At 41.5% G+C, this 288,358-nt stretch overlaps 4 protein-coding genes and 1 long non-coding RNA gene across 20 annotated transcripts; 2 read left to right on the top strand and 3 right to left on the bottom strand.

The window, feature by feature from the left end:
• Window positions 1–504: 504 nt before the first annotated feature.
• e2f6 (E2F transcription factor 6) lies at window positions 505–20,437 on the bottom strand. Of its 2 annotated transcripts, XM_015354258.2 has the most exons (9): window positions 20,350–20,437; window positions 19,408–20,316; window positions 12,897–12,967; window positions 10,477–10,526; window positions 9,555–9,768; window positions 8,493–8,651; window positions 4,803–4,917; window positions 3,883–4,033; window positions 505–1,131 (listed from the first exon to the last, which is right to left on the bottom strand). In XM_015354258.2, exons 2-9 carry the CDS (start codon window positions 19,723–19,725, stop codon window positions 1,070–1,072), a joined length of 1,140 nt encoding a protein of 379 aa, XP_015209744.1. In that variant the 5' UTR covers window positions 19,726–20,316; window positions 20,350–20,437; the 3' UTR covers window positions 505–1,069. The 2 variants fall into 2 exon arrangements, with proteins under 2 accessions (XP_015209744.1, XP_015209734.1); XM_015354248.2 differs by having other exon boundaries at window positions 19,408–20,412.
• Window positions 20,438–20,578: 141 nt separating this feature from the next.
• On the top strand, window positions 20,579–154,380 carry mboat2b (membrane bound O-acyltransferase domain containing 2b). Of its 5 annotated transcripts, none has more exons than XM_069197246.1 (13): window positions 20,579–20,789; window positions 78,839–78,984; window positions 84,844–84,921; window positions 104,328–104,423; window positions 111,519–111,574; window positions 126,653–126,707; window positions 135,362–135,545; window positions 137,132–137,324; window positions 139,919–140,022; window positions 140,125–140,189; window positions 141,379–141,511; window positions 143,740–143,891; window positions 145,479–147,522. In XM_069197246.1, the coding sequence occupies exons 1-13, from the start codon at window positions 20,706–20,708 to the stop codon at window positions 145,666–145,668; spliced, it is 1,536 nt and encodes a 511-aa protein (XP_069053347.1). In that variant the 5' UTR covers window positions 20,579–20,705; the 3' UTR covers window positions 145,669–147,522. The 5 variants fall into 5 exon arrangements, with proteins under 5 accessions (XP_069053347.1, XP_069053353.1, XP_069053348.1 ...); XM_069197244.1 differs by lacking the exon at window positions 20,579–20,789 and adding an exon at window positions 61,122–61,304; XM_069197252.1 differs by lacking the exon at window positions 78,839–78,984 and having other exon boundaries at window positions 20,705–20,789.
• Window positions 39,234–40,183, bottom strand: LOC138225591 (uncharacterized). The gene is made up of 2 exons (XR_011184050.1): window positions 40,122–40,183; window positions 39,234–39,850 (listed from the first exon to the last, which is right to left on the bottom strand). It is a non-coding gene; the product is annotated as an uncharacterized lncRNA (long non-coding RNA).
• A 6,269-nt stretch (window positions 154,381–160,649) lies between the features above and the next one.
• kidins220b (kinase D-interacting substrate 220b) lies at window positions 160,650–229,768 on the top strand. Of its 11 annotated transcripts, none has more exons than XM_015354429.2 (32): window positions 160,650–160,794; window positions 172,423–172,575; window positions 173,341–173,439; window positions 174,494–174,592; window positions 177,326–177,424; window positions 178,124–178,225; window positions 178,743–178,841; window positions 179,829–180,026; window positions 180,361–180,459; window positions 181,447–181,545; window positions 181,654–181,752; window positions 182,095–182,272; window positions 182,595–182,759; window positions 183,347–183,526; window positions 184,232–184,397; window positions 185,027–185,178; window positions 185,680–185,969; window positions 186,831–186,971; window positions 189,825–190,062; window positions 190,777–190,865; window positions 194,231–194,375; window positions 194,552–194,714; window positions 208,724–208,902; window positions 210,071–210,300; window positions 213,164–213,280; window positions 214,780–214,836; window positions 217,093–217,125; window positions 222,272–222,409; window positions 222,920–223,018; window positions 224,938–225,171; window positions 227,436–227,667; window positions 227,767–229,768. In XM_015354429.2, the coding sequence occupies exons 2-32, from the start codon at window positions 172,468–172,470 to the stop codon at window positions 228,693–228,695; spliced, it is 5,256 nt and encodes a 1,751-aa protein (XP_015209915.1). In that variant the 5' UTR covers window positions 160,650–160,794; window positions 172,423–172,467; the 3' UTR covers window positions 228,696–229,768. The 11 variants fall into 11 exon arrangements, with proteins under 11 accessions (XP_015209915.1, XP_015209923.1, XP_015209868.1 ...); XM_015354437.2 differs by having other exon boundaries at window positions 227,770–229,768; XM_015354382.2 differs by having other exon boundaries at window positions 227,436–229,768.
• Window positions 229,769–233,837: 4,069 nt separating this feature from the next.
• On the bottom strand, window positions 233,838–235,843 carry id2a (inhibitor of DNA binding 2a). The gene is made up of 3 exons (XM_006626122.3): window positions 235,367–235,843; window positions 235,004–235,064; window positions 233,838–234,441 (listed from the first exon to the last, which is right to left on the bottom strand). The coding sequence occupies exons 1-2, from the start codon at window positions 235,715–235,717 to the stop codon at window positions 235,008–235,010; spliced, it is 408 nt and encodes a 135-aa protein (XP_006626185.1). The 5' UTR covers window positions 235,718–235,843; the 3' UTR covers window positions 233,838–234,441; window positions 235,004–235,007.
• Window positions 235,844–288,358: the final 52,515 nt, after the last annotated feature.

Here is a 288,358-nt window from a genome sequence, read left to right on the forward strand (position 1 = left end):
AGACGTGAGAGTTTGGCTGGATTGAATATCACTAACCCCTGCAGCTCTATTGGCTTAGAGCTACTGCCGGTACACAGTAATGTACAGATGAGAAAGACAGGGCCAAGTGCGCAAAGTTCATAATATAGAAACTTGAAAAAACAAGAAATGCTAAAAACGAGAATGAGGATGTTTTTCTACATGCCTAAGCTAACCAAGTGATCTGAGGATCTCAGCCAGCCATTTCTGGACAGAAGCCAGGGTGCTGGCTTTAACAATATGGCTGGACAGCTTGTATCAGACTCGCTTGTCTCTTTGCGTTAAATAATGCCCAATGCTTTTAGTTGAAAATGCACTTCTCAATGTACACCGTGAGCATAAAGAGAAAGGTGTTCACCATTTCCAGATTAAAATCATCCATGCTACACAATAATACATTTCAATCTTCAAAGCATACATTTCAGACGACAGAAGAAACGCACTTAGTAGTGACCTGAATGGTAACTGTAAATAAAACCAGAATGCTTGATATCACTTGAGTTTATTTTATCAAATCCAATATACAAAAAGAACACAAAATAAACACAAATCTATTTGGTTGTTCTGCTACTTAATATCATATTTCAATACCTAATTAGATTTTGGAACGATTGCTTACCTGGAGAAAATGTATCATGTACACAGGTAAATGAAAGACACATTAAAAGCTTCCCTGATCCTGCCACTACACTGGAGAGCTCCAATGGAGCTTCACATTTCAGAGCAGCAGTGAAAGTCTATTACAAAATATTTCTTACCACAGTCAGACATAAAAATAAATCTTTCATATTATTACATCACGCACTCACAGTTGATCAATAGAAATAGGACTGCTGTAAAGCCCAGCGAGACTTTTTTCCATCTTTCAAATCAGATTCAAAGGAACACAAAATCCCTGTTTCAACGACTCGCTCACTTCACTCATGATTATTTTACACATGCTCACTTCGAAACGAGCGCAGTCATACATCCTCGATGATTACTGCCCTCTAGTTCTTCTCGGGACCACGTACAAAGTGCAGGAGCCACTCAAAAGCCCAGACGAGGCCGTCTAGTCGCCGTTCTCCGAGTGCGGGGACTTCGCAGCTGATGACGATGAAACAGTTGGTTCGTCTAAGAAGAAAAACAAGGTCAGTTATTGAACCCACATTGAAGTTAGAGGCTGGAACAAGGAGAAAAAAAAAACGGACACTGTGAAACCCTCAACGCTGAATGATTTTGCAGCTACTGTATTCGTGCGATTTTCTGTGCTGTGGCCTTCAGGGTCTCGGTTTCACGGCTGACTCCGACACGCCGACGCCGCACGCCACAAGTGCAAAGCCACAGAAGCGGACGGGTGGAACAATTCACGATACTGAGCCCCGCAGGAAAGTAACGCATTGTAGTTTCAGCTGGCTTGTGAAAATGAATTACTAGACGAGCACAGGAGAGAGTGGGAAGAGCAGGGCGTGATTTACCTGCTCTGTTCAGGGTCAGCCGATGTAAAGGTGGTTTCTTTCCCTACATGCAGTATACGAGTACCTGGAGTGAGAGCAGTTCCCCCTTCCTCTCCATTTTTTAGAGAGTTTATATTAACATACATGATTTTTCTAGGAGAAAAATCCAAAACGAAAACGCTAAACGAGGCCAACACAGTGGTGCAGAGGTTAGTAGTGCTACCTTGCAGCGCCGGGGCACTGGGTTCAATTCTGGACCTGGGGTGCTGTCTGCACAGAGTTTGCATGTTCTCCCTGTGTTCTTGTGGGTGTCCTCCGGGAGCTCCGGTTTCCTCCCAGTCCAAAGTCATACTGGCAGGTTAACTGGCTTCTGAGAAATCAGGCCCTGGCGTGAGTGTGTCTCCGTTTCCATGTGCGCCTGACGACCTACTGACGTCCGGTCCAGGGTGTATCCAGCCTAGCACCTGTTGCTGGCCGGGATAAGCTCCGGGATAAGGGTTGTAGGGGATTTCTCCCTACAACCCTGTGCTGGATAACGTGGTTCAAAGACAGACTGATACTATCGGGAGTGAATAAAATTAAAACTCGAGGAAAGAGATGAACATTGCTCTATATGAACAGTCCCCAGCCAACCTGACAGAGCCTGAGCAGGCTTGTAAAGAACAAGGGGGTGAAAACTGCACCATCCTAGGATGCAAAGGTGCTAGAGACTTATCCAAAAACACTCAGAACTGTAACCCGCAGCTGAAGATGGTTCTACCAAGTATCGCTGAGGGGGGTGAATATTTACATTATCAACAGATCAGATTTCAGAATTCTACATGGGTCTTTCACCCATAAACCTGTTCAGTTTCTGCTTTTCAATAAAATACAAATGCAGCAAAATGGGTATACATCATTTACAAACCAGCAAAGGAGAATGCCAATGGGAGAGGGTGAATACCTTGGCAACACACCAGTACATAACAGCACGCAAACTTCCAGCCCTAAAATAAGGCGCACACTGACGCAACAATCCACAGAAAGGTGACCGTTCCAGAGGAAAGCCGAGTTTTGCAGACCTCCTGCATTCCGTATTGATCGCTCCGACATGCGACACGCCTACAGAACGTCTCGGCACTCGCTGCGCCTGAAGGCTGTGAACAACACCCGGATAACAGCTGCTGCTGCAGCAGCTCTATCATTGTGTCACGAGACAGAAGGGTGCATGAGCTCCGCTGCTCGGGTCCGATGTTTTAACAGACTGTGAAGCGGAGATGGCACCCGAGGCTCAAGGCTCGTTTCCAGCTTTTCCAGGATTGCTCCAGTTTTCTTTGCTTTAGGAAAAGTACCACTTGCTAAAAAAAAAGAAGTCTCGATCACTGTAAAGTGACCGCCTCACAATCAACTTAGTACCACTCCCGGCTTATGTTCAAACAGGGCTCTTAATCGCTAGCGCTGATGTTACCCCCACGCATTCTGACACTTTATTTTATATAACGCTCTTTTTATCAATAAGGAACCCAAGGAGCACAGTGGTATACAATGTTTTTTTTTCAAGCCCATGAAGAAGACCTAAAAAAGTTGTTTTTTTTAAACTTCGCTTCTCAAGCTTCCCCTATCTCAAGGCGATACGCCACACAACGCTCACAACCGAGAGAAACAAATGGGAAACTTCACTGGACGCATTGCTGTTTGCTGCCAGTAATTAATCTGCTCACTCTTTTCGTCTGCACTCTGGCCTGCTTCTCAGTCCCCGTACTGGGTGACCCCCCCTGTGTCTTCCGGTCTTTGCTCCAGACACATACACACACAAAAAAAAAAACCCGCTGAAATAAACAGATCTGTTTGCCGGTTTAAATTTTCTACCTGCACCTTTTTTTTTGCTTTTAACTCTTCCACAGCGGAATGCAGTCTGGAACTGGCATGAACGCTGTGCTAATTTAGGAATTTCCAGCTGCAAATCTAACCAACTGGACTTTAGCAGAAGGAAAAACTCTGACTCACTGACAGAGCTGTCTGATGTGGCACGACTCCCACCCGTTTCTATTCGTCATGAATACATCACCTATTAAGATCCGTGCGGTCAGAAGAAGAAGGAAGGGAGCAGATTCTTCATTAACACGTAGAGGAAAGACGGCACAATGTCCTATGTGCTGAAAAGTGTTGGAAACAGTGCAGTTTCACTAGAACAGAAGGGGTGTTCTCTGTTTGGGTCCGATATTCTTGTATAGAGGGAGCACCCCACAGGCCGGCTATTTCACGGAAGCCCTTCATGGAAAGCCCACACTCGATCATACAGCTACCAAACAGCGATTGCAGTCCAAACCAGAAAAAAACACACTGTAAGCCGGGCTCTACGAGAGGCTGCCGTTTACGAGTGCCAGCAGGATCAATGTGCACGCTGCTCTGCATGCCCCGTGAAAACGGACCGGGACCGACCCGTTACCTCTGAGCAGAGGCGCCACGTGAACTCGGCTGTCCTCCAGGGGGCAGAAGGTCCCGCCGTCTTCCTCCGCATCTCCCTCCGACCCGTCCGTCTCGCACAGCAGCACCGAGATCGGGCCTCTGGAGCCCTTGAGGTGGATCTGGATGCCGTCCTGGAACCACGAGAGAAGTTCTGTTCTTGGGCTCGGTTTCCCCCCCCCCCCCCAGCTTTTGCACGTCGGAGGAGGAGAAGCGGTTTGTTTTTAAGGAGCCACATACAGCACAAGCGTGTTAATCCCAGGAGAACCTTTTACAGGATGCACTGCTGTAAACGTGGCCACAGGATATGAACCCGCTATGCTGGAACCTTTGATACGTCTTGATTATTGAAAGAGAGATCTCATGGATGACCCCTAATCTCCCCGGAGTCACATGAAAGATGGAAGGAGAGTCTTGGCCTTGTGGGCATAAATACTGTAGGTCAGATATCAGATGTGCTTTTAAAGGTAGGCCAACACTCACGTTTTTTCATTTAAATAATGCAACGCAAGCTACATACGTTGAGGTCACCACTTTACACTTAACTGGACCACATGCTAGACTGTGTGATGTCAACCTGCAACTCAGAACTGAAAAACCAAGTGCAGAAGCATGTACAGTACAGTACAAGCACAGCCTTGTGTGCTAGCTCAGCTTTGGGTGTCTTGCAGGGGCTGATATTCTTCACATGCAGAAGGCAAACATTTATACTGCAAGCACTGAAGAGTTGTGGGGAAAACCTGAGAACTTTACTGGGCTTGGCAGCATGGCTTTCAAACGGAGGCCATCTGACCTTCGCAGCTCCCAACGGACTCTTGAGTTATTCCTCACGAATGGAGGAATGTGTTGAATGTTAAAGACAGTACCGCGCTCCCGTGCTCTCAGGTGAAATAAGGGCCTCACCTCCTTTGGCATAGGAACCTCCAGCTTAGTCTCTTCGGGTGCCTTGATGGCTATGACCACCTGCTCCTGGAAGGCGTGGATCTGGCGGATGTCCCTGTGGGTCACATAAGCTGAGGTGCCGTATTGTCAAGGAGAGTCACTCGCGCATTTCTCGATATCAGCGCCCACGATCTGAGCTGCATTGTAACAACACCTCAGTCTGCATAACAGAGACGGCTTTCTGAAACAAAAGTATGAAACGGCTGTACAAATGTTCACCTAATTCTTGGAATTATGAATAAGGTACATTATGAATCAGCCAAGTACAGAACAACTAAACAGCGCAACTCCACCTTCGCATTAGCCAACGCGTTAAGTCAAATGGGCGATTTATTTGTAATTTTTATTATTTATTGTAGGTGTTTATTGAAAGCTCTCAAAACCAAAATCACCGGCTCTCAAAAGCAAAATTTGTGACAGAAAAAGTGATCCTGAAGCACTGTCAACTGAAGAACCGTCTTTCACATGGAAGATTGTTCTCACTGTGTACTCAAACTCATTCTTGTCCCAGGCTGCATTTATTGTAGTTAAATTTACCAACAACAAACTAATTTTCCATTCCAAAAAAGAAGCTTAACAGCTTATTCTGCCTAGCAGAATTCAAGAAAAGTTTTGCTTGCTTTTTTAAAATATCTTAGGAAACACTCACCCTTCTAGAAAGCTTTCTGTAAACCAAGTTGTGTAAACCAATATTTTCAAGTCATGCTAAAGCCAAGAGAAAGACTTCCACCTGGCTTTTGCTGCCACCATCTGGAGACCAAAATAACTGAAGTCACCCAGCATTTACTCAGGTACCCATTTAGTACAGGTTTACCTGCATGCATAGCCCCTTCATCAGGGAAAAAGGCTACAGTGCATCTACATCACACCACATAAAGGGCATGCTAACATAAGTGAGAAATACCTAAAATACTTTTGTAATTGTGTACATTTTCTCACTTTTCTTTTATTAATTTAGGAATCTGGTGGTTCAACCCAAACATTTCTCAAATTGAGAATATAGGAAGGGTTACAGACAGGAGAAGGCAATGTGGCCAGCTTGCTTGGTTGCTAGGAGATAATTGGGTTTAAGGATCTCATCTAGGCTTTCTGGAAAAACGCCAGGATACTGTCTTAGATAATATGCCACTTGGCCTATTGTTCCACAGTCCTCAGAGCACAGAAGGGCCTCCTGTTCTGAGTTTCCATTCAGTACATGTCCATGTAGTTTTACCCTTGTATTCTCAGATGTGCCTTTCACTTTCCCTGAAAGTGTCCAGTGGGTTGACTTAAAGGATTCGGAACACATGAAACGGATCTCCTCAAAGTCCTCCCTGTTAAAGACTAAAATAATTCAATTCTTTCAGTTCTATTAGCCCGTCAAACGCAGTACATTTCTTCACAGTACAGCTCAAGATTTATTTGTTGCTGTAGGAGGTATTTGGCTGCTCTTCTCTAGACTGTTTACAGTGTAGTAAGAACATTTTTGTAACATGGCGACCAAAAGTGTACATGGTATAGTAAAAGACATTTCATCAGCGTGTTGTACACTTAAGATTTTTTTTTTTAAGATCACTTTATCGGCCATATACAATTTCTAGTATTAGGAACTTGTCTTTTGACATACCCCAGCTTGCTCTCCATGAGACACACAGACGGGGAGAGAAGCTTGGGGTCAGAGCGCAGGGTCAGCCATTTATACAGCACCCCTGGAGCAGTTGGGGTTAAGGGCCTTGCTCAGGGGCCCAATCGAGTAGGATTCTTCTGCTGGCTGCGGGATACGAACCAGGAACCTTTCAGCCACAGGCGCAAATCCTTAGCCAAAGAGCCACTGCACCGGGCTTTAACTACATAGCTCAACGTCTGACATTTTTATCGCTTCACCAAACTGTCTAGAAGATTTAAAGTGTGTCATCGTAGTCACTCATTTACAAAACTAATCCTCTTTCAAAAGACGCTTCTTGAGGCATTTCCTGTTAATAGCTATAGTTCATTTCTGCCGCCTGCCTGGAACACTCTGCACTTGTCTACCGTACACATCTGCCAGGTGTCTGCTCAGTCTTGAACTCTCTTCAAGCTTTTGGATCTGCTGTGCAGCTTCTGCTTGCTTGCTCATCCTTCCATTTTGGTCTCGGCTGTGAGCTCGACTAGCCTACTACACAGTACACAGTCTGGATCACCGATATAAATAATGAAAAGCAGAGAACACTTTGGTACTCCACTAATTACATCACCCCAGTTTGAGTGTTTGCCTTGTTTGCACATCTTTTTCTATCCATTAGCCATAATTCTCAATTGGCTTGTATTAACTCGAATGCTGACAGCCTGCAAATTGTACATTTATCTGTTATGAAAAACTATCGAAAGCCTACTGAAAATCTAACGTATAATCAAGAATTTAAACCATGCACGATGCTGCTGCTTGTTCAAAGAACTCTATAAAGTTAGTTAAGGAGGACCTATCCATTTGCTATTCCCTAGAATACTATTGCTATGTAGAGCTCCAATTACTCTTTCCATAATCTTACAATCAATGGAATTAAAACCCATTTTATTTTGCCGCCCTTTTGATCGATGGGGGCTACATCAACAATTTGCCAGTCAATATCGCGTTGCGTGTGCGTTTCAAGAGTTGTGTGAACGGTCTAACAATAACACCACGCACCCCGCAGTGCCCAAGCAGGCGTGCAGATCCGAGCCCAGAGCCCTGACCGCCCCTACTCCTCCACACTGCACCCGCGCGGCTGTGAGGATAGTCTCGTAGGTCCCAACATCCCGCAGCAACAACAACAACGGTTTAAAGAACAGCCTGAAAAATGGACTCGGGATCTCTGGAGCAGCTCTGCCTGTCACCTTTCTTGGGTTCTGTGAAAAATTCTGATCACTGTGGTAAACCTTTAAAAAGCAAAAAGCTGAAACACTGGAAGATCACCAATACTGGCGCTGGTCATAGCCCTTCCGCAGTCCGAGGAGGAGACCCGAAGGCTGATATAACAGGAAGGTCTTGCTCACCTGCGTATGCTTGTCTGACAAGAAGACGTATTGTTGTATTCCCGAGGTTCAGTTCAGACAGCGATGTTAAAATGCCAAGCTGTCACTTACTTAATATGCTCACATGTAAAAGCAGTGTTATCATGAAAAAAGGGGGTACAGTCAGGAGAAAGAAGGTCTGGACTCGTGAACAAACTTTCAGCATTAACTTCATGCTACAGCGAGGGGAAAGGTATTCATTTCATTCAGGTGCCTGTACTGGTTTTACCACTACTGTAGGTAAAAGGCACAGGAGAATGTGATTATCCCACTGATTTCATGTAGTAAAACACTTTTCTTCCAGTCCCCTTTCCACTACTGTGACCCTACTCCTGTTGGCAGTACCTCACGCTGTGCTAACCCACCCACCCAGCTCACAATCAGGGGCTGTGAGGAGCCTCTTCTCTGGTGACCAACAATACTGTCAGTGTCCATCACTTAGAAAAAAAACCCTGTCCCATCACTCCAGGATGTCCAAAAGGCCTTTACTATGAAGTGATTTTAAGACCGAGGAGTCATAACAATAGAAATGTGATGTAGTAACCTTATATTCCTAGAGAAACAGGCACAACCCTAAAAATGTGCACACACACACACACACACACACCGTGTCCCCCCACCAAAAAACTAACCAAAGGATATCTTGCGTTTTCTTTGTGGTCTGTTAATTCAAACAGCTGGTGGGCACAGTCCTTAATGAGCTCATCCAGTGCTTCTTCCATCACCGCTAGATCCAGGAGCTCATCCTTCAGCTTCTGCTGCCTCTTTTCTCCTTGTCCCCCAAAGATCAGGTTTGAACCCCTGCAACAAAAGCAAAGGGACATCAGCGGGTCTGTCCATCGGAGATATGGGGAAACAAGACACACACTCAAGTGCACTGTACACGCCAGAGGCCACATCAGCCTGCAGCTCACAGCTGGCAGCCCCACTGGGGCTCAGCAGGTGTGAGCCTGGTCAGTACCTGGATGGGAGACTCCAGGGAAAAACTAAGGTTGCTGTTGGAAGAGGTGTTAGTGGGGCCAGTAGGGGGCACTCATCCCGAGGTCTGTGTGGGTCCTAATGCCCCAGTATAGTTATAAGGACACTATACTGTAAAAAGGCGCTGTCCTTTGGATGAGACAAAACTGAGGTCCTGACTCTCTGTGGTCGGTAAAAATCCCAGGGCGTTTCTCAAAAAGAGTAGGGGTGTTACCCCGGCATCCTGACCAAATTTCCCCCTGGTCTTTAGCAGTCATGGCCTCCTAATAATCCCCATCTCTGAACTGGCTTCATCAATCTGCTCTCCTCCCCACTGAGAGCTGGTGTGGTGTGAGAGTACTGGTGCACCACGGCTGTTGTCACATCATCCAGGTGGGGCTGCACACTGGTGGTGGTGGAGGGGAGTCCCCATTACCTGTAAAGCGCTATATAAGTGTATGGGATTATTATTATTGTAGAAACTCCCCCCGAAAGACTGATTTTGTGTGGAGCTCTGGCACCAAAGTCCTGCCAAGTAAATGAAGATCCTGACAACATGATTGACAGTGGAAGAAAACCACTCTCAGAGAGAGAGAGAGAGCGAGCCTGTAATAAGGAGTTAAGCAATAGCATTGCATCATCCATACAATCACAAATTGTATTTAGTATTGTGTGTCATTAAGGCACATTCCTGGATGACGGTTACTTGATTCGGGTAGAAAAAACATCTGACAGTGAACCACTTACACCCACTGAATCTGGTTCTTGGTGTGTTTCTGAATGAGCTGAATGCCGTCTAGCACATTGGTGATGTCGTAAACGCGCCTCTTGCGTACTCCCAACGTCCGCGCCACGTTGTTCAAATCCAGGATGCCATCCGGAGCCGTCCGGATCAGGTCCATGAACTTCTTGGTGAGGTAGACCAGGGAGACATCGCAACGGACGCGCCCCATCTTTTCTTCTGAAAAGAGACGCAGCGGTGCAAACGCACACCCGGGTGTGACCTCGGTTGAGCCGGGCTGACGGAACCGAACCGCAGGAAAACAAAGACGCGCGGAAAGAAACGGACTGAGCTCGCGGCGACAGGCACCCGATTTCCAGCTACGAGTGTCGGGCATACGTGAGAAAATTATGGCCGCAAAAGAACGATGAGGAAATTCTGGAAAGTGTAATGGAGGACTTTCAGATTGTTGCAACCATTTCATGTACGTCTGTCGTTTTTTCAGCGACCTGGTGAAAACGCACACGAACCCAGGAAGAACATGCAAACTCCACACAGATAGCTCCCCAGAAACTGCATCCAGGGCCCCAGTGCTGTGACGTAGGGATCGGAATAAGAACAAGATCTGCCCAACAAGAGGCCAGGCCTAATGTACTTCAGAAGCCAGCAGCCAGTCCTGTCTTCCTCCACTATGTCCAAGGTGTCATGCTGCTGCCTCATTAGAGAGAAGTTCATTTGTGTATCAGGAGGAGGAATGAGTTGATGTGACTTTAGTGTAGTGCCAGCACGCGCTTGGCCATACATGCTCAGGAGTATGCCCAATTCACCTTCCTTCTTTGCGTTACAGCACGATCACCCAGATGCCCCAATAATTTTGCCTGGCACTGTGTTTGTGTGCAGAAGCCAAGACAAGATCACGGCAACACAGCAAAAAAATGTGACCCGTACCTTTTATTGTGGGACTCCCTGCCAGCCCCTCTTCATCCATTGCTGAACGTCTGTGATTTGTTCAGGGAGAAAAAAAACGAAAGCAATAACTTTTAATTAACATGCATGCTTGAGAAGGATTTATAGGTTCTTCTATAAATCAACTTGAAAAAAAACAAAACATCAGGTCAAAGTCTGAAGTCGGAGAAGGCCCGGTCTTTGAGATGACGTGGTTTTGTCATGAATCGAAAGTCTAACGGCCGTGCAGCCCCTCGGCTCGTGACGCACACAGATGGCAAGTGTCAGAGAAGAAGGCAGCTCTTCCATGCCCAAGCCCATCACTGGGCATGAGTCACTTCGCCCAGATCCTGGGCAAAACCAATCCCGTCAGCTCACACAACACACATTTCTGAGCTAGGAGTGGGCTGCGGGATTCCTGGAAAGGGTGCTACCCTGAATTATATGGTTTTGGAATAAAAAAGTTACGCATCTATTCACAGACTATGAGTGCAGAAGGTTTTTCTACTTTATTAAATCTGTTGATGCATCTTAAAGGAGGATAAATATTCTTTAAAAAAAAATCAGGATGACAAATGAAACAATTTGGGAAGTAACTCGAGGACTTGTAAAAAGTTGTATACGTCAGGGTTTGATTTCTGTGTGAGATCATAATGTCTGGCTGTAGAAATACAGATTCACACAGGTTTTGCAGTGAATAGGCTAGGAGTCCAACACGGGTTCTAAAAGAACACAAGTAGGGTGTTTATTCTGACAAATAGTTCAAAAACTCCTTGAGGAAGGTAATCTGCAAAACAACAGTTAAACCTTTGCAGAGATGATGATGTGGTGAGAGAAAAAGGCTGAAGACTATTAAAAATCACCGACCAAAACACCTGTGTTCTGACCATCCTATGCAAAATGTAAAGGCTGTGTGCCAAATGAACCAAATGAAATCAGCATATAAACTGAAACATTTCATCCCTGCAAGCTGGGAATGCTATATTTTTCATGCAATCGCTCAGATTTCACATATGATCATGCTATTAAATATATACGTTAGCTGAAATCGTAGGCTCTCTTATTGGCGTCTCTATCGGTGAAAATCTCTAATGCTATCGGAGGAAGTATACAATTTAAGGATGGCGTCATTAGCAAAAGACGAACAGATTAAAGTTACTTTAAAGTGGAAAAAAAAACTTAAAAAGCCGCAACGATAACCGGACTTTAGTTTTACTTTGGCGTGTTACCACAATTGTACAGCACTCATTTATCAAAGCCTTGAATCAAGATCCACGTTTCGCGTTTTCTGCTCGGGGTTCATTTTATAAGGCTGCCCAGCGTCAAAGAGTCCTACATAAACCTGGCAGCAAGAGGGCTTACTGATAGCATAGGGTAGATGACCACACGCACACATACACATATCATAATACAACCACGACATTCGCACTCCGAGGTGTCATTGGTCATGTCAATATCGGTTATTGCGACGCCGACTTGCAGCGCTGTGAAATGAACGGGCTGAGTATACAAGACAGGGAAGTTCACTGGGCGTGAGTACTAGTCGGAACATAAAAAAAAAATCATTAGAAAGGTATCAGGCATGTTGCATAATGAATAGCATCAAAGCAAAGCGTTTCAGCGGCTATTGCTTTTTTTTTTGTTGTTGTTATTGCAGGTCTAGCACCGGGCCTGATCTCAGACAAACCTGTCACAACAGACCCCCGCCCCCCGCCGCTTCCTCCTGCAGGGCGGAAGTTGACTTTCTGCGTCAGCGGCTCCCAATGCGATGACAATCTACACGACTTTCGGACATTTATCCGATTGTGTCGGTGAAGTATCCATCCGAGGGCACAGAGTGGCTTTCAAAACGCGACACTGACTCCTGCCCGCTTCGTGATTTTAAAGTGAAACCGCACGAAACCGTGCCACCGCTGTCCTAAACGGTTGTTCACGGCGGTGTAATGTCCGGTTTGGACGCTAGGTGGAGCGCTCGCCGTTTTCCACAGCTATATGAGCGGATCTCGTCCTACTTAATTCACTCGTGTTTGGGATTAAACCCCTGTATAGAAATCAAATTTCGTTCTCGATTACAAATACGGAGAGTACTTTAAAATCAGTTCATAACAGCTTTAGTTCTCAGTGATACATACCACAAGCACAAAAGCAAAAATGGACTTTCTGGACCTTATCCCTAGATGAAAAAATTCGTATTGTATTCATTTTTGTAGTAATACATTTCATTTATTGATGAATAATGAATGTGGACTGTTATTCCACAAATACATCATTTATTCAAAGTTAAAAAGACGGAAACCTTATTTTTTTATGTTATTGTTTACATTTTATGATGCTTAGACTTAAACACATTTTCAGACACTGGTACCGCCTTCGACATTTTTGCTGCCGTGTTCTCCACCAACACTGAAAGTAGAAACACTTACTCAAGAGTTTCCTCTGGAGGGGTCTCCCAGTTCACTGACCGCTCCTTATAACAACGACTGCGGTTCTCCTCCTGTTTTAAAAAAAAAAGTTACACATTTTCAGACAACTTGGCTGTGGCAATGAACCTTCATCAAACGGCTTTAGGACTTCCTGTTGTTCAACAGTATCATCCTTTATTTTCCTCTTGACCCCTTCAACTGTATTTGCATCCTAATTGTATACAAACACTATATGCCAATTAATCAGAATGCTCATTTAAACTCGTCACCCATCGGCATTAGAAAACGTATTTCGGATGGCATTTTCATACTTGAATTACTTCAAAAATGAATGCCACTGTCCCTTTGATCCATCTACCTGCTTGTATACTTGGAAAACATAAAAAAGGTATCCTCGGAAGAGGCTTCATTTGCCTTACCAAACTGGAAAACAAGGAGAAAGTGGCACAGCATCAATGTGCAACAGCAACAGTCTGACACTCCTCTGCCATATGTATGCCAGTGTATGGCATCTGGAAAGACATTTGGTTCGGCCCAAAAGCCCCCACAAAAGCCACCCAGAGCCTCAGGTTCTGTCTGCGTTGTAGAAAGAGTGCTGGACATGACTACATTGCTGCATGCTCCCACAACACCATCAGCCCAGTCCACCGACAACCTGCTTCAACAGGGAACATTTTACGGAGACGACACCTTAACACTCTACATGTAACTTTTGTGTTAACATCACATAAAAGAGTAAACATAACAGGTGCCTCTAGTTCTGCAAGGCCATAACTAGAGGAAATGCCTCCGATGGCACAGTTGAAAACAGAAATAAGCACGACACTTGGAAAATATAGCCAATGTAATCCAAGGGTTTTCCCACTAAGCCCTAGACATCAGCTTTATAACACTGTAACGCATACGGCCGACACTGCAGGGTGGTGCGAGCCGGCTCACCAGCGGGGCGACGTCGCCGCCCTTCCCTGTGAATGGCAGGGACCACAGCCGCCGGGCTGATGGGAGATTTCCCTTCAGCTCAACTGGCTGGGTCCCCGTTGAGTGACGCCCGAGGCCCGGGTTCGAGTCCCCGACGATTGGGGGGGGGGGAGGGCCGACCTGAGGCGGCAGCGGCGAGGGCGCATACCCACGTGAACCCGAGAGCACTGCAATATGCACTGGACAGTATCCACATCTTCCTAATCTCTTTCTGCACATCTCTTCGTGCAAGGACACATTTGTGAATAGTGACATCACCACAGTACATGCACAGATTGTGGTCTTACAGTTACGTACATTCCTTTGGACAATTTGCACTGACACACCTATACGCCCCATCATCAAATGGCCTTTATCCAATATTTTAGAAATAAATCATACAAATAGAAATCAACAACCTGGATAATAAGAATTCTTGTAACCCCCTTTCATTTTTAATTTGGTTAAGGTAATAGATATGATTTGGCAGCGTTGTTTCTGGACCGCACGTGACAAGTCCCCCCCCAACAGGGTAAGAGCTTTATTAGTTTCTATAACATTCCAGGGTGAAAACACCCAAAACGGCCGCAGATCTCAATTTTTGACTCCGCTATGTCAAGTGGTGCTTCTGACCGAAATAACCGGCTTGTGGAAATGAAAAATTGCTTATGGCCCTGCCTCCACAGCACTAAAGCTCAGCGGAAGGAAATAAAGAGAGAATCTGAAGTGACAGGTTTCTTGATCTCTGGTCAGCCTGGCAGAATATGGATCTGTTAAAAACACGACAGGGAGATCAGCTCACATTAACAGCTACTGTCACACTAGATCTCTGAAACGGGGCACTGAGGGTGGTGAAAAACAGCAAAGAGCCCCAGCGGTCACCTTGTCCCTCGTGCAGAACTCTGTCCTTGAAACGCCCGGGTATCTGTCATTTTGAGTGGCTAGAGAAAGAGCCGACAGTCTCGCTGTTTAAGAATGCAGTATTACTGCTTTTCTGGCTCCACGTCAGTGAAGAGCAGCTTCTACAGTGGGCCTGTAAAGAGTATTCACAATTACTCAGTGAATAAATCACCTTTAAAAAGATATAAAGGGAAAATGGTAATACAAGCTTGGTTCTTTAATTTAATTTTTTTTTTTTTACAGGTACAGGGGGGAAAAAAAAAGTGTTTTTACAGCCAAGGCTTTTCAGGTGCCTCAGTGCGACACTCCCTGGGTGCTGTGCGGAACTGGGGCAGAGCTGCAATTCATCAAGTGCTGTAGCTCCTGCTTACTTCAGCACTTCCGCCCATGGGGAAAAGCCAGAGAAAGGGGTCTGTGGAGCTCGTATTCATGTCATATTAGCTAAAAAAAACACCAAGTCACCAGTTTGCACATTTTTGCAAACATTTTTTTGCACATTCCCCAAAACGCCCTAAAGAACAGAATTTGTGGAAGAGATCAAAACTAGTTTACCTCCTACACCTTACATTGTAACGGACCCTAAAGTAGACAGGGGTCAAATTTGAGTATTTGCCTTGCTACTGGGTCTGGACCTTCTGACAGTGGAGTAATTCACTTGTCTTGGAAGATGGCAATCTGGGTTCGATTCCCTATCAGATCTGCCGGTCTCACAGGTGGCTGCAATATTAAATAAACTACGAATATTGACAGAGGAAGATAGGCTGTCATTTGTATTCCAGTGCCTTTAAGATGGGATAGTTTATTGTCAGAGTCTCCTGAATGTTTCCGTTTGTCTTAAAATAAAAGAAAATTTAACCACTCTACAGAAGGTCTCTCAATGGATAATATTTTTCTCCAACAAAATTAAAGTAACATTATAGTCTATTATATAGCTATATTATAATAATAATAATAACTATTATTAACTATATAACTATTATTAGATACATTAGCTTGCAAAAGCATTAAGCACAGTCCAGATGTTACAAAAATACCAACATACTCACTGGAACAACTTTTGACTGGGTAAGAAGAATTTAATCTTGGATAGTGGTGTTTTTGTTTTATAATTATGTGCGATTTAATAATTCAGCATTTTATGCTAAACTCTCTCACCCATGCCAACCTTCTCTATATTACTTGTGATTAAGGACAAAATATTAACCTAGCCTGTTCAAGACAGTAAACGTGTCTTTGACAAACAGTATCTTACAAAAAAAAAATGAAGTGGAAACAGGGCCGACGTTTTGAAAACACATGGTTCCTGATTGTGACCACCGGCAGTAAGAAACTATTTGCCCTGGATATGAATAATTATGATTAGTTTACAAAGCAGATTAAGGAAATTCAAATAGCAGTGACGGGAACCTCCTCAGCTTCAGATTATAAACTAAATTAAATCAGTTTTGCCAAAGCAATATTTTATACACACTTCAGTTTATTAATCAACTGCAGGTAATTGATCAACTGTGCAGATCAGAGACCGTACTTAATTTGTACCTCCCAAAGCAATTCTCTTAGCCTTGAAGCTTTGCATTCATTTTCCTTCAATACCCCACATCACTAGTCTTTAATAGAGTGCAGTACATTTCTTGACACTGTTGGCAGAATATGCCACTAGATATGATTCTCATCATGACAGAAAAATACGGGGGCCTGTTTTAATGATTACAGACTGGTAGCTCTCACAGCTACTGGAATGAAATGCTCTGGAAGGCCGGTCTTGGGGTATATTAACTCTATGGCACCTGAGTGTTTAGACCCCCTGCAGTCTGCATAACAACAGGTCAACTGACAACGCTATATCCCGAGCAATTCACACTGCCTTGGGTCATTTGGATGAAAAAGACACGTATGTTACAATGCTATTCACCGATTACACCTCCACCTTTAACACTCTAATTCCATCCAGACTAGTCAGCAAATTCAATGATCTGGGTATCAGCACCTCTCTTTGCAGCTGGATTTTGGAATTCCTTACCACAGGCTGTGAGGGTGGATGGAAAGCTTTTTTTCACTCTGACCATCAATATGGGTGCCCCTCGGGGCTATGTGCTTAGCCCCCTGCTGTTTTCCTTGTTTACCCACGATCGTGTGTCCAGACGCAGCACCAACTCCATCTACAAGCAAGCTGACGATACTATCATCATTGATCAAATCAATAGTAATGGTGAAATATCCCTACAGGGATGAGATGAGGTCAGGAGCCTGGTGGAGTGGCGCTTTGACAATAATCTCTCTCTCAACGTCAGCAAAACCAAAGAGCTGGTCATGGATTTTAGAAAGCAGTTTGGGGACCACACCCCTATTCACATCAATGAGGTGGCTGTAGAGATGGTTAGCAGCTTCAAGTTCCTGGGTACCTTCATGACTAACGATTTTACATGGTCCCAGCATGTAGCTGGAGCTACAAAAAAGGTGTAACAGCGCCTCTACTTCCTCAGTTGAAAAAAATGTGCTCTATTTTACAGGTGCGCTATTGAGAGTGTGCTCAGGTGTGGGGTTACAGTGTGGTTTGGCAGCAGCTCGTTGTCTGACCGGAAGGTGTCACAGGGGGTGATCAGGTCAGCCTCGTCCATCACCGGAGTACAGCTCCCCTCTACTGTGGACATTTTTACATCTCGCTGTCTCAGGAAGGCTGGACGTGTCGCTAAGGACCCCAGTCATCCTGGTTTCTCACTTTCCTCTCCCCTGCCCTTGGGGGCGGAGCGGTAGCTCTGTGGCTGAGGATCTGCGCCTGTGGCTGGAAGGTTGCCGGTTTGTATCCTGCAGCCGGCAGAGGAATCCTACTCCGTTGGGCCCCTGAGCAAGGCCCTTAATCCCAACTGCTCCAGGGGTGCTGTACAATGGCTGACCCTGCGCTCTGACCACAAGCTTCTCTCCCTGTCTGTGTGTCTCATGGAGAGCAAGCTGGGGTATGCAAAAAGACAAATTCCTAATGCAAGAAATTGTAAAGGGTTAATAAAGTGACGTTATCTTATGGTAAGCAATATGAGCATAAAGGCACGAACTTCCAGATTCAGAGATAGCTTCTTCCTGCAAGCTGTCAAGTTATTAAATTCCACCTCTACTCTGCACACTTCTTGTGCTGACTTTTATTTACGTTGTGTGTTAACTTTGTTGTTGCTGCTGTAGTTTGGTGTTCCCTTAATTTCTCTGTATTGGAGCATACATGCAAATAAGCATGGCAGTTGGGCATATCACAAATAAGCTGAACTGCAATGAGATTTCCTACTGTCCAATTAAAATAACCACCTATTGAATTAACTGAAATGAAAGTGAAATTAACTGCGTGCTCTGCATCTAAAGTATGTGGTCATGAGGTTTACAGATTACAATATCCTCATTTGAGAAAATAATAAGTAATAAGTGAAGCATATGAACTGACAAACAGCATACATATTCAAGAGAGTTTTCATTATTGAATGAAACTATAAGTAAATCTCTCCTGTGCTCCTGAAGACCAATAATATTTTACCGCTCTCTGTGCTCGGTTTCAGGAATATCATTATATTGGTGTACTGTTGCCGTAAACCAAACATTAACCTTTGTGGACTCCTCGGTTTGCTTACAAACAGTGCAGCTTAATATTGCCAAATCAAACCAAAGTGTATTTATCAAATGCACAACGTGCAGCAGTCGTTGTTGGCAATGAAATGAAAGCAGACATACAGCACATGGGTGAGAATTATACTACAGACACACCCCTTACAAGCAGCTGAAGTTTCAGATAAGCTCCTGCGCTTCACTGAAAAACTAATTAGAAGGCTTTTGCATTTTTAGCCCCATCCAAATTCCAAGGGGCTAAAAACATGACTGCAATCCGTTTTAAAAGGGTCCAAACAGCATAACTAAAGCCAAAAAAACATGAGGCAGGAGAGTTTCCAAGTCCACAAATCAGAATCTCTGCAATGAACAAGAACTGCGAGGCAAAACACAAGAAATCAGGTACTAAAGGGCCTGTTGAGCTTCTGTAACGGACCAAGGGTGTTGCTCGCTGCCTTGTAAAAAAAAAAACAGCGCATCTTACCTAAAAGAAGCGCCTACCCAAAACGTGTAATATTTGTGAACCAGGGCTTTTACGCTTGGAGCAATTTGTGAATTGCGCTGTAGAAAAGCGTCTGTTTTCACTGCGCTTGTATTTCCGGTATTCGGATCCATCTCACTTTGTGGCAGCATCTGTGCAGCCGACCAATAAAAACAAACTCCGGCCTGACAGCGGGCTCAGCACCGCGGGTCTAGGTAGTCAGAAGTAAGGCACTCCAAACAATGTATTAAAGAAAAATACATTTTCCAATGTCACATACAGAGCATGTTACAAGAGCTGGTACATTTTACATTTTACACAAATCATAAAAACATTATAGCGCTATGTTAATAGTGTATATTAAAACTAGTTAAAACTAAAACTCATCCTGTAAAGCGCTTTGAGAAGCCACCTTTAAAGGCGCTATATAATAAAGCTTATTATTATTATTATTATTATAATAAGTGTCAAGTGTAAACATGACAATATTTTAAATACAGTGTAAAAATCTAATAAATATCCCTCGGGTTGATCATGTCTCCAAAACCTTGCGCCGACAAACGGGGCTTTTAATGTAAGTGCGCCTACCTCGATCTCCGCGTCGCCAGCAAACTCGCCGAGCTCCGTCCCCGCACTCGAGGCCAGCGGCCCGTCCAGGTAGGGCGGCATGATGGGGATGGCGTCCTTCGTGACCCCTAACGGGGTGATGTGGTGCTTGAGGAAGTGGTCCTCGCAGATGCGGTGGTGGTCGGACAGCACCCGCTCCGTCTCCCTCAGGGCGGCGAGCCACACTTTCACCCGGGCCTGGTCTCTCGGGAAGCTGAAGAAGCGCTTGCGCGGCCGGTTGGCGAACCCCGCCTTGGGGTAGGTTTTGTTGGGGCACCCCTGGACCACGCACTGCACCATCGCGGCCGGGCGCCCGGCTCGGACGCTCACGGGGAGCCAGGCACACACGAACACACAGCACAACGAAACGAAACGAAACAGCCGCCTCCCCAGCTCCACTCCCAATGGCCGCTGAAGTAAGCAGAGGCTGCACACCGGAACCGCAGCAAAACACGTGTCTCAGCCGGGGCTCAGTCTGGCGGCGCGGAAGGGCAAACTCACAGCGGGGTGAGGGGGGGCTGGCAGCCTTACTGCCCCCCCACCTACTCGCTGGCTGGCCGGCTGGCGGAGTAGGGTCACTTCGCCGTTTCCGCGGCGCTGTTAGGGCTTAATCAAAACAGCCAAGCACAGGAGCCGGGGGGCGTCTGGCACCTCAGCTGTGCGCGGTTGAAAACAAACGCGATACCTTTGCCATCGTTTTTGTTTTCCTTCAGCACCACCGATGCATCTGTCCTTATTTGTTCCCCACCACCACGACTCACTCACTCCCTCCGGGCAGTATTTGAAAAATGCAATTGTTTTTATCCTCCCCAAAACAAAAACAACTACTGGACCGACTGGTTTGTTTTTATACTTATTGTGCGGTTTAAGTCGTCAGACTGCACGAACACACTTGTCTTTTGTCCGCGTTTGTCTTGTTGGTACCTCTCCGGACGTTTCTGCAGGGCGAGTATAATCCGCGGCCCGGCGATCTTCTCCCTTCCCCGGCGTGCGGGCTGTAAAAACCGGGATCGCTCCGGCTGGGGCCCTCTGATTAGCTGCCGGGCCTGTACATCAGCGCAGAGCCCGCCGCGACCTCCTCCTCCTCTGATTGGATTTGAGAGCCGCCAGTTTCCCCTGAACGATTGGCCCGCAGACAGAAAAGGGTTTGTTTGTTGTGAGCGGCTGTTGGCTGTCGGCGGAGCTTATAGCCCGGCTGGCTGTCAGCTAGTAGCAGGCGAATCTGGGGATCCACTGGGGGAGAGAGAGAGGGGGATCTTGTACAAAAAACCTTCCTAATCATGGCTACAGCAACCATATCCTCTTGCACTGGCTCGACCCTGCTGCAGCCAATTAGCGATATCATCAGTCTCCCTATAGACCAGGTAATGCATGAACATTTTTACACGCACCGATTGTGTTTTTTTTTTTTTAAAGCCGAGCTTCTTGTACAGAGCGTTATGTGAGCGTCCGCAGGTCGTGTTGCACAGCCCGGTCACCCGCGATGACCAAGTCTCTCTTCTTTGCTTCTCTCGGGCACGACGCGATGTGGATGATGTTGGAGATTTTGTTGATCTTTTTTCTGCCCCTCCAAAAAAAAAACGTTGTTTGCACTGTGTTGGTTTTATTTGCACCCGAGCGTAGCGGTTTCCAGTAAATCTGGTCTTTTGCCAGTCGTGGACGTTGAGTGTTAAATTTTCATTCATTCTTGGAAATGATCTCGGGGATCTGCCGAATTGTCATTTGCAGTTCGAGGAAAGGTTGTTGTTTTTTGTAACTCGGTGTGGTTTTTTTTTTCTTTGCGAGGCTATTGGGTAAAAATACTAGAACAGCGAAGCAGATTTGTTGGCGATGCGTTGAAATCGCCACTAAAAAAGGGACTGGAAGTTGCTGTACGGATATTTTCAGGATTTTCTGTACACTGGGGGAGAGGGAGTTGGCTGCTTGCAGGGCAGTCTTCTTCCTCGCTGCCTGGATCCGCGTCTCTGTCCTCGATGTGGGTCATTCTCGCATCCTCGCATCGGGAACTGAGGCACGTCTTCATGTCTTTAATCTGTAAAAGCGACCCCAGCCGAAGCCTCTGTCACGATTCCTCGCAGATCTCGGCGTGACACCGGCCGTGTCGCCAAAAATATTTGCAGGGCGAAAGTTGTCCGGTAACTTCAGGCGTTGGTGCAGAGCCCGAATTAAAACGATTCTGAAATGTCTTCGTGTTCACAACAATCTCTTGGAGTGTGTGGCGTGTGTGTTTGGTTCATTTGTCGACTTCTTCAGATTTGGGTGTTTGGCTAGTAGGGTACGGATGTCGCCCTGTCTTGCCCAGTTTGATTTGAATCCGTGCATGAAGTTGAACGAGGGGCTTTTTTTGAGGCGTGAACGTATTTATTTGATAACACTGCACGGTCAAAAAAGCTTGTGGTCAAGAAAACGTCCGGGTGTCAACGGAACGGCAAATTTGGCTTTCTACTTTTTCATTCGTCTCGCTAAATCTTTCTTGTCCCCCCTACTCATAATGTCCTTAGGCAATCCTCAGTCCCACCTTTATAGTTGCCTTCTGCATTAATTTTGGAAGATTGACAACAATATCTAATCTGTTTTGACGTTCGGTTGATTTATTTACGGGAACTGAAATTAATGTTAGAACAAGTTACAATCAAGTTCTATAAGAATTGTGGCGTGTGTGTCTAATCGATTAAAATGACCGAAATATAAAAGACCCGTTCCTTTTGTCTACCCATTTTCATACGGGATGGATCATGGAAGCCTTTTAAGTTTTATCATTTACATTTTCTGACGGCTATCTCGCTTCATGACAGTTTGAGCTTGGATTAGATAAGATCGGTGGCAGCTGTGCGTTTGCCTTCGGTTTGAAATCAACGATGTGTCCGGGGGTGTTAAGTGGTTTGTGCAGTCACGTTTTGTAAAAGAAGAGCAGAACCATGACTTATGTGAGCTCCTTTTTTAGAAAAAAAAATTGCATTGTAACTTCAGTGCCCTTGCAACATTGCACTGGGTAAACAATGGTTTAAGGGTACCAACAAACCGACACCCTTGGTCACTGCTGTGCACGGATCATATCACAGCTCCAGATCGATGCCTTGGAAAACAGACGAACGCTTGGCGTGAACGTTATTAACATCTCGGCGACAATTGTTAGTGCAGTCAACAATACAGTTAACAACAGCCGAATACAGAGAACACGTCTGTTGGCTTCCAGTTAGCCCTGTATTCAAAACACAAACGCGCTTGGTGTCTCCCGTGGGCCCCCCACGCAACTTCAAATACGTGCAGTGAAAGGAGTAAGGCTTTTCTTCTCACGGAAGTGTGACATCTGGCCTGTCATGACAAGTCAGTACGGTATTTACAGTTCGTTACTACTATTACTAATATTAAATCAGTCTTCGGGGAAACTAATTCAAATGAATATTACTTTCTCAGGTAATCGATATGGACTGGCATAGTGATGCGCAACACTGGGGTCCTGGGTTCAATTCTGCACTGGGGGTGCTGTCTGTGTGGAGTTTGCATGTTCTCCCCAGGTTTGTGTGGGTTTCCTCTGGGTGCACTGGTGTGAGTGTGCGTGTCTGTGATGGACAGGTGTCCAGGTTGTACACCAGCCTGGCTCTGCTTGCTGGGATAGGCCGTGGCTCCCCCATGCCCCTGAACTGGGAGAACGGTTCAAACTTGGATAGATGGATAATCCGTAGGCTTTATTTTCTTTCCTGGAGCTTAGTCTTGTTGAACATCGGCCCGGCTTCAAAGTGGCATTTAAACGTACCTCCACTAATTCAGGAAATAATTAGGACCAGAGAACAACGTGTTTTACACCCAGCAACTGCGTTACACAGCATGAACCTGTTGATCTCAGCGCTGTGTTTAGGGAAGGTAGAGAAAAGCGATGGCAAGGAGCAGTTCTATTTTTTCCAGTTTTCAGATGTCGTATACAGTGATGTGCAGGTGCTTTTTCAGTAAGTATTAATCCATAAAAAAACACTCGGAAATTGATGCTAGCAATGTTACAATACAATAAGATTTCTTGTTTGCTTTCTCAGAAATTTGTTTTGCATCCAAACAGCTTTATTGTTGAGAGGATGCATTCAAACTAAATATAACGTTACGTTAATGACAGAACACTCCCACAGGAATCCACACAGCTACACCGCAGTCTGTGAGTTGACTTCCAACATACTCAACCTCAGCCTGTATATTTGCACAACACCCTTTCATTTTGCACTTAAACACTGAGCGACCTGCTCATATCAAATACTTGGAGTAACTTGATTGACTGTGGGGTAATGAAGCCTTCGTTTTGTTAAGTCTGCATTGAGGGACTCTGAAACATCTGTTTGAAGGTATCAGTTGACTTTCTTCATACTTATCCCTAATGTGAGGGACTCAAAGGACATACTAACAGCTTGTCTCAAAAGAGTCTCATTGTAAGCAGTTTGAAAGCTCTGCTCAAGTGGCTGCCCTATTAACTTATAACACATCCTCAAGAGTCTGCATATCTTGGCCTTTTGATTTGTTTTTGTTTTTTGCAGCCACTTCAGTCACTTGATGCTACTGTATTTCCAAATTTGGGAACTCGGGTCACACTCAGTATTGCTAACATTAACACAGTATGTTTTTGATTATAAAGGAACTGAATTATCTGTCGAATACATTTCACATTTTTAAGTATATACACGTGTGCCTTGAGGCTGGTTTGATGTAATCAGGGTGTCTTCAAACCTAGTCTTGAGAATTAACTCTGAAGAGCCATGTTTTTGGTGGTAAATGCAGTGCTTATGAAATTTTTTTTGACAATGTTTGGTAATGTTGGTTCTAGCATTCTGCATAATAGCAGCACAAATACACTGCACAAGTTTTGTTGGTGGCTATAGAAGAGTTTATGTTGAAACGGCATGTCCAGGGTTTGGTAATGTAGTAGTGGAGATCTGGGGTTTTAACCTTATCTCTGTCATATCTTCTCCTGTGATCTTTGTGGCTCCCGGACCAAACCAGTTTCCTTCCACAGTGCTGGCTTGTCTTTGGCTGTTTGTTTTAAGGGTATTTTGTGGGAGAGGTTTTGGGTGAGGCTGAGATACCAGTTTAGGCATGCACTTACGCAACACTTGAACAATTTCAAGTGGTATTCCTCTGCAACTTTTCTTTTAATTCAGTGGGCCAAAGAAACAGCAGTGGTGTGCCGTTCATGTGGGATTTTGTCCTCTGAGTAAAATGCAGACTGAACGAGCTGGTTCGTTTAGACTCCGTCAGTGAGATTGCGTGACAAACCAAGCTTATCCGTAACGTACACCTCACAGGGATGGGTAGTAACTGGCACCAGCCAGGATGATCTTCTAGTTGTGGAAATCCAGTGTGGTGGACAGGTGCCGACAGGCTGCATTTTCCATGAGTAAACAGTCACCAGAAACAATATTCTTTTCAACCGTGACTAAATCTGAGAATTTCTTGCAGGATGGTGCTGCTGTGTGATCATCCTTTATCATCTATGATATCACTTTATCATGTATGGTGCTTTTTCTCAGCCCAAGATTGACCATTGAAAACCATTTGCTTTGTGTACTGAATGTCATATCTGCAGGTAGTGGGCAGGAACATGGAAATCCCAATGTTACGTCACTTAATAGGGCGCTGGGGTCCTGCACGTGGCCAGTATGGCTTGTGTCAGCTGTGACATCGAGTCTGTTACCATCTGGAAGGAAGCCACACTGTCCGTCCATGAGGAAGAGCGTCAACTCTTGCCTGGTTGATGAAGGTGGAAGAGTGAAGAGGTCATGACTTAGAGTAGGAACCCTAGGTCCAGTCAAACCCAGGGCTCAAGCTCTGAGTTCTGAGGCAGCAGTGCTACGGTAGCTCCTGCGCCCTCGTGTCACAACACCGACACCGACACCAACACCATGTGTGTTCAATAGTTCAATATTCCCAACTGTGGCCTGGGGGCTCATTTCATAATGCAGCAGCAGGTCAGAAGAGGGCAGAACGTCAAGACACAGTCTTGAGCCAGAGAATTTTGATGCTTTATTTTAATTAAAAAACTTTAGTATAATAAAATATTCAAAGGAACAAGTAATAGGTTTATTCCATGCTGAAAAGAGAAGAAAGAAAGCGCAACGTTTCGGCCGTGGAGCCTTCTTCAGTAGTGTTTTCTTCTTTCTTCAGCATGGAATAAGCCTCTAACTTGTTCCTTTGCAGCCTACGCATGCTGACGCAGCTACCCACCTGAACTCATAAAGTATTCGACACTTAAAATATATCCGTTGTAATATGCAGTATTTTCTTGAAGTTTGACATTTATTCTGAGTTCTTGTTGATTGTTCGTGCACATACTTTACTGTGAACGCCCAGTTCACTCTTATTTGAATACTTCATTTGAATACTTTTGGAGCTTAAATAATTTGAAGGAAATATGTCAGAAAAGGTGCAACCGAATTAAATCTTCCTACAAAGTGTTTTTTTTTATGGGGTGTTTTAACAGCTGAGCCAAATTCATTAAAAACTGCTGAACTATACTAGAAAAGGGTGTCATTTTATTTTTTAAACGTAAAAAATGACATTTTTACTTAACCTTACTTATTGCTTTTTTATCACATACAATGACAGGGAAAACGGTGATGAGTCATTCCAGTATTTTGAATTTTTCATAAATCTTTAGAAAGAATAAATAACACATTGAACTTGCTGTTCAGTGGACTATTTTCATATCTCCCATAGTATTGCAAATAAAAGCATTGTTTTCCCTGCTGTAAGTATTTTCTAGTGTGGCCCTATTTTTCATTCTGCTTTAAGAGACAAATTGAGGAGATAAGGTAAAAAACACATATTTAATTCTTATTCTGCATTTATCAAAAGTACAGTCCACAATAAGACAAACAGTGACAGTGAACAGTCCAAAACTGCAAACTGAAAACAACTCAACTGTAAGCTCAAGCTGAGGAGGTTTGTTTTTAAATGATTGTTAAAACTTGGCTGCAGCAAAATGTTTTGATTTTCTACAGCTGGACAAATACCAAGACCAGTTTCATGTCTCTGGTAAATCTGGTAATGCTGTTTTATCTAATAGGCTTTGAGCCACCAAAGCTGTTTTCATATTTAGTTAAAAGATAATATCCTCATTATAAATACAAAAATATACAAAATAAACTTTTTTTAGATGTGTGTATAATTTAATGCCAAATTGCACACAGATGAGAGTCTTCACAATTCCAGTCTGGTGTAGTTTGACTCCTGTCCTTTTGTAACGCATAAATGTTGAAGTTCTAAACAGCCCTCTCCACCCCTCAAATATAATGTCAAATTGTTCCATCTGGGTGCAGCTGATGCTCTCTCCCTAATTTATTAATATTGACAAAGCACTGACATTAGCAGAATGTCATGGAAGAGTATGAGCTCACCCAGTTTGAAGCAATAAGGTCTGGTACTCATTCACACCGTTCCTCTTGAATGTGTACCATTATGTGAGGGGCCTCTGGGAACAGTGGAGTGGAGATAATTCGGACGCACGCTCTCCGGAGAAAGACAAGTGCTGTAATTCATCCAGTAATGGAAGACGGGGTTTCCTCTGATTGTCGTGACCTGTAACAGAATCTGAATCTGTTAAAGATGGGGTGGGGGTGGAGCAGGAGACAGTAGACGCTGGTCTTTCAGCTGGTGACTGAGGAGCATGAGTTCAAAGCTGATAAGATAAGATCACTTAATCGGCCATATATAGTTTCTTGCATTAGGAATTCGTCTTTTCGCACACCCCAGCTTGCTCTCCATGAGACACACAGGCACACAGACGGGGAGAGAGAAGCTTGGGGTCAGGGCGCAGGGTCAGACATTTATACAGCACCCCTGGAGCAGCTGGCGTTAAGGGCCTTGCTCAGGGGCCCAACGGAGTAGGATTCCTCTGCCAGCCGCAGGATTTGAACCGGCAACCTTTCCAGCCACAGGCGCAGATCCTGAGCCACAGAGCCGCCGCTCCAATGTTTGCATATAATGTACATGTTCTGAACCAGATTTGTGTGTACAGTATGTGTGATTATTCTGCCGTCTGCTGCTGAAAGATCCCCTTTTAAACGTGACGTCTTTCCATTTCCTCAACCCCCTTTTTGGCTGATGGGCTCATGCTGAGTGGGTCTTGGTGGGGTGCTTTGTTTGGGTAAAAAAACGGGTTCCACATGCACCCCTTGCACGCAGGCGCCGATGCCTCATTTGTGCTGCAGTTGCACATTCAAGTTCATTGGTATTGAGGTTCCTTTACGTTCTGCCGGAAACATTTGCCACTGTAAGGGGAACTGCAGGGCTATTTTTATATTTCAGGGTTAGAAATTGATGAGCATTGATGAGTGCATTTCAAATCACAGCAAAAGCAAAATGTACACAGAAGCTTGTAAAACCTCCAATTTACTTGATTAAATTTCCAGGTCCATGCAGCTCCATATTCTGTGATTCAGAATAAGGCAGCAAAACCTCCACTAAGGTGAAGCGGCCCTATTCATTGTAAACATTGATGAGGCTTGTGAATACATTTTTTTAATCCAATATAAATATTGCTTTCAACTCAGAGATGGCTGTGTCGACAAATACACCTTATTTGTTAACTCTCACGTTATCAGATCACGTTGGAACATTTCTGTGGCGCAACGTCTGCTGCACAACCTCTACTTATTTGCTCTTACATTACATTTAGTCATTACGGGGACTAGTGAGCAGCAAGGGGGGCATCACGTCACAGTTCGAACAAACCCTCGCTCTCCCCCGTGGTGAGACCAGAGGTTTTTGACAAGTGGCAGCAAAGTTCAATTTTTTTGGGACGCTTAATGTGGAATTTGTCAATTTATTGCGATTCTACCAATTAATTTCTTTTGTTACTGAGATTTTTATAACCAGTCTCAGAATTTGTGACTGCTCGCCCCGAGTGGGGTTGTGAAAAAGTAATTCGGTCCTCAGCAGTTGTTTTTTCAGCGCGCTTAATTTTGTGCGTTCACGTAATATTGATCTAAAAAAAGGATCACAGAGCACTGTGCTACATTGTAGTGTAGCACCACCTAGGTGACACACAGCAGCTCCACTACACTGCGGGACAGGCAAGAGCCCTTGTGCAACTCAGAGGAATTTAGCCTGGGCCCTTGAGTTAACACCCCTGCCCTTTCGAATAATGCCACATGGACAGTTAATGACTAAGCAGTCAGGACCATGATTTAACAGCTTATCCAAAGGACAGCATCTCCTATAGCACAGGTCCCTGGTCACCTCAGCTGGGGCACTGGTTTGGTAAATTGGGTCCAGAAGGATCAGTGCCACCTGTAGTCTGGCTTTGCATCCAAGTTTTGATGGGCTCAGGTTACAAGGTGATAATGCTACTACTTTCAGCTGAAGACTAAGCCTTCTTCTTTCGAAGCACACCTTCTGCTGTAGTGTGAGTACAGACGTGTGTCTTTGACAGCACATTTGTTTGAGGTATGTTCTATACATATTTTTGTAGACTGCACTTCGGAGTTCAGGTCTGTCATTGGATGTGCACAATGCAGTATATCCGCTCCATAGTGCAGGAAAATGGTAGGATTGTCAATTGATTGTTGCATTGATTATTGTCATTAATGCATTCTCAGACACAGAAGAACTGTCCATTCCTTTCCATGATCTTTCAAAACCCCTGTGGTATAATAATAAGCTTCTGGTCTTATACATCTTCCACGACGCACTGTGATGCACAAGGCTGAGCAAATCCAGTATGTGTGTTTGTTCCACATGTTTTTGGCATCATGTTGATGAATTGTTCATTCATGGTGGACTGTGATGCACTCGAGGTACTTTGACTGTTGCATGGGAACGTAGTGAAAATTGATTTAGAGAGTTGGTTGGGTACAGATAATGAGGTGATTCAGTCTTTTCAGCGTCAAGCCTGGTGAAAATTAATGTGAAACGCAGAAAGGAACCAATTTTCCCCGCTTATCAAGAGAGCTAAGTCTTTGTGTCAGCGATATGCTAAGTCAGTGCCCTGTCTCTTGTGATCTAGGCCCATTCACAGCCAGCTAACCTGGCAAAAAGCAGTTTGTTAGTTATAGTACGAGATCCTGGAGACCACAAGTCTCAACACCTCGCCAGGATCATTTTGTGATTACATTATTGTACTCCTATCACACAGTTTGACTTTATTCTTATCTTAACAAGAAAACTGTAAAAGGGCATAAGCAGGTTTGAGATTTTGTTTGTTGTCTGGCTGTTTTTTGGGTAGTTTTTGTTTGTGTCAAAACTTTCAAAACTTCTTAAATACAAAACTGAAAAAGAACTCCACTTGAGTGATTGCTGGCTGACTGCATAGCACTCGTTTGGTCATGGGGACTCAAGTTCAGTCTTTCTTGCGGACATGAAAACGTTTCAGCAGCTCTGCAGCCTGCTTTCATAGTGTAATGCAGAAAAATTTGAATGCTTTCTCATTTGTGTCTGAAAAGCATCTTTAAATGGCCTTTCAGAGCTGTAAAGAGATTAGTTCTCCAAGCATATAAGGGGCGATGTGGTATAAGCACCAGGTTTCCAAAAGTTTACAGTAGTATGGGGAAGATGGTAATCTGTTTTTTGAGAAACCAATATACTTAATATTCGGGTATCTGAAGGGGACTTTAGAAACACGCACGTTCTCTCTAGTTGACAGAAATCATGTTGGGCAGGACTTACACTCCAGTTATTGAGGAGAATACTGAGGATACTGTTCTGTGACTCCCAGTCTTTCTGTCTGCATGCTGTATTATTCACACGTCTTATAACAAATTCTCATTCAATGCTATCATGAATTTGACTGACTTTATTTGCCAATATGAATCTTGTGGAGCATGTCAGACCCTGCGGCACCATATTAATACGGCTGTGGATACACTTTCCTGAGTGTGTGAGTCGAGTGTGAGGGAGCGTGACGAGGCTCTTTTATCTGGAGTGACCAAGAGGATCAAATGTTTAAAGCTGACGTCACATCGGCTAAACTTAACCCAAGCAGTACACTCATCCCGTTAGTCTAGAGAGAGGTCTGAACGCACATGTGGCACAGTCCACTCCTGGATGCAGAATCCATGCTTTTAGGAAGTGACTGCAGCTGAAGTTGTAATTTTCTGGGGGTTTAGAATAAGCCCTTGAGACACTTTCTTTCACATTCTGGTCTCTTGAATTTAACCATCTCTAACAGGAAAGTTAATTATTTTTTGGTTCACATGCCTCCTGTACCAGAACGATTTTTAAAATCAGATTTCCTTTTATGAGCTTTTGATTTAATACCCAGTTGGTGTTTCAGTTGCTCCTTTTCTTGAATTGCAACCTTAGTGTTCAGTTCCTTATCAGTACTACTTATCTTACACACCAATCCTATATTTGCCAATAGGGAGGATTGCTGCACTTTGCACACACCTCTGGTGCTAAATTGATTGCTGTAAAGTCCTTTGAAATGTGTCCCAGACGATATGGGGATAGTGATTACATTGAGGCTCTGGCATGCATATTTGAAATGTCTCTCCTTTTTTTTTTTGTGGTGTGCCAGCTTAGATTGCTTTCACAGTCTGAAATTGTATGTTAGTTTGTTGTTTTGTTTAAGTGGAGTTGGCCTGGAAAAGGCCGTTTCTTCAGTAGGTATTTCAGTATTGGAATGGCTAAATATTTTGTTTGTGTTCCCGTCAGTTTTGAATCTCCAATTACTAATCGCCTCCGCTTTTCTGCGGCTCCTTCGAGGTCATAACCGATCTTTCGACGTTTTGGGAGTTCCAGGCTGCCTTGCGGGCACAGCTGTCACTGTTTGGGCTGCCATCCCAGGGGTCGCACATCTGTGCCAGGCTGGAGATACCTCGGTACAGGGGTTACAAACCCTGGAACTGGGGGCCAAGGTCCCTCTTTTCTGGTACAGTATGGATAATGTGTAGGGGCTGTCCTCGTGAGCTGTGGATCCTTTTTCTGAAGGCTCCCACAAAGCGAATTCTGTGCAAGTACAAAGTGCGAAAAGACTCCAAAAAGCCACTTGTTAGTTCAAGTAAGGATTCAGTTGAGTAAGGACAGCAAGCATGTCTGTGGCTTCCTAGGGGTAGAAGAGACTCAAACCCACTCATGCCTGGTGAGACTTGGCTGATTGAGCTTGGGAAACTCCTGGTTGGGGTTGGCTGAACACATAAACACACAACAGGTCCACCTGCATGAATGTGTTTTGGACAGTGCTGTTTCATATTAATGTGTTTTGTAAATATTACATATGATGCAGCACGTTGGAGAATCTCCTGCTTTTCCATAATATTGGGCAGTAGTGGTATTTTTCCCTGACAGATTCCAGGCTTGTGAAGCACTTGTCAATGTACGTTGTGGCCAGTGTTTTCTCTTTTTTTGGGGGGGGTGGTCTTCCTGTGATGATTTCTGTACAGTAAGTAGCAGACAGTTGGGTATAATTTCCCTTTTAATCTCTTATTCATGAGCCCAACGTACTAGTTTCTTCCTGGTTCTTGAATGTCAGCCTGACATCGAATACACCACCCAACGTCTCGTGCAAAACTAAAAGTGTTTGTTAGTTGAGCGCTTGTTTCCCATGAAATCTTTTTCCATTCCCTCCAAACAAGCCCATGGATTGGGCCCACGTTCTCAAACACCAACATGTTACTTGACCTGCCATTGAGATGATGTTAAAGTTGCGAGATTAGTATAACAATTTCAGTTGTCGTTTAAAAAAAAAAAAACAGATTGAAATTGCTATAGTAATCCAGAATGAGGTCTTGATCTTGCTTGGGATGAGATGCCACACTAATGCTACAGTTTGAATTTATGCTAGAACGAGATTTGTGGAGGCTTTCAGAAAACTGTTTTACAGCCCATGTGGACAGCCCTTTGAGGATACAAATTTTTGTGCTCAACTTAGAGACAATTAGGACCAATGTCTGATTGGTTCCACTTTGCCCAGGCTTGTACTTATTTGTTTTCACTCTTACAGGGTTAGACAAATTAGACATCATCTTCATTAAAAACAATCTGATCAACATAACTGGACTTTAACATCATTTAAATTTACAAGTGGGCCCTTTGCATCACTAAATAAACAAAAGTGTTTTTCAGGTGCAGTAAAGTTGTGACATATATTCTATATTTCTCCTGACTAGTTCGGAAATACCTGGGTTAACATCGTTGTGCTTGTTGCTGATCTTGGATGGCTAGTTACTTTACCGAACATTAATTCAGAAACCAGGGTTAAGATGTTCCGTTATGAAATGAAGATGAAATAATATTCAGTTAAGTTCTGTTCTGACAGTCTTTGCGTACTAATGAGAAATGTTTTTTTCTCTCTGCGCACATGGACATTATGTAGTGAGGGGGCTGCTATGAAGAAAAAAAACAGAATTTTTGCAACAAGTATATGTGCGTATAAAGGTGGTCTCACTGTCAATGGTTGCATCCTGGCGTCTGACCGCTATCTCTAAAGTATATTGATCTTCCCCACCTGTTCTGTGTGTTGTATACTGAAGCAGTCAGTATGGTTTTCAAATCGCAGTGGCACTTCTTTTTCCCATTCTGAACGAACGCCAGCAAGGAGGTAAGGGGTTTTCTTCAAGATCAGCGCCGGAGAGACATCGCTGAGCCAGTCATGGTCTCCTGCTCTCGTGAGCTACCGCATTCGTCTTTTACCAAGATCAAACAGATTAGGTCAAGCCTCTCAGAAAATACGGGCTTAAAGAAGACCTTGTGCAGGCATAATCTGTACATCCACAGCTAATTAAGTAACAATATTTACAAATAATGAGGGGCGGCTGTTTACTGTTTACAGTGTGACATAAGTACAACACTTTGTATTTTGTGGAAGAGTATGAGAGACCAAAGCATGTATGCTTTTCTCTCATGAATAAATCATTAGTGGACAGAACAATTGTAAAACAAAGATTCATGTAATACAGTGGGCAAATGATTTGAAAGAAGGATTTGTCTTCATAAATAACACTCTAGGGGGAAAAAATAGGCAAAGAATGTAATGACTCTACATTACATGCCCACATTAGCCCTAGCAATGCGATTTACAGCTTACAGTACCAGATGAACACATGGAGTACAAAGAATTCCCAGAATTCTCAGAACATTAGTTTGTGGAAAGGAATTTCTGTTTCATAATTGGTCAGGATTTTAGCTAATAGATGTCATTTTGATTTACTTAATTATCCTTTAAGATCCATTTAACACTAGTTGCTTGCGTGACAGGGCCAGTTTGAAATAAAAGCCAAGTAGTTACAGTAGGTTTTTCAAGTCACCTGTGAGAATTTTAATGCATAGGTCCATCTGCAGCCCTAGCTAACGAGTCATTTGCCATAATTCACTCGCATATAAATGCTGTCGCGTATGAATTCAGTTCACAACCTTTTGAACTCTGAGATCGTAAAATAAGGCTGCACGCCTTCTGCTTTTGGAACTAAGCCACCAGATGCATTCCTGGGTTCAAAGAAATGTCCTATACCGACAGGCTAAAAATCGAACTGTTGTAAACTTGGAACGCAGACTGCGAGGGGATCTGAGCCAAGTATGTGCCGCCCTCAAAATCATCAATGGACTGTTTCAGAATCGGCAGGGAAACACGGACAAGGGGACTAGCAGAAGCCACGGGGAAGTGCAAATTGTGAACAGAAGGCACTGCTTTACACAAAGTGCTGTGGGAATAAGCCGTCAAGCTAAGGTATTGATGGCAATAACTTGGCTTCCGTCAAGAAACGACTGGACGAGAGCCGTGGATCAGTTCGGTGGATGACCACCGAACAAGAGCACCACCGTTATCGGTTGAATGGCCCTTTGTGACTGTTCTCGTGTTCCTGTTCTGTACTGAGCAGTCACTTTTCAACCACTTTTTTTTTTTTGCAGTGCTTATATAAATAAAGAGTGGCAGACAAGGTGCGCCCACAGTGCATTTCATTAGCACTGCTGTTTTTAGCTGGGCTGCTTATCGCTATCCTCGGATTGAATCTGGAGCCTGGCTGTGCTGTAACGGGTTGTGATGTATTTATGAAAAGGGGGGGGGGGGTGGTTTTGTTGCCAATGGGAATCCTTTTTTCCGCAAGGGAAACCTCAGATGGGCGCAAGTACAAGCTGCCTGAATATGGCGAGCTTCTTTTTTTTTTTCTTTCAGCTTTCGTGCAGAAAGGTAAAGCTGGGTTCTGCTTCTCAAACGTTTGGGCAGATCCTCCCTGTTTGTGTTTTTACTGCTGCCTCTCAGGTGTGAGGGATGCAAAAATAAAAGACGGGCAGAGACTAACAATCTCCCCCCCCCCTCCCCCTCCCCCTCCACACAGGCATAAACCCTGGATACCATGTAAATCAGTTTTGGGAGCATGCAACATGCCATGAGTAGGAGGAGGTGTCTTCTGTCCTGTGGTCCTGGCAGCGTATTCACTTTTAGGCATCCCAAGGAGGTCGGAGGCAGACTCCAGTCACAAAATCCGCATCACCTGTGGCAGTAGGACACGGTCTGTCCTTGAGGCCTGTCGCTTGAATTTGACACGGCTTCACCTCTTTCAGCTGCACGGTAATGGGAAGATCTTATCTTTCCGGGGCTGCCCAATTGAACAGGACTGCTGTCTCAGTGGAGTAGGGCAGGGACAGTACTGTAAGCAAAGCATCCCAGCCCAAGACCTGGGGCGAGTTCGGGGCTACCTGCTGGGAAACCAGGAGGTCCGAACGAAAGGGAGGCCTTGAACATTTTATTCCTGTTTCTAAATCCACGGTACCGTATTTCAGATTGACCAGTCCAGCACCAGGTTCTGACGCAGTACGGGGTGGCGGGGAATTGTGCGTCTTGACCGCTGCGGATAGGTGCCTGGAAAGATTTAAGGATGTGGTGTGCGTGTACAGAGAGAGAGATCTTTGGAGCTAAGAGCTGTGGCTGGGAGCGTTTTAGTCTAGCTCTTCAGTGCTGCATTTGACCTTTAAGTCTGTAACGATTTCTTTCCAGAGGAAAACGGAGTGTTGTTATACTTGGGGCTTACTTGTCTTCGAACTGCAGTTTGCTCAGAGTAAGCGTATAACAGTTCCTCTTTCTTGTAGTCCGACGTTAGTGCCTGTTTTGTTTTGTTTTTTCCGACGGTTGAAAATGTGATGGTTTAAGCAAGCTGGCGTCGATTTCTTAACCCCCTTAAATGTTTAAACTCAATGCGCCACTCCTTACTGCTCAGTACGAAATGAGACCGTCGGGGCTGCCGAGCTCTGCTCCCCTCCTTGTTTCCCGAAGCTGATGTCACACCGCGGAGTTCTGAAGCGCCCGAGGAACATTTTCCCTCGACGCTCCTCCTGTGCTGAAGTCTAATTGAAAGATCACAGGGAGCCAGTGCTGTATTGATTGATTTTGGCTGATGTCAACGGTTTAATACAAATTAGAAGCACACGCTGGAAGCACTTTTTTCCCTCCCCACTGATTCGTGCAGGGGTTTTAATCAACCTCCGCACAGAGGCTGTGCTCTAGAGCCTCTGTTCGGAGAGAGCCCCTTTACACCTGAGCTCCGCTGCTCGTTTCCACGCACACGCAGATGCGGCGAAGGGAACTCTCTTAACGCCTGACTTAATTCTCACGGGAGCACAGGGGCAATATTGCAGGCAGACGAGGAACACCACAGTGTATTTCATTAGCACTGCTGTTTTTAAGCTAGGCTGCGTGCGTGCTCTTGCTTTTCATCGCCTTTGAATTGAATTGGGATTCTGGGAGTGCTCGTCTTTACGTTCTCGTTGTCCCTGAGCTCTTTTATGATGCCGTCTTGATTCCTGTACACAGCGGTGTGCCGGCTAGTTAAAAACCTGTTTTTCCTACGACGGGTAAATGTCTGTGGCTTTCAAACTCTCCGTAATATGTGGAGAGCAGAGATACTGTACAATACCTGCTAATTCCATACTGAACTACATGCATTCAGGTTGACGTTTTTTGATTGTTTTAAAACATTAAATAAAATGTCAGCTGTGCACACTTTATAAAAAATATACCCACAAACGCAGTTAAGCTTTGCATTGTATTTAAATATATTAAGACCCTAGACATTCTGACTCAAGTTATCATTTCCAGTTTGACAGTGCTGTTAAGGTTGTATTGCAGTCCTTCACCGCTTGAAGGAATTGACGACACTTGTTCGTGCTGAGGCAAAGGACAGCAGCAAGTGTAACCTGGGGACATCGGTCCACCAAACCAAACACAAACACAACCATAACCTGCTGGCCCAGGCTTGTCCACACTTCAGGCTGGTATGTATTCAGTTCATCTGTCTCCTGAAAGGTTGAGGGGACCAACTCAGAGACCTGACTAGAGGGTCAAACACTTGTTTGCAGTTTTCATTTTCCTGGCGATAAAGTGGTGCTTTGATTTGTCATTCTGCTCTCAGTTTGAGAAATCTTCTGTCAGTGGCCTTGTTGGGCACAGGACCCAGTATATAAATACATTTACCGGGCTGCATGGACTTAAAATAGTCCTGAAAAAAAAATATTCTCGTGATTCTGCAATAATCACTGTGTTCATATGTGCTGATCCAAAAAAGGTCTTTTTTTTCCCCCGCAGACTCAGAACCACAGGATACAAATGGCACAGCTTTGTATAGTTTTACATCTCGCCAGCTGGTGCGTTCCCTTTCAACATTAAGCAGATCAGTTCCACTTCGGTTTTGTCAAAATGAATGTCATACTATCGCTAGTTTTCAAATAACGCTTTTTAGGTGTGACCCGCGGTAAGAAGCTTACGGGTTTCCGCGCCGCCCCAGTTGGTCCCCTCGCGGCTTTCGTCCTGCGTGCTGTGTCAAGTATCGCGGATTCGTGACACCCAGATAATTCATGTTGTGGGATCTTGTTCGTGAAACTCAGGTCCGCCCACCAGGCGGGGAACCACTGCAGGCTGGTGTGTTGTAGATGTTTTCAAGAGCCGCTGAGACCAGAAGGTTCAACTGTACTGATCTGTGATTGTGATGATGTTTGAACTCGGGAATGCATTACGCCAGTCAAGTGTCACTTTCCCTTTTTTTTTTCGCTGCTACTTATCAGGTTTTATATCATTTTGTCCATATACAGTAATATTAGACTACAGAATTCAAACTTCGAAATTAGTTCACGAAAGGTAAAGAAAACTAATGAGCAACGACTGTGTTGCGAGTCTCATTTGGAAACTAGTTAATTTCTAGAACATTCCAGGGGATTATTGTCCATTACTGCAGTTTGAGTAATGGTGGTCTACTTAAACCATACGTTTGAGCTTTTTTTCCCTCACTTTTGAAATGATAAACCATAAACTATAGCCAGCAGCCATATCACCCTGTAACACAGCTAGCAGCCCCACATTTGGCCATGGCCCTCGGACCACACCTACACCACCTACCTCATTGTAATTTCATATTTATTGCACATCTGCAGTCATTGCTTACGTGTCTGCATTGTTTACCTTTGACTGTTTACTTGTACATTGTCTACTGTTTGTACGTTGTCTTGATGCACTATCTGCACTTTGTGTTTTACACTTTTTTGTAACAATCAAGAGACTTTCTGTAAGTAAGATTTCCATTGTACCAGTACATGTATCGGTTACATATGGCAATAGAGTTCAAGTTCAATTCCCAGGGTGCTGTCTGTGTGGAGTTTGTATGTTCTCCTCATGTTCACGTGGGTTTCCTCCTGGTGGTCCGCTTTCCTTCCACAGTCCAGAGACGTACTGTACTGGTAGGTTAGTTGGCCTGGTGTGTCTGTGTGTGCCCTGCGATGGACTGGTGTCTCATGTGGGCTGAACCCCGCCTTGTGCCCGTTGCTTGCTGGGATAGACTCTGGATCCCCCCGTGACCCTGTTTTGGGTAAACGACTAGAAAATCAATGCCTGGACCGTGTGCAAAATCCATTTTGAGTTTGCGGTTTTAATGATGAAGACCAAAAAAGCCCCCAGTAGACCCGGTGCCAAGGAGGGGGGCAAAAGGGGACATCGCCCCCTCAACTGGACTGTCCCATCCCATAGGTTTTGGACAAAGGGATTCTTGAACAGCTTCGCTTACTTAACTTGCGGCCTAAAAAATAGTTGTACTTTGTCAGCGGTCAGATAACTACACTAACCCCGAATTCACAGTTATTACATCGGACTGTTTGATGTCCAGGAACAGCACATATTACAGGGTGTCTGCGTTATTGGGTGTCAACATTATTACGATCTTGTTTGCTCAGGTGGACCGATGCCTTGCAGTAGTTTATCCTTATACTTACAATCGTTATATAACTAGGCCTGTAGTTATAAAAGTTTGTGCTTTCTGGCGGCTTTACCACTATTTTTTCTTACCGATTCAGGACCTCGTTACTGTCGGTGTAGCTGCAAAAATGAACGCATGTGGTACTTTGTCGCTCCAGGCAATACTAACCGCGAGAGTGCTGATGAACGTGAAACTGTACTTCATCGCTAAATACCAGATGGCTCGTCGTTATCGTCTGTCATGAAGCGCTTATCAGTGGCATGGTTGCATGATTTCACTTGGGTAGTCTCAACGGCTCCGTTCCAACCGGAATATCACCGCCCCCCTCAGGAATTTCAGACGCCCCCCTACACATTTTTCCCCTGGCCCTGTCCCCCAGGCTCAGTTAATTTAAATGAGTTTATGGTGTGGAGTTCGTATGTACTCCTCGTACTCACGGGGTGCATAGTACATGCGACACGTTCATCACAGACTAATAACCTGAAAGATAAATAGCCTATACTGTACATGTCCAGTCCAGCGTGCGGTAAGTCGCAGCTCAGTGTTTTAAAATTCCACTTCATTTGTTTAGCTTTAGAATCGCTCGTTGCAAGTTGCCCCTGCTATCCCTGTCACCGGTCCCTCTCCCATCCTCCTCCTCCTCCAGGACTCATTCAGTTCAATTCGAGGTGCTTTATTGGCATGACCGATGAGTACAGTCGGTGCTGCCAAAGCAAATAAAAATAAAATTAACATGAAACAAAACAAACCAAAAAATCTACAGACATTTACAACAAAGACATATCATAAAATATTTACATATACTGTAAACAGATGGAGCACTATTGGGAGACAGGCTCACTGTTCCTCAGGCTGTGACAGGAGATCACATACTGGGCTGCCAGTTCCACTGAGTTCCCTCCTCCCTCTCCCAGTAGGATTGGGACCAGTCGTTCATTCTCACACTCACAGTACTGGAGTGATCCACCCATTGAATTCGGACCAGCTCAATCCCTGACCACCCCTTGGCTCTTTCCTCAAAGATCCCTCTTGCATTGTCCCAGCAGCTGATATGACCCTCGGATTGACGGCCATTGGTGGCGGCCTCCTGTAATCTGTGATTCCTGGTTTCATGTTTCGTGCTCGATGGACATCGCTTTCGCTTCTCTCTGCACAGGCGTTGCCTTCGTAGCGCGCGCCCGTCCCAAAGTTTATGGCGGTTTCAATCGTAGTTTTTTTTCCTATTTACTTAGTGTATTATTGTCTGTCTTGTAAATCACCCATAATGTGGGTGTCTGCAAAGCAAATAAAATTATACAAAATAAAAAAAAAACCTCCAAGAGTATCAAAAAAATGAATCCAGTTCACCTTTACTATCTATAAAAATTGTTCTTTTCTTCCTCTTTTTACTTGTAAAATATATTCACACTCCTGTCAGCTTTTAGAACAAATTTACTCATGTCCCTTTTTTTCCCTTTCTTTCATATAATAAAACATCCCCAAAGTATTATGCTTTAGTATTTCAGAAACGAGAGGCTAATCACTTCTTCCATGGTCTTTACTCACTTGTGTGCTGCAGACTGATTGTCGGTGCTGTGTGCCCTTCCACAAATGCTGATGCGTATGAGAACATGGCTGGTTCGTGTCTGATCTTTGCCTCACTATCCAGGGCTGAGAACATGGCAGAGTGCCCCGGGAGAAGCATATGGTCTTTTGTGCCAAACATTTAGCCATTTAAGGGGTTTACATTCTGTACGAGATTTGCATTTTTTTTTTTTTGGGATCATATTGAAAAATAAAAGCAGCTTAAGAAGATTTGTGAGGTTAATGCACATCGAGGTATAGAGATGGGAGAGAGGGGAGGCAGGCGATATGTTGCTTTCTGCACTCATTTTAAAGCAAATCGTATGATAATGATGCCCCCACTGATTGCTTGACTATATGGGTTGAATGTAGCATTGCCATGCTAGTCATCCACTTTTAAAATTCTGTCCTGTTATGCATCTGCATTTTTGTGGTATTATCTGGTGTGGGCTGTGACTTTATTCTGGAACGTTTTGTTTTTGGTCACGTTTTGTGGATTAAATGGATGTGCACCTGTATGGTAATTGTTAAACGGCCCAGCTGCACCTGTATAGAACCAGTTACGTGTTTTCCAAACCTGATGGTTGTGTTGGAAGTCCAGACCTCCTCCAGGTACTGTACGGTGCAGGCTGAACAGTGCAAATAACCAATCACACCTCTGGACAGCTTGGGATGCTTTACTGGGGACCAGATCAAAACTGTGTTTGTATGTGAAGGAACGTGTCAAGGTCGCTGAGAGGTACAGACAGCCCCTGAAGAAAGTTCAAGAGCTAAAACATGCTTCTTCCTTCTGCTTCTTAGTATGGAATTTACCTTTTGCTGCCAGTGCAGACTTCTTATATGTATATGACTGGACCTATGGAAATACCTCTGTAGTTTCTTTCCTTAGTGTCACAAAGTCCTCAAATCCATGAATATGTTCCCTGTACAAACAATAGACTAATTGTACATATTTGCCTGATCTTCCTGCCTTTCTTACAGTGTTTGTGGATTTCAAGAGTAAATTATAGATTTTAAGAATAGAACACCTCTCCATTTTTCTAACTGCTTCAGTCAGTTCAGGGCTGTGGGGGAGCTAGAGTTTGTCCCAGCAAGCAACAGGCCAAAGGCAGGGTACACCCTGGACAGGACGGACATCCATCGCAGGGCGCACACAGACACAGCCACACACTCTCACACCAGGGACACATTTTCCCAGAAGCCCATTCACCTACCAGTATGCCTTTGGACTGTGGGAGGAAACTGGAGCACCCAGAGGAGACCCACACGAACATAGGGAGAACGTACAAACTCCACATAGACAGCACCCCAGGTCTAGATTTGAACCTAGGATCCCAGCACTGTAGGGCAACAATGCTAACCACTGCACCACTGTGCAGAATGGAACAGTACAGCTTTAAATCATCAGGACCCATTACATCAGCAAATCACAAGACTCTGTTATGAAACTTGTATTCTATTTTTTGTCATTCACACTTGATCATGAGATTCAGTGTGTCATACAGTTGAGATACCTACTTGCCTGCAATAGTAAACTTCACTTTTTGTTGCTGTTTCTTATATCTGATCAATGAGATGAATTTAGTTTTGAATTTACTATGAATATACTTTTATAGATAACTGCCTGCTTGTGTTATTGAATGCAGCAAACTACAGTCAGTGTCAACAGCTGTGTCCTGCTGGAAATGTTACGCCGTAATCCCAAGTGAAAATTTCTTTAGAAAAGAACTAATTACTCGCAATTTGGAACACCTGTTGCAAACAGGTTTAATCTGTTGATGGAATATCCCAGCGTTTAACTTTTTGAAATCCTAAGAGCAGGTTACGCGAGAAATATGATAAAATCAAACACAAGCTAGACTGAAAGCTTTGAGATGCACTAAGATTTCCGAAGGTGCTTTCACCTTTGTTGATCCTGTTCTGACATAAATTCCTACACAAAAAGAATGGATACTAAAAATAAACTAATGGAGGAAATATCAGGATGTTTTAAATACTTCAGAAATTGAACTTTTATCAGATCTTTTGTGTACAATTCCTTCCATTCAGAAGAGAGGCATAAAGGAGAGAAGGCAGTTTAGCCCATCTAACCTGTTCGGTAGTAACTTTCATACCGTGTGCAATAACTGCTTAGTTGTGATGTAAGTCAGAGACTAACCCAGCAGTGGGTGCAAGACAGGACACACCCAGCCCTGCCAGTTTCATCTGCAGGCCCCCTAGATACACAGTCTCTCACATACCGGTGAGGAATTCGAGAGGCCATGTCACCTAGCAAGCATGCGTTTGAACTGCGGGAGGAAACTGGAGCATCCATAGAAAACCACGAGGAAAACACAATAACAGCAGCTCCCGACAGGAGCTGCCCAGCTAGCCTGTTTTGGTAGCCAATTGACCTGAGGATCTTCCAGCTGTTTCTATAAAGAAATTATTATGTTTTTGGCTTTAGCAACATAGCTGGTTAGCTTGTTCTGCACTCTTACAACCCTTTGCTCATAGAAGATAAGATAAGATCACTTTATTAGCCATATACAATTTCTTGCATTATGAATTTGTATTTTCGCAGACCCCAGCTTGCTCTCCATGAGACACACAGAGAGGGAGAGAGAAGCTTGGGGTCAGAGTGCAGGGTCAGCCATTTATATGGCGCCCCTGAAGCAGTTTGGCTTAAGGGGCCCCAGGGAGTAGGATTCCTCTGCCAGCTGCGGGATATGAACTGGCAACCTTCCAGCCACAGGCGCAGATCCTTAGCCATAGAGCCACCGCTCCGCGCTGTACCTCCTGTTCTCCAATTGAAATGATCTTCATGTTCCTTCCATTTGTGCCCGCTGCCTCGTGTGTGACCGCTGATGCGGCAGGAGTCCCCTGGGTGTCGGTGATCTGGATCGGGGAGGGGGGGGGAACATGCGGACACAGAAAATGTCCCAGGCTGGATTCAAACTCGGGACCCCAGAGCTGCGAGGCAGCACCACTGTCAGCCACAACACTCTGCCACTCGTGATTGGTCCCATTACAGCCACAGGGCAGCATGCAAACCAAAGCACAAGGCCTCTGCCTACGTCCTGTCTGTGTGTGCCATGGCTGCTGTGGGTTGACGTCTGAAAGCGGAGCAGAAGACCAATCGCCTTTAACAGCTCATGGCCACGGAGTTTCCACTTGTGGGTTTCCTAGCAACCAGCGGGAGGAACCTTGTGACACTTGCTTTCTCTCGGTCTGTCTTTCCAGCGCTGAAGCTGTGGGGGAGATTTTAAAGCTGTCTTATCGCAGGGCCCCCATACTGCAGGCTTGAGAACTGTTGGGCATCTGTACTATTTTTGCTTAGATTTCAAAGCCTTGGCCTACATACAGGTGAGTTTTTTTATCCATCACAGATTCACCTGCCATAGCTGTGCTTAGTCGTGAGGAATCCTTATTTGAAACAGAGTTGCAGCTCAGGTAACCAATTTGAATTCCTGAGTGGAACTGGATTGTGGTCCTTAATTTATGTTGTACTTAACAGCACAACAGTACAGCCAGATATTGGTGGAAACAGCCCTAATTCAGGTGTTAATATGGAAGAACACAAACCACAGTCATTTCCCCATCCCAAGAAATGGGTGCATGCGAGTTAAAAGGAGCAACTTAATTCTGTACTATAAAAAAGTGTTACTTTATCACGGGGTATCGATTGCATCTTTTGTTTTTATTTTTGTCTAGTATGTTTCTTAGTTCATACCCATATGCTTGCAATCTTTGGAACTTTCCTGTTTGTTTGTTTTTTGCCCGGGTTTGCTACCTGATAGATTTGCTGTCCGCCATACGTAAGCGTCTTCCGCTATAGCAGAAGTCCCCCCACAAGATCCGCTGATCTTTTCGGACACAGAGGCAAGGTTGGGCAAGGTCTGAAGTGCTCAAACACAAGCAGAGATTCGCAGAAATTGCAAAGTACTTAGTTTGCTGGGACTTTGGTGCCAGGATGTGTTGGGATGTTCTTGTATGTGTTACGAAATCGTTCTTTCGGGACCCTATGCAGACGACACAATCCGGGGATGAGTGAGGAAAACACGGGGAAAAAGCATGCAGGGGTCGGGAATGAAAACAGGGGGCGTGTCCACGGTGCGCAGGTGTTCAGGGGGGTGAGTCTGGGGCAAAATATCCAAAACAGAGTCCAATGGGAAATCCAAGATGAGACAAAAGTCCAAAGCCGGTTGGTCCGTCCAAGACGAAGACAAACAGGATACAAACCAGAGCAGGATCCGGCGGAGGGTCGGGGGGAACAAGAGGGGAACGGGACCAGGCGCTCAGGTCCCGGACTCGCTTGGTACAGGAACCAATGCAGAGACTGAAACAGAGTGAGCGTCTGGCTTTAAAGGTGGGCTGGATAGGAGGCAGGAACAGGGGGCAGGTGTACAAAATCAACTCGGAAGTGAAAGAGCTGGAGCGCCTTTAAGGAGGAGGGACTACAATCGTGACAGTATGGTTGCTGAATAGTGTTTCCCCTCCTCTGTCCTGAGAGGGGTTGTCACAGCGAGATGGCACAGCTTATAAATGCTAGTACTGAAGAAGTTCAGTGAGCCTTTTAGGGGGTAACAGTGGAGACATGGGCAAGGATCCTGAAACAGTTTGAACTGCATGAATAAAATAGTACACTCTTGTTTTTGTGTTTCTGTTTTGATTTTACAGACACACAAGTATGCATTGACATACTAATTCCTTGGAACGTAAGGTTTAAAGTGGGTCATTATTGCAGCTGGAAAGGAAAAATGTTAAAGTCTTTGAACCAACATGTGACTTGGCGCCACAGACAGGTTTCAGTATAATAAAGACCCTTATCTGAATGAAAAATGGAGGAAAAAAAAGAATCTGAATTTGTGGTACACTAAAGGTGTACAGAACGTTTGTAGCAAAACTTGGGGTTTGTTTTTCTTTAAAGGTGTAATTTTTTATACTGATGAGAATGGCCCCCTTTTTTCAGTTTGGTATTATTATAAGTGGAAGTGATTGAGTATATTTTACTGGAAATCACACTGTATTTATCCTTGCAGGTACACTCTTTGCTTCTGGTGACAGTGAGGTACTGTATAGAGTGCTATAATGAGGAACGCACACATAGGTCTTCAACTTCTACTTTAGTTCATATTACAAGTGCAGATCAAAGGCAGAATATTAATACTGTACTGTCAACACTTCTAAAAAGAACAAGGCATCTCTTGCATATTAAGCACTAGCTATGACAAATGACAACACTAATAATTCTTGAAAGTGCAAAGTGTAAAATATGTTTTGTATTTAATTAGTGGGCTAGCCAGCATTGTGAAAAAAACAAAACACGTATTTTTCTACTCGGATTGCTCAGATTGTAGCCTCATTTATGTTTTGTTTCTTGCAGCAGTTAATGTCTTATAGTTTTCTTCATGTGGTAACTGTCTGCGAAGTACTTTTAGACTTCAGATCTTTGTTTTTTTTTTCAGTTGAAACGCAAAATCGTTGGTTCGAAGAGCCTTATAATGCCATGTCGGTAGATAACCAGTTAGATCGGGGCCTTTTTTTTAATTGATTTGAACATAAAAGCTTATGACAGTAATAAAACCGCCTCGTGGGTACTGTAACCGTTTCGGCAAACTCCTGCTTTTCGTGAATTTCTCTACATCCACATGTCTCCTTTCTGTACGTACCTGGTTTTGCGGTGTTTGTGCACGTGTAAGATTAGCTACTACATCGACACAGGGCTTTAGTCAAATCGTTTCTGTCAGCAGAATTAGCACTGGTAAGATCAGTGGGAAGATCTTTCCTTCCCTGAGGAGGTGAGGGCGTTCGTATGGGGAGGTAGGATGAAAGGGGCGTGACACCCCAGGTGAGCATGTTACAACGGGATCTTTGAATTAGACTCCGGGCCGCACACGCACAAATGCAGCCATGACTTATAGAACCAAGTGCTTTTTTATTTCTATTGCAGGGATAATAAAACAAAACAAAGACAAGCTCTTTGGGCTTCTGCCTGATTTCTTCAAGCTAACTCACTCACATTACTAGGAAGTAAAAGCTGCTTGAAGGCCTCCCAAGCAGAATCGTTACACTTATCTAGCGCTTTTCTGGACACTCCTCTCAAAGCGCTTTACAGATCCTGAGGTCTCAGCTCCACCAATACCAACGCTCTCAGTGGGGAGGAGAGTAGGTTGACGAAGCCAGTTCACAGATGGGGGTTATTAGAAGGCCATGATTGGTAAAGGCCAGTAGGAAATTTTGCCAAGATAAACTTCTCTTAAGTTTCTCAGTGACTCACAAACCTAAGTCTCTCTGTGAGTCTTCCAGGTTCAAAAACACAGTCTCTGATCAAGGCTGTTCACAAACAATTCAATTCAATTCAATTCAAGGTGCTTTATTAGCATGACCGATGGGTACAATCAGTGTTGCCAAAGCAAATAAAAATAATAAAATTAACATAGAACAAAACAAAAAATAGAAGTAAAATAAAATCTACAGACATGTTACAGACATTTACAACAAAGACATATTGTAAAATATTGACATATACTGTAAACAGAAGGAGCATTATTGGGAGACAGACTCACTGTTCCTCAGGCTGTGACAGGAGATCACATACTGGGCTGCCAGATCAACTGAGTTCCCTCCTCCCTCTCCCAGTAGGATTGGGACCTGTTGTGGTTTTGGCAGGTGTGGGAACTCTGGGATTAGATTTCTGAATTTCGGGAAGAATGTTTCTCTAATCCCAGAGTATCTGTCACAGTGCAGTAGGAAGTGCACCTCCCACAAACACTCTCCCAGATATTAAAACCAATAATAGTTCCACATTGGTGCGTTGTTCTAGTGAGGATCTGTTCTTTGTCTCCGAAACAGCAAGCACTTGGTCCACTGGTCATGTTTTTCATGCTACAGAATGCCACTTTTTGATTGGAAACTGAAATAATACGCCCAACAGCCACGTCAAAACGCAAGGCTTCTGTAGAGATTGGATGCAGCACCGTGGATAAATAAGGAAGGTGGAAAACAGGAGTTTGTCATAGGAAAGTTTAACACTTAACTCGCATTTCTGTCAGCCTCAGTGTGAAAGCATTTCACACTCTGCTCAACTGTGCGAATTCGATGAGCAGTTTTTGCTTGGGCCATTAAAAAAACGGTTGGTTTACAGTAAGGTTAATGAGCAATTTCTTTTTATAAGTACACATTAATATGACTAGCATTTATGAAGGCTGATGACAGATTTGTTATTGGTGTTTTGAGGCAGCCTGTGAGTCCCAGTCTGTTTTTCAGCAGTCTGACTACATCACTTGAGCATGTTTTGAAGCCTTTTTTAGTGTTTTTTTTATTCTACCAATAGTAAACCAGGAATACAAACATTCACAATTCATTATTTCTGTTGGTAATGATAGAAGTACAGTAGGTAGTCTTAATAATAATAATAATAATAATAATAATGAACTTCCTGTGTTCAAATGGGTTTTCATTAAGTGCTCCAGTTTCCTCCCACAGATCAAAGACACGAGGGCAGGTTTATTAGCTCCTGGGATAACTGGCCCTGGTGTGAGCGTGTCTGTGTGCGCCCTGCGATGGTCTGGTGTCCTGTCCAGGGTGTAGCCTGCCTTTGGCCTGTTGCTTGCCGGGACTGACTCTGGCTCTCCCCACCACCCTGCATTGGATGATGTGGTTAGGAATGGGATGGATAAAGCCATGGTAACTGATAAGCATTTGAGGTTATTTGAGGCAATAAAGAAGAGTGAGTAAATAAATAAATTGCTTACACTTATATAGCGCTTTTCTGGACACTCCACTCAAAGCGCTTTACAGGTCATGGGGATCCCCTCCACCACCACCAGTGTGCAGCCCACCTGGATGATGCAACAGCAGCCATAGTGCACCAGTACACTCCCCACACACCAGCTCTCAGTGGGGAGGAGAACAGAGTGATGAAGCCAGTTCATAGATGGGGATTATTAGGAGGCCATGATTGGTAAGGGCCAATGGGAAATTTGGCCAGAGTAATCACGTGGTGTGAGTTTTGACATGATCCCACTTGAATTGGTGCTAAATTACGCCAGTCCGATCATGATCACCGGTTCGATTCTCGGTATGAGAACGTAGGAACAGCTACCTGCCAGAGGAAGCCATGTGGTCCATCTAGCTGGTTTGCTAGCTAGTGGCCCCTTGATCCAACGATCTCATCCAGCCGCGTCTTGAAGGAAGGCAGTGTCACTTGCCGGATGTGCCTGGGATTCCCCAAGCAGCGGCGCACCGGTGGCTCAGTGTTGCTGAGGATTTAAGTACTGAGCTCTCTCGGAGACCAGGCCACCCTGCACCAGCCCGAGGAGCTGTAGGACAGAGACGCGCTTGGTGCAGCGCAGTGTGGAACGGTGGCTCTGTGACTAAGGATCTGCGCCTGCAGCTGGAAGCTTGCCGGTTCGTATCCCGTGGCCGGTAGAGGAATCCTACTCCGTGGGGCCCCCGAGCAAAGCCCTTAACACCAACTGCTCCAGGGGCGGCGTGTAAAATGCTCTGACCCCCAGCTTCTATTCCTGCCTGTGTGTCTCATGGAGAGCCAGCTGGGCCAATAAAATGATCCGATCTGATCTCCTCGGTCGGGGGTGCTCCTCCTGTGATGAGGGTGGGAGGGTCGGAGCGGCTCCTCTGGGCTTCCTCGTCTTCTCCCTGCAAGACAGGCTCAAGCTGAGAGCCGCCCGCTTGGCTAAAAGATGAGCAGGACATTTTAAACTTGAAAACATGACATTTTTATGGTAATAGTTAATGCAGCAATGAAAGGAATTTCTGTGGATAATAAATTGTGAGGAGAGAGCAAGAAATTATTAACAGCGTCGTCTAGAGAAGGTAATACTTTTTCAGTTGTGCCAATGAGCCAGCACAAGGCTGGTCATATTCATAGGTGTGCAAGGAAAGATGGCTTCTGATTCCTTTTAAACAGGATGCATAGTAAAAAAAAAAGCACACACGTTTAAAAAGTTGTTCACCTAATGTTTCTGTTTAATTTCACTAATGTTTGTAATATCAAAAATTGATCTTATGAACCAATAAATAGTCATAAATATGTTTATATATGTTTGGAAAAGCAGATTGCATAAAAATCACTTATCTTTCCTAAAGAAACAATGGGCATGAAGAAAATAGCCCATAATGTTTTTTTAATAATGTGATTTATTAATGAAATATAAGAAATAGCTCTTGCATATCTTTTCATTGCGAGATGTTCCTTTAAACCAGCATTGGGTCAGTTGTCTCCCAGTTAAAAATCATTAAAACTAAAGACTAAGGCCAACATGAGCTGCTTTTCACTCAACATCACTCAACGGCCACTGACGATTTGACCTCATCAGCTCTTTAAACAGAATTTGCAGGTGATGTTTTTCGCTAATCTCTGAGTCTTTTTTAATCTGGTTTTCAGTCCTGGTGTTTACTAAGTGATGTAACTGCATGTGGTTGTGTATTTATTTTTTTCTCCATTAGTTAAGAGACATTACAGCAGCATTCTTTTAAACAGAGATATATGTAGTGTACAAGAAACACCACTATGAAACTGTTAAATTTGCATGTTAAAGACCATCCAGCGTCTGAAAGAGAAGGGAATACATGTTATTAAATTGGGATCTAGTGAAAAATGCAGTGACTGCAAATAGCATTTTAAAAACTGGAATGTTGTGAAAATGCAGAACTCTAAGAGTGCTAAAGAAATCTTTATGGCATATGATGTTTTTTAATCTATAAAATTTTTAATCTGAGGTTATTGAAATTCTTTTTTCTCTTTCTGTCAGTAGATGACAGAGAATGTTATATATTCTGAGTTGAGCAGATAGAAATTGCTGTATCGAAGGCAGAGCTTCCTCATTCAGGTTCCAGTGTGTGCTGGTTTTTACTTGAGATGGGTTTTTGATTACTCAGTAGTTCTCAGTCCCAGTCCTGAGTCACTCCTGGCACTTCTGGTTTTTTCACCAGATGGCTAATTTGCTTAAATTGTTAACCTGAGATTCTGTTTACTTTCAGTTCTCAAAACGCATGAGATGTGCATTGTAATTGGTGCAAACTCTATGCAGATCCGTGAATTTCAGGCCTGCTCTCATTCGGTTTTGCCTGCTGAAATATAAGGAGCTGGACTTCAGCGCAGATAAGATCAGATCACTTTATCAGACATATTCAATTTCTTGCATTAGGAATTCATCTTTTCACATACCCCGGCTTGCTCTCCATGAGGCACACAGACAGGGAGAGAAGCTTGGGGTCAGAGTGCAGGGTCAGTCATCTATACAGCACCCCTGGAGCAGTTGGGGTTAAGGGCCTTGCTCAGGGATTCCTCTGCCGGCTGCAGGATTTAAACCGGCAACGTTCCAGCCACAGGCGCAGATCCTGAGCCACAGTGCCACCGCTCCGCCCCAAGACAGGAGAAGGTGCTCCTGTCCTCAGGAATTTTCTGACGAATTTGGTGTGCTTGGATTCTGTCCTGTTTCAGTCTTGTTTGTTTGTTCAGCTCTTTTAGCCTGTCAGTGTAGGACAACCGTGATGGTGTGTTGGGTTCTCTGAACTGATTCTAACTCTGTAGTGTCTTTTGTTTGTAACATAGCGACCTCTAAATGAGTTATTTTTATTGAACTGTATTGTGCAATTTTAACATCTCTTTCTTTAGTCAAAAACGTCGCATTTATATATCCTAACATTGCTTTCCTTTGTGTATACCAACATTCTCTAGAGGACATAAATGATTTGTTGAGGTAATTTCTTTTTTGTGTCGTTTTTGTTTTTGCTTCTTCTTTCCCCCTTTCATATTGACTGTTTAGAAGTACAGTAGATGGCATGTTTAGAAAGTAGGGGGAGTGAATTCTGTTGTGCAAGGAAAGAATGGACACTGCAATTGTGCAAATGACACTGTCTGTCACCCTGCATTGAAATCCCAAGAGAAAGGGGATGGAAAGCTGGAAGGTTGCCGGTTCAAATCCCACGGCTGGCAGAGGAATCCTACTCCGTTGGGCCCCTGAGCAAGGCCCTCAACCCCAACTGGTCCAGGGGCGCCGTATAAATGACTGACCCTGCGCTCAGACCCCAAGCTTCTCTCGCCCGGTCTGTATCTCATGGAGAGCAAGCTGAGGTATGCACAAAGACAAATTCGGAATACAAGAAATTCTTGTATATTCTTGTATATAAGAAATCTTATATAAATGTTCTAGTAGAGACTAGAGGCTACCTAGCCTCTGAAAAATCTGTTCAAACTTCGAAATGGTTTTAAGATCAATGTTGTGTCTTTTCAGTGGGATTCTCATCCACGGTGTTTTGGGCCCTCTCGTTTGGTGTATTATCCTCCAGATGCAGCAACATTTTTTGCAGCATTTACGTAAAGAGTCCTTGGTGGCCATTTTGTGAAAACAGTCTAATCCAAAGCATCGTCCACATCCGACACAGCTTGCTGCGCTTGATAGGAATGATAATAATACCAGATAATGGCAAAACCCCTAAGCCTGTGCTGCTACAGAATGCCTGAACAGGGATTTAACTTGGGTACAAGTAATAGTTTAAGAATATTGCCATGGGATATTAATTGCCAATGAGTACTAAAGACTAGCAGGTTTAACATCGTGCTAAAAAGAGGAGACTCATCCTGAAGCTTGGCAGGTTTCTTTTTCCCCACACGGAGGCCTTTTTTTTCCATTTGTGGGGAGCTGTGAAGAGTATTACCTAGTGGTTTTACCAACTGCACTTCCAAAGGAATCAGGTTTTTTTTTTAGGTAGAGTAGCTCTGACCCAGGTTTTGGCCAGCCTTACCTAGTCTTTGAGATCCACCAAGGTGTGTATTCTATAGCTGACGGAGGAGATTGACCCTTTTGTGAATTTTGATGCTTGATGTCCGGCATGGTTTAATGGTTTTATTGCCAGTTGGATTAATAGTCACTGTAGGTCAGTTTAAAGTCATGTTCTAGAAATGCCAAGGGCCTTCCAGTATAGTTATGACAGTTCGTTGCAGGCTAGACTGGCAACAAAGCCCAGCAATGTCATTGTATTGCAGCACCAAATTCCCGTTTGAAGCAATATCCAAATCACAGTGAACTGGAGGATACTAGGTATGACATGTCCAATGGGATTTTGAGAAGATGGTTTTCACAACGTGCCCATTCCTAAGATTCGTGCAGAATGAATTTAGCCTGTCAGTCCTGTTTGCTATTTATAGTTTGATCATTGACAAAGTTCATGTCAGTCAAATATCTAAGGCCGCTTTTCTGTATCTAATTGCATAATGGTTGGTGCTTCTATTTGGAAAGAAAAATCTATCCCGTGCCTCAAAGGAAATTATATGGTGCCTTTTTAGGTTCTGTAACTTGCATTCATTTTAGTCTGTGTTTAAGGTGTATTGATCTGCGACTTATAAGACCATGTGACCTTTTTTGGGAGATCACTGCAGTTAACAAGCGTGTGTTGTTAGAGAGAGCTTTTTAATGATCTCACTCTTGGCTCTGTTTTTGTGAGGAATTCTGTTCTTGGCAAAAACCTGGCTTTAGAATGTGACAAATAAGGTTACTGCTAAAAAAGCAGCACTGTGATCGTACCCTGTGGGTAAATGGTTGAGCCTTTAAATCCTGGCTTTACTCCGTCTTTCTGTTTTCAGACTGAGAATCGCTGCTTATAACTGCAAGCAATTCGCAATGCTGTGATCAGGAAAATGGCAATCTGTTTCTTAGCAGGTCACTTGCATGATATCGCCAGCTAAAATCATTACTGGTCAACATCGTTTGTCAAACAGAGGGTCCACAGTAGACGTCACTGTACAGTACGCCTGTGACACATGTTTTGCTCCAGGTTGCACATGCTGTCTTTTGAGATTCTGTCCCATTTCTATCTTAGACCCTTGACAAGCATGTGTCTTTTCTTAAACCAGAAACTACTGTACACCCTGTAGAAAATCAAGTGGTTTATTACTTGACTTGTGGCTACTATAAGGAGAAATAAATCATTTTTTTAAAATGCTCAAAAACGGGGACCAGGTAGAAAAAGGAACATGCTGAATTCAAACACGTAGATAAAAATATAATATGCGTAAGGCTAAGACTGAGATAGAAAGGTAACATTGCAATCGAGGATAAAATAAATAGGCCAAGGAGGAAATCAATTTGCCTCAGACTGAGGACAGATCAAGTTCTCTATTAAATAATGTTAGCATAGAAGGCACGGAATTATAACAGGTTCTAGAAGCACTTAAGATAAACAACCATTCATAGGCCTTAACTAAGCTTTACCAGTACTGGTTCTAGAGAGGTGTAAAACTGTTGTCTGGAAAATTGTTAATGATTTGCCAATTTTATAAGGTATGAATCAATTAATTATAGACCATATAGTTAAAGTTCTTACTTGTTCTTCCTTAGGTATAACCTTACATTATATGTCGGGTTATTGAAATTATAATTAGGATAAGCAGGAGCATTCTCTGTGCTGGAAATAGGATTCTAAGAGATAGTCAGGATGGGTTTTACAAGAGGTAGGTCCTGCATAGCTATAGTTTTGGGCCATGAAACAGAAGTTATAGATACAAACGGAACATGTATTTGTTTATGTGGTGAAGCTGGATTTGTATCATGTTCTTGTGCTATTTGGGATATTTATGTTGATTTGCCCAGTGTAGGTATACCCAGGGAATGCAGTATATCCGGTATAGCATTTTTCATTATCTGCGCACAGTTCAGAAGCTCATCCCCTGCGGGTAAGGGGGAATGGGTGGATTTAAACTCCTCAAAGGCCTCTGAATGTCACAAGTCAGAAGTCACAAGTGGCAACTCCAGGGAGGTATTTTTTAAACCAAAGAAGCATTGGGAGGCACTGTTTACGCCAAGGGTGGTGGGGGTTTGGAACAAGCTACCCTGCTCTGTTGCTGAAGCGAATAACTTGGATTCTTTCAAGAAACTAGAGGCGATCCTTGGATCCTTGGATAAGCTAGCTCATCCAGCAACCAAACAGAGAGTTTAAGGAGAATTTATGTATTCCTCTGTGGCAGAGTCTCTGACATTCACCAGGACAGTCGACCCGAATCTCGATTCATCCCTGAATTAGCTCTGTAGGACGCTGACTTGAAGTGTATAAAAAAGCCCCATAAAACAAACTTTTTGAAACCTGTTCAAATCCTGCTGTCAAAATGTCTGTTTTAATTCCATCATATGAAAAATAATTGATTATGTTGTGTGTACGGTAGTTTCTGGTTTAAGAATTTGCCCTGAGTTGTTTGTGAACGAGGACATATTTCTTTTTGATTTATTTTCACTTCCCCTTGTTTTAAATGTGGCTGTGAAGTCTACAAAGCCACACAAGTTTTGTTTTTTCAAAACCCGTGAGGGGATTGAATCTCTCGGTTTCCCAGTACACGTGGGGCACGCGCCGCGCGGTTTTCTTCCTGTTGTGCGCTCGCAGCCATTGGTGTTCCGTGAGAAGCTGTCTGATGCTCGAATCCGGTCATGACTGTTTCCCCTTGCAGACTGCAGGGGATCTCAACGCACAGCCCAGCTGGCCCAGCTGGTGCACGGGGCAGGGGACTGTGTTGAGTGTACATTGTGGCTAAGCCCTGATGGGACCTGCTGAGCTGGCTTGTACAGTACCAGGTTCTCTGGATTTGAACAAAATAAAAAAGCGGGCATCGCAGAAAACAGGAAGAACAATATCATTTCTAGTCCATTTGTCAAGGTCAATCCAAATTGAGACTCTCTGGGTAACAAGTTGAGAACCTCTTAAATCTGTCATTCGAAGGCAACGTCTTCTGACTATGGGCTGGGCAATAACATTAATTTATGCATTCTCCGCTATTTATCTTATCTGTCTTTGAGATTAAATTTATTTGATCTGTTAGCTTCTTAAAGATCTTTCGGGATATACATGAGAGTGGCTGTCACCTTGAATGAGATGAAAAGGAGGAGGAGGAGGTGAGGAACTCCCATCAGATTTCTAACACGGCCCAAAACGTGACTTGAGCAGACCCCAACGTTTGCCAGGATCTGATCTAGATTGTGATCACGCCGCACTTCTTCCTTTTGAAACTGTTACCAGCCATGTGGAGAGGTTCATCAGAATCCGTGCTAATGGATTTTTAATTAACCCTCATACTATCTATTGCTTTTAGTTAAAACCTAGCTGGTGGCATCTCCATTGTATTAAGAGAAGAATCGAAGTAGTACTCGATAATCGCGGAGTAATCTGAACCATCATATAAGTCAAAACCAGGTGCGGCACCAGTCAAGCTTAATTTGCCTATATTTGCATATAGAATATTTTTAGTCTTTTTACTTTGAATAGACCACAGCTTATACAAGAGCCCTCAACTTGTTAAACTTGAAAAGGCAGATACTCATCAAGCTCTGGTCTGGTATTGTCCCATCATCACTTGTTTGGCTGGATTAATGTAAGTTTTAACATTGGACTAACGATGCATACCGATTTAGAATATCACGTGTGTGTATATATATAGAGAGAGAAGCAAATCATTTCTCATCTCCTTTGTCAACACTCGATTTTGTTTTATTTCTATCACCCTTTCTTGAAGTCACCCTGTGGAGTTTTGTTCTTGAAGACACCATCTCTATCAAAGATAGAGAAAAAAGAAGAGTGATCCACTCAGCCTTTTCCTTGAATACAAGGCCATTCACAGCAAAGGGAATATAATATTCCATTCTTAGCTCAATCATTTCAACCAGTGTCCACCTCCACCGACTTGCTCCAACCATTGACCCTATAATTTCTGGTTATGTGGGTATCTGTGCCTCCCTGAAGGCTTGCTCGTCACCAGACAATGTTCTATGTATTTGTTAATGTATTGTGTGGTTGTCATTTTTCCCCCCTCTCCTTTCTATAAATACAGTAAAACCCTGTTGAGAAGGATCAACTGCTGTCCCATTATTCTGTCCCGTTATTCAACACACGTGTGGAATGTGTGCTGACCAGTCCCTGCTGAAGGTATCCATTTTCGCATCTGCTGCAGCTTGTCTCTCTTGCTCATCCCGAACAGTGAGTTGAGAACCAAATTATAATGTACCGTCATGGATAGTGCTTATTAAAACAGTCTGGGATCTACTGGACCAACCTGAGTGAAGTACCTCACCGGCGGCGCAACCAGATGTGCCCCACCTAGGACTTGAACCTGCAGCTCTCCTGTCTAGGAGTTCAGTGCCCTGGCTACTACAGTACTCCTGGTCATTTGCTGCAGAAACTTTGATGACAGTGATAACTTCATTGAGACGACTGAAATCGCGTGCTGACTGTGGAGTTAACGTGTTATTCAATATTCATTCATTATTCATTATATTCATTATCTTTAGTCGGAACGCTTATTCTTAGTACTGTCACACAGACCTTAAGGAATAAATATAAGGAAGGCGAAAACTAGTGTTTGGTGGTTTATGACAGAGATGAATCTACAGGTTAAAAACATCTGCATCTGCAAGGATATTAGTCTTCCTAGAAGTGGAGCCTTTCCACTGATGTATTCAGAGCAGCATAGCCTAAATCTCAAGGTAGCTGCGCGACTGGGAAAAACACCGTTGGGATAGTTTTATCTAGCTGATTTTTTCTTTGTTCAGTAGGAAAATACTTGCATTACAGTTACAGGCCAGTGAAACGAAATTCATAAATCTCAACTGGGGATGGGTTTTCATATTTTTATTTTCGTTATTCACTGTTTAATGCCAAGCAAACCACAAGGGCCAAATGTCTCTGACGTCTGTTTTCTAAAATCTATTTTCTAAAACCTATCTGTTTTGCAGCTGAAGGATGTATTGGAATCTCTTGATGTGTGTGCAGATTATCTTTGTTTTGCTACGATTGCTTCCAGTGTGTGATAAAACAAATTACATGCTCTTTTCAGATGACATAACAGAGAGCTTCCCTTATTGGTCTGTAATTGAGACTCCAGAGAGGAAAAGTAGTCTGTGTCTGATACAGTATGTCATTGATTACTTCCTACTTTTTCAGTTTGGATTCTTACCAGATTCTTTAATAATTGTATTGATCATCTTAAGCAGCTGAGTGTACAGTGATAGCTGACAAAATAATGTCAGCGGAAAAATAGCTGCATCCAAATGATTGCCTCTTTATAGTCTCTGTCTTGCAGGTGGAACCGGAGCCAATTTAGTTTCCTAATTTAAGTGTTCTTTAGCACTGTGTTAATTTACAAGTGCATGGGTTGTTGCTGCTTGTGAAGGTGTTAAAAGGAGCTGAGGACTCGCCTCGTGCTTGGGTTTAATAGGATGTCTAGGTGTTTGGAGTCTGTACCGCACACACCCACACAAACACACAGACACTTACAGTACACTTACACAGACACACACACACACGCCCTCAAACGGGTCGAGCAGGTGGAGTGAGGATGAGTGATTTTTGCTCTGTCTTAAGGCGTTTCTCTCCCAGAGGAGGTGCGTTTCGGTGAGCTTTCAAATGGCCTTCTGGAGTGGAAACCAGATGTTGGTGAAAAAAACATTGCCATTGTCCTGTTGGAACATGTTTATATCATTATTTCTGTTTTTCTGGATCTTTTGCTCCCTCTTCCTTTTTTTTTACTCAGAGCCTGTATTTTTACAGCCAGTCTTATCAGCAATGACCAATTATGTCCCTTTGCAGAACTGCAAGTCTAGTTTCACAAGGTCAGAAACAACTGTGTCCTCTTTCTTTTTTTTGTGTGTGTCTCTTTTCGGCTGACAGCGGCTTTTCTCACAGTTGGTTCTCTGCGGTTTTAGTGCAGTTCGTTTTCTGCTAATGACTATGGAACAAATTCATTTCATTTCTGTTTTCATGTCGTTCCTGATCACCAATAGTGATCTGTACAATTTCAACCATTTTGAGATAGGCAAAGGTGACCAGTTTACATATGTTCAAACACCTCTCTTAATGTGCAGGTCTGGATTGTTTGATTTCATAGCTTTACAAATGTATTCGTTTTATTTGGCTGATGCATTTATTCAAAGTGACTTTTGTTTTCACCCATTTCTACAGCCGAGCTTTTTACTGGGGCAGTTTGGTTGAATTATCTTCAGGTACAGGAGCATATCAGCAGCGTTTTGCCTTGAATTTGAACCTGCAGCCTTACAGTCACACAGAATAGTCCAATACTGTAACCACTGAGACACCTTGCAATTGCTTTGTGTTCTCCTGCTGTTGTCATTTAACCTTTTGAACTCTTCCATCAATCCTGCACACGAGTTGGATCACCACCTGGTCATGATTGATTAGATGTGTAGGCTTATATTTGTGATCTGGTGACAGGCTGGCTGGTGGTCCGACATCCCCAACTCGACCATGGGACAAGTGGATCCTGTTACAGTTCCATAGTACGTCCTTGCTATGAGAAGTATCTTGTGAAAAGATGACCCAGAGGCACCACAGACCACTCTGGGTCAAGAGCTGTGTAAATTGTTGCAAAACCAACGTGCAGGATGAGGAAAAGCATTGTCGCCTGGAGTGGGGCCTTCTCTAACTCTTATCCTTGACATCGAGTTCACTCTTCCAGATGCTGGTAAAACAAAGCACAGATCTTATATAAGCTGTTCAGTCTGAGCTGACCACCAGGGGTGTGTTTGTGTGGGAGGGGGGTGTTGTTTTTGAAGTTAAAGGGAAAGAGCATCCAGTCCTCTTTTAATTAAAGGCCAGTTGAGTTGTATTTCTTGGGACCAGGTTGGGCAAAATAAATGATTTGTATTGTAGCCCAATTAACCGCGAGCTCTTCCGCTTTCTAAAATGAGTCCACAAAAATGGTAGTGAGTGCATTTGTGGAAAGAATTTTCAATGTTGCTGTGAACGAAGTGGTGAGCTTTCAGAAAAAGATAGACTTCAGTTAGTTTATCCTCCTAGCAGGACTACAGATCGATAGCAGACCAATTTAGAAGAATTATATCACGGGAATCTACATAATAAAGGCAAAATCCCTTTTGATATTCAGGTTCTTACCCTCCAGGGCCACAGAAACAATGTAGTTCAGTCCCTGCGCTGGCTCGAATCTCGAAACATTAATTTTTTTTCTCACTGATAACATTTAAGATTGGAACAAAAGAAATGTCTGGTCAGTGGCACAGGAGGAGGAAGCACACTTGAGCTGTTGTAGGAGAGCCAGGGCAATGGTGTCAGCGATGTCACTATCACTAACACACTGACACTATCGCTACTTATCACTGGTCTTGTGAGCAGACATTTTGCTCTTCCTCTGGGGGGTGTGTGTGTGTGTTGGGGGACTCTCCCCATGAGCAGAGTTGTCCACCTTGCATTTTCTTTTTTTTTAAAGGGGATCTGTATTGTTGTATAACTTTTTGCAGAAAAATATCAGACAAAAAACAGGGCTGCTTCTTGTAACAAGGAAAACCATGCCTCCCCCCCACCTCAAATCAGGCCCTAGAGATAAACATGATTAGCAGTTTGGTGTGTATTTTGTATTGAATTACCTTATTCCTTGATATTTCGAGAAAAGGTCATGTCATGTCACCATTTAAGATACCTTTTGGGGGTTCATGCGAGTCTAAAATATTAATGTTCTCCTTAATTTCCAGGTCTGAAGTTCAGGGACAATACAGTATACGAAATCTTGAATAAAACTGGCTTTAAATATTTTTTGGATGGGTGCCTACAGTCGGTTTCAGATCTCACTTTTGGTTTCCAACATTTCTGGTATCTGCAATGTATTTTTTTAATTATTGGCAGGCGAGGCATGACTGCAAATGGTGCCAGAATGCACTCTGACCTGGACGTACAATAGCTCTCAAGTTGTAATGATCCCAGGCTGCCCCTTCAACATGAAGTACTTTAAATCGAAAGCCAAATGAAGAATTCTGTAGATCTCATCTGAAGAATGGGTGGGGTGTCTGCATACATCTATGTGTGTGCTCCTAAGGCTGCAATATACAGTTGTGTGCAAAAGTTCAGGAAAGGTTTCCTTCTGGCAACTCTTCCATGCAAATCGTTTTTGTGTAAGCAACGCTGTACTGCGGACCTGTGGTCCACTACTCCAGTGTCAGCTAAACCTTTCTGCTGGTTCTTTGCAGTGATATGTACAGTACAGTAGTTCCGGTTTTGCATATCTGACCAGTTTACAAGCAGTTCTATCAGAGATTTGTCTGGGTCTTCCAGATCTTGCCTTGACTTCAATGGTTCCCCTTAACTTCCATTTCTTAATGATGTTTCTGACAGTGGAAATTCCAAGCTGGCAGCTTTTATATATCTCTTTACTGCCTTCCCTTGCTTTGTAAGGCTCAGTTATTTTTATTTTTGAGTCCTCAGTCAGCCGCCTAGAGGTGCCCATGGTTGTTGAGTGTAGGCACAACACCCTGAGAGGTTAGAAGGGTCAGAGTATTTATTTGACTGTGGAATAGCCTTCAACAGGCTTAATTTAAGGCCTAACGAGTCAATTGAGTTTTGAGGCCTTAAAAAAAGTATTGATGAATCAAACTTTTGCATGTGGCACATTCACTGTTTTATTTTTTTTCCAATCTGTTAAATTCAACATATAAATAGTAACTATGGAAAAAAAATGTACAGAAATATTTTGTGCTTAAATCTGTACCCTGCAGAGGTGGTGCTAACTTCTTTTCGCTTACGGATGCAGTGCCCAAACTTTCGTATGCCACTGTAAATAGTAATTGAGTCATATTTTATTTGTCCATCCACCCATCCACTGTAGCCCATTCAGGGACATGGGGGAGCTGGAGCCTGGAACAGTGAGCGCAAGGCAGGGTGCACCCTGGACAGAACTCCAGTCCAACACACACAGACGCAAACACACAGTTTTCCCAGAAGCCAATTCACCGGTTAACCAGTTAACAGTTAACCGGTATGTCTCTGGAGTGTGAGAGGAACCCGGTCCTACTCGAGTATGGGGAGAGCACAGAAACTCAAAGCAGATAGCAGCCCAGGAACTGAACCCAGGGCACCGGCGCAGTGACATTTTATTCATACTCTTTACAATACCCAAAATTGTTCTGTTGAATGAAGGCTTATAGGGTTTAGGAAAGCATGCATTTCTAAAAAGTTAATTCTGAGAAAATGTTTTGCTGGATGTTGTTGAGTAGGTCTCTGTGAACTTTGTACACACTTTTCCTGCAGTAGATGCAATATTTTATAAGGTGGACCTTTAGAACTGGTTTGAACTGGATTGGAAGAAGGCTGGACACAAGGGTTGCTACTGTATGTAACTCTGTTCTGTTATATAGGAGTGCGTGCTGCCAACCTACAGTAAGTAACCAACTGTATTAAAAGAAGATATCTTTAGCGTACAGGGAGGTCGGAAGATGTGCGTGATTTTGGAACGCTGCCAATCTTGTAAGCACAGGGAAGCGTGATAGATAAAAATATTTAAGGACTGTTCTAGTTTAATTACTTTGAAAAAATACACTGAGCATCTCTGTGTGTTTCGCTCCCCATGAGCATGAAATAAAAACGCCTTTTAACTTCTGAGACAGACTCCTGACTGTCTTTTAAGGGGAAGCGGGGGAAAATTGTTCCAACAAAGTATTTGCTTGTTCTTGGATGTCTGTTTAGTTGCCCGCAGTGTGAAACAAAGGGAGGTAGAGTATGCTTGGCTCTTTGAAGGTTGAGGTTTTTGATTGAAGGGAGACAAGGAGTCCACGTTTCTGTAAAACCTGTAATACCGGTTCCGTAGCTCTCTGAGCCCTGCCCAGCAGATGAATGTCAAACATAACTCTGCTTTTGTAAAAATAAAAACACGTTTTTATGGTACTAGTCTCCAACTCAATTTATATTCACATTTAGCATATTTGGTTGGTAATGTTGGGTAAAACAGAAGGCAACTTTTCTTCAATCAGTTTTAGCATGTTGTTATTCACATAATGGTAAGTTATTTCGCAGTCCTCTGTGTCTGCTGTAAGTTAGGGCGAGTGGGAGTAAATAGACGTTTCAACCATTGTAGTCTGATGCTACTTTCATTACTTATATCATCTTGGCATACAGCCTGCTGGAAATAATTTAGATTCATTATGCCTACCTGCTGGAAAAGTCTGTGTTGAGCGAGTGTGCTTAATGATGTGGATAAAACAAAAGGGGTTTGGATACAAGATGTCTAACACAGGGGAATAATAACTGATTTCCTTTTTATTATTATTGTATTTTCAGTGTAAAAAAATAAAAATGACCTGACATTGTTGTCATCAAAAACTGTGCGAGTTCCTCAACCCCCTGGCCCCCGAAAAAAAAAGTAAAAATAAAGAGAGGCTTGTGTGCCATTTTGGAATTCCAGTCATTTATTTACTTTGCTGCCTTGCAGCGCTGGGACCTTGGGTTTGGGGTTCCGGCACCCCTCAGTTCCTGGGGTGCTATCTGCGTGAAGTTTTGTACGCTCTCCCCTTGTTCATGTGCTTTTCCTCTGGGTGCTCCCGTTTCCCCCGACAGTCCAATGGCATATTGGTAGGTGAATTGGCTTCTGGGAAAGCTGGCCCTGGTGGAAATGCAAGCCTGTTTGTGTCTGTGTGTGCCCTGCAGTGGACTGGCGTCCTGTCCAGGGCGTACCCTGCCTTGCGCCAGTTGCTTGCCGGGTTAGACGCCGGCTCCCCCACAACTCTGTATTGGATTGAGATGTTAGAAAATGGGTGATTGGATTCTAGTTTCAGGTTTTTGAATGGCTAAAAGCTGCTCTTGTATTTAACGTGCTTGTTGCGACGTTCTTTTCTTCCTCTTTTGCCAAAACGAGCCTGGCTAATTTTGTTAGTCACACGGCGGGATGAAGTTAAGTGGAAAGTTGGAAGAAGCAGAAATGACCGAGCATGTAAACAGCATTACTGACGCAAACATCACATGGTTGTAAAAAATGACCTGACGTTGTCATCAAACACTGTGTGAGTTCCTCAATCCCCTGCCCCCGAAAAGAAAATCCAGGCTTGTGTGCTATTTTGGATTTCCAGTCATTTATTTCTGGAAGCTAGTGTGGGTCCACGTGTCTACATTTGACAGTTTTATGTTTCTCTGCTTTAGTGAGAAATATATAAATAATTGGCCAAAGACACAGACGCATCATTTTGTATAAAGCTTGGTTCACCTTGATCAGCTGAAAATGTTTAGGTTATTATCAGACCACAAGGGTGCTTTAAATCTGAGGAGTGTGGGCAGACAGCTCAGTTGTTGGTGAAAGTGTGAAACTGGTGTGGCTTTCCCAGGCTGCCCTTGCTATCCTACCGTAGCCTTTTAAACTCTCATCATGGGAGATGAGGAGACGTGAAAGAGAGGACAGGGTCTTGGTTGTTACTCTGGACTCAGGACCTCGGTTTTACATCTCATCTGAAGGATGGCACTTTTTCAAGCATAGTTTCCCTGTCTCTATCCTGGGGGGGCATTAGGACCTACACAGACTGCAGGGTGAGCACCCCCTACCCACTCACACCTCTTCGAGCAGAGACCCTAGTTTCCCAGGAGGTCTCCCATCCAGGTCCTGACCAGGCTCACACCCGCCGAGCTTCAGTGGGTGGGCAGTTGTGAGTTGCAGGGTGATATTGCTGCTGGCTAATATTAATATTAATACTGGACACACACCTGACACCTGTAAACAATCAACCCAAGAGCCTGCCTGCCAGTAATGAGAATGTGACAAGCTCTGCACTCACTGCGAGACATTCACTGAACTGCACCGTTGAGGTGTGCAGTTGTGCTCAGCCACAGACATTCTTGACTGTCCAGAACACGCGCACACGTAAACACCTGTATCTTATTCTCATTGCGCTGCTCTTATTAGTGCATTGTTTTACACAACATCAGACACTCCATGCTCAGTGCTACCAAACGTATTTCACCAGACGTTAAACTGGGAAAACGTGTGCAAACTCCTTGCTCTCAGTGTCCCTGTCCAAGCATGTTCTGCACTCTTGTCTGATGTATTAAGTCTTAGTCTCTCTTTCTAAGTACCATGGCAACTGCCTTTTTAGTGACACTGCTCTCTTCTGTATAAAAAGCTTCACTGAAGTGATCCAAAAGGTTTTTCTGTTTTGTAGCCTGCAAATCCCATAATCTGATTAAAAGTTTATTTTTTTAATAAACAATATGTATTACTAGTTGTGTTCAAAAGGAGCAGAAAGGAAGCATAGCTGTCAAGCACCAGTTAGTGGCTGCTTTATTTTGTTTTGTGGGTGGGTCCCCTCTGTGTTTTGAGCGCAGAACCATTTCGTTTATGTTGTTGTTCACATTTCTGGCACTGCTGGTTGGCTGGCTGAGACGTCATCCTGTTCTGACACAAGCGAACACGAATTACGCACTGGAACGGCAAATGGAAGATAAGAAACTGCTGTCGTTTGGCTGTGGAGCCAAAGGTGTGTGGGTGAAAGAGAGGGGGAGAGCAGGCAAACCGGTGGATAAGGGATATGAATGAAGGAGGCTGTGAGAGTGGGTTGGAATAAAGTGAAACTGGTGCTGAAGAATTGGAAATCTGGGAGACAAATTGCAGTTTGAGAGGGGCCTCACATCTCAAACCGTTTTTCTTCTTTATTTTTCCTTGTCTACCTCTTCACCCCTTCATTTCTTTATTCAGTATTGGGATATAAAGATGAGGTTTATAGAATTGCTATGAAGCTGCCTCAGGGAAGCACAATGTCTTCACGGTTTAATTCCTGTGAACCATCGGATCCGTCACTGGGGCTCCCTCTCACACTTGTAAGAACATAAGAAAGGTTCTGATTTTGTCCCTTCATTTCTTGATTGATTTTTTTTTTATTTTCTTGGGCAGCGTAGTGGTGTGGCGAATAGCACCACAGCCTCACAGCTCTTGGGTCCTGGGCTTTGGCCTTTAGTGACCTCCGGGTGGAAATTCTATGTTCTCCCCATAGCTGCATGGATTTTTCAGGGAAGTCCAGTTTCCCATGAGAGTCTTAGAGCATGCTCTGCCTGTGGTTGATTAGCATCTTTGAGTTGTGCGTATGCCCTGCAGTGAATTGGCATTCCATCCTTGGTACTTTCTGCCTGGATTTTCTTCCTTTTGTGGAAGTTGATAAAGGTAAAGCAGATCTGCTCTTTACTGAGTTAACAAGGTACCCAATTAAATTAAGCATTACCGATTTTTTTTAAACTCGGATTTCCTGCTTTTAAAACGTTTAGGGCTATGAAAAATGTTGCCGTAATAAGGCCGTGATTGTGGGCTTGTAGTATTCTGTATTCTCAACCCAAAGCATCATGTACTCACCCGTAAAAGGTATTTTGTAAATGTTCTGTACTGCATCATTCTACATTGGTGTCAGGTTATTTGGATTAGTATTCCGCCGACCTACTACCCGATCTAATAATTGACTTGTCTCGTTCCTCCTGCCCTTGACTCCACGCAGTTTTCTCTCGACGCTAGCGTTCATGCTCTGTGCTCTTCTGGTCCTGCGGACTAAGCTCTGCTGTCGTTCACCTGCACACTGCTCTCAGGACGGCCGCCAGTTCCCTCCCCATCTCTGCTGGTGCTGTATGCCGTGTCGTGTGGCAACACCAGGCAGGAGTTTTCCAGTATGAGCTCAGCCGCAATCGGTAATAAGAAAATCACACACACTGTAAGGATGAGCGTTAACATAAATGATCCTCTTAGGTTTCCGTAGGGAGTATATTAAGTGAAGGCGGCAACGGAATAAAGTCAGTTACTGAACAGATGCAACATCGTGTGTGGTGTGGACACAAAATATTTTTAAAAAATGTGAAAGGGTGTGGCAACCTTTGTTGGGTGGATAACAGAAAGGCATTTCAAAAAAAGAAAAAAATCGTTTAGTGTGGTGGTAAAATGTTTTTGTATGTATTGGACCTGCTGTAAATGAAGAGTTCCAACACAAACAAACTTCAATGTTCTAGCCTAAATGTAGATTTGATCGACGTATTGTAATTAAAGTTGTGTGAAGAGTTAGACATCTTCTGTTCAGCTGTTCCAAACCGACAGGCTCGTACAGCCTGTTTTTATCGGGCTTCTTTTGCCCCTTGGCAAGCCCACCTGTTGTCCAAGCAGTTGGTATCTGTTGGCCAGAGACCCTGTTTTGTTAAAAAGCCAATTCTCATCTGACTTACAAAGAGAATAACCTGTCATTTTCATGCAGTTTTACCACGCAATCAGACATACAGTTGTGTAGATCTTTTTCTCAGTATGTGGATTTTGTACATTATAATTGTTTGTTGTAATTTGAGCACCTTCTAAACGAGCTCTAAACTAGTTTTTTTTGTTCCTATTTAAAGAAAGACAAAGTGATCACCATGCTTACAGTATAACCACACTGTCCCATGAAACAGCTTCCTACCACCCAGACCTAGTCTCTATCAACATGATGTGACCAATGATTGACCAAAGTGATTCCCAATTTGCCAGGATTGCATGTTGTTTCACTGGTAATTAAAGAAAACCAAGCAGCAGTAAGAGAAACTTTTTTTTTTCCACAAAGGCAGCAGATACGAAAGAGAGAAGGGGGAATTAAAGAGATCTAATAAACCCCACCTCCTAGTGAAATATGACACACACTGTATAGGCTCAATACACACCAGTAACATATAGGAAGCACGTGTTCTATTGCTGTTACCAAACAGGTATTGGCTAAATTAGGGTTTAGCGCCACAGACTGCAGTGCCTATAGAAAGTCTACACACCATTTCCAAAGTAACACATTTTTCTAGTCTAACAGCCTGAAATCAAGACACGTCAAATCAGAATTTATTTTACCTTTATTTATACATTGTAACACCCAAGCTCCAAGTGAAACGCAAATGTGCAAAGATTCGGAGAAGTAATAACAAATTAAACCTAGAAAAAGGGGTTGCATAAGTGCACATAGCCCCGAATTAATACTTGCCGGAAGCACGTTTGCTTGAATTATAGGCATAATCCGGTTTGTATTGGTCTCTACCTATGAAGCAGACCTAAATTTGGTGTAAAACCCAATGATGATAAAATGAATAAATAACATTTCATTATGATAAGTAAGTATTAGAGCAATGCAACACTGGACTTGTGGGGATTTAACCATTAGAAGTCAAACGGAGCTATTTTGAATGTGACCACTGTGGCATCTTCGTAGCTGGGACCTGTTGAATCTTTGGAGTGGTTTAATTATGAATAACTGCCATTGTCCAACTCTCTGATTAGACATTACCATCCCCAAATAAGGCCCTTTAAACCAGTCTTGATTTTTGGTCTTGATTGCAAATCGTCTTCCTCTTATTCCGTATTCAGCTTTATAGTCATTGTGTGAGAATTGTCTGGATCCCAGTCACCCTCAGTGAAGTGCACCTTAGTGTTTCTCTGGAGTTGAGCTGCCCGGCTTTGAAAACATTACCAGGCCGGAGAAAATGTGTGTGGCATCATGTCGTCAAAATGCAGCGAAGCTTTGGTTGTGAACTTCGGCTACCGTACAGTATGTGCAATCTGACTCTGGTGCTTGGTCAGTTTATTCGAGACTACATACATGCTTTTTAAGGGTTTTGAGCTCTCTGACGCGGAACCGGTTCTCTTTTTCGAATCATTTCGGGTTTTAGAAACGGTAGACGCCTGTATCCATGGAGCGTAAAGAAAACAAATGGGCGTATGAGCAGCTGTCTGCAGACTGTGCAGCTGCCTCTGTCAGGTCTGAAAGCTCCCGCGCGAGTGTACAGCTCGTTCACTGGCCCTCCCATGGTTCCTCCGAACGTCCCCGAGGCAAGAATTGCACAGCCCTGAGAAAGGACCTGCCCACTTTACATCTCCTTTCTGTCTTGCAAGGCAAAGCTAAACCTGATTCAAACATTTTTTTTTTTAACATTTCATCCCAAGTTTTTATTACGGTTTTTGGAGCCCGTGACGGTAAGAATGGGAAGGAGCTCCCATCATCCACTTGTCCAATTGCTAACTTGTTTAGCCAGTACAGCGTCGGGGGGCGAGCCGGAGCCTGTCCCGGCAAGCGACGGGCGCAAGGCAGGGTACACCTTGGATGGGACGCCAGTCCAGCGCAAGGCACACACAGACACAAACAGACACACACACACTCGCACCCGGAGGAAGCCTACACAAATACAGGGAGAACGGACAAACTCCACGCAGATAGAGCCCCAGAGCCCCACTGACCACTGTGCCACCATGCTACCTGCCATCATGGCTGTGCCACCACGCGAAGAGGGTAGCCAGTTCAATTCCTCAGTACGGTTATGTGTATTGGGGGCCCCTTTGAATTTATCAGCCGTTGAGCTTTTGCAAACACTCCCCCCCATCCTGCCTCCCCCCCCCCCCCAAGCTTAGGAAATATTCATTTCAGGATGAGCAGTGAAAGACAGTGGAAGTGAATTTAAAACTGGGACCAGGAGGGACGTCTTTGCCCAGAGAGGCCTGGGAGTCGTGAAGAACATGTCTTGTGTCGAACATGTTGTTGAAGCCAGTGCCCTTCGCTGTCCTTCTAGAAACAGCTGGATGAGACCTCTGGGTCCAGTAACTCCGTAGGAGGGGTGGGATGAGCTGCTCCCATTTTGTCATCTTTCTCCTGTTCTCATGTGCAGTAGAAATTCACCGTGGAAGGTTTTGTGATCTCAGCTCGCACGGACCATATCCGAAAAAAAAAAGCACTACTGGATATTTGCTGCGAGCAGCGTCCTTGTCTTTGTGGAATAGGAAATGAAGGGGAGTTTGAAAACAAGGGGAGGCCCGTTGGTGCATCTGACTCGTCCGATTCTGCCCATGCAGCATGTTTCCAGATAGAACAGCTGAGATTGACGGACTCCATTGTGGAAACACAAGGTGTTCCAGTTCTCTTATTAAAAAATGACTTGTGCATGCAGCAAACTAAAAAAATAAATAAAAAGAAAGATTAGGAAGGAATTGTGTGTGGGATTGTTGCAGTTTTCCAGGATTTCTGGGGTGAGTGGTTGGATTTCAGAAGAAAATCTAATCTAAAGAAACAGTTGAGTTTTCTTGATAAATTACAGTAGCTCCCAGCTCTGTGATCTTTTTAAACTTGCTGTGTGAGTGCGACCCCTGTGTGAGAAGCTTTGTTTGTACGCGAGACTCGAGATGAATTTTTAATTCCTCACAACCAAAATATATCCTTTCCTGAGATGCACCACAAGAATGAGTTTTATCAGGGCAAAGACCTTTCCCCTGATAAAGCTGTAACTGTTGCAAATGACTAAAATATGATTGTGATCAGATTTTACTGTTCTGTATTATTGTATCATATTGTATCTTTTTTTTTGCCTGTGTTAAACATGCAGTACAAGTGCTGTGCTTGAACTTTTCTTGTACGAGACAAAAGGGAATATAAACTGTATCTAAATAATGGTGTGCATTTAAACGAGGCTTAGAAAACATGTCTGGATATTGTTTTGTTAAATTCACTCTTAGAAATTAAGCATGTTTAGAAAGGGGTTATTTATAGAATAAGCCCCTAAGTGCACTACCAGTGGTTAATGTGGCTAATGGGTTCTCTGTATACCAAGACCTCTTTTGTATTCGGCAGCAAAGCTATTTATGGTGAGTCATATTGTCTGAACGGGATATGAACGTAATCTGTGAATCATGAACTGTGCCGATTGCTGTCTCTGTCAGATATAGAGCAGTTATTGTGTGGACTCACCTGTATTTTCAGATCCGACTTTATATGAATTTGAAGCCCAGGGGACAATAGATACAGATTTCATTGGTTCATTGGTTGCACTTACTCAGCGGAGAAGAAAATCTCATTACCACAGGCGTGCAAACACTAAGCATAAATTCACCTTTTTCAATTCTTTATGCCAGCTGTTTGTCTACAGGGCCCACGTGGCAGTTAGTTTCTCTCCAGCCTTAATTCTGATCGCCCACTGCTTATCCTCCCTCACGCGGGGAATAGGACTAGGGACACCTGAATTGCTACACTGTCAAGATATTGTCAGCAGCAATGAAAGGGAAACCTGAAATCATTCGGCCTCATTTAGTGCTGTGCTGAATCAGAGTTCTCCGTAATTTCCTCCAGATTCTGTGTAGTGCTGAATGAAATCATGCTGTTAGAACACCATAAGAAAGAGCCATCTCCTGAAGTACTGGTAGGCCTCTTGTATACCACCGTGATTCATAAAGTGTGACTACTAGAATGGACAAGTCTTTTCACTTCAGTACTGTTTCAGTCACAGTGACATGTTTGGAAATGCAGATTTATCTCCAGCATTGGAATTAGAGTCGGGAGTCGGGGTTTAAAGTTCCCACGCTATTCATCCTTTATCACGAAACAGAATTGTGAATGTTTTTTTCAGATGTTTTATGGGAACAATCATAGATTCTTCAGTATCAAGGGTGTAGCAGGAACCAGAGGACACAAGAAACTACGAGGAAATGCAGTTAACCCTGGGAACAGGAAGCACGTCTTTGCACACAGTGTGGTGGGAGTGTGGAACAAGGTTCTCAGCTATTTATCCCTCTCCAGTCTTTCAAGTAATGCCTGGATGGGATCCTTGGATCAATACGCTACTCGCCACTAAACAGGCCAGGCGGCTTGAATGGAACAGTCCTGATTGCTGGCAAGGGTCGTGACAACCTGGAACCTATCCTGAAGACTCAAAACACAGGACACAAGGTGGAATTACTGTACAAGCACACAGGGATCAGTTTTAAGATGCTCATTTGCTTAACAGGAACGACTTGGGAAGGAAGAAGGAAGGAAATTGAAGCAGCTGGTGAAAAGCTACGCACTCAGAATAATTTCCATACTTCTCATTTTTTATTTGAGGTATTGACCACTGACCTGCCACGTCTCCCTCTGTAGAGATGGGAGGCCTTTCCATCATAGGGCACGCACAGACACGGGCACGCGCACACTCACACACTCAAACCAGGGCCAGTCTTCACAGAAGCCAATTAAACTACAGTACACTAGACTCTCAACTTGTGCGGTAAAATATTGGAAAAAATGCTTTATTCACTGAAGAATTCATCAAGCACACCTGCGAGAGCTAATTAGTGATTCTGTCATCTTATTTTCTCTTATTTACTGGTTTTATACTTCTGTTCGATATTGTTTATTACCGTAAGAGGGTCAAATTTGACTATACGTGGATTTTGCTTTACGTGCTACTCCAAGCCCCTAACCCCAACAAGCTGTAATTTGCAAATTGCCTGCACGTCTTTGGACTGTGAGAGGAAACCTAGGGCACCCGGAGGAAACCCACCTGAACACGGGGAGAACATACAAACTCCACACAGACAGCACCCCAGGTCTGGAATTAAACCCAGGGTCCCAGCACAGCAAGGCAGCAACGCTACCCACTGTCGCCCCGTCTTTAGACTGTCCCCAGGAAACCCAGGGGACACCCAGGGAGCGACTTCTGGTTCAACGGTGAAACCCGAACTTGAGGGCACACAGGACTTCGGGGGTATGGAACTACCCGGCCGTGTGGTGGAGTTATATTCTGCGAGATCCATCAGGAATCGGCTTGGAAAAGGCTCGAGTGTGAGTCCAGAAATTGAAACCTTCAGTGTAACCAGGAGGCGAGAACGACAGACTATCTGCTGCCCCCCGCTACATGAGATGATTGACCCCCACTGATCCCCGATATACTTTACCTCATTAAGAAGTCATTGACAAGAGACACCACATGGGTGGAAGCAGTCCCGCTCCTGGAACACCAGGTAATAAAATACCCCATGCCCTGTGTCTGACTGGGATGCACACAGGCACATACATTTTTCAAGACGTAGCGGTTTCGCTGCCTATACTTCGCATGCACAGTGTCCGAGGTGCGCGAGCCTGAAGAGGAAACACTCACACAGACATGCAGGTTAACCAAAACTTCACCGGGCAGTGATGTCTGAAGTGACAAATGGTAAAGATGTTAATGTGGCAGAGTACCGTAAACAAATGTGTGATAATGCTTAGTTATCGCCGAGCATGAAAGTAAGCTTTATGGACCAATAAATGTATCCTTTGAAGTAATAAATGGCACATACAATGTAACGTGGTTACAAGGTGCCTTTTCCAGAAATAACTCCTTGGGAGCGGTCCTGAGCTGTTCTATTATTTGCTGAAGGCAAATCTTGGAGTTGGTAGGAGCGAAGATTCAGAGCTCTGTTGGGTCTCAAGCCAATTGTGCACTTGCACAGCCTCGTCAGTTTGACTCTGATTTTCAGAACTCTGAAATCTGTACCTCCTAGGAAGAGATTTTGTACTTGTATTTTCATTGCCTGTGTCCCCATAGTACACCAAACAGCGCCGTGTCCATTAGCAGGAAGACTCTTATTATTTATTGAAATCAATATTGATTTCTCATTGAAAACAAGGTCATTGCAAACTGAATGCAGATGCAGGACGGTTCAAGACTGTGGGTGACCCTGAGCTACAGGTCTTCTACAAGTATTTTGGAATCCAACTGGTACCGTTTAAAAAAAAAAAAACACTCCTGTTGCTTTCCGATGGGGGGAATTTGCCACGGAGATACCAAAGGCCCCCCTGAGTTGAGCTTGTGAGAGAGAGTTCTGTTATCCTATAGTCAAGCCATGATTCTGCACTACATTTGGGTGGCGTCCCAGTTTAACTCAGTCAGCAGATGCTGATGAACAGCGGTCACACATTCTCTAAGTGTTACTGACGTCAGAGTGACAGAAAGGGGAGCTACTGCACACTTGTGGTTGGGGTGTTGTGAGGCATACTTCTAATATGGAGCGCCGCGGAGTTTGTAATTGATAGCCTGAAGCTTTTTAAGTTAATAAAAAGGTTTTATTGGGTGTTTGTGTTTGGATTGAGAGTAATTAACCCGGCAGTGCAGTATATTTCTTTTCAGAATAAAACTGCAGTCTTACTAAGAAGAAATATGTACTAGAGCCGTTCCCGAGAAATGTTAACGGTGCCTTCTCACCTGCCTGTCAGAAGTACGTCAAATACCCATACAGTATGTGAAAAAATACTGTTTTACACTTTCATACAGACCACAGACACAGCAGAAGCTACGTTTTCAAAGATATTAAATGTTCACATGGTTCACATGTGCACTAAATGTTCACAAATTTCTTTCAAATACGTAAACACTATACGAATACATTCACTAAATACAATTGGATATATAATTGAAGTAAGGTGCTACCTATTCATTTTCTGTCTGTGTGCAGGCCATTTGTGCTAAGTCTAGTTGACGACCAATACATTTCAGAAGATGTCTGTCACAATTATCTGTCTTGAAAGACATTGTTTTGTGATTTTAAAGTTTATTCTTGTATTCACATATTTTCTTTTTGGTTTTCATTTCATGCATTCTGTTTTACTTCTTTTAAATAACTAATATTTAAACCTTAAAGGGACCCCAGTCCGCTTTCAAGAAATATGCAGAGTTTTCACAAAGAGCAAGAAAACAGAAACGGCAGCTGTACAACCAAAATTATTAATTGATTACAAAACACAACCACATTAATCACAGAAGTAAGAAATGATTATTTAATTAGAGTTGTTAATTCTCCCCTCACTTGGTGAGTCATCTGCAGCTGCACAGTAATCATCTCGTGAGATACAGCTTTTTGAAAAGAAAAGGATACAGGGCTATAAAGAGCTCTTGGTTGCTCTTTTTAGGCTTCTAAATTTAGTTTGTAGTTTGATTCCTTTAGTTCTGATTCCTTAGTTTTGTATACATTCTCTATGAAACAGGTTTGGCTTCTGAATTTTTTTATTGTTCGTTTTCTGCTTCCATAACCTTAGTCTTTTATGTAAAAGGAGTGTGAGGGCTTGTTGCTGGCATTGTTGTCATGACAACTATGCTCTGTAAAGTGTCTCCCAAAGATTTTTGGCAGGTAGTGGGGGGTCTGCAGTGTCTGTGAGGTTGTAGGCCCTTAGGGTTTTAAGAAGGAAACAAGTTGAGCTGAGAGCTGGCTGGCACTGTGCTTTGATTAAACTGTTTGAAAAAGTGTGACAGTGTAACAGAAAGCAGATAAAAATAATTTCAGGCAGACAGCAGTTTGCACGACTAATTTAATTTCCCCCCCATCTTTGTCTGAACGGTTTTAAACGATCCTGAAGTTCACCACAATTAGGAAGAAAATTGTTTCGTTTTGTAGGTGTTGTTCCGCTGAAAACTGAATGGAGCTTCAAGAGCATCAATTATTGCAACTACATAAAAATTAAGTTCCACATTACAGAGTAACAGGATAATTTCGTTGGCAAAATTACAAAATAACTTTCTCTTTTGGAGTATAAACCAAAATAACTGCAGAACCACTGTGACCAGCCCACCTGTATGGGCTTTCTATTTTAGGGCTTTCTGCTTCTAAACAACATTGTGAGGCTGTCTGCTTCACAATGCTGTCAGTCAGTTTCAGTTGTCCACATTTTCAAATGCATTTTCATTCCATAATTCTCTTTCCCATTAAATATGTTGACTGCTGTTGTTCAAGATAGTTTTGAAAAGCAGTACAGGATTCATATGTTGCTGTATTTACTAAGACCACATCTCAATAGATTGTTTTATTATTCTTGTATTATTCAAGAACAATTAGTACAACTATTCTTGTACGAATTGCAATCAGTTATCATTTTTCCTTCAGTTTGCCTGACTTGGAGGGCTGTTTTCTTGCACAAAATCATCTACCCTTGCAGGTAATGTCTAACATTGTTTTTTGCAGCGATCAGTATATTAAGAAAGCTTTATCAATGAACCGTTACAGCATGCTCAACGAACAGTGCGTTCTAGTATGCTAGGTGAGCTTCAGCTATTTTTGCTTTTGAATCACTGTGATTGATTGCCTGTGATTTATGCTTTCGCCACCTGTTTTATTTTGTTAGGTAAAGTACACCGGGTGAGAGATCCTCAGTGTACTCATTTTTTTATTTTGTATTTTGAGCACTGTTTGTGTAGTGCTTTGTCTTAAACGTGCTTGGAATCGGAAACCCGGCTCTTTCTTCATATTGGCTCGCAGCGGGGACTCCTGTTTTGCACAGAGAGAATGAGGAGAGCAATCTGGGGTATGCAAAAAGACTAATTCCTAATGCAAAAAATTGTATAGGGCTTACAAAGTGATCTAAACTTATCATTCTCTTCTGCTTACCCACGGAGGAGCTGGGTGTGTCTCTTGACATGATGCGAGCCAATCGGCTCCCGATGGGTCTGTTCCCAGTGCTTGGAGGAGTCTGGGAAGTTGCAGGAGTCACTGTTGTGCCAGGAGTAGAGAGAGTCCTGACGGAATATTTTCCAAATACTGCCAAAAGGACATCCAATCACGACCAGGTCACAGAGCTCAAAATGCCTCTTACTGGTTTCACTTCAGATTAATCTATATTTGTGGCACTTAATTCCATGTGTGCAAAGAGTTGAATTCAGAAACCTGCATAGAGATCGTCCTGCAGACTTCAGAACATTATGCGGTATTAAGCAGTCCAAAATGTACATGTCAATGTACAACCAAATACCAGTTGAGCGAGACTTTCTGTGTAGGAATAGACATCATTAAATCATGAACTCCCCAGAACTGCCTTACAACAATGTAAACAAAGAAAGGCTACTTGGGGGAAATAAAAATTTGTAACATTTCCCTCAAATATAATGCACTCGCCCTTGTCCCCTGTTTGAGTTTTCATGCATTTATTTCTTGTTCCCTGTTCAGTTACTGGGATACCTTGAAGTAGTTTGGATGCAGCACATAAAACGGTCTCGTGATTAAACGCCCTACAGCAAGAGAGCATTCTTGTCAGAACTTACAGTACTATTTTTTGTCTTCCCCTGCTAATCCGAGAGTAAACGCAGAGTCATCACATTTTTCATCCTGCGTTTGGAAACAGCTGTGCTGGCATTGTGCCGTTATGAAGAAAACGGAGTCTGAGCGTCTTTACAAAACAAGAGAGCAAAGGAATGAAAGGCTTTTCTTTCTGTCTTCTTGAGCTGAACTAAGGACGCGGACCATTTCTAGTTGCAGCTTCTGTTTTCCCAGCCATGAGATAGTAGAAATGTTAACTTGGATTCAAATTGCAATGGATTACTACAAGAATACGCATCTTATCGGTTTAATTATGTAACACACTTTATATGGCCTGCTATTTTCAAAATAAGGTACCCCCAGAGTGTCTCAATAATAGTGTTCCACCGGGCCCGTAGGTGGAAAGAAAAAGGGCACGACAAAGTATTTATTCTCAGAGTCCGATTCGCAGTGAAGATGACAGAGTTTATTATGTGATTGGGTGATGATAATGCAGTAAAGGGAAGCAGAAATGAAAACAGCAGGTAGCCGAGATGCGCAGGGAAGCAGTCGGATCTGGGCTGGAGACAGGAAGGGAGGATAGATCGTTAGCGAGTGGTAAGGTTGCAAAACAGGAACCGGAAGGCTGTGAATGGGGAACACTGTTAGGTACTGTAACTCCTGGAAAACCTGAAACAAAGAACAAACACACACTCTTGTTAGCCAACTCGATGTCAGAGCCCGGAGGAAGGGTCCCTCAGGGTTTAAATAGTGTGCGAGGTTCTTAACGAGGTTGATAAGCCCGGCCTGATCTCGTTTGCGATGGCCCTGATGAGCTCCTTGCACGTGTGGAATGCGCCGTGGTGATCGGGGCTGCTGATGCAGGAGCACTGGAGCTCGTCGGGGCATCACGAATAGTCTGCATTTCAGATTGGTTCCACGTTTGATGAGTCAAGCAAACCTTCTGTATCACAGCCTGTCTATGTCAGGCCCTGTGTGACCCAAAGGACAGAAATGCCAGTTGTGAACTGGTTTACATGAGCTTCACCTAATGTCATTCATCTTCATCTCCATTGTATTCTCTCTTTTATGCACACCAGCAAGGTGTAACTACTGGAATGCCTTACCCTCCAGCCCCTGAGGTGAAATCTGGTAGGTTACTCCAAGAACCCTGCAGGTGACCTTCTGACTAGAACTACTGTTTCATCATTTAACTCCCTTCCACTGTGAACAGCACCGTTTCCCACTGAACTTTTGAGTGCAATTTAAGGCTCTCCTGCTCATTCGTGAGGCACTGCATGCCTTATTAATTTCAGGTTCCTGTACTTTTCCAGCTGTGGGTTCAGGCCTTCTTTTACAAAGACCAAGCTCCATCCTTCAAAATACCCACTTTTTAAACAAGACAAAAGATCATTTTTTTCCTGTAGCATTTCGTGCATTAATGTAATTTTTCTCCTTTCTTTAAGTTGCTTCAATGTGCTTCTGTTTTGCTCATTATACTTTGGTTACAGTATGTGTATTATGCTGCGTTAGTGTTTTTTTTAAGCGCTTATGGATTGTCTGTCTGTCACGCCTGTGTGTTTTAAAAAGGCAGCACTTTGTGTACTGCAAAAATAATTTACCAAGGCGAGCCGCAGTGTGTTTGTCCAGCCCTGTAAACACCATGAAGGCCATGCCAGATGTCAGTGGTGTATTACACAAGCCTCTTTCCCCTGGGGTGTCAGCCAGGATGAAAGCTGTGCCACTAAGGAAGAAAGATGCACTATTACACAAAGACCTATTCCAGTTAAAAATCCCATCTACTGTATGAAACAGAATGATTTTGATATCCTCTGCTAGCAACCCCCCTGGGTTCTCTATTGAAAAACTCTTGAGCATTTTCTTTTCTTAACATTAAGAAAATTAAGATTAAGATTTAAGATTTCATTTGTTTCAACTTTCAGCCAGTTTACCAGTTCTAATCTGCATTGGGCCTAGATGACAGTGCAAGAGATGGAGGTTAGAGTGATATCTGGGCTCCAGGGAAATGCAGTTTTGGCCATTTCTCTCACACAGCCAGGGAGGTCAGACTTCAGGAGGTCCCTACAGGCTCCTGAACACCTTATCCTCAGGACTTCATGTACACAGTGGAACTGTTTTAGGCCATGGGGTGAATTGTGCACTTTGGCATCGATCCATCACATTGAACAGCACCAGCCAGGAGACAGTAGTACAGGCTGCAGATTTGTAGGCTGTGCTGTACCTCTTTTATGCATCTTTCCTTTTTAAAACGAATATTTATAAATGTTTGTTAATGACCTGAACGATTTACATAGGAGTAAAAGTGGATGAACTGCAGACACAAGCTTAGATTTTTCTTATATTAAATGAGAGGTGAAATATATAACATTTCTTTCTCCGATATTACAGTCAGAAATACCATAATGCTTTTGCACTTAATATTTTATGTTCATTTGCTTGTCTTATTGTTTAAGTTTCTGCTTGCTGTAAATATGTTTTTGTATAAAATACAAGCATGTTAATCAGGGTTCAGTTAACTGAAGTCCCACTACTGTTGTGCTTTATGATGGCACTGATCTTGTAATTGCATTATTGTCCTAGCTTTTTTAATTTTCAGAGTTGTCTTTGTTACCAGGCACAGCCAGCAAACCCAATAACTCAAAATTAAATAAACAACTCCAATCATCCATTTCCTAACTGAATTCCAATCTATCCAATTCAGGGTCGCAGGGGAGCCGGAGTCTATCCCGGTAATCCATGGGCACAAGGCAGGATACACCGTGGATGGGAAGCCACACAAACTCACACCAATTTGATCCATGTAACTGATCAAATGTAACTAGTTTCAAAGAAAGTACAGTTTCACCAGCCCAATTCATGATTCGAGAAAGCTGCCTGTGTCTATGTCTTTTTGTCTCAACTCTATAAATGTGTCACGGTTTGTACAGATTTATACATACATTGCAGAAACGACAGCTAGAAGCTCTGGACTGCGTAGCAAAAGACGGGAGAAATATATCGAAGGTCCAACGCACCTTGTTCCTGACGAAATGAGACGTGAATCAGATTTTTCGCTGGAAAAGAGTCGACCCCGCGGTTATACTCCCGAGCTCAGGACCGCCAGCTCGGTTTCCTTGGCGCTGGCTCACGGACGGCTTGTTTTGTGTTCCCACAGGTCAACTTTGTGGTTTGCCAGCTGTTTGCCTTGCTCACGGCCTTTTGGTTCCGACTTTATCTCCATCCAAGCAAAACCAGCACTTTCGTCCGACATGTCGTGGCTACACTTCTGGGCTTTTATCTTGCACTATTTTGCTTTGGGTGGTAAGTACTGCAACCTGCGTTACAAGCATATATCATTCCCGATTATGAAGTGGTACCGTCCGATATTAGTGTTTGATGATGTAGTGACTTAAAAAGCCATTCTGGTTAAATAAGGTCATAGGGTTTATTAGCTCAATGCTCTGAAAGCTTTTAATTCTGTTCTTACCCTTTGTTGGTTTTTCCCCCACCTATTGCAGAGTGGTGATTGAATTTAGCGTGTGATTTAAAAAAGGATTCTCAAACCCTTTCCCAATATTACACTATAATATTTAACGAACTAACAGACTTAAGACAAAACTGGGACAATAAAGCCGTTTCCTGCCCGTTCCTTAGGAAGGTATTCAGAAAACATGGTAATATAAGGGGGCAGTTAGGAATTTGCAAATTATCACGTCTAGGATTGTTTGAGAGCAGGGTGTGCTTCTAATAGGCTTTAATCTTGCGGTTTGTTCACACGTTTTACATAACACATTTAGCTGAACATCTATGAGTTCTGCGGATGCCAAGGATAAATACAGAAGCTTTGTGATACTGATTTCCCAAGCCCTACTGTAAAATTTGAAAATAAGGTGACTGCCAGTAGCTCATTAAATGTTCGGTTGTGACCGATATCAATTGAGGTCAGCAGACACTTACAGCATCTCTGAGGACTCACCATGAAAGACAGCTGGATATAGTGATGGAGACCTCTGTCTCTCTTTTCTCCTGACTCCTTGATGAATGTACAGTACATGTGCTGTATTCCGTCCCTAAAAAATGTGCGTTGTCCAAGCTGGCCTGCAAACAATTTAGACATGTTTCGTTCGACTCGTACGTTGTTTGAAGACGTTTTTTTTTTGCACGCTGCTTGTGCTGACTTTTATTTAAATTGTATGTTACTTAACTCTGTTGATGTTGTTGCTGCTGCTGTCCTGTTTGTTTTGTGGTGTTTGCTTAATGTCTTCGTATTTGAGCATAAAGGCAAATCAGCATATCGTTGCAGTTCTGCATTAGACAAATAAAGTGAAACTGAACTGGTCTGGAAGTCTAAAGAACCCATGTTACTGTTTTTACGAGTGGATGTGTTAACCCCAGTGCCCACTGGAGCTTACACAGTCTGGCCTACCTAAAGTAGCCTACCAGCAGCCACATCACCCTGCAACTCACAACTGGCAGCCCACTGAAGCTCAGCAGGTGTGAGCCTGGTCAGTACCTGGATGGGAGACCTCCTGGGAAAAACTAAGGTTGCTGCTGGAAGAGGTGTTAGTGGGGCCAGCAGGGGGTGCTCACCCTGCGGTCTGTGTGGGTCCTAATGCCCCAGTATAGTGACGGGGACACTATAATGTAAACAGGCGCCGTCCTTCGGATGAGACGTAAAACCGAGGCCCTGACTCTCTGTGGTCATTAAAAATCCCAGGGTGTTTCTTGAAAAGAGTAGGGGTGTAATCCTGGCCAAAATTTCCCATTGGCCCTTACCTTACCAATCATAGCCTCCTAATAATCCCCATCCATGAATTGGCTCTCCTCCCCACTGATAGCTGGTGTGTGGTGAGAGTACTCGCACACTATGGCTGCATAGTACTCGTCGCATCATCCAGGTGGGGCTGCCTGGTGGTGGAGGGGAGTCCCCACTACCTGTAAAAGTGCTTTGAGTGGAGTTTCCAGAAAAGCGCTATATAAGTGTAAGCAATTATTATTATTATTATTATTATTATAGTTGCCCCTTAATCTAATTGCTGAAGCAATTTCTAACTTCTCTACCTGCTTTCTTGTGCGGTGGGGTGAAAAGATAAAAAAATATTCAAGGAATTAATTAATTAGTAGTAGATACCAAGAATCCTGTGTAGAAAACATTAAGACTATTTGATAAAGTAAATATTAGAGATTTAAATATGTTTGAGATCCATAAACTACAGTGTATTGACTTTTCTTGGCGAGATTATTTTTAGAGCTCAAAATCCGGTACTAAAATTGGTCTTGCCATCAGGGCTGACTACAGGTTTAAAAAAAAATATATATATCAGAAAAATGGATCACTGCTTTTTGCTCATTTTTATTAGAAAATCAAAGTCTTTGTTTATTTAACAGAGCGATTGTGTTGCGCTCCAAGACATTTCTAAACAAACAGGACATGATAGGAGATTCCTAAACTTAAAAAAAAAAGTTTTGTGTGCTTTTAGTCTTGTGTATTTCAGGAAAACAAGTGTTTGAAGCAGATATGCTATTGTCCTCTGCCTGTCCCTTACACAAACATCCTGAGGCCGGTGAATGATCCAAAATACTGAAGCTTGGAGGTTTCCCTCATTTACTGTGTTGTTTTTTTAAACAAATTTTATCAACAGTACATGAAATCGAGGGACTGAAAGCTCTGGCTGGTGGCCCAAAAAGATTAGTCTGTGTTGACCTGTAGGATTTCCCCTCATCACTCACTATGGACTGTTTCCAGGCTGGAGTGCAGAAACATATCACAGAGTGAGCTGCGCAGTGAATTGAAACAGCCAGACTTATTTGGCATATGAGCCATCTCCTAGCTCTCAGCTCCATGCCTTAGGAGTTAGTGTGCTGTGAAGGGAATAAGGAAGGCCTGACACTCTCATCATGGTCTCATTAGGGTTCACCTGAGGTTCAGGGAATATGTCTCTTAAAAGTGAAAAATGGCTGACAGAAGATAAGGGTATTAGGTGTGTCAAAATACCATTTTTTGCTTTTAATTAGAAGTCCTCCGTGTGTTATAAATGAGCAAAAAGGTTTAGTTTTTCTTTTTTAATAACTACGTTGGAAGTTCTTTTTTTTTTTTGGGAGTGACACCTGAAGCATCACAATGAAGAATCATTGATAATACGTCTCGCTTTCCTTTTTTTTTTCACATAGGTAACTCACACAGTGCCTATGGAAAGACTATACAAAATGTGTGGAGTAACGCATGTTGTGGCCTCACAGCCTGAACTCAAAACACATTCAAATAGAATTTAATGTACCTTTTTATTGCACATTGTAACGCACAACCTCCAAGTGAAAAACAGAAAGTGCAACACAAGTAATACAAAGTAATTACAAATGAAAGCCTTAAAAAAATGTGTTGGATAAGTGTACACAAGCTGTAATAGAAGCCATTGTAAATGAGCTCTGGTGTAATTAATTGCCTTTCAAATCACGCAATAATCTAATTACTATAATAATTACATGTGTGTGATATGGTACTGTATATTCTGGAAAATATGAGAAATAAAGTTACTTAAAGGCCCTGCAATGTCCTTGTGAGGATCTCCACTGTTCCTGGTGTGGGTATTGACCACCTCCTTCTTCTCCACAGTAATTACCTAACTGTTTCATCGCACTGAGTTGTGAAAGGACCAGTTACCCTAGAGAATTGCTTTGAGAGATAGTTTTGCATATCATTTATTTTAAGAAGACTAAAGCAGATAATGTATATTAATTTTGCTTGCTAATTGGTTGTACCAAAACTTGAGGAGACTCTCTGGGAACTTTCAATGAATGACTAAATTGCATTCTTGGGATCAATTAGATATAAAAAGCCAAACGAGCAGTATGCTCTGCACACTCTCTTCTTGCTGGTTACCTTTGGGATGTTTCTTGTAAGACATTCACAAGGTTTAACTCCTTTTGTTTCCACATTAGGTAAGGATGTCATGTTTTACACTAAGCAGATAATGCCTGTGATAATAAGAAAAATGCTAACACAGACAAGCCCCAAAGAGTAATGAGCGTCAGCACTTCTGTAACGTGCGGTTTCCAAAAAAAGGTGGAAAAACAAAGCAGGTGTTTTAGGGAGAAATGCAGGAAGTCAGGTTCAGGTATAGTTGTAGTATTGCACAGTATGTCCTTAAGTGCAGAGTGGTGGTACTGTGGCCAAGGAGCTACGCCCGTGGCTGGAAGGTTGCCGGTTCGTATCCCGCGGCCGGCAGAGGAATCCTACTCTGTTGGGCCCCTGAGCAAGGCCCTTAACCCCAGTTGCTCCAGGGGTGTTGTATAAATGGCTGACCCTGTGCTCTGACCCCCAGCTTCTCTCCCTGTCTGTGTCTCTCATGGAGAGCAAGCTGGTTTACAGTATGCGAAAAGACAAATTCCTAATGCAAGAGATTGTATTTGGCCAATAAAGTGATCTTAATTGTGCCAGAACTACTAAAATATATTGCCAAGTTGCATAACTTACCTCTGCCAGAGCACTGAATTACGTTTTGCCCTGGGAATTTCCCTTTCCCCGCTGTGTCTAGAAAGTACAACATGCCTAAGTCAGACAATGGCATCTTTCCTGTACTTTCCTGACACTGTCCCTAGCTAGTTCCTTCTGTTAGCCCAGCCAATAATTATACCCTGCCTGGTAATTTGCTTCTGTGCTTTTGGCCCTGTTACAGAAAATTCAGAGTAAAGTCACACACGTGTGTCTATTAATCAAAAGTTAGCTTGTCGTCTTCTTAATGTCCCTAGAGCAGGACACTTAACTGCCTCGTGATTTTGTCAGGGAGGGCAGGATGGCAGTCTTTGGACTGTGAGAGGAAACTCCTGTGAATACAGGGAGAACATGAATTCAATTAAATTACAAATTACTTTATTCATTTCCGTGTGGCTATTTCGGAACTCTTAAAAACTCCACACAGATAGCACTCCAGGTCTGGACCTGAACCCAGGACCTCCGTGCCGTGAGGAAGCAAAGCTAACCCCTGTGCCGCCCTTATTCAGGTGTCATAATATCTGAAACTCACAAATTGTTACAGAGGTGATAGAATTTACAATCCCATTAAGATCTGAAAGCAACTGTATAAACAAACTGCCTCCAACAGGAAATGGGAATCAATTAGCCTGTGATTAAAGTACTTCCAGCCTACTTGGCTAGAACAAATACCCAGAAGACAATATGTTCCCTAAACACCGGGGCTAGGAACCACTCCTCTGCCATTATTTCTGTTTTTGTACATCTCATGAGTATAACTTGTGTACTTCAAACCACACTGAGCATCAAAATGAAAGTCATCGCCTAGGTAGTTCAGGTGGGGAGCTTTGTCAGCATGCATAGGCTGCAAAGGAACAAGTAACAGGTTTATTCCTTGCTGAAAAGAGAAGAAAGAAAACACAACGTTTCAGCCGTGGAACCTTCTTCAGTTCTGAGCCTGTTGTGTGTGCATGGTTAGAGAGCACCACAGATTTTGGTTTAATTTTGGCATTCTTTGATTAATCGATAATTTCTTAGTGATACACCCGATAGATGTTTGACTGTTGCAGAAGCACTGTATTGCCTCATTAATGAGGGAGCTGATTGGGCACAGGTGATGAGACTTAATCTGATGAATGTCATTCCTGGTGAAAACGAAGAAGGAGAATCAGAGACAAGAAACCCAATGCCCTAGTGCCTTCAGTCTGCCTGTACCTCAGGTGGTGCTCACAGTGGAGTCAAATCCTGTTCAGTGATGAATCAAGGTTTTGTGTTGACTGGCCCTGGTGGACGTCAGCACTTGTGGTACTGGTATGCAGAATGATACTCCTAACTGTTGTGTAAAAAAGCCCAGACGATGACAAGGTCCAAGTGTGATGGTCTGGGTAGACGTTTCAAGTTACTACAGTGCTCTGCTAAAAGTGATTGATGGTAAACTGACTCCATTGTGCTCTGTTTGTCAAGTCCGGGGTATTCACTTGCTGTCCATCCTGCAGCCTCATCCCAACTTGACAGCATTCCAGCTTGTTCATCCTTTGCTTCGAAACACAATCAAGGACACTGGGCTCTGTTTATAAAGATTAATGGAATCACTGTTTTTTTGAAGAGATTTTATGTACAATTTATGTTAGAGTGATTTTACAGGTTCATTATAAGGGCTTCGCTGTGCAGGAAACGGATGCACTGAAATCTTTTCTTTTTGATTATAGGTATGCCTTACACTTCCTTATTCAAAGTGGGATTACATACAGCATGATGATCTTTTCAGGAGTTGAGAACATGCACAAGTGAGTATCTGTTTTTTCCCCCTTGTCTCCACTGGTTTTGTCTGTAGCTTATTGGCGGGTATGAATATTTTATTTTGCTTATTTGCTCATTTCCAGTTTATTCCATTATAAAGTGGGTAAATTCATGAGCAGGTGTGCTTTTAAGATACTGTAGATCTCCTTAAAACATTGGAAGATGAAGTTGTGGTTGGTTTTATTTTCAGATTTTTGTTTCAGAGCAAGTTTTCAAGAGGGGATTAAAAATAAAAACATAATTACGTGATTGCTTCAGCTCAGATGCAAGGACGGGAGACATTAAATATTGATGGGCACCGGACGACAAGTCCGAAGAGAAAGTGTATAGTTTTTATTTCAGTGAATTAAGGCAGTTAAGGCACAGCAGAAATACTGCTGGAGTCACCCTGCTCTCATGAAGTCCAACTCTAGTACACATATTGCATCGTGTTGGCTTTATGGGGTTCTTTGTGCAATAAAAACTATTTCATGTGTTTTTCCATTGCCATTATCACCCTGAAAGCCAGTTAAGAGGGGGTCCTAATTAATTGTAAAAATTTAAGACAGGATATAATCTGCTAAACCACAGGTGTTTTCGAGGCAGTTGTGTTTTCTTCTTATTTCTGGTTCGATTGCAAAGGCATGCGTTTTGTAACCGAAGTGTTCTCGTGATTCAATACATACACATTATTCATCTCAAATGAAGAAGAACGCGGCATGTTGTCTCATGTCTTGTGCGTACACCATAAAAGGGGTTTATGGGTCTGGTATTGTGGGGGTGGAAATAAAATTGTAATGTCATTTTACATCCATCCATCCATCCATCCATCCATCCATCCATCCATCCAGAAAGACCCTGCTGCCTGGTAAAGGGGGCAACAACCTAGAGCTGGAAACATTGAGCACCAGGTGGGTCAGCACCCTGCCGGTCTGTTGCAGGGCACACGCCCATCCGCACACATGGCCAGTCAGAGACAGGACCTCTTTGGGACAAAGCCTGAATACCTGGCAACAATCAAAACTTTGGTGGAACATGCAAACTCCACACAGAATGTGACCCCGTTTGCAACTGCGCCTCGAAACCAAGAGGCAAAACCGCCTGAAAGCCAGGCTACCGTACCTCCCTGGTTCTTTTTCTGTGTTTCTTTTATTTTTCACCTTCATTGTTTTATTTATATATATTTATCATTGCTAGACTTTGCTTGAATCTCAGACTTTGATGATATAATAAGAGGAGTTACCATAGGTTACTGTAAAAAGACCTCTGCTTTTCATAATTTAGATGAATTTCTAAATTCTGATACAGTTAGTAAATGAGTAACATAAATACTGAAATTCAAGGCGATCTACATCAAATTGAAGACCGGGCAAACAGCAGATGATGTTAAATCATCTTGACATGTAGTAAGTGCACAGTATTACGTAGAGGGAGCTAAAATAAATACAAATGCTGAGACTGAGCTTTTAGAGGCTACTTATGAAAAAGACAACAGGTGTTTATGTTAAAGGATCGTTTACATCTCAAGTACCACAACATTGTTAGTAGCACTGGTGTGAAAAAGATTTCTGTTTCTTTGTTATGCTGTTTTATAGAAGCCTTCCTGATGGATTACAGTCTGACAATGAAGATATCAGAGGTCATTTTGCAGTTATCTATGGATAGGGCAGTGCCTGTTCTGCCATGTGAATCACATATAAATGTTTCTGTTGCTTGGCAAAAAAAAGGCTTAAGGCAAACCAGACTTCCTTAGCAAGCAGGCTTATTATTATTATTTTAAATGAAAGGTATTTGAAGCGTATCTGGTCCCTGTTATACCCTGTAAAATCTATACTAGGTGTCTGTCTGCAAGTGTCAATACAAACCTGGAGTGATATTAGTTTCATTCTGTGTTTGATTTGCTGAATTCTTGCTGGCTGATGCAGAGGGAGATGTCAAAGTGCCATGTGGTTTGTGTGCGTTGTGCTGCTCCTGTGAATACACCTCTGTCTCACCTGACAGTCATGAGCAGAATACAGAAAGCCAGATTTACGTGACAGCTTCTTGGCAGCCTTATATTTACTTCAGTCTTGCCAAGAACTTCCTTCTTCAGGCTCACGGTATGAAAGAGCTGTTTGCACCGGAGGAGGTGGCTTTGAATCTCTCAAGCTTAACCTGACTAGTTAATGACATTTTCCAAAAATAGAAACAGTCAACGCCAACTGCAAGTAAACCTGGAATGAGTACCGACATGAGCAGATTTGGAAACCAAAGACCTGTTTTTTTTTACATACTTTGCTCCATCTAGTTTTCTTTCAGAACATTCCTGGTTCCAGCTTTTTGTTATAGTAATATTTCTGCCTAAGAATTCAAACGTATCCTTATTCTTATGATTTCTTCCTTTGCTCCAATATGAAGAGTTTGCCATTACAGATTTAAAACTTCAGCCTTTGAGATGTAACACATCAGTGAATATTCATGAAGAAGGGATAATGTTCATGATAGTGTATTTAATTTAATGATTTATATAAAGCTTGTCACAGAAACATTGATCTCTCAACATGTTACCTAATTAGGAGAAATTAAAACCTACAAATGTGAGATCTTGTGTCATCTTCAGAGAATTGATAATTTTAGGAAGTGTCTGCTAATTACATATTTCATTTGCCAAAGGTAATCTAAACAAGTATGTGAAATACATTAACATATTTATTTGCAACAAGCAGTGCAGGCCAACTGAAAGCAGAGATATCACTTTAGAATAAAAATAAAAATATTTACTACAACTTTACTCACTACAATAAAGTCACATTTTCAACAGAATCAACAGATCAAAACTGAAAACTTATTTCCTAACTGCCTGTGTAAGAATTAGCTTTTTTTCTAGGCGTTCTAGAATTAAGATTCTCCATTTTCCCAGAATGTTTGGAATGCCAGGAATAATTCACTTGTTCTTATAGCACCTTTAGCTTAGCTTATCTTTGTAGCTTCTTATTTTTTGGTATCAGCTCTCTAGCTCTTTTCTGTCGATTCTGTTTCACAAGATTTCTAGAGCCTTGAGATCTGGGGACTGGAGTCACCAGCTAATATTTTGAGAATATTCCCCATTTCTGCTTGTGGTGGCACAACATATAATCACGCATTTGGATCGTTGTTCTGCTCTCCTTTTCTTCATTTTCACCTCCACTTTCAAGCTTGGGTTGTGCAGCCCACTCCCGATTTGTCTTTCCTACCGCATGAATGCAAAAAAAAACGCAAAAAAAAGTGGTTGCCACTACATTCCATTATTAAGGACGTGCAAACGTCACAAAGTGAACATATCAATCAGAACAAAGTGGTTTTAAATGAGTATATATTTTGTTTTGCGGGCGGTGTGGTGGGCCTGTGGCTAAGGATCTGTGCCTGTGGCTGGAAGGTTGCCGGTTCAAATCACGTGACCCGCAGAGGAATCCTACTCCGTTGGGCCCCTGAGCAAGGCCCTTAACCCCAGTTGCTCCAGGGGCACTGTATAAATGGCTGACCCTGCGCTCTGACCCCAAGCTTCTCTCTCCCCGTCAGTGTGCCTCACGGAGAGCAAGTTGGGGTCTGCGAAAAGACAAATTCCTAATACAAGAAATGTAATATGGCCAATAAAGTGATCTCTCACAGAGTGGTTTGATGTTGTTGAAATATTAGAGCCCCACCTTTATTTTCATGCAGGTGTTTGTGTGTAGTGAGTTTGCACAGGCAGAGCCAGGGCCATCCCTGAGGGGAGGGGAGGCCCCCTGAATAATTCATACGGCTGAAAATGAACCTCAGGGGTAGCAGCAGCCTGTTGTGTTCGACACTTGATCGAAAGCCAGGTACAGTGCGTACTACAAGACAAATGACAACGAGCTGTGTAAACTATAATGTTGCCAACTGCAATGGATGCCAATCATGGCATATTGTGCTCTGCCTGAATTGTGAAGTCCACATTATGGGCCTTCCTGGCTGCAACCTCTGCTACCAGGTTGTTGTTCTCTGGGGTTGATGGGATCTCCTTCTTCTGTGTGGCCAGGCTACACGGCCTCTCTTGAGACCGGGCTGTCTTTTATACTGTAGTTGATCAGTTTCTCTTGCTGCTGGGATTGTTAGCACAACCTTGTTTGCTGTGTTAAGGAAGGAGCCGGCGATCAGATTTTAGAAAATGAGGGGCTTAAAGTGCTGTATTGACTCCTTCTGGGTAGGATTTCTCGTGAGCTCAGGAGAAAAATCTGAACCTTGCATGTTTTAAGATTCTAAGTCAGGCATTGCCCAAGTCCATGCACTACTTTGTCATGTCACGTTCGCTCTGTTTTATCTTTTTCTCTGATCTTGTACTTGTGTCTGGTTTCAGCTTGTCAGTCAGCCTGCTAAGCTGATGCTAAGGGCAGTGTGACTGCAGGGGCTGGGCATATCCTCATCACATGACTTATCCCACTGCTGTGACTGTCACAAGTCATTACTGTGAATAAGTTAATCTGTGTACTGTATAATGCGGAGAAACTGTGAGAATTTTCACATTTCACATATTTGAACGTTAACGTCACGAAACAAGATTCTCTTGTGACATTTATTTATCCCCCAAATGATCAACATTCAATATTTAGTCGTTGGCGGCACCCCCTTGAGAAGAAATAAATGCAGCTAAACATTTACAGTAGCCATTGATTAGTTGATCTATTCCTGCTCACAGAACTCCTTCAGCTCTGTGACATGAGAAGATTGATAGCTCGCTTCAGGTCTCGCTATAACATTTTTTGGGGGGGCTTAGGTTCGTACTTGTGATTAAGGCATTGTAAAATGCGAAATTTCTCCTTCTGCCATTCTTGTGTAGACCAACTTGTATGTTTTGGATCATTTTTTTCCTACAAGACACTTTTGGTCCAGCCTCAGGTCACAGGCCTTACCTGACATTCTCCTCTGTAATCTTCTGATGCAAGGTAGAATTCGTGGTTGTGTCAATAATGACAAGCCACCCAATGACAAGACATGAGGCCAGAAAGCAAGCTCAAACCCACTCCCTCCCACCATCATGCTTGACAGTTTGAACAAGCTTCTTCTCCGTTCAGAAGTAGTGTTGGTTTTTCGCAATGCGTAACGTTTCATGGTAAAGCCAGAGAGTTCTAACTTTGATTTTTCTGCCCAGAGAAGATTGTGCCAGAAGCCTGGTGGATCCTCAACAAGATGATCTTGTCCTCCTTGGCTAACGTCACACAGGCAGCAATGTTCTTTTTGGAGATCCCTGGTTTTCTCTTGCTCTCCTTCCATTAATATAATTCTTGTTCAGCCATTTTCTGATAGTGGAGTCATGAACAGTCATATTAGCCAAGGTGAGAGAGGTCTGCAGCTTCTTGGGGTTTACTCTGGGGTTCTTTTTAACTTCCTAATTGATTTTCTGGTTTGTTCTTGGGAGAGATTCTGGTAGCACAACCACTCCTGGGTAGAGTGACTGTTGTCTTAACCTGTCTGGAATGGTGGAGCCCCTCAGCCTTAAAAATATGGCCAGCAGCCATATCACCCTGCAACTCACAACTGGCAGCCCACAGAAGCTAAGCAGGTGTGAGCCTGGTCAGTACCTGGATGGGAGACCTCCTGGGAAAAACTAAGGTTGCTGCTGGAAGAGGTGTTAGTGGGGCCAGTAGGGGGCGCTCACCCTGTGGTCCATGTGGGTCCTAATGCCCCAGTATAGCGACGGGGACACTATACTGTAAACAGGCGCCGTCCTTCGGATGAGACGTAAAACCGAGGTCCTGACTCTCTGTGGTCATTAAAAATCCCAGGGCATTTCTCGAAAAGAGTAGGGGTGTAACCCCGGCGTTCTGGCCAAATTTCCCATTGGCCCTTACCAATCATGGACTCCTAAAAATCCCCCTCTATGAATTGGCTACATTACTCTGCTCTCCTCCCCACTGATAGCTGATGTGTGGTGAGCGTTCTGGCGCACTATGGCTGCCGTTGCATCATGGTGGTGGTGGAGGGGAGTCCCCATTACCTGTAAAGCGCTTTGAGTGGAGTGTCCAGAAAAGCGCTATATAAGTGTAAGCAATTGTTAATTATTATTATTATTAAATAGTTTTGTAACCCTTTCTGAACCGATGAGCATCAATCATTCTTTTTCTGAGGTCTTCAGAGATTTTCTTAGATTGTGGCTTGATCATGACTTGATTCTACACTCCTGTATGTTAAAGATCAAAATTTACAATGTTTCTGATCTTTATAGGGCAGGATCAGTCCGGACACAAGCAACAGGTCACTGCACAAACCTGCAGTGAACTGATTTCTCTCGCTTTTAAGGAGGAGTGGAACAGCCAGACTGTGAAACTCCCAGGGAGATTGAATGGTAAATTACAAATGTTTGGAGGTCCTTCAAATTACTCTACCACATCAGAGGATGTGCTACAGTGCTCTTATATTAGCTAGGTTTCTCACACTTTTGAGTTTGTGGCTTAAGCCTGGTCTTTCATGTAGGCACTCTATCAAAGGCTTTGTGAATGTCCAAATAAATCATACGCTCTAAAATTATTCACTGCTGTAGTGGCTTGATCAAAGAACTGTAATCCTTTACTCGGACCTTAAATCTATGCCGACTGCCTTTGGAAAACGGTTTTCATTTGGCTGTTGTATTTTTTCACTACATGTGCTTGCGGTAAAACTGATGAGGGTAATTGCTGGCCTCCATTTTGTCCTCCTCTTACCTCAGTGGGTCTAACATTTTCAATTTTCCAATCAGTAAGTGCAGCTCCTGCTGTAAGAGTCCAGTGAGTGGCCAAGTCGTGAGCAGTATCCTTCATCTCTTAGAGTAATATTTATGCACTTAACCCCTCTACATTTAATCAGCCCTAGAAAAAGATAATCCTGTAAGTACAGAGCCTGCAGCACAACTGGACATAATTCCATAAAATACTCTGTACTCAAGCCATTATGATTGCTAAAAGTCCTACACCACCACTCTGTTACAGCATAAGAACAGATTTATCTCAAGAGGCCTTTGTGCATTGGAGGGATGTGTAAACCTTCACATTTGTCGTAAAATTTACTGCACAGACTGTATATTTGTTAAGGCTCAAGTAACTGGCAGTATACAATATGTATGATGTCCCTCAACTTACACGTACTCACCCTTTCACACACCTGTGGTAGACCACACAGGAACAGCCATCTGTGAAGGCCTGCAGCCTTTACAGACAGAAACGCCTTACAGTCTCTTTTTAAAAATGTTTGAGAAGTAGCAGATTCAGAAGCTGCTCTTGGGTGTATTTCTCATTAATACAAGTTTTAATTCGGTGATATTGTAATCGACTAAGTTGCCCAAGTGCTGTGCGCGCTGGACTCTTGCCAATTTACATTTTTCACTTTTTTTGGGCTATCCTTGATATCGGTCTGAAGGCACTCATCGTAGCTAAAAATAAGAAAGCGTGTAATTGTTACCTTGGATGTAACGCTAAAGTACAACTCATGATGTGGTATCCGTCCGACTCTCGATCTGTACAGTACAAGTGTCCTTAATTTTCATCCATTCACGTGACAGTTTCCTTCCCTCTTTCCCTGCCTAAGTAAACCTAATCACAAAAGTTAACTGGAGAAGGCAAGTGAATAAAGCTTCTTGTACTGTATATGTACCGCATTACCCATCTTAAGGCTTTTAGAATGATGCGATCGATTTAACGTTTGATTTATCATTGATTTAATTTGGTGTGTTATGCCAAGCAGTATCGTCTTTACTTTAGACAGCTGCTGCCAGTCTTTTTTGGATAGAGGCCAGTGTTGTTCTGGTGTCCTCGAACTATAAAAAGAGATCCCTTGTTTTGGATCCATGCTCTGTACTATTAAGGTGTTAGGGATGTCACTGAGTCTGTTGCCATCTGTCAAGCTTGCCTGGCTTACATTGTGAAAAAACAGTCCACTCGTCCTGTTTGGCATCAGATAATATTTCTTCTGAAACTGAACTGCCTCTCAATAATTCAGTGAGCTGTCTTGCAGTTTATAAAAAAAATTACTATACTGAACACTCACTCATTTTCTTTAGCAACCGAAAGGGCTTCCTGTGTCCTCCTCTGGGAACTTCAGTGTGCTTGTTCTTAAAAGCCTGTTCAAGATATGTTTTTATTCCCCCTCACTGTCCCTCTGCGTCTGTCCACGAGTCAGAGTTTGAGAACTATCTTCGCTCTTCTCTGACATGTTCGTGTCGCGTCTGGAGAAAACGACCTGGACGCGTGCTGGCAGTAACAGATGAGGGCCTAACGGGGAGCTTGTCAGCCTGTTACACAGTCCCGAATCACAAGTTGGGGATGTTCTCCATGTCGGCCTAAAAACGAGGGATACAGCGTCTGCTGTGACAGGACATCTGTTCTCCAGTCAAACTGCAAGGCTTTTCTCAAAGAGGCTCATGTCCTATTGCCAGCTGGACTCTACTTTCAGTCTGCCTGAGTTTTAGGCTCCATCTGCAACCCCTGTCCCAGTGAGGTACTATACAGGCAGACTTCACAGCGTCATGTCGCTATTTAAAATAGGTTTTTGTTTGCCTGTTGCTAAAACAGACCTGTTTTGTTTTTTTTTTCCGCCAACATCAAAAGTTAGATTAAAATATAAAGGTCCTATTGCATTCCTTTTTTTTCATGCCACAGGGCCTTGGTCCCCCTGGCGTTTGAACTAACGGTGGGGATTCATGTCTGCAAGACCTGGGATGCCTAGGGAGTCTTTATGATGAGTCTTACCGTAATTGCTGTGTTAAGCCCTCCTGCTGCATTTCCCTGCCAGGCACATTTGTCTCTGACTTTTCTTCTATGTGCTGTATGTAAAACAATATATACTCAATAGGCTTTCAGTCTTTCCCACTGTGCTTTTGTCACCTTCTCCCTGTGACCGAGGTCAGGGGACATGTCTGCAGCTGGTTTCAACCAACAGCCAACCGAGATGCCAGCAAAGCACAGTCTCACAGCCGTGAAGTGAAATTCTCGGGGTTTTAAGGCAGCGAGCAACATACAGAAAAAACAGTCCCCTTATAACACATCATATTAATCAGCTTAAGGTGCTATGGAATTAATTCATTGCATATGCAAAGACTTTCAGAACTAAAACACCTCAATGACTTTCGAGAAGAGACGGAGAAATGTAAATGCAGAAAAGACACTTTCTGCGTGTTGAACTGTATCTGATTTTTTGGCACCTTAGACACACTGTGATCTTTTTGCATCATTGGGTATTCGAGGTGCTACAGGGAGAGAATAGGCCTTTCCAACAGACATAGTTTCCCGACGGTTAAATACAGAATTTGTTTTCTAGTCCCGGTGCAAATGTGTTTCGCTGAACTGTAAGCATATCTGGGCTCTGGTATAATTTCGCTTCGGCACAGTCTTGCTGGTTGCGAATAATGTACCTTGAAAGTTACGTCAATCTGCCGGTAGAACCTTCACACAGGCTCGATAGTTCTGCAGGCAGTCAGCTTCTTGATATGCTTCTTCATAAGGGGGTTAATAGCCCTATATTCTCAACAGCGCTTCAACTATTAAAGTTTGTCCCTGCGGGCATGAGCTGTGCTCTACGATCTACGATGGGTTATCTCTTGGAGCTAAATTCCAAAACCCCTTAGAAAAGTCTGGTGTTGGGTTTTGGAAGGTGGGAAAAATATGACATGGCACTGCTGGAGTTCATGGTTGGGATTAGTCAGCCAAGGCTTTCTTAGCTCCCTGTAACACTCTCTTAATTCCTACTTCCTCTCGTATTGTCTCAGATGCAAAATAGGTCTTTCACCTGCTCGCAAAGCATAACATTTAACACAATATGACCTCATTAACAGATAAGAGACTTCCATGTATGATGACAGAAAAAAATATATATAAATACTGTTAAATATTCTATCGATTGTCCACATGAAGAAGGCTAATAGCCCTGGGAGTAAAAGATAGCTTTTTCTTTTGCCCTTGAATCTGAGTAGTCTAAATCGACGCCCAGATTCATCGTGCAAGGTGAGTGGCCATGACAGTCCCTCATTACATTAGCCTTCCGTTCTTTCTGTTTGACCTTGATGTCTGACAGCTGTAGTTTTTGCGGGCTACCTCCACTGTCTTGCTCAGGCTGCTGCACAGCCACCCTGCAATTTCCCCTTTGCTTCTGGGCTTGCAATGACCCAGTCGGCACCCTCCAATTGGCTCTGAGCCTCTTCCGTGTCAGGACAGGGCCCGAGACAGGCCAGTGGATGAACAGGATGGGTCAGAGGACCCAGTGTCTCCGCACTCTTTCTGTCTGTGCAGTATCATAGCTGATTCCCACACGGGCAGACACACAGGATAATTGGGGGGGGGGGGTAATCCAAATAACTGTGGATTACGTTTCCTAATTATGTAGATTTACAATAGCAAAAACAATAGTAAAAACAAAAAACAATAGTAAAAAAATATTTTGGAAAACAACTTTATTGAAGTGCACGCAATATTTCAGTACTAAGCGTTTATCTACTAGTAATAACCGCAGATGTATTTGGTGCAGACATGAGTTAAGAGGGATGAATGAACTGAAGCAGCGTTATGTTAGCTGGAGAGCGGTGTGCGAGTAATAAGCAAGTCACTGCACAACCTCTCTGAAGCGTAAGGAGAGCATCCTGTAAATAATAGCAATTGCGTGGCATTTTATTAATGACCTTGAAGAATGCCAGCATGTCACTTCCAGTGTGTGGAGCGCATCTCATAAATCCGAGCACTGTTTGGTTCTATTTAATGCGCAGTGAAATATGTGGTACAGTTAAGGCCATTATTTTAACACATCGACCCCTGTTTCGAGACGAGGCGTCTGGTGAGGCAGGCTGGCAGCAGACAGGACGGGTTGCGAGAGAGGTGGTGGAAGCTCTAGTTTTTAAAGGCCTCGTTTTTTCCCAAACAGCCTGTGAAATGGGTAGAAGCTCCTTTTTTTTTTCTGTCATATCCCGAGCATCAGTCGCTCAAGTGTAAACTCTTCGGACTTTTGGGGTGGAAGTGTTTTAATAAATAAAAAGAAATGACGGCTTGTTCTCTCAGGTCTGGATAGTTTTTGTTGCTCTGTCTGCCTTTGGTGTGGCTGGTATTAACCACTTCCCCGTCCGCGAGCCAGTGCTGTACCAGCGGTGGAGTAACTGGCTGGAGCAGCTTGGAATTGTGAAACCTGAATGTGTTTTGGGAGGAATCACATTTTATTTGTATTTTTCATTACAATAAAGCCTTGGTATTTTGCGTGGGTTAGGGTATCTTGAAGTCTCTGCAAAACGGTGAATTTGTGAATAAATCAGACTGCTGTTATAATATTATAGCTTTCCTGTATTAGAGTTCTTTTTTCTTTCTAAATAGAGCACATTTTCTTTTCTTTTAACATTATTTTTATTACTATTCAAAATGCAGAGCTGCTGTATTGCCATAAAGATTATTACAGCTCCATAATGACAGACAAGTGAATTAAGTATATTCATTCCCTTCCCTCTCAACCAGAGGAGTCTGTCACGGGGTACAGATAGCAGAGAAAATACAACATTCATACACCTTCCATTGAGTGGTTCCTAGATAAGTTCCGGAGGGTGCTCACTCAGGGCTTGACTAGTAAATCCTTTTACTTAATTTCATATACATTCACATACTTAAACACAGGTATGAATGAGTACTGTGGTGTGAATGGAGAGCGCTCTCAATGGATGATACTTACTGTCTGTTTGGTGTCAGCCTATGGTGGCCTCAGAAGGCCAAACCTAACCCCACTTCTCAAGGGTTATTTAAGAAAATGGGAAAAACCACTTTGAGTTAGAGAAATGGTTTGTCCCATAGCGGAAGGGGCTTACAAGCTAGTTAAGCCGGCTCCTCAGCCTAAGAGGTGGTTGGTTGTTGGTGGTTAGGTAGTGTCATATCAACAGAGAGGATTTACCTTTAATTGAATAATTAGTTTTGTTTCTTTATGGGGTTTTGTTTTCTGGTGTGGGGGACTGGGAGCACTGTGAATAGACTGCACTTGTTTTGCTTGGGTGCTTTTGCAGCGGAGCCAGTCTGAGATAAAACGGACCTACTTTGGCCTTGCTCAGGCCATTGTGTGACACTCCTGCTCTTGCAATTTGTCTTATTCTCTTGCTTATTTTTTTTTCTTATCTTTTTCCTTGAGAACTGAGACTGGTAGCTTTGGAGACCACAGTGTTTTATTTCAGAGCACAACACTTAGTCACATTCAAACATTACTCTGATAACAGGTGTACACACCATGCAAAATGCATTCCTGATGGAAACTGAATAAACTGAAGCATACCCCAGGATGCGCTGTTACCAAAACATGTTAACTCTTTCATCCACGCTGTGCATGAGACTGAGGCTGTGTCACAAAAGCTGCACTATGCTCTAACGCCTTCCTCCAAGACTGTGCCTTTGTGCCGTAGGGAGCTATGGACTTAAGGTGCACGAGCATTAGAGAGAGATTATAAAGAGGGTTATAATCCCATTCTAAAGAGGGTCTTGGGACACCCTCGCATAACATCGCCTATTGATTATGGATCACGGTCAAACTGAATGTCGTCTCGTCGGCACCCGCACAAAAGTAGTGACAGTAAGAACAACATCCAGGACAGACTCAAAACGGATAAGGAAAACCTGGCAATAACGCTCTCTGTTAATTCAAAGCTTTTTACTATTAAATACATTTCATCTTGTCTGTCCCAGTACAGAAATGACAGTACGAGGAACATAACATGTTCACTCATGTTGAGCAGGACTGAAGCACAGTGGGCAAAGTAAAGTAAATAAGGTAAACCTGGCAAAGCTTTGTACTATTAAATACATCATCTTTCCTTGTACAAATTTTTCCAGAGCTAAATGAAAAATCGTCAGTCAAAATGAGGTAGTTAACGAAATAATAGCTTTATGTCAATACTTCGTGCCTAGACGCCTATCTTTATGAGTTGTTGTCTGTTCTCGACAAATTTCTTCACACACTTTGCACCCACAAGTTGAATTTGTGTGGTCTTGTGTGTGGTTGTTTCAGTGAACGTCTCGCTGAAATGAAGTGAAATACCTCGCATTCTTCTTTTCCCCTCTCTCTCTCACTCATTAATTGCAAGTCAGACAGCCAGTGAGTGTTACAATTTCAACTACAGCCCCCTATTGAAGCTTTGTTCTTGAACAGTGGCTGGTGTGTTTAAAATGTGGCTCCAGTAATCGCATATCGTCTACCCATCTGATGGCTCTTTAACGTGTGTGCAGTCTGTCAAAAAAGGAAGTCTCACATTTGTTTTTGAAGACCTTTTGAAAAGAATTTACAGAATCTTCTTATCTACTTTTCCGACACAATAGCTCTGCCAGTCTGAAAAATTATCAGACGCCCTTATCTTACCGTCTGGAGAGGCTTCGCACCAGTGTGTTTTCATTACGAGACTTAGCTCTGACTTCTGCCAAGGTTTTTGCACACAGCTGCTTCTCTTCGTGTTCACAATACTAGGACTTGATGGATTCTTTCGTGAAGACTCGAAACTTTCACCCCACTCAAAACGCTTAAGATCTTATTGTATCTCCGTTTTAAGGAATCAAACTGGCTGTTTGCTCTCAGACGCAGCTTTGGCTTTAAGAACTACAACTCCCATAAACACACTGAGCGACTTCCTGTCGTTGTTACGTCACAGTCCCTCTGCTGCCTGACTATGGTGACGTGTAGCAGGTTCCTCCCAGTACTGGCGGCTACACAGCTGATCGTGTGTTGTCACAGCACAGACAGAGCTCACATGGGATTCCTTTTTTAAAAGTTTATTTTCTCAAAACAAACAAACAAACAAACAAACAAACATGGGAGAGTTTCCAGAGATGTTTTAAAAGTCGGGAGCACTGCATGCAGGTAGCGAGGATCTAGCTATTCCCTGGTTTCATGATCATAAACGTCTTCACTGTACTTACAGATGAAATGTACTGTGCACATGCACAGTCGTACAATGGCATGGATATTGTTCTGTATGATTGCTTGGGTTCAAAGACTCCTGGAGCTCTGCTAAGTGAAAAGAGTACAAGCCATGCTTGGGCAGCTTAGCCAGAACATGTATTTTTAGCAGCTGAAGAAAATGAAGGCAGGCGTGGGTGGCGGGATTCCTCACGATCTTCCCGCGGAGGAGACCCCGTTTTCTGCGAGCATGGCTGGAGTTCGTGAATGGCTGGGAACAGCCTGTTTCTGCGTGCGTGCGCTCGAGAAGAGCCTCACGCACGCCGCCGGGTCGCTATCCACCCGCGTTAATTCACCCAGACAAGCGCAGTCTCTGCCAGCTCGTACGGTCGCTCGCCTACTCAATGCATGCAAAACACGTCAACAGTATTCTTCTTAAACTTTTTGTTTTTACAGACAATGCTTTTAGTTTTTCACCATGACCCTTTTTTAGGCTCCTATCCCCTGGATGAAAGAACACATTTCATGAGCTCAGGTTGATCTTCACGCGTATTTAAATACCGTTCAGCTTGTCGGGATCTCCTTTGTGACACACGGTGGTGTGCGCTCTCCTACGCTTCTTGTGCTCTATCTTTAAAATGGTCCTTTCCTGCTGTATTTCCATTTGACGCAAATACTAAGGCAGCATCAGTGACAGCCGGCATTGCGGACAAGGCTCCGTTGCTTATCTGATCCCAGGGGGCCCAGGTTGTGGGGAGGTTTGTGCAAAGAGCGATGATTAGCTGTTGTGATACCTGTGCCACACTCTTAATCGTTGCAGCATTCGGAATGAGAGCACAAGGTTATGTTGCATTTGCAACTAAGTGCGTTTAGTCGGACGCCTGCATACAGGCTGAGTGCGGTAAATTTCAACATTTTACCGCTGAAATGCGATGCACGGTGTCTTCATTAATGTACAGTACAGCGCTGGTTGCTGTATATAAGGTGCCAGCTCAGGTTAAGGCCTGTTGAGCCTGTGTCAGCTTGTCTGATACAGGGTACTAAACGTTTATGGAGGGGGTCTTTCTCATATTTAGCCAGTCACTACACTTGCTCTTTACAAATCACTTCAGTCCTCACAAGCCTTTGAAATATATATAAGGTATCGCCTTGTCAACACCGAAAACAGTCAGTGGAAGCTTGTTGTAGCGACCGCCTTAATATGTGATGTCGTTGTGCTGGCTTATAAAGTAGGGAAATGTGTGGTACAGAGGCAGGAGTTCTGTTGTGAGTTCTGTGGTGTGCAGGAGGCGCTGTTTGTTCCCTTGCTAGGGTTCGATCACTGTCAACCAGGAGCCTCCCATCCCTGAGACGGAACAGTTCTGCCTGGGGCATCAACAATTTCCACCAAGACGAAGGTCCGACACCCTGTCCTGGGGGTCTTTGTGGTTATCAGGCTTCCTTTGAAAATAGACTCAAGACCCACACAAGCCTCGTTGGAGGTGCATTTCTGGGCAGTGCTATGAAGTGACGTAGAAAATTCTGAGTTGCTGGGTTTCCGGTTTGAAACCAGTCAGACGCTTATTTTTCCTTCCATGCATTTGGAAAGGAATGATAGCCTCGTACAGCTGGACGCATAGAGAAAACAAAAGTTGACCAGCTCTTAGGACGGTGCAGGTCATTCTGAGCAGTTTGCAATGAACGGTTTTACAGTGCCTTGCGAACATCTTCCCTCTTCTCCAATCATTTCCCATTTTGTTTAATAACAACTGATTGTATACGTGTGCATTTAAGATATAAGAAAAAACGAACTTGAATGCTCAAGCTAAACATGTAATGTGAGCAAAAACTCCAAAGAAAGACTTAAATAGGTACGCTTGTTCATAATAAGGTATGCGTATTCCGTAGAAAATGCTCTTGAGTCAATATTTGCTGGTTGCTCCTTTAGTAGCAATTACAACTGTAAGTCCTTCTAAATAAGTATCTACCAATATTGTGCACCAGGATGGCATGGTTTTTGATAATTTTTCTTTGCAAATCCACTCAAGCGCTTGGTTGGGGATTGTTGATGAACTGCCACAGGTGGCCTTATCACGTTCATTTATCGGATTCTATAAGAGATCACTTTATCAGCCATTCTTGTATTAGGAATTTGTCTTTTCTCATACCCCAGCTTACTCTCCATGAGACACGCAGATGGGGAGAGAGAAGCTTGGGGTCAGAGCGCAGGGTCAGCCATTTATACGGCACCCCTGGAGCAGTTGGGGTTAAGGGCCTTGCTCAGGGGCCCAACAGAGTAGGATTCCTCTGCCGGCTGCAGGATTTGAACCAGCAACCTTCCAGCCATAGGCGCAGATCCTTCGCCACAGAGCCAGCGCTCCGCCCTAAAACTTCACCTTTCAGCAAGACATTCCTCTTTAAAGACAGGACTTTGACTGGGCCACTCAAGGACAGTCACTTCCTTCTTGTGAAGCCACTCCAGTGTCGCTTTACCCTTGTGCTGTGGATCACCGTCTTGCTGAAAGGTGAGATTTTGTTTTCCTTTAGGATTTGCCGGTGCTTTTGCTCCATCAATTTTCCCATCAGTCTTTATAAGCGTATATACATCATATATGCATCATTGTGCCGCCCCATCACAATGCGCTGAGCTCTCTAGCTCCTACCAAGGCGCCCTTGGAATTACAGCTGCGTTCCTAACCAGTTTCCTCCTTGCCTTCTGCTCAGTTTGGAGGGATAGCCTGACTCGGGCAGTATCTGGGAGCCATTCTTTCAGATTATAACCGATGTTAATTGTTACCTCAGAGTGTCCCGACTGCAAGCTTTAGAGCACTAAGTTGTGAAATCTCAGCAAGTGCCTAAATAGTTTTGCAAGGTCCTGCATAAAAAAAAGAATTTAGGCTGGTGTGTCATAGATGATCCAAGACCCATTTTATATTTGTATATTGTCTTTACCTTTTCCCACCAGGATTAGTTGTTAGGATTCCTTAGCAAGGCTACAGTGCTGTAAAGCTCTTCACACCCAGTGTCCTGGTGGATCAGGATTTAGCAAGTGAAGCTGTGGGGCACCAGAAGGAGTCTTTCCCTGTATTTCCTGCGTGTGGGGAATCGCACTCGGACCTTGATGAACCCAATTCACAGGGCATCTCCGGTGGCCAGAACATCAAATTAAATGGCATTTATAGTTTGGGTAGGGCAATGGCCACGTCTGCATACAGTAGGAACTTATTGTCTGTGCATGTGAGGAGGCTTTTTGCATAATCTAGGCCACTAGGAGTGTAGTTGCTGTTGATCTGAGGATCACTGACTGACCGACACAATGGCAGTTAGTTTCTTACAGTCTCCTATAAGACTCCTTTGCGTCTTATAAAATCCTAAGAACGTACTGTAAGTCATTTTACAAATGAGAGGAGACCGTTTGGTGTGTGTAGCTGGTGGGTAAAGAGGTGCTCTCTGTTCTCAGTTTTAAGTGCAGTTCAATTGCCCTCAGCTAATTGGTGGCTTTTAGTTTGTTTTTCAGTGCTGTTTGACTGGAAAACGGGTATCGAGACAGAATCCACAAAGTGCGTTTAGTTGATCTGCAACAGTGGTTTGCTTCGTCAGCCGTTTTTAGTCATTTTTTATTTGCAGTTCTTGGTGACGTTTAATTCGTTCCCCTCGTAAAAGTCTTCAGTGCGAACATTCTTATTTTCATTAAAAATATTCACTTAAAAAAGCGCCTCATTTGTAGTTCCACAAAACGGGACGTTGTTGGAGGAGTGGTGAATGCTTTTGGAAGGCCGTGTATGTCTACATTTCATTTTATATGTCTATGCTGGTTTGCAGCCCTGATTAGAAAAATCCACAGAATGTCATTACGTCTTGCATATTGATCATAAATGTCCAGATGCACTTACATAGTTTAATGTACTGTATGTCATTAAAAAACCCTGATGGCGAAAGGAAGAAATTATTTCATCCATTAGTCCAGGGCAAATCCTTAAAATATTGCCTTCTCAATATCGCAAAAGATGAATGCACATCCTGTATGTTGGGGCACCATGCAGACTAGAATACAGTACGTAGCTGTTTCTCAAACCGTCGATCAGCAATACTGTAAATCTAGAGGAACACTGAACAAGCCCTAACGCTCTTGTGCCAGCACTCGCTGTCTCTTTATGAAAGAAAAGCTGTTGTTCTTAAAAAAAAAACCCCGTACACATACAATCAGTCCAACACACTCCAGTCTTTACCCTGTCGCTGCCTGGTGCCGAAGGTTATCAAATCGAGCTGTGGGAAGTCGCGGCACAGTTGGAGACGCATCATTTCACTCATGATGGCTCCTGTGGTGAAACCGTAAGAGAAGGTTGCTTTGTGTAACGGAAGAGTAACGACAGCAGTGCCGCATGTTAAACAGAACAGTGCGGCTTGGAGATTTTCGGTTATTATTTTCGTGAGGGAATAGTTTAAAAATGTTTTAACAGCATCGTAAAGGTCCTCTGGAGCAGTGTGGAACAGCTATTCCCAACGTAGTGGACATGGGGCAGCAGTAATTCTTTTGTCACATCTCTCTGACCGCTGTTTTTTCTACAGAGGCACATTTAATATATCCTATCTCATGTTCCACGATGAACAGAAATGGCCTAAAAACTCTTATAAGGCTCATTTTTTTAAATTCTTGAATTAAAGGTTCGTTTCTTGTACTCTATTCCTACAGTACCTAATCTGAAATTGCTGTTTTTACAAGCGATGGCCACTTTACCCACACAGTGAGAATGTGAAAGGACAAACTGATTCCTCTGAGCAGCGCGCCCCTGAAACCATTCAGCAGCGTTTCTGCAGTGACATACAGTACAGTACAGGTGGTGATTGCAGGAGAGGCACGTCCCTCACTAATGTCATTGCAAGCTTGCTGACCCCTCGGAAATCGTTGCGCTGGCTGTTTCACGACCTCACCACACCCAGCCTCAAGCTGCACTGAGTGACGTTTTTGCCACCGTGACCCTCAGGCCTGTGAGATCAACCTGTGCTTAAAAGCAAGTGCCTTTAGCAGTTGAGCCCTTGTTTTCTGAGCAGTGTGACAAATAAGTTTCAGGTGTTTACACTGTGGCATGGTGCGAACGTCACGTCAACCTCAGGTGTCCTTCCGGCCTCGCTCTTGGTCTATGGGTGGCCTGTGGCCCTCAGACCACAGCTCAGCAGGCACCAATATGAGAGCTCAGAGCCTACTGGGACAATAGGTTCCCCTTCAGAAGGACCCTCCCTACATTGCCCGGAGTTTCTTACGTCCAAAATCATTTTCGTTCTCCAGTCTGCAAGCATCCATCCTAGTGCTAGGAGATCACAGCAGCTGACTGACTTCCAATGGAAACGACTAAACTAATCTGTGTAAATTCTCTGTGGACAGTCGCACTGAACCAGTGTGGTACTCTTTCTTACAAGAAGAGTATGGACAGGCAGGAGAGGTGGGACACGGGGATTCCATTTTTCCCTCTCAGGAAGTGTTGTATTTCTCTTTTTAAACTCACGCTCATGAGTGAACAACGCCTCTCTGTCTTACTTGGTGGGCCTTGTAATTTAAACATTGATTATTGTTTTTTTTCCTCTTTTCCAGGTACTGTTTTGTAGCTGCTCTGGGATACCTCAGCTTTTGTCAGATCACGCGGGTCTACGTCTTTGACTACGGCCTGTATTCTGCAGACTTTACTGGGTAAGGCCCTGTCCGCTGAGCAGGCTGCAGCAATCACTGTAGCATTTGGCTTGACATTACTGCAACTGATTACTGTGAAACAGGCTTACGTGTCCCTTCTTTGACATCCATTACTCTGGAAGTGTTAGCGTTGGATGACTTCTCACACATTCTGTTGAGTTTTGTAGGCCACATTTTATATTCATTTATTCTTCCAGGAATGGCATTTCTGAAGTCTGTAATTGTGAATGGGCTGGCTGTTCTTGCATGCAGCAGCCAAACAGTCTTACGATAAGGATACTGTACCCTAGTTTGATGAAAGGTTTAAAACATTTGCTTCACAATCAGAATGGTGCATGATTTTGTACTTTTGTACTTCGTTTTTTTTCTTCCATTCTAGCAGAGTAAAGTAATGATTTACAGTCAGTATTGACTACATCCTGCAAAATACAAATTACTGTCTGGTAGCACATTGTTGGCTGGTTCTCTTTAACTTGTGGTGTATTTCATGCGGCCACTGGTTTTTGTGTGATAAATTAATACTGAATCTTTATTTTTCAGAGACTCTGGCTTTATCCTGAGTTTTTGTAAATCATAAAAAGTTTTTTATTTTCTCAAACGCAAATTGAAATTTGCAATGGCAGTAGTAAAATACTTAGAGTTGTTGTCTACAGTAAGTTTTAGGTTATGGTGACAACAAGAGTTTTGAAGGTGTTGGCGGACCTTAACTACCAAATAGTTAGCCCCAGGTAATCCAAAACATGTTAATCCTTATTTTCTTTGTTGTATCTAATTTACTGTAAATGATAAGTATAATGATTCTGGGTCATTTTATTTGAATGATGTCAGGAATTATGTTGGAAATTTATGATGACTAAATTCACTGAAATATCTTATGTTCTTTGTTAAAAACATACCAGTGATATGCCAGTATGGTGATTTAACAATGATGTCAGTGGTAATTGTATACCATTCATATATTTTCCAAGGCAAAAGCGGAATAAATCTCACCAGTGGTTCTTGATTTGTTTTGATGGCTATGAATTACTAGGCCAGACGTGTTGCCCTGCTGTAGATGAAGATTTCTAAACAGTGATTAATCATGTCTATTACGATTTCTCTGGGTTGTTAATTGATTGAGAACGTATTATATATACATTTTCTTAAGGCTCTCAGATCATTTGTCTTTTGGGGCCGTGTTTTAAAACTGCTCCTTTGTCTAAATGACTGTGTTTTGCTTTGTGGCTGCTTTGTCACCGATCCTCAGGTTGCAGGGCTGTGTCTGCAGGCGTTTGATAAGGCTTCTCCTTTCCTCATGCCGAAAAAGACTCCACTCAGTGCCGATTGGGTCCTGTAGGTTTGAGGTTTCTGGTTCAAAGTGGGGTTATGCTAGCTGGCTGTGACTAAAGAATTAAGTGTGTAGTGGAGTCTGCGGAGTGATGTTTTGTATGTAATGAGTCACCCATGTCTCTCATATTAGTGTTTTTTAGTGTCTCTCTTATTGAGTGTTTTCAATGCGGGTTCTGTTCACAAGTAGTGGAACTGACACGGACAGAGGTGTAAAATAAAGCCAAATAGGTCTGCAGTACATATTTCCTCTGAAGACGTCTCCTTGATGTCGTGGGACATTTGAGAGGCTGGGTCGGATAACGGAAGCAAAGGTTTGGTTGAATGATCCGAGAGAGCTGTTTGTCGGTTACTGTTTTTAGTTATTTTGTCGCAACAACATTTGTTTTCTGCGACATGAAGGCCTTCAGCTCTGCAAAAGTGCGCATTTCTGTCCCCGTCACGTGGATCTCAAGAAATGTCAAGTAATTTGTATTTAAATTCCTTATTTAAGGACAAACAATCAGAGAATCAGACAGGGCGGAGTGGTGGCACTGTGGCTAAGGATCTGCACCTGTGGCTAGAAGGTTGCTGGTTAAAATCCCGTGGCCAGCAAAGGAATCCTCCTCCGTTGGGCCCCTGAGCAAGGCCGTTTACCCCAACTGCTCCAGGGGCGCTGTACAATGTCTGACCCTGCACTCTGACCCCAAGCTTCTCTCCCTGTCTGTGTGCCTCATGGAGAGCAAGCTGGGGTATGTGAAAAGATGGATTCTTAATGCAAGAAATTGTATATGGCTGATAAAGTGATCTTATCTTATCTTAAAAAATCACCTCGGAATATGTGCTTGTTTACAGTGTCAACCTGCAGAGCGCTCCTTTATACAGTAGGAAGTTTTTTGGAGCAATTTTGAATGATGTACCTTGCTCAGGGGTGAAAGAGCTGTGTCCCACATAAAGATTTGAGTGCATGGCCTTCCAGTTCAGTCCGGAGTCCAGATCCTTCTTCCATATTTAAGAAAGGGTCTTGCTAATCCATCATATTCGGCGCATGTCATAGTGTTGGATGAGAGGTCTAATGTAAAAAAGTCTAATGTATCATCAGACTAGCTGTAAGATTCAAAAACAGAATGTCCCAGGAATTGAATTTTTATATGGGGACAAATATGATACATAGATTCTTGTATTGAAACTATCAAACATGTGTTGTGAATCTAGTTATTACGAAATGCTGCATGGTCATGGACTGGAAGCCCCAGATCACATAAAAGAAAAAGTGAAGCAATGAACTACATTTTGTCTCGTTTTTAATTGGATCTCAGAGAATGCAGGTGCCCCCGGAGAAAAGACACGGGTAATGAAAAGGTTTTGGTGAAACAGAACAGCCCAATGAAAAGAAAAAAATACACTGTGGTTTCAATAACCTTCTGCCACTTTAAATTTGAGTGGTATTCACGAAAGCCGAGAAAAACAAACCTTAGTGGTCTCGGAGGGGAGTTTACTCTCTGAAACACCGATGCCAAACTAAAGTGAGAGAGATAGTTCAGGTGGGTAGCTGCGTCAGCATGCGTAGGCTGCAAAGGAACAAGTAATAGGTTTATTCCATGCTGAAAAAAAGAAGAAAGAGAACACAACGTTTCGGCCGTGGACCCTTCTTCAGGTGTGCAAAAAGTGAGTGAGTGAAAAGTGAGAGAGATGTCTGGGTTTCCTTTGTGCGGCATCATGCACAGTTCGTACTAGTTTAGTGCACAGTATGTATGGATGGATGGAATGATGTGCAGTAGAATAACTAATAGCCCACAATCAAACTCAAGGCCCTAAAACCGTGAGACTGCAGCACTAACTACCACAGTGTGTTGCCTCCCCCTTTCTCTCATTCACTGAGTGTCAAAACTTGGGTGCAACCTCATTCGTTTATAGAGTCTGGGAGTGCTTCGTAAGCCAGTGCCCTTATCAGCCGGGGCAGTACGTTCCTTTTTTAGGGAATTTAAACATCCAGACTTGAAGTGCAGTCTGCAAACAGCAGGAGACCCCCAGTCAGTGTTACCTTTCGAAAAAATCTATGAAAGCACTCCTGACCACCCCTGACCCCTGACTAACTTGACAAGCCCAAAAGTCTTCAATGGCAAGGTATAATTTTACTATTAGCCTGTATCATTTTGCTGTCTTGACCGGTCTACTTTTTTGGCCATGGTAACTTGGTGGAAGTTAGTTTCACAAACTTTTTATATTGATTTCTTATGAAGTCCATGCTGATGGTGCTGTAAGCATTTCTTTTTCAAATGGCGACCCCCTGTGAAAGCTCGGCGTGGGTGGAGAAAGGCCTGGTGCGCATTGATAATCCTGCAAAACAGACACGGACATCTGATGCCGGAGACTCTGTTGGTTGCTAGGTTACAGAATGCTACTGAAGTGTCTGCTACCCAGAAGCAGCATATTTCTCCTTTTTATCTGGATTTTTTTTTCTCATTTTGCAGTCTTTGGAATTGAGTCTGTGGTGAAATTTCACTGGAGAACTGCAATATTTGCGTTATCAGATACACGATGGCAAAATGTGGATCAGGTTTGATTTAGACATAAGGGAAGGCATGGAAAGATCCCAGTTGGTCCTAGCCAGCAGTCAGGATTGTGTACATACAATCAATAATAATTCCTTAAACTTATACTGTACAGCACTTTTCTGGACACTCCACCAAAAAGCTTTGGTGCTTTGGGGACTCCCTTCTGGAAGATGCGAACTAGTTCATAGAGGGGGATTATTAAGAGGCCATGATTGGTAAGGGCCAATGGGAAATTTGACCAGGATCACCGGGGTAACACCCCTACTCTTTTTAAGAAATCCTCTGGGATTTTTAATGACCACAGAGAGTCAGGACCTTTGTTTTACATCTCATCCAAAGGACGGCGCCTTTTTACAGTGTAGTGTCCCTGTCACTGTACTGGGGCATTAGGACCCACACAGACCACAGGGTGAGCGCCTCCTACTGGCCCCGCTAACACCTCTTTCAGCAGCAACCTTAGTTTTTCCCAAGGAGGTCTCCCATCCAGGGACTGACCAGGCTCACTCTTGCTGAGCTTCAGTGGGCTGCCAGTTGTGAGTTGCAGGGTGATATGACTGCTGGCCATCAATGTTGCAGTAAGGTCAGCTAAAGCTCATCCTTTCAACACAAGAGTTCCTGGACTTATTTGGTTGTGTGTAGACCCGTGGAACAATAATTTTCGCATTAGCAGTTCCTCTCTGCAGTGAACGTTGGCAAGACTGTGTACTCACAATAATGGAAATGAGTAATGGGTATTGTCCATAAGCTGTCTTGTTTAGGAGGCTTGTACTAGGCACGGATTAAAAACTGATTAAAATGAAGGATGTAGATCCTGAAGAGGTAAGGCACTATTGTTAAATCACCATTCTGGCAAAATAAGACAAGCTGTCTAAGACGTTTTTACAGAGGGCTGTAAAAGATGCGTTTTCAATATGTATCCATGGGTGCCAGCTTTTCTGTGTATTTGAGCTGTGTTGGGTGCAGCCTGTAACACCCCAGTTATTTGTTTAATTAAGGACCTCTGGGTCTTGAGGCTCTTGATCTTCAGAATGTGGTCTTAAATTATCTCCAGATTGCTACTTTAAAAAAAAAAAACACATGTTTAACAGATCATAATTAAATTGTCCCAGGTCTTTCAAAAATCAACTGATATGGTCTGCTGGACTGGAGCTCTTTGGAAGCAGGGTTGGAGACAGCTGCTGTGGAGGCAGTTGTTACACCCTAGCAGTGAAATAGAGTTGCGTGTTTTCTGCTTTGCTGCTTAACAATACCTTGGCCATGGCTTTCGAGTGGCTAAATCAGTGCTGGGGCTTGTTCAGGGTGCGGGCTGAGTGATGCTGGATGACGTCTTGGCTGTATGATAAACTCACCGCGACCAGGATCCCCAAAGCTGTGGTGCTGCCAGGGATGGGTGGCATGTAGGGCTTGAGACTCTCGGGGGAGCTACCTGCTGTGCAGCAGAGAATCCTGTAACACACCAGGGAGCTTGCAGTGTTGCAAGAGAGAGCTACAGTACATCACGTGTCCAGTCAATGCTCGCACACCTGTTGCACGAGAGCACTGCATCACGCCTCCAGTCAATGCTCGCACACCTGTTGCACGAGAGCACTGCATCACGCCTCCAGTTAATGTTCGCACACCTGTTGCGCGAGAGCACTGCATCACGCCTCCAGTCAATGTTCGCACACCTGTTGCGCGAGAGCACTGCATCACGCCTCCAGTCAATGTTCGCACACCTGTTGCGCGAGAGCACTGCATCACGCCTCCAGTCAGTGCTCACGCACCTGTTGCATGAGAGAGCTGCATCACGCCTCCAGTCAATGCTCGCACACCTGTTGCACGAGAGCACTGCATCACGCCTCCAGTCAATGCTCGCACACCTGTTGCACGAGAGCACTGCATCACGCCTCCAGTCAATGCTCGCACACCTGTTGTACGAGAGCACTGCATCACGCCTCCAGTCAGTGCTCACGCACCTGTTACACGAGAGAGCTGCCTCATCCCTCCAGTCAATGCTCGCACACCTGTTGCATGAGAGAGCTGCATCACACCTCCAGTCAATGCTCACACACAGGTTGATGCTGGGGGACTCATCAAAATGAAATGCAGACATCATGTCTGACAAGTACGTATTTCAGAGCACAATGTGCAGAGACTCTGCCACCCCCTATTGCTGGTGTGAGTCTCTTGCGAAGGCTGTAGAGAAAGTTGAGTAGATTAGCAAGTGACCATACCAATTTAGAAAGGCTTGAAAAGTAGACAATTTCAAAACAATTGCTCTACCTTACCAAACCAGAGTTGGCCTTCGTATGAGAAAGGGAAATTACTTCTGTGTGTAAGAGCCTAATTAGAATGATAAGAGCACAGTATATTTTGTAATTGAATTTGTCTCTGGTTCTGAGGGGAAGCTAAAGGAGAGATCGAGTGTTTAATTACTGCTCAGCTCAAAAGTCTTCAATATTAATAGCAGGCCTCACAGAAGGTAGCATGCACTGTGCATGAAACTAAAGGTTTACCTCATTGGAATTAAAGATCGTTCTAAACATTTTGTCATGTTTAGAAAATGCAAGATCGATAGTGGCAACTCTAGGTAAACAGGGAAATTACTTTTATATCACTTTGCGTTTAATTTTAATTTAGTAGGTTCTTCATTGATAAAGCCATCTGGACAACAGCTGCCTGCTTCCTGATAATTTCAGGAAGCTCCCTCCCACTGAATGTGTTTTCTGTAGTGTAGGAGGGCACACAGTATTAATCAGTGTCCCCTTAAGAGCAAACCTTCAGCTTACTTATTATATACCTTACAGCACAAGTGCCAAGATTAATGCAACTGGCAGTCTTATTATTCTACAGTAAATGTCAGATATTACGATCTCCTTATGCAAGGTTTCAAAAGGCTGGGATGATGCATACTGTATGTGTAAATAATCTCTTGCCCCCTGAACGAAGTGCTGCTACGATGCAGATGTTCTGTGTCCTTCTGACCCAGCCTGGTTCCTGCTCACTCAAGGGGTCTGAAGTGTCCATGTATCCAAGCCAGAGGTCTTTCACCTAATTGACCATGGAGCTTGGAACATAATGTATTTGTGTTTTGTAACATGCTATTTCCAGTCTGACTCTTGCACAGGATACGGGGGGCAAGTTTTTTAACTTCCTTGTCAAGGGTCACAGCTGGAATTGCACTGATTGGCATCCTGCTTGTCTTCATGTTCCGTATTCTAGTACAGTTACAGCTGTTTTGTTTCTCTTGTAGACCAATGATGATAATTACACAGAAGATCACAAGTCTGGCGTTTGAAATTCATGATGGTAAGGTTGATTTACAACATTCAAATATTAACTTTTTTTTTTGACAGGCTGGAAGACAACTTCCCTTTTTTTTTTGAAAGGTACAAAACTCTTACCTGGCAGATTATTGTCACAGATTTTCCTTTTTCTTTACCAAGAGTCAAGTATACATAGCAGAGATACACTCATGATCCTATGCAACCATTCTAATTCAAAATTTGTAAAATTTCTAAGGTAATTAATGTGTCCTGCATTTTCAGAGCGATTCAAGCATGAAATCATATATATGAAGGAAGCAGTTTTGGTAAAGGCAGTAGCCTTCCAGAACCCTTTTATTGTCCTGACAGTATATGTTTTTTTCCATATGAACACTGTTAGTCATATGCTGTGGCCATTAGTTATGCCGCTTGTTTTCAGCTGCAATGCGCAATAGAATAATAATAATAATAATAATAATAATAATAATAATAATTGCTTACAGTTATATAGCGCTTTTCTGGACACTCAAAGCGCTTTACAGGTAATGGGGATCCCCTCCACCACCACCAATGTGCAGCCCCACCTGGATGATGCGACGGCAGCCATAGTGCGCCAGAACGCTCACCACACATCAGTTATCAGTGGGGAGGAGAGCAGAGTGATGTAGCCAATTCTTAGATGGGGATTATTAGGGGGCCATGATTGGTAAGGGCCAATGGGAAATTTGGCCAGGACACCGGGGTAACACCCTGGGATTTTTAATGACCACAGAGAGTCAGGACCTCAGTTTTACGTCTCATCCGAAGGACGGCACCTGTTTACAGTATAGTGTCCCCGTCACTATACTGGGGCATTAGGACCGACATGGACTGCAGGGTGAGCGCCCCCTGCTGGCCCCACTAACACCTCTTCCAGCAGCAACCTTAGTTTTTCCCAGGAGGTCTCCCATTAAGGTACTGACCAGGCTCACACCTGCTGAGCTTCAGTGGGTTGCCAGTTGTGAGTTGCAGGGTGATATGGCTAATATGTAGAATACTACTTCTTTGTTGGATTCTGCAGGTTGTGCTGTCAGTGAGGTGTTAAACCTTAGTATTCAGTATTACCTGTGTAAATGAACTAACCAGCGCCCCTCTTGTGTCAATGCATGACTAATCTAGAGGTTGTCTGCTTTCTGTAGCCATGTTAAATGCTTATTGTGAAACAACCACTTATCTGGTAGTTGCTGTATGTCTCTGGCAACCATTATGAAGCATAAAACCATAATAAATTCAGGATGTTTGATTTTCTCTTACAATTAATTGCAAAGAAAAGTTTTCTTTTATTTCTAATGTTAACTTATTGAGAGACAAAAGTGAGACACAAGAGACAACATTTCAGAAACAATGAAAAGTAACATAAAAATAGGTCTGCATTCCACTTCCCTCTGTCCCTCTGTCCAGGTTTACTTTTAGGAATGCTGGCCTTGCAGATCAGTGTGAAATATTTGAGTTGCAGTCCAAAGGAAGCTGTTCACTCTAACTGGCAGCTTACACAAATGAAAATTTCATTTCAGCCTTATTCTCAGGTATACTGTAAATGGTAAATTCTCAAGTAAAAAAGTATTGAAGGTAGATCAAGGCAGACAAATGCAATTCATCTTTAAAATGGATCATCTTAAAATGGAAGAGGCAACATCTTTTTGTGATCCTTCAATTTACTGTCTCTTAAAGGCACATTTGCTATGAATCGATATTAAAGTTGTTTAGCTGGGCTGTACATCAAGATATTTTTGGTGCAGTTGTCTTTTGTACAATGGGAATGGTTTGGGGTTTAATAAGTATTACGTAATTCAATTATTCAGTCATTTCAAGTCCATGTGGACTTTTCCACATACTGTACTTTACGTGCTATGGTGTTATAAGACTTCATTAGATGCACACAAAGACTGTAAAATGTCTACAACCTACAGTATATATCTTTCGAGTATGTAGCCATTTTAACAATGCCTTACATATAGACACATAGACTAGAAATGACTGAATACCTTTAATCGCATAAGCCAGGTCTATAACTCCTTTACAAACTCAGGAAATGGACTAGAGAAATGGTTTCTATTTAAAACCAAACCCTGTCCTGTAGTGGACATTATAGATATCATACCAAACGCATTTATTCATTAGAATTATTAGAAACACAATGGCTATTTTTAATTCTGTTTCTTATATACAAGTGCAATTAATAGTACAGAACAGTCTGGCTTTTCATACCTTTTACATTTTAGTTATTCAGCTCGTCCTGTGTTGTCTGGAATCAAACTAAGTGACCTATCGCCTTATTAAGATAATGAAATTTCAAGTGATCGCATGATAAAAATCTGTCTGTTTGGGTTGTGAGCGTTAGGGATTTCAGCACAGCAAAGTGTTTCAGAGAAGAGGGTTTCCTTAGAGACTCCAGCTAGAGATTATTCTTGAGAGCGATCCACTGGGGACAGATAGCTGACAAGCTGATTTTATTGTAAGTCTTTTAGCATTTTAAAAAATTAACACAAATAATGGCCTTTGTGTGGTGAAAAAACAGGCTGGTTCAAATTGTCATAAAGGTATAAAAAAAATAAGTTTTCATTCAGAACAATGTCCCATCTGAAGCTCTGCTTACTTTGTGTTTTCTTCCCATACACTGTTTGACGGTAGTGTTTTTTTCCCCCTTCCTCCACCTTTCCCTGCATCTCAACCGCTGCTTGAGTATTTCAGGGATGACTGTGGTCCAGAAGCTCTTGGCGGCTGTTGGCTGTCGCCGTGGAAACACGGAGTCTGGCATTTCAATCTCGGTGTCGGGGCCTTAACGCGTTGGTCATCTGCTGTATTCACGAAGGCCGCAGAACAGAAAAGATGGAGAGGCGCGAATGGAAAGATAACCAGTGTTTCCTTCGTGGATTCTGAAAGGCGCAACAGGATCTAGGATCCTGGGAGCCCAAGAACTGAAGAGATGAGTGTAGTGTTAGCAAATCGTGGACGTGGCCATAAATTCTGACTTCCTTTTCTGTCACAGCATTCATCTGTTTTGCCAGCAAGAGAGACAGATGTGTGTGCTGTAATAAAAGAGCTTCATCAAAATGAAGTACAGAGCACTGATGGCTTGCACACGGCCTACAGTGGTCCTTTCAATTAATTTTACTCCCTTGACATTTCACACATGAGGGATGCTTGATTTTAATGTCACTGCTGTCTCGGCTGGGGAAAAAAAAAGTTTTGCATCGCCATCTTCAATTATGGCAAGAATAAAGCAGCAATAAAAACTAAAGAGCAGCAGGTTCTGTTAATGGCTTCTAACAGTATGATAAAAGGAAAGGGACATAAGTCCATGATGACATAAGTGCTGACATCAAGGTGCTGTGGAAATTTTTCAGAAGCAATTTGTTCAATTACCTGAGCAAAAATGCTATTGTTTAAAAAAAAAAATGCAGCTTGCTGGGGTTATACTAGTGAATAGCTACTGTACTGTGAATGCATGACCAGGTCTTGCATTCAAAGATAATACTTCACTAAAAGTCAATATTCCCTGTAGTATTGTAGGACTGCAGTACAGCATTTACAAGTAATATTTAATATAGATTTTATAGGTGTATTGTATTATATACTCGGTATTTACAGTAAAAGACAATAGTTTAACACTAATGAAGAAAGTCAAGAATAAATCTTAATAATGTGATGAGGAGTTAAAAATGTAAATCTCATAATATTTGATGATTTATTAAATTTAAAAATGTAAACAGCTGAACTCTGGCTAAGTGGTCTATATTCATGTTTTGTTAAACACACAAGGAACTATTATCCATCCATCTGTCCGGTTTGGAACTGCATTATCCAATACAGGGTCACAGAGGGAGTCAGAGCCTATCTTGGCCATCAATGAGCACAAGGCAGGATACACCCTGGACGGGACACCAGTCCCTCACAGGGCGTATACAGACACCCACTGGCAGCAGGACCAATTTTCCCAAAGGCCCATTAACCTACCAGTACTGTATGTCTTTGGACCGGGGGAAGGAAACAAGAGCACTTGAAGAAAACCCAGGCGAACATGTGGAGAACATACTGTTGTAACAGACGAATAAGTTCTGGATCCCGAGATGAAGTTGAAACACCTGAGTTTATTGCAAGCAAGGAACAATAAGAATTGCTCAGAGAATGTGTTGAAAAGCTCCAGTTTATATAGCCAACGTCAGCCGTTTCTGACGCAGATTGTTACTATGGTGATGGGGGGAGGTCACCTGTGTTCGGACATTCTCCAGACCTTGAACACTCTGCACGGCTGGTCTCTTCTGCCCATGGTTCGGGAGTCTCTATCTCAAACTCGGAATCTCTTATCAGCTAACCCCTGCCCCTGCCATAACTCATAAGTGCTTAAGCATGGAATTGCTTGTGCCAAAATAAGTCTTTGTGCAGAAAGGAATTAGTTAACCCTTTTTTCACATCTTGTATCTTTCTGCAATACAAACGCCACACAGTTGGCATCCCAGGTCTCAGATTGAACGCGGGGCTCTAGCGCTACAAGGCAGAAACTGCACCACTGTGTCACCTACAGGAACTGTTATATCCTGCTGAAAATATAATTGCATAGGTCTTCCCTTTTTGCTATATGGTATGTACGGTGTGGAAGAAATCACATTAGCTACTCTGTTGCTAACCTCAACCTGTACAGTATATTGTCTTCAGTTTAGAGGCCACAAGAATGCTTGATTTTCACTTCAGGTGGAGTCATGTCATTAGAAAAGAGAAATGGAAGGACACCTATAAAATAGAAGTTTAAAAACCATTACGAGAATTAAAATATATACAGTATAGAGTAATCCCTCAGTTTCACAAACTTGGGATTTAACAGACAAAATAGGGAGTTTTGCCTGTAAAATCAGAAATACTGGACCTTCCTCACAAAAAAGAACACAGTAAAAAGCAAAAATAATAAAACAACTAACTTCCTAAACAATAGTAAATTAACATCTTTTGTACAATATACCTTTAAATAGGTCTAAAAGGTATGAATATCAATGGTGCCCTATAGGGTAGGGAAATTGCTAATGATGGGTGTTTTGTGTTTTGTATGCTTTAGGGAATTCTTTATAATTTTGGAAAGCACACTAAAATGCTATCAATATGTAAAAAAAAAACACTTTAAAATGCATAAATAATAAAACAAGTGCAAAATAAATACTAAATAGGTTTAAAATTCAGGAATGTCAATGGTGCCCTATAGGGGAAGGTCAGTTGCTTGTGATCACGGTAGGCGCTGTGTGTGTCTCGCACGCTTTAGCAAATTGTATTCAGTATGTTTACGACACATGAAATGAAGACCTTGTATATTTATGATAAAAAGAGTACAGGAATAATTTTCATTGACTGTGTTGATGGTAGTTAAAACATTAGTCAAAAGATCCAGAAAGCATCTAATACTATGTACAGTATATATTGATGTTGTGTTGTTGGGCTGACAAAACATCACTTGTGATTGAACAAACATTCAGCAATAACAGACGCCCTTCCCCCACATTAGCCCCATTAAACCAGTGGTGTACTGTACTAAAAGATCTGTATATATGTCCTCCTTACTGTCCCCCAAGCCCGTCTACATTGTATGGGCGACAGGGCCTTCTCCTGCTATGCCCCCAAGCTCTGGAACTCCTTGCCCAAGGATATCAGAGAGTCACCTTCTCTAAACTCCTTCAAATCCAGACTCAAAACCCTCCTTTTCAGAAAAGCCTTTACTTAACTGGTTCCATTCTTCACCCCTCTGCTCTTCTTAATACCATCTTCCACGGTCTCCTCTATTGTTATTGTTGTATTGTTGTAATTATAATTGTGTCCTGTCTTGTGAAATTTTCTTATTTATTGTTGTAGTCTTCTTATTTATTGTTATTGTCATCCTGTAAAGCGCTTTGAGAAGCCACCTTTAAAGGCGCTATATAAAATAAAGTTTATTATTATTATTATATTGCATAATGCCTTGCTTAGCATAAACCATGTTTTATCCCAAGAATTGTTTCACATGCTTGTTCTTGATTGTAACTGAATTAATGAAGCATTTTCTGATTAATACCCTGTGTTAGCCATAGTCCTTCATTGCAGAGTAATGAGGAGCAGTGAAGTTCCCTTTCACAAAAACATAATCCACTATTGTATTTCCTTTAAGTAATGATTAGTTATACCCTACTGAATCTCATTAGAGTAACTAGTTGCACATAACTAATTACTCCCCAACGATGCTGATATCTTCCGTCTTTTTGTAAAAGAAGAAGCAGAACAGTAATACAATTTTACACATGAGGGCTTTTCAAGGAACTCCAAACTGCTCTGCAAAGAGCGCGCAAAAGAAGGTAAAAATGAACTGTACTTGATTTGGCGAGACCAAGAGTACGACTGAACAGCACATGAAAAGCTTTAGTAAAAAGATCAGGCTTGAGCATATGAAGAAAATGTCGCGAGCGGCAGAGCTTCTAATAGGTCTGGACAGTGGGTTCACTCACTGGGGTGGTGGTGGTGTAGGGCCTGGTCTTCAGCTGAGTCAGAACTTCAGAATCGGCTGGATGGAACACAGTGTTCCTGTCCGGGGGAGTCGAACCCATTTGCTACAGGAGGCCAGATTGATTGAAGTGCACTTCAAGAGGGGGCATACAGTACATACCATAAATTATTGAAATACTAGGCACGGCTGTTAAGCGCTATTATTTATTTTTAGTGTTCAGCGGTTTTTGGTATGTATGTTACAGTGACATGCCCCCGTTAACATGCAGTCAGCAGTCATTTTGTCTTCACTAGATGCAGAATTTAGGTCATTACCCTCCGAGTTTACCATCCATCTGGAGTGTTTTTTTACCATTAAGAACTGTAGTTGTGTACAATATCATGGTTGCGATTATAGCAGACTATAAATCTCTGTTCTGTTAACACAATATTGTTGGGACATTTCAGTCACCAGTTGGTGAAAATAAATGTGCAGCTGTAGACACCACACTCCTCACAATACAAACGCTTTGACTAATTTACACTGCGTCGATGGTCTTTCTGTCTGGAGCTGATTCCCCTTTGATCTCGCTTAATTAGTGATTTTTACCATTTAACAGCCTACTTATTTCTGACAGCTGCTGCAGAAGCAAAATAAGGAAAGCATTCTCATAAAAGCTTGAAGCGATAGAAAGTATTGACAAAGCCAAAAGACACGTACTGCCTTGAACTTGGCTGTGTCGTCTTTATCTTAACTACCTCGCCAGGTTGATTGGTCAGATTATCAAAAACACAGAGCAGTATTCTCATTTGAATAAGCCTGCACCCATAAGGTAACCGCGAGTAATAACAAAAAAGTTCTAGACCTCTAGAACGAGACGTACGTTTTAACCTGTGATGTAACAGATATTTCATTTTCATTACTCTGAATTTTGCACAATTGCTCAATTACCTTTCCAAACACTGAGGTGGGGTTGGAGAATCTGCAGGACTGCAATGCTAGTTAAGGCTGATCTCCACTCTCCACATTTGTGACCTTCTTCTGACATCGTTTGTAGTCGGTGCACTGGAGGCATGTAGAGCAGAGCTTCAGGCACCACATCCTGTTCATGTTTGTTTATTCTTCAGGTTTAATTTTATGTGTCTTTGTGGTTGAGTGTAAAAATGTATTTATTTGCTACTGTATATATTTCAGTGTAGATAATTATTTTATTCATTATACTATCCCAATATCATGTCCTCATGGTCCAGTACCTCTTAATAATTATAGTATGCTTGCAAGGGTGATAGCAGGCCCAAGTGCTGCTAGTTTCCATGACCCGTCAGCTGAAACCCTGCGGCTGAAGCGTTTTGACCAGTTCGTGAGGGACGAGGCGATCAAAGATACCGTGTTTGTGCTGGGCCGATAGCTGGTGTTCGTCCTGGAGGGCACAGCTGCAGGAAATTGGTGTCTTGATGAGCTAAAGCTGTGAGCTGTCCTGTGTCCTGTGTAAATGGGCTGTCAGAGGTCTCTTGCGAGACTGCAGAAATCCTCTCGGAAAGCACAAATGCGTGTTGGAAGAACACCTTCAGCAAGCAGCCTGATGGGCGGCTCGTGTGTCTATGCAGGGAGAGCAGCCTGAGATAGCAGGAGAGGCCGCTGATTGAGAACTAGGTTGTAAAGGGCCGATCTTCAGTTTGAATGCGGGTGTATTGTGCGAACAAGGTGGCTGGGAAGGTAATAAGGAAGAGAGACGGGGGGGGGACGCCATCAGCCTGAGGTGCCATGGAGGCTGTGTGCACAGGTCTTGTGTATTATTCCCCCTCGCACCATTTTTACACAAAGACTCACTCCTGTCAAACAAGAACTATGGCATCTTCAGTCAGTAGCAACGCAGTTGGATGGAGGTAGAGAACCACGGGGGCTGCTGCCCGTACTTTGACAGCAATATCATATGACACAAACTGAATCCTGATTGATAGCTTTGACCTCTGAAGTGCAATTTATAGAGGAGGGGATGTGCTGACGTAGAGCAAAAAGCATCACTGCACATGGGACCTACAGTACAGAGGCTCATTTAGTACATTAAAGAGAACACACTAAGTAAAGTGTTACAATAGTCAAATTATGAGGATGTAGAAGTATGTATCAATATTTAGTAATACTATTTTGTGTGACAATCATTTAGCGGACATTTTCTCATTTGCCTTTTTTCCATTGTGGAAAAAACGAATGTAAAACTCTGGGCGATCGGTACTTAAACATTTCAGATGTTGCTACGCCTCTGAAAAGTATGTACAGCAGAAGGTCCCTGGCAACAATTTACATTATGTATCTGACAGAGCTAGGATCTTAACTAAACAGTGTTATGCAGGTTTCCAACATGCACTTTTCATGAAACCTGCAGTGGTAGTATCTAATTTAGTCAGAAACTACAACAGATCTGATTGTAACCAGCACAGCCATGAATTCCACATTCATTATGGCAGAAATATCTGACCCAAGAGGTTCTGTGGAAATAAGAAAGTGGAAATAAATACAGTAAGTGAAGGACTCAGTACAGAATCCAGTGAAACACCCTGAGTAGATAGAGTAATAACAGACGTGATTTATTCACAGCTCAACATTGTACAGCTTCAAAGGAACAATTAAAGGTTTATTCCATGCCGAAAAGAGACGAATTGCACAACGTTTTGGCCGTGGAGCCTTCTTCAGGTGTCAGTTCCTCTGAGGTCTGAGAAGATCAGAAGGCCATAGGTTTTGTGGGTAAAATCAAGAGTGTTAATCTTATTTAGAGAAAAAAACAAGCTCAGGTAATGCTCATATTCCAAGTACAGTAGGAATACTTGTTGTTGTTATAGTTTATGCTTGCTTCTTATTTAGGAAGCCGAGAGCAGAGCAGTGATCTGAAAGAAGCGCAGAAAGCTTTTGAGTGTTTTTTGCAAGGATGCAGGATATAGAAAAAATAAGATCTGAAGAAGGGTCGACAGCCAACACATTGTATTTCTTTTTTCTACTTTGCTTAGTGGAATTAACATGAACTTGTTTAATTGTTTTATATGTGTCACTAAATTAAATGCTGTTCTGAAGAAAGTATTCCTCATATTTACATCTAGAAACCTGTAATTTATTCTAAGCTTCAGAAAAGACCAACGTGACAAGGAGTGTATTGAAACTTTCTCTTTTAATTCTGTACGTTTTGACAATCCACAAGTACAGTATATAGGAACAAATATAGTACAAATATAGGAACACTGGACATTTCTCATTTCTTGTGTTAAAACATGTTAAATTAAATGGCAGCTCTGCAGACACTAGTGCACAGCATTTGGTAATACTGTATATGTTAAAGAGAAAAAGCATTGGGCAAGGAAGCTCCCTTTTGGTACTCAACTTTAAGGCAATAAGTAGTTTACAGCAATGACTTTGTGCTCCTTAATGCAAACTATGCATTGACAGACATAACCATTTGTGGACTCCCTCAGTGAGCTCTCCACTGTGGATAAACTGTGGATAAGCTCTATTCATAAAATGACAAATCTTTTATTTGACTTTGACCCAAAGGGAATATTATGGCCAGCTTCTGGGATTCAGCTTTAATCTTGTGCGAATCTTTCTTGTGATGTTAGATACTCCATTGGCTGCTAACATGAAATGTTGTAAGATGTCACAGTCCACTTATGTACTGTATGATTACAGGTTCCACTTTTAAGGAGAAAACACTTTGAATTAGGAAACAATGGGGACTGGGAATAGCATAAAACAAGTCATGCTTAAGCAGATGTCGCTCAAGCTGTCCAAGCCTCCCTGAGATTTCACAGTGCAGCAATAAGAAAAGACAGTGCTCTTTAATTTGGTCAGACGGCTCTGCATTTCACTGCATAAACAGGAACAGACACGCTTGTTTCTTCTTGTGAGACTGTGTGTAGCGTTGGGGTCATTTAGTTTGGTACCTCAACTACCTCAGTTTGGTGCCCATCTGCTTGTGGGCACTCATAGATGAGGAGTATTTTTCCTGTTGCTTCATAGTTGAGCTTGTACTTGTCATTTTTGCAAACTATCAAAAGTATTTAAGCCCAGTCTGTATGCAGTTACTCTTGTCATTTCAGTCAGAAACAATGGCTTGTGAGCACAGCAGTTGCTTTGGAAATGTTTTTTTTTTCTTGTACCGAATTGGATCATATGCAGATGCTGCTAATCAGGTAAAGCACAGCCTTTGCCTCTGCCCTCAGGACACGCTCTTAGCTGACCAGTTTGCAGGGTTTCATGCTTCTTATAAAATCTACTGTTGAAAAAAAATCTTCTGTTAGATGAATGTGTTTTAATGTGTTTTGTACACTTGATCGTGTGTACCAAAGTCCGTGCAGGGAAGCAAGATTTCCATCGGTCTTTTAAATATTTTCTTCCATATGTCGTAAAATTCACAAATATATTGAATTCCGAGTGATGTGGTCAAGGGGATGAATAGGTCTAATTCAGTGTGTAGCAGTGCAATATTTGCAGGAGGGGAAGGGTTACTGTAATGTGTTCTGTTTTTCAGGTTTAAAATGCTGTGGTGGCGTACAATCAAATACAGCATTTTGTGATAAAATATAAAAGCCATAGCCTTACCTTAACATACTGTAGGGGGAGGGCAGTTAGATTTCTGACTCGAAGAGCTGCCCAAACAGAGTATACAGTATATGAATAGACATTCAATGTTATATACATTTTGTGTTTTATAAAGAATACAGCTCAGATTGTGATACAGAGAGGAGCAAAAACCTCCTGTTTGAAAGGTGATTTCTGAGAGTCTTAGGACGAACCATTAAGAAAGGTCCTAGTGTTGCAATGAATTGATTTCCTTGCAAATAGTCCTTAATGTAAAGCAGATGAACAGTTATATTAAATTCAGGACTGCAGCGCCCAGTGATACAAAATTTTCTAACCAATGTTGTAAAAGATATACAGTGCCTTGCATAAGTGTTCAGACCCTCCCTGTGGTTCCAATTTTGTGAAACTCCAACTACAAATAGACATTTTTTTTAAAAAATAATATTATATTAAAAAAAGAATGCTAAAACTGAAGACTTCTCATGTCAGAGAAGCTGCAATAAAGGTCAGCAAAAACCAAAGATAAAAATAAAACATGCTGATTGTAAGAGTTTTCAGACCTGAGAAATCAGTATATTCTCCAATCTCAGCTGCTACACTCTGCAGCTCTTTCAGATGTCATTGGTCACACAGTGGCATCTCTAACCAGGTTCCTCCTTGTCCACATTCAAAGAGATACTAAGAGTCTTTGAAATGTTTTTACTGTATATTCTCCTGGTCTATGGCTTTCTCCAACTTTTTATCCCTAGTTGTTGTGAAAGCTCCTTGGGCTTCATGTTGACTCTTTGCATTAAATTCACTACCTGACTGAGAGACCTTACAAAGAGAGGTGTATTTATCCTGAATCATGTAAATCAATGTTATTGTACACTTTCAACTAACTGTGTGGCCTGTTAAGGTAATTTTGTGCTGCTAAATTAGTTTGACACAACAAAGGATGTGAATACTGATGCAATCATCACTTTTCCATTTTCCTTTCCTATACCCTTTTTATATCCTTTTGTTTGTTGCTTTGAAGGTGTGGAGTAGGTTGTGCTTGTAACAGATATTCAAAGTGTCGTGAATACAAGCTTTTAAGTAACAAGATGAGCAAGTGCAAGGGTCTGAATATTTTTACAAGGTACTCTAATTCTATAATTCCTGATTTCTTTAGGTTTGCAACTAAAGAGCAGGGTTAATCTGACTAGTGTATAATGGTTAATGAGAAGCATCAAAGCTTTTTGCTCTAGTTTTTTTTTCTTTCCTGATTTTGGAGGAACACTTAAACCTACAAGATCCACAGCTTTCTCGGTGTATGAATTGTGAGTGTGTAGTACTGCAGAGTGTCCTTCATTTCATATCTAAGGGGGATAATGTGAAGTAGCTTATTAACAGCTGCAATCCTGCAGAAGGAAATGATCTTGATACTGTGGACTAGAATCAAGTATGATACAGGACTAAAATGATTAAATAATGACACTTGAACTGATTTCCTCTCCATCTCCCTTCCCATCTGTAGTCTGCAAGGCTTGGTGCTAATAACTAAATGTAGTGTCTAAAATGTGTGATGGCCTATATAAAGACAAATGCTTTAGGTTTTTGAATGTATTTTAGCCAATCCTTCTTATAATGATGTTCTATTAAGTTTCTTCTTTGGCACTATGCACGACTGTATTTACAGTAGTTTAAGTAAAACCCAGTGAGATTATTAGAGGTATATTTTCATCTTTACAGCCAAAGACAAGACAACATTGCAGGCACTCGGCCTTTTTTGGTGATAACAGAAATTCAGAAATCGGCATTTTTGTTTTGTTAAAGTAAGCGTTAATTTTAGAATAATTCCATTTTTATTAATATGATTTAAAGGTGTAAATGAGTATTAGAATTATTTTTTAGTACTAAAATGTTTTTAAACTAAGTCCCTGAAAGAACAGTGTTGAAATAGGATGGTGTTGCCCTAAGACCTCAGATGTGACACAGTGTGAAATATACTGGGGATTATGTTTTTTTTGCTTCGGAATAAAGAGCATGTTAATAGTACCTCCATTGAATGTTGTTTATAACATGACTGCTGAATCACACGTTATCATTATCGGTTTGAGCCCACGGATGCTGAATCCAGACTCCAGGGAGTGAAGGCACTCTGTTCAAGAGCTGCAGTTAGTAACAGCTGTTACCACCGACAGTAGGAACAAACAGAGGTTACTTCCATGCTGGAAAGTGGAAAGAAAAAAACGTTTTAAAAAAATGTTAAGGCTGCAGAGCCTACTTCAGGTGTGTACCAGGCTGGGTCAACAAAACAAAATGTCTATCTAATTTCCTGTCTGGAAGTGACCTCTGCTTCTTTGCAGCCAGTACACTGACACAGGTCAGTTAAAACAGACCTACAAGCGTCTTCTGTAGGCCTTTTCTGTACTGAAAGATCTCTGTTTCTGTTGACGTTTTAGCAAAACTGAGACAGGGGCATTATTTTACTTGAAGCGTGGTAGGGTTCTGGAAAAACCTACCCTTCCAGCACCCCAGACCGGGCTGGATGAGATTCTTGGATCCATTATCTACCAGCAACCAGGCAGGCTGGGTAGGCCGGACAGCCCACTTCTCTTTTGAAAACCATTTTATATATTGTTGCTTTTGGCATCGCAGAAGCTTGTAACGCAAAGGAGAAGCAAGTCTGACTTTCTTATTGTGCAAGGCGAAGCCCAGACATACCTTAAATCTGTCAGCGTAGGAAGGAGCTTGGGACTGAGTGGAGAGAATGTGGGAAATGGGGATCATTGTTGCGTAGTTGGAGGACAGAAGATGACTATGATGACAACTGCCCAGAGGTCCTGCAGGGAACACTGGGTGTTGTAGAAAGCACTGGGTTTGAGTCAGACATCATTTTTTTGTCTGATTTTCTCCTGTACCGAAGCATTCATTTTGGAGCTATAGTTTTACTGCTATTGCAGTTGTTGTAATTAGCAGTAAGAAGTACTATAATTTAGCTTCTGTTAGTATTTTTATTACTTCATAATCTGTTTTCAGACATTTGCGGTGGAGCCACCATAATTTTCAGGAGATGAAAGGAGGTTCAGGTTTTTATGTTCTTTCTACATAATGCTTGGTCACATGGAAGAGTTTTATCTCAACCACACGACATTAACGAAAAACCAAAGTGAACTTTTAGTTGAACTTACTACTGAATCACATTTCCATGTGTTCCTTTCATAATTGGATGTGTTATTTTAAATAAAGCATTTGTTACCACCCCGCCAAAAAAAGTGTAAAATGAAGTGTCCTGTCTGAGTGTATCTCTGCTATTTTAAAGTTATATCTAGCATGTCTGATTGCTGTAATAGGAAGGAATGTGTCATGGAAGTTTCATGCTGCTATAGAATGAAGTTTCTTTTTTGGGATATGTTTTGTCATTATGTGTTCTACCTTTGTGCAGGTAGAGTTGTGATTTTGAATACATGTGACAGGGTATGAATGTTGCCATTGGCTGTGAAAATCAGCTTTTGGCTGTTAAAATCAGAAAAGGAATCTAATAAGACTCAATTCACCATCACATATATTTGGTCAAGGCAAGAAACCACAGTTTCATTTTACAGTTCCATTTGACCTTTCTTATGATTTATTAGTGTGGTACAGCTGTGGTTCACTTGACTAGTGAAATGGGTCTAAGGTCATTAGGGAACGTTTATTATACTTCAGAATTGACCCCCCAGTTCACTCCCTTGTCAAGTCATGCTACTGTATATTCTGAAACTCAAGTACTTCCTCTTTCCGACACATGTACAATTTTTATTGAGCCAACTGTATCAAACATACACTAAGAGATGACACAGATGTCCTGTGATTTATGGAAAGCACTCATGTTACTCTGCCAGTTTACAGTCAATGCAAAGGTTTGCTGTGATCCCTTGTATATGACACATCCGCATGGTAGAGTTGGTCATGCTGGCTAGTACAGTATGTGCACTTCACTGTAACATCCTTTCTTAGTCTTGCCTTTGAGTGAGTGTCTTCAACATGAAGTAACAGAACATAACGTCTCTGGCTCCGTTCTGCCTGAAGCCACTTTTCCTGTGTTTTTTCCCCTTGTGCTTAAAGGAATGGCAAGGAGGGGAGAACAGCTGACGCCAAGTCAAAGAAGCTTAGCTGTAAGGTACGTTTTGAAGGTATGTTTTTTTCTTTCGGGTGAAAAAGCAACAGCTTGCACATTAATGCTTCCCGAGTTTCATGCCTGGGGCGAGTCCATCCATCCTTCCATCTGTCTTTCCACTGCCTTATCCAGTACAGGGCTGTGGGGGAGCTGGAGACTATCCCGGCAAGCAACAGGTGCGAGCCAGGGTACACCCTGGATGGGACGCCAGTCTATCTCGGGGCGCACGCGCGGACGCGAACACACGCACCCTCGCACCACGGCCAGTTTTTCCAGAAGCCAGTTAGCCTACCAGTATGTCTTTGGACTGTGGGAGGAACCCAGAGCCCCTGGAGGAAACCCATGTGAACACAGATGGGTGATACAAACTCCAATCAGACAGCGCCACAGGAATCGAACCCCGGGCCCTAGTGCGGTGAGGCAGCATGGCTCCCCACTGTGAGCCCGTCTGGGCTGATGTGCTCCTTTCAATTTGGTTTTGTATTATCACCCTGCAACTCACAACTGGCAGCCCACTGAAGCTCAGCAGGTGTGAGCCTGGTCAGTACCTGGATGGAGACCTCCTGGGAAAAACTAAGGTTGCTGCTGGAAGAGGTGTTAGTGGGGCCAGCAGGGGGCGCTCACCCTGCGGTCTGTGTGGGTCCTAATGCCCCAGTATAGTGACGGGGACAGTATACTGTAAAACAGGCGCTGTCCTTCGGATGAGACGTAAAACCGAGGTCCTGACTCTCTGTGGTCATTAAAAATCCCAGGGTGTTTCTCGAAAAGAGTAGGGGTGTAACCCCGGCGTCCTGGCCAAATTTCCCATAGGCCCTTTCCAATCATGGCCTCCTAAGAATCCCCCTCTATGAATTGGCTTTATTCACCACCCTGAGCCAAACCCTTAAGTGAGTCCGGTTTCCTGTGCTGTCTTAAATTCAAGTCCAATCCAATTCTGCCCTCTCCAAAACGCTGGCTTTATTTAGTCAGCCCTGATAAATTTTCCTTTTGTCCGATGTGGTTAACGTTAATAAAGACTGGCTATCTTTCTGCAAGGTTTTAAATACATTCATAATAATTAAGTGGTCAATGTTTGGCGGGGGGGTAAATGTGGATTAGAGAATTGATGGGTTACATCTAATACCCTAGCATTTTAAATGAAATATGCAGAATTATTATGAATACAATGAAACATAACCAAACACAATCATACATCTATAAGCTTTACATTCTGTTGTACTTATTACCATAAAAGCATTTAAACCCTGTTGCTCTGCCACTTCATAGGAGCAGCGCAACATTTTTCTCCCGCAATTAGGTTTTCACCAAGATATTATTTTGAGAGTCTGAACACAACCTGAGGTGATATTTATATTTTTTTTCTGAAAGCTGACCTCTGTTCTCCTTGACATGCAAGAAACATTAGTGCATTTTTAATGTAATTATAAAGCCAGCAGTACTGGGGGTGTGATCAGCTACTGACTCTTAATCAGCTTTTATTTTCACAAAGATGACATCAGAGCGAGTGTAAAAAGAGTGACGTCAAGGACCTCAGATTCGCGCCAGTAAGATGCCCTGTTGTTGCCAAGGAAACATCACGTTCCCACAACACACTGTGGGACTGCGTTTAACCAGGAGCTGTCACAACCAGGGGAGAGGCAGGAGACGGGGGATGGAAGAGCGAGAGGGGGGAGATTCAAAGGCAGAGAAAGAAGGGTTTAATCAAACCTCTACTCATGTAGCTCTGTGCTTCAAGAAGATATCTGAAATAAAGGGGGCTGAAATGTATAGTATGAAACTGTAAACATTTGAAATTTCCTTGACTAACAAAATTACGAAAGCGAATAAGCCGCAACACAAACTGTAATAGGTGCATTCCTGCTAGACAGAAAGTTTTGAGATGCTGTGAAAACTTGTTTTTGGAGTGGCATGAGAACTCTCAGTTGTCTCCAGTGGTTTTAACTCCAGCTCCAGGCTGGCTCCTGGCTTCCTCTAGCTGTCCAGCTCTCGAATGGCTCCATGGTTAAACTTCATGCTGGCTTCAGGACTCAGACAGACCCCCAGCTCCAGGCTGGCTCCTGGCTTCCTCTAGCTCTGGGGCGTCTTCAGTGCTTCGTTACAGCACTCTAGCTGCTTTACCTGCTGCGCTCCAGGTGCTTCTACAGGAAACAATGCAAAGCACTATGGTATCACTATGTTGTGTTTTTAGTGATGTTGCTTAGCTACAAATACTCCGTGATTGTTTATTAGTAAAAAAAAATGCATGCTTTTAAAATTGACTTATTTTTACCCTTTTAGGTATCTGTTTAACAAAAACAACATTTTCATTCTAAAAAAAAAATTTTACCTGTTGACAAATAAATTTAGAAAATAGGGGAAAAAAACATATTTTCTTGTATATTATATAATATTAAATAACATGGTTATGCAAGGAATGTGTATAAAATTAGCTGAATACTAACAAAATATTAAGAACTTTGTTTCCCACTTAACACGACATGAATTTGGGCACTTGCACACATGAATCATACATCTTTCTAGCTCATTTGTTCTATATATGACTAGCATTTTCTAGTTTCTCCTTTCTCAGTCTTTATTCGAGGACTGGTTACAGCTTATCAGGATAATTTTCAGTATTGCTTTTGAGAACAGTCCATCACTCTGAACTGATGTGTACCAGCACACAAAAGAGAAGGTGAGACAGCTGTGTCAACAAAGGCAAAGCCTCTCTGTGTTTGTTTTCTCATAAGCCCAAGGGCTGGAGTCCAAAGGGTGCCTCTCCTTCCCTGCACGCCCCTTTAGTTAATTGAGCAAAGCTGATCCCTTCCATGCCATTGTCCTCAGGGCTGCAGATGAACGTGCTCTCTTGGGTGGAACTGTATCACTTGCAGGGCGTTTAGAGTAATACTCAAGCCTGGGATAATAGCCTAGGTTTACTGGTTCTCAAAGACATTTTTTTTTTATTTGTGGATTAAAGAAGGCTGAGGTTTTGATAATCAGTCATTTTCTAAGCATACAGTAATAACCCTTGATGGGATTTTACTTAAAAGGTAGTGATTCATATTCAAGCCAGATTCAGGCTTGGCTTTATCTACTTTCCAAATACACTGTGAATTCACCATTTAAGGGACCATGAGTGGTTCAGCTCGATACTTTGCTGCAGTGAGAATTGCGGCAGCGTCCTGGGGTGGTTTCAGTATCTCATACACTTCTTTGATGGAGCAGTTTATCTTTTCAAATTGATATTTTTTGTGGGTTTTTTCAATTGCACAGGGGGAGTCTCTGACCATTCTGCTTGCATGAACCCTTTGCCACGTGATAGAGTGAGAGCTGGCTCCCTTGAGAGTACTGTACAGTATATTGACTCACAACATGGGCCAGCTGGGATATGGAAAAGAGCTGGATAGGTAGCCACAACTGGGAATTTCAATGAGTTTTAGCACCCAAAAAGAATGGAACTCCAAGGGAGGGAAAGGAGAGATCAGGATAGGCTCACAGTGGGATGAACCATACCTTGGATGTCAATCAAGGAGGCTTGTGAAGAGAGAGATTAAGTTTGCATCTAGACTCCGAGGATTCAGCCCCGGGAAACCAGGGTTTGGTTGTGGAGGTTATGGAGGAATCTTGACAGAATGGGATCAGCCTGAAAGAAGAGCAAGTGGATAGGGGTTCATGCTGGAAGACAGATTGGAATGGCTAACAGGCTTGTGGACATCAGATACTGTAGCTTGATGTGTCGAACACCGTATTCAGGTGAACCACAGGCTCTTGACAGGTGGTTTGCAAGGTAGCTCTTTTGCCAAGTGTGCTGCCCAGGAACAGGAGTAGCTTGCTGGACCACGGAGGATTGGAGGAATTAGCATCTGCCGGAGAGAGGCACTGCCTGGCAAGGTAGTAGTGTCTCACCATAGTTGCAGTTTTCCGTGCTCCATAGTAGAAGTCGTGGTAGTACTTTTATCACCAAAGATGGGAGCAACAGGATCAAGACGCAGCAGGGCGAATTCTTACGAATATTCTGTACAATAACAACTGCAGATGGATGAGCAGCCCAAGAGGTAGGGATAGAGGAGGGCCTTGGGTGAGAGAGAAGGCGACGGTTTTGAAGACCTCGAATTACGAGAGTGAGCTGAGAGGGACAGAGGACTGTGATAGGGTTTGAGTACAGTCACTAAAAAGAGTGTCAGTGAGAGTTCTGAGAAAGCGTTAGGGTTTTAAGTGCGTCAGGCTCCTATGGAGTAAGTCAGATTGAAAACATCTTCATTGAGAAATGAGAGACTGCTGGGGGCGCGCTCTTTTAGACATCAACAGCAGGGAGCTGGAGGGTGAATCATGACAATGCGGGGCCTTACATATGAGAAGAGAAAGGGAAGAATCGCAGAAGGAAGCAGACTAATGTAAGACCTAGAATCCTGGGTGATGAGGTGGGGGTGGGGAGGTCCAAGCACACAAGCTGTATGGTGCCAGACCGCTAACAAGATCAAGTGACATGGCTAATGTGAGTTAAGTCAGGTACGTCAGGTTTCTTTCGATCAGTGCAGTCAAGGGCTAGCACTGTCACAGACAAGCTTGATCGTTGGCAAGCTTGAGTTGCATTTGCAACACAGTCCTTTGGATATTTCTGTGGGCCAAATTCAGTGAGATCCAGCTGAGCATGAGCCAAGCACTTGATGGCCTTTCAGAAATTCCAGTGTCAATTATTTTCTAAATTCTGTGAATACAGTCAATTGTTAGCATTCTCAGTTTTGAAACTGTGAAACCTTTCACTTGATGTTGACAAACACGCAGTGCTGTGTTTTTCAGCTTACCTTTACGGACATTCGCTCTTTAGAATCAGATAACATATTTGTAAAGATGTAAACCCATATTTCCTACACAATACGGGAAATGTCTTTGATACAGACTATTCTGCAGTGGAAACTGGTTGCGGATCAAGAGGAATCCATTCCAGTGCAGCTTTTTCAACAGTTCCAATTCCATGGAAAACCTTTTTCCGGAGGTTGCTTTTCAACATTTGAGTAGTGTCTTTCTAGGTGAAAAACTCAGATTCTCATGGCACCACTTGCATTTTTCTTTGCCCTGCTGAAGAAGTTGAAAACAACTGGCAACGTTGTTATAACATTCTCTCTGTGTCATAGCGGTGTTGCTATGGAGAATACTGAAGTGGCACTGATTTTAAACTGGAGCATCTGGGGACATGCGTTGATGGGTTTTTCTCATCAAAAGGTGAAAATCAGGTTTATAATCTTAAAGGGAACTGCGACGCTATTTTTACATTTCAGGGTTCGACAGAATCGGCATTAACACGTGCTCTTCAAGCTGCAATAAAAGTAAAATGTACACATTAACTTCTAGAACCTCCACTTTACATCACAAATTAGACTAAATTGTCATGTTTTGCAATTCAGAACGAGGCAAAAAACGTTCCGGTTTCATGTTTTGTCCCTTTGACATTGCGAACAAGCACTCTTGTGAATACAGCTCTTTTAACCCAATAGAAATATTGCTTTTGATTTCAGGACGGTTTTGCCGAAGAAATACTACATAATTGTTAACCTAGCACGCAGATCACGTTGGAACATTTTGCGGTGAAATGTCTGCTTACACAACATGTACTTATTCGCTTGGTCATTGCGTGACATTAGTGATTACAGTGACTAGTGAGCAGGAAGGGCAATTCGCAACAACATGGCGACTTACAGTACTTTCGCAAAGTTCACAATTGTGTGCTTAATTCAAAATTTGTCAATGTTTCTGTTTCGCCAATGAATTTATTTTGTAACCAAGATTTAATAACTGGTCTGAGAAATTGGGACTGCAGCTCCCCTTTAAGTATCCAACTTATGTGGAACCAAGGGACCTGTGGCAGCTCAGGAGAAGGGACCCCCTGACTTCAGCACGTGGTTGTAACTCCATGGCAACTAACTTGGGTTCAACCAAAAGTCATACCATCACTTCAGAAATTAAATGGATCCAAAAGCTGAATTTAGGCAGAGCAAGGGTTTGGTTAAAATTACATAATTTGTACATTCTTTTGAGAGTGTAGAGAACACGTTTTTTTCTAAGAAAACCAACGTCGCTGTAAGAACTAGATGAAGCTTTCCTACGTAATAGAGCCTCTAACGATATTCCAAAAGAGAGTTTGCACATGGTAGCAAAAAAGGCTAGAATGCAATGGCCCCAATGATTTTATGAATTTAGAAAAATACAAGGAAAAGGCCTTTGCGTTATAAATGTATAAAGAAAGACCAGGGTGCAGTTAAAGGAAAGGATTATAATGAATTTCAAGATGTACATGTAGAAAGGGATATTAAAAAGTCCAAAAATGAAAAAGTGAAAAATAATAAAGAATTTTATTATTACAACACCAATAAAATAAAGATATGTGGGATAATACCTGTATTGGGAAGCATCTAGATGAAGAAAGAAAATAGCTGATGTGTAAATATTTCAATCACTGTTTAATAAGGATGAAATTGGCAACGTGCTTCCGGCTGAGAAAAGACAAACGTCCCTTTTAAATAATATTAGCATAGAAGAGGCAGAGGTTGCACATACTAGAAGCACTTAAACAAATCTCCAGACCCTTATGGTATTCTATTGATTGCACTTTAAAAAAAGCAGTTATTCATAGACTGTTAATAATATTCTTCCGACAGTCTCTCAGGATGTGCTACTGCTTGCCCACTCAAAAGAAGGGGAACGAAAATGAACCAAATAATTATAGTCCATTAAGTCTTACTTCTATCACTGTGCCTGCAAGGTTAGGAAACAGCTATTTGAAGAAATCTAGTGGATCATTTTTATGCAAATAGGATCACAGGTCAGATTGGCCTTAGAAAAGATAGGTTTTGCTTAACTAACTTATTAAATATTAAAAAGTTATTGGGAGTTATTTAAACAAGCAATGACAGTAATATACACAGAGCATGACAGGACATACACAGAGCATACAATATGGTAGATTCAGAATAGTTTCAGTAACTCTCAAATTACAGGGAGTAGGTATTCGGTGTAATGCCTGTGTGTGGATTGGGAATTGGTGTTGGATATTAAGAAAATTACAGATAAGGGATAAGTGCTCCACGTGGGGTAATTAGTGGACTACCACAATAATCTATATTAGGGTCATGGCTCTGTAATTTAAATGAACTTGATTCTGGTGTAGATATTAAACTAGTGCAGTTTGCATGGAGCAGATTAGGAGAATTAGCAAATACTATAGAATCTGTCATGGAAACTCAGAAAGATTTAGATAGAATTTAAGTCTGGAAAAATGCCTGGAAGAAGACATTTAATACAGACGAGAGAAATGTTTTACACATGTGTAAAAAATAATAAACTAAAGATATAAAATGGGAAACTGCATTTTTAGAAGCTGCTTATGAAGAAGATGTTTATTTATACAGTTTTGAGAAAAAGTTTGTGAACCCTTAGGAATTATATGGATTTCTGCATGAAGGGGCTCCTAAAATGCGATCTGATCTTCTAAGTCATAATATTAAATAAAGACAGTCTTATATAACAAGCAGCACACACAACATTTTACATTGCCATATATTTATTGAACAAATGGTTTAAACAATCAAGATCATTAATGGAAAAAGTACATGAACCTCTATGATAATGACTTCTTGAAAAGAGGGTAATTGGAGTCAGGTATTCCAATCAATGAGTCAGGTGTTCCAATCAATTCAGGTTTGGGATTGACCTGCTCTGCCTTATTAAAAAAATCACACAGTTTTGGTTGCCTGCTGTTAACAACAGAATTCTGTTGAAGTGCAATATGGCCCAATTAAAAGAGATTTCAGAGGACCTCAGAAGAAGAGTTGTTGACGTTGTGTATGTTGTTTGTTAAATAAGACTGTCTTTATTTATTATGACTTGGATGAAGATCAGACCACATTTTAGGAGCCATTCAGGCAGAAATCCAGATAATTCAAAAGGGTTCACAAACTTTCTCTCACAACTGTATTTGCACATCAATTTAACCTTCTAGGTAATGTGTGAAAGAAATAAAAAAGGTAATCAGAATACAGAGGTTAGTATATATGGCATAGGAACCAGATGGATTTCTACAGTATCAACAGTGAACCCAACAACAGATGTCACAAGTGGAAAGAACGTGGAAAAGCAAAGAACTGTTCGTCTGGAACAAGCTGCCTAGCCACATTTTTGAAGCAGATACCCTGGCTTATTTCAACAAATAACTGGAAGAAAATCATGTATCAATTAGCAACAAGAAACCTTGTTTGTAATGTTGATGATTGTCTTTTCCTGCATTTTAATGAAGATATTTTCAGTATAGTTACAACTGCTACACTTCTGCAAAGGTTCTTGAGTTTTTATGAAATCAAACAGTGTTATTTAATATTCAATGATGCTTTTAATTAAAGAGGCATTGTAGAATTTTACATCGAAACAGTGTCTTTATTTTAAAACGTCATGTATTTTATAAATAGGACAAAACCATTCAGGCTGTTTTTTTTGGGTTGTTTGCAAAAGATTTAAGATTCGATCTGGATTTTAAAGCTGTTGCATATTGGGGTATAATTAACGGCAAATAAATTAAAGCGTGTTTTTTTATTATTGTTCCTTAATGTTATTTTTAGTTGTTCTTTCTCTCTTCAACTAGGTTTGGCCCATACTCATAACAGGTGTCATTTGTTTTTGCTATACAGGAGAATGCCAAGTTTGCTGGAGTATTTAAGTTACAACTGCAACTTCATGGGTATTTTGGCAGGACCCACCTGCTCTTACAAAGACTATATCAGTTTCATCGAAGGCACAGCCTATCACCAGAAACACTTGGAAGCAAACGGGAAAGAAAATGGAAAGTACAAACAGAGCGATCCTTCACCGGAGGTAGGCTGTCATTTCTTTCACATTGATTTGTACGACCGTAATATGATTGAAGGACTAGACTGCATATTAAATTAACCTAAAGCATCTCTTCAAATAAAAAACCTGTGACTTGCCCGACTGCGTTTCTTAGACTTGTTAGTTCTTGACTGAAGCTCATTGTTGTCACCCTTGATCAGGGATCCTTTCTGTGTTGTGACAGGCCTGGTCTCTGCCAGTCAGCTCACAATAAGGAACAAGTAATAGGAATACTCTATGGGCTGCTAACATGAAATGTTGTAAGATGTCACAGTCCACTTATGAACAAGTAATAGGTTTATACCATGCTGAAAAGAGAAGAAAGAAAACACAACGTTTCGGCCGTGGAGCCTTCTTCAGGTGTGAGCGAAGGCTCACAGGTGGTGAGGTGTGAAGAAGGCTCCACGGCCGAAACGTTGTGTTTTCTTTCTTCTCTTTTCAGCATGGAATAAACCTGTTACTATTGAGATGTATACTCATTTGCAGTGATAACAGTGCTTCTTAACTTCTCTCATCCTCTGTTTATGCTGTGATATACACTATAGTAAATTATATCTGATTTGCTGATGTGAAAAGTTACAGCTTCAGGGTTTTATTTCGTAAAGCACAAAATAACTTGTGTCAGCATAGACAGATTCTAACAGCACCTTTATAGAAAAATGCCATAGCTATTGTGAAACCAGTGTTTTTGAGATTTCATTTTAAACTGCAAGTCAGGTTAAAGAAAGTCTGAATCAGCACTTTCTATTTTAACCCTGTCTGGGTTTCCTACAGCTCACCAGGTGAGGCTATGAAGCCTAGCATTTATTCTCCTGGTATATCAAAAGTTAACTTAGCAGTCTTATAAACACACCAAATGTTCATACACATTTTCTGTGTCGCTACAGATGCAAAACTGAGTTATAGTAGCAACTGTCTATAGTGTGATTTAAAAAAATGAATGAACATTGGCCTTTAGGTGTGATGAGTGCATTGCCAAACCAAAGATATGTCTAAGACTAAAAACACCATTTAGATTTGTCATTCGGATCTTCTATTCTTGAATCTGTTTAAATCTTAACAGGATCATCTGTATTTCACAGACTAATAGCCTTGTTCTTTTTCATGAACAACTTGTTCATTATGCCTCAGAAATCAATCATTAAAAGTATAACCAGCAGCACTAATGTGTCTGTTGCTACAAGGACTGCAGAATAAGAAGATTGATTCCATTTTAGGTATTTCTTCCCAATTTTCTGCCACATTGCCAATTACGCAAGCCGTGTGCATGTGAGAGTGAACAGCTCGTTAGTTAAAAACATAGCCTCCAATAATATGAAGCTGTTCAGGCTAAAGGTCCTCAGATCGTCATTCAAAATCATTGTTAAAATAAACTCGTGTTGAAAAGCAGACAAAGAATTCAGGTTGCCGATATTTCTTTTCCTCGTTCAAATACAACGCAAGTCACGTGACAGTGTGTCCCTACGATGCATGTATTATTAGTCCTTTACAACTAGCCGTGTCTTTCCCAATGTTAAAACATGAAAGCTGCGGGGTACCTCCTGTAAACTGTCCTTTTCCTTTACTCTCAGACGGATGTGATTCACAAGCTGGCGGTGTGTGCAGTCTCTCTCCTGGTATATCTGACGGTCTCCAGAAGATTTACAGTGGAGCGCAATGTGGATGACGTCTTCACTGCCTCAACACCGGTCTACACCCAGGTCCTTTATCTCTACTTGTCTATGCTGGCGACCAGACCAAAGTACTACTTTGTGTGGACTCTTGGTAAGCGCCTTCTATCGCTATCGGGTTCTTGCATAAGTGGACAAAAATACAAGCGTTTTTACTGCGGCCAGTTTTCCAGACGTAGTGTATTGATGCATTACGTAATTATTCAGTCTCGCAGCACGCTTAGAAATTGCAACACAGCTAGTCGCTCTGCTCCTGAGGAGCTCATTAGAACTGAACATATTGAAGAGACTCCAGAATTCATTTCTAGCTGGGTTTTTTTTTGCCATTGATCAATAACTTCCAATAAAACGATTCATTCCTGTTCCATTAAAAGAGGTATTTATAGCACTGTACATAAAAGCAAAAAAGTGCTGTCATACCAGGTGGCGTGTTTTTCTGTACTCTGTTCCCTAGCTAATGTGTTTTCTGTGCAACTGGATCCGGTATTTGGTATTTTGGACCCATAAAATTCCTCCTGTTGAATGAGTATAAAATTGGACATCCATTATTTCTGCATGGAAATCAATGACCTGAAAATGAAAGTTTTGTGATACAGAAGTTAATGTAAAATTGTCCTAACCCCCCGCACACATACACACACAGCCCTTTATCTCAATAGATAAATATATAGTGACCCATTCAAATCCCTAGTAGTTACGCACCCAGAGTAATTAGGTAAAAATGCCAGACTGAAAAGCAGAAATACAAAAACACAACAGTCCACCTGTTAAGCCTTTTTCAGGAGAAGAAATGAGCCATGAAGAAGGTTCAACAGCAGCCAGAGGAACTTACCTAGTTCCTTTGCAACCAACTCAAACTGACGCAGGACCCTGCTCCATAATAAAGTGTATGTCAGCATCCAGAAAAATCGGAAGGTTTAAAGGTTAAGAATTCAGTTACCTTCATAGGTAACCCCAGGAAACGTACTGTAATTAGACTGTAATGTCAATAATAAGCTCAGGCATTCTCAGGCTTTGTTCAACAAGTAAGAAAAGGAAATTTAAAATGCTTCAATAATACCACATTTCCACATTTCATATCCTCCTCTATTATTGTAATGTTAACGTTGGCTTGCTTAAGTACTTAAACTCCAGATGTAAAAATAAATTTGAGTGCCAGTTATAAAGCTATTAAACCTCTCAAGGCTACAAAGGAAACCTTGCTGTTCATGAATGGCATAGTGCTGCAAGTTCTCTTCCACGGTTGAAGCCTGTGTACATCATGGTTAAATATGTAATCTGGTTTCTATCACTGGTTCAGTGGTTAAATGTTTGCTGCTAACCTGTGCAGTCTTGGCTTGCAAATCAGCCGGGCCTAAATGTGACTGTTCAGCATACACTATGAACATATGAGAAAATCCAGATGAAGTCAAGTCAAGGTGTATTTGCCACCAAGGCTGGAAGAGTCTGTAATGTTAAAATACAAACAGCACATTTCAGTTCTTCGGCTGGACTGTAGATGTAGTTGTATGGTATTATACTGCCCTCTTGTGTATGTGTGAGGAATTGAAAGCCGTTCATTTCTAGTGTGTTTGACATGACTTTTTATTTTTTATTATTATTAATGGTGTTATGAGTTAAGTGGTATTTAACAAATATCAATACAAAGGGGCAGTGTTATCGATGTACAAAACAAAAAACTGTGTCATTAATAGAAGTAGGGGATGCATGAAATAAACCAAAAAGTAAAATGTATTTTATTTAAATTATTTTATCTTTAAGTGAGTTGGTTCAAATTCTGTGAAATTTGCTTTCTTATCGATTTTTTATTTTTTCCTTAAATTTGCAGAGCTTTAAGCTTAAGACTTGTTGGTAGCATTTTAAGTTATAATATATCGTGACTAACAACATAAACAGAACAACAATAACGTACTTAGTAACTAATTGCTTCTAGTGATTAGTAAAATGACTGATGAAGCTTAAGTTGTACTCCAAAGTTAATGTATTATTCATTGACAATGAATAATGCTAATAACTCAGATCTTGTCATTTGATGTGCAATTATTAAGTGTCATTTTAAACCCCTCAACTGAAGTGTTACCAAATCATTTCAAATCACAGCTGGAACTGCTGTTGATTGGTGGTGTTTATTCTCTATTGAGCAGAGGGGTAGAATTATCTGTGAAATTCTGATTTCATGCTTCAGAAGGTGCATTGGAAGTGTAGACTTTTTTTCCAAGCCTATTTTCTCAATGCATGTGTTATTATGGGGTGGGGTGGTAGTGCAGTGTTTAGCACGGCTGCCTCACAGTGCTGGGGCCCTGGGGCCCAGGGGCCCTGGGTTGAATTCCTGGGGTGCTAGCTGTGTGGAGTTTGTATGTTCTCCCTGGGTTCACGTAGATTTTCTCCTTCAGTCCAAAGACTTGCAGGGAGGTTCATTGGCCTCTGGGAAAACTGACTCTGGTGTGAGTGGGTGCGTCTGTGTGTGCTGGCGTCCCATCCAGTGTGTGCCCTGCCTTGCGCCCGTTGTTGGCCAGGCTAGGCTCCGGCTCCCTGCGCAATCCTGAATTGGATGGAGCAGCTGGAAAATGGACAGACGTCTCGTTCTGTTTGAACGGTGCTTGATTAAGGTGCCCGACTTCATTCTGCCTTTTTCGGACTGTCCCTTTCACCATTAACAGGCTCTCCTCCCCTCTTGTTTTCGGACAGCGGACGCAATCAACAACGCAGCGGGATTTGGCTTTAATGGCTATAACAAAGATGGATCGCCACGATGGGATCTGATCTCGAACTTAAGAATAGTGGACATAGAGGTGAGACTCCCATTTCCATTTCGGCGTGTTGTCGATAGATGCAATTTTTCCTACTGCAAAATGGATTTTTTAATAAATACCTGCTGTTTTCTTTATTCGCAGTTTGCCACCAGTTTTAAGATGTTTCTTGATAATTGGAATATACAAACTGCACTCTGGCTCAAAAGGTATGGAAGACAAAAAGCATAGTTCGTTGAATGAATACTGCCACGGTAGAATCTGTTGTTAATACAGTGTAGTGAAAAAACGCTCTCTTAAGGTTTTAAGGCTATTTTCTATACCTCACAGCACGGGGATTTCCATACGTACGTAAGGTCGGAACAACAAGTTTTTAAACCCATGACGCACCTTAGTTCATGAGCCGGCAACACACCCTGAAATGTAACAGAAGAGCAATGACAAAAGGCAGGAGCGCTATAAACGCAAACGGGTTGAGAATTCCAGCGGGTAGGAGCTAAAGAGTCAGAAGAACAGTGTCCGGGAGTAAGGCGCTTTGACCTCACAGCAACAGAAAGGGCAGAATCCGCAAAGAGGACCGTTCAGAGGTTTGCACTTCGTGTGGGAAGAGAGGACCCGCCAGGGGTGAAGCAGGCGACTCGCTGGTTCTGATTTGGATTAAAGGTGTTCAAGGTATTATTTTCAGCCAGCAGCTGTATCACCCAGCAACTCACAGCTGGCAGCCCCACTGAAGCTCAGCGGGTGTGAGCCTGGCCAGTCCCTGGATGGGAGACCTCCTGGGAAAGCTAAGGTCACTGCTGGAAGAGGTGTTAGTGGAACCAGTAGGGGGCGCTCACCCTGCGGTCTGTGTGGCTGACGGAGACACTATACTATAAAAAGGCGCCGTCCTTCAGATGCGATGTAAAACCAAGGTCCTGACTCTCCGTGGTCATTAAACATCACAGGACGTTTCTCAAAAAGAGTAGGGGTGTTACCCCGGCGTCCTGGCCAAATTTCCTATTGGCCCTTACCAATTATGGCCTCCTTAAAATCCCCATCTATGAACTGGCTTCATCACTCTGTTCTCCTCCCCACTGAGAGCTGGTGTGTGGTGAGCATACTGGTGCACTATGGCTGCCGTCGTATCATCTAGGTGGTGCTGCACACTGGTGGTGGTGGAGGGGAGTCCCCATTAACTGTAGAGCGCTTTGAGTGGAGTCTCCAGAAAAGTGTTATATATGTGTAAGCAGTTATTGTTATTATTGTTGTAATTGTACGGCGTGAGAGTGTTTTCTTGCTACTCTAGGAGGTTTCCAGTGCACGTTAGATGACAGAGAACCCGTACCACAGTACGACTGCGCTGCAGTTTCTCGTGTTCCAGCCGCGTAATGAGCTGATGCTTTTTTGTGGTCTGCCCAGGGTCTGCTATGAGCGATGTCCGTACAACCCCACGGCCGCCACCTTCATTCTGTCAGCGATGTGGCACGGCGTGTATCCGGGATATTACATCACGTTTCTGACTGGCATATTAATGACGTTAGCTGCACGTGCAGTGAGTACCAAACACCCCAAGGTTATGTTTTAAACACAATGAATGGACTGGGGATTATGAAATCCCACTTCTTTTTTTAGAAGAAGTCTAAATAAATGTATTTTAGAAAAATCTGTGTAAATACAAAGAAGTCATTAAATGAGAAGCAGTCAGAGTAAAATGTTCATTAAATCAGAAAAATGTTGAAAGTAAAAATTTCAAAATTCCTTAATTAAAAAGGTAGATTGGGGTATAACTTCAGGCTGTTATACCCTAAGTTGGGGTATAACTTAAGGCTGTCAAAATGTGTCTTAAATAATGGCAAGTCCTGACCAGAAATATCAGTTATCCAGCCTTAGAATCTAGCAATGTCGAGGCTCTTGGGAAATGCCAGTCTGTCTTATTTTTAGATCAAAAATGAACTTTGGACATTATTTAGATTTAGTACAAGGAGACCTGTCATTCTTCGTAATACTGCAGATGAATAAGATCTCTTTTCTGAAAGTGAAATTTAAGGCACAAGAAAGGAAACACTTATCTGTAAAATGAAAGCAGTGAGCCCAGTCAATCTGCAAAGGTAATATCTGTCTGAGGCTAATGAACTGTCAGATGCTGTTGTTGATTTAAAATGGATTTTAACCCCATGGATGACAGTGTTCACAAGAGCCATATACAACACGAGTGTGTTTGAAAATATATAAATACATTACAATTTAAACTAGGCCTATTACAGCTTTTAAAAATGATTAGAATATGATGATTTTATGGTGCTATCATGTTATTGTACTTAGCTATACTGATAAAAATGTGTACAGGGATTTTTTTAATTCAGTATTGCTCAGTGGTCCTACTTAATAGATAATGGCTCTATGATCAGTAATAGCTGAAATAATCTGTAAACATTGTACAGCTCATTTGGCGTCTGGACAAGACTTTGAATTTGGTGTTCTTTTCCAGCATAAAAAATAGATATCCCTGCTTTTTAAACTTTTTAAAGGGTCTTTAGACTTAGTCTTTTTTTAATTTTATGAAGCACGTAAAAAACAACAAATGAGCAGATGATTGGAAGCTTGAGGGCATTTCTGACATGATTTTCTTTCATTATAATAATCCTTCAATTAGGACAAAGAAGCATATAATTGACTTTATGGGAGTGTTACTGCATTACAGTTCTTTCAGTATAAAATTAAATTAGTGAAAAATATTTGAACATCATCCTTCATCCATATAAACAAAGATAGATGACCTACTTTTTCAAATATATATATATATGTGCAGTATGTTTAAAACTCAAGTAGTCTAGATCTTCACTTGGCCAGAATTTAATATAATAATGCTGAAACTATTACTGAAATGGAAGATAAAAGGTAATTAAATTTTTTCCAGTAGACTGACCTCACTTCCATTATAGAAGTCGGTGCTTTCAGAAGAGGTCTAAATTTAGCTAAAATGGTTTATCGGGGCTTAACAGAATAAGTTAAACTTTCAGCGGTGCTTCAGCTTTCCAGAGGCCAGAGACACAAAATGGATGGAACAGCTTTCACAGCGTTAAACGCAGCGTTAAATATTCTGTCTGCTGCGGAGAGATCCATCTGACCTGACTCTTCAGGGAGCTCTCTGTGAAACACACAGAGATTAAGGTTTTTACGGCTGTCAGGTAAATTAACAGGGTGGATATCTGTCAGCCCGCCCAATGTTTTGGGATGACGGACTCCCCCCAAAAAAGAGTCAAATGGCAAAGTAGCCTTTCACCTCTGCGTCATGGTGACAGTCCAAACCAGGAGTCCCGGACTCATTTCCTGGAGAGGCCTCGTGTCTTCTGATGAGCAGTTCAGGCAGCTCAGCGAGATGGTGTCTCACTCTGACTATCGCTGGTAATGACCTGTCTGTACAGTAATATCACTCACCGCTAGCATTCCGGCTACTGGAAATCTGGAGAGCTTATATGGCCACCCTTGTAAAAAAAAGTTGAAAAATTCCTGAATTAGAACCGACTGTCTGATCAAAAGACCTGCACCCTTCAGTATAGTAATAGACAAGTGATATTATTACAGAGATCATTTATGTACTGTATGAACAATATGCCTGTTATTATGCAAATATTCTGCACCAGTTCTGCATATTATGCATTACATTTATTTCCTGACAGAACATTGAAATGCTCCTGTATCTTAAAGGTAATATTGAGCATATTTAGTGTGGAGTAAAATAATGTATGCTATCAATCTCTCTCACCCCCTGCTTTCCAGTTAAGACACAACGTGAGACAGTACTTCTTGGCTTCTTCGACACACAAACTCATCTATGATGTCATAACGTGGGCAGGAACCCAGATTGCTATATGCTACACAGTGGTGCCATTTGTGCTGCTATCTGTGGAATCATCTCTTAAGTTCTACAAGTAAGTATCAAGGTTTCAAAGGCTGTGTTAATAGACTATTTTTATTTTTTTGTTTTGGCTGGTACTATTAAAAATTCTCCAAATAGTGCGAATACAGGCTGCAAATATTGTGGTGGAAAAAAGAAACACAACACCTCCTCCTCCACACTCTGGCCCTCCCGTCTGCATGGAACAGGCTGAAGAGTGACTCATTCGTGAAGAGGACCTGATGCCACTGCTGATGAGTCCATCGCAGCCTCTGTCTGGCCCAAGCCAGTCAGGTGTGATGTCTAGGAGGTGTGAGCAGAGGGCCTCTGACAGGTCGCCTTGCTCTAAGGCCAGCAGCATGGAGCCTCAGTGTCCTGTCACTGATGCGGGCATTGTGTCTGCCGGCAGTCTCAGCAGCAGGACAGGTGGCAGATCTGAAACGATCTCTCAGATGGACCAGTCTGATGTGTCGGTCCTGCTCTGGTGTGGACACTGGAGGGCGACCGGATCTTGGACGGTCATCTGTCCTGCCGATCTGCTGAAACCTTCTCTGCAGTCGGGACACAGTGGAGCGGCTCACTCCATAGTGTCTGGCAACGCTGGCACATGACATGCCTGCCTGCAGCGTGCCAATGGCCTCTCCCTTGCTTCTGGTGACATTCAAGGCATTATGGAAGTGTGGCCTTTTTCTTGCAGTGACCTAAGCTTTGAATTAGGACCTTTTTAAAGGTGACCTGATCAGGCATTGTTCCACCTGGACCTCATTGGTTAAAAGTGGACCTAACGACCTTTCAAGTGATTGGCAAGATGCAATGCCTCACTGCACAAGCTGTATTGCTGGTCAGAGGGCTTTAAACAAATTGACAACTTTTTGTGAAAGTACATAAGCTTTAACTATAGTATTCTCATTCCAGAAAATGATGCGTTTCTTTTTTCCATCAGTATAGCTTTCTTTAAAATAAAGGTATACAGTATAGGAAGACATCTAATAACTGGAAAACGTATATTTTGCTATTGTTTTTGCATTTTCATTACCATTAAGCTTTATCCAGACAGTTTAATGAATTGATAAAACAATGTATTATGTGGATTGGAATCAAACCTGACATTTTATGACTGGGAGATCAAAATGAATTAAAAGGTTGATACTGTCTTGTTAAGGAGATAAAATATTTTAGTGGTATTAAAATTAATCATTCTTATTAAGTAGAAATTCTGTAACAATAGACTGGTTACAACAACTTATTTCTCACTTATGCGTATGTGGGAATGAAGTCAGAATAGCCAGTGTGTATTGTTTAATCACACTTCAGAATTTCAGTGTGGAGCGGCTTTAGAAATCCATAGAAATGAGTAACATTGTAATGATTGCACTGTAATTCTAAACGGGGGAGCAGATGTATGTAGAGCAGAAGAAAGGAAGTCTCTGAATAATGATTGTTTCCCTCTTGGTGATGCCTGCATTACATCCAAGACATAAAAGCTTTTAGTGCCTGTACTGTACAGTATGTCATTCTATTTGGAAGCCATCTGGTGTCTGTGTTTCTGCTCGCGTGTTTTGTGCTGAACCTTTGAAACAACTTCTGTCAAGTTAGAAAGCAATCTTTCCCTCCTTTCCAGGTCCTGGTACTTCTGTCTACACGTGGCGTGCTTGCTGTTGGTAATGGTGTTACCGGTGAAACCAAGGCATAAACGCAACAGTCACCAGGAGAACAGTCTTCAGCAGGCACACCCGCAGGGGCGACCAGCAGTACAGAACAGCCACACCGCCACAGACAACAACTGCAACCAGAAACAGAAAGCCACATGAAGAACGGTCCTGGAGGCAGTGTGGTGAACTCCAGAGCACTGATGCAAGTGCCGAGATTCTTTTTTTTTTAAAGAAAAAAAAACCAACAAAAACAACCTTCCAGTAGCACTAAGGAGAGGGATGAATATTACTTGAAGAAGAGGGAACTCATGCAGAGCACTGTAAACTCAACAAATGAGCATTGTCAAAACTGAGTAATAATAATCGTAATGGGGATGGGGGAAAATACTGTGGTTTAATCCAGTGGCAGTATGCAGAAGTATGCAAAATGATGTTTTAAAGTTGCCTTAAACCCTCTATCTACTAACCGGCCCCAAGACTGACGTACACGTGCAGTGAATTTTGCCGTGTGGTTCAAGAGGTTCGGTAACTATGGCGACAGTAGCAGCGGTCTTCGGGGTCAAGGTTCAAGCAGCAGGCATTGCTGTCTTTGGCAGATCGTGGTATTTAGAGGGTTTTGGTCCTTGTAAAGAATACACTACGACCTCTCCAGTTTTTGAAAAAGAAATAGAAAAAACGTGACGCTGTGTTCGATGCCAAGCTCCTCGGATAAGCCTTAGGATCCATTCATGCCATATTGATTTGTTTCTGGGTTTCTGTTCTAAAGTCAAGAGGTCATTTCAATCTTGTCAATCCTAAGTCGTAATATTCCTAAGCATGAGTGTTAATGAGAAATATGACTGTACGATAAATGGACGTCTTTGCCATGACTGTACTTCTGGTGCAGCTTAAGGGTTCATTTTTTGTTGTTGTTATTGCTTTCCTGTGGATTCATCCCGCTTATTCTCCCCTGAAGTTTTAAAATCCATCGCAGGTTTTTTTTTTCGGAAACTCAAAGCCTTGTCAATAGCAGCACCTTTCCTCAGTGTCAGCCTGACAAGCTCAGATCAAGGGAGGATCACAGAAACAAAAGCTTTGGATAGTTAAGGTGCGATTATATGGAGGCTTCAGGGTCTTCTGGTCACAGGTCCAGGAAGGACTCCAAAGCACCAGTGAGTCTCAGTCACAGCCGTCACGGTTGGATCTATGACTGATTCCAAAGCCACACTACAGCTGAAAGGCTTTCAATCCCAATTCGGCAGACATTGCTTCTATAAACCACCGAATTCTGGTCAAATACTGTCACCCGTTTTTTAAAAATGTTCCTTTTAGGTCAGTCTAAATAGCAAGCATTGGAAATGAAAGTTAAGTCATTTTAATTCAAATTAGTGGTTCAGGAATGTGGTTAATACAGTTGCAGCTAACGTCGACTTTATCTCTAGTTTTTAGTGCACCCGTTGAAAATTGTATGAAAAATGCAAGATCTTATGAAGTATAAAATAATATATAACAGAAAAATGTTTTTAGCTACTGAACAACCGATTATCAAACTGAGGTCAGCAGTACAGTTACAGTATACAGTATGTAATATAACCGGCTGAAAGCAATGCTTTGTTTTCATTGTAGCCTTTTAAGGGATATGACCTTAGGATTTCTAGTTGTTCTTCAGATTCACAGCAATACAGTATATTGGCCACTGATCTTTCTTTCTGTAAGGTAACTTTATTCCTCCTATAATCATTATTTTGAGATCTTGTATGTTTTATAGACTTGAGTTCCTGTTCATGCAGGGGTGTTCTCAGCTCTGCCCTTTATCTCCTGGGATGGCAGCCACTGGATATTCAATTAAATTGGCATTTGGGCACTGAAGTTGTAGTGGCATATAGTTGATTCGTAGTGTGAAAGGCCTCTGTTGTGATTTCCTGTCTTTCTTCTAATATTTCAGCCTTACCTATCTAGTCTGTGTTACTGTTTACTTCTGCTGTGTAGAACTTCTCAGTAATCAAGCAATAAATCTACAGGTAATACTACAAAGTTAGAGTTTGTAGTTCAGTGTGCAGTTATTCTGGTAAGAGTTTGTATTCTAAGAGGAAATAGTTTGAGTGTTTCTTTCATGTCATGGGGGGATAAAGGTTCTTTCAAAATGTATTTGTTTAATGTAGCAATATCTCTTTTACTGGAGGGCTGGATAATGTATCTTCCTGTTGTTTTATCAGCAAGCTGACTACTTTCTGCCTCTAATAGGATTAAAATATTAAAATCAAATTTTAATCATATTACCTATTGTATATCTGAGAGCTGGTATAAGTGCTCTAGTACGAGTTTTAAGGTTTAAAATCAATGCAGTTTGTAGTAGACCAGCCTCAAGACTAGAAATGTCATTAGGAAAGTATTATAAATTGTGCTTTCCCTTTGTTTCATTTCAGACTTTTTTATTCAAAATATTATGTGTTGATTTTCTGTTGCCTTTCTTCTCACAATGTTGCTTGTCCTATCACTCTTGCTATTCCAGCAAAAAACAGGATCTGGAAAGATTCCTAAAAGCTAGAGTCAGACGTAAGACCTTTATCCAGTTTAACACTAATGTAGTCCTCATATATTCATGTCTCCCCACTTCTTTTCCTATCCTTCAGATTGGAGATATATTTTTTCCTGTCTTTAGAGAAGCTTTCTTTATGAAACAGTTGGCAGTCATGGCAAACGATAAAGGAGAAGCAGCAATATTCTATAGTTCATGTTGAGAAAGATGGAAAAGTGCACACAATATGTACTGCTCATTTTCAGGAGCTACTCTGCACTATTACAAATCCAGCAGCTGTTGCACGTCGCAGGTTCAAACATTCTTTATATGGGCAATTTCGGTTGAGGCAGTTTATTATTTTTTAGCATTGTTTGAGAGTGTGTGGCAATAACTAGTGTAGTCCTTTGTTACTTACATGATTCCATACATCTGATATCTTGTTGACACGTTGTTTTTATGTTATGTTAGTAACTGACCCTCGATGTCATTTTTCAACCAAAGCAGCCATTGCCGATTCCAAAATGTGGGTTTACGAGATGAAGCAGAGAAGAAAGTTTTTTAGGGGACTTTAAAAAAGCAGTATAAATATGTACTGTAGATTAACTATAATCATTATTTTATAGATTTTATAGACCACACTCATTCAAGGCCCCTCAGGACAATTCCGGATCACCCAGACAGCATCTTGTACCTCCAGCAACCTTATTTACTGTATCTCTTACAGTAAATGCCCAGCCATCTACATTGGAGAAACAGGAAGGAGACTCGGAGACCGCTTCAGAGAACACGTCAGGGCTGTGAAGATTAAAGATCTCTCCAAGCCCATTGTTTCTCATTTCACCTCTGACGGCCACGACCACTCTAATCTCTCCGTCTGTGTTCTCAAAGACGGTTTTCCGAGCTCATACATCAGAAAGACCACCGAAACTAAAATTATTCTGCAGCTAGGATCACACATTCTCCCTTCTCTTAACGACAGACTACCGTTCTTTTCAATTTTCTCCATTCATTGGAAGTTTCATTTCACACCTCTCTGCACCCATTTTGACTTCACACCTCTTGATTACCTCTCTTTCTGTCCCCTGCTCCCACCTCTCACTCCTCCTCCCTCCCAACCTTTGTTCTCCCACTACTTTACCTATGCCTACTGCCCTGTCTCTCTCACACCTGAAGAAGACTCCACGGCCGAAACGTTGTGTTCTCTTTCTTCTTTTTTTTCAGCATGGAATAAACCTATTACTTGTTCCTTTGTAGATTAACTATGGTTTGGATTTCTTTAGATTCAAATCCTCCAAATGACCATTTAAAATCCCCTTTGTGGCACAACTTAGATGGCTTAACAAGGACCTAGATAGATAAGACTTTATTGATCCCGAAATTGATGTGTTACAGCAGCCCAAGAGAAGCCCAAGACAAGCAAAAAAAAAAAAACCAGACATCAGGATAGACAAAAAATTAGAATACATACAGTAATTCAAAATAAATATAAAATAAAATAAATAAAAACAAATCCATACAGTAGGTGTGTGAAAAATATGATCATGATGAAAAATATCACCTGTGCTCCTAAGCAGAAGTTTGTGCAAAACTGACATAACCTGAACAAAACCTGCAGTCAGTTCTACAACTTTCTGTTTTCATGATGTGAAACCTGCATCTCAGTTGAGGTGTCTAACAAACATGTCCCTATGTTACTCTTTCACGCACAGAAAGCCGTTACATGGCAGAATGGGATACTCTCATCGGTTCCATTTTTTCTGTTGGTTGATTTTAGGAATCAAAGGTGTTGATGGCTTTAATATTCTGACTCTTCGTGGTGTGGGGTTGAGGGGGGAGGGCTAAGAATGGTAGAGATGGGTACTGTCGTTAGTGAGCGGGACAGATATGATTCGTAAATTAAAGCAAGTGGTGGAGTATGAGCCACCTGAGAGCTTTAAATGATTCTGTGAGTTACAGTGAGAGATACAGAGTGGCATATTACACACTTTCACAAAACTGTTTCTTGGGGACTGGAGAGAGCAGAGCAACAGTCATTCACTGTGAGGTGTAGGCATCCTCACGTTGAATTAATAGTATATCTAGAACCACAAGGCATTGCTTTCTGATCTGACAAGGAACATTCCAAGCTGCTCAGGTGTATAAGCACACGGATATACTTTCAATTTTTAATATTGTTTTTTAAAAAACTGACAGCTTTAAAGGACAGCTGCCTGAGCTGAATTTTTTTCCTTTGTGCTCAGCAAGTTTTCGGCCTCAGCTTATTCAGTACGGGGAACCGACGCATTTTTTGGTCGGAAGTAAAAGAAAAAAAAAGAAGTTTGAATTAAATACCATTTCTACAACAATTCGCATTATTCTTATGGTCTTTTTTTTAACCCTCTAATCTTTCTCTCTGATTCTCATGGATTACGTGATCCTGTTTTCAGCCGGAGCGTGTTTTTCTAGGTGATGCGTTGTGAATTCTGTCGGGCAAAGGAGGGGATGAAGAGTCTTTTGTTTACCATCCAGGTGATGGCCCCACCATAAGGCGAAGCAAACCAGCAGATCAATGCAAATGATTTTAGATGAGAAAGTGCCAAACCACGGCACGGTGGCACAGCGGCCAGCATTGCTGCCTTGTAGCTCTGGGGTCCTGGGTTCAGTTCCAGGCCTGGGGTGCTGTCTGTGTGGAGTTCGTATGTTCTGCCCGGATGCTCTGGTTTCCTCCCACAGTCCAAATACAAACTGGTGGGTTAACTGGCTTCAGGGAAAGCTGACCCTGGTGAGAGTGTGTGTGCTCTGCAATGGACTGGCGTCCCTCACACCCATTGCTTGCTGGGATAGGCTCTGGCTTCCCCGGGACTCTGAATTGAATGAAACGGTCAGAAAATGGGTGGATAAATGGAAGTGCCAAACTAAGTCTCTGACTGTGTCTCTCCTTTTGGGGGTGGGGTGGGAGGGGGGTGAAGGAGTGAGAATTTAGAAAAAGTATATAACCCAGACGATGAGGGAATCAACTGTATTTAGTCAAATAAAGAAAATATTTTCAGGACTTTAGGATTTTAAAGATATTTTTTGCACTTTCAGTATGAGCAAGGCTACGCAGTGTTAAATAGATTAGGTAGCCAAGCAGTGCAAAGGGCACGTAAAATAATTCCGTACAAACAAGAGAAAGCAAAGCGAAACAGGTGTCGAAGCTCTGTGTCTTGAATTCATTTTTCGGTATTCACAGTGTTTACAAGGATGCTGTAGACGGTTGTTCCCCTTCTGTCACATGTCTGCTCTTGTTCTGTATTTCAGGATGTTAAAATGAAAAGGAGGCATTCTAAATGTGTTAGGATTGTGGAGCACCTGCAGGATAGATCTGTAACTGAAGTCCTTTGCACATTTGTTTTTGGGATGCATTTACAACATAAAAAAATATATTATTACAATTCATTTTGTATTAATGACGAAAATGATTATGCTTGCAAAAATATGTGTAGTTGTACACAGCAATAACATTTTAGAACACCACAACGGGCAGCATTAAGTACTGCTGAATTAACTGTTGTAAATGTATGTGTGTCTTAGAATATTAACTATATGTGAAGAGAAAATATATTTTTTTCAGTATTTTACTACCATCGTGACTGATTTCAAACCAAAGCTTGCTGTGTATTAAAAATGAATCGTAATGTGTTGCCATTTCTTTTATCCAGGATCAGCCACTTTCGACGAACCTTTAGTTTTTTTATTGACCTTTTCCCTTGAAAACTGACTCATATACAGTGTACAGAAAACTTGTTTCACAAAACATAAGAGAACATTTTTTTTTTTATTAGAATCTAAAATTTCCCCATGATTTTTCATGGTCTGTTTCTGTGTCCCCCTCTTGTTTTTTCTGCAAAGGAATTCAGCTACACCCTGCATCCAGGTCCTCAGATGTACAGTACAGCTAGTCTTCTACAACATTGTAACTACAGTGGGGTGCTGGAAATGTTGGCTACAGTGGGCGTTATGTGATGTTGATAGTTTGTAAAATCCCTGTGTTGAGATGTACTGTATTGAAATTAGTTTTTTTTACAGCTTTCTCATGACCCTTGAGGTATGTGTCACGTGGAGGGGGATAATCGAATAATGAATGTTTCCCATCTGTTTTATGCTTGTCTTTAGCCTCTTGACATCCCTTAGCTCAGTTTCCCAGCCCACGGAAGTGTGTTTTATTAATCATTAAAGTGGTTTGTCCAGTGTTCTTCGAATATGCATCTTTCAAAGGGTTTTGATCAGCTAGTAACCTTGGCAGTTGTGGGGACCCTGACACTGTGGGTGTGCACGAGTAGTTTGGTATTAACCCATCTCTACATAATTAATTGCATCATGCCTCTCATCTAAAATCAGTGCAATGCATTATATCCATGTTGTGCAGTGAACATGAGTCCCTTTGTGCACAGTAGATTCAGCAGTGATCCTCAGTGGGTGGTTCACCCCCATTAATTCCCTGCTTAGTGATTGGTAACATCAATTAAGGAGGCACACAGATTCCCGCATCATCATCTCTGCTACTCCTCCTTTTAAATTTTTACCTAAATCTAAAAATGCATCTACATTTGTAGCATCAAAAGAGGATTCGTGAGGATACGTAATAAATGAATACTGTTCACTTAACATACAGCTTTGCAGATCAGCCTGTTCATTTGTAAGTGTGTCTTTAATAGGCAGTCGTCTGACTAGTGCATTTGTCTGCTGTGCTTTATCTCAATATTAAGATTTAATGTTTTATTTTGTCTGAACATTTAAATTCTAAACCTTAATTATTGGTTAGAGGGGTTGTTACTAAATACCATGGTTAGATATACTATTATACTGATAGTAAACTTTGAATGGTAACTATTGGTGATGTCAAGTGCTTTGGAAGTGAATGACACTAAAGGGGTGAGTTTGGTAATGCCCTATTTGTTGGTAATGGTAATTTGATGACAGGGTTATGTGTTTAATGACTTCACAATGGAGACAAACCAAACTTGCCTTCCCTGGATTCACCTGACTGTTTTTCTTTTTTTTAAATAACATTTATTTTTGAAACAAGCAACATTTTTAATCTTATTTACAAAACTGATATTGGTGGCGGTAGTGTGCTCCAAAATTGTCACTTTGTCAACACTGTGATGCATAAATCACTATTTTGTACTTTATGGTAATAATGCTTTATTTGTAACATTGTAGTGGCTGTTTTAGGGGCATTTGTACCTTTTGTCTAAATGTTCCATTTGTATTCCGGGAAACGTTTGTCAGTGTGTGTTCCTTGGCAGTAATGATTAAACCAGCTGATGAAAATGGTGATTCCTGGTGTCCAATTCCTCTCTTCTGATTAAAAACAAAAATCACATTTACACCATTATCATTCAGACCCATTTTACTTGCTTGTGTGAGACTATAAATTGAAGTGATTTGTTGCTTTGAGGTGAAAGATGGCTTTTTATACATGCTATATCACCCTCCAACTCACAGCTGGCGGCGCACTGAAGCTCAGCAGGTGTGAGTCTGGCCAGTACCTGGATGGGAGGCCTCCTGGAACAGCTAAGGTCTCTGCTGGAAAAGGTGTTAGAGGGGCCAGTAGGGGGCGCTCGCCCTGCTGTCTGTGTGGGTCCGAATGCCCCAGTACAGTAATGGGGACACTATAATGTAAAGAGGTGCCATCCTTCGGGTGAGACGTAAAACCAAGGTCCTTAAAATTCCCAGGGCGTTTCTCAAAAAGAGTAGGGGTGTTACCCTGGTGTCCTGACCAAATTTCCCATTGGCACTTACCAATCATGGCCTCCTAATAATACCCATCTATGAACTGGCTTCATCACTCTGTTCTCCCCACTTAGAGCTGGTGTGTGGTGAGCGTACTGCTGCACTATGGCTGCCATCTTATCATCCAGGTGGGGCTGCACACTGGTGGTGGTGGAGGGGAGTCCCCATTACCTGTAAAGCGCTTTAAGTGGAGTGTCCAGAAAAGTGTTATATAAGTCTAAGCAGTTATTATTATTATTATTATTGTTGTAATTGTATGGCATGAGAGTGTTTTCTTGCTACTCTAGGAGGTTTCCAGTGCACGTTAGATGACAGAGAACCCGTACCACAGTACGACTGCGCTGCAGTTTCTCGTGTTCCAGCCGCGTAATGAGCTGATGCTTTTTTGTGGTCTGCCCAGGGTCTGCTACGAGCGATGTCCGTACAACCCCACGGCCGCCACCTTCATTCTGTCAGCGATGTGGCACGGCGTGTATCCGGGATATTACATCACGTTTCTGACTGGCATATTAATGACGTTAGCTGCACGTGCAGTGAGTACCAAACACCCCAAGGTTATGTTTTAAACACAGTGAATGGATTGGGGGTTATGAAATCCTACTTCTTTTTTGAATTATGTGAGAATATAGTAAGAAGTCTAAATAAATGTATTTTAGAAAAATCTATGTATTGTAAATACAAACAGAATAGACTTGAAAAGGACAGCAGACTTGGAGCATTTACACTTTGCATCTGTGACAGAATAAACTGAAAACAAGACTGGATATCTCCAAGCGACAAGAAATCTACAGTAAGTATACATTTTGTCTAAGATTCCATCTTTTGTTTATAATAGAAGATGGAATGAGACCTGCGAATCTGCAGTTAAAAAAAAAATTGACAACAAGGGTGTTTTTGATGGCTGTTAACCAACAAACCAGAGCTGCACAGCATACTCTCTCACGGACTCTTTAAATGAATAAATATTTAATTTAACAGTTGTGTGCAAAAGTTTAGTCATTCTTGGTCTTGTTGTATGTGAATGTCTAAGTGAAAAGAAGTTGTCACGACCGCTATTAAACTTAAACGTAGTAAAAACGTAAAGATGACGTCTTAATGCTCAATTAAAAAAATTAAAATGTGAATGCGGCGTGTGGCATTCGACACCAGTCAGTACTTGGTAACACCTCCATTGACAGAATTCACAACTTCCAAACATTTCCTGTAGCCAGCTAAAAGTCCTAAATGTTTGCACGCAGCAGTAACCAGGTTTTCTGTGTTAAACTAATACAGTTAAGATTTTGCTAACTGATGTCCTTCATAACCAGGAACTACAGCATATTTCAAAAGATATATGTGTGCAAAATGAGGAAAATGGAACCTTAGTGCATAACCAGCTATTGGACTTACTTTACAGCATGACCTTACTGGGCAAAATCTATGTCCCTCACATATCAATTCTTTGGGATTTAGCTAATAAGACATTGTGTTCATATGTCAGAATTCAGTGGCCACAGAAGTAATAATCTAGGGTAACCAGATCTGTTCGGTAATGTCTGATGCGTAGGACAAGATATTCTGGGCTACAGCTCAGCCTTAGTTCTCTCAATGTGACCTTGAGCTTATCTGCTTGCTGCTGGAGATGGCTACTTAGCCTCACGTCTTTATTTGCTTAAGAGTCACTGTGGGTACTCGTGAAAAACAGCACTATCAAAACACAGAGACAATAAAGTGTTTCCTTATTGGGATCGTCTCTGTTTTCACGAGAATCGCATTCTGTGTCTTTCTTCCAATCACTTGCTTAGGGCTATTCTGGATAAAAATGAATCTTAACAGATATGTTTGTCACTTGGCATGCAAAGAATCACAGTAAACTCAAATTTTGATTAAAAACCCTACGGAAGGAGATGTGAAAGGGCAGGAGAACAGCAGTTTTGTGGCATAACTTCATATTCCAAATTCCATATTCTTCATATTTCCAAATATTCGATTTTAGATGCTACTTCATTAGAATAATGTACAATAAATCTAAGAAACCTAATAGCAACCTTGTAATGTATCACCTGCTTCCTTTCTGAGGCTGATCAAAGTCACCATTTCATTTATTAGCACAACAGAAAAATGATCAATTAAAAATATTGGGCATCATATTAAAATCTTTGAATCCATGTGGAACTGGCAATGAAAAGCTAACTGGGGCTCATCTGTTTGCACTATATATGATCAAAGTCACCATTTCATTTATTAGCACAACAGAAAAATGATCAATTAAAAATATTTGGCATCATATTAAAATCTTTGAATCCATGTGGAACTGGCAATGAAAAGCTAACTGGGGCTCATCTGTTTGCACTATATATAAAAAGAAAAGAAAACGGGAAAACCCGAAGGTACTATATACTATCTGAATGCTGTGAACTATGCCATGACATAAGAATATATTTATACTCTCAAAATGATCAAAAGCAGTGCACCACAATTCTATGATATACAGTAGCTTCTTTGCTCCGAGAAAGGCAAAGAAATGAAAAGGTATCATTGGACATTAGGTATCTCTCCTTGTATTCAAATTGGAAGGTTAACTGATTTACTAGTTCAGAGTGGCTCATTGCTAGTTCTGCACAAAGCAAGAACATGAGGGGAGTTTTTATTTTTTATTTTTAGCACTTTCTGATGGAAATGGAATTTTTCCAACCTGTTAATAACAGAACATTTGTGTAGCACTTAACATCATTACCTGTGTAACAAGCTGCAACGCAACAAGGTTTTACAAATGTGCATGGCTTGTTTTTATCTTAATCCAGAGTTTACCTGGAAGAAGGATCCCGAAGAAAACCACCTTAAGGAAATAAAAAGATTTCGAGCCAAAGTATTTCTTCTTTGTTATGCTGCTGACACACACTGTTCTCTCTCTTGATTACAGCCAGATCTGTTGATGCTCAAAACGCAAAACAGTCTGAGCGAGCAGACATAAACACCTACAATGCCAACACAGCAGACACAAGTACCCTTCCTTCCAAGATAAAGCAGTGTGTTGGACACCCCATGCCTTGTCTTGGACTACTGCTTTGCTTACTAATTTGGATATTCAGCTCAGTAAGACATGAATTTATACAAACAGGCACGTTTATTTAGTATGCTTTTACCTATGCTCTGAGATGTTGTAAACAAAATTCTACGTTATAATTGAAATGTATTTTTTTCTCAATAATTCCAGAATCTCAAATGCGGAGAAGTGTTAATAATTGCATCTTCAATGCACTCCAGTTGTTCGATAAGAAGTCTGGTCACGTAACCTGTCTCATAAGCTTTTTATTCCCAAAATGCACCTTATCTGCACCCAGCCAAAAGCAGTCTGTAACATGGGATAAATAAGGTGTTTGTTATGGAAAGTAGCATTCCACATGCGCAACCAAGAAATACATTATGTGCTCTAGTTATTCAATCATTGTATTGTTCGCAGTGGGTCAAGGTTTCTTTTTTCTCCCTGATCTACCCTTTTATTTGAAAATATGAAATGTAAAGCCTCTCTAAAAAGACACCATTGGTGTTCTGGAACAAACAAAGCTGACAAATTAAAATTCTGATTCAAACAGTTTTATTGGCATGACCAGTACGTTACAGTGTTGCCAATGCAAATACAATCAATACAACACCTTCATACATGTATAATACAAAAACATCATAGGACATTTACATTCAACATACAGCACAGAACATTACTGAGAGACAGGTTTGCTGTTCCTCAGGCTGTGACATGAGATCACGTACTGTGCTGCCAGCTCAATTATAGTTCCCTCCTTCTTCTCCCAGTAGGGTTGGGAGCTGTTTTGATTCTGGTAGGTGTGGGAATTCTGGGACTAGACTTGTTATTTTGGGGAAGAATGTTTGTCTAATCCCAGAATATTTCTCACAGTGCAGTAGAAAGTACATCTAGAGGACCCTGATGCCTATGCTCGGATGCTGTTTGTGGACTTGAGCTCTGCATTTAATACGCTGCAGCCCTATCTATTGATAAGCAAGTTGAAGCAAATGTCCATTAACCATAACATTTTAAAATGGTACATTCCTTTGTCCCACTATCCATTAAAGCTGTCAATGCAAATGTCAGGGATAAACACTTTTGACTCTTACAACCCACTTGAGTGCAATATGTTTTGTGATGTGATATAAATGTTACATGCTGTTATGTGTTATACTGTACATGTGCAATAGAGTGATATGCAATGTTTTTCTCATTTTGTGTAATAGAATAATGTGCAATGTCTTTCTTTTCTACGTCTTTTTTTTTGTTTGCATTCTATTTAAATGTACAGGAGTGCTGGGTGTCCATAAAAAAAATCCCTCAGGGGACAATAAAATCTGATCTTATCTCTGTTTCTCCCCTCTGGCAGTGGGAGCACAACCTGTCCTCTCTGGGCATCCAGGCTTGCTCATGTTGCCCACTTTCTCTTGCCAGATTGTGTCACTGTTCCTTTCCTTTTCAGCGTCTGCTTCTCTTTGCTGTTTCTTATCCTGGTCAGATATTCAGTCAGTATGCATCATCTGTTTAGGATTTTTTAGCATTCCAATTTGTGTTGCGTTTGTGCGTGTGTATATCCAACTGTTTTTTTCTCTTTTACAGAATTCTGTGTACAGAGTTTCTAGGCGGTGTTTGCCCATTTAGTGTAAACCTGGTCTGCACATGAACCCCACACTTCACTGCCATATAGGGCACTGGGTTGGTTTACAATTTCCAATATTCGCACCTCAACTCTTATGGAGGTGTTGATGTTGTAGGGCCTTCTAATGGCATAGAAAGGTCTGTCTGCCTTCTCCTTCAGTGCCTTCACTGTCAGGTCCAGACTCAAGATGAACAGATTGTCAGTCTGAGGTACGTGGAGTTGGTTGTGTGTTCCAATGTGTTGTTGTACAGCAACGGCAGACTGTAGCCCCTGCTCTGGGTCCAGATTGTCTGTCAGTGCCCAGGTCAGACAGTTCTGCTCCAGCAGTGTCAGACTCTGCTGTAGCCCCTGCTCTGGGTCCAGATTGTCTGTCAGTGCCCAGGTCAGACAGTACTGCTCCAGCAGTGTCAGACTAAGACCAGGTGCTGCAGACTGGTCCAACATCTCTCTAAGCTCATACTGAATAGTGCTGGGCTCAGGGTGCAGTCTTGTCTCTCCCCACAACCCACAACTTCTGTCCCTTTGTTACTGATTTTCAGTGCACATTTGTTCCCCAACTCCATTAACTTAATTACATCGTAGACTTTACCTCCTTCACCATTTTTAAGGAATTTGTAAAACAATTATTTGTGTCAAATTGAGTCAAATGCTTTTTTGAAATCAATAAAACAAATATTTTGTGGTGGACATGTTTTTTCTAAGCGTGAGTAGGGTGGATGGATGTGCTTTTGTCTGGTAGAAAGCCAATCTGACTCTTACTCAGGACATCATCTAAGTCCAATATTATGATAGAACATGTTTTTTTTTAATCTGGGATCTGTCAGAAAACAAAAATATTAAGAATTGGTGCCCCAGTGAAGGATCATGTAGTGTTCTTTATTTTACACATTGGGGTCCCCCATCCACATTCTCACATTCTGTGGGTTTGGCTTCCAATCTTCTCAAGTCTGAAGGTGCTGAATGCTTAAATTAGTCAGATAAAAAGAGAACTGACCCCACTGAAATCTTCTTCGCAAGTCTTAAACCGCTGAAACCTTCAGAGACCCAGCAATCCTCCTTGCCTGTGGATCAGAGCCCATCACTGCTGATAAAATGAGCAGTTTTAAGAGAAGACATTACACACAACACAAAACCAGGACAGAAGCTGAGCAGGCATGATCGCAGGAGAACCTGGTAGGTTAGCAGACTGGTATTGATGAAGATTGGGGATACTGTATTTACACATAGCTCCACCTGCTGGTGTAGCACCCCTTAGACCAGTGAAGCATTTCAACTGTTACCCTTATTTAGCTCACCTTCTGTTCTGACCTTGTGCTCGTGTGCTGTAGATGTCTCTCTACGGTACTTGTCAGTGCTGCCTGTGTGTGTGTCGGCTGGTGCCTCTGGCCAGGACAGGTGTTTGGAGGCCGAAGCTCCGAGTTACTGGCCGTCTGGGAAGCATGGATAGCACAGCTTTCTAACAGCCTGCCTGCAACACCTAAATTTCGACTCCAGTTCAATAGGCCAAGATTATGCCTCACTACTGTCCTGAAAGCACTTTTTTTTTTGTTTCTCTGTGTGACAATTTCAATTGGGTTCCTTTTGTTGCCCGAGTTCTGTTAGAAATCCACAGCAGTATGCTTAAAAGTAAATTAAATATTTCCAGACACCTCTGAAGCCCTTGGCATACTTTTTTGGTAGAATCCTCTTGCTGGTTTCCAGCATCACAGCACTGATACCAGATAAAAGTAGTGTGAGAAATCCTTGAAGTTCCACCCTGTTAAGTTAGTTCTTAATAAAAAAAAGAAAGAAGTGCACTTTATTTCTCATGTAATCAATTACCTTGACAAGTAATAACATGGAATTCACCAAAGGAAGGCATGCTGTAGCAACAATGGCCTTCGAAAACCTAACTTTAAATTTGCAGTCCTGAGATACTACTAAATCCCATACTTGCAAACTGAAAGCAAAGATCGTATGCTTGCAAAATGAATTAAACTTTTTATATTTTCTGCCACTGTTCCTTTACCTGCGCTAAGAAAGAAAATACTATAAAAATATACAAAAAACTAACGTTCGTATTTATCACAAGTAAAAAAATAAATATCCATCAACCTAACAGAAAAGAGACGCTAATATTAAGCTACAATGACTACATTTAAGGTGTAATAATAATAATAATCCATCAGTTATAAAGCGCAGGACTACCCGAGCCCGTTTATTCAAGTGTACAGCACGTCACTACAGCCGGGGAGTTTTGTGACACAAGAGCTCTCTTCTGTTTAACTGCGTACAAAATGGCTGTCGTGGTATAGCGCAAGGGGCTTCTGTGTTGACGGAAACATACACGAAGGGAGAATAACAAGCCGTCCTGATCAGAGACTTGTCACTGTTATTTTTAAAGAGGTATGTAACCATGACGGTCGAGTGAAACGTGGCGACGTTACAAGACTTGGATTAGTAAGTGAAAATGGTGCGGCTTGTTGAGGAACCGGAGGTTAAACCGATGTTGCGCTAATCTGAAGTTCACTTACCCCGGCTGATATTAATACAACAATGGAGCAGCTATAGGGTCCTCAGCTGGACACGCCATTTAAAGACGTTAAATTCCCTGACGTCTTTCTTTAATACGAGGACTAGACTGGATTGAATAGAATAGATTTCAGTGTGTTCAATTTGATGTGTGTCGTTTCATCGGAAACTGTGCTAATTAATATTAATTGATTTAAGGAGCAGTACTGCGTGAATTTAACTCCTCTTATATTATAGTGGTACCCTTATTATTTGGAGATGTTTGGTTTCTTATTTTATATGAACCCAGACGTTTCCTAAACACCATCGAACAGCCATTTCATTTCATAGAGACCTTGCTGTGCCCATAATGTACTTTATTTTTTAACCGTGTGCCTAATTAAAGCATCAGTCAGCTTGTTATACGGCTTGTAGAGTACCCTTTCCTGGACTTGAATATAGTGTCACCTGTTGTACATTTCATGATGCCAATTTATGTGATTTGTATTAATGTGTAATAATGACAGGCAAAGGTGTGTACAGTGTGTTGGTGAGGCTTAAGCCTGCAGGAGCACACAATTTGGTTTTGCGTGTTGTCAGAAGGTTCTTCGACGTCTGCGGTGTGTCCTTTTTTTGTTTCACGAAGTCTGTTGAGTCTTGGGTTGTGTTTTTCCTTTATAGTTTCCTTATTTTGGTGTGGAGTAGAGATTCTGAAGCTTCTTTGATCGCAGAAGCAGGGATGCGGGGTTGTTGGTATCGGACATTATTGGAAACAGCGGTCTGTTTTAATTTACAGAGGCTGGGCAGAGTATTGTTCTGAAACAACCGGAGAGTATTTAATGGTCTCTGAAAAATACAAAAATCAAATTCAGCAAATGACTACGTTGATTAGAGTTTGATCTAAATACTATAATAAAGGCCTAATTTAAATAAGTCACATGGGATACAGGAATGCAAAAAATAATCTGTTAGATTTATCGTATTTACATGAATAACAGTTGTATTTGTGTAAAACATCACAACATCATTAAGGGATAAGCATTTTATTATTTGAGGAAACGTTTCATTTAGGAATTTCAAGTCTTTGCAGAATCACCTTAAAAATACAAACTGCAAGAGGATTTGAAGACTTCGAAGCAAATCCTAGGCCCTTACCTTAACTGTGTGTGAACTGCATGTAAACTAAGAGGAATCTAGGACCTTTGTTGTCTGTTGTTTGAAGAACACCACTTAGCAGTGCAAAGTTTGCAACCCAAGTGACGACCTGACAGCCAGGTGATGATCCACCAGGTGGGTATAAAATGTGTCCCAGCAACATGAGAGCTTCAGTTTAAAGTAGGTTTTAATGTGATGAAACCTTCTGAGTTTCAGGTTAGTCGGTGCAACAGTTCATAAAACATGCAGTTTGAAGTTTGAGAACAGAATGCCAGTCAGGCAGCTCTAGTTCATAGATGGCTGATGGCTCCGCCTTGATATTGCGATTATGCAACAATTAAAGTCCCTCAAGTGATTCATTCCTTTTTTCATGAATGAACAGTTCTTCAAATAAAACGTTTAACCCATATCCCAAATTCTGGATACTAGATCAAAAGACATATCTACCGTACATGGAGTCAGAACTACAGTATGTGGGATGCTGATCATATTAGGTGTGGAGTTAATTGGCAAACAGGCCTTGAACAGAAGAAGGTTTTTTTTTTTAATGGGATGCATTTATCAAACAGCTGATGACCTGGTGTGGGTGGGGAAATGATCACATCAACCTGTGAGTTGCAGATCTCAAGTGGCGCTGGCTGCTCCTGAGGTCTGCTAAGTTGCGATTCGGTTAGTTCTGAAGATGATAGGGGCAGATTGAGTTCTCAGAAGAAAATGGTGGTCAGGCAGTCACCTTGGTTTTTGCTGACACCCTGTTTCAAATCACATTCACCCCAACTGGTATCAGAACTGACCTCCAGGCTTAGGAAGTATGAAATTCAAAGGTCAAACAGTTTTAGAGCAGGAGGAGTTTGAGTAAAGGGTCCTCATTCTCAAAACAATTTATGACCCACTGCAGGTGTAAAAAAGATCATAGCTACTTTTCAGGGACATAAAAAAGCCTTGGTCATTTCTGACCAAATCTTCCAAATTTCAATTCAGTCACAAGAAGCTGACTAACTGTCTGGCTGCCGTTTTGGTTGATACAGGACCCCTGTTTTATTCACTAATTCGACGGCTTGTAAACCTGTCAAGTATGAAGTTGCTGAGTGGCCTGGTGTTCAAACTCCAGCATTTTCCAAAATGGGAAGAATCTTGGTTTTCAAAATGTGCAGCAGAAGGCTTTGTGTAACTTTCACTTCTGTAATTATAAGGATTTTATTGTCTTGCAAAATCACAAAACATCTTCTGTGATGGTGGTACACCTAGTGTGGTTATTCTCAAGAATCCATCTGTTTTCAGAAACTTCTTCAGTCCTTGGGTTTCGAGGGTCATGGTGAACCCAGGCCTAAGCCAGAGGACACAGGGTGTGTGTGTGGCAGGATATTGTGCTCTGGAGGCGATGCCAGTCCATCGCAGGTTGCGCGCACACACGGGAATACAGGGGCCATTGTTAGACTTGTCTCTGGGCTGTGGGTGGAAACTGGAGCACCTAGAGAAAACCCACACGGACACGGAGAGAATGTGCAGACTCCGCAAATAAAACATCCCTGGCAGGAATCGAATTTTTTGACCTGAGAGCTTTAAGTCAGGTGTGTGCTAACCGCAACACCAGTGACAACGCCCCCTGTTGTCACGTATTGGTGTAAACAAATGCTTAGCAGATTGTGCCAGATAAATTATTTCGAACTCTGTTGATATCATGTATTGGCTTCAGCAGTTATTTACCCGATTGCTTGATTGGTGTCATTGCCTTTTGCAAAAGCACTGCAGAAGGGCAGCAACCACATGAAACATCGTTAGAGTGAATGCAGAGGTCCAGTCCCTCCAGATCCGTCGTGCTCGTGCTCGTGCTCGTGCTCGTGCTCATGCTCCTGCTCGCACCCGGCCCCCATCCTTCATCCTGTAGGTGGTGAGCCCACACGAGGGCTCCGCATAGCCTCGAGCCTGGCCTCCCTGGGTGACAGGGTGAGGAGCTCTGCAGTCTGAGGGTGGCTGCTCCTCTGGAGCGAGAGGAGAGAAAGTGGGGTGTCTGGTGAGGATGTTCCCTAGAAACGTCCTGCTGGAGGTGTCCAGACCCAGGACACCTGCTGGAGGGGATTGTATCTCTCAGCTGGCCTGGGAGTGTCTGGGCTCTCCAGGAGGGGCTGGAGACTGTTGCTGGGGAAAGGGAGGCCTGGGCTGCCCTGCTCAGCCGGTTACCCCCTCGACCCTCACCAGGAGCCAGAGCTCAGAAAACAGATGGAGGGTTGAATTCAGAGTCTCCTGTCGCAGTCTGTTCGCTGACCTTTTCCATTACAATCAATTTCATTTTGTAAGTAACGTTCACTTTTGCAAGTAAAACCTCATTATATGATATAATGTGGGCTAGATAAAATACATCCCCAGCAGCAATCTGAAAAAAGAGTACGAATGTAATTGGGAGCAAAAATGACTGATGTGACTCGCTTCAGTTTAAATTGTTTTTTGTGGCAAGGTCTTTTAGGCAGTGCATTGTATGGGCATGTATGCGTATACTTAAAAGCCATTTAGTTGCACAGCATTCATTTTAAAACCAGCCAACAGCGTCTCGGGGCCATTTTACCACAGCAGACCTTGATCTGAAATTCAGGATTGTGACAAATACGTCCCGTGGAATTTTCCTCTTCTGAGTAGTCGTCTGGTAACTTGTAACCCTTTCCAGTGACTAGCTGTCTGCTCTTAATATAGAAATCTAGACCTCCCTGACCTTCACATGTTTTAAAGGCAATGAAAGCTAAAGCGTGCAAATTCAGCAAGGCATGGAATAGTGAAGACAGTATATTTCACATCCAGTTCCTGAATTTTTTTTTAATCAGAACAAATAAAAAATATAATAATAAATCGGGGGGCGGCGGAGCAAGTTAACTCCAGCGATTGGGGCTGCAGTTATTTCTTATTTGTAATTTGATTGAAACGCGTAGGTGTAAGCAAGGCTTTTTGTTTAGTAAAATGACACAAAATGGACTCTGCAGTGTATTTTATGTAGTCTGTTCCCCCAGTTCTTAAGACCTTTTGTATTTTTTTCCCCAGGTTGATGGATCTGTCAATTGTTAATTGTCTCGTGCATTAACAGACAAAGGGCATCCTTGATTTTCTTTCCCCTTTGCTCGATGCTCTTTTAGCCTGTGAAGAGAACTGCATCGCTTATAGTCTCTTGCCTGTAGAGCAGAAGCTTGTCTCCTGTGTTTGGCAAACAACGTGCTGTCGTTGTGACGGTCTTTCTGTGTGATGATGAAGCTGGGCGTAGCACTGCCATCTCATACATTATTTATAGAAGTCGGGGATCTGAAGCTGAGGCTGCCTTGTTGGTATTCTGTCCAGCTACAGTACCTGATAGCTACAGAGGAGCTCTTTTCAGTGCACAGGGGTAAGCAACCCGATTCCTAGTTTATCTTTTGTTAACTGTTGTTATTCATGTTTGGGTTTCATAGCACTCCTTAATTTCTTTAGTATTACCTGTCTTTGTTGATGGTTACATGGTTTAGCAGATGGCTGGGTGTTCACAAGTAGTGGGCAATTCTCTTAGAAGCAGGGTTTCCTGGATCAATTATTTATTTTCCCTTGCCCACTGTGCTTTCAGTTACAGTTAGCAGATATGACATGCAAACAATTCTGTGTCCATCTGAATTGCTCGATGCTGAAAAAGGTGTGTCTGCAGAGCTGAATTCTCCTGTATTTAAAGCTTTGTTGTGGGTTTTTCTGTCTTTGTCTACGTCTGTCGTCCAGTGACTCTTAAGGAAACCAGCAAATTATTCTACAATCGAGACGGGAAACAATTTGCATTTTAATGTTTGAAAAATAGGCAGGCAAGTGGAAAGGCATTTGGAATCTGTTGTTTGTTTTTGAGTGTGGATTTTCTGCATTCTGCACCTGCCTCTTGCGGTGTCTCATTCTGATGCTATAAAATCAGTATTTACATGAAGAAAATAAGGCTTATGGAAAGGTAACCTTGAGTGCTCCTGTTAATTGAAAATCAAAGGGCATCTAAGATGGTCGCTCCTAGATTGTTTAGCAGTTTAAGGTCTGTTTATTTCTTCCTGGCACAAGATGTACTATGTTAGGCTAATTTACAGTATCTTTGATGTGTTGGTTGTTTGTATTGACTTGTTGTAATGTTTTAGTGGATATATTTATGAGTGTAGATTAAAGGATTTTTAATTTAAGGATAAGGATCCTTCAATTTTAGGATATACTGTAGCATGGGTGAACAGCCCTGTTCCTGGAGAGCCCACATCCAGTTACTCTTATAGTTCACCTTAAATCATCTTTTTTTAAGATTAAGAACACTTGTAAATTATTGATAAATTGAGCAAGTGTTTTTTTCCAATTAATGGGGCTCTGTTTATTAAAGCTAAAAGTTATCATAAGCTTTGTTCCAAATGATCTCTTAATTGCTTAATTTAACAAAGCACCTGTTATACTGATCATGCTGAAATTCTTCCAAATCTTTAGAAATTGATGATACCTATAAAAGCTGTTGGATAGGGGCTCTTCAGAGTTACATTTTATATACAGATTTACTTAGTACTATAACAATTGTTTGAGCCATATTTCTGTAGGTATAGTGCCTACAGATTTGTTTTACCAAAGCATGTGTTCTCTATCCAGCACTGATGCCAGTGTATTTGATTCTCTTGAGTTTGTCTTAGATTGAAGACATACAATAGGAGTTTCCTGCTTGACTTAACACTGCTACTATCTTCTTGATCATTTTTTGCAATTTGGTCATGTTCTCTTTCTGGAAAGAAGAAGTGACACCTTTGATTCTTTGTCATATGTTCCTGGTGAAACTGCTTTGTGCGTGTTGAAAACTGCATGATTTGACATTTTAAAGTAGCTTTTCCCCCAATCCCAGATTTAGACTTTTTACCATTTATGTATCATGACCGAAAACAGAGTAGTGGAAAGAATTAAAAAGGGGCTCAAGCACTGCATCTCCTACTTGTTCCACTTCACTTAAATACAGGCCAGTGTCACACACTATTGATCATTGTGTGCTGAAGTGACCAGCTGTGTAGAATACTGTTTATTTGCTTTTATACCTGTAGTGTTACACTCTGTTTTAGGTAAGGTTTCATTGTTTGAAAATTAAAATGGGTGATAGGCCTTTCCTATTTCTCCATTTGTGCATTTGAGCATTTGAATAAAGAAGAGGTTTCATAGATCTGTACTGCAGCAGTCTTTCTTGAATTTACATGCACACCAGCACCAAATCCAGTGTAACAACCCCTTGATGCCTCAGTGCAGCAAACCTGCTGCCTTTCTGTCCTCAAGGATAAATTACTTGTGACTCTGCAGTGAGCTTTGTGGGGGTATTTACTACTGTACTGTATAGGTGTGGCATCCAAAGATGGTGGTGAAGTGGTATTTCCACAGGTAGGGGTGCCTTGTCTGGGGGTTGAAAATAGACTGATACAGAAATCCTGCTATTTTTTTTAAGTACAGTGTCAATCACAATTTTGTGTTAGGGCTGTTTTGCATGCAGGTGGACCGCCTTGCTTCTCAAATCCTGGCTATTCTCCCTGGCCTTAAAGCCCAGTGGAGCAGATGGAGATGCACTGTTCGGTGCTGAGTACTGAGTAAAGGATGTGCAGCTGAGTGCTTGCGATGGGTGCTTAGACGAAGCTTACGCCCTCCCTGCTCTGAAATCGGACCGCAGTGCTGCGCCTTGTCGTGTCTTTGCTGATACTGTCAGCCCTTTCCTCTCCACGTCTGCCGGGCTGCTCCTTGGCTCCTTCGGACAGTTCCTGACCAGCAGGCGGCCTCTGGGAGCAAATGGCTTCTCGGGTGATGAAGGAAGAAATCGCGCCACGATTCAAGACGTGTTCAGATGATGGAATGAAGGGTTATAGATTAAAAACGAAGTTTAACATAAAATGCAGCATGCCCACTTCACCAGCCCATTTGCAGTGAGAGGAATGGGACACTATGTCCTCTTTGTGTCTTTATAGGGTCTTTGCCTGTTCATGTGTGTGTAGCTATGTACAGTACTCGTGATGGAGTGGTCGGTTTAGATTAGAGTTGGGGTCCCCAGGAGTTTAACACTGTCACATGGAGAGACGCAATGGGAGACAATAGCTCTTTTAACAGTGAGAACACACCTATTTATAAAGGCATCTGCTTAATAAGAGGAACTGCATTACCCTCTGCTCCCCTTCAGTTTTAGCACTCTGTGTGCGTTTGGAAAATCTTTTTTTCTTATGTTTGTATCACTGGAATAAATATCTGTCGCCCAGCAAACTAAAGGGGATAACAGCTTCAGTTGTGATTAACGCCTGCATGTTTATATCCTAAATCATATTGTTGTTTTACACTGTTCATTCACACCAAGGACAAGCACTGTGTTTCAAACTGGCCCCTGCTTTACTCCTTACACATTATTCTACCACGCTACAGACAGAGAAACGAATTGCACTTAAGGGAGTTACTTCTGATATTTTAATAAATTACAACAAAATGTTATGAGCTTCCAAAATTGTTTCAATTCATTTCTTAAAGATGGACAGCGCACAGCTCTTAGGCTGACTTAGCTATATGCTGTAGCTCATTTACATCTGTAGTCCCTGGGCAGGACACAACCAACAAAATATAAGACGGAGACATAAAAAAGCATTTCAGGGCATATCATGATAAATAAATAAATAGGACAAATTGTAAGGTGCATGTAAAAAATGTTTAAAAAAATCAGAATAAATAATGATTATGAATAAAAAAGTGAATAGCCAGTGACATGATGCTGGTCATTAAAATGGACATCGGAAGATGAATGATTACATGGTAGAAAGAAGGTCGAATAGAAAGTGGATCATGGTGTTTTTCTTTTAAAGATGGTTAAATATAAGTCACTGCATAAGGAAGGATACGGACAAAAGGAGGTCATTCAGTCCATCCAGCCAGTTTGGTAGCTGATCGATTTGAGGATCTCATCTGGCTATAAGGATACCAGGGTATCGGCTTCAATATCATGACTGTACACCACGCATGTGGACAGTTGGACTTGGTAACAGCAGCTTTGGTATTCAACCAAAGTTGAACCAAAGTACTGGCTATAAGGAAATGTGTTTATTGGTTTACTGATTTAAAGTGGGACTAGACCTCCTAAGTTTTGCAGTTTGCCATGAAAGAGTTAGGTTGCTGTTGTTTCGTTTTCATTTATCCGTCACATTTCTGCTTCAGGTGGTGAATCAACTGAATTGCTTAACACTAGGGTGTTGAATGTTTTTAACTAATACAATTGTGAGTTATCATTTAGTTTCCTAAATTGTGAACCAATACATTTATAAAACAAGTAAGTCATAAAGTCCTGTTTTGAGCTATTTTGTTTTTAAAGAAGAAAAAAATAATTCTTTAGCAAATGACCAAGCACTTGTCAGCTGCGGTTAAATAGAGCTCTACAGAGTGAAGTCAAAGCCAGGTGTTAACCTCAAGTTAAATACTTAATGACACCATGTGGAGTTTATGATTATGCTGACAGCACATTTTAAGAAACGATCAATGCACTGTTCAAAGTTAAATATTGAGAAATATTGGTCAGGTGCCTAGAGGAAATCCCAATTTTATCTTACAGACAGTGCATAGTTATGAGTTAGTAATCATTAACTTTTCCTGTGGTATAGACTTTTGAATAGGACTTTGTTCGCAATGGGCTGGATTTAAAGTGATTCATTTTTTTTATCTGTACACCACAGGGTTCTGGTATTGCAGATACATATATAGATATCTGTTTGGGGTCCTTTGAACACTCACATTCTAAAATGCAGTGCTGGAAATGTTGATTTGCATTGGATACTAGCATTTCATTTCTAACGCATAATGTTCAGAGAAAGTCTTTATGCCTGTCATTTGGGGAAAGGTTTTATCATCTCAGCACACTGTGCGGTCTTGCTTTAGGAGACTGGGGAAAGATTGTCTGAAGTATATAATCAGCTGTGCATCTTCCATTTTCTTTTTCTGTTCAAGGCCTTCAGTTAGGATTGCCCTGCAGGATGTTCAGCACTGATAGAAGCACTACTGCCAGACTAAATCCTCTCTTTGCTAGTGAATGGAAGGATTTGTGCTTCAGTGTGCACATAAAGTCTTTTGTCTTTCCTGGAAGGTAAAGGCTCAAAATCTCATAAATACTCCGTTATTAGTTGGAAAACATATGAAACTTGCAAAAGTGTCTTTCCAGAATAACAAAGAGCTACAGTTCTTTTCTTCTTTAAAACATCAAATTGGCATTCAAGCCTAATATCAAGATGATTAGCGGATTCCAAGAGAAAACAGTGTGTTCCCAGCTGGGCTAGTTGGAACTGGCCTCTTCTCATTTACATACTTTCTTAGCTCTTGTGGCATAGTAAATGACTCTTGTAGGAAATTCATATTTTGTTATAGAGGAAAGTCAATGATAAAGCTGTGAAAATATATATATATAGCTGTATATATACTCTAAGGTGACCTGTCAGTCCCTTCACTTATCAGCCCTGCCAGGTGGAGGATGTATGGACTCTGCCTTGGCAAGGAACTGGAAGTCCAAAGCATTCAGTTGTTGAACAATGAAAAGATTGTTATTATTGTTGTTGTTTTAGACACTTTATCAGCAAATTGTCTGTTTTTAATCTGGTGATACTAGATTCGGATGACTGAGCAATGCTTTGACTGAGTAACGTTGTTAAATGTTGTTTTGTATCGCGATTCCGTACTGCTGCTATATTGTATATAAGTTTATGAGGTCTTGATGTGGAAGACAAATTCCCTTAGGGGTAATAAAAGTTCATTCAAAGGCAACAGTTGGAGTGTTCAGTAATTAAACAATATGAAATACACAGTAAATAATGAAAAATAATAAAATTATTATAAAATAATAAAAAAGAAGCTTTTTTTAAGTTGCTTTGAAGAGCTTTTGAAAGTTTTTACATAAAGAGATTTTTACACAAATGACTCCGTAAGTTAAGTCTTGCATAACTTAGGGAAATTTTTTAATGGATTCCTATTTTTTTAGGGTTATGAAAAAATCTGGAGAGCCCTATATACGCCTCAGACTCTATCTAGATGATGTATTTGCATACATGGTGTATAATATTGGCCTACATTTTGTTCCTGGCACCCATACTTTTTTCTTCCACTATTTTATATTTGTATTGTGGTAAAGTACACTATTTATAGAAAGCTACGTAATGTTATCTTCTCATAGAAGATGTATACTGTAACATGTCTAGCAGGTGGAAGAAAATGAGTCAGGACAGCTCTAAATGTGGAAAATATCACTGTGGTGGAGTGGAAATTTAGTATTTCTAAACATGCAATTCTAACGCCACAGTATAATCTCTGGGGAGAAAAAAAAACTTAAATTGTTGGTTGTCTTGCAAATGTAGTTTGCCATACCTCCAATTAAATAAAGCATGGTCCTGTCAGAAAGATCTTAAACTACTCTGCAAGAAATTAAACTGTGCATCAACTTGAACTGAGACAGAATCTGCTTTTCTGCCTGCAGTTAGGTCAGAAGGTTAGTTTCTTTTGTACAGGCAACACATGTTGACACCCTTACTGAATTATTCTTGCGGGATTAGTTGAAAGCATAATATCTGGGTTGCAGATCTAAATCTATGATTCTCTTCATGCATACTGCATTGCGGTGTTATTTTTCCATTGTTGTCTGACTAATGATTGGAACTGATTGTAAGGTGTATGGTGCAATAATTAAAATGAGGTAATGCCAAAGGGACAGTTAGCAGACAAAGCTGATCATTAGCTCTTCAAATTAAATAATTATGCATTTGAAGCTGAAAGATATTCTGTCGTTTACAGTATGGTTTAGGAAAGAACACATCTGACAGCTGCCTCTTTACTAATAATCTACCTTGTATATAATATCCATATAGTTAGATGTACTGTGAGTATGTGGGAATGTGTAACAACACGTAGCTGTGAATAACAGGAAATAGCGTGATTCAAACTTTATTTATTTTAATTAAAACCTAAGCTTTTGTGATAACATTATATTAAGAGATTCACGATATATACTTACAGTAAGTAAGCAGCCACTGCTGTCCCTGAAGGCTTAGACCAAGACATACAAACCTGGTCAGACTGAGAAAGACCTGGCTGTAGTACAATGTGTGCAGGTCTAGATCTGCTTTAAAGATATGCTGTTCCCTCTCTCCCTATGAACCTAATTCTTTCAGGGTTTGGCTTCGTAAGATCATCTTTGTAGGGATCTGTTGTTTTTTTTTCAAAGTGATTGAATAGCATTAGTAATGATGAACCAAAAACAAGGCCACCCTGACCAGGGTGAATGCAGTCCAGAACTAGAGTAAGGCAGACATTCTGAGAAACGTCCTGTGTAATAATTCCCACTGTGGTCCTGGGTTGTTCCCCTCTGTGGTCCAGGTGTTGCTGTGAGGGGCAGAGCTGGATTCCACGTGTTCTCTGAAGATGACCAGCCTGGCCACACAGAGCCTGCTCACCTATGTGGAGGAGGAGAATGTGGTGGCACTCAAGGCCCTGCTGGAGAAGTACAAGGAAGTGGATGAGAGAAACGAGGTAGATGTTTTGAAATCATTACTGTTTCACATACTGGGTTACTGCAGAGTCGGGCTTTCCTTGTCTCTTTTGAAATAATCGTAATTGCTTACACGTATATAGCGCTTTTATGGACACTCCACTCAAAGCGATTTATAGGTAACAGGGACTCCTCTCCACCTCCACCAGTGTCTGGCCCCTATTGTTTGGCTAGTTAAGTAACTATTCCATTTATATGGGTCTAAAAAAATGGAGCCCACCTACAAATTGTAAAAGGGAACCTAGCTTAACTTGAAAAAATGTTGTGCCTTTTATTTTTAAAGCCCTCTTATAATTGTGCTCCCAATTCTATGAAGCAAGTGGGGCTGAAATTACAAAAACAAAATATTACCAGAGGCTTCCGAGATGAGATAAACTACCAGAGGTGCGTGTTTACAGATTTAGCCCATGGCCAGTCCGGGTGCAGGCTTGTCTGTTAGCGGACTGCCTTAGTGATTCTCCAAGCCCGTCGTGTGTTACTGGGACCAGGTAGGCCTTCAGAGGAAAGTCCTTATCCCTCCCATTCTGGCCCAAAGGTTGCCACAACACATCCAGGGTAATTAACAGTTGATATCCAATTATTAACAGTTGATATCCAATTAATATTATTTAGGCGGCAGTTGTCAGCATATTCTGAACTTCTTCAGTGAAATTAGTTTGTTGCAAATCGAAAGTGTGTTCCTGTGTTCCCGGAATGTGGTTCTGTTTTGAATGTTAAATGACAGCCTGTTGTTCTTCGTCCTGCAGAATGGACAGACTCCATTGATGCTGGCAGCTGAGCAAGGCAACTTAGAGATTGTTCAAGAGCTCTTGAAAAAAGGAGCAAATGTCAACCTGGATGATATCGTAAGTATAACTGCTGTTGTGCGTTTATAGTTTGTTTTCCTAGTTTTAGCCTTCTGCTGTATGATAGGGCCCTTCAGGACCTTTTGTCTTAGTGTAACACATCCAGACCTTCAGGGGCAGTGTCATTTCCTTGAAACTCATGATCTTGAATATGGAACAGTACATCTCAATTTAGTACACAAAAACTCAAAATATGGAAACACTGATCAGTGGATTTAGTACTGTGCTTTTTGTAATGAGACATTAGCAAACAACAGGACCAAGCTGTGACATACAATCTCGTTTCTCCTCTTACTGTGACTTGGTACTGTAAATGTTTTGTTTGTAGATTCTAAACATGTCTTCAGTCATTGCCAGCAATTGTATTGTTTCTCAGCTTCACTGCTCAAAGATTCTAGTTGGATTCCTGTTGGAGAAATGAGGGAGCTATGCTCCGAGATTTGTTGTGAGGAGCAAAGATGACAAACAAAAAAATAATACAGTGGTCTGTACCAATTTAAGACACTGGAAGCAGAAACAAACCAGAACCAAACATAGGTATAGTGTAACCTGTCTGTCTTAGATTTTCAAAGAATTACAGCAGATGAGCCTTGTGATCACATTTGAAAAAATGCATCCCATCTGTTACACGATAGAATGAAATGCTGCATAGTCCTTGTGATTCCAGTTCCTTAAATTTGCAGCTTTGAAGCAAATTATAGAAATACCATAATGAACAACTATGAGGAGAAATGGTGCACCTTTAATTTTACCTGAGGGCTGAACGTGTCAGAATTTGACAAAACGATGAGTGTATATTACCACAAGCAGGCATTAATCTCCACACACATGCTGTACTCTACTCTCTGAGCAGCACTCTAGGGCGGTCTCGGTTATTGGCTGTTAGGAACAAGTTGAAGGGCTTCACCACTTGCTTCACAGATTGAATTATATAAATGAGCACTTGGTATGACCAGTTGGTATGTAGCACGTTAACCATGTCTGGAAGACTTTTTATGGGTTGAACTCTGCTGTATTGAGTCTGTCATGTAAAAGTCCTGCTGTGCTTCCACAGGACAGCTGGACAGCCCTTATCTGTGCATCAAAGGAAGGCCATACTGAGATTGTGAAAGAGCTGCTGAGCCACAATGCCAACCTGGAACACAGGGATATGGTAAGTGCTGTGTGTACCACAGGCTTGTGAGCCGCTTCACAAACTGTCACTAGAACATGGTGTTTACTTTGTGGACGTACTTGCATATTTAAAGGCTTTTTGGGTTTAAAGGCTTTTTGTCTCCAAACAGTCTTCGTACTTCAGTGATGTAACTTATTTTTCATTCTCATAATTCTTCACATACAACAATTATTTCACACACATTAAACTATTACTCTTAAGTACAGTAGCTCTGGTCAATAATGAAATCATTCTCCAGCTGTAAAAGCACTTGGACTAGTAGTTGTATTAAGTTGTGTCCTCCATAATCATAATATTTATGCATCTCTAAAGTAGATTTACTTAAAGATGAAACACACATTTAAGTAAAAAACAGACATTAGACACACACCTAATCCAAGCAGATTTTAAATGCGAGTGTTGACTATAAATATTTGTAATTGATCTTTGTAATTTGGAATTTGAGTGTAGACTATAAATATTTTTTTATGTCGGTCTACCTCAGCTTCCCTCAAGTACTCTGAATAGTATCCTGATTTACGGGTTTCAAGTGATTTGGTTAAAGTATATTTTGTGTGTAGTTTATTGGTATAACATTTTCAATTAAATTTAAGCTACATTAAAAAATATTCACATCTGCGGTTGACTTCTAAACTGGACAGGTTATTTTAAAATGGGTGTAGTTTTTAACAAAGTAAATATACGTTTAGTGTGTTTTAGCTGATACTGTATGTGAAATGAAGGATAAGAGCCTCGTTCAGTAGTGGAAACAGGCACTGTTCCTGTGTGAGGAAAGCACTGGGCAGACAAAATTTATGATGCTGTATTTTTCTTCTTTCAGACCATGCACTCAGAGTTGCCCACAGATTAGTTTGTGCTGTCTTAATGCTTGCTCTAATTAACAAAAAGATTTTTTGAATCCTTGATAATCCTGCTCAAATGTAAGCCAGGAGTGATGTATTTGTGTTTTCTTTCATTTGTATCAGTTAGAAGGTTAGATTTATAGGTAACCGGTCAAAGTTAATTGCACAATATTTAATGTTCCCCTAGCCCTGTCACCAAAGTCAATTGAAGTTAAATAAAAACAGAAAAGCAGGGTTTAAATTTGTACTTTACATGTAAGTCCATTTGGTGCCTATGTGTCTGGAGGAGAGTGCTTTCATAATAATGACAGTGACGAAAGTGAAAAACCATATATTTCCCAGTCTTGAATTTCACTTGGCGTTAAGCGTCTTGGTGTCACACAAGGTAAGTGCTGGTTCAAAGCATTAGTCACAATAGGAAATCTGAAGTCACTGTCTGAAATGATGATATTACGTTATATGCAGACAGACCATGTTCGTGAACACGTATGCACTGAATTGGAAGACTGGATGGAGTCTCTATGGCCCGATCATGCAGTTTGAATTCAGTCATTGCACAAGATGCTGTTTTAGTTAATCTGCCTTCATCTGCTGAATCGTGAACATAAATAGAACCTACAATTGAAACTGACACATTTTAAGGTGTTTGCACAGTCACTGACATATAGTAAATGTTGGGAATCTCCACTTCTGCAGCATTTGTTTGTATTTGTAGTAAGTGATGTAAATATTGTTTGTCCTTAAATGCCAATGATATTTCTTCTGGATTTATTGAACTCATCCATCCTAGCAAGCAGTGTTGACATTTTCATAAATGAGAGACGTTATTTTCAAACGTGTAGTTCGACAAACAAAAAACAGTAACTGGCCTTAATAAATTAGTGAAGAACAGTATTGAACATGGTGGGAGGTAGTGTGTATATGCCTGACTTTATTTCGGGCAGGTTGAAAGGTATGCTAATTCATTCATCCAGCATGCTGTAAATCTTCTGGATTTTAGAATGCAATATGCTGCATAAACTAAGTAATGATATAAGCAATAGTAAGAATTTTTGCAATACTAAATTTTTTATATATAAAGACAAAGAAAGTACTAAAAAACTTCTGAAGTTTTAAAAAGCCTATTGGACTTCTTTTCATTAAACAATTGTAGTGTGTTTTGGTTTCATAGCAGGATGTGCTGACATAGAAACCCATTAATGATTGTACATGATGTTTAGCATGAATAAAATGGAAAACCTGACTATTTTAGGAGAGTGCTGGAAAGCTTAGTTTGTCTAAAAGGTTGCCTGAAGGCTGATCATGTGAAATGATTGTAATAAATTACTGCTTAAAACATACAGCATACAGCAAATAGCAGGTTGTTTGAAAAGTGGTTGGTTGAACTAGCATATTATGCCGTTTCATATTTGCTAGTTAAAAGTTTCTGTGTTATTTTTTTTAATCTAAGACACTCCTATATATATATATTTATATCTGAAACACCTCATAAACATTAAAGCAAAATATAGGTGAGCTGCATTCTCTTTTTTGCACATAATTTGAAATGGACGAGCAATACAAGCCCTGATATGCAGCTCTTCTTGTCATGTTCTCTGTGAATTTGAATGCTTTATGCTGCCAGGAATTGTGAGAAAAGACATTTTGGCATCCTCATTGGAATCAAGCCATAATCGAGAGTGGATGACTACACGAGAAAGAACATAAGGAAGGTTACAAACGGTTTCCTCGACGAATCCAGGGCATCAATTCACAAACACGGCTGGGCTAGCTTCGGGGAAAGAGCCTCCCATGTCAGATCAACTGCCTCCCATGATCAAATGCAAAACTAATTTGCGCTGGTGTTTATAGCTGGTCTGTGCTTTTGCAGGGCGGATGGACTGCCCTCATGTGGGCTGCATACAAAGGCCGCGGTGAGGTGGCAAGAATGCTGCTTGCCAAAGGGGCCAACCCCAACATCACTGGCCAGGTACGCTCTTACGTTCTGCGCTGTAGCCCTTTTCCCCAGGACGGCTAGGAACATATTCAACACATTTGTGTTCTCTCGAATTGACTACTGTAATGCTCTTCTCGCTGGAGTATCTAAATTTACTCTGAACAAACTGCAGTATGTCCAACATTCAGCAGCCAGAATCCTGACCAGGTCTAGTGCAAATGTTCACATTACTCCTATCCTGGAGTCCTTGCACTGGCTTCCGGTCAAATTCCGTGTAGACTTTAAAATCCTCATGCTCACATACAAGGCTCTGCATGGCTTGGCACCTCAGTTCCTGTCTGAACTGTTATCGCCCTACTCCCCACCTCGCAACCTTCGCTCTTCTAATTCTGTTCTCCTTACTGTCCCCCAAGCCCGTCTACATTGTATGGGTGACGGGGCCTTCTCCTGTTATAACCCGAAGCCTGGAACTCTCTCCCCAAGGATATCAGAGAGTCACCTTCTCTAAACTCCTTCAAATCCAGACTCAAAACCCTTTTCTTCAGAAAAGCCTTTACTTAACCGGTTCCATTCTTCACCCCTCTTTATTTTGACGCATAGCTACATCAGTGTTTTACAACTGCTCATGGTACGAGAAGGCCCTTCTGATAATTTGCAGTTGTTTCTTAGGGGGAAATTTCTTGGTTTAAGATTTCTGTTGTCTGTATATATTAATATTCCCTTTCACCTCAGCAATACAGCGTCTATCCCATTATCTGGGCGGCTGGGCGAGGACATGCAGAGATTGTGCATCTCTTGCTTCAGTATGGCGCCAAGGTCAACTGCTCAGACAAAGTGAGTATGCATCGTTGCACCTGCTTTGGATTGTGTTTAGAGAGTTATCCTAACAGGAGAGGATATCCGTTTTGACTGGTTTTGTTTATAATATTATACATAATATAGCCTGTAGCCAACAACAAATTTGTGTTAATGATTAGAGCATGTAAAAGATTTTGGCAATTTTTTAAAAGAACCCTTCATAAACGTTTCTTTATAACTTTAAAACAACTCAAAGTTGTGGTTAGTTTTTTATTTAATTGTCATGACGCTGATTTTGTAGGGCAAAGATGAAAAAGTTATATGTTGTGAATTTAAACACTTGTGCCTCACAAGTAAAACGTCTGTTTTCTAGTGCAGGAAAAGGTGGTGCCATTCTCAGGGTTCTTCAGAATGAACCCCTTTATTATAGGCTTTCATGTTGGGGTCCTCTGAAATGCTTCAAAAACTAAGTTAGTTCAGGAGTCTTCAAAGTAGTCTCAGGTTTGCTCTGTACATGTGATTAACTATGCAACTTGTTCGTTTTTTTTGTCAGTATGGTACCACCCCCTTAATCTGGGCAGCCAGGAAAGGCCATTATGACAGCGTGATGCACTTGCTGGAGAATGGAGCCGATGTGGATCAGGAAGGAGCTGTAAGTTCCGATGAGAAGCACGGTGTGGCACAGGCTTAACCAAATGACGGTCCTGAACTTTAGATGCACCTGGAGACACTCCTTCAAGATAGAAGCCCCTGCGCTCAGTCAGATAGTTCTCTTTTTTTTTCCATGCAAACTTATAAACACCACTTTTCATGCAGTCAAAGCTGCTAGGCTGTTTTAAAGCAGGGAGGGAGCAGCTGTCAGAATTATTTTGTGTCGAACCTGCAGACCACAGACATGCTTTCGGTCACCAAAGGCTATAAATGGCTGACTGGTTACTAACCTCCCTATAATTATGACATTATGGTGCTTTGTTTTGCTTACCATCTCTTTGCTTTTTGTTTTTGCAAGACAATTATACTGTAATAATGTACACGCCCAAGCACCTGGAACGTTTCCAGCTTTATAAGCGAGAAAGATATATATATCTTTGGGATAATAGGGTAATTGTGCATAAATATACCAATGGTAGTTAACCAGAATAATTCCAGGTGTATACAACTTTTGACCAACATGAAGTTTACTGTTTTAAGGTTATATTTGTATATTGTGAAAAAATAAATACTGGTATACAGCAAGAATTTTCTCCTTTAAAGGGTAATCAAAAGATTCTGAAATCTAATAGTTTACCCTTAGGTAAAATAGAAAAAGGAATTAGTTAGGAGTATTGAAAAGCCTTGAAAATGTAACAGTATGTTACCTTAAAGGCTAGGTGATGAATCCCAGCTTTTTATTTAACTACCCAAAATTATTTATTCTTTGTAGCTAAGTGATGTTAGAAGTTTGTGTGGAACTAGCACTCAGTTGTGTTGAACTGTACAATTTTAGTGTTGTTTACTTGGATTGATTGAATGCTTGTAGTAGGAAATTTATATCTTAAAAAAAAAGAATATGTTGAATCCAGACCTGTTCGTCAAACATTTCAAAGAGCGTATACAAGAGCATTTTTAAGTTGGCTTGCTCCCCTTCTTGTCCTCTCAGAACTCCATGACGGCCTTGATCGTGGCAGTGAAAGGCGGCTACACTGACGTGGTGAAGGAGCTGCTGAAGAGGAACCCAAATGTCAACATGACAGATAAGGACGGGAACACGGCGCTGATGATAGCCGCCAAAGAAGGCCACACCGAGATTGTCCAAGACCTTCTGGACGCAGGGACCTACGTCAACATCCCAGACAGGGTGGGCACCTCTCATGTTAGAAGAACAAGACGAAGAAGTCCTTAGTGCCTTGCCTTTAATAATCTCTAATATGAAAAAACAATGAATTGAAAGAATATATAAATATGAGCTAACACCGTATAAAAAATGTTGATTGGCTGTAGAGGCCTACTCTTAGAAGTTTGCGTGAAGATTGTATTTTTTTCTCACTGGTTTATGAATGTTGCAAGGGAACTGAGCATTGCCTAGATCTAAGTCTCATTGTTGTTAAATGTAGATGCTGTGCGTTTGACTGGAGTATCCTGGGTGAAGGAAAGAGTCTGGGCTGACCATGTGTGTTGTTTTTGTCTTTCAGAGTGGGGACACAGTGCTTATTGGTGCAGTGAGAGGTGGCCATGTGGAGATTGTAAGAGCACTGCTACATAAATACGCTGACATAGACATCAGGGGGCAGGTGAGATTTGTGTTAAAAAATCACTGAGCAATTTGATGATGATAATAATAATACTATTATATAATATACTCTATTATTAGGAACAAGTAATCTCTCTTCACACCTGAAGAAGGCTCCACGGCCGAAACGTTGTGTTCTCTTTCTTCTTTTTTTCAGCATGGATTAAACCTATTCCTTGTTCCTTTGCAGCCTACGCATGCTGACGCAGCTCCCCACCTGTTACTTTATTATTATATAATACTGTATGATATCGTATTGTATATTCCATAAAATATAATAATAAGACTACCAATGTGTACTTACCATCTACCTAGATGATGCGACGGCAACCATAGTGCACCAATACGCTCCCCACACGTCAGCTATCTGAGGGTGGGGAGGAGAACAGAAGCCATTTCACGGATGAGGATTATTAGGAGGCCATGATAGGGAGAGGCCATGGTCACACCCCTACTCTTTTCGAGAAATGCCTTGGAATTTTTAATGATCACAGAGACCTCGGTTTTAGGTCTCATTTGAAGGAAGGCATCTTTTTACAGTGTAGTGTCCCCATTACTATACATTAGGGCCTACACAGGCAGTGGGGTGAGCACCCCCTACTGGCCTCACTAACACCTCTACCAGCAGCAACCTTAGCTTTTCCAGGAGGTCTCCCATCCAGGAACTGACCAGGCTCACACCTGCTGAGCTTCAGTGGGTGGCCCAGTTGTTTGTTGCAGAGTAATATAGCTACTGGCTAAAATAAGTGCTGCAAGTGGCAGGGTTTGCAAAGATCAGGCATCGTCTGAAAATTATCATCATTTTGCAATAATGAAGATTTGTAAGATTATCTCAAAGAAATGATGGTAAAAATGGTACCGCTCAAGAAGGGACTTTTTGAGTTTGTTTAATACTAGGAAAGAGTTTTTCTTTTGTGATGCACACACCTGAAGAGGTGAACATTTTGAGCGTGGTTTGATCATGCACCTCCTTCGTCCTGTTGTCTAGGATAATAAGACTGCGTTGTACTGGGCGGTGGAGAAAGGGAACGCCACTATGGTGAGAGACATCCTGCAGTGTAATCCAGACACTGAAACCTGCACCAAGGTAAGGGCAGTAATTAACCTTATCATAGCGCATCTGGAAAACCCTGATTACAGAACCTGCTGTAGTAAATTAAATATATTCTAAACAGCTGTCTTTTTCTCTTGGCAGGATGGAGAGACCCCTCTTATCAAGGCCACGAAGATGAGAAACATTGAGATTGTGGAGCTGCTCCTGGATAAAGGAGCCAAAGTGTCTGCTGTAGATAAGGTGTGGTGATGTGCCATTACACTCTCTGTGTGGAACAATGACCCAGCGGTAACGGAGAGATTCAACGAAAGATTAATACCCACAGAATAATCACAGTTGAACAATATCGTGCCGTCGTCACACTTGTAGGTTTGAGTGATGTTCATACAGAGAATTAGCCTGGTGTAATCTAGCAGAGCCAAATAATAGGAGGACAGATAATAAAAGACAATCAGCATCTTCATTAATTTAGTCTTTTTTAGACTTTGTAAATCACACTGTCATATAGAGAGATATTTACATGATAGCAGGGTACTTTGTTAAAGCCAAGAAATGAAATCCATTGTCTGTTTTTCCTGACAGAAAGGAGATACACCTCTTCACATTGCAATTCGGGGAAGAAGCAGGAAGCTGGCCGAACTTCTTCTGAGAAACCCCAAAGATGGACGTCTACTGTACCGCCCCAACAAAGCTGGAGAAACCCCTTACAACATTGACTGCAGCCACCAGAAGAGCATCTTAACTCAGATTTTTGGAGCACGTAAGTAGATAGTATGGCCTTTCACAGTAATGTTTACATTTCACCTTTCATACTGTCATTCTGTTGGCTCAACATTGCTGTTATTAATTATAGGAAATCTTGACTTGAGTTAATTTCAGATAACATACAACTATTTACAGGAAAAAACAACTTGAACCGTCAGGAAACGGTTCAGTTTCCCTACAGGATTAATAAAGTATTATCTAAACTCGGGGAAAAAACGGATATTGGGAAATCAGAACCCAGGACGAGCCTGAGACTGATTGTCATGTACCTCTTTCACGAGCTGGAAAACAAGTTGGTGTTTTTTGCGTCTTCTCAGGGCATCTGTCTCCCACGGAGTCAGATGGCGACATGCTGGGCTACGACCTGTACAGCAGCGCGCTGGCGGACATCCTGAGTGAGCCCACCATGCAGCCGCCTATCTGCGTGGGCCTGTATGCTCAGTGGGGGAGTGGGAAGTCATTCCTACTCAAGAAGCTGGAAGGTAAAGTCTGTTCTGGTGCATGGTGCTCACCCGACCCTTTGTGTACTGTGTCATTCATCAGATCTTCTAAGGCTTTGCTCTGTTACTCTGCTGATCTGGGAGATGCAGCTTTACACGTTCCCTATTAATTCCTCAGTTCAGATATTACTGGATTTGGCGGTTACAGCCAGTCATGATGGTACAACAAGATTTGCGATTGCACTTTTGTTAAACTAATAATTCACATTTGCAATCGGATGTTATACTTAGTTCCGTCTGGTTAACCTTATCTAGGTAGGACGTCTGTGCACAAATTCATTATGTCTCTCAGGGAAGAGCATCTGGTAAAACACCCTTTGCAGAGGAGCTTAATGTTAAGATTTCAATATTTACACGGGACTGGAAATTTGTTGGACGAAAGTGGGGAAAATTACAGTGCAGGGGACTGCACGCTAGTTATCCTGAGATGTAAAGCACTGAATGAAATAATTAAGCTATGTAAAGAAGAAATCAGTTTTACTGCAGTAAATAGCAATGTGCAATGTACTTACTAAGTAACTGGAGGCCCAGCGGCTTGTCTGACGTGTTGTTTTCTCGGCTGGGTGCAGATGAGATGAAGACGTTTGCAGGGCAGCAGATCGAGCCTCTGTTCCAGTTCTCCTGGCTGGTGGTTTTCCTCACTCTGCTGCTGTGTGGCGCCGTGGGTCTGCTCCTGGGGTTTGCCGTTGACCCCAAACTGGGCATTGCTGTCGGGCTCAGCCTGCTGGCGGTCCTGTACATATTTTTCGGTAAGAGCGCTGTTTGCCAGGATAAGGTCGGTCATATAATAATTTTGCTATCAGTGTATTTGGCTTTGTATTATGAATGTGTAGAACCTAAGAGAGATGCCTCAGTTCCTCTGTGCTGTGCAGGTGTCAGTACAATGTACAGATAGTTGGCTTATTTGTACTAAGCTTATTAGTAATTTAATACCTTTTAGTTTATCACTAAATCTCTATGAATGTTTTTTCCCACCGCAGTCTTTAAAAAAAAAAGCTACATTTGAGTTTTTTCCCAAGTTAAAGGAATGACCTAGAATTATTCAGCAGAATTTGAATGTTGTATTATTCAGGTCTTTAAAATTGAGAGGAATATGAGCTCAAAAAGGTTTTTTAAAACGGCAAGAACATTTTGTGCACTGCTGTAGGAGGATGTCATTCTCCATGAAGACACAAGAGGGCGACGTTTTACAGGCAGAGACGCTGTGACTTGATCCATGTTTGTTTGCAACCAGATGGCAACCCAAAAGCTCTTTTTGTTTGTTTAAATGTAGGGATTTTTTTTAGCAGTGAAATACACATGGCTGTGTATGCCAGGACTCCTGGTGATTTTGTTTTTTGATGTGGTTGATTTTCAAGTTTCTGAATTTCATGACTCTTGTGGATTCCAACTTGGTTACCGTACCTGCAAGAACTGACCTACTCCTTCGTGTCTTTGCTGCGTTTCTTTTGCAGTGGTGGTGTACTTTGGGGGGCGCAGGGAGGGGGAGAGCTGGAACTGGGCTTGGGTTCTCAGCACCAGGTTAGCCAGACACATCGGGTACCTGGAGCTGCTTCTCAAGCTGATGTTTGTGAACCCCCCGGAGCTGCCTGAGCAGACGACCCGGGCGCTGCCAGTCAGGTAAGACTCCACACCCGCCGCAGAGAGCGGGTCTTTCTTCTCTTTTTCTTCAGCATTTGTAATTTCTTGTAAATCGGGCTTCCTTGTAAAGACAAAGCTGGGAGTAGGGAACAAGCCACCCAGCCATTGTTGTTGAAGCCAGTAAGCTGGCCTTCTTCAGAAAATGGCTGGAGTACATCTTTGGATCAATTAGCTACTAACTACCCAGCTGGTGAGATGGATCAAATGGCTTCCTCTCCTCTCCTCTTCCTTTCTCTCCTCTCCTTTTTTATAGGTTCTATAACATCATTTAAACTCCACTATAAACTCATTTTAAGCTCCACTGCTGTGATACAAAATTATACAGGTTGCTTTTTGTCACCGCGGTAGTGTGCTACTATTGACGAAGGTCTCATGCGTGCCACACGTTTCCGCCGAGCCCTGCAGGCCTTGTTTTGTTAATATTGATAGCTGACGTATGAGGTGAAACCTCATCGGAGGTACTTTACCTTTTTACTGCCATCGATTTGGTAAAAGGCGACAGCAGCTAAGTTTGCCAGTGACCTAAGCCTCATTTATCAAAGCTTAGGCAATATATCTGTAGTTCATTGTATATGTTAAATTGATCTTTAACTTGTTTTGTGTCGTAGGTTTTTGTTTACAGATTACAGCAGGCTGTCCAGTGTGGGTGGGGAGACATCCATGGCCGAGATGATAGCGACCCTCTCTGATGCCTGCGAAAGGGAGTTTGGCTTTCTAGCAACCAGGTTGTTTAGGGTCTTCAAAACAGAAGACACACAGGGTAGGAATGAGAAGTGTGATTCTGTGAGGGACTGCTTCTGTTTTATAATGCGTTTTGAAAACTGTTTTCTAATTTTTGTGCTTTTATATATTTTTTTTCCCAAGAAAAAAGTGGAACGAGAGCGAGAGAAACTTTGCTCATGTGTTTCTCGCATTAACAAATGTGAGCTTCTGATGTTAATGACAATGCAGTGTCAGATGAATATTAAGTGATTTCCTCTGCGAGTAAAGGTTTAGAAACAAGGGAGCTGTTTTCAATTCTGATTGTAGTGTACTACCTACGCTGCTTTTCAAGTAAATGACAACATAAATTAGTCAATTAACAAATTGAATTTTTTTTTTCTTAATTATATTTTGCCAGGTTTATTATATAACCAATAAATTAATCAAATAAAATCTAGGGCTGTTACCTTCTTTTTGTCTGAAGGAAGATATAGACGTATTAGGCAGCTAGACACTGTTAGACATTATTGGAAAATTAAGCCTCTTTTTATCTTTTCAGGGAAAAAGAAGTGGAAGAAGACGTGTTGTGTGCCTTCGTTTGTCATCTTCCTGTTCATCCTGGGCTGCCTGATCGCGGGGTTCACGCTGCTGGCCATTTTCAAAGTGGACGTGAAGAACATGACGGTGAACGCCGTGCTAATCTCCATGGCCTGTGTCATCAGCCTGGCCCTCGTCCTCAACTGCCGAACTTGGTGGCAAGTGCTGGACTCTGTGCTCAACTCCCAGAGGAAGCGCCTGCATAGCGCTGCCAACAAGATGCACAAGCTCAAGAGTGAAGGCTTTATGAAGGTCATTGAAGCTTTAAAGTATACACCAACATCCACTGGCATACCTGTAGCCCATAATATGTATACAATAAATAATATGCTAGAGGCTTCTGTCAAGTTTTGATTTTTGGAGGCTTTTTAGGGTTCCTTAGCTTAAATGTGTGATGCAACAAGGGGTGGGCCACAAAAGGACTCTTGAAATAGGCAGGTTCCTGGCCAGCACCCTATTGCAAACTGTTTTTACATTCTTTATTTACATCCATGGGGAAATACACCAACTTCCATCAAAGCAAAATAACTAAATTAAAGCCTACCTCTTTTTTGAACTCTTTGCTAATTGTATTTTCAGTCCTACCAAGTCCGGCAGCTAAGATGCTTACAATAACAAATAATTATTGTGGACCTTGAAGTATCATACATCAGTGGTAGTAACTCACACAGAGCATGGTTTCTCCTGGTTGCAGTCTTATACAGAGTTTAGTGCCACCTGGTAGCCATTCTTTCTCTCTCCACTCTCTCCTTGCATGTTCGGCAGTCTGCTTACATAGGCTGGGGAAGAACACACAGCTATTTTCTGCTCTACTGCTTCCTGGCAGCCTCCATTTCATGGCTGACAGCTCTCTACAGCCATCTTGGTATGGGCAAAGATGTCTAAGCAGTGCAGTACTATCTGGGAAAACTACCGCCCTTTGACGACCCTGCCCCTGGGGGCATTACAAGCAGTTGATTTTATTTCTGTTGTTCCTCTTGCATGCCTGTATTGTTGTTTTTAGAAATCCACATCCTGTGACCTGTTAACTGATGGTCCATCTTCACAGGTTAGCTCTTTGAGTTACCGCAGACTTGCAGTTTGACACCCAGTGTTGTTTTGTTGTTTAAAAAGGTATTAAAATGTGAAGTGGAGATGATGGCCAAAATGGCAAAGACAATTGATGGCTTCACTCAGAATCAGACAAGACTGGTTGTCATCATTGATGGGCTGGATGCCTGTGAACAGGATAAAGTCCTACAGATGCTCGACACTGTAAGTACTGTACATCTCCATCGTCACTACTGCCCAACTGTTTGGCTGCTTTCAGATGGTAGTTTAATTAAGGAACAGTTCTAAAAAGGCAGACAGTTCTAGACCAGGCAGAAAAGCCTTGTTAAAAAACAGGATATTCAAAACAGGTTTTGAAAATATTCAACACATGTACTCTTCCAAATGTGCAATATTTGCCAAGTTACAGGTCAGGAGGCTGCCAAATTAGCAAAGGCATAACAAAGAATCAAACATCCAACAATTTAACACAATTTAACAATAACAGCAATTAAACATCCAAAGTAATATGTTTTATTTTACTCTTTTGGAATGAATAATTAGAAGCACTAAAAATAAATGCAGAGAGATGTTTTTCATGAAATAACAATTGTGGGATAAATGCGTTTTCAGCAAAAAGCTTCAGTGTGCTCTTTTCCTTTTTGATTCCTGGTACAAAAATGACCTTATTCGTCAACAACTGCTGCAGTGCCATATTATTGTAGAAAATAAAGATCTAGAAAAAGTTAACTGGGAAATAAACATATCAGTGTGCTTGGTAAAATCGGGGAGAGAGATGATGATTTTGACTTCTCGGGTGGCTGCCGAGCGAAGGCAGATCAGAAGGCCTATCAGAAGATTTAAATAGATCTGTTTCTTGCTTGTTTTGATGGCTGATATAAACTTATATCCTACTTAAGTGAATTCTGGTGGGACTGTAAAACTGGAAGGAGTTAAAATTCCATCTCCATTGGGAGTAATAGAATTTCTTTTAGCCAAATGTAATTATTTTGGAAAATGATATCCTTGAATTTGTAACCTTCCTTACACTAATTAGATATTCTGCCTGAATGACTTTATTGGAGGTCATGAGAAGAGTTTTTGTTTTCAGTAAGCGTATAAAATTATTTTTATTTAAAATTATGAGATTAATTAAATTAATTAAAATTAAATTAAAACTAAACATTTTACAATATCAGCATAACTTTAATTCAAGAACTATTCAAATGATACTAACACTTAAAAGATAGGCAAACAATTATTACTTTATTGCTAATGTAATATAAAAGCTAGTCTGTTAAAGAGAGCTATTGACAGTTTATAAAGCCCTGTTTGTACCTTATAAAGCCCTGTTTGTTCCTTATAAAATAGTGGCACTTACTGGTATGTATTTGGATTTTGGAAAGCCCTAATGATGAAAATTGCAGTTGCCACACAGCAGTCAGGGTTGTTAATCCTTATGTATCAAATGTCTTTTTTTAAACCTTTCCATGTTCAATTTAAGCTTCATTATGCCCAGGGGAAATTTGTTTTGTGGCAGAGCCTGACACAAAAATACAATGAACACAACCATCACTAACTAATAGTTCCAGACAGCAGAATTTGAGGAAATAAAGTAATGCCTTTACATTGATTTAGTCAAATTGCAGAGGATGTGTGCTATGTACTCCATAATACTGCTGGCCTTCTTCAGAACCCTGTGTTTGTAGACAGCATTTAGGTTAATTTGATTTACCTCCAAAATTTACTACCTCAATTTTCCCAAACCTATTACAGTTTGCAGTCCTGGTGTTATCAAACTTCCAGATAAGACAGAATGTTAAGATACTTCCAATACATTATTTGTAGAAAAGTGTTAAGATATTTCTGTCCACCTTAAAGCAGCTAAGCTTGATTAGAGAAAAAATCATCGTTGGCCCTTTTTGGTTCTTTATTGGTTCTCACAACATTTGTCCCATTTATCTGTTACCGGTCTCAAAAACGTATCATCAACAACCTCCACAGACGTACCACTTATTACAGTGGGTTGAAGGATGGCTACCTTTTTATATATCCTTTCATAGCTCAAACAGTACAGGGGACAAGACACAGCTCAGAGTCCAGCAGAAGGCCAGCATACATCAGCTCATCTTTTCCACACTTAGACCCGTTGACACCTGTTTGTTAAAAACCCTCACATCCATCTAATAAGGTTGCTGTTTCATTTAACTTTTAGTTTGAGAGTTAATGTACCAGTAAGAATGGTAGAAGTGTGTTAAAAGTAAAAGAAAAATACATCAAATTCACACAACTTTTCCTGAGCGTGGCACAGAGGCGACAGTGGTTAGCATTGCTGCCTCACAGTGCGGGAGCCCTGGGTTCAGTTCTTGGGTTGTTATCTGCAAGGGGTTAGTATGTTCTCCCTGTGTCCATGTGGGTTACCTCCAGGTGCTTTGCCTTCCTCTCGCAGTCGAAAGGCATATTGGCAGGTTAACTGGCTTCCAGCAAAATTGGCCCTGGTGTGAGTGTGTGTGTCCTGTGATGGACTGGGTGTCCATCCAGCGTGTACCCCAACTTGCTTGCCTGGATAGGCTCCAGCTTCTCCTTTACACTGTATTGGGTAAAGCAATTAGAAGTCAGATGGATGGACTTTGCTTGGCCATAGTTGGTGCCAACAGTCCGTGTTTAACAGAGTGACTATTGCATCTTTTACTCTCCTTTTTTCTCTGTAAGCAAAACGGGGGCTCAGTCAGGTCCCGTGTGTCCTTTACAGTGTGTCGCTTCAATGTTCTCTCCAGACTTTTCACAGGGAGAGCCACTGGCCTGTAGTTACTAAGCCCACGTGGCCTGGCAGTTTTTGGGATGGGGATAGTAACAGATTTCTTACACAGAGAGAGCATGGTTTGTGATTTTTTTTTTGGTCAAAATTATACCTTTACCTTTTTACAGAATATAATAATATAGGTACAGCACATATTTCTATAATTTTGAGTGATATTTTGTTGCTCAGATCGTATATGTTAAAAAGCTTGTGAGGGGCCCAGGAATCGTGTGACTATTATACACCGATTACTTTTCCCATATTTCCTTTCCCCCCAGGTAAGAGTGTTGTTCTCGAAAGGTCCGTTTATCGCAATTTTTGCCAGCGACCCTCACATTATCATCAAAGCCATCAACCAGAACCTCAATAGCGTATTGCGCGACTCGAATATCAACGGCCATGACTACATGCGCAACATCGTCCACCTGCCTGTCTTCCTGAATAGCCGCGGGCTCAGCAACGCCAGGAAACTCTGCGCGGCTGCACCAACCAATGGGGATCTTGCAAACTCGGAAGGTGCGCCCTCTAGCAGGATTCAGAGTTCATTACATTTGAATGCTCTTGCATTGTGCTCCGGGCAGGACTTATTTGAATGCGTGGGGTCAGTCTCCCTCCCCTGCCAAATCCTAATACTTGTCCATGGGGGTGTGAAAAACAGTGCTATTGTAGCCATTAATCTCTGCCACACTGTGTTAGTGCTCCTTTTTTGTGTTTGGTATGAAGCAACAGTGCAATATATCATGCAGCTCCACTGCAGGAAACAGTCCTTCCAGTGCTGCTTCTAACCGTCAATACTGTTGCCAAAAAAACCAAAAAGATTGCTTGATGATGATGTGTGTGACTTAATCTAAAGCTTCTGTATATGATGATAGATGTGTAAGCGGATGCATAGTTTGGGTGTTTGGATATAATGTTGAGATGATAATGGTGTGAAAGTACCATGAGCATGCCTGGAAGTAAAGTAACATCACTTCACATTGTCCAGAAGTATTACTAGGAGTAACTGCAGGCTCAAAGATGCAGAAAATCCGCTAGTCATTTCTAATGCCCTTTAAAATTTTGCAGAGCTTTTCAGGTTCTGGTGGGATAATTCCCAATTCTCCAAACATAATCAGAATGTATTCATTTTGAGCCTAGATGCATGTAATTTATGACACCAATCATTTTGTTAACAGGCAAACCGAAGTGTAACTGTTCTTTTTTTGTTGTTGTGTTTTCTGTTCTCTTAAGGTTGGCATGAAGAGGCTGACAGGAAACTTTCCCAGCATAGTCTCGGGGAGCTCACCAAGCTTGGCAGCAAAACTGCATTAAACCGAAGGGTAGGCTGCATTGAACTGTCAAACATATCTTGAAAACTCGTTCTTGTTTTTCTGCTTTCTGTGGCATATAAACATAGTGTTTCAGTGTTTTAGTTTCCTCTCTAAGGCTCACTCAGTGCCATGTAAGGTGTTAAACAAAAGTAGTTCAGGTGGGTAGCTGTGTCAGCATGCGTAGGCTGCAAAGGAACAAGTAATAGGTTTATTCCATGCTGAAAAAAAGAAGAAAAAACACAACGTTTCGGCCGTGGAGCCTTCTTCAGGTGCGGGCGGAGTGGTGGCTCTGTGGCTAAGGATCTGCGCTTGTGACTGGAAGGTTGCCGGTTCAAATCCCGCGGCCGGCAGAGGAATCCTACTCCGTTGGGTCCCTGAGCAAGGCCCTTAATCCCAACTGCTCCAGGGGCGCTGTACAATGGCTGATCCTGCGCTCTGACCCTAAGCTTCTCTCTCCCTCATGGAGAGTAAGCTGGGGTATGCGAAAAGACGAATTCCTAATGCAAAAAATTGTATAGGGCTAATAAAGAAACACCCACACATTACGTTGCGTTGAGTTTATAAAAATACTTCATTGTCTTTAAATGGCATGGTGGCATCATAATAAAGGTCAAGGTTTAGGGAAAGCATGCGATGAAAGACTTGAATCCATTCCGGATTGAACTTTCTCGAGCTTACAGACCTCTCAAACAGTACCTGCTCTTGAGCTCCTGAGTTAGGTTTCAGTGAAGCTAAACTGTTGTCAGGATAAAAAAAAGCATATCACAAAAAGCTTCTGCATACCACAAAAAAACTTGGCTCCTTTTAGACCTTCGTCTTACAAAAAAACTGATTGCAGGTGTCCAGAAAAAGTAGGGTTTCTGGACACATGAATTCTGGCACATGTAGCCGACCTTCTGCTGAGATAGTCCAGGTGATCTGGGACAATTAAAGTGTGGCATCAAAGACTGCTGTTGCATCCAAAAGGACTAGGTCTGAGGCAGTGCCATTGTCAACACTAAGGAGCAGATCAGTGCCAGTTTCCTCTTGCACTGTTACTGCTGTGGTGCAGGTTAAAGGCATTCTTGTGTTTGGCAATATGTTTGACGATGCAGCTGATGATATTCTTTCCAAGAAAACGTGTAGAGAAAAGGAAAATTAGAAACAGGTTGATAACTGGAGATAGCTTTAGGCTGGTATATGAGTAGCGCATACATGGGTAGTGAGACCAAAATGTGCCAGGGGAGAGGGTGATAATGTGCATCTCCTTGACTTAATGGCTGTTTATCATTCCTTCTGCAGCAGAGCAGATACAATTCTAAGCTTAATAACAGGGTCTAGCTGCAAGGCTTTTGTGACAGAATTCTGGAATCCAAGAGTGCATTGCAGGAGATGAACTAATTCTGCCTTTCTCCCACAAATTCTGTTTGTGTTTGTTGACATGTACCCAGTTTATTTTGCAATTTTTGGATGCCTTTCTTTGTTTTCTTTTGCTTAATTTGCTGTTTTTCAAGAAGAATACTTGTTTACAGCATTTTCTGAGCACCATATTTTTCCGATTAGCATACTGTAATTATATTGTTTCATTCTGTGTCTTAACTGTAGGATTGTAAATCTATCCAAAGCATATCTGTACTTTCAAGAATGGAGAAAAAAAAAGAGCATGACCCAGCAGATGCTTGTTGGATGATGTAGTATTTCCATTGGGGAAAAATTAAGTTTTCAGTTGATTTGAGAGATTTACTTTGTGTACTTAGCTGCATTGAGCCAGGGAGCTTGGTTGACTTTTCTTGTGCATCTAAACAGGTATGGAGATAAATGTTTATAAAAAAAACTCCCCTGTCATTGCATGGCACTCAGTTTGGATGTAATAGTATGAACTTATAAAATGACAGTAGCATGAATGGGTCTCATCCATGCACAGCTTTGCTTCTTATGCTCCTTTAGTTTCATTAGCAGCATGTTATATAATATTTGCACCTCATATTTGGTACCCAATATCCCAATTTTACCTCTAAATTTGATCTTTGCAGCTCAGAGTAAGTAGACTAAGAAGGAAACGATGAAAAACACGATGGACACGCCTTAATGTTGTCAAGCTCCTTTGACCTCGAGAATGACCAGTAGAGATTTTGGTTGATTGTACTTCATTAGATTTCTATTAATTTGTAAAAATTCGTCTGTGCTGAACACTTTGTATACTGAGCGCTCCCTGGATTGCACCCTCATCACTCAGATTTCTAAACTTTGAAGAAACGGCAGGGCAGTTCTGTTTTTGCAGAACTGAATGGAACCCAGTGTCTTGAGTGGGTAATTGTTCAGACAATGCTCTCACAGTACAGTGTTCCGAATCCAGTACAGAGTATGCATAAATGGATTTTGGCATAAAATTGCGAGATTTACGGATAATGGGCCCTTTAACAGGAACTTTGTAATGCAATTCCAATGTGTTCTGGCAGCTGGAACTACATTAAGTACATTTTTGTACTGCTGTATTCACTGTTGGAGCTTATGTTGAGATCAGCCAGTACTTAATTGTTTAAAAATGACTGAAGCATTATTTATCCTAAAGATATGTGGGAAATAACCTCAACCACTGAACAAGACCTTTCTCTTGTCACTCTGACTTCTGGCGGTAGTTATGCAACAGATAACAACGTTACTGTACATCATGTGCATTGATTGTAGTTACTGAAATGCAGTTTCAGTTCAATTAAGATTGATTCTAAAAAAACTTTCCACATTCAAGCCACATTCAAATAAACATTTTCAATATGGTACCCTGGATTCCTTGAAGAGATGAATGAGATGCTATGTAGTCCCCATCCCAGACCAACTGAAAAGGTTTTATCGAGCAAAAGACGGAAACTGCCCTTTCAGTTTTTCTCTCCTCACTGTTAAAAGTGTTACCTTTACAGAAGCAGAAGTCTGTGTTCGGTGTCTTTCTGAGACCTTGTAGACGGCGGTCCTTTTGTTTGAAACCACTGGCAGGCTTATTTGTTAAGATGGAAGTCATTAATGGCTTAACTGTCCTTTGCAGGCCACTGGATATGCTGCTGTCTTGTTGCGGTGGAATCTTAACCCCTTGACAGAAATGATCAGTGCTCTACACGGCTGTGGATTAAATCATTTCTCCCTTCCTGCTAGAATTGCGTATGCCCCGTGTTTGATTGTAAAATGCGATTTTTATAAACATCATTTTACACTACCTTACAAGCAATATCAATCAAATTTAGAAGGGAAATAGAACTCTCAGGAGCCTCGATCGTTTTTTTTCACTCAGGCACGCTTGTTAAAAAATTGACAGGAAAGGTCAGTGAATGTCCAGAAATAAGCAATGGTTCAGTCAACTGATGTCACAACTACATGGTACTGTATGTCTTTACCTCCTGTAGGACACTTACCGGCGGAGACAGATGCAGAGAACAATAACTCGCCAGATGTCTTTTGATCTTACTAAACTGCTCGTTACTGAAGACTGGTTCAGTGATATCAGCCCACAGACCATGAGGAGGCTGCTGAATATTGTTTCAGTTACAGGTAACTGCAAAAACATAAGTATGTCCCAACTCCTTAACATAGGGTAATAGAGCATCTTCATTTATACTTCCGTCATGGATCAGGAGTTCATATGAGTAAACAGTATTAAAACAACAGCTTGACAGCCCAGCAGGATTGCTAAAGACCAGGTGTGACAAACAGATCTTGTTTTGCAGGAAGACTGTTGCGAGCCAATCAAATCACCTTTAATTGGGACAGACTGGCTTCGTGGATAAACCTGACAGAGCAGTGGCCATACAGAACATCTTGGCTCATCTTGTTCCTGGAAGAGACTGAGGGCATCCCAGACCAAGCCACACTGAAGACAATCTATGAAAGGCAGGTCCAAACCCCCACTTATATGGCGTACAGTATGAATTGAACCTTTTTTTTACCGATGTACAATTGTTTTGGCCTTTTATTATTTTTTGTTTTCCCTACTTTCTTCTCGATCTTCATGTTTAATGTCTGCTAGTTGTGAGTGGTTCTCGGTGCCTGTTAGTTGTGGAAAATGGGAAGCTGAACAAACTAACGTATAATCAGATTCTATATTCTCTTGTGAGTGTTAGACTAACCCTGTGGTTTTCTTTTAATATTGTTGACCCTTAGCCAGCATAAATAATGATTTCATTTTCTCGCCATATTCAGTTTATTACACAATCTTATTACCCAGAAAGACAGAAAAGATCTGTGCCTGTGCTGGATGTAATGAAATGTTTTTGCTGCTTTTTACCCGTTTGGCAACAGCTCATTTGAATGCAGGATATTGTCCAGCAGGTGGCAGAGTAGCACTCATTGATCAAGACACACTGGCCATTAGAGTGCTGTGAGCTAAATAGCTCAGTCTTCTCAGATTAGTCTTTAATTTACCATAGGAAGATTGCTGACAGTATGATTGACCTTATTGCATTTAATCATACAAATATTGCATGCAGCATGACAATATTATAACCCCAGACACTATTTGAATTATTTTAAGTAAAAATTGTAAATGAATCTTGGGACCAGCAGGGGGCAGTGCAGCCTATGATATAGGAATTTCAGATGAGTAAGTTAAGTCACGCTTCTGCTCATACTGTTGTATAGTATGTTATTTAAAATAGAACATGGCAGCTATATGTCAGGCTTTTTTTTCGACGAGATACAAATGTAAAAAAACATTAAAACCACAAGTGAGTGTTCTTACCTGCATAGCAATTAAACCAGAGTCATTAGTCACAGCTCGGAAACTTTTTGCAGTGTTCAGAAAATGCGTGCTGTACCAAGCCATTTTAGCAGAATGACTCAGTGCATCGTTTCAGGTTTTACCCAGCTTGCTGATCTTTAACCTTCTCCTAGAACGCACTCAAGGCTTTTCAAATATATCTTATTGACCTGGGATATTTTGCTTCCGAGTACAGATTCTGAAAGTAATTGGTTCAATGCATTCTGTTTTCTAACGCCCTCAGATGAGAGAATTGTGTATTTGTACTGTACACGTGTGAATATACTGTAGCCACCTCTCAATTGGAAGAGAAACATCCTCACTTTTGGGATAATTATTTTAGAGGTTTACACATTGCATTGTCTTTTGGATGATCTCTGTTATCTTAGGGTGTTTCATGTAGTAGAAAGTTCTTTTTTTATTTCAGGGAGAGTTGTTCAGTTTTTCGCAGTTATCAAACCTGATTCCCATCACGAGGGGAAAAATGTTTCAGCAGTGATGATTTAGTAGCAAGAGCGTGATAAATCACATTGTATGTTTGTGCGGGGGTGGGGGAAATCATTCCAGTTTTATTTATGTTCTGTTTCAGCCTTGGGTTCTTAGTTTTATGAGAGCAAGAGTTGAGTTTGATTGCTAAGCCTCTCAAAACACAAGGCTCTATATTAACTGTATAGTAGGGCACTGCTGTAGTACCTTGGTGCAAAGTACAGTACTTAAATTTCTTGTACAGTATATGTATATATATTTCACAAATCACACATTTCTTGGAGTAATATTGTTTTAAAATCCAGTTAAGTAACAACATATTGGCTACTATGTCAGATTTAGTTGACGCCTTTTCCTCAGCTTTACAAAGAGTTACACAGATTATATAAAATTCAGGCCATCCCAGTCACTTAATCTTCTGCAGTATGTGTATAATCTGTTAATAACATCAGGCTTTGTGGCGATTAACTGTTAAACAACATTTTTAAAGCCGTCGCTTCTATGAAAGGAATAGGGCTGGTAGTGGAAAGAGTGTGAACTACAACATATTCTGAATTTCCAGAACTGCAAATAACAGGGAAAACAAAACAGTTTTCTGTGTCTGTTCCAATGTGGAAGGTCTATGATTAATTATCCGGAGCTTGTGCTTCACACTTAAGTGTGTTTGATCTCCCCCTTGTCCTAACAAGTGCTTATTAGCAGGGCTTTAATGTTGCAAGATTTGAGCAGGGGTTTGTCACTCTCTGATCTGAGGAAGATGCAGGCACATATTTTCGAGTGAGTGTGTCTTAGTAGCTATGAGGGAACACGTCGCTGTAACAAACCGATATCTGAGCTGTAATGAAAAGCTGAACGCTACGCTAAAGTAAAACACTGAACGCTATAATAATGTGAAACTACGATTGCTGTGCTAAAGTGAAAAGCTGATCTCTACGTGAGAGTAAACTTCCAAAGACTGCCCAGGTCACGACAAATGTGCCTTTACTCTTGATTAATAGGGTTTTGTGTTTGTGTTTCAAAAATGTAAATACTTCTAATGAGTATCTGCTCACTCTAAATGCGCAGAGTTGGGGCTATTTCTGTAAATAGGCAGTGTTTGCAGTGAGAAGAAAACTTGATTTCCCCTATAGAACTGAGATATAAACTGTTTCATGCTGAAAGAATAATAATCGCAAGGATGTTTCTGTTCAGTTAAAAAAAAATAGGAAGACAAAAGGATTTCTTAGTAATTGGTAAATGCATACTACCATTGGTTAAATTAATAATAAAATCATTAAAATCTGTATGCAAGCCTATGGTAACACAGTCTGTACAACTAAAGTACCCACAGTCCTTCAAGATGTAATGAGATGTAAACTGTGCTATGTAATGATATAGTGATTTGAAACTATGCAAAACGATCTTGCTTTGAAGTGAGCAGCTTGACAAACATACAAAAATAAATGTACAACCAAATATTTGCTTAAAAATACATTAAGTTAAAATGCAAAATAGATTTAGTTATTCAAATAGTGTTCTGTTAAACATACTGTATATGAGTTTTCCCTATTCTAGTAGATGTTTCCTTACATGGCTCGTTTAATGAGCTGTTTAGAGATAAGTGTTGTCCCTATTTTGCCTTTGTTTAAAAAGAAAATCACTCCTCCAGGTCAAACCACTTTAAATGTTGTTTCTTAGCAGAGCACTGGGGGCATTACATTAATTTGAACTGTTAAAGATATCGAGCAAGGGGAAGTCTAACTAATTAAAACATGAAATGAAAAGATATTATAGCTCAAAACATAGGAGCTGAGAGGCTGCGATTGACTTGTCAGGATATTTTAGTCTCTTTTGAGATGCTGCATTCAACTGCGGATCCTCACAAGATTGTTGTTCATTTTAGCCTATGCAATGGAATCATGAATGGAATAGTATACAACAGAATAATTAATTTTTACTTTTATCTGAATAGCTTGAATGCAGTAAAAAACATTTAGGATTCCAAGGTTTTGCTGCATGTTATAAATGATTAAAATATTATCCTTTTGTAGCAGTAGGCCAAAAAGATGGATCTTGGACTTCCTTTATTTTAAACTGCTAGAGCTGTGACGATCACCTATATTTCTGTTGCACTCATTGCAGTAAGAATGAATATTGAAAGATTCATCTGACAATGGCTTCTGTTAGGCTCTCCACTTCTTCTTTCATTCTTGAGAGAACAATTAGCTCTCAGTGAATTGCTCAAACGTGGGTTTTGAAAAGGATCCTCAAACTGTTAAAACTTTTAACTAATGACATTTGAAATTAATACCGAAGAGCAATTTTAGCTAATTAGAAAGACTCTTCAAAGCACTGAAACATTAAGATGACATACTGTTCATTCAGGATTAGTTTAATTGGTACAATTATTGTAATTTAGTCGCAATTACGTGTCGAGATAAAAGCTTTTGTGAAGCATATTTGTGCGATTTCCTTTATTCGTAATCCTGATAAGCTATAGAAGACTACTTTTAAACACGGCATAACGCTTTTTTTAAAATACGTTTTAACTTTCTTGCCCTTGAATGAGGAGTTTTATTGATAAATGAACAAGAAATGATCCATGTATAGTTTCATCACTAACGGGAAAGTCTCTGTTAAACTTTGTTGTGTTGGTCACGCTAAGGAGAGTTGTCCCTGTATTTTCTTCTAACCCTTTTTTTAAGTGCTGCTTTCAGTCCTTCAGTGTTAAAATGATTTGCCAGGGTTCCCAAACCCTGGCACGTGATAAAGTTGCTGCTGACCAGCTGATTATCCTGAGACCTGAGTCTGACTCTGCAGTGGAGAGCAGTGCTCAGTCTGCACAAATGGGCTGAAAAACAGTTTGACCTTCCGATCAGCATGAGACAGGGTGAGAGAAGAAACGCAGCCAAGAAGCAGTCAGGCATACAAAAGCAATGCCAGCTGTATATTAATGGTCTTTCCTGAATAAGGCTTTGACTGTTCGACCGGTCTACTTTTCTCCTTGTAAAGCTGCAGTGGGCTTGTACTGGACTAGTTTAAATCCTGTGTAGGGCCCTACTGTTGTACCTTTGCCCAAAGTACTGCACTTTATCAGTTAATGATAAAGGGAAGACGTCAGTTCTGTGTAAAGGATTTAAAATTTTAAACACATGTGGAGTTTTCCTGTAGCAGGTTTTTGTCAAGGGGGTTCAATCAGGTGACGCAGTTAGCAATCATGGGAGTATTGTGCATTGGGGATTTAATTAGGTGGAGAAAGGGCAGAAAAAATGTTTCAGATTTGGACACCTATACTACCTGGGGCTTTGTTTCACTCAACAGCTCCACTTTTCATGAGCCCATCACTATGAATAAAACTATTAACATGTTTAGAAAATGAAAACTGTAATTTCATCAGATTTATTTTAAGTTTTTTATTCCCAATTAGGTTCATGAATTTTAAAATATTTTACAAGACTTATTTTATCGTACAGCTTGACTCTGTTCCTAAATCTAAAATTGGAAAGCTGATGTGAATGTAGCATTTTCTGATTAATTTGATACACATTTACAGTACTCTCCCTTATGCACAGGAAATGAACTTTCCTTTTTCCTAATTCTTTTTTTTAAACACAGTGTTTTAAGATAGTGCCATTTAAAAGGTTTATTATGGCGAGCGATTCCTTTAATTTAGAGTATATATCAGCTCTGGTTCTCATCCGTTTTTGGTTTAAGATATCTCTGCCAGTCATCATGGACTCTTTTCTGTGCTAACAGGGGGGAGATCTGCATTGATCTTGGTGTCCAGGAGTATTTATACTACACTACACTGCACTGTCCTTCAAGGTCCATGGCCCCCTGTTGTCCTTTGTTTTATCTGGCCTCTCCTGTGCCTTGCCGAGCCCCTGCCTACATCCTTCCTAGGCAAGCTTTCTCCCTGAGGTGATGTCATGCGGGTTTGCAAAGGGCTTGCTAAACAAGTGCTCAGAGCCACCCCTGAAGCCGGTATCCTCCTGGCGCTTGTTTGTGACGGGGGGAGGGTGAGTCATCCCCAGAACCGAGAGCACTTCAGCGCCGAGCTGCGTGGTGGAACTTCGGGATGAGCTGTGCAGTCAGACCGCCCAGCCGGTATGGTTCTCATTGTCGGAGCGTGGAAGGCAGACAGCTGCTGGGACTGTTTGCACGCGCCCCCATGCGATGCAGCGCTCGAACGGCCATGACTTAGGGAGAAGTTCCTCTGTCTCGGCAGCGGTAAGATGTGCAAAAAGGAAGGAGTGCCATCCTTTCTTACAAAGCCTCCTTAAATCTTAACTTCCTTGAATTAATAAGGCGTGTATTTTTGTGGATTGAAAGAGGATGAAATTGAAAAGGAAAAATGATTTCTGGATTTGGAAATATTTTTTTTTTCTGTCTATAAACCTTTGACCTCCCCACATTAACTACATAGTACATTAGCGTGGAATCACAGGCGCGCAAATAATTTCACGCCCTTTGAAAATTATGAAAAGGTTTTATAATTGTGAACAATTCCCGATTTTGACATCATATTAAAGGGGTGTTACATGTCTGAATGTTAAAATGTAGTCCAGAGTAGCTGCAATCTACTGTTAATGCTTACAACTGCGTTGTTCATTTTCCCCAGGGCAATGGGATTATTAAAGGAATAATATAGCACAGAATAATGAGTTTTCTTTTATTTGAATACCTCGAATGCCATAAAAATTGTTCAGTTAACAGTTTAATTGCATGTATTTAACTGTCGTGGCAAAGCTGCTGTAATCTTCCTGTGTCAAAGGACAAACTTTTGAGCTCCTCGTAATTTGCAAGAACACGAAAACATCTTTTCGTTTCTTTAGATAACTCGCCAGCATGCTGAGTGGTCACCTGTGACTTTTAAGACTTCTGTTATGAACTCGCAGCTCATCTTTGATTTTGGACCAATGAAAGAATATTTGGATATAAAAGTAGGGCAGTCTTTTGCAGCTGTCCTTTTTTTGGCCCTTAGACCTTCTTTTGATCATCTTGACTATGTACTTGACTACTCCTCCTGACTATGACTGTAAAGTCCACATACGGTTTAGGGGTTTGGAAAGTTTTAAATGTGCCCACATTTATGAGCATAATGACTGACTGAAAAAATAAATGTTGGTAATGTTTAGCTTTCTGAGAAAAATGTTGTGAACCTCCTAGATTAACAGTACTTATATATTTTATACCTAAAACGTGATTAGATTTCATGACCCTTGGGGAACCATCAACTAGACATTTTCTTGTAACTGTTTGTCTGTAATTTTGACTTTTAGAAATTTTGGCCTCTTTTTTTTCTTACACCACTGCTTCAAGTTGGTGTCTTTTACTTACATGAACAGTTTGCTGAACCTCTTGTGGTAACATTTTGATGGAGCCTGGACTTTTGCCCTGGCTAGTCCAAAGTGTGGATTTATTTCTCCTTCAGCTGTTCTGTTGTGTTCCTGGTTGTTTAGGAACATTGTCTTGCTCTATGACCCACTTTCAACTCTGCTTCACAAAGGCCTGGACTGACATTTTCCTCCAGAATTTACTCCTACAATGCCGAATTCATAGTTATGCCAATGATGTCAAGCCATCCTGTCCCTGACACAGCAAAGCAGCCCCAAACCATGATCTTCCCACACCATACCTGATAGTCAAGATGAGGTTCTTCTATTGGAAGGCAGTGTTTGATTTTCAGCACATAAAATTGTTTGACTCTTCTGTCCAGAGAATATTCCACTCGTAGTCTTGTTGATTGTCCAGGTGGTCTATGACAAGCTTGAGACGGGAGGCAGTGTTCTTTTTAGAGAGCAGTGGTTTCTTTGTGCCTATCCTTCCATGTAAACCATTCCCACTCTATCTTTTCCTGATGTCTGAGGCATGGGCACTGATTTAGCTACAGTAAAAGACACCTGCAGATATTACTCTCAGTTTTTCCTGGATTATTTTCTGTGTTGCTTACTTAGTAGAGTAACTGGTCCTGGTTAGATTCACAGTGGTGCTGGATATTTATTTTCCATTTGTAGTCTGTCTGTATGACAATGGATCGATAGAGCCTCAGCTGTTTAGAAATGGTTTTGTCACCCTCTCCAAACCGATGAGCATCAGCTCCTTTGATCATGGCATGATGCGTTTCCACTGAAAAACCAAACTCACATTATTTAGGACATGGCTGTTCAAATGCAGTCCTTGAACTACTTTCATTTGAGATCTTGGCTTCCAGAACTACTTCCAAGTTTATAAGGCTTATATTGCAAATCAGCTAGCCTATACTAAATGTATATAGAAAGATGGGTAAATACTTCTGTTCTCAGTCTCTTAAGTAGAGAAAACATTCACTTTGCATGATTTATTTCCTTAAAGATTGAAAATGTTGTACTGTATAGCTTGGCTTCGTTATTCAAAGTGTTTTGAAGGTGAGGTCATTTTGGCTGGAGGTTTGGCTTCAGCTTGTTCAACTTTTTGTAGTAAACGCAGTGCTTCATTGTATCTTAGCATAACATTTTAGAAGAAATATAGTGCTCATTTCAATTAAAAACAAATACCCAACCCTTTTTTTACTTCACCAAGAGGAGACATGCTGTTAAACACCTGATTATTTTTAAATGATAAGGTATCCAAAGCCTTTAGGTGTGAATGTCCCATATTATATGTATGTCCACTTTTCCCTGGGGTGGGATCCTTTTCCTGGTCTTAGCTAACATCCCAGGCTCTTTTTCCATTTCTCCTAACTATAAAAAAGGAAAAGATATTTTGATTTTGCAGAGTGAATAATTCTCACAATCAGTAAATGAGTAAATCCTCAGGATGTGAGGATTTTAATTACAATGTAAGATGAAGATATTAAGATAAATTATTATGTTTTGGTTTGGATCAAAAACCGGGATCATTTAAGGAACCCATGGTAAAAAGTTGGGAAACACTGCCTCCAGCTATAGAAAAAAATTAAAGAGGAGAGAAATGTTCACTTCTTCAACATCAAATGTCTTTAATTTCATTTAAAATATTTCATTACAGCTCCAGCACTTCCAGAACTCATAAAAGCTTTTTTTTCTCATAGCACATTCTAAAGACCAATGTCCTTAAGAGCTGAGGATACAGTAAATACAGTATTAAGGTCAGTTAAGGTTCTGGGGCTTGTTTTTAACTTGAAATTATGAATCGCATAGTCATCAAGGGCATTTAAGAGCTTTTTATTTTTTTCATCTTGCATGTTTCACATTAATTCCTTTTTCTGTTTGCATGGGCATTTCGGAAAATAAAAATAAAAATAGCTTGATGCGTTTTGCTTCTTTTTCCACTGAACTATTTTTATAGCTGTCCTGTTTGAAATTGCCATCCCAGTGGGTGTGTACAGCAGGAGTTTAAACAGACATCACTCTGTTAATCCAGATCCAGTATGGATTCACAGATGGATCTGGAAAGTTGCTTTCTGGACAGAAATACATTTTCTCTGTAACAAAATGAAATACTCCGTAAATTAAGACATTTGAAGCCTTTATAAATTATTCTGATACAAAAAGTTAAGGGTCACAGTCTGCAGTGGTTAACATTAATGCCATGCAGCGCTGGGGCCCTGGGTTTGAGTGCTGGGGTGCTATCTGTGTGGAGTCTGTATGTTCTCCATTTGTATTCCTCCTTTTTCTTCTCCAAGACACACTGGCAGGTTAATTAACTTCTGGGAAAACTAGCCCCGGAGCAAGTGTGAGTCTGTGTCTGTGTCTCTGTGTGCAGTGAGACGGACTGGCATCCCATCCAGTGCCCTGCCTTGCGCTCATCGTTTGCTGGGATAGGCTCCGGCTCTCCCACAACCCCGTGTTGGATAAATTGTTTAGGAAATGGGTGGACGGATAAGGTTTAAGGGACACTTCACCGTTGAAAATGTTTCAGCAGTTTCCACAGTTGAAAAAAAACTGCAGTCGTATAACTGGAAACACATTTGTTTTGCCCTAGTATGGGGCCATATGGCAGTTCTTAAAACACAATCAACTTACTTGACTCTACATTGTGTCGACACTGGAACCTCGTTGTCTCTACTGGATATAGAAAAGGCATTGCTGTGGTTCGAGGCAATACTTGAATTCAGCTGAATACTGACGGCCATTGTTGTCTTTTTATTAAGAACACTGATTCTTTTTATTGACTTCAAAAATAAATCTATGTTGGCATTTTACGTTTCGGGTTTTTATGGAAATGTGCTGTTGAGGAGTAAGCCTCATTGAGAGTGTTTACAGACTGCCCGCAGAATGTGGCTGGATGGAGAGTCAAGTGTCGCATTCATTGGTTGAAATAGTAGAAGAATTATGTTCTTTTTGTCAGATGCTCTGCGTGGGAGGACTGAATAAGAATGAAGGCGACCAGTGCTGGCTTTCAGATTGGTTACCGTTCCGATCAACGAAAGAAACGTTGAGAATGTTTTGTTTCAACGCAGTGTACTAGCCTTTGCTGGTACACAGCACATGAATTACGTTTTTTTCGTTGAGTGGCTGCCGAGTCCCTCACTTTTACCAGTCAAAACACCGATACAGCTTTTAAATCCCACAAAATGTACCTTCTTGTTCTTTTCACCCTTATGGACCACGCATCAGCTCAAGTTCTTTATTTTTCCAAAAAGAAGAAAGTCAGCTGTAATTTATTTTAATTACTTGATAGTTTTGCCAGTTTTTCTGCAATTAGCATTAAAGCTGTCTTTTTGAGTCTGTGTGTTATTTTAGAATACTTTGATGATGTAGATAGTGTAATAACTAAGTTAAATTTAATTTATAGAAATTCCTTAAAGTCTAAAATGTTTCCTATTAAACACCACCAGACACTGATTCAGAAAGCTTTAACACCAGGAGGTAATAAAAAGGAGACTGTCTTTTGTTGTTTTTTTTATTTAGAGTTGACCATTTTTGAGAGCTTACCTAACTGTTGGTTTTGCTATCCATCATAGGAAACATTTTAGACTTTAAGGAATTTCTATAAATTAAATTTAACTTAGTCCACATAATGTCATGAAGTTCAAACTATTGATTTCCCATTTATGAATTTTAGGTATCTTTGAAATGTGTTTGTTAATGGACACTGTCTCTTAACTTGTGCCAAACAAATGTTTAAAAATATTGCACTGTATTTTTATCACTGATTTGAAACAATTAAGCGACTGTATGTTGTTGAAGGCTAGTGATTTATAAAGCATCAATATAGTGATATCAACACTTGGTGGAGTTAAATCATGAGCTCTGTCCTTTCTCCTATGCTTTCAGCATTTTCCAGTTCTTACAAAAACAGAATTCTAGCACTGCAAAATATTAATTAAGTGTGCTGAATTCAGGTTTTGAGAATACACACAGTAGTGCATTAGTGTAGGCACAGCTCATGAAAGGCAGTTCAAGGTTTATAGCAGACATCTCCATTTTCGGTCTGGCTTTCCAGTTTAGAGAAACTGAGAGCTAATTCATACTTGCATTTCCCTAGTTCATCTACATGTTGGGTTTTTTTTCCTGTAAGCCTTTGAGGAAAAACTTCAACTGATTTGAATTGACGGAAGTCGGATCAAGGCGCTTTCGAATTATTTAAACTTTTCTGTATTTCGTTTTCCCTTTATGTGCGTTCAGTTTGCTACTGCTTTGCTCCAGGCTGAGCCTGCTCTTAGCATTGTGTAACACTGGCGGTCGCTCTGTGATCCAGTCTTGCTGAAAAGCTGATAAAACTCTCCCCCACTCCTCCTGGAGCATGACTTCAGCCACCACAGCAGGACTGAGCTACGAGGAAGTGGTTCCCTCTAAACACTGTGTGGGCTGTTCTCTACAAAGCCCTTATATGTTCAGTTTCATGGTACACTGCACTCATTCAGCATTAAGGAAAGCTGCTAGCAATATTCACCATTCACCTAATTTTTTTTCACGTGAAAGGGCAGCTGACTGTTAATATTTAAATCCTTCTCGGCTTCCTTGCTGACCCTTTGATTTTGGAGACTTGAGCACATTAAATGACTGTCCTTAGGCAGCAGCTGCTTCTTGGCCAGAGTATTCTCACTTTGTACCCCTTGAACCCCTCGGACATTGTAATTCTAAAGCAAAGCAGGTTTCTTCAGGGAATTGACTCTGGATCTTTCTTTGTTGAACTTGGCCGAAGAGAAATAATGTTTTTTGAGGTTTCTTCATGATGTTACACGATAAGCCTGCTTTTTGTCTGCCATATTAACTTATTCCTATCTTATCCGACATGTCCGATACAGTCTTGAGATGTGAAACGGGAGACAAATACTGTATGTGATTTTACAGTGCCTTTGTATTGTAGCTTTAGATTGGAATGGCATAGATGATAGGGTCAGCTTCATTCGTGCAGGTTGCTTTAAGATACAGCACAAGGCTTTACTAACAATGTTAGTACTAACTAACTAACAATGTCCTGTTGTTATTATGATGGACCAGGCTGAAAAGCTAAAATGAAGGAATCAGCCTCATGTGATGTTGTTATGGAGGAACAGCTGTGGTTACTGGGTCCTGTTAAACATGTACACATCACTAGGTCTGTGAGTTACATTACAAGCAGCTTGCTCGAAAAGGTCAGAGGTGTATTACACTGCAGGCAAGAGTTTTCAGACAATCTTATGTACATTTACAAGCACGCATCTTGTAAAACAATAAAATTATTTATTGAACGAGAGATTATACTTTACAGCAGCTCAGTGAAGCCTTTTTAATAGACAATGGTTTTCCTCTGTAGCAAGGGTTGGGCTGCAGGCTGTGTTAAGATTTATATAACCCTGCTTGAAAACAGTGCCTTTCCATGTTACAGTTAAGTGTTTTAGATCTGCTTGTATTAGGGGGGGCTTATGACTCAGCTGTGTGAATTGTGAGGGTAGTTGTATTGAGGTCCTTCAGAATCATATGCATTTTATAGAAATTAATTGATTTGAAGTAGAGCTCTGTGGTGGTGCTAAATATGAGACTCATGAAGTTTTATAAACAGTACAAGACAAAGAACGAACTATGGTGTTGAACAGGAATTTAGAGAGAACCAGTTGTGCAACAACAGAGTGTTGCAGTGCAAAACGGAGGAAGAGGTAAATGTAGACAGTGCCTAAGCCTGATGCCTTGACTTTCAGAGGTCATCATAGTCATCGAGGTCATTCACTAAAGAAGTGAGTGAATGGCTTCTGTGAAATAACCAGTGGCCATACACAAGGTTAATAAAGAAGCGTTATACAATAGCTGAAAACATATGGGCAATCAAATCAGGTATATGCTGGCTCATACTGAAGTTTTCAGTTTTGTGTAATGGTAATCAGTGTTCCCTTGTTGGTAGCTAAGTATGAAAGAACAACATTCTATCGGTATGTTTTCCCTCATGTGCTTTGCAGGTTTGTTCACACCTTTAGTTTATTATACTTGTGTATATGCAGTATAATATACGGGAACACAAAACATCCTATTAAAGAATTAATAATAAATTAGATAATAACGTCTTTAAAGCAATTGCAAAAATGTTACACTGTATTTGTGATTGTGTTGGGCAGAACCAACTCGTATTGATCATAATTAGTTTAATTCCAGAAAATACAGTGGTCACGTTTAATCTGCAACTATAACATTAAAATCCAACAAAACCAAATCCAGAGTGATGTTCTGCTCTTTGGGAGTGGAGTGGAAGACTGCGGAACTGTATTGAGGCCTCGTAAGGTTTCTTGTTTCCTTGGGGTATAAAAAGAGGTAACACGCAGAAGACAATACAGCAGTAGCATCCTTCATCACGGCTCAGGTCAGAGACCACTCTGCAGGCAAATGTTCATTGATCTCCGCAAGATGGAGAATGATTACAAAAGAATCCACAAGAAAAGTTGAATCGACCACTTTACAGCGTAGTATACCTTCTTAGATGAAGAAATCTAAGGCTGCTGGTAAAAGGACACAAGTGTGTCTTGGCATCTTGGGCTGTGAGACAATTGGTCCCAGAGGTAACAGATGGAGTTTATCTTGACAAAGCATGAAGACTGGCGTCCATTATCGCTGGCATGATTATGACATTCATGTCTGGGCATGCAAAAAAGAAGCCTCTTCTGAGAGCAGACCACATTGCCACATACAGGGTGGCAGGGGGTCTGTTACGTTTTGGGAATCATGAACTCCGACATGTGCCGGGTTATTCTTGTCAGACCTCTGGTTCCTTCTCTCAAGAAGCCCACGTATGGCTAGAAATGGACATTTCAAGATGGAAAATCACAAACACAGAATGGTAAAAGCACAAAATGAATGTTTTTGACTGGCCATCACAATCTGCACACCTCAATCCAATCGAAAAAAAGTGTGTGTCAAACTCAAGAAATCAGTTCATAAAGAGCAACTAAATGGGCCTAAAAACCTAGAGCATTTCTGCCTGGAGGAATAGACGAACAAATGTCACTAGTGCCAGAACCTCATAGCACTCTACAGGAGGTGTGTATAAATTTATAATCCCTGACACAAGAAGAATTTTAAAATGTTAGCTATTGGTTAGCTACTGACTGGAGTTAAAGGAGTTAAATGACTGATTGGACATTGCTCTGTGCAGTGCAGAGGATCACAGTATGACACAGCTTATCCAATCCAAACCAGCCTCTCTGTTTTTTTTGTTTTTTTTTTTTGTTCCTGTTTCATTGGTACAGTGTGAAGTAGTCTAAAATGTTTATATAATTCATCTTCATTTTTAAAAAAATCTTTAGGATCTCAAAGAACATCCCGACAACCAAAGATGTGGAACCCTTGTTGGAAATCGACGGCGACATTCGCAGCTTTGAAGTCTTCCTCTCCTCCCGGACCCCTGTTCTCACATCAAGAGACATTAAAACCTTCCTGCCATGCACTGTCAATCTGGACCCCAAACTGCGTGAGATTATTGCAGGTAAGATTCAAAGGGATTGCATGAATTTGACACATACTGTATCACGCAGTTGAGCCAGGCCTCTTGATGGCAGGTGGAACTTGGCATGCGAACTGCAAGTCCACCTTCAAGAGAGTCGACTGTGTCATCCACATTACAGGCTGTAGGCAAGCAGAAGGGACAGACAAGATGGAGACTCTTGTCTGGACGACATTACCCAGAATGCTGTGGGGAATGAGCTGCTGCCTCCAGTCACCTGGTAGGGTTGCAGTTTGAATAGCAGCTCATTCCACCCAGAATCTCCATCTTGTCTGAACCTATTATCCTTTCGTATAGGCCTATACAATGTATGGAGAGCCATAAAGGTAAAAGTGCATTCATTCAGTATAAAAGAAATTGTCAGGTCTGTGCAAACACATATTAATTTAATTGAATAGGGCGGTACTACCTACAAATCAGCTTTGTGCTTTACTGGCTATTTCTTGTGTCGGTACACAACTTTGAACAGACCGTCCTGTTTGCGTCAGATGCCTGTCTCCTTATTGACACCTGCCACCTCCATGTGGGAAGTTGGGAGGAATGTTTTCCCACAAACAGACGTGCTCGATATTTATTCTGAAACTCAGAAACTGCTTGCTCATCTCTCTCTCTTTCCCTCCGAGGAGGGTTCGCGGAAACTTATTTTTCTTGCAAATTGCCTCTTCACATTTCCCCTGAAGTGTTGTGTGCGTGACAATCAATTTGTTGTTGCCGAATGTTTTTTTTTTCCCATCACACTTCAGCATTTCCTCTATGGAACATAGCACTTCAGCATTGTGTTTGCTCCTGCCTTGCATGTTCCGACAGATATCAACGCATTGCTAATCTGAAATACAGTCTGTTAAACTGTTGTGCTATTTTGTCCCCTCATTAATGGCTTTTTCAGTTTTTTTATGTGCTTTCCTTTCACTCTGCAGCTAGACCTGAGAAAATTTTAACACACTTTTCTATGTTATTAGAATATATAGTGCTTTGATTTTGAATTGTTGTGTTTTGTAATTAATATAAACCTAAATGAGTGTTTTTCATGTGTTTTATATTCTCCAGTCGTCAAGGGGTATCTTATTGCGTTACGTGCCCCATATACCAGTCAAAATCATATACGGCTAAAAATGCCTTTTTTAAAACATGGGTAAAACATTCTTCCCAGATGTACGCGCGGCCAGGGAACAGCTGAACATGGGAGGGATCGCCTATCCCACGCTGCCCCTGCAGGACGCTGCTCCCCGGGCCGCCTCTGTGTTCAGCCAGCCGTCGTCCGCCTGCTCGCCCGCCGCCTCCTTCACCGGGCCCTTCAACCCCCCCGGCGTGGTCTCGCCCCAGCCGCACAGCAGCTACTACAGCGGCATGACGGGGCCCCAGCACCCCTTCTACAACCGGGTGAGCGCTCGGCCGGACCCGCCGCGGCGCAGCGTCGGGCCTGCTTTTCCCACGGTGACCGAACGTGACGCGAGGCTTTGTTTTCGTGTCTGTTTCCCCTGCAGCGGTGGCTTACACTGTCTTGTAACTCACTTTATTCCTTGGGCTAGCCAGCTAATGAGGTTGATTATGCTCTGCTACGTGTGAAAGAAGCAGTGTAGCACAGTAGTGATGGTTCAGGCACGTTTTATTTCCCCTTGTGGTTTCTGTTTGTTCTTCGTGTAAGTGTTTTGTAGCACTGAAATGTACTGATCACTGTGTTTCCCAACTTGAAGTTGATGTTGTTTTGTTTGAAAAATCCCAAAAAGATTTATATGTGCATTAAGCAAAAAAAAACATGGTAGATCAGAATTAATTATACCAATCCAAGAGGCTGCTTTATTCTTTCACATTTATTGCCCTCAGGGGGCTCATAAAAATGAATAAACATTTGACTTGTTTAAAGAAAACTAAAAATATCACAGCTTGTGGCGCCAGAAGAGTGAAGTTGCGATGTTTTGTGTCTTGTTCTTAACTCACTTAAATTATCACAGAATATTAAGAATGCAGTCGTTAAACTATTCTCTTTCTGGTTTATTTTTTATTTTTAACTCATTACATACATTTAGTTTATTCTTCAAAATGACAAAAAAAAATCCCTTAGTATTGCTGCACAGTGTTTTGGTAATCAGTCTTCCCCCAAAAAACTTGTAACTTGCAGGTCACGAAGGATGGCTTCACTAGTAACAAAATGCTGAAGGTCATTACTTGTGTGCCAGTCTCCTTACGTTCATAACTCTTTTTAAGCAGGTTTAAAATCTGAAACTGTTCCAATGATTTATAAAGATGTAAGTGAACATAAATATGTCTTAAGAACTACACTCACGGCAGTGTCAGTAGGGAGAGGCCCCATCTAAATATCTTCTGTCTGTTTTGTGTTGTCCTTGGCAAGAGCCAGAGTTCGAACCTTGGTCCCGCCACTTGCCAGCTGTGATGAAGATCTACTGGCCAGTGACAGAGTACCATTGTGGGTGGGAATGGGAATGGTCAACACCAGGTCCCGAGCGTTCCTGTAGCCTGGCAGTGAAGCCTGGGAGGGCTGTGCTTCTCCTCCAATCAGCATGAGCCCTCCTGTCGGGCGCTGTGGGACCTGCGGTGTCAAAGGCTGAATGGCATGATGGGAGGTCAGGCTGGGTCTTTACTCCTCCTTTGCAGTTCCCAGCCATTGTTGTAAGGCAGACCGTAAACTTAAAATCAGACCGGGGCAAGTTTAAAATGAAAATTTGAAAAATCTTTTTTAAAGGTTTTAGAGCAGGACAGGAATCTCTTTAGAACGTAGCAGAAGCTTGGTCCATCCTGCATGATTGATTTTTTTTTTGCATTCCCATTCCCAGAAGCTTATCGAGGCTTTTCGAGAAGAGATGCGGCTTAAAACAACGTGACGGGGTGTTTTTTAATCACTCACAGCTCTTTACTTTAATGAGTGCTTGCAGCTTTTATTCCGAAATCCACCTGCTTTTGATTTCCTCTCGTCAACCTGTGCTTTTGTGTCATCGTTGAGCTTCAAGGAGGACTTGTTGACTTTTTCAGTAACATTCGAGCATTTTAAATGTTTCAATCACGTCTCTTTGTAATCTTTCTTTCAGGACTGAGGAGATCACGATCCTTTAAATTTGTAACCTTTTTTTAACTTCACTCACAGCTTTTTTTTTTGGTTAAAGGTAACTGAAGGAGAGCATGGTATTCAAATACCACATTTCCACTGGCGTTACACAGCTGTTGCTGAAATAGCTGGTCTGGTGTAACTAAAATCCATTACCACTGTGGTTTAGGTCTTCCTTAGGTACATCTAGCACAGCACAGTATTGTATCTTATATTCAGCCAGACCCAACTGTGCTGGTTGGAAAAATTAAGCCAGCGCTGAATCCAGGAAAGTGTGGGAGCTCATTTTCCCCCAGGTTTTCTTATTTTAATCTGAATAATTCTACTATAAACAACAAACCACTTTCACTCGCACCAGAAATGCTTTACCAAACATGCCTTGTGACATTCTGCAGTCAAATTCGTCTTCTGCCATTAACGGCTTTTCGTTCTGTGAGAGGAACATAAGGTTACTCACAAATTTAGAAACAATGAGAATAAAAATAGCGCCAAATGTTTGTTCGGCTCCATCTGTCAGCGTAAGTTTAGATTTGTGTTTCCCCAATCACATGACTTCTAGCTAACACTTCCTGAGCTGTACCTAGCAGAAAGTAGACCTTGGGACGCAGGCCGAGGCCTGGACCAGACCAGCCAGCTCTAGCGGAGCTGAAATAAGCCACTGGAAACAGGATGTAAAAAGAGATCTAGTTAGTACATTTCCTCAGTACTGGGAATGCTCAAAGGGTAGTTTTCAAGATGGGAATGTTTTTATTTTCACAAATTTAGAACTTGGTTTATGCAATCTGTTGCGAGTAGTAAACATAGAACTGTATTTTACTTAAGATGACCGGGAACGCCGTTACATACAGAATGATTGTGCCTCTTTCTGTGAGGAAAGAGAGACCCAGAATCTACCCATTTTGAAGATGAGAGTCTAGTTCCCCTGCTGTTCCCAAGCAGCTGTGTCAAATATTTAAAATGAGATGGTAATCATCTGATGTTGCTTCCCTGATAGGTCATACTTGTCAACCTGCAGAATGTTCCCCTCACAGTTTTTTTTCCTTGTGTTTAGAAACGACAAGCCTTGAATTAAATGTGTGTTTGTGTTACGCTTGCTGTCACACACCTGTTTGTGTTATAACCCCATTGTATATTTTTGAGTTCCTAAATTTTTCCTTTTTTTTCCGCATTTCCTTTCCATAGCCTTATTTTCCCCATCATGTTTGTTATCTGCCAAGACAATACGTTGGCAGTTCCCATCATCCCTTGTCACGTCCATCAGTTAAAACGGGCTTTCCCAGGGATCAAAACAATGGACTAGTAAGTATTTGGAATTCTGAATGCATCATATCTAGAAGATATTTACCAATAATTACTATAAATTCTTAGGATAATGTAGGACATTAAAAACCAAATCTTTAGAACTCAGTGCTTTAGCTTAAATTCTTTTAAATCAGGTGTGTTCTGCTTCTTGTATTATAGATATATAATCTATAATATTATTATTATTATAGATAATGTAGCTTTGAACAACATTTTGATTGAAAATGCAAACAGATACAGTTACAAAAAATGTTGGGAAAACGGTTGTTTCCTCATGTGGTCTTACTGGCTTCTGCGTTTATCCGCACCATGAAGTGAGAGTTCAGTAGTTTTAAAACTGGGTAAATGAGTCTCACTCTGCCAGCCTGATTAGAGGTTGCCTAGCAAAACTGAGAATAGTGCTGCCTGCATCATGTTCACACTCACTTCGCTGAATGCAGAAGGCCCCAGAGGAGATCTCGGCTTACAGACCTTCTAGGTTTTGATATGTCTTCGTGACATTGGATAAATGGCTTTCATAATCCAACAATTGATTGGTATCATTTGTAGAACCTGCCGTTCATTTTTCATAACCAGAGTCAGTGAAACCTGTCCTCCTGGCACTTACAAGTAATGATATTCTCTAAAAAATGAACTCAAGCTGGGAGCTGATTTGAACACGAGTGCCGTCGGGACGTACTGTAGGTGGACGCCCGAGTGTGTGTGCGCGCCAGGATCTGCTCCAGAACCTTTTTACTTTCGGCGTCTGGACACAAAGTGCAGCTGAAAAATGACATAATCGGTGGCATCCCATCTGCTTATCAGACAAACTCGGGTGAGGTTGTTCAGTGAAGCATGGCTGTACTTCCTTATGCTAATTCCTGGTAAGGGTCATGGCAGCCCAGAGCCTGTCCGGGAAATACCGGGTGCGAGGTGGGATCACGCCCTGGATTGGGCACCAGTCGATCAGGCATAGTGAAAGCAAACCCAGTGCACCGAATCTTACGTTTTTGCACAGCTGTGAAACTACATAATTTCTACTTCATACTGCTGGTGAATATAGAAGCGATTTGAGTTATGTAAACAGGAAAACACCTTAATAATCATAGCTTTTCATCCTTTAGGGCATTAATAAAATAAACTGTGACCTTTTTTTAATTCATAGAAGCCTAAAAGGGATTCCTAGCTGTTTTTAACATGAAATTTATTTTAAAATTGGAATAAAAAAGCGGGTAGCTCTCAGGACATTTAAGTATTCTTACGATAAAAATGCACCACAACAAAAAACGAGGAGTCGGTACTCTGCGAGCGTTGCCTTCCGTGGCTGTTGCTGAAATGTGAAGAAATAAACCCTGTAAAAAATTACCCTTGCTAATTATGTACGCTTTAGAAGACCTGCTGTTTTTCAGTTGTTTTTTTTCCCTCTCATCCATGCTTTTTGTTGGCGGGTCTTTTTCGTTCGTCGTCGTGTCTGGCTCGTCACTGTACCCAAGAGCCTCCCCTTCTGTTTTTGTCAGGATGTTATCAAGGAGGATGCCGATGAAGGGCTTCCCTCCCCCACTGTCCCTTCAATGGTAACACAGTAGAGACTGCGTGGTGTGGAGCAATAGCATCTCATCGCTGCTTCAGATTGAGGGCACAGATTAACCCCGTCCATCACTGAGCGTCACTAACACGATGTCATCGGTTGACTCTGGATACACACTGACCTAGATAAGGGCTCAACTAATGGCTGTGGCTGTCCGTCTGCATACGGCGTTGCCATCAGTGTTTTTGATTCAGGACATTTAAGATAAACTAACATGCGTTTCAGTCATAGTGGAAGAGCCGAGTGTAACAATGCTACAGGCATGTCAGTGTCTGTCTTTTGTGCATGGAGAGACGTTGTCAGAAGTCATCAAGTCGTATGTGGTGTGGAAAAAGTTTCAGTGTGGCTTTATTCAAGAACCTACTTAAAGCGCAGTGTTTCCGAAATCTCACATCTTTTTTTTTCCAGCTGCTCTATTTTAGCCTTTTTCACTTTATTTTCCCCATTTAGCACTTACATCATTAATAAAGATACCTGCTTAGATATACATTGCTAAGGCCATGATCGTGCTTGCGAATGCCTTACAGATTGGTTTTGCTTATCAGTTGTCTTTTGATGCGTATTGAAATAACATTCTGAACTATCTGAATTTCAAAGTTCAGTTGAAAGATACACTTCTTTTCAATTTGTTTTTTTTTAAATGACCTCAGAATTATGATTAGAAGCTCTGTTGCTTTTAACCTCACTCTTAAATTCTGAAAATTGTTAAAGGACAAAGGATTTTGGCTATTGTAAACTACATTATGATGAAATATCTTAATGTATGTAGTAAAGGACAGTTGTAAAATAATGGTTTGACTTGGATTTCGTACTAGGTTTTGTGGTAGTATTCTCAAAAGCCAAATCTTAAACTTCCCAGATTGCTCTTCTGTGCTCTTTTATACCTCTCATTCTGAATGAGCCATGACTACAGAGCCTGTGGTTTAGAATTCACTCTGCGTATTTAAGTGATTGTTAAACTATTTTTCCCCAGCTCTGAAATGAAGCTGGCAGTTTCCTGGGACAGAGTCACGTTTTATAGCTAAGAGTTCTAGTATTTACTGCTCTGTGCAGACCATGACTGACTAATACTCTGCACTCCAACTTTATTTAATGCACTCCTGATTTGTGAGAAGTGTAATGCGACCATAGACATCAGAGGTCTTTAGCTAAGCAGCAGTGCTCAGAAGACCTGCATTACTGAGAACTGAAGTCACTGTGCTTTAATTATATATGGCATTCTGCTGGAAATAATTAAAAAGGCAGACTTTGTCTTTAAACACTTGCTATTAGGTTGCTAAAAGGAAGATGTGTAATGTCTGCTGTCTATAGTTTAAAACGTAATTGTGTTGTGATGCAGGGCATTGATCTCTCTTTCAGAGGGATTATTATCGGTTCTGCTTTTACTGTTTTCAGAATGAACTAGGGCTTAGCTGTTAGAGGAACACTTCCTTGTGAGTGTGTTCATTTCTTCAGTATACATTTTTTTTTCTCTTACTGTATAAATATATTCTTATCAGTTTGGCTTTTGTTTTTTGGTGCTACATTTTTAAGTTCTTCCAAGAATGGAACTTCTCTTTTTTTGTGTATATAAAGCATCAAGGCTCTTTTATTTGTATTTTTTTTAGCCAGCAGAGTTTCTGCTTTGTACAGATGCTACATTGTTTTACGAGATAGGTGTTAATGTTTACTGGAGTGCCTCTGTACTACTACCTTCTAGCACATATCCTAACACCCATCTGTAGATGTGCAGACAAAACAGCTGTATGTTTTCGGCGATTTACTTTTGTCTTTGCCTCAAGTGTTGCTCTGCTCTAGAATTGAGTTTTAGGACAGATAATCCAGATGTAAACCCACTCTCTGCTTTTCGCTTGACTATAGGGTTTCCCGAAATAATGTGCTGGAAATTTAGAAGTGTAACAGTTTAGCTTTTAGTGTGGCTGTGTTCTTGGTATCGTTTTCTGTGTGCTGACTTGTGCGGGGAACTCGCATTATGTGAAATGAGCAATAGTAGGTTCAGTGGCTCAGTAGTCCAATTTCCGTTCCCTGCCCCCACACGACAAAGATAAAGCCATGGAAATCATGTAAGTAAAGTATATGGAAATCATTGTTTTTCATCTCTTACACAGTTGTAATCCCTGAAATAGTAGAATGCAAGAAACTTTTTACCTAATCAAAATGTGGGTTCTGTTTGTGTTTCTCCTGTTGAAAACTAATGCATGTCACCTATTTCTTCCCTTCTGTCTCTCCCTTTCTTCCCAAGCAGTTTAAATTGCAGTCTTTCAAACCAAAACAGGTACTGAATCCTTTGGGCTTGGCTAGCGCAAATTTGCTACCTCATCTTGCTTCCCTAGCAAACACTAAAGCTTACTAACGTGTTACAATGACTGACGCTTTTGACACGCTTCATGTGAGAATGGATTAGAACGCAGGACGCATGATTGTGTCACATGAGTAGGAATTAACATGTGCAAACTGCATGATTTACAGTTAGCTCTCATCATATCACTTATCTCCTTAAATTCCTTTCATGCGCATAAAAATATACATACAGGGGTTATCAAAATTATTCACGTCCCTTGGACTTTTTCCTTTTTGTTGTCTTTCAATATGGAATCATATGGACCTCAGTCCCATCAAGAATCTGTGACCGGAGTTGAAAATTGCTGTTTACCAACTTTTCCCATCCAACCTGATGGAGTTTGAGCAATTTTACAAAGAAGAAAGGGGAAAAAGTGCAGTGTCCAGATGGTCAAAGCTTGTAGAAACTTATCCAAGGAGACTCAGGGCTGTAATTTCCGCCAAACGTGCCTCTACCGGATATTGACCGAAAGGGGATGAATTCATTTACAATCAAATATTTTCTAGTTTATAAATATAATTCATTTAGGATGAGCTATAGAATGGTGTTATCAGTTTTCACATTCTAGTGTTTTGTGTTGTTCACTGGCAAAGAAATCTCAAATACATACATTGTGATCCTATATTGTAACATCATAAAATGTAAAAATTCCAAGGAGGGTGAATACCTTTGATAGCCTTTGTGTGTGAGGACATGCAGCCAGATTCAAATACCCGTTTTGATGACAGATACGTATTATCAGCTGTGTTTAATTGCCATGCCTGAGGTTACATACACTAGCAGTAGCCTTTTCTCAATTGGCAGTGTTTGGAAGGCATTCAATAATACAGGTGTTTTCCATTGGAGGCCAGAGCTTAATGAAAGTCCCTATGTAAGTGAATATTATACCGAATAATCACTTCTACTATTATATTGTAAACTAGCCAGCAAATTAGCTAATTTTTTCTCTTAATAGTTCTGTGTTCTTTTAGCATGTTCTGCAGTATTCCCTTATGGCGGAGCGGTGGCTCTGTGGCTAAGGATCTGCGCCTGTGGCTGGAAGGTTGCTGGTTTGTATCCTGCGGCCGGCAGAGGAATCCTACTCTGTTGGGCCCCTGAGCAAGGCCCTTAACCCCAACTGCTCCAGGGGTGTCGTATAAATGGCTGATCCTGCTCTCTGACCCCAGGCATCTCTCCCTGTCTGTGTGTCTCATGCAGAGCAAGAAAATTTGTGTATGAAAAGACAAATTCCTAATGCAAGAAATTGTATATGGCCAATGTAAAGTAAGAAGAAGTGGACCACTCAGTGTAGAGGTCCTAGCCATTCCTTTTACCATCTGCGCCTCTGGTTCCCAGCCCTGGTGCATGGGACCTCTGTCTTCCGTTTTTTTGTCCCATTCATGTTCCTAATTGCTGTTTGATTGATTTCAATCTCAAATATGAGACAGATTTTTAGATTTACCGTCCCCTCTTTAAAACAGGGAAATGGGTTTTCTAATTGGTGTCTGTGCTGTCCCAGTTTATACCTTGGCTTCCTTTAAGAAGCAGCCAGATGAGATCTTTGGATCAATAACCTACAAAACTACCACATAGCCTGGATGGGCTGCATGGGCCTCCTGTAGATTCAAAAGTTCAAAAAAGTTTCAAAAAGTTTCAAAAGTGACCTTGTTCAGGTTTGTTACCGCAAACATGATCATTGTAAGTGTAGCACAAAAATCGCTTTTTCCACCAGTTTATTATCTTAAATGTATTACTTATTATTATTATTATTATTATTATTATTATTATTATTATTATTTGTGGATGTCCTATCCCTCAGGAATGAGGAAGCACACCCCCATAACAAGTTAAGGAGTGGCTGCTTGAACTTTTGTATACTGAAGCGACTTTTTTTTTTTAAATCAGAGTCAGAACAAGTGAATAAAGGTTTAATGGTTTAAAAATCAGATGGACTGAAAACCAGCAGAGACAGGGGTCCTCCAGAAAGGGGCTAAGATTAAGAGCCATGGATCTGTGCTGTGTGAGAACCGCCAATTCTAATGGAGTTCTGTGGTGGGATGAATGATAATAAGACTCTCTAACCTGTTGGTGGTTTTCACAGTCGAAATCAATGGATTTTTTAAAATGTTGGAATCTTCATTTGGTTCTATGAAATGAAAGGTGTGTGGATATTCCATGCGCTTATCCCTGTAAATTCTGCCTATTTGTACTATTGTGGTATGCTCACTTCCTAACTTCACTTTCTGTATAATTCAATACATTTGGAAAGTATTTTTTCTTTAAATTATTTTAGTGGGTATATATTTTGCTTTTCACGTGATCTGCACAGTGCATTACATTGATAAAGTATGGTAAAAGCACCATATGTGCTTCTGACATTGAGTTAATGTATAACCATGGTAGATGTTTTAGGTAGAGCATATGTTTGCTGAAAAGCCTGAGTTACTAAACCAGCTGAAGACATAACTTGTTCAGTGGTACGAGGTAAAGTTTGAGTGCATTAAATCTAGCGTATTAACTAAAACTTTTGAATCCCGTTGTGCTGCTTCTGAAACCTTTATCGTTTTCTTGAAGAACAAACAAAACTCCAAATGGTTCTTATTTATGAATGATTACATCCCTAGCATTCTCTTGTGTTTCAAATTAACTTGCAGTGCTCCAGGCCTAGGTAATTAAGTTTATATTAAGGAAAGCTTGTAATTATCCCGTGCTTCTTAAAAAAAAAAACGTTTGGAGTGTGCCAGCTTTACACAGAGCTTGGCTTTCTTCTGGGTGCTGTTTTCGCCATGCTGAGCAGCAGTGTGTGAACTCAGGCTACACAGTTTTGCCTTTCTTTAATCCACTTTCATTACGCTATCATTTCCCATAGCTTATTGCCCATCAAGTGGCTAACTGATGCGCTATAGTGGAGATTTGCAATTGCAGCCAAGCACTCTGCATGCATAATCAAATTCAGTGCGCTTATGAAGCCCCCATTCTGAAAGAAGTTCTCGTTGCTCTCAATTCCAAGAAAGGCCAAATTCATTTTCTGGAAATCCGTGCTGCAAGGCAAGTGAAAATCGCTCACAGTCCTTCTTTGCCACACAGCAGCTTGTGATGAGAAAAGCATCAGCACTACACCATAAACATTTCACATGTCACAACAGCTTCTAGGTTCCTTATATGTTCTTTTAATAACTCAGTGGAAAGGGAGAGTGGGTTGCTTTCTTTGAATATCAATATACAAGGAAATATAATCCTGTTTTACTTTTTACTTTCCACTGTACAATTTACCAAGACCTGGATTTTTTTTTTATTATTTCTGTCTAACAACAGGATTGATAGAATTTAGATTAAATGTTCCCAAGAAATGTTTAGGATTTTAGTGTATTGTATTTTCTCTTAAGACAAATGAATGAAAAGTGTTTTTTTATTTCAATTTGGAACAAAAAATATTTTTAACACTTGTTAAATTTAGTGCAGATGGATCTGATAATGTGTGGTTTTATCTCGAAGACTGACAGCTCTTATACGGTCTTAAGATATTTTCCTTAAAGATCATACCGATCAGATAACACAAAACACACTATGAAATTATTAAGTCAGGCCATGCTACTTCCAAGGTTAAAAGATTTTTGGGAAGAAATATAAATATAAATGTCTCTTACTTTTTAAAGGGATGTTTATTTGGGTGATATTTTGTATGCACTGGGATGTATACTGTCCTTTGATGAGATTCTTTCAGCTCCTTCCTTTTCCTTGCTATCAATCAAACTGTTTTGGTTTACAGATTTTATGACTTGTTTCAGATCTGACAATAAATGTTGTGACCCAAGTGACTCACTACTCCTGGTCTTAAAGACTCCAGCCACAGGATTTTTGTCTGTCCTGATCTTTTGGAAATTTAGTTGTAGTAATTAATTGCTCAGAATTAGCAATTCTGAGCTAATTAAATTAGCAGAACCAATTAAAATTGTTTATGTATTTTGAGAAGTAAAAGTAATCGAAATACTCATTACCATAAGTATTGAAGTTCAAATTCCATTTGTCTGTATTCTTATTTCTTCCAGATTGGGTCGCTATACTTATATTATAAGCAAAGATGTGTGATGGACTCATGGTTCTTACCATCCTGTGATTTAGCAACAGAGATCCCAGGATTTACTGTCTTTTACATGCCTTATCAAAACAATAGGAAAAACATGCACTGTTGTAGTATTTTAATATTGCATTTTCAAAATATTAGCGTTTCAGAGTGGAGGATCTTGGAAATAACTTTCAAATCTATTTTGTCTCTGAATTTCCAGTCTTTGCTGTGATATAAAGTTACTTTGAAAGAACAGCTAAATGTTTCAGTTACTGTGCTATTAGTGAGAAACAATTTTCATCACAATGTCAGTGGTTTTCACTTGGGCAGTGTTGATAACAAAGAGCTTTGTTTGAGGCACGCATACCTGTTCTTATCATCAGAATACATTTGCGTATTTAATCTGGTGAGAACATGAGTCTCTTTCAACCATTTGAATAAAGATTAAATGCGGTTAAGCATCAATGAAGGGCAGTGTTGTGCTGGATTGTGTGCTACGAAATAGTTGAAATATATATTATACTATAAGCAAATTGTTATGGAGATGTAATACATCGGCACAAGCACACCTGGTATGACACAAAAAGCATTTATTCTCCAAATGCCTGCTATAGAGAATTAGTAACTTGAAAGCAAATAAGACGTTAATACATTAGAATTGTTATATAAGATTTTTCATTTTTGGAAAAATCACATTTTGCAAAGTGAATTTTATATAGTTCCATGTCTTTGTATTACCATATATGTAGACTGAGAGCCATTGAAAATACAATAGATGCTAGCAATTCTAATACTAGTAATTATCTAACATGTCTGAGATTAACTTTTACTTTATATACCAAAAAGCTCATATTAGAAGTCGATCTCCCACGCATTTTAATACGGCAAGAACTAACTATTTTTCATACCTAACGTTGTTTGTGTTACGTTTGAATTTGATTTTTTCCTCGCGACTAGTAGTAGTGCTCATCTTCCGATACTTTAGCTGTGAGAAACAGCTCAATGACTTCATTTTTAATTAATTGTGTTAAACAGGGCACTGGCTCTGTGGTGTCTGGAGCACCCATGGTTCTGCTTAGTTCCATGAACACGGACTCTGTCTGCGAGAGGATCAAACTTATAGAAGGCATTGACCAGAGCATGGTGCCTCAGTATACTGCCACTATCAAGAAGGTAAGACCACATATCCCCACTTTAAACATATCATTCTGTAGAACTCTGTTTTCTGTATAAGAACTACTTCTCCACATCAGGTACTTGTGGATTCCTGTGCCACATATAGTTGGTGTCTCCCATGTAATTTCATGCAGTTATTTTTAAAATGTATTGCAATTTTAAACTTCTACCAGAAGCACCATGTACCGAATGCTAATAAAGTTTGTTTTCTAGGTGTAATGAAGAAAAACGATTCTCCTCTCTGGCCTGAATTCGTTATAGCACGGCCACGTTAATAACACACTAATAAGCACTGAGTTCTTGTGGTTCAGACACCTAGATGCATAAAGGCAAACCGGCCTAACCCAGTCTTGTGAATTCTTATTTGCAAAGCTTTTCAAAATAAGGAGTTCTTTTAAATGAACTCAGACACGGTAACCATGTGTGTAAATCTATAGACTGTTCTTCAAAGAGAAACTGAATTGCTGTCCTTCAAAAATTTTTACCTGAAACTCTGTCTTGTAACAGGCAAATGTGAATGGCCGGGTGCTCTCTCAGTGTAATTTAGATGAACTCAAGAAGGAAATGAGCATGAACTTCGGAGACTGGCAGCTTTTCAAAGGCACGGTAAGCTGAATTCACTTCTGCGTATTGCCATACTTCTGTATTACAAAAACAAGCTCCACTCCTTGGATCATATTTGTGGAAGCTGTAACGTCTTTAAAAGGTTTCCGATTTTCTTCATTACAATCTGTCTGCGAGATTCAGCTCTGCTTAAGGTTTCAAATAAGAACACATTAACATTGTTGTGCAGATTTCCATTTATATGCACACAAATGCACTTAGTGTAGCCAAAAGCGGCCAGCCATCTGGTACAAAATGAATAAAAGACTGTGTGTTGGGGAAATTATTGTCCAAGAACAGCATCCAGTTGTAGGCATTTGAATAGAGTGAGTATTGTATAAAGCTATCTCTGCAAAAAACATACTCAGACCCTGGGATCTCTAACCTTTTGTCCCGGTGAGCCCCATTCATGATTCTCCAGTGATCCCCTACGGATATTGTTCAGTAGCTGTTATGTACCCAATTAAAGCAGTCTCCTGACAGTGCGTCAATGAGATTTGATCAGTAAATATGATGGATTAGATTCTATAATGTTTTGTGTTTGCTGTTCACCTTGAGTTGTTGGGATCCGATTATTAACATAGTAATAAAATTTGAATCACGAATTACTAGGTGACAAGTTTACGCATAGATCCGGCGTCTGTATACTTCTCGAGGGCACCGAGTATTTGGACAGGTTAATTCCACACTGAGGGGCAGAAAGAAAAGAAAAATCCCAGCCTTTTGGCGGTGTGGCCGGAAGAAGGATTGAGCAGGAATATGAGGTAGAGGGGTGGGTAGGGAGGACAAAAGGAAGAACTTGAGAATGAGTACAGGAGGGGAGAAGGGGAGTGCACAGATATCGGGGAGACTAATTCCAGGGTAAGTGTGAAAGGCTCAGATCTGTAAATGACAGATTTTGAAAAGAACAATTGATCATTGAAAGTTATGGGGATGTGTGAACCTAGATTATAAATAATTTGGGCTTCTGATGTCTGTATCGATCAGGCAGGAATCCTGGAATCTCTGTACTTCCAGGACTGAGATAGAAAGGTCAGTGTAATCTTGTCTAGTATAGGTAGATTCAACTTCCTGTCTGCTTGGAGAGATCTTCCAGCCCCACGATCCTTTTCCTGTAACTCCAAAGTAAATGGCTGCGCACTTTTGGGGAGAGAAGAAATCAGAAGGTTGTTCAGCAACCTCTTCCGAGTGATCTTGCAATACCCCGAGAGGCCAGGCATGTGTGCACCTGGGTATGGATTTGCAGCTGATACAGTGGCTCCTGGCACAACGCAGAGCGCTGGCGTGGACGATGACTGTGGACAGCTACGGGGCCTGCTGGACAGGAAGGCCATGTACACTAGGGGGACAGCTGTCTGAGAAGGCTGGGGACTGGGGAAGCGCAGGTGGAATGTGATTCTGGATGTGAAGAAAGTGCCACATTTGAACCGCTGGGTATTTTCAGTGTGGCATTTACAACTTCTTGCACTTCTCACTCAGCTTGCTGTGTATGTTTTAAATTGTCATTGTGTATAAGATGTCTTAGGCTTCCCACAATAGTGTGTTTCTCACAACACGTAATTGCACCAGTCAAATAAATAGCATCCCGTCAATTAAATAGCATTTGTTCTATATTTTGCACTGAAAGGGCACTTCCAAATGAGTACATTACTGTACTTTAGTAGCTGTTGCATTGATAACTGCAGTGCTGACTGTAGCGGCTCTTCTTTCTAGGCGGTTTTTTGAATGGTAAAATGTGAAGGAGAACGAATTTGTTCACATATCCCATGCCACATGTTTTGGTACATTACTCCAGGGGGTGAAATAGGCTGTATAAGAAGGCCCTGACAGACATCCAGAGAATCACACTAAAGCCGATTCATCCTCAAGGTCAACCCTCAGCCCCTGTGATGTTCCTTCATCCTCTTCCCACGCCCGCGCAGGTAAATGAGTTGCGCCACCTGGAGAGCCAGATAATCCATGAAGACGCCCGGGCGGTCAGCGAGCAAGGAAGCAGCGTGGTGGGGCACGGCGAGCCGGCCAGGCGGCAGGCTCCGAGCTCCGAGAGTGCGGGCAACCCCGACGGCTCCCTCATGTACAACCTGAACTTCAGCTTCGAGGAGCTCAGCACCATAGGGCTGGATGAGCCGACCCGCCAGAGCCACCCCTCCTGGACGGTTTGTACTGCTGCCTGCGGTCATTCACACAGCTGGTCGGGATGGCCTATGTTTCGCAGCACCCTGTTGTGTAACTTACTTTATTATCATCTACTGTAAAATAATGGATAGGTTATTAAGTCATTTATCAATGAGATGTTTTTTATTTCCTATTCTGATAATAGCGATATTGTATATCTAGGATCTTTATGCTCGGGTCTTATAATTATTCACAGTGCGAATTGGAATATGAGATAATTCAGTGCTTGAGGCCACGAGGCTCCTGGTTTGATCCTTGTGTTATTCTGTGCTTGTTGCAAATTCTGCTTGTACTCTGTTCTTTCGATGAGAGGCTCTCGACGGTGACTTTATAGCATTAGTTACTGATCAGATACTGGTGCAGTTGTACTCCGATCTGAATCTTCATAAACAAAAGATTCAGCAAATCAAAGCTTGGGAAGTTTTAGATACTTAGGTACAGAAAGAAACCTATTAGAAATAACAGCTCCTGTTTCAAATATCTGATGTTTTATCAAACACATTCTTACTGAAGAAGAGCACTGTTCATCAAGAGACAGTGACTTGAGGTGCATTGATAAAGGAGCAAAGTGCATGCATGCTACAGTACATAAAGTAAATACCATTTCTAGCTCCAACTTTACTCTATTGAGCTGAGAGAACGATAACCGTCTTCAAAGCCTTGGGTGAAACATTAGCATTTTTCCTTTTTTTCACTACCACAAGCCCTTTTTGATATTTTAGTGGTTTTAGAATATATATCAAAATCAGAGGCTAAAATAATCAAATGGACACAATTAAGGTTTTTCAAGGTGTTCTGAATTTTGTTTACCTTGCATGAAGACACCAAAGAGTCTAAAGATTTAATATCTGAATATGGGCTTACAGAGAAAAAAAAAGTTGGCATTCATTTTGGCTGAGCAGGTGCTTCCAGTGTGATCTTCGACCTTGGTTCTGCATGACTGTAATCTTTGTAAAAAGAAGCTTGTGAATGCTGTGGGCTACGACAAAAATATAATGCCATCTTGCTAGAAAATAAATAGAGAACCACTCAGAACCTGGAATCAGTACAGTAAGAGTCTGAGAGACACTGGGAAGGGCTTTCTCTCACTCGTGATGCTATAGCTGGACTTCCGTCTGTTTTTAGCCCTGTAATTTGGGCCTCTGACTACTAGTTTTGCCTCTGGCATCATCCTCTTCTGTTCACTACCGGGGGACTGATTCAGGTCTCTGGCTTCTATTGCAAGAGTGCCGTTGTAAGATCCGTTGTAATGGTTATATGGAACTTAGTTCTGTTGTTTTACAGCTTCATTCAGAACATTAAATAGACACCATTTAGACAACTGAAGACGCACCAATGATAAGGCAGCCATAAATTCTGTTGTATTTGAACTGAATGATAAAAGGTTAGTGGTGTGTGTCGTTTATTCCTATTCCTAACACCTTTTCGACAAATCAAGATATGCTTCCAAATATGGAATAATGAGAGAGGATGAAAGAGGAAAATATATCTGCAATGAATCGATTAATTGTAGTAGAAGACATAGAAAAAGCATTTCTAGGGTGTGTTCATTAGTTAGAGTAAGCTCAGTCAGGACAGGCAATCATTCAGAGTGCAGGTTAACTCCCGTGTTCTGCATCACCAATCAGAGTTCAGCTTAAGAACATAAAAAACATTAGAGAGGCTGCAAATGAGAAGAGACCAGACATTTAGACCACCTGGCCCGTTAGTAGCTTATTGATCCCAGAATCTCATCCAGCCTTTGTTTGAAGGAATCCAAGGTATCAGCTTCAACCACATGGCTGGTTAGTTGTTTTTTTTTACCCCATACTCCCACAAAGCTTTGGGTTAAGAAGCGCATCCTGTTCTTGGCGCGTGTCACTGGCCGAGTGTGACTGTGCTTCCCAAAGGGGCAGTGAATGATTGACCAAGCACTGGCACAGCTGGGGGGTAGCTGGGCTTCAGCCGACCAGGGTACGATGTGCCTGTAAACTTGGTATGTTGTCAGTGAGAGCTACTGGATAGCCAGTTAAGGCTATGCCCCTGCAGGCACTGTTAGATTTGCGGTGAGAGAAATTGTTGCTGGCTTTGATGAAGTGGATGTTTCTGACGAAACTCTGCACGGCTGTCTTCCCCGTGTTGGTAAGTTAGTTAACAAGTGACGACTCAGGTTTGGAAGAGAAATGATTTTCTATGCAAAATTTTAAGAAAATCTTATGTTGTTCATGCTCATTATTGTTTCTTCTCCGATCTTGTTTCTCTTCAGGCGGCCACACACAGGACTCCAAGCATGTCCAGCCTGAATTCCCAGGAATCTTCTAATGACATCTGCAAACTAACAGACAAGCAACAGGCAGAATACAGAGATGCCTACAGGGAGTATATAGCACAGATGGCCCAGCTTGAAGTAGGAAACAGCACTGGAGAGAAGCCAGTGCAGCCCCACCCTGGCCAGTTCATGCAGAGCAACCCCCTACACTCAGTCCCAGAAGACAAAGGTAAGGAAGGCGAGCAGGATGGCAGGAAGCCCTTTGCCAAAAGAGGTGGTGGCAAGTCCTCTGACATGGTGGACTATACCTCCTCCACTATCTCTACAGCAGACGCCTCCCCCCTGGACCCCATCACAGAGGAAGACGAGAAGCCAGACCACGGCGCCTCCAAGCTGCTCCTGGGGAGGAAGTTGTCATCAGAGAGGGTCAGCCTCTTCCAGGGTGCCGACCTGAAGCTCAAGGGCACCAGCCTGCGCTACCAGAAGCTGACCAGTGACGAAGATGAGTCCGGCACAGAGGAATCGGACAACACTCCGCTCCTCAAAGACGGAAAAGAGAAGAAGCCGGACGCTAAGGCGGCCGACAACAGCCCGGAAGGGAGCAGGCCCTTGGCCAAGGGGAAGGAGTATCTGTCCGATGCCATGCTGGATAAGAAGGACTCCTCTGACTCCGGAGTGAGGTCCAATGAGAGCTCCCCCAACCACTCCCTGCATGATGAGGAGGCGGATCTGTCCCAGCTGGAGAAGGCCAACCTGATTGAGCTGGATGAGGACACCCTGGCCAGGAAGAGGGGCCTACCGCGCAGCCTGAGCGGCCTGCAGGACCCCGCCATTGCCCGCATGTCCATCTGCTCCGAAGATAAGAAGAGCCCCTCCGAATGCAGCCTGATCGCCAGCAGCCCAGAGGAGAGCTGGCCCTCCTCGAAGGTCTACAACCTCAACCGCACCCCCAGCAACACCACCCTCAACAACAACAGCAACGCGCCGGCCAACCGCCGGCAGGCCACGGAGGAGCCCGAGGCCACGCGGCGCGACTCCAGGCACCTGGAGAACAGCATCCCCTCGGTGATCATCGCGCCCGGCTCCAGCACCAACCCCGCCGCGGTGCAGAACGAGAACCTGAGAGGGATCCACCTCAAGAGGGGCTTGAACGCCGGCTACGCCAGGCACTCCAAGGATGGGGCCGCTCCAGAGCTGCACACCGTCGCCTCGGCCGACACCGTCAGTTTTGGGGAGGAGCGGGAGAGCATCCTGTGAAGGGTGTTACCCTAGGGGCCCTGGGGGCTCACGGATGCAGATAGATGTTTGGTATTGTCTGTGGAGTCTGTAAAACGTGTTGATGCATCCCGGGTCGTATATTCAAGACAACGTCACTTCCAGTGCGCTGCCCTTGCTACAGGCCAAGCAGTCTCCCGTTCGGTTAATCAGAACAAAGCATATTCCGTGCACGAGGCCTGTTAAATTGAAGTCTACCTGGCAAGTTTCAAGTGCAAATTACTGTACCAAGCCAGTCCTGGCCGCAGTAAAACGAGAACACGGCCTGATGGTCTGGTCCTCAGAAAAACACTTCACTTCTTTAGACCTATAAATGTGACGTAATTCATAATGTGCTCGCGTACATCTGTTCATTTCTCTGCCCTGCTTGTGAAGTGGCAAAGAAAATTGTGGAGTGACTAATGTTATTTGAAATTGCCAGTGGAACTGGAGAGTAAACCAATATTTAGAAATTGTCATTGTGTCTAGTGTAACCTGCATGGTGATGTGCTTATTCATGTCTGGTAATTTAAATAGGGCTGCTGATTGATTAACTCCATGTTAGATGAACTGCTGCATTTCAATTCAGATTTTTGCCTGACCTTGTGACTTTCACAAAATGCCTCAGCCCTTGAATGATGATGAAAATTGCGAAAGACTGACTTCTTCCAAAAACCATAGCATGTCTACGACTGCATGCCATATTTGAATGCCAGATGTTATAGATGTAGTGCTGCGGTGGTAAAAAAAAAAACATTTCGTAAGATGACTTGTGATACTGTTAATGTCAACAGAACTTCAGTTTTCAGCCTCTAGCTGTGTAGACTTTAGGACAGCGCGTTTCTTGTGTTGTTAGAATGCCAGTGTTCATTGTTTTGAAATTCCAATCTATCGGTGGTGCTGGAACTTGTAAGTACAGTAAATCGTGGTTTTAAAAGTGTTGATCGTTCTAGAGGTGACAAACTGTGTAGCATGTACTCTATACTTAAATTGTGCTGTGGCCTGGTTAGAGCTCTGTTCCTGTATTTCTGGAGTATATTTGAAGATGTATGGCAAATAAATGTCTGATGTGTCAATATTTTTTTCCCATTGTTTTCTGGCGGGGGGGTTAACCCACATCACATAGACGATCATGTCTGCAGACATGCTTCAGGAACTTCAGTGATCATTTGAAGATCAGAGGTTTTTAGTGAACCTTAATGTAAATAAGTGTAAATTAGGCATAAAATATGGCCCGTGTTGACACATTTATTGATTTGTTATCCAGAAGAACCTTTTGATTGTTGTCTCGCTTTGTTTACATTTTCCAAAAAGAAGATACATTTTCATCACAGACTTCTGAGACGCAAGCACCTGTTCGTGTCCACCTTGAAGCATGTTTGTGGTAAATGAACTTGCTTTTCCAAATTGCTATGTCCGTCTTTCATCTGCTAAAGAATGGAAGCAGGGTTTCCACAAAATATATTAGTGTTTTTAAATGCTGGTAAAAAAACTCTTTGAACATGTTCACATTGTGCTTTTTTTAAATAGAACTGCAAACCTCATTCTCACCGTCAGTTTTGGAGAACATGCATACCGTACATACATGTACATGTTTGTTTTGTGATTTAATTGAGGATGGTGTTCACCAGTGAGTAGCGTTTAAAAGATCTTTAGGAAGAATGTCTATCATGGATATTTTCAGCAGCAACAGTTCACTGTGACCGCCATATCATAGCGAGATTAAAGTGTAGTGCAGTTTGTCAGGAGTGTGACAACGACGGCGTAGCTGAAGGTTCGTACAGAATGACCCTGGAGCTCACAATAGTGTTCAGTATGTTCTGCCCTGTCAAAAAAACATTTTTAAAAAAGCCTGCATTATCTAAACGTTCTTCCATTGTAGGCGATTCAGAGGTCACGCCTGCAGACTGCTACACGAAGGGCTATTTCATTCAAGTTGGAATAGACGATTGATTCAGGTTAATAGTACTCGTATCCTTTACGATTGCAGAACGTACATAAAGGCCAGTGTTTCTTAGGTTTATTAGTATCAAACCAAATTGCTCAATAAATTAGGTTCTTCATAGAATCTTTGAAGAAAAAAAACTTTCAATATAACATTGGCTGATGTTGACAGTAAAATGCGCAACAGAATTGAGGATTTAACAGTGTTTGAAAGAAATATTGCTTCCGGGATTTCCCTCATCCCGTATTAAATAGTGCATGTTTTGCCGAAATAGCCAGTTCGTAAAAAAAGTATGGAATAATTTATATATAGGAATATACAAGAGATTAAACGAAATACCGATGGGAATGAAGGACATTTTTCTTAACGTTATCGTGCATCATCAAATACGACTTCGGTAAAGGTTAAACCGCATAATGACACGGTGATGGATATTAACCTCTAATTGGGGAGGGTGTTTTAAAGCAGAAACAAATCACCTCTGGCTTTTAGGATTTGCGTTTTTTCAGTCAACCTGAATTTGCAATAGTCCGTAGTTAGGAGTGGATTTGCAATCTCATTTCTTTAAGATCTGCATTTCGGCCCTTCTTTTAACCTCTCGCCTTCAACGGGGTTCGAGATTGTGCTGTAATTTGCAACTTTACAAGTGAATCACAAGAACATAAAGGGTGATGACGAAGGCGTATTCGAGACAGTTGACTTCTGAGGCGATCTCCCCGCAGAAACGGAAATTTAGGGCTGGTTTAATGCCAGAGGCAACAGTACAGAACGGGGGCAGGGGGGCAGATCTTTTTGATAGCTAAAGCTGAAGTAATCAGTGAGGCCCCCCTTCTGGATTTTTTCCACGACGATGCTCTAAACGTACTTCTCCCCGGTTACTGTAGTATTATTTTAAGACGACGTGTATTGCTAATCAGTCAAAACCGCTCTCAAGGCTTGACACCTATAGTGAAGTGCCGATTAACATACTTCACGTAGAGGATGATGAACTTGTCGCCGTTTACAGCTAACCATGATGCGGAATCATTTCGCATAATGCACTATTACGCCTCGCAAATCGTTAAATTCACTCTGGTGGTAAATTACTGTCCTCACTCGCTGGAGAAACGATGTTCTAGTCTTACAGTATAGAGACTCATTGCTGATGGTTAACTACAACTCCAAATGCCGAGAGTTTGAATTTTACAGACGAAATGCCCCCGCTGGCGATGTGATCAGATAATTATAGAAATATATGTCAGCAACATATCCAAGCGCTATGCAAGTAGAAAGAGAAAGGCGTTGATGTAATGACATTTTCAAAAGCTGCAGAAGAACCTGCTGTTTGTAGCCAAAAAATAAAGAAATGTCGCGATGGCACTCTGGGTGAGCAAGAACTAGTTACCAGCTGTGGTATGAGAAGACCATACAGTGATTTATCTGTGCCGCTCAGCACAGTACGGCGCTGTTGCACGCGAGTCTTTCCTTTTGTTTTGTTTTTTTCCAGTAAAATGTCTCCATACCTACTGCACGCCACCCGCAGCACCTTCATTTAAAACCCTGGAGACGAGCTCAGTTTCCATTTCCCACGGGTACTTTCTATTCTTGAAGTCACCCATTAATCACACGACACTCTTCGCAATAAAAAAAAGCGATAGGGGGCGTGCTACTCCCACAAAGCTGTATCAGTTAAGGAATGCGTGCAGCACATTTTCAGTTTTGTCTTCGTTAGCACGGCCGCTGAAAGACCAATATATAAGTGAATCTTCTCGCATCATTTCATAGTTCTGTCTCTCTTTGAAGAAAATAAAATATAAACCTTAAATAATATGAAAACATTAATTAAAATACATTATAAACACCCTTCCGCCCTGTCAAAAACCACTTTATTGCACTTTTACACCTAAGTCTGGTTAAAACGCCAAGAGTAGGTCCTTACTATTTTACGTTAGATTTAATCAAGTTTACCGTTTTACCTACGACGTATTGTGTGAGGTGTAAAGAATATCCTCAGGTATGGGCGTGGACGTTACAGGAAGGTGGGCCCGGGAATTTGTTTAGATCAGTCTCACCTCATTTGTAAATAACAGTCCCAAGATGTGGGCTCCTTCCCCCCCAGCTGTTTCCCTTCTAATTGGTTAATTATTGTTCCGACTCGATGCTCATGTAGAGCATCTGTGTGTTACCAGCAAGGGGGCGCTCTTTACCACTTTATTGGGACTTTAGACATATAAACGTTGCATAGGAGTATTATACGGATACTATGATTAGTACCAGTCCCGACAGAAGCTATATACCGATAGATGCACATTTTGAAATTCAATTTTATATTAATTCGGTGTGCTGTGCATGATGTTACTTTCTCCCGGACTTAAAGGGAAGTTTACTTTTTTTGTGCAACAAAAAAATCGAACTTCTGAACTGGATTCCCCAACAATCTGTCTCGCATCTGATGACCAGATCAGTTTACCCGGATTTTACTTTTATGTTGATGCTCACCGTTCGTTCACTGCGCTCAGCACATCCCTCTCGGCTTAAATACCAGTTTTCGCTTCGCCGGTCGGTCGGTGTAGTGTTTATGAGTAACCAGTAGCTGCTCTCCCCGAGTCAAAAGTACTTCCCCGGGCTGCGTGTCAAGGGCAGGGAAGGGCAGTCCTCGTAGCGCCTTCCAAACACCTGCTTAACAGGTGAAAGTTGCTGCACACGGCGAGACCAAGTCGGCTCGCACTTCACAGAAAAAGTCCCCATTGAAGAGGTCCTGCTTGCTGAACTGATTTACTGTAATTTTTTCACTACGACGTTTCGTCTGGCCAAGAAAGAGCAGCCGTACGAATCAGAATGAAAAAAAAAACTCATTAAAGAGGAATGGGATTTGAGCTACGAGATACACACTTTTTTAAATAATGATTTGTCGGGCCAGCGGGTAATTAATGCGAAGGAACCCAGGACAAGTTTATCTATCAGATAAACCACAGGTTAATCCTTGGAAGATGGGTATATTTCTAGAGGTCGTTACACAGGAAACATTTCCCAAATCATCACATGATATATTTAAAAATGTGTTAAAAAACATACATCACTTATTTTGGGAGTGGGCGCTGGGGGGGGGCATTTTTACAGCTGTTTGAAACGTGTATTACAAGTGAACAATTCTTCACTATAAAAGCATCACCACAGATTGTACCAGTCCTGAGAAATACACCCGTCCAGAAGTTCAGGGAGACGTTCAAATAAAGCATTTGATTTATTTTGTATAAAAGGTACAATTTACAATATTACTTTTATAAAAAGTTTCAGCATAATTAAGTACAGCATTACATTGTCTGCAGAAATGTACAATCTCTGCAACTATACAAGTTAAACTCCAATCAGAGTGCACAAGATTTCACTCACACTTTTTTTTTTACAACGTCCAGTCCTCTTCACGTGCCAAAAAAGTAACACTTCTGACAAGACAGACTAAACTTTATAAAGCAACTAACCCAAGTTGTCTTCTAGTCACGCTCCACCTTTGCAAAAAAAGGCAAAGACTTGTTACGGGTGATAGGCGATTATATTCTTATTTCTTCCGGCTCCCACTGTTGGGAATATTATAACGAGCCTTCCGTTTGAAGAAAGGACCAAAAAAAAAAAGTCTTTCGATAAATATGAATGTCCGAAGAGATAACACATCACATACATCGTCCTTTTTTAAAAAAAAACCAAACAAAAACAAAACAGTCTTTCTCGATTTCATAAAAAGAATCCAAACTGGGGAGGACGTGTGTGGGGAGGGAGAAAAATCTGTTCCCGGGTCCCATTTATTTTTGTGTCAAAACCAAACACCTGCAAAAGATTGAGAAAGAGAGGCGTGTTTAGAAAAATGCAAACAAGGCAAGAGATCCGGACAGACTGGCGCCAGAGAGGAAGTCGCAGTTTTAACATTTAACCAAACACTCAAATACTGGGCAAACCCTGGAGTCCAGATGTACACACAGTCGTACAGTCGGGCTGCACATCCTAAGAAGTTCTCACTACAAATCTGGGAATGGATCTAGTTAATTGCAGTACTGTTGGCGCCTGCTTACTGTTTGCAGCAATTATGGGCAGACATCTAGAAGCCCGTATTACCATAATTCCCAGCATGAGTGGAACTATGTCAAAAGATCTTTGACTTATAACAGATAAGGCTAAGACAGCAGCGTTGCTTCGGTTTGGGTTATTTCAAGTACCGTTATTCTCAAGCAAATACTGCACATCATTGATTTATAGGGAAATTATGATTTGTGACAGTACACGACTTTAAGGTAGACCACCCCGAACACACAGTGATCTTACTCCCGGGGCAAAATTCACAACCTCTTTTGAAAGAAGAAAAAACGAATGATGCATTCAGAAAAGCACGTACCAGTTTAGCGAAAGAGCGTCTTGCTGTCATCTGTCATTAATTCTGTTGGAAACTCGGCCGACTGCAAACAAACAACACATTTTAGCACCCTCGCAAAACACAACGGCACATGGGTTTTACAGAATACATTTCCATTAAGCCTAACAAAGGCCACTGTACATCAGCTGCTGAGGACATTTAATTTACACGGTACGAGAACGAAGCTGCTTCTCGTGTTTTTTTTTTCTTACCGTCGTACTGATCTGCACAAGAACTACGCTGCTACTGGGATTAGGCGTTTAAAAAGGCACAGGTGGTAGCTTCACAGTCGCTTTTCCTGCGACAAAAACAATAAAGAGTGTGCGAGCGGTTCTGCAGTTTTACCTGTAAGGAGAGAATGCCGATGTCCGTGTTGAGGGTGGTTAAGGGAGTCCTGGATGTCGCTTGCCCCGGTCGCTGATGATGGAGGCTGCTTATAGCGGAATGAGAGTCCAGGGCGATCTGTAGGTCCAGGATGTAATCAATGACATGCTGCAGGATTTCCATCTTGCTCACCTTCTTGTTCTGCGGGATGCTGGGGACGAGTTCCTTCAGTTTGGAGTAGCAGTCGTTCATGTTGTACAGCAGACTCAAAGGATCATCCACCGGGGTCTTGCTTCGGGAGATCCCGAGACCGTGCTCAGACAAACCGGCGCTGTTTTTCCTGAAGGACCTCACGGGGCTTATTGCTTTCATGTTTCTTCACTTCGGAGCCGTCGGTCAGTACGCTGCACTAAAACAGGGAGGGGAGGGGGGCAAACCGCTGCCTTCCTCGAGTTGCTACCGCCTGTTCTCTAGCGCACGGACTGAAGCGGCGAGCTGTCACGGCTGTTTTATACGGCTCCGAGCTGGGCCTGCCCGAGCGCCGCACCACTGAGCGGCATTGGCTGGGAGGGCAACGTCGCTCACCGGTCTAGCGCCACTCCATAGGGTGAGCGGCAGCTAGCCCCACTCCCACGTCTTCCGCGTTCTTAACCAGTGAAAGCTTTTACTAGAGGTGGTCCCGAGAAAGTGCCACAGCTCCGCAGGGTAATTTTGGAAAATTGAGCCTTTACCTGTTTCTGATAAAGGGAATTAATGAATTGCGTGAGGAGATTGTCAGATCAACGCCACCGTTTGTGGTTTTTAACGAACATATGCCACCCCCTCGTACCTAGTTTGTTAAGGCATAATTTTTCATTTTATTTTTTTTTTGTAGAGGGGAATGGAACACACGTTTGACATATATGTTATGTGTATGAATGTTTGCATCGTGATCCAATAGTGTTTTGTGGTGTTTTTTTTTTTTACCGGGCCCGTTGTGAAACGATTCGCAGATAAACACGCATAAATCATTAAACAGAACTGCACATTCCTGGAGCACGTTTTCTTTGCGAGCAATCTTTTCGAGAAAGCCTCTCAAGAAAACCGTGAAGACTTAACTCCCAAGAGAATGGAAGTTAAGTGGAGAGAGAACCTAGGGGTGTGATTAATGTAAAACAAGTGTTTGTAAGGAAATGTACGCATTCATTCATATTTTATTTACACTTCCGAGGGTCACCAACTGACTGAAAAACTAAGAAAAAAACAATGCACAAAAATACAATATTTTCTTGCTTTCTCTGGTATTTTTCTAGTTTGAAAAATACAACACAATTAAAGAGCAGGGGTGAAAAAAAATAGTCAAGGTTTTCTCACAAGTTAGGTCTTGCGGTCATTTGCCGTGAGAGTGTATTGGACATACTTTTCCAGACTAGCCTTTCAAACAAGGGCAATGACCTTTTGAACCCACGTCGTGGCATTGTATATTTTAATCTCAGTTTTGGCTCCCAAGAATTGCTGTGTCTTATTAATATGTGTGCTAAATTGTTAAGGTCATAAAAAGAGGAGATAAAACCTAGTGTCATTAGTGGAAATACAGTCAAACGTTAAAATAGCAATGCACTATACAGTTCTACCTACTTTTACTTTTTTTTGCTTATTTGGTGTGCTTGGAAGTGGTGTGTTGGGGACGAGGAGGTGACCTATAGTGATTTTGTTCTCTGTGATAACGGTGTGTGTAGGCACGACACAGTATTCGTTGAGCATTTATTAAGAGCAGAGATGTGGACAAGTACATTGATTATCTGTATCTTTATTGCCACACAACAATAGTTGGTGGAATTTGCTTTCGGTACAGCGGTACAATGAGACATACATTCAACATATACAGTATAACAATGTAAATAGGACAGAAGACAATTATATGGACACAATAGTACCTTTTTTAAAAAAACGAGGTTAAAAGGAGAGGAGTTTGAAGAAGGGGAAGGCATTTTTACGCACATTTGTTTTTTTTAATTCTGAAGAAGAGAAAAACTATAAATGAGTTATTCTGTTCTGCTAAACGGAGCAGGGAAGCGCGGAAGATTTCCGAACGTAGCAATTACGTAATTAAAACTGCATAAAAAAGTGATCCTGCATCAGTGTAAACATGCAGCATTCCTCAGCTGGTGCCGGGGGATTGGAGCTCCCAGCGCAGAAAGCGGCAGCCACGGGGCTCCCACGGGTGGAGAGCACCGCGCGCTTCTTCGTGCCTCGCGATCCAGGGCAGTGCGTGTCTTATTGAAAACGTCGGAGAAAACAAAAAAGGTGCAATAATAGTCCCATCTGCAGCAGGGAGGTAATATACGCTACGTCGCCCCAATAAAGATGAATTCTAGGACTGAAACGGGAAAGTAAGCACGCAATAGTTGCACTACTTAGGCGTTGTGATGTCTACAATGCCCACAATACTGTCCGGAATACCGATATCGGGTAGTGTTTATAATCGGATGGCTATGTACCTAGGCTGCAATTAACCGGAGGCTTTTAATCAGCATCGAATGATTGTCTGTTAACCCCTGACTACATTTTAAAAGGATGGCTTAAATTCTATGAAATATGTCGTTCTATTTTGTTTTAGTATTCACGTGTGTCATGGAAACTGCGAATTGTGTTTGCTTGCAACTCGAGGCATCATTTGTACCGCGAAAAACAAACGAGACGCTCGGTCCCGGTGCTGCTGTGAGCTGTACAACGGTTCATTTTCACATCCACAGGAGGACAGCCGTGGAGGCTAATAAATTCCTTTTTATTGAACCGACTTCGAATGATGCAAGTGACCTGAGCGTATCTCGCCCTAATCTGCAATCACTCCAATTACACTGTTCACTTAACTGGTATAATATTACACGGTCTGGACACACAGAAGTGATCTGCACGCAGAGCACTGCAGAACCATTTTGTTAGCGACGCGAAGGAAGCAGGATAATCCCGACTCAATTCCGTATTGAAAACCCTCGTTCACTTCTAATGAGACGCGATGAGATGTGGGATTCACGACGTCTTGTCCACATCTGGTGCAATTTGGATTTTTCCCCTTTCTCTCCCCTTCTTTTTGTTCTCACAGCTGTGTACATTTCGCATGACACCCTGACTGATCCCTGACAGGTGATGAATTGGCACCGAGCAAGCAGCAGCACTGAGCAGCGCCGCGAGCTCCAGCGCTCGCCGACTCTCTGGCGCCGGCCCCGTGACGTCACCCCATTCACTGCCGCCCTCCAGCCAGTCCTCGCGGCGCCGCTCAGGCGGCTGCCATGGCGACGGGGGCTGTCAGTCAGCGCCAGCTCTCAGCTGATCAATGGGGCCTGAGCGCTGAGAAACCGGGGTTTAATTCGTCACCTGGGCCCGCTCGCTGCTCCGGGGCCCAGCACACCTGCACAGATTTTGCCTCGCTTAAATTACATTTTATTTGGAAAGGGGTCACTCCTTCGCACAGTCGTGTAAGGGGAGATGCCTAGCCATAATGAAATTCAGCTGCGCTTGTAAATGAAAAGAGAAATGTCTTGGAAGAGCGTGGCTTCAGGATGACTGGACGTGTAAATTGTGACAGAATTCAAGTACTTCCAACTACAGCTGTAGACAAGTTGCGCCGTCACGGGATGACAATTGCTTGGCTTCATTTAGGCCCCAATTACAAGCACTAACTGATATGCGATATTCTATAATCCCATCCAAGAACAAATACTTATTTTACTTCTATACAGTTTGCCCAGTGGTACAGCAGAAATGATTGCAGTACCCCAGGGGTTACGGTACGGCCGCGCAGGCGTGCCAAGCGTTGACAAACCGATCCACAGTCATAAGTTTTGAAAGTATCGAAAAAGGACTGTGAAAAATAGAAATACATGCTAAAACGTCATAGGGATTAAATTAATGACTGTAAATTCCACTGCCCGGTTGTATTCAGTAATTTAATTCTATCCTTTGCGTCCATAAATGACGCAGTTGTTGTTTTAACATTGGTAAATTTTGTACAGAAATGATAACAAAAGTATCCTCGCTGCTTGGCATCTCTGCTAATAACACTTAATTCAATTATAAACCTCAAGTGGCTTGTTTGTCTGGTTATGTTTTGGCACTACATTACAATATTCGACAGCGAGGGAGAAGTGTGTGAATATCAAATAGCCTCTTAAGATCCTTAAACTTGCAACCCCGTCATGCAGACAAGCTTCCAGTTTTCTCGAGCGAGACGGTCCGGAACGACGTTTCTCTCTTTCTTTTTTTTCTCCCTTTTGAGTTCACAAAGGATTTCCCTGTTGCTTTTTGTGTCGGTCGCAAAAAAAAAAGCAAAAAAGAGAGAGAGAGAGAAGAATTTTAAGTTGAAGCGATAAGGCCTGAAAAACAATACGGCATTGCCAGTAAAGTTGACGTGAGCTCGGCAGGCTGGCGTCAGGGTGTCTGCGCCGCCTTCGAGTTCAGTCGATCCAGCTATCTGCAGCTGCACTCGCTACACAGTCAGCCCGCGGAACAATAATGCTGTGGGCTGCCTCCTCTCTTCAAAGGTCCCCCCCCCAACACTGATCCCTAACATTCAGCTCTCAAATGCTGTTCACAATCCGGTCACTGTTTGTCCATTACCATCTGTGGGAAATTATCCCTTATCCCCCTCTCCACCCCCCCCCCCCACACACACACACATACACAGGCATCGGGGTCGAAAATTCAGCCAAGCAACTTTCAATTCCGTGAGAGCGCAACTTTTCCTACAGCTGTAGTTTTGGAAGAGTTTTCAAGACTGCGATCTCCAGCAGCCCGGCTTCCTAGGCGCCGGAGCACGGCGAGGGGCTCAGAATAAAAGGTTAACAAACGAACAACAACAACAACAACAACAACAAAAAAGGCAGTATCTCAAAAGCAGGAGCATACACTGAGAACTGTCAAATCTGGCAAACGACGCGCTACGGTTTTGTTTCAGTGTTGGAATTCTTCACCAAGAGCAGGCTGCTCCATCCTCCTTTTAAGTTTCTGTCCCCTGTCTGGGAGATCTGTAGTCATGCTCATGTCGACGAATCTGTCATTAAGCACCGCCAGAGGTCTGGTCTCAGAATAAGGTCTCGGTAGACTTGCGACTACACGCACCCGCCCTACGAATCCCCTCGCGTCCTCGCCGATACGGAATTCATTTCCACGCCAGAAGAAACCTATTTATTAAACCCACGAGCGAATGCCGTTTGTTTTTCCTCCCCCGGGCGCGATCTGCCGAGCCTTCGGTCCAGGTAGGTATAGGAAGGAGGGAGGGAGGGAGGGAGGCGGATGGCGAGGTGCGCGCCGAGCTGCCGGACAGCTCTGTCGGGGCGGCTCAGCCGGGCACCCCCGCGGCAGAGCGAGGTTTCCACGCGCCTGTCGCGTGCCGCCGAGTAACGCACGAGAAAACCGACAGGCGCGCGACTCTTGTAGGGGGAGCGTCGACCCCGGGGGGCGGGGCCTGGGTGTGCGGCCATTGTGCGACCTGAAAACAGTCAAGAGCCCGCAGGAGGCGGAGGCGCCGCCACCCCCCCGTCCGCCCCGCCGCCCAGAAGTGCGCAACTTGGGTCGAGTGAAAAAAGCAACCGGGGGCTGCGCTTTTTATTAGGGGGGGGGGACGTCCACAGGTCTATAAACGGTCTTGTTCCTCTCACCAAAACAGTTTGTACTCTAAATGATTAGGACCTTTCCATATTTATCTTATACCCATGTCAAAGGAAAGCTGTAGGACACCCCCCAAACACCACAGAGTTCAGAACTGTTGCTGTCTGATTCAGGTTTATTGGAGTCCAGACTGTGTTGCTCTGCTTTACACCACTCAGCGGACCTCCGATTTTATTTTTACTAAGGCTGACAGTGCGAATATCAAAGCATTTCCCACAATTTTTCTTCCTTTTCCTGAAGAATTTGAAAGTAATAAAAACAAAAACTTGACTTCCTAGTCGTAATCAACATTTAGTTAGGGGTACATTATTTTCGACATATTTATTTTAATTTAGACGTGATAAAACCAACCGCTGTGAAAACAGTTCTTAGTCCTAACGGTATATTTGGTGAAACTTGCACACGGTGTATTACATTTGTCGAATGTAAATTCTCTTAATTGTAAATGAATGTATTTATCTGCTTCTGTTATCCAAAGAGATTTGCATTTGAGTCCCTAAGACAGCTATGCTATCACCTGATATTTCCCCTCGGCAGTCCGGATGAAGTACCTTTCTCAAGTTTCGCACTTGGACGCACAGCTGTCTGGTAACAAAGGTCAACATCACTATTTCAAAGAAGTGTTTACTTCTTATCTTGACATAGCAGAGTGGAAATTTTGATTTTTGTTTCTCAACAACATTACATTCTCAAAATTATCAATATCTATCCCTCTGTATTGCACAACGTCTACTCTAATAATAATAATAATAATAATAATAATAATAATTATTATTATTATTATTATTATTTTTGGACACTCCACTCAAAGCTTTACAAGTTATTTGGACTATCCTCCCCCACAGTCAGTGTGTAGCCCCTATCTGGATGATGTAACAGCAGCCATAGTGCAGCAGTGCGCTCACCACACACCAGCTGTCAGTGGGGAGGAGAGCAGAGGAGTTCACAGAGCGGTATTATTAGGAGGTGGCCATGATTTGTTAAGACCAGGGGGAAATTTGGTTGGGACACTATAGTTAACAGCCCTAATCTTTTGGAACTGCCCTGGGATTTTATGTCTTTTTCTATGTTGATCTTATGTTTATGGACCTTGGTTTTACGTCTCATCTGAAGGACAGCACCTTTTTTACAGAACAGCATACCTGTCACTATACTGGGGCATTAGGACCCACACAGACCACAGGGTGAGCGCCCCCCCACTGGCCCCTCTAACACCTCGTCCAGCAGCAACCTTAGTTTTTCCCAGGAGGTCTCCCATCCAGGGACTGACCAGGCTCACACCTGCTGAGCTTCAGTGGGCTGCCAGCTGTGAGTTGAAGGGTGATATCGCTACTGGCCTTAAATTGTTTGTGAAGTCTGGATTACGCAATGCCCCCGAATTAAAAAGTGCAAGAACTTTGGGGAACAAAAAAATCAAGAGATGATATGTGCCACCTCATTCTTTCCATTAAGAGATAAAACGGCCCTATCTGAGACAAAATGCAAGGCAGGGGACTTCCTCGATTGCGAATCTTTAGGAAACACGATAAACAAATGATTCTAAAGCGATGGAAAACAATCCATCGTCTGCAAATGCTTCCCTGGGACTGAAGAAAAAGAAGCCTGCAATGTTTTTTTTTTTTCCTCCGTCAGCCGGTCCAGCTCCCTGTGACACAGCAGCATGCAGAACAACCACGGAGGCCAACTGCTACAGCACAGTGACCTGCCGCTGCTGGTGCCTTCCCCCCACCTCCCTCTGCTTAAAAGTCACATGCGGCTGCTGCTGACCACCCATCAGGGCGTCGCTGAAATGTTACAGACCCCAGTAGCAGCGAGCCCCTATAGGACACGGCGAGCCGGGGTCGGACTGGAGTGGAAACAAAGGCCAGCGACGCGCCGTGTGTCTGCCAGGCAACCCCACGCTAAGAGCCGAGCTCCCCGTACCTCTCGAAAGACGCCGTTTTTAAAAGACAGCTCCTGGCAGCGTGCTGTTCTTCCACTGCAGACAGCTGTTACGGGTGAGGGAGGCCTTTATTCTGCGGTTCTCATTGCTAACGGCAACCTTTCAGGGAGAAAGGTTAAGCAGAGACACACACACACACAAAAAAGAAGTCCAGGCTCCTTTCACGGGCTAATGGATACACTGAGGCAGTGATGTTCTGTTGTCTTGTGCCTGCGTGTTTTTTCAGTTCAAGTTCACTGTACAGTGCTTTGAATATATTTGGAAAGAGCCGAGGTTTATTTGATGGCTGTACATGAATATTTGTGATACTTCATACTCTAAAAATGTTTTCCTCCTTGATTAACCAACTGACAATTAATTAAAGTTAAATTAAATTCTTATATTCAGGTGGGTAATTTCACAACAAAACAATACTTTTTACAATTAAGGTGCGGAGAGTCAAGGAATATGAGATGCACAACAAGGATGGAACAGCTCAACAACCATATATAATACTGTAGAGATTAGACCCCACTCAGAAGAAAGAAGAGTAAATCCCAAGTGCCTACCCTTCTAGCACACAGTGAGTGTATTCTCTTCTGTGTTCAAAATACATCTGTACATAATAAGATAAGAACACTTTATTGGCCATATACAATTTCTTGCATTAGGAATTTGTCTTTTCGCATACCCCAGCTTGCTCTCCATGAAACACACAGGCACACAGATGGGGAGAGAGAATGTATTAATAACATAATACATAGTGCATATTGGAAGTTGTGTGAAAGTTTGCAATGATAATAATAACAACAAAAACGCGTAATGAAAGAAAATGCATGCTGTGTGTACAAGGAAGGGAGAAAGAGTTATCGAACAGATCAGCTATATTGGACGGGTGGAGTGCTGGTGTTCAACCTCACACGTTCCCGGACCTCTGTCCCTTATCTCTGTAACAAATGGCAACCAACTGGCTTTAAAGGCATCGACAGGCTGGCTTACAGCGAGCAGGAAGCAACTGGTGACTGAAAGGGTGAGACAGCAGCCACAAAGGACTGTGGCAACCCTTGCTTGAAAGTGCCCGGCGACTGACAGGAGAATAATGAGGCTGGGGTGGGGGGAGTCGGGCCCGAGGGCATTAGGGAACGTGCGCTGGCTAAGAAAGGCGATTCCGTCAATGAGACGCGGATGCTGTTTCTTTCTGTTTAGCCTTAGCACAGCCTTATCATCGCTGCATTTTCTTTTCCGCCGGACAAGGTCGATTCAGGTCAAGAGACTCAGCGGGGGTTAATCTGGTAAAAGCCTGAGCCCCAGAGAGCAGATTAAGTCCCGCGTCCTTGGGGCTGTGGGCTCACATCCAGGCCGTGCCATTCACCGACCACAGCTCCAGGCCTCAGCCGTCAAGCCGGAGACAGGAGGATTCTCAGCCTCTCCAGAAACTTCATCAACAGAGTTTCCTGGACAGTGATAGTGGGTGTTAGTGATTGTGGTGTTAGTGATCGTGGTAGTGTATCCTCCTCCTGTTTCCATTCGGGATTTAGAGATGAAAGAGAAAGTGGTCAGGCTCTCTGCTTGTCTTTCTCAGAGGCTGGTTGCGTGTATCCAGGGTTCCTTGTGTGCTAGCAGTGCCAAGTAAGTAAGTGGCTTTTCCACACTGGGTGATAATTTGGGTGATAATTTAAACAGAGTATGTGTGGTGGTCAATTGCTTAAAAACAAACACTGTCACATGGGAACAGAGTCAACCGATGCTGGCAGCAGAAATATGAGAGGAAGAGAGAAACTTTGTCGACAGAGTTGTTAGCTGCTTAATAAATCTGAAGAAACTGATAGACTTAGCACTTTTGTCTCCTGAGTAAAATGGGCCAAGAAGGAAACTTCCCTTTTCACTGTTTAAGAACAGGAAGCAGACCAGTGTGAAAAAAACCCCAACAATCATTGTTTCTTGGGGTCATACTTACTTCCCACTCTTACAGTAGTTTTGTTATTGCAGCACTAAGAATCGGAGTTATTACCTTTCAGTTTTCCAATGAATGCCTAAGGCTTGCTCCGATTCAGAGTTCTCTTTAGGTTAAGGTGCACTTCAATTCCAAATACTTGTAACTTGTGCAACACACAAAATCTGAAGTGTTAACCCGGCTCGAAATAGGAGCAGTTGCTGCCGACAAAAAGGGGGGTGTTTTTGGGAAGACGTGCTTGAGTGTGTTTGGGGCACCAGTTGTACGATTGTCCTGAAATACACGAAAATCTATGAAAGCATCCATTTGACGAGCAGAAAAATAATTGCACGCAATGTCTGCCAGAAAATACAATCTGCCCGGCCATTTTCTAACCACTTCATCCAATTCAGGGTCGGGGGGAGCTGGAGCCTATCCCAGCAAGCATCAGGTGAGAGACAGGATACATCCTGACCAGGACACCAGTCCATTGCAGTGCAGGCACAGACGTGCATACCGAAAATACTAGTACTGTAATTAAATTAAAACAGCAGAAATTGCGGTTAGCATCAGGTGTCATTGTCTTTACCAGATTATTGCTTTTGGGTAAGTTGCGTTCTCTCACCTGTTGTCCTCTCAGAACGTCATGTACCCTCCGTCCTCCCAGAGAGTAAACTTGTAAATATTAATCATGATAACTTTTCCTGAACATCTCAATAGAACCAGTTCATAAAAGGCTTCCACCTTAGATTTAAACTGAAAATGTGTTGTGTTCTATAATGTTTATTTTTGTTTCAGGCTCAATTATAGTGGAGAGGTTAGAAAGGAAAGTGGTGTTTTGAGTAGGAAAAACAGAAAACCTTTGTTTCATTGAATAATTACGGGGTTGGCTGGAAGATAGCCCTGGCATGAAATTCATTATCTTTTTTTTTGTGTAAAGACAATAAAATACATTGCAAATCTGCAATTCCTGTGTCTGATGAAATTCTGTAGTTTACTGTAATACTTTAGCACATCTTTTTATGTACAGTTAACATAAAATCATAGCAATGATAATAGAATAATGATAACAAAAACAAACTTGACTAAAAAATAAACTTAATCATGTCTGGTATGTTTAGTTAGTGGCAAGATCCAGAGCAAAATACTAGAGAGAAACATCTTAGTGGTGTTAGATAATTCAAACTGAATTTTATTTTAAAAATAACTCAGCTTTCTTAGGCATTACTTAATTAATGCAGCATATAAGTACAGCTTATACGTCTTCAACCCAACCTCCTGCCTCTTGTCCCACTCACACATAGTCTCTAAAACATCTGTGTGAACCAGGCTGCTCATTTAGCCCTGTGTCTTGTGCTGAAAGTAAAAGTGATGTAAGGAGCACCTGAGCAGTAGGGTAACTAAGTGGCTGTGCTTTTAACACACGGGTCCCAACAGCACTGGTTTCAAAGCTACAATCCTCGTTTGCTTTTAGCCTGGTCCTGTTCTCTCAGTGGATGAGAGTGAAGAAGAGCCTAGGATCTCCTGGCTGTGTTACCTCATCCTAGCAGGACAACTCCTGACCATTAGACGCAAAAAGAAAAAATGACATGAAAGCACTGCAGGCAGGATAATATGTTTTACTATGAATGATAATGCCTGTCAGTGTCAGTTAGACGTCTAACAATGTCAGAGCTGAAAAAGCTGAAAATTGCAATTACACTTTGTTCTACATGTTGAACAACTCTTATACCCTAAACACATGGATTGCAAAGGCATCACTAAATAAGTATTCGTATGTGTAAACATGCACCCAATTAAAACAATGTCCGGTGAAATCCATATATACATTTCTTTAACACTTTATCCAATTCAGGGTCATGGGAGAGCCAGAGCCTACGCCATCAAGCAGCAGACACAAGGCAGGATACAACCTGGATGGGCTGCCAGTCTATTGCAGATACAAACATGTACACACACCCACCAGGGGTCAATTTTCCCAAACGCCAAATAACGTGCCAGTATGTCTTTGGAGTGTGGGAGAAAACTAGAGCACACAAACACACATTTGGAGACAACATGCAAACTCCACACAGACAGCACCCCAGGAATTGAACCCAGGGCCCCAGTGCTACAATGCAGTCATGCCATCCACTGCTCCACCATGCATCCCTGCTATTACGTCATTTATTTCAATTTGATGGTTTAGAACAGGGGGTCGGCAAACATTTAAGGGCAAGGGCCACTAAAAAGTTTGTAACTAACCTCGCTGGGCCACCTGAGTGAGGTCCTCCATCTAGCCGAAAAAGTCTCCGACTGGAATAGGTCACGTTTCTCTGGGCAGATCTCCTCCGCGACCTCTTGCATACACTACTGAATAAACTCCCCGTCTGTGAAGGGATGGCCAGCAGCTGCTAGAAGTTGTGATACTCGATAACTAGCTCGGGTAGCTGCAGCATTTTCTTCGAATTTTCTTTTGAGCAGTTTGCTGCCCCTGAAGTGACTTTTTCAACTGTTCTAATTTTTCCCTCCGTCCATCTGCTGCGTATTCCGAAAACGTAGCCTGATGTTTTGTCTCGTAACTCCTTTTTACGTTGTATTCTGTAATCACGGCGATTCCTGACGGATAAGACGCATTACCTTTTATTTCCAAGGGACTCAAAAGTACTCTTCTGACCATTATTCGCTGAATTTTTTACCCTCTGCGTCGATCTTTCTTTTTTTCGGCATGGCAGGAATAACGTACAGTTAGCCTCTTGTCAGTTGTAACTTTTAGAACCGTTTTAAATCATTACCGGCTTTCAAACAAGATAGCGTACACTAGACGTCATTTGCGTAACTGAGCAAACAGTAGGCAACAAAAATCTAAATGTATTTACGTCAATCAGTTGTAGCACAGGCGTATGTAACCTAGGCTAAAGTTGACATCTGATAGGCTAAAAGTCAAATACATCGTGAAAAGTAGGTGTTGTTCTGCTATTGACCGTTAGTGCTGAGAGAGCAGCAGAGCTAACAAGCAGAGGCCAATGGTGGAAGATTTTCAACATCTGATGCAAAAGGTAACCCTCGAGATTCCAACAGTAGGGAGCTGCAGGCCACTCAGAAAAGGTCAGCAGGTTAGATGTGGCCCGCGGGCCGTAGTTTGCCGACCCCTGGTTTAGAGCACTCAAGGATTTCAGATGCGCGCCTCTGTCGCTCAAAATAAATAGTGCCTTGTCCACTTAGTTCCATTGGTCCAGCTGATACTTAAGCACTTTGAGAAAGAATAACATTCGGAATAATGTTCAACCGAGAAAATAAGCTAAAGCGATTCTTGTCAATGGGATGGATCAACAGTAGATTCCCGGGTTTCTTTCCACCTCCACTCACAGCCACTCGGTAGAAGATTTATTGGATTAACTGGAGAAATATAACAGTCTTACCAGTTTACAGAAGCTTATGATTTAAAAACACCTACAGATCACTTGAACATGGTCCACGAGGGCGTGTGTCTTGAGCAATATGCAACACTGACAGAAATCAGTCAAAAGCTATCAGAAATCAAAAGCTCATAATATAGCAAAAAATGATAATGCTTTATCATATACACATGCACAGAGATGAACAGATTTGAATATACCCCTTCATTCTATGTAAGTGTAGTGTGTGTGAGGTCCAATGTAATGAACTCAGGATTCAAACTGCCTCTCCAAGCACTCGACACACACAGTGCACGCAGGCTAAGCCTAACCAAAGTAAAGCCTATCTCCTTGCTGCAGGAGACTCACACCCTTCTGGAGCCCTGACTCATCTAACACTATGAGAACTGTGATGTCAACAACCGTTCAATGTTAACTAAAACGTTTCATGAAAGACACACTGAAAGTATGCATTCTTTGCTCACTGTTTAACTACTCCATCATCACTTCTAGGCTCGCTCTGCAGTAAGGTAACAATCGTTAGTTTTACAATATATCTAAAATATATTCCCCTCTCACTGGTTCCTTTTCAATCACCCCCGAGCTGTGTTAAATTATATGTAAAACGTCAGCTTTAGTGACTGCCCAGTTAACCCTGTAGGCAGCAGAGAACAGCTGGAGATGGTCTAGTGTGGTTTACCTACTCCCTTCAACGCTGGTTATCTTTACATGTGTATACTTTATTTACAATTCAAATTAATACACGTATCCATATTGTGAAGGGATTTTTAAACTTTTAGTGCAACATATGATTTAGAGCTTTTTATCTGATATGGGAAAAAAACAGTAATTACTGAGTCAAAATTATACAGTCTGAAAGCACCATTCAGATCTTCAGTGGCGCACCGTCATCTTGGTTTTTTCTTAGAATATAGGATTTGTGTTTCTGATTATAGTACTTGGCAGTCTTTCCGCATTTTGCATGGAAAATTCTACTGGCTTGTTCGGCCTTAAAATAGTTTTACGTTTAGAGAAATGCTTCCTCAAATCTTTGCTATCAGTGGCCAGCTTTGCTTCCTTGTTGCAGTTTCTGCTTCTCTCAGTGGTAGGAAACTGGTTTCTCTGAGAGATATAAGGAAAAAAAATACCATCACATTATTTTCTAGGAATCGCAGGAAGGTGTGGAGGCCATCTTGTGAGCTTTTAAGGGCCCAAGGTCTGAAAAATGAAGCACTTTATTTTTTAAAACATGTTTGCTTATATTCAGAACCTGAATGCTCAAGATAAGCTATATCAGCAAAATATCAGCCAAAACTAAAGAGGAAAATAAAGGAATATGTCGATAGCATATTGACAGACCCATGAACTCAATAGTTCGATGGAAGCAATTACAGCCCAAGTCTTTTTGGGTAACATAACAAACATTACATTTACAGTCACATTTGTGTGCTTTTATATCTGTCTTTCTTTTTTTAATATCCTGCAGATTTGATGATTTGTATTGATATTCCATTAACAGGAAACAAAATCTCAAAGACTTACCGTGTAATGTCCAAACAAGGAGACATCTTGTCTCCTGCCCGTCGTTCACCAGGTTAGGCTCTGGCACACTGTGACCCGATATTGGACTCTGTGGGTCTTGAAAATATGTGGATGGATGAACTTCCATTCTGAAATGGAGCCCTTTAAAGCTTTATGTTCGCTCGAGCAGTGTATTGAAACAGCTCTGCATGTGTGTTAAATTAGTTGCTGCACAAGTGCGATGTGATGGTGGTGAAGCAACAGGCAGAACCTTGGCAAGCCTGTGGGTTGCAACTCAGTGAGCTTCACATACTCAGTAGGTGTAGTATCAACATAGGATATAATGAAGCTAATATCGGAAAAATAGAAATACGATAAAACTACCCGTGCTGAAAACATCATATTCAAGCTGGCAAGCACTGCAATCAAAATCTTTAATGATATTTAACAAATATGCTTTGTTCCACTTTCACATGCCCATGTGACTGGCAACTTAAACCTCTTCAGAACAGATCAGGCTCATTAAAGTGAAGCGTAAAGGGAAGCTTTCTTACTGCGCGTTGAGCAAAGCTCTTTGAAAGAAGTTTTAAAAAAGAGAACTTTTTTTTGTTGATGGCGATTCTTGCAGTATTAGTAATTTAATTGTCAAGGTGGTGGTGACAAGTACAGAAAAAGACTGCACTGAAGAAAAAGGTTTTTCTATAGGAGCAATTACTGTGTCTATGCTGTCAAAATGTGTAATTTAATCTCATCAATTACACATTGAATACACGTCTCCTCAAAGAGATGTTTAGAAGTTCAAAAAGTAATTACCCTCAAAGATATGAAGATATAACTGCAAACTGTGCAACGCGAAGCTGAGTTTCAGAGTAAAGAAATGACTGTTGTTTTACTGATTTTACTGAGTAGTTTACCTTTGTTACAGTATCATCTCTCTAAAATCACTGGGAAGTATTTAACGTGTGACATGTGTGTCCAGTCACATCAGTGCCAGGCCTTAATGTCAGCTTTATGTATCTAATGTTTTTTATTTTAAGTGTGCAGTTCATATAAAAAACATTCAGAGCTTAACAATTTAAGACGTGTACTTTCGTGTTTTGACTGGGTGTTGAAACAGTAACATAATGAATAATCAATAAAATTTTGAATTCTTTGTTAAATTAAATCAACAGTGACAATTCACAACTGTGGAAAAAAATTGGTTCAGCATCTCAGAATACACCTTTATGTGGTTGGGAAGCAAACAAGAGAAGACAATTTATAATCACCATCTTTTAAAGCATTAAACAGTTAGCTGTGTACTGCCTGAATAGCATAAATACCATTCTCAATTTATATTTACTTCCAAAATGCAAGACAAAGAAATCTGTTGTTATGAAGAAATTCAGTAAAAGGCTCTTACTGTTGTTTTCTGTATTACTATAGTTAATACTATACTATAAATAATACTTTGTTTTTTTTCTAAGAATTTGCCAAAATAGTCTTCTCTAACAGATGGGGAGAAGGGCAGTATCTCAGAGCTCTAGCTCCAGAATTCTGAATAAGAGAAGTAATAATTGCATTATTTTTAACAAAACAAACTGTAAGACCTCCGTATTGCTCCACGGAGTAAGGTAAAATCTTGCTAGTATGAATAGTTTCAAAAATAATGAACCACCAAGGAAGTTTTTATTTTTATTTTACACATTTCAAAGTGGTCTTTCCTGAGCTGCTTCTTGGGTTTTAACAAATGTCTCAATGTCAGGCTATGGTCAGTTTTAAGTCCTTTGGCTACTGACATGCAATTTTCTTTTTTAAATCAATATTTATCTTATTCTCATTAGGCGGGGGGCATTCAATAAGAAAGAGAAAGAGCAGAGAGCTGCATAAATACATAAACAGATTTGTGTTACATAAATCTTTTTTTATTTTTAACCACCATCTATAAAGCGTTGTCTTTTCTTTGGTCAGCTAGAGACAGATTCTGGTTGGTTTTCCTCTCCATATTCCAATCCATTTACTAATCATCCGAGGTTTTATCAGCTCCCTGTCGATTCAGCCCACTGCTGTGCAAAATCAGGGCTCCTTTCCAGAATTGACATGGTAATCGAGTCCTGGTGCTCCTCACAAAAAAATAAAGGCAGGGCAGAGATTGTCCACCCTCCTGCACTGCTTCATATCCAGCTCAAGTGTCCCAGAATTAAAAAGGGGGACTCCTATAGATGATGAAAGGAAAATAGCTGATGTATTTAATTAATATTTCACTGGGGTGTTCACCCCCTGCATCAATGAGGATGCAGAACAACATATCTGAGGGCGAGGAATACAAGGTTCTACATTTACTCTTAAAAATAATAAAAATGCTAGAAATTTGAAGAGGGTACTTATCTTTTGAGAAAGACTTAGGTGCAAACGTTTCACATTTTAGGTGCTGTGGGAAAGCACTAAAAAGAAATGTAAAGTGGAATTTAAATCAACAATGTTATGTTAAAATTGTGCCATGCACTTATTGTACAATTTTGAACATTATGCAAAAGTTTAGTCACAAAAATGATATTGCTGCTCTGCATTCAGTTAAGAAAAGACCATCTCAGAACCTGTGTTTTGCTGCCATGCTAAAGACACTTTCAGACCAAATCTCCTACTACTGCTGCAGTTCCTGTGATTTACAGGTGTCTCTCTGATGTTAAGATTGCTTCTCTGCCTTTTGGTGAAGATTAATGTGTAGTATCTCTAATATTAAGATACGGATGCAACTGACATTAAGTAACAAGAAATTGTGAATTGTAACAAAACTGTTTTTTATGCTCATCATTTTGCCAGTTTGGTTACTTCAGCTTTGTGGATGACTGCACAGAAATTAAACCTTAGAAAGAGATTAGAAACCTCAGCACTGCCTTTGACTCAGTGTTGCCACTTGGTGCGTGTGACATTTAACATGTCACATAGGTATCTTTCCTCCTTCTACAGAATAAAAAAGTGCTCAGTTGGGACCTTTGCTGTGCCTATTTAATGCTGAAATATAAATACATGTATATATTTTTTCCAGAGTATAGTAGTTTAATGTCTTACCTACAGGAGCAGCTTAAAAAGTACTACACAGGATTCAGTATGAACAGAATTTTGTGACTTCTGTGCAAACTAAAAGTTCTTCACATCAGGATATGAATCCTGTCCTCTGTAAGTTACACTGGCCCCCAGTGAAATTTCAAATGAATTTTATCGCTCCTTATTATATACAGTATAATGTAATGAATGATCTAAGCTCCAGTTTATTTTAAGGTTTTATTCCATGACTCTAGTCCAATGTGTAATCTGTGATCTGCTGGTTTGGGCTTTATTACTTAGCCAAAGGTTCTGCACGGTGGATGGTAAAGCCATCACGCACTTCTGAAGAACCGGCTCCACACAGAGTTCCCTTGTGTGCAGCTTTGTGGAACCCAATGCCTAAATCTGTAAGAGATTCGGCAACTGATTGCATTACTAAAACTCTTACAGAATCTTTTCACTAATATTTGAATAACATTGTCATTTACAATTTGTATTAGTATTGATCTCAATCTTGAAAATAATAACTTAGGGTAAACTATACATGACAGGCAACATGAAGAGTTGTAGTAGCTTACAGGTTCAACTGTGGCCCTCATGCGCTCATGCTACCAATGCAACACTAGTGTCATTCCCTTACACAAACACAGGAAACAGGACAATACTGATGGTTCCTCCGGTATACATATTCCTGTCTGCAATAGAAGAGAAACAACACTGGGATTGATCAGAAAATGCTCCCCATTTCCAAAATCAAGTGAGGTTGACATCCATATTGCTGCTCAAATTTCCATCCTGTGTAATGAAAGCATTCATTCAGGACGTCACAATCCGGGGAAGAGTGAGGAAAACATGGGGGAAAAAGCATGCAGGTATCGGGAATAAAAACAGGGGGCATGTCCATGGTGCGCAGGGGTTCTGGGGGGTCTGGGCAAACCATCCAAAGGGAGTCCAAAGGGAAATCCAAGACGAAGCAAATGTCCAGAGCCGGGCGGTCCACCCGAGACAAAGACAAACAGGATTAAAAACCGGAGCGGGATCCGGTGGAGGGTCAGGTGGAAAAAGGGGGGAATGGGACCAGGCACTCAGGTCCCAGACTCGCCTGGTACAGGAACCAATGCAGAGCCCGGAACAGAGTGAGCATCTGGCTTTTAAGGTTGGCTGAATAGGAGGCAGGAACAGGTGGCAGGTGTACAAAATCAACTTGGAAGTGAAAGCGCCCTTAAGGGGGAGGGACTACAATCGTGACATCCTGCAGTCTGGTGACCCTGCCTTTGTAGGAACTGCTGATCACTGATCACTGCCAGTGTGAGTTGCCATAGTTGTGATTTACAGCATCTGGGTTCTCCTCTCACTTGGTAGCTCTGTCAGAGCTCAAAAGGTGATGGAAGGAAGGACCCAGAAAGCTGTAGCAGCTTCACATTGGAAAGTTTCTGCAGGCAACTTAGTTAAAACACAGTGAGCTGAGACAATGCATCAGTGCGATTACAACCTGCAACGTTGTGTGGCTTTTGTGTGTTCACATACTGTACATGCAAACCCAGACGCACACATGGACAGTCTACAGTATGTTGTCTCCATCCAGCCATCTTTTAAGTGCTTCATCCCATTTTGGTTCATAGGAGGAGTTGGAGCCTGTTCTGGCAACCAGCTGTAGTGGAGCTAGTTTGGACACGGTGACATCATCGCCCTCCCTGCGTGTAGCAGGGACCTCAGCCACCTGGGCTAAGGGAGGTCTCCTTCAGCTCCTGCGTCTGGTTCCCTGTTGCATTACGCTGGAGATCCGGGTTCACGCCCAGGTTTTGCGGGACGAACTGGTGGGGTGGAGTGGCAGAGGGCACAAGCCCGCGCGGAACCACGACGGTCACAGGGGCACAAGGCAGGGAACACCCTAGACGAGACGCAAGGCACTCACAGGCACAAACAGACACGCACTCATTCTCACCAGGGCCAGTTTTCCCAGGAGCCAGTTAACCTACCAGTACGTCTCTGGACTGTGGGAGGAAATTGGAGCCCTTGGAGGAAACCTGGAAAGAACATACATATCCACAAAGATAGCACCCCAGGTCCAGAACTGAACCCAGAGCCTCAGCACTGCGATGTTATCTCATTTTTGTCTTTTCATGCAGAAGTGTTAATGAGGTCGGCAGAATGGCATTTAAAATCTCTAAGATTACTGACAGGCACACATTGCCACCACTCTCCATATTGTACTTATCTCTTGTAGGAATTGTTGAGGCAAAGCGATACTGTTGGAAATATTCTAGTTCTACCAAGAATCTCTCTTCATACCTGAAGAAGGCTCCACAGCTGAAACGTTGTGTTTCTTTTCTTCTCTTTTCACCTTGGAATAAACTTTTACTTGTTCTTTATCTCTCTAACATGTCCTTTGAGCTACACGTAGGGGAGCCTGCCTCCTGTTAAGGTGTGAATTTGCCTGGTCAGATGTTATCAGAACTGACACATTCGTGGTGACTTCTGACACCATCATCTAGGAGAAGTATTCTGGGCCCATGACGTTAGGCACAGCGCACAACCGGACACTCAAGTTATTTTGTCTTGGTAGAACATACTGCAGCTGTAACACAACCCCAATCAGTGAGGAAATCAGTGAGGAAATGTGGCAACAGGCCGATAACTGTGACATGAGATGAGAGAAATCTAACATTGACCCCGACTCATGTGATAATGTAACATGTATCTGCTGAGCCTTGGCTGCTCTACACTATTCTAATTGTGTGTACTGCTGTCTGGCAAGGTGGCAGTCCATACTGTTGTAATTGTGCTCTTTCTCACTAAGGGATCAGTGAGACAGTTCAATTGTCATAGTGCATGTCCTGTCCATGTCACTGTCTATATAATAACAGAAACGCTATGACAAGACTACACCTCAGAGTCGATGTTTACTTTCTTTCCACAATTTCATCCTACGTCCATTTACCTGTTGGTTTTGTGTCGATTTGTGTTGTAGAATCTAGTCCCTTTTTTTGCCAACGTCACAGTACAAACATCCATAGTGCAGGTAGTGTTTTCACATATGGCACACAAACAATGGTTGGTATTTTCAAAATGTATTTATTTGCATAAATACAATTTATGATATAATAAAAGCTGATCAACATATTTGTATTCTCTCGAATTGACTACTGCAATGCTCTGCTCCCTGGGGTATCTAAATCTACTCTGAACAAGCTGCAGTATGTCCAAAATTCAGCAGCCAGAATCCTGACCAGATCTAGTGCAAGTGTTCACATTACTCCTTGCACTGGCTTCCGGTCAAATTCCGCGTAGACTTTAAAATCCTCATGCTCACCTACAAGGCTTTACATGGCTTGGCACCTCAATACCTGTCTGAACTTTTATCGCCCTACTCCCCACCTCGCAACCTCCGCTCTTCAAATTCTGCCCTCCTTACTGTCCCCCAAGCCCGTCTACATTGTATGGGCGACAGGGCCTTCTCCTGCTATGCCCCCAAGCTCTGGAACTCCTTGCCCAAGGATATTAGAGAGTCACCTTCTCTAAACTCCTTCAAATCCAGACTCAAAACCCTCCTTTTCAGAAAAGCCTTTACTTAACTGGTTCCATTCTTCACCCCTCTGCTCTTCTTAATACCATCTTCCACGGTCTCCTCTATTGTTATTGTTGTATTGTTGTAATTATAATTGTGTCCTGTCTTGTGAAATTTTCTTATTTATTGTTGTAGTCTTCTTATTTATTGTTATTGTCATCCTGTAAAGCGCTTTGAGAAGCCACCTTTAAAGGCGCTATATAAAATAAAGTTTATTATTATTATTATTATTATTATTATTATATTTTCAGATTATAAATTGAGTTAGAGAGAAAGGATACAAAATGCCAACTACAATGTTACCTTTTAAAAAAATCTACAACATCTTGATCTCGTTTATATCTTTCAGTACAAGAATCTCATATTTTCCTAGCTTCAGTTTTTTAATGTTTTTCTGTGTTTGTGAAAAATCTGCTTTAACTTTGTAGATTGAAATGGTTCCAGTGTGGATGTTAGCTTTTTTGTACTGAAAGGAAATGGTCAGTTTTCATGTATTGTTGATAGACACACTTTATCTCATCAAATAGTGAAGAAACCTGAAAACCAATCATGTATATTTAAAAATAAAACTAATGAATTAAAAACAAATATAATATAATATAATATATTATATATTATAATATAATAAAAAAAACAAACAAATATTAAATAAAATATTTGGCAGTTGGGGTTTCCTCCTGTTTTTTTCCCCCGAACACTCTCTTTTTTTCTTGAAATGTCAAGCAGTCAAGACAAAATGTACTAAATAGTCTTTTCTTATTTGGGACATGTCTTATGATATAAGTAAAGTATTTAAACTAACAAAGTTTTTGCTTGATCTTCTTGCCCGGTCCTAACCATAACGTATAAAAATCTTTGTCTTTGTTCTAGACATTTAAATGTGTGTTGTCCCCTGGTACTTTCTGTAACACGGTAATCATACTGAATTAAATACTCATTCAAACTTCATTACGGGCAAAACTCATTTTCATTGTTTGAATTCAGCAGCTCTTAGAGTACGTGTCTGGTTTTTTTTCCGGCAGTAGTGTCATTACTGTAAATCAAAAGCTTCTTTGGCATTATATAGTTTCTCTTCTGGCTACAAAGGTTAGAACAGATGTCAGGATAGAGGACAGAATGGATATCACCCACTGAGAAGGGCTTTTCTTGCCATTACTAATGGATAGCTCCTTGAAATGCTAATGTACACAGTTTGTGTTGCTGGGTTTGCATAGTGATGGTGGGAAACAACTCTGATCCCAACAAACTCCTTTGTTATTTAGAAAGGAAATCTAGTCCTCATCTAAGCTCTCAGAAGGCTCAATAAAGGGGCTCAGTAAAAAGTACAGAAATCATGCAAAAAATACCCCAAAAACGAAAAGGATGACACTGAAGGAAGTCAAGGCTAAGGTACAGAAAGCTCAGGCTAGGGACTGCTCGGAAGTTTAGTTCCAATGAAGTTTACATTTTAAGGAATAAAAAATTCTAAAGAAAATTAATGTAATAACAGTTTACATATGGACTATTTATCTGTCATTGCTATCAACAAACAATTGTTATTAGTTATCAGTCAATAGAAAAGTAAATCTTGTATCACCTTCATACACAGTGCACTTCGTTGCTTTAAAATATATCTAATTTTATTTAAACTTTTAGCATTTCATTAGGGTTTCCTTGCTAACTACACTTTTTGTCACATATTCTCCTTCCCAAATGTCCAGTGTTTCAGGAAACGTAAAGATGGTCATTTTAGGCCACTGTGGATGAGGGCAGAAGCTGAAAATGGACATAATTGCAGTTTTCGACATTTTCTATTTGCAACAAGAAATGTCTTGTCTTATAGCACGATCTTACGCTGTATTGTTCATGACATGTTCATGTGCTTATCATAGGACACATGCTTCTGAAGTATATTGATAATATTTACGAGAAAAATATTTGCAACATGTCAGAAGTATTGAGGTTAACATACATTATAGATGTTTTTCACATATTTTACTAATTGAAAAATAAATAAAATGACTTTCTATTTTCTTATGTATTTGACAGATTTGTGATAGACCATTTTTTAAATCTATGTGAGGCTGTTAGGGTTAGTTTGGATAATGTGGCCTCACTATTTTTCCAAGCTTCTGAACCTGTATGTCAGAGACTTCATTCAGAGGTTTAGCTGGAACAGACGGAGAAAGGAGCCCCTCTTTGAGCAATATCTTACACCCTGATGCAATTTTAAACCTTCAGCAAATGAAGAAGTGGTTACCAGACCAAGATAGATATTCTCAGAACACTTTTTTTGCCACCAGAATAGATATAATCTAGTGTCGAACCACTTTTATCATTTACAAACGGCAGTGTTACTGCTGATGAACTTTGTCCTTTACGGGAAGCCTGTGAAACTGAAAAAAACAAAACGTTAAAGGTACAGAAAATGGAGATACGGCTGTATTGCTTCAAGGGACCAGCAACATTTAACATTAAAATGTCTAAATGAATTTCTCAGTGGTGGAATACATACTTCTTTCATTGTGGTCGTAAAGGGAAAAATATAAATAAAGGAGATGCAAATACTATAAATCTGTTATACAAACCTATTTCTGGAAATATGTAATGTATGTTTTGTACTGTTTTCCTAGAACTACCAGTACATGGTATACTTTATCATGAATTTTAGACTTTTTACTTTGGGCAGTCAGTTAATTCATAAACAGTTAACATTTGCAATGCCTTAAAGTGGTATAATAACAAAGGTTCAGGAAACATGACAATTCCCACAGCCCTCCTGCAGAAATGTATTAATCCCCTTAAAGCAGCTCCTCGGTCGATAGGAAAGGTTTGAACTGCCCTGTCCTCACAGTCACCTAGACGAGCAGGATCCTGGCAAAGAATAATACAGATATGTACAAAATGTGGTGACTCATTATTATGTGCTTCATTTACTGGATGTGTGTAATACTGAAGTGAAATTGAGCTTGCATAGTCATTCTAATCTCTAATATTCAGATAAACCTACTATACTGAACCTGAACAAGGCGTTGATTGATTTTAAACACCTAAGGGATACCACTCAAGAGCTCTATAGCTCTTTTTCATGGGACGTGAACTTCGGTGCAATTTGCTCAATGTGGGTGGAGGCTTTTCCTGCTACACTTGGTGATCTACTGTCATTCTTACTGCCACACTTAAAATAAATCAATGAAAAGACATTGCCTTTCATTGTGGTCTCCCTGTCTAGAGTAAAAGCAAGGAGAAGAGTAACATAATTTACTTTCTTTTTTATGTAAGTTTACGATACGCTGTGTATGTTTATAAATATGTAATATTTTAATTCTTAAAAGAATTGGCTTAATAATTCCAAACCTTTGTAGTTTTCTTGCTGTGTTTTGACTTTGATTTGAGATTGAGATCTGAAGCCTGGTGATGGGAGCTCTCCAGTAGCCTGTGACTTGGCAAGCTGTGTCCTTTTATTCTGTTCAGACGTCCTTGGTCCGACAGTAAATATCTTCTTACTGCTTCGGCAAGAAGCACCGTGCCAATAGCGGGCAGCTTTCTATGAAAATCAGGCGTGGTGCCTGCTTTCACCCCTGACTTTTTGTCTAAAGAGTTAACATTACAAATGCAGGCAACATGCAGCTGGTTTGGTAATATTAGCGAAACAGATCTTCACCAATGTGGACAAGGCCACATGGAGTCTTTAAAGCATCTTTTCTGGCTATAAAGCTGTTAAGAAACTCTGCAAAGACATCTACCACCCAAATCCTTACTAGCTGTAAGATGTATGGTTTTCAAGCCTTAAGATCAATTTTACATTGAGTTTCCATTTTTTCCGCCTTTTCTCTGTTTTGCCTCTTTACGCCTCTATTATGTCTGACAAACGGTGGCAGTCTATAAGGTAGAAGACTATTAATCACTTTTTTGTCTATTAGATATGTAGCAGGTGCTATATTTTTGTCATTGTGTTTTGCCCAGAGTTGTACAGTATGTCATCTACAGTACATGTCTTTTATATTTAGACTAGACTAGATTTATCAAGCCTATAAGGCTAAATGACATTCAACTCTAGGTAAAAGACTGTCTTCCTCTTGTGGTCAATTATGAGAACATGTCATATTTTAGACAGTGATAATCTGATTTCATACACAACAAAAGACAATATTATGCCTTAATTAATATAATACCTATGCCTTTCAGTTAGACTGCAGTGGGAAGTTTTCTCTTAGACTGAATGAGAGGCAAGCTTAGCATTTAAAACTGTTGTTCTCTCTGTATGTACAACTGAAATCCTAAGGAGGTGCAAAGCTGTAAAGAATGGACTTAGATGTGTGATGAGCACAGATAAAATAACCTCTGTTGTTTCTTTTTCTGAATTTGTTTTATGGCCAAAGATGTGACTTCATTGAATCATTCACTTGTTATAATTTCTCTCCTCATAATTAGGGACTTAAAGCAGTCTGTGTTACAACAAAATAATTTCTTATAGAACCAACCCCTGATATGTGACTGGAGTTAAAAGATTTTAAAAGGACTCACCCTTCATGTACGAGGTTGAAAGTGAATCCTACATTTCTCTGATGCCACTTGCTTTAACCAACTGAAATAATTATTTTATTTCTCTCTTCAATGTCCAGCATAACGATAAGAATCTTTTTGTTTTACAGTGGTAAAGACCAAAAAAAAAAAAAACGAATTATCTTGCTTGTAGATGAGTCTCATTGCAATGGAAAGGACGCAGCTGCCTCTGGCTTCCTTTCGTCACGTATGAATGTTTATTGTAGTATTTGTGCTTATATACACTCTATATTTATATCTACGGTATGATGCAGGTGTTGTTGTAAAAAACCCTGTTGTTAACCCTGACAAGCTCTTCACTATTTCCTCTGCACCTTGTGAGACATTCCTGTATAAATTCTCGGCTTCAGAAACGTTTGACTGAGTCATTAAATGCCAAAAAGCACCTAATAGCTGTGAATTACCATTTAAGCATTCTGGCAGGACTGCTTCACATGAGTTAGTGACTATTCCTTCAAGCTGTGTGACTACTGACTGTGGAAATGGTATAATACCATCATAAGACATTTAATAAACTGTATTTATGATAAACAGAGAGGGCAGGAGGAGAGCATACAACATCAGATACACACAACAGATCGATACAGAGCAAAAAATAAAAAAGACATGTCTGAATATCAAAGCACCACAGCCATTAAACACAACTGTCAGTTTAAGAGATCAGTTTATTGGCCATGTACAATTTCTTGTATTAGGAATTTGTACCCCAACTTGCTCTCCATGAGATACACAGACAGGGAGAGAAGCTTGGGGCAGAGTGCAGGGTCAGCCATTTATACTGTATGGCACCCCTGGAGCAGTTGGGGTTAAGGGCCTTGCTCAGGGGCCCAATGGCAGAGGATTCCTCTGCCAGCTGCAGGATTTGAACCTGCAACTTTCCAGCCACAGGTGCAGATCCCTAGCCACAGAGCCATCACACCACCCTGTGAGGGGTTGTTTTTTTTGGTAATAACAAAAGACACATTCATTTACTGTTGATTTTAAATTTTCATTCTCAATTTAAATGAAAGTGACGGTGAGAAAGACAGTATATCTTTGGATCCATAAATAAATTACCAGGTCAAAATTGTTCTGAGATATCATGAAAATCTAAGACCTTCACTTTTGCTCTATTCTAGAACTGTGTTTTGAAAACTTTGCATAGATTGTAAATGAAGTTTATCATTGTATACCAAATTGAAACAGCTGTCTGAATTTCTGCAAAGAGCTGGATATGGCTGGTTTGTACAATTTAAAGAGTGAAGAGTGGAGCTTTGAGATATACATTCGCTTACATTTTTAGGTGAACACAGTGGTCTAGATTGCAGTATTTGAAGAACCACAGATGACAAAATACAGCGACTCTTCTTCGCGCAATTTGTACGATGTTGCTAATTATAAAAAAGTACTGCATATGAATTGAAAATGCATTGAATATCAGCTGGTTTAAAAATACTTTAACACAATTACTTCTACTGTCCCGATACCATGGATTTAATGTATTTTTACATTGTCATACTGTACATTTTAAAACCCAGTTTGTCAGCCATGCACTCCACCCTGACTAGGAGGGAGGTGTGACTGTCGCGGTTCTGCATGGGCTCGTGCCCTTGCCGCTCTATCCCGCTGGCTCGTCCAGCAAAACCTGGGTGCGACCCCGGGTCTCCGGCATAATGCAACAGGGAACCAGCCGCATGAGCTGAAGGAGACCTCCCTCAGCATAGGTGGCTGAGGTCCCTGATACGTGCGGGGAGGGCGATGACGTCACTGTGTCCAAACTAGCTCCACTACACCCTCCCCAGTCCGGGTCACGGCACCAATGTGACTGTCGCGGTTCTGCGCGGGCTCCCGCTCCATCCCGCAACACCAGTAAATAAGTATTACCCCCTTTTCTACACAAATGTCTTGTGTAGCTGGGGTTACTGCCTGATAAATCCGTTCAATGTCCTCTGATACATCAGTATTCTGGGATTCTCCTCCAAGACGAAGATGATGGTACTCTCTCTGCCACTAATGTGCAAGGGCAGTTATCATATTATTCTGCTTTTGTATTGTGGAATTATTAAGTAGTGGATTATATCCACATTCAGGCTAGTATTTGTTTTATCTGTCAATGTTTTTTAGCTATTCTAGATTAAAAACATTCAGACTAGTTATTTGAAAGTTGTGGAACACTGGCAAGATTAGGACAGGCTACTCATGGAATACTTATCATTTGCCCCTGTTATTTGTCTTTTTCCCAGACAAAAATGACCACTCTTGGTTAGCAGTGGGCAAATGGCCTGGTTGGCGACAAATACAGCAGTTAGATAGATAGATAAGACTTTATTGATCCTGAAGGGAAATCGATGTTTTACTGCAGCCCAATACAAGCAAAAAAAAAAAAACAGACATCAGGATAGACAAAAAATTAGAATATGTACAGTAATACAAAATATGTATTGAATAAATAAATAAAAATACATAGGTGTGTGCAAAATATGATCATAGTCACTGTAAAAACAATAAAATATGTGCAAAATGTGCATAGGTATATACAGATTGAGTGTTCAAAAAGTACAATGGAGCAAACATGCTGCCCATAGAGGAGCAGATGAAGGGCTAACAGTCCTAGCCTAGGGCAGCGTTATACACCCTGACAGCCGCCGGGAGGAAAGACCTGCGGAAACGTTCCCTTGAACACCGTAGCTGAGCTTGGTCAACATTTTCCTCTCAGCCACCACCTCCAGGGGGTCAAGGCTCAGCCCCAACACAGAGCCAGCCTTCTTGATAAGTTTATTGAGCCTATTTGCATCTCTTGTCATGATGCCGCCGCCACCACTGATTCATAAAAAATGTGTAGCAGTGCTCCACACACACCAAAGGACCTGAGCCTCCTAAGAAAATAGAGTCGGCTCTGACCTTTCGTGTACAGGGCGTCAGTGTTACCAGACCACTCCAGCTTATCATCCAGTGTACCCCTAAGTACTTGTAGGACTGCACCCCCTCTATGTCGTCACCCTGGATGGAAACAGGGTTCAGCCGAGACTTATTCCTTCGAAAGTCCAGGACCATTTCTTAGGTCTTGCTCGTGTTTAGCTGGAGACGGTTGAGATGACACCACTCCTCAAAGTTGGTAAGCAAGCTCAAGTTCAAGTAGGGAGCTGTGTCAGCATGCGGAGGCGGCAATGGAACAGGTACAAGGTTTATTCCATGCTGAACAGAGAAGAAAAGAAACACAACGTTGTGGCTTTGGAGCCTTCTTCAGGTGTGAAGTCTTAAAAGTGTGTGCTCCAAATTCTGTCTGTACCCAAACACGTCTCCATGGCCTCAGGAAATAATCCACACATCATAATCCTCAGGAATAACCTTTCCCCACTGATTCTGCAAAAGGACATCAGTTTCACACTGATATTTTGTGTGTGGATTTCTCATTATCGTATGTTTGTTTTAAAGAGTAGCTGCTTGTGTGTTTAAGGTTGCCAAGATAACTGCAAGTCAGAGGTCTGAATGAAGAAAAATGAGCAATACCATCCCCACCCCCAGTCCCTCTGTGCATCAGCTGTTATTTCCAATCTTTCAGCCAATGGTGTTTATGCACAACACACCCGTGTTGTGCTTAATTTGATAAGCGGCCTTTTTTTTTACATGATGAACAAGTTTTACTTAGTTGAAATACATACTTGCGTACATCGGTCTGTTAATACAGTAAAAATAGCTTTCCCTGGCCATGCTCAAGTGCCAGTTAACATGAATCTCTGGGGATGACTGTTCTGCAGATAAATAAAGAAGACCATTTGGCTTCACAGAGAAGAACTTATTGATAATAATTCAGTTCAGGATAATCATAAAAAAAACATTTGTATAGTCTACAACAACCCCGTCTCTTTTGCAAACATGAAATTGAGTCAAAATATAAACATTTTAATGTGCTTTTCATAAAAAGTGCTATATCTTATTCAATGTAAAAAATCAAAAGGGTACATTATGAGACGGAGCATTGCAGTTCTATCTCTTTCTGAACTTTCTTAAATTCTCCTTTTTATTTACAGACACTGGAAAAAATGACTCCTCACTTGGAATTCTTCTTGCTATAAAGACCTACAACAAAATCAGATGGGGGAAAACTAAACCTCAGAAGTCCGATTTTCCAGAGTTCTGCTAGTAATCCCTTTTTGATACTTCTTTTCTTAGACAGCAAAATATTTTGTGAAATCATGACTGCTGCTTATCAATAATACAAAAAACTTTTGTTTAAAAATCAGATTTGCGGATGAAGTTTACCGATTTTTTTAAAGCACACAGGAAGGTATGAATGTTCTTGGCAAACTACTTACTGAACAAAAACCGGTGAAGAGAAACCATAAGAATTAATCTAATACGAATATGAAATTAATATGAATTAATCTGTGTTTCTGGAAGAAACATGTAGTTTATTTGCAAACAGCATTCTGTCCAGGGCTGTGTTTTATGCTGTGGTACATCATAATTTGCTCCCTCTCCAAAACTGTCAAACAATAAATCGAAGATGAAAGCAAGATATCCTTTCTGAGCTTGGCACTGAAACACAGCCGGTATGGTCTATCACAAGCTTTAAAGCCCATTGCTTTATAGATATTTTGAGATATTTTGCTTACACAGTGGAAAATAGAATACATAGTACAGTAGACCTAGAATCCAATGAGAACTCTAACATTTCCAGTAGGAATAACTTCTGTTTTTCATTTGACACAATTAAACAATGAGGACCTTCACACTGGTTCAGCCCTAGATATTCTGCTTTAAACAATGTGGACCTGCACACTTTACCTCGGTAAAGCTCCTTAACAAACAGAACTTACTTGCGCCCCTTCTTGGAAACTTACAGTGAAATGGGTTCATTGGTTTATTGTAAAAATGCTGCTGCCTATTTTGTCAGAAAGCCTCTATGGGAAGAGGAACAGGGGCAAAATTAAAACCGTCTCCAGAGTCAGGTGTACAGTCGAAGGCGTTGCCGATGATATAACTCTTTTGGAGTGCAGTGCGCCAGATCACCAGAAAGGTGAGTGATCACTATGCCAGATGTTCAGAGGCTGTGATGCAATGACTGTTTGCATGCCATCCATCTGGCAATCAGTTGATTCCAAGCAGGTGTTCATTGAGGTCATTAGAGTTTCTTTCAGAGTTGCCATCCAGGTGAACCCTGAGCCAATTAGTAATTTCTCCTCTACAATAAAGAGAGATGTTTTGATGTTTTAGGATATTAGAAAAAGTGCAACTCCACGCCAAACCTTCTTCAGAGTTTGTATCTTGCTGAGCTTCAGCTGACATACTGAATTCATTATTTACACGTTAAGATCTTGTTTCTTTTAAAATTTTATTAAGATCAAATGGTTTCAGACATCATGTTACCTGGCAATTGTTTACACTGATACATAAAAGTAATACAGTTCTTGAATCTAATGGATTCAATCAAGTATGTTGAAACATAGGTATTAAACGTAATCACAGAAAATATGACAGTGAAAACACTAGTAAGGTTATATTGGGCATAGCATACCTAGGCATTTTCGCAGTTCAAACAGTACTGACACATAGATCCATTCAACCTTCCCATGTGCAGTCAGCTGGCGAAAACTGTCCGGTTACAGTCATTTCCTTGTGATGACATTGGTGAGCTGTTACCACAGATGCTCTATTGGGCTCAGGTCAGGAGGAAAGGCTGCCCATGGCAAGACCTCAACTCTTTCTGGATGTTGTGCCACTGTTATTCTAGAACAAGGTGTTCTTGCATTGTCATGTTGGAAAATCAACACTTCTGCTTTGCAGAACTGAAGGACCACTGACTCAAGGACCCCAGCAATGTATCACTAAGATGTAAAGGTGCTCTTAATCTGTGCCTGATGAACTCTTTTGGTAAAGGAGAATTTTTCTCCATTCCATCACATTTCCACCTTGTGTTAACAACATAACTGTTGGCTAAAACATTTCCATACATATTGTCTTCTGTCAGGTCTGTCGCTCAAGGGCAAAATGACAACAACGTTTGTCAGTGAATAAAATACTCCAATACTCTCTGCTGTCACCTCAGATTTTCTCTGGTCTGCAGAAAACAAGGCCAAGTTAATCTCTTAACTGCCAGTCAATGTTACTTATGAACTGCCTGCGACCCCCCAGATCTTTTTCATGCAGATGTGCCAATACCATTCTGCTGATGAGTGGGGTTTTTTCTTCTTGCTATTTCTTGTATCGTAACCACTACAGTTTGAAACAAATTATGCAGATAGATCAGATGATGTGACGGATGAGACGTAAAACCGAGGTCCTGACTCTCTGTGGTCATTAAAAATCCCAGGGCATTTCTCGAAAAGAGTAGGGGTGTAACCCCGGCGTCCTGGCCAAATTTCCCATTGGCCCTTACCAACCATGGCCTCCTAACAATCCCCCTCCATGAATTGGCTTCATCACCCTGCTCTCCTCCCTGCTGAGAGCTGGTGTGTGGTGAGCGTTCTGGCGCACTATGGCTGCCGTCGTATCATCTAGGAGGGGCTGCACACTGCTGGTGGTGGAGGGGATCCCCATTACCTGTAAAGCGCTTTGAGTGGAGTGTCCAGAAAAGCACTATATAAGTGTATGCAATTATTATTGTTATTATTACTGATGATAGAATCTGACCATCTCTTTCTCTAAGAAACTTTTTCCCACGGACATCAATCATTAATCATGCCAGTAGTATCTGTGTGATCTTTATTGTTCAAGTGGTTCATGATTTAGTTTTTTGGTGTTCATGAATAAAAGACTGAACACCTAGCTTTTCGATTAAATCATATGATTTAAGATCAGTATTTTATTTATCTCAAGAAACAATACTGTGTCAACCAATCAACAAGCCAATCATCTTGCTCTTTAAAATGTAATTTATGTGCCCTATAAGTTATTCACATAATAGTCAGATTGTAGCATTTTTATTTTGCAACAGTATATCTAACTTTTTAATAGTTTTTAACAGTTAAAAATAAATTCAAGCGTTTATTAAGAAATGAAGCGCTCATTTAACAAAGGTCAGAAAACAAGGTTTATCAAGAGGAGTTTGACGAACTAAAAAGCTAAAATAAAGAAATATGTTTGAAATATTCAACATTATGCTTAAACAGACCATGAGAGTATACTATGGCTGTGTATGTACAGTATTAATACATCCTATATATCTATCTATGGTATTGTTTACTGATCGTATTTATGAATGTGTATTGACACGTGCCACTCAGACATAACCTGGAGCAATATTCTGTCAAGAGTTTAACGAGAAAGAACATACAATTATGATACTGAATACACAACTGTTGCTGTACATACAAAAGCATGACATTATTTGAAATAGAGTGTCTTGCAATTAGTCTTTACATATGCAATAATATAAGTAGGGATGATCATTTACCATTTTATAGTTGAAATGAAAAATGAATCAAATGAAAACAAAATGTTATTCATTGAGGAAGAAACAGTCATCACATAGTTATTTAAGATTTTGTATTTAAGGGGAAAAAAAATAAAGCTAAAATCCTGTCTATTAACTCAGTCTTAACAGGGAGTTTCTTTGGGAAAACAAGCTGTTTGGAGGAATAATGCCCAGTTAAAACCTGTAAGGATATAAACACTCATTATGTTAACATTACAGTGTCATTTTGTAGTAAAACGTAAGCAAGACGAATATTATATTTCTGAGCTCTAAAAACCATGAGTGAAGTGAAGTAATGACATTGAGAAACAGCTAAAAAATCCACGCATCCATACCAATCACCATGGAGCAATTTAAAGTTTTGTTATCCTTCCTAAAAACGTTTGTCTTTTTCACATATTGTCATTATAAATTTAATGAAATATGACGAAATTGTTCATCGACGCTGTATTGTGATCATGTTGCTAAAACAGACAGTTGATACTTCTGTGCAAAGAAATATACAGCATACAAAGGTGGCCACCACATTAAAATAAGCTCCCTAATAAATACTGGACTTCTCCAGTTTTGCCACAGTCTGTTTGTGTTGATGGCACGTAGTATATTTCAGCCATCTACGAGACCTTCTACATCCTATCTTTTTATACTATCAAAACCATATAAACATATGTTAATGTTTCCCATTTCAATGTTCCCCAGCTCCTTAAGTCAAATTTCTCACCATTGTAAACTTTGCAGATACAGAGTGTGGGCAACACTATCAGCTGTCCCTGTAGTGTCCCTGTAGTGTCGCAGTCGCTTGCTGTCCTCGTCTGTGTCCTCCCTGCTTCTGGTAGCCATGTGACCTGGCAGTCTCCCAGTTCTGTCTGCGGTCTCACGTGCCGGCACAGACTGTTGGCAGGAGGATATTCCCACCACACCTGAAAGAAACCACGCATCCAGACTGGGGGAGATAATCAGTTTGCGCCTTACCATAATCACTGTCTTTAGGGTGGGATGGTCGTCCATCTGTTTCTGGAGTGTGCCATCCACCTGAGCCATAACCCCCTATGTTAATGAAACAGTGGCTGGTAAGGCTTTTAAATAGCACGGATATGCACAGCATTTCAAATGTTGTCAACACGTTCTCTCTCCAAGAGGAATACTGAGATTCTTCTGAGCTTTGACCACTCCATGTCATCTGTTAACATAAAGATCATTTGTTGCAGAATGTCTTTAGGGGTTTAAAACTACGGTTTATATACAGCGCCTTGCAAATGCATTCGGACCCTTGCACAGTTTTCACACTTTGTTGCTTAATTATTAAGTTACATTACCTTAATAAGCCATACAGTTAGCTGAGTGACCTCTGTCTGTGCACCATAATAGCTATTCATGTGATTTTTGTCTTCATGATTCATGTGGCCTGTCAGTCAGGTAGAGAATTGCAAGCAAAGATTCAACCAAGAAGAACAAGTAACTTTTAGAACAACTCAGGATAAACTTCTATAAAGGCACAGATATGCTCCATAAACCTTTTGACTAGGGCTTTTAATGTATAATTTGGTTTTACTCTTAGTTAAAAGTAGGCCAGTTTACAATGTGATGTTTTGTTTTTTCTTGTGTAATGTATGGCAGTAGCTCTGTAAAATCTCATTAGGGTGGAAAAAGAAAGTGGGATTTGAAAACTTTATTGGGTGACTCACCTGACTGAGGAGCCTGAGGAGACTGAGGCCAGTAGAAAATAGTTCAGGGAGACGTCCTGTAATACCAGGCAGTTGGAATCTCCCCATTTTAATGAAGAATGAGTCAGGAAGCTGTTGCAAGAGCAAAGATGGGGTGGAGGGATGGATATGAAAACGAAACACACACAAGAAGTGTGATATCTATACACAGGGTGGGTGGAAGGGCACGAGATCAGGGATTGACCTGCTCCTGAACTTGTGTTTAAAAATTCAACTCTTGTACACTGCTTTTTGTTTTCTGGAAATATATGATTATTTTCTCTGCAAACGAACCAGAAGGGTTGGGTTTCAGCTTTATAAATAAAGAAATTTAGGAACCTATTACAGCTGTGACATAGAGAGGTTACATGGTATGATGGCTTATTTCATAGTCCTGAAGGTATAGGCTGAAGCCATGTGCTTATGTGTGAAAAATGTATGATTTCTGTGAAAACTGATCCTGGCCTGATATGTGCCATCCAAAGGGCTTTCGTAAAAATATACATGCAGTACCAGTAGCAAACGAAAATAGTACACAGGCAGAATACAGTATATGAAGTGTTGTTTTTGAAGTTACCCTTAAATATGGATCAGACTTAAAGCTTGTGAAAGGTGTATGTTTGCCAAGACAAGCAGTGCAAAGTTGTTAAAAGAGGCCCTTATTGCAGAGTCTCCATACCTTCTAATTCAGACCTGTTTCCTTGCTATACTGTAAAAAAGAGCCCAGTATACACAGTTTCTGTGAGGCCTGTAATTGCTGGATATTATACAAAGTTAGATTCTTTTATTGTTTATGTCCTGCATTAATTGCCCATCACTATTTAATTGGTAAATGTTCCTTAGAGCGTTTAATAATGAAACTGATTATGTATTGTGAATATAGGAAGTTCACATTATTTACTCACGACTGGCCACTGAAGGTGCAAAGCATGAAACAAAAAGGAGGATTTTATACAAGGGAACAATTCTTTTGGTTGCTTTCATATCCTGCATGACAGATGCAACAATTCTCCACACAATACCAGAGCACACCTGTTTATGTGCTTATGGAGTTCTTTTCAAAAGCTCCCTGCTGCTCTCTCAACAATTTTCATAGGGGGATCAAATACATTAATATGTTGGTGCTGCAAAAAAAGTCAATAAGCCTGTCTTCATGGAAGCAAACCACAAAAACCACAATCTGTCAATGTGTAGTTGTGCTCCTTCTTTTTTGCTGCTTTCTGTCATAAGACAGTATTTTAAATATAAAAACTCCTTCAGCGTGCTTTCGAACACAGTTCACAAATGGGCTTTTTTTGCTGAATTTGTCAGGAGAGAGACTTCTTGAGTGAGATAAAATGAATTGTGTTCTGCATTCCTTCTCCTTTGTTTGTGAGTTAGTCTTTCCTCAGGATTCAGCTGGGGGCTTCTATTCAAAGTATGCCTTGAAAAGGAATCCCTCAAACACCACAAAAAAGCAATCATTCAAAGTTCAAAATCTGGCATCTGTGAAACACCTTCACCTAACGCACTGGGTATAAAAGTGTGTTTTGCTCTGATTAAAGACTGAGTGACATTGATGATAATATAATGAGTAAATTATCATAAAGGAGTGTATCTTGAGGGACTGATGGTGGACTCATTGCTTTAGATGTACACTAAACATCATCAATTCTTGCATCTGCTGGTGGGACTGATTAAAAGCACATTAAAATCAGTCATTATATCGATTTTTGCACTAAAGTGATTTTTTTAAATCAGTGAACATGCTTTTTGAGACACAGGTAGGATTATGGACCCTAATAACTTATAAATTATTGTAATGACCATCTGTTCACATAGAGAACATACAGGGACTGTGAACACTTTGCATAAATACCAGAAAAAGTGCTGAATAACACAGTAGGTTTAATTTCTATTGAACTCCTGTTAGAATTCTGCAGTAGTTATTTCAATATTTACAATCAACACCAGTAGCAAAGCACCAGTTGGTTAAGGGAATACCCATAAGGAAAGGTTAGTGTCACCCCAAAAGTCAGCTTAATCCATGTATTGTAGATTCCTCATATGCTATTATTTCATTTAAATAAGTCCAACCCAACGAGTGCATTTTTATACATTGTGGAGAGAACACCCCTCAGCAAATAATTGTGTTTTTCTTAAGTTGCAAACAGAGAATGTTTTGAAACATTAGCTCAGGGATCTGCAGTGCTGGTCCTGTGTGATTCAGAGAGTTTTCAGTTACAAATTTTGTTATTTAAGTCAGCTAGAAAGATTAAAGTTGAACATACTAAACTCTGTTAAAAGAAACAAGAGGGCTGGAGCCTGTCTGTGTCCTTATTGGAAACAGCAACTGAAGGCCTTTGTTTAATATTGAGCGATCATGAGACTTCCAGGCAGTGGCTGGATGCTTATCGCTATTGTAAAGATTCTTTTTATTCTTCTCGCTTCTCACTAGACAGAAGCACAGGGATACATAATCCGTTACATTCGTGACACAAATCTGGGCTCTCTCACACGGGATCTTGGGTCCAGGGTCTAGACCGCCTCAACAAGTAAAAAACGGAGCCATAAAACACTACTTCAAAAGACGATTGAGCCAGTTACAAACACGTTAGGTCCTTTTCTAGTTTTTTCCCTGATGTTTATTTGCAGTTCGCTCACACAGCTAAAGTAAGTGGGTGGGGACGGGCTAGGAAGCCTTCATAATCGCTCGCAGTTGTATAATTATTTTTAAAGTTCTTTGAATTGTGGATATCTGTAAAATCCGCTATTCATTTTTGACATTTTTTTACACTTAAATTGAGATGGCTGCGGCAAGGAGTGTTGGGCTGGCGGTACTCTCATTTTCTGACAGTCTCTTCTGCTTCTGCAACCTTTCTACGAAGTACACAGGCACAGCTCTTATTGACCAGGGAATGAAACAGACTATATTTAACAGCATGATTTCATCTCGTTGATGGAAGCTGAACAACTGAGTCGTTCAGAGGAGCTGCCTGAACAGATGTCCGCGCAATAGATAGAATCTATATGCTGGAGCACTTTGGGCAGGGACAGATTACTGTAGTTACGGTTCTAGTGGCCAAGCAGATGGATGCTCGCTGTAGTGTACACACCATCAAGGGGGTCTTTTAATGCTCCCTACTGCAACGTATCTTAAATACATTAGTGTTTAATTGGCTTTAATCCCACTGGAGGGAGAGATGTAGGGAGGGCCACCCTATTACTCACATTCACAAACACAAAGCATTTCTGCTCCAGAGGATTTTATATAACCTTCAAGGCTGTGTTTCAGTAACTGCTACCTTAAACCTTTTGTCAGCACTTCCAGTGGTGAACCTCAATATCACAATTAGCGCTGGTAGCAAGTGTTTGGATTGCATTGTGTTCCAACGTTCCCCGTTTTAGGTCAGATTACACTTTGGTGCATTTCTTGTGCATAATCAAATAAACAATTGACTGAAGTAGCTGAGGCCCATGTGGAATGGAGACTCGGCATGGAGTCTTCAACAATCTGAGGATTCCTGCCATTTCAAAAAAGGAACATGTGGGCCAAAGATTTAACATAAACCTGTTGTCAGGCTCTTTCAATCCAGATGTCTGAACACATTTTAATTTTCGGGATGCACAGAAAATGACAGCAGGCTCCTACGTAAAAACAAATGGATTTTCCCAGACTAAAATTAATACCTAACCCTATGTTCTCACTAGATGAGAAAAGCTTTTTTTTTCACCATTTGTTGTATACAGTATGTTTCTGTAGCTTTCTTCACATTTTCCAATCTTTTTTCCCCCAGTGTGCTTTGGTGTTGAATACCAAAGTAAACACTGTCATCAAAACTGGCTGATCACATTGTACCTCGGCAGAAAGCTTAATCTCACAGGGAGACAAACACTGTCTTAGGTATAATACAGGCTCTTTATCTTCCAGCAAAGTATCTTCATCCCTGTTGTCCTCTGTATCTCCAGTCTGGTGTTTTTACCTTGCTGTTTTGGTACAATTATGTTCTATTTGCATATGCACCCACAAGACTTACTGCATGAATGCTATATGGTTGTTAATCTGAGACCTGTTATGGATAAGGTCCGCATTCCTTCTGGGGTATTATGTTAGACCCTATGCAAAGTGGTAAGAGCTGGAGGAAACAAGAGACGTAGTTCGGAGAAAACACACAGGAGTTTATTAGTGCATCAAAATAACAGGTCATGAACCGGTGAACATCCAAATCCGAACAGGTCCAAAGGAGGGTCAGGGCACAGTTCATGAGTCTGATACCCTGAGATCCATCCTGAGACAACAAAAAGTTAAGGGGAAAACAAGAACACAGGAAGTCCAGGGATCACGGGGCGAGGTCCTCCAGGCCCCGGGCTCAGAGATCAGGTGATGTCGGGGATGAGGCCTGTGCCCTCAGGCATCCAGCAGCCTGGTGATAGGCGGGCCTCACGACATCTGAATCCTAATGCTGAGCCCTGGCCACTGGAGGCACTGGGATTAAATAGGAGGAGATAAACAAGGCACACTGGGAGAACATACAAACAATAACACTGAACTACTGACAAGAGTAGTGGAGCACCCCCTAGAGGAGGGATGTCAACCATGACAATAGCTGCAGATGCAGGATTTCTTACTCTAATGAAAGCCCATAGATGGTTCATCGGCATGAACTGACCCTTGTTGACACAGTGCTATGTTTGGAACATGAACTGTACACATACATAGAGTAGTTACTTTCTCTTTAAAATGGATTAACCTCCATTATCAGTTTTAGATTTTATCCCTTTCTTTGGCAAAAATAATCAATGGTTTCACACAGGCTTCCACTCCTAAAGTGTAATAATGCAAATTTAAACGAAGAGTGATCCCTGTCTTATAACATAATTTGCGGTATGTTCGAAAAGTGTTTTGGATTGAAATGGCTTTTCAACAGACCTGGAAATTCAATGGATTGTTTTCCATTGTACCGGAGGCACCAATGAAAAGGAAAAGGAAATGAATGAAAAGGGAGAATGAACATATGAAGGCTTGGGGTAGCAGACATTAGAGTGCAGTATTTACGAGAGCGTACTAGCATGAAAGGCCTGCGCTCATTTCTATTGTTAAATTAAGAATCTATGAAAAAAATGTTCATATGCATTGAACCTTGTCCTCATATGAGTGTCAAACCAAGGTCAGAAAATGCATGAATATCACAGACTTCCCATTTTAGTTCATTCTACTGTTTGCACACAAGCCCAAACATTTTGAAAAGCCAATTCTTAAATCTGTTAGTATTGACTGTTTGCCCACATGAGAACGCAGATTCAAACACACAATAGCGAACAGTGTAGAAGAGCACCCTGTATGTTAGTGTTGGGCCTCAGCCAAATGCTCATTATAGGATTCTGGTTTCTGGGCTCCTCGAGTATGTAAACTTCTCACACTGGGACAGACTCTCAGAGGTGATGAGAAAATCTTAGGACTCGGGGGAACACTTAAGAGGTTTCAGAGTGTGTAATCAGGTTTCTATATGACGGCAATATAAAGTCATCACTGATCTGCATTTAGGTCATATAGAAAAAAGAGTTGTTTTTAGACACTTCTGTATGTTTCTTTTTTTTTTCTTAATGGTGACCATTGTCCCCAAAATCTACATCATTTTAAAAACATTTAACATGTTTGAAGTCAGAGCTGAGCAAAAATATTTCAATGGAATTTAATCCAAAAACAGTTTTTTTAGTGTTCTACTGTATCACTAATGTGAGGCCTTGAGGTATTTTACAGCATTTCATTTTGAAAAAAAAAATCACAGCAAGCATGGCTCAGCTTAAACCAAGTGCTAAATTTCACCCGAAGAAACGAATTGGCAGATGCTACCGAACCGATTAGTCGGTGCCCGCATGCATGGCTTTAGTGGAAGAGCTGAAGAGACCTGAAGAGAATGCAAGAAGCTTGTTGCATCAGGCAATCATTGCTAAATGTAAAGTATAATGTAGCGAAAGCTCTTATGGCTCAATGAGAAAGCACAGGAAACTAGATAAAGCATAAAAGCATAAGGAAGATCTCATTATAATGTACTTCTTAGTCATTAGGAAAGCAAGATAGAAGTAGGTAGTTGCCCAGCTTTTCTTTATCCTATGAGACAAGGTGTCCATTGCTAAAACATCCTTTTTCATTAACTGCCTTATCCTAAGAGGGTCTGAGTGAGCCGGAGCCTTCACTGGCAGGCATATCCTTAGCGTGGGTGCAAATCAATAGCCGGGCACCCGCATGTGCGTTCACTCACTTTGGTAATTACGTGGGCAACGTACGAGTTGTCAGTCGACCTGGACAGCACGTCCTTGGGCTGTGGGAGGAAGCCGGAGCACCTGGAGTGGACCCACATAAACACAGGGACGACACGCAAACAGCACAGGGAGCCGGGTCGAAAACCCAGGAGCCGTGAGGTGACGGCACTTCCCTCGGGGGCACCGCGGCGCACGGCTGCAAAACACGCCCCGCACGCGTCCTTTTCATCCTGATCGGTTAAAACGGTGCTGCCAAAAAAACTTCATTGTGTTAGACTCTTCTCTGGTGGTACGTGGTCACTCGCAGCAATTTGCATCACTCTTGGGTCCGGGCTGCTTTAAACCCATTAGTGCCACCTGGGTCTGCATATGTACAAAGGGATGCCAAGAAGAAGACAGAATAGAGGGATCACATGTTGTGTAACGGATCCCCTCATGTGAAACCTGCTGCTGCTGTTAAACAGAATCAGCCTTTCACCGGCAGAGCTCTGCTCTGAGTTCAGCTCTGAGCCGCTGGCCTGTGGAAGTTCGGCAAAGCCTTTGCAAATTAAATTAGCCTCCTCTTTTAGAGGTGATTAGTCAGTATGCTTATCTCCTTGTTTTCAGGGTCCTCCACTGTAAAACTGAAGCAGCCAACTGGTGTGTTGCTCAGCATATGGACAAAGAAGGTGGAGCTCTGATCCTCAGTCGGGGTTCGTTAGGCCTGTACGTAAGTCTGAAAATGAGAACACAGAGGCAGCTTGCAGTTTCCTGAGTCCTTAGGGGGGATAAAGGCTTCTAAGTCATAAACAAAATCACCATGGAGACAACAGATCCAGCTGCACTAGAGAAAAAGCTCCACCAGCAGTGTAGGCCCACAGAGACACATAAACACCAAGCCCTGAGCACCTAAAAATAGACCTTTCAAAAGGAGGAGGGCAGTGCCCTGTAAAGAAGGGTCTGTTTTTGTAACAGATAGTGTCATATATGAATCCCTGAGCAGTGAGGTGGGGACTTGGCACTCATTTTGGCTAATATTCACATTGGATGATGGTCCTATTGCGAAACAACAGGACAATTTTCACAGCTTTTTGTTCAGGAGCAAAACATGCCTTTCCATACTCTAAAAGTATCCTTGATGATTTAAAGGCACAAATCAAGAAAGAAACAAGGTGTACATGAAAAATACAGAAATAGCCCATATCATATCCATATAAAAAGTATCATTTAAACTTAGGCACAGGTTTGTAAACCTAGATAGGCATTTCTTTGGAGGTAGGATAAATAAACCTAATTTTGCACTGGAACGCTTAATGTGTGACCCTTAATTATAAATAATATAAAATTAGAGACTTACCTATTCACTTATTTACTTGTACTCCAGGTGTGTGTATACCAAAAGGTATTGAAAATGCATCAACTTAGTTTTCAAACTAAAAGCATTGGTGGCCTCAGTATATGCTGTGCATCTATTCTTTCTGTGTTTAAGAAGAGGTTTATGGGAATGGTGAAGGTTCCTGTCTCTTTGCTTCTTTTCCTTATCCATCTCTACTGCCCTAACAGGCCATTTTTAATCTGCTGCCTTGGCCAACCTGTCTCTCTGATTGAGCAGAGCTCTCAGAAGGCCACAGGTTCAGTTCTTTTCAGTCAGAGACAATTGCCAACAAACATTTTATGTCTGCACATGCACACAAAGTATATTACATAAAATGGTTAGCTTATACTTACATTTAATATGTAGCCAATACTAAATATTAATACTTATTTCATATTTAGCGAACACTTTACACAAAGTACAGTACTTGTACATTTAGGAAACAAAAGCTTTATGTGTTAAAGAAGCACAAAGCTTGTTAAAATTTTTTAAAGTGTAGTGTACACTATACAAAGGACGCATTTACTATGTCAAATTGCAATAATGCTTTCAATTTAAGTGGTTTAAACATTTCTTCTTGAAGTTTAAATGTGAAATGAAATAAACACAGTGTTGGAAGGGATATGGTGTTCTTGTCTGGTAACTGAAATCAGTTTGCAAATCTCTTAAAAAATTTAAAGTATCAACCACTCTGTTAAAAATAGTCATCTGCTCAAAGAAAGGAGAAGTTTTTTCCAAATCCATCCTCAAAAAGTGTGATAAAAAATAATAGTCGTGGCCTCTCTGCCTTATTTTAGCAGGCATGTTATCCTTTGTAGGCTATTTCATCAGAAAAACATACCAGTCAGTCCACCTTCAAGAGCTCCTAATGAAGATTCTGCCTGAAATGAGCTGGCAACCAAGAAGCTACACTTTCTGATTGAGCCCCCAAAACGTGCAAGTGCATTGCTACCTTTGATGAAAGCACTGGGCAGATACTGTAGATCTACAAAATGCGAAACCCCAAGGATTATCTTGCCAGTGCTGTGTATGAGATAGGATAAGATAGTGTTTCGGATGTGGGTGTCTGTTTACTTACATGAAGTCTTTGCATACATAGGTGGCTTCAAAGAGCTTCCCATATTCGATATTATGTATTAAATGACCCAAATGACCTTTTAAGCTGGGTTTTGGGGATTTTCTCACAGTAGGAAACCTACCCTTAACCATATGGAGCACTATAGATTTATTAGAAGGGCTTTTAATGTATTTACGTGTCTTATAATCATTAAAGTGATTGAAAGGACTTAAGTAAAATGAAAATTGAAGGTGGTTGTTCGTAAAGAGAAATTGCAAAGCAGATGTCTGGTGACCCACATCTGTTTCCATGCTGTGAAATCAAAACACCCCTCTTCTGCCAGGCTCACCTTAAATGCCATGGGTCTGGTTTCATTTATTTGTCGATTTATCAGAAAGGCTTTCCTGAATATTCTGCATTGAAATCTCAATGTTTTCAAGGTAAATCACTATGACCTTGAACTCCAGCTGTTATGTATGTGATTCATTTGATATTCATTGGGACTGCCATAGTAACACCACAAAGATAAGGAAAAATATAGCTTTTATTTATTTTTTATTTAAAAATGCTTTTCAAATGATTTCACTTTTTCCCTGCAGGTGGATTTTGCTTTTAATCAGGACTAGAACAATTGAGAGCTATACCTGTATGTCATCTAATGATGGTATGGATGGATCAACATTCACCACAGTGGTGGCTTTAGAAAAGACATGGCTGGGGCTATAGATTCATCAGCAAACACACTGTGCCTTTTCTTAACTTCATGGCCTTTGGATAGTAACTTACTCAAAGTCGCAGGGGAACAATATTATTCCATGAGCCCACAGTGTTGAGGAAATTGATCCATTCTGAAATGGGTAAATGTATATAACAGGAAGATCTGTTTTACTTAAGGATATTCAAGCAGAATGAAAAAAGGTTTGGACATTTTCACATCCAGGACAAGGCCAAGGTTAACTGCGCTGTTCACTGTTTGACATGATCTTGATCACTCCCCCCATAGAAACATGTCTGGATGAGTATCAGACTTCAAACAAAAGTACGTTGGTATCAGTGGTGCTGGCAGTAGGTTGGAAGTGGCTCTTTAGGCCAGAAGCGCTTAAGTATTATTCACTATTTTACCTGTCTCATGTTTTAGATATTCCCGGTACAATGCAAGAATTCAGGCTTGTACAGGAGAAAGAAAATGCTTTTGAGTAATAAAGTGGACAACTGGGAAGGCAACGTCAAGCATTGCTATAGACAGCGAGCATATGAGAGAGGCTAAACCACTCCAGCTGCCAGTTAGACCAACCTTCTGCTCCACCTTAACTCTACATGCCAAGCTTAAAAGGCCTAAATATTCATTCTTGTTAGACTGAATTCTCCTGAACGACTCATGAGCATTTCGAGCACTTAAACAACTGCGTACTGTGGTGTACTCTGTGTTCTCTGTAAAAAGAGGCTTGAGATGAATGATAGAAATTTTCTTCTGACCTGAACCAAGGCAGTTATATATGTCTTTGGGATGAGATGCCTGTTGTGTGAGCTAACAGAGAAACACTGTCTGTTTAGAAGTATAGTGTATATCTGCAGTACATCAAGGTGAGTTGGGGTATATTTCTGTATGAAGTTGCTATCTTTAGTCAATTGCTGAATGATGCTGTATTATATACTTCATGCTGGAAGTCATTTTATTTTTAAATGTTATTTTCTGAGCTATATTTTTGTAGTTGAAACAAGAAATGGTATATTTTAGTTTAGCTCTGTTCAATCTGATCTCCTTTCTAACATTAGCATTCTCTAAGTGTTTGACAACAATGATGTCGGCACAGGCAAAGTAACAAGTAAACTCACACCAAATCTGTATTTTTGGGGTTTTAATATTTGCTGCATTTCAAGAGTTTGACAGAAACAAACAGACAATGAAAGTAACAAATGTCCAGCCTGTGATGTTGTTTAAAGTGTTTAGATTTAATCTTTCCAAACTATGTGGAGGCCCAAAATAATGTCAAAACATAATCATGTTGTTGTGTTAAACTTGTTGTGTATGCCAGGTTGTCAGTACTGTGCAAATAAGCGAGAAAGCTCAATGTGATAACAGCACAGTCATCTGTTAAACAGAATGTGAAAAATAAAACTTTGCAATTCATCACCATTGCTTCCCCAGTGCTATGAAGGTGGTCTATGGCCTTTTCAGCACGGATGGGGGAAAAACAAAACAGTAATAAGGAAACAAGAAATGCAAATAAAGGAGAATGTTTTCAGAAGAGAACTGAGCCCCAGCCCTCTTACTGCTTTCTTCAAACTTTGGTCCACTCAGTTACAAATTGTAAACTGGATCCTTGGCGTTGAACTTGACGTATTTTAATTTAATTCTTTTCTCCTCTTTTGGACACGTGTGGACACGCTCCTCCACAGGCCCACCTCCAGAGCCATTCTTCACCCGGCACCGCGCCTGAGAGGTGGCGCCGATTGATGGAGAAGCGTGACTTTTTCTGATGTCACTGCAAACCTGCCCGCACCAAGCGAGACACAGAAGACAGCCTCGGCTGACTAAGCCCAGCTCGACCTCCAGCAGCGCTGTCCCAATCATGCACCACCTCTTGGGAAATTCCAGTCACAGAGCTAGTGAAATTACCCAGGATCATCTACTGTAAGTAATGTCTCGGTACAGTATAATATTGCGCTGCCTGGCATTTTGAACTGATACTTAATGACCTGCCTCATTCTTTTTCAAAATATAATTTGGGCACGCTGGTTTCTGCAGTATTGTTACCTTTACTCATAGCAGCTTGAAGATTTCATTTTTATGAGACATTCTTCTAAGTCATAGTTCCATCTTGCCTCTGACAACTTGCAGAGTGGCTTTAATGTTTTTTTCCCACGAAAATAATCTGGCAGTGGATCCACCACATTAAAAAAAGAAGTCACAAGAAGAAAAGCTTTTGAGCACTCAAAAAATGTTAGCAACTCTTCTTTAAGCCACATTCCCACTAACTGTGTGACACCTTTTAGACTATTGATGGAAAAATGTTTATTATTTTAGATGCTCCTAATGGAGCTCGTCATACGTACTGCGTGGTTGTTCCTAAGTAGTCCAACGGGGTACGAAAGGCCAGTTTTCGCAGGGAAACCCACATTAAAGGAGTGGATGCCTGCAACTGACAGACAACTGGCAATGACCTCCAGCACAGAACCCTGCAGCATAATTAATTCGTTTGAACCTAATTGACTACTGCAGCGAGATAGCCACGCACAACACAGAAGCCCCCCAAAATATGTGCTGGATCAAACAAGTTACTCTAACACACTCAATAGCACAGTTCTCATGGGATATTGCAAACCCTATTAGCAGTACCACGGATTCCTACACATGACCAGTCTTCGGCATTAAATAAAGCAGACATCTAAATCCCACACGGCCCTGAGAAGCATTTGGCAGCTGAAGGGCTTCTCCGAAGAAGATTAGGTTAATGGAAGCATTTGGACAACATCTGTACAATTCTTCATCCCAGCAACAGCGACTCACACAACGAGGACATGTGACAAAGGATTTCAGAGATTATCGCCCAGAAGCCTGGATGGGCGACTGTATTTTCTGTTCTTTCAAGAAACCCTGGTTTACACAAGGGTAAGTCGCCAAGAAGACACCAATCATTTCGAGATTACTTAGGAAAATGCACACAGGCAAATGTGCTTTGCTAAATTGCTTGGCTGTAGAAGCTGTGTCACGTAAAGTGGGAACAATTTTTTTTTCCACCTGTTTTAAAAGAGATGTTTTAAAAGATGCACACGCATGAAATTGTCTGAAATCCACCCACTTCTCCTCAGGGTAATCCTGCTGGGACGTTTTTAAATATTATACAAGGACAGCACACGGGGTAGCAGCGTGCTATCACAGAAGAGTAAGAGAAGGGGAAGAACCTTGTTCTGCTTTCACATGGCCAAATGGCGGAGGGCAGTCAGGTCAGCATTCCAGTTGCCAAAAAACACTCTCCGCGATCTGCCTATTTGTGGCAGAGCAAGAGAAATGAACAAAGATGTATCTCAGGCAGACTACTGAAAGACAAATCAATTATGGAAACAACCTAAGCCAGCGCAAAAATATTTATACGAGTGCCCCTGGAAACCCTATAACTGAGTAGAAGTACTGCCATCGCCAAGTTTTTATAAGTGCTTGAAACACTATAATTTACCAGAAGGTGTTTTAAAAAAAAAGCTAAAACGGCTTTAGAGTTTTTAACTTTTCCATTCCGGCATTTGCTTTCCAGGATTCAACCGAACACCTTGCTCTTGTGTTGCATTGTTTAGGAAGGTGCTTTTAAACCAATAAAATCATAAAATCATCGTAATTGATCATTACATTAAAAGCACTTCCCTCAGAAGGGAAACCAGCTTTGGAGAATCATGGTTGAGAATTAAAAGTTGATGTTTTACTGCTCAGGCTGTGGAAGAAGGTATATAAAAGGAACTGAAGGACTCTTTGAAAAACACGTGGCTAAGCTAACTTTCAGTATTTTGGTTAATTCGAAGTAACAAGTGTGAGAGAGAGGAGATACACATTTGACATAACTCTCCTTGCTGAGGGATTGGCAGCCTAGCCAGAAACCTAGCTTGACCCCCCCACAAAATCCCCCAAGAATATCGATGCGGATGTTCAAAACACAGGGCTAGTAGCAAATCAGTTTGGCTGAGGTTTTGCTCGAACCAAGTAGATATGTTTTTTAGCCCAAAATTCATTCATGAGTTTTGAAAGTATCACCAGTAGCAGCAGCCTTATCTTGGTCCTGTAAAGACATATATCAAAATGTTTTGTCGATAGTCACGACAAGGGCCTTAAACAAACAATGCTATGCATATGGAAAAAAGGGGAAAAAAAGACACCCTTTAACGCTCCAGACATGAGCTTCAAATAACAACCCAAGGTCAAACATGAAATCAAGGTTTCTGACTTCTGACAAAGGTTCAGTTTGACTTCTTTGACTTTTTGACTTTGCAAAACTTTTGTTGGGAGTGGATGTTTTTCATACTGTACAGCAGTATGTAGAGGACCACATATAAAGATGAGAAATTCCAGTCCCCAAACATTACAAACTGCATGCTTTTACCTTACACCTCCAAAGTTCATTGACTCTTTGGAAATAAGAGAACTTGCAAATAATGTCTTGATAATGGGACTCTAGGATGAGGTTACAGACATCAGGTAATTGCTATAGGGCCAGCTGCAGTATTGTGTAATCTGAGATATTATGTGGCTGTAAGAAGAAGCTACCAATAAGAAAATCAGATGTAAGACTGACCTGTCTGAGTGACAATGAAGTTGAGTGGATTAACTCCTTAAAGTGACAGTGAAATTATAATACGAGTAGAAGAAATCATTAAGAATTATAGTGAGTCCTGTGTAACGTTTGAAATATATGAAATACACAAATATATATGAAATACGGTCCATGTACAGTTAGAACTCCACGAGAAATGCAAAGCTATTATGTTCACAACATGCTAGGTCTGGACTGACACCCTCCTAATTTCGTTCTTTGAGGTTTTCCTTTTATTGCTTGTATGGATGTATATGTGGATGTTTTGAAAAAATTGGAAAGTCCTCAGGCTGTAGACTGTTTAAATTTCAGATTTCCCAATTCAGCTTTCCAAATGCTTGTCCACAGAATTCTTTGTTGATAGTGGTGGTGCTGAGCTGGAGGTAGACAAGAGTCTTGTCTGACAAGTTTCATTAGTGGCTCACCATAAACAATGTTAGAGGCCTTGTCATGTTTTTGTAATGGTAGCTAACTAGTACTTATCGTAAAGACTGATGCTATTTGGCTAGTGAAATACTAACACAGATCCATTTTCACTAGCCCCACTTTTGAATATGTTGTCTTCCTTTGTGTTTGGAAGTGAGTCTTACTTTAAATAATTATAATAGCAGATTATGTCCATTATCAACTAGTAGCCACTCTCTAAATGTTTTATTTATCTTGCAAATGTACGGAAATACCCCAAATAATCAAACTATCCTCTATTACATCTCATTTGATAACAATAAATTCAATGGGTTTTAAAGGGTCCAGAGGTTTCAAGTGCTTGTCTGTTTGGACTAATTCCTTTGAATCCTATCACCGAGGCATCCGTAATAAGTTACTGTTTTCAGAGACTTCCTTTCATTCATATCAGTGGGGACCCACATTATGTTACTTATTAACTTTTACAACAACTTATTTATGTTTTTGTAAAAAGGGTGTTTTATCTTCATTCATCCAAAAATAAATACAAACATCAGTGAGTTGTACAAGTGAGTGCAGAAGAGATAATAATATTTGCTTTTACATTGTGTTTTTTTGCAGTTTATGAAGCCCAGAAATTGCTTTACCCTTTTTTTCAGAAAAGTGCAACTGTAACCATTTAAAAAAAAATGAAACTGTTATTAATGTTATTCATGCCAGTATGAAGTGTGTATTAACAGCCACGACTCAATTGTATGTTACTGAGAAATGGCATCATGAATTGTTAGTTCGTACCAAAATAGTGGACTTATTTATTTGCTTGTAATAGAGTCCGCAATTCATTTCTGTGAAGAACGTTTGGAGAAACTATTGTGTGGTTACATCCACATAATACCTGTTTTCGCCATTTCAAGAGGCAATGTCTTACGTTTTGAAGATGGATACCCTTTTGAAGCAGAAAGGCAAGACCCTCTGACTTACCATACCACTGCTGTTCAATGAAGCTTCACTGGACTATTTTACATGACAGCCATAACTTCCCCACAAATGAGGACCAAAGCTTAAATCTGCGATCTTTCTGCTGTTTTTTTCCCTTAAATAATTGTCCTTTTGGGGTTAATGATTTTGCTATCAAACGGGTGTCTAAATCAAGTGCATTATTAGAAAATAGACCGAGAGCAGTTGACTAACAAATAACTTTTTTTTCTATTTTGGGGGGTTCAAGAGCAATAGTAAATAAGCTTGAATACCAATTAAGTCAATCCTTCCCTCCATTTTCTAACCACTGCATCTACTTCAGGAAGCAATAGGCACAGGGTGAAATATACCCTGGGCAGGGTGCCTATCCATCACAGGGCACACACAGACACAAACACACCCGGGACAATTTTACAAGAAGTCAATGAACCTACCAGTATGTCTTTGGACCATGGAAAGAAACCGGACCACCAGGAGGAAACCCACACAAACATGGGGAGAACATACCCACTCCAAGCAGATAGTTCACCAGGTCCAGAACTGAAGCCGGGGTCCTAACACTGAAAGGCAGTAATGCTAACCACTGAACCACACTGCTGCTCATTTTATCAGTCATTACCCTCAAATATTTAATTAAAGAATATCTTCTTACAGGTATTCAGCGAGATTCTCTGTTGTGGTTTGGCAGTCTGTTTTGGTTTTCCTGAAAAAATGGCTTCTGAAAAGACTAATCAAAGCTCATAAGAGCACATAGCAGAGGGGACTTCAGTTTTTCACCGGAAAACTTAAATTTTCACTTAGTGTTTAACAGTTTCCTTTCCATATTTCATAGGTGGACAAGTCTGTTGAGGGCACTTTTTTTGGAGCTATAATCAACATGACCCACAAATGTCAACAGGAGTAAAACTTGAATTTGACAATAGTTTAATTAAATGTAGTTAAAATAATAATTTAAATAAGTATTTATTAACTGACAGACTGAAAATAAAAAATATGGAGGTTTATGTATGTCAGAAGATGCAAACCTGTTTAGGAACAGTGTTACAGGAAACTTCTAAAACATTAGAACATAACATTCTTTTAAAATATTAAGTAGTCAGTGTATACAAACTCACATACAGTACAAGCCTTTATACAGTGTGGATTTAAAACAAACAAACCAACAGACAAATATAATAATAAAAATAATTAATAATTCCTTACACTTATATAGTGCTTTTCTGGACACTCCACTCAAAGCGCTTTACAGGTAATGGGGACTCACCCTCCACCACCACCAGTGTGCAGCCCCACCTGGATGATGTGACAGCAGCCATAGTGCAAGAGTATACTCCCCACACACCAGCTCTCAGTGGATGATGATGAAGAATGACAGAATGATGAAGCCAGTTCATAGATGGGGATTATTAGGAGGCCATGATTGGTAAGGGCCAATGGAAAATTTGGCCAGGATCACTGGGGTTACACCCCTACTCTTTTCAAGAAACGCAATGGGATCTTTAACAACCACAGAGTGTCAGGACCTCAGTTTTACGTCTCATCCAAAGGATGGGGCCTTTTTACAGTAAAGTAAAGCACCCCTACTGGTCCTACTAACACCTCTTCCAGCAGCAACCTTAGTTTTTCCCAGGAGGTCTCCCATCCAGGTACTGACCAGGGTCACACCTGCTGAGCTTCAGTGGGCCACCAGTTGTGAGTTGCAGGGTGATAAGACTTCTGTATATCCTGCTTTTACTGGTTACATTACACTATCTGTAATTTGTAGTATAGAGCTCTAAAAAACAGAACACAGTCACACATTCTCCTTGGCATTAATATACATTTTTCACTCTTATATTTTCCAAGGGGGTAAAAATCATAAAGGGTTGTTTCTGTTGGCATTGATTATCACATATTTTGCAAGAACATTTATTTTGCTTTCCATCGTTGTCCAATATCTGGGCGACACACTACTGACAGTGCCAGTCAATATAATTCGTTTGCACACACTCTTCCGTGAACTGTATCAGATGCTGCAACCTCTGCAGCTTATCTAATTAGATCAGGAACTTCCTGAATTATTAATTTCTCACTAAATCATTTAAAAAGGGCCCTGCCGTGTGTGCAACGGAAGTGAACTCGGCAAGTGCATGGGAAGAGTACAATGATGTGCTGGCTTGTTCTGTATTGGTCACGTGCAATAATTCTCACAGGAAGTAGAATGTGCAAGAAACACCCCTGTATATTCAATCCTAAATGGATGAGGAGTACGTTCTTGCTAGTAATGGTCATCATTCTTTAAAATAGTATTTAATTAAGATTTCAAGTCCACCTCCGGGGCTAATTCTCTTGCACAAATGCATTTATAGACAATACATTCAATGGTTATTAAATGTTTTTACTCTCATTTTATCTATAATTCATTAGAAACAATGATTCACTTTTTTAGTATTTTCATTGTGAAAGTGCAGTGCAAATGCAATACATTCTAATCACAGAGCTGCCAAAGCAAATGTTTCTGTCTTGCTTTCGGAAGACGTTCTGAGGCACAAATGACAATTAATGTCTTCAGTTTTTTTTTTCACCGAAGATAAAGCACTAAGCATTTAGAAAATTGTCACAAACTTGAAAGTGGCAATTTGGATGCTAAGGTACACACAACATGGAAGGACTAAAAATGTGCCACTGTGCTTAGCTTTGTTTTACTTGCAATTTGAAACACTCTGTTTCGCTTCCAAGTAAGAGCACTGCAGCCTCACAGCTCTTGGATTCTGATTATACCTGTTCAGGGTCTATCCTTGAGTCACTGAAAGGTATCAGGAGTGCCATGCAGTTCAAAGGACCACATGGTATCATAGAAACAGAACATATGGAGTAGCAACAGCTGTCCATGCTTTGGCTATCTGGGTGAGCAGCACTTGCTAGTATTCTTTAGCGAAAGTCACTCTTCTGATCCATCCCCCAGGTGCTCACTCACTAGCATGGGATAAGACCAAACTTCAGCCTTTACAAATACACTGAGTTTCCCATCTAACTCAAGCTCCAGAACAAGAGGGC

The sequence above is a fragment of the Lepisosteus oculatus genome, chromosome 2, assembly GCF_040954835.1.
Source record: "Lepisosteus oculatus isolate fLepOcu1 chromosome 2, fLepOcu1.hap2, whole genome shotgun sequence".
NCBI lineage: Eukaryota > Metazoa > Chordata > Actinopteri > Semionotiformes > Lepisosteidae > Lepisosteus > Lepisosteus oculatus.

Excerpts from the sequence above, each read along its gene's own strand:
- e2f6 (XM_015354258.2), bottom strand. The coding sequence starts at position 19,725 with ATGGTGCAGTGCGTGGTCCAGGGGTGCCCCAACAAAACCTACCCCAAG. Across the intron at positions 4,918-8,492 it reads GACCACAAAGAAAACGCAAG|CTCAGCTTATGTGACCCACA; the intron begins ATATCCTTTGGT and ends ACAATACGGCAC. Across the intron at positions 4,034-4,802 it reads AGGTTCCTATGCCAAAGGAG|GACGGCATCCAGATCCACCT; the intron begins GTGAGGCCCTTA and ends TCGTGGTTCCAG.
- kidins220b (XM_015354382.2), top strand. The coding sequence starts at position 172,468 with ATGACCAGCCTGGCCACACAGAGCCTGCTCACCTATGTGGAGGAGGAG. Across the intron at positions 185,970-186,830 it reads AGAGTGAAGGCTTTATGAAG|GTATTAAAATGTGAAGTGGA; the intron begins GTCATTGAAGCT and ends TTGTTTAAAAAG. Across the intron at positions 223,019-224,937 it reads GGCAGCTTTTCAAAGGCACG|GTAAATGAGTTGCGCCACCT; the intron begins GTAAGCTGAATT and ends ACGCCCGCGCAG.
- id2a (XM_006626122.3), bottom strand. The coding sequence starts at position 235,717 with ATGAAAGCAATAAGCCCCGTGAGGTCCTTCAGGAAAAACAGCGCCGGT. Across the intron at positions 235,065-235,366 it reads TCGGCATTCTCTCCTTACAG|TCGGCCGAGTTTCCAACAGA; the intron begins GTAAAACTGCAG and ends GTTTGTTTGCAG.
- mboat2b (XM_069197244.1), top strand. The coding sequence starts at position 61,179 with ATGCAATATTTTATAAGGTGGACCTTTAGAACTGGTTTGAACTGGATT. Across the intron at positions 84,922-104,327 it reads GGAGTTGAGAACATGCACAA|GTACTGTTTTGTAGCTGCTC; the intron begins GTGAGTATCTGT and ends CCTCTTTTCCAG. Across the intron at positions 104,424-111,518 it reads TATTCTGCAGACTTTACTGG|ACCAATGATGATAATTACAC; the intron begins GTAAGGCCCTGT and ends TTTCTCTTGTAG.